The sequence below is a fragment of the Ranitomeya variabilis genome, chromosome 7, assembly GCF_051348905.1.
Source record: "Ranitomeya variabilis isolate aRanVar5 chromosome 7, aRanVar5.hap1, whole genome shotgun sequence".
Taxonomy (NCBI): Eukaryota; Metazoa; Chordata; class Amphibia; order Anura; family Dendrobatidae; genus Ranitomeya; species Ranitomeya variabilis.
The window spans coordinates 157854481-158142838 of record NC_135238.1 but is presented as its reverse complement, the minus strand read 5'-3'; positions in this window follow the sequence as shown (position 1 = coordinate 158142838).

Here is a 288358-nt window from a genome sequence, read left to right as displayed (position 1 = left end):
TAAACCACACTGTTACTACACATAATTTATTTGACTTATTGATTGGATTTAATGCCAGCAGTACAGATGAATCGTCAAAATCTCCAAACTAACTATTATTATTACGTTCGATTCTTCAACCATTAGGACTGCAGCAGCTGGGATTTTGGTTCATGCCTTTTCTGCGTTGTGTCTTACACAACAAAAATAGGTGAATGTATCAGCCTTTGTAATTAATTAATTTTATCCAGATAACACCCTATTGCACTTATCTTGTTCCCCCAGCCAATTTTCCAAATTTTCCAGCTCAGGCAGTGGTCTGAAGTGTCTCTCGGGGATAAGCAGCACAGTTGTCCGGCTCTTGAAACACAACAAGCACAGTCACTATTTTCAGTGCAGCAAACACATATATCAGTCAGCTGTTTCACTGCAGGAGTCTTAGGTCATTGCTGTGATCCACTTTTGAATCAGGCCCAGGAGGAATGGGCTTCAGCCTCTGTCATGTTCTGTAGATATATTGATATTTACTGTACCTTCATATATAATTAATTAATTCTAAATGTTGGTCTTTATTGGGATTCAAACTTATATACTCTAACATTGCAGACAGAAACTTTAATATTGAGCTACAGCCTGTATTGCTAAGTATAGGTGGATTTCCTCTGCCTAAATATCTAAATTGTATTCTTCTTTACATGCATATTGTACTGGTACATAGAGTTGCATTTCGATATTCAAGTTCATCTATATATACCTGTACATCTCTTTATACCTGTATATCTGGGCTAAAGTAAAGGTAAAATATTTTTTCCTTATAAAATTACTAACAAACAATTAAAACAATTGCCACATTTTTAATGCACTATTAAAAAAGCCACAAATCAGTAAATCACAGGGACTTATTTGGCATATCCCAATAATCACCAGAAAAAAAGGTAAGAGATTCTTACCTGCCCAGGCCTCCAAACAAATGGGTTGCAGCGTGCAGTGGACTCAATTAAAGATGGATGAAGCTTTCCATAGCGAAACGCGCGTCGGGTGTGGTGGGTCTCTGGCACTGGCACTTTCCTACTTATGTTTCTATATTACAGAGTGTAGTTTGACTACTTATACTATGGTAATGCACTTTATATTTATTATGTGATGCTCGATTGCTACTGCCTGCATTTTGAATTGATATACTATATATAAATTATTTATGATATGTATAATTGTGTGAAGAGGTAATTATTCAGTCCCGCTATGTATTTGATATAAATTATGCCATTTTGTAGCCATACCAGCCGGTCTTTTCCTGTACTTGATTCTTTTTTATTTGTCTGCGTTTTTATTATGCTGTCATATATCTGATAATAATAACATTTATATTATCTAAACCAGCGTTGTGGGCGTTAGTTTTGGTGAATATATGCAAGAAGATGAGTAAAGCAAGAATTATAACATTTTCTCCTCCAGGTTGAGGCTTCATTCAGATGACCATTGTCCATGTATGTGTTACATCCGTGTTTTTTCAGGAAAATAATACTAATAATATCAGCCAAAATAAATTAAAACATTAGATACAAAGCATAAATTATTGCGGATTTATCTGCAGCCTCATATTGGGATTGTCAGCAAGTTAGCGTCTGCATAGAGAATGGGCTTTACCATTTAGCAGCTAAGCATTTATGAATTCTAATATAAATGGCATATTTTAATGCAGTTGTGATCATTCTTCCATGTAAATGCTGTTCAAATAGTGCAATGCTTTGCCAGTGTTTTAATTGAAGTAATTAGGGACATTATAAATAATCGGAAAAAGCATTTTCACCCAAAAACTAAAAAGGACATTCATAAATATTTCCCTTTTCTTCAAACATTTAAAATTTCTACTTAAATCAATTGCTTTTTCATTTGAACTAGGTTCTCTAAATGTCAAATTTGCCTAGCAAAACGGGTAAGATGGGTAAGATATCAACTCATAAATAGGCTGCAGGACTGGGATAAGCGGAAAGTAAATCAAATACTTGTCTGGAACGGCGTTGAAGGTGTTACACAATTTGCCAATCAGAAACAAGAGAAGTCCAGCTCAACAAACTTGTGAACAAACTTCATTCTTTATTCACCAAAAGTGCTCAGCAGAGGGTAAAACAACATCTGTATAGACAGTTACATGATATGGGACATCGACGCGTTTCAGGTTACTACGCACTCTTAATCTTGATGTTTCAAAAAAATTATGCTCCGCCCATAGGTTAATTTTTTTATTAGCATACAATTTGGATGGTCCAAAATTCTGTACAGATTAATTTCTTAATATTTCTTCGTAACGGTTAGATCTTTGTTATCCTGAGATGACACTCTGAAGAGCAAGCATGCTTAGGCTCAATCCATACTACATCTGTGCGAACTGCTAAGCGCATATGCTCAGGAAGTATGTGCCAGACAGTGTGCACAGTCAGGATGGATGCCTAGATCTTTCTGCTACTATTCTCTGTGGATCTTGTGACCTGGTTCCAGATAAAGCAGCTATAATTAATATAATGCTGGGTATTTGCAGCTGTCACTAGGGGGCACTCTTTGTATATTGCTTTTTATACAGATGCTTTTATTAACTCACTGGGAGGAACTTACTAATGCAAGCCAATGAGAATAAAGATTATCTGCTGGGCTAAGGAACCAAAGATAAGGATTTAAGAATGTAAAAGAAATTCACTATAAATAGGAAGAATAGGTTGTATATAACATGTTAACTTTCTAACTAAATGAGTTATACATAGGAGCTCTGCTTCATTCTCATTGAATATAGTCCCTGATTTAAGCTACCTTATAGAGTTGAGCAAGGAGATTTGCAGGACCCTGATCCAGCGACTCTGTCAGTAGTCATTGGCCTCCAGTCCAAAGCCCTTTGAACCTCCTCCTGCCCGAGACTTCTTCTGAGTAGCAGGACCAACGCAGCATCATCATTACAGTGTAACATATACATAATGCTAGGCTGTGCCTACTAATCAAAAGAAGTGCAGGCATGTGGTATGTACAAACCATATTCCTGGTCAGACGCAGCCATTACACAGTACACATTAGGGACACATTTATAAGATTATCTCAGAACAAGACAATTTTTTTAACATATCCAATTGTGGAACTTATTTTTATTCCAATATCCATTAATTAAAATATATTTTGTGCAAAAGCCATTTAAGCCTGTGACCCAATTCAAGAAAAAGTAATGTTTAAAACTCTATTTATTGTACATACGGTAATTTGAGAATCAAATGATACGTAATGTTGGTGGCATGGTGGTATGGTGGGTGGCTTAGTGGCTAGCACTGTTACTTGGCAATGGGAACTTGGGCTCAAACCTCACCAATCGCATGTAGTTTGTATGTTTTCCCTATGTTCACGCCAAAGACATATTGATAGGGAATTTGGATTATGAAGCTAGATGGGGGTCTCACAATATAAATAAGCGATTCAAATACGTTTATCTCTGAGTTTCATGCTGATAGTACACAAGCTGTGAAAAGTACTAATAAACTTTCAAGTCACATTCATCTACTTACTTAGTGTCTTCAGCCAAGAATCACTTTCCTGTGGTCTAAACAGAATAACATATGTTGTGACTGTTTATTTCATGAAAAATGGCAGATTTCCCTTGAGCTTTTGACCTTTGGAAGTCATTACCTGCCATTTTCTTTTTGCAGGAATTGTTAAAGTCATCTTAAAACTCTTTGCTTAACAAGTCACCCTTTGTGACCTCTTCGGCTAGACCAGCTCCTGTTGCTGTAACCTTTGCCCTCCGCCACTTGTTAAACACAATGCTGCCAATGGCTGACTAAACCATACAAGTAGGTCAGTTACAGATCACAGTCACTACATGACTCCAATGACTTAACTAACTGGATGGCAAACGCAGTAACTGCTAAAAATAAAAGTGATAAGCTAGGAGTCACAGTATAGAAAGTCCATGCCATTAAACACTTCACCAGCCACTTCTGGGCCACATAAACAGAATTTAACAGAACTTACTAATATATGACGTCCTCGGAAAAGAAACAGCAGCAATTTATTTTGTTAAACTATTGAATGTAATTACCCTTTATTGTATGATCATCTACAATCTTAAGTGGCTAAGCCTACAGGAAGGAGCCACAAGTAAAACAGAATCTTTGATTACAAATCTTATGTGGCTGGAATGGAATCATTTTCATAGATCCCTTTATACTGATAGAGTTGCTGAATGTCGCTGTTGCTGAAAAACTGTCAGTTAGGGCCTTTTAAGCTTATCACTTTTGAATATTCACATGAAATTTGTGCCGAAGTGCTATGGTTTGCCATCTCTGTACAGACTGTAGTACTTTACATAATCATTTACATATTTTTTCAGAATAATTTCATTTTCCTTGATTGTTCTTTTTTTCTGTCTAAATTACTTTCCCAAATTAAATATACATTTCTTTTCATTGCTGTGTCTTGTAGGTTATGATTAAATATACATTGGGTGAGAGATAGTTATTTGCCCATATTAACTTATGTGCTCATGTTCATTTTTTTTTTTACTTTTCCATTCCCGTTTTAGTAGAGATGAAGAGAAAATTCACTTTTGATCACACGTTCACTTACACAAAGATATATTCCTAAATTAAAAGTTTTAATCCATTGCATTTCAAATTGTCAATATTAATGATAATTATTTTAACATTGTAAATGCAGTACATTACTTATGTTAAATGTTGGATTTTGGGTTGTTGGACCAACCAAGGGAAATTATTCTGAGAGCTCGCCCTTCAGCCATACAGAAGCAGGACATATTCATTAATTGAATAATAAAGGAAAAGTGCACAATGTGTCATTGCACCACATTCATCAGGAATACAAGGAATAAGCTCTCTGTGAAAATGTTAATGTCTACATTAACCCGAAGAAGAAATATTTGTATGTGTATGTATATCGTTAATTCAACTGTATAGAAACGTTACATTGTTTTTTACATTTGGGACCTATGGAGAAGAAATGCCACAGCATCCATGAAGACTTTTGCCACTGTCGGTCGTACCTGCACCTCAAAAATGTATAGATGTGACAATAGGTGCAAGTGTTTTGTGCACTTAACCAAATTTTATTACACAGTGGACATGTCAGTTTGCAAAAAGGCCTTTAATCCCTTAATGACCAGGCCTGAAAAAGCCTTTATGATCGTCAAGAAAAGCATACAGTTTAGATCACATGAAGTCATTATTGCCCTCTAATCCAGTCCTCTTTGGTCGGACCTCATCTGGAATACTGTGTCCAGTTTTGGGCACCTCATTTTAAAAAAGACATCAACAAACTGGAGCAAGTTCAGAGAAGAGCGACCAGAATGATGACCGGTCTGCAAACCATGTCCTATGAGGAACGTTTACAGGATTTGGGAATGTTTAGCTTGCAAAAAAGAAGACTGAGAGGAGGCTTAATAGATGTCTACAAATATCTCAAGGGCTGTCAAATTGTAGAAGGATCATCTTTATACTCATTTGCACAAGGGAAGACTAGAAGCAATGGGATGAAACTGAATGGGAGGAGACACAGATTAGATATTAGAAACAACTTTTTGACAGTTAGGGTGATCAATGAGTGGAACAGGCTGCCACGAGAGGTGGTGAGTTCTCCTTCAATGGAATTCTTCAAACAGAGGCTTGACAGACACCTGTCTGGGATGATTTAGTAAATCTTGCTTTGAGCAGGGGGTTGGACCAGATGACCCAGGAGGTCCCTTCCAACTCTAACATTCTATAATTCTATGATTGCATGATTCTATGATTTCTTTATTTATTTATTTGGTTTTTGCCTCTATGCTTTTAACCCCTTAGTGACAGAGCCAATTTGGTACTTAATGACCGAGCCAATTTTTACAATTCTGACCACTGTCAAATTAAGAGGTTATAACTCTGGAACGCTTTATCGGGTCCCGCTGATTCTGAGATTGTTTTTTCGTGACATATTGTACTTCAAGTTAGTGGTAACATTTCTTCGATATTACTTGCGATTATTTATGAAAAAAATTGAAATATGGCGAAAATTTTTAACATTTTGCAATTTTCAAACTTTGTACTTTTATGCCCTTAAATCAGAGAGATATGTCACGAAAAATAGTTTATAAATAACATTTCCCACATGTCTACTTTACATCAGCACAATTTTGGAAACAAAATTTTTTTTTGTTAGGGAGTTATAAGGGTTAAAAGTTGACCAGCAATTTCTCATTTTTACAACACCATGTTTTTTTTAGGGACCACATCACCTTTGAAGTCATTTTGAGGGGTCTATATGATAGAAAATAACCAAGTGTGACAACATTCTAAAAACTGCACCCCTCAAGCTGCTCAAAACCACATTCAAGAGGTTTATTAACCCTTTACGTGCTTCACAGGAACTGAAACAATGTGGAAAAAAAAATGAACATTTAACTTTTTTGGCAAACATTTTACTTCAGAACCATTTTTTTTAATTTTCACAAGTGTAAAAACAGAAATTTAACCACAAATTTTGTTGTGCAATTTCTCCTGAGTACGCCGATACCCCATATGTGGAGGTAAACCACTGTTTGGGCGCAACGCAGAGCTTGGAAGTGAAGGAGCACCGTTTGACTTTTTCAATGCAGAATTGGCTGGAATTGAGATTGGACGCCATGTCGCGTTTGGAGAGCCCCTGATGTGCCTAAACAGTGGAAACCCCCACACAAGTGACACTATTTTGGAAACTAGACCCCTTAAGGAACTTATCTAGATGTGTCATGAGCACTTTGAATCCCCCAGTGCTTCACAGAAGTTTATAACGTAGAGCCGTGAAAATAAAAAAATCGCATTTGTTTACACAAAAATGATATTTTCGCCCACAAATTCTTATTTTCACAAGGGTAACAGGAGAAATTAGACCACAAAAGTTGTGCAATTTCTCCTGAGTATGTCAATACCCCATATGTGGGAGTAAACCACTGTTTGGGCGCACCACAGAGCTTGGAAGTGAAGGAGCACCGTTTGACTTTTTCAATGCAGAATTGGCTGGAATTGAGATCGGACGCCATGTCACGTTTGGAGAGCCCCTGATGTGCCTAAACAGTGGTAACCCCCCACAAGTGACACCACTTTGGAAACTAGACCCCTTAAGGAACTTATCTAGATGTGTGGTGAGCACTTTAAACCCCCAGGTGCTTCACAAAAGTTTATTACGTAGAGCCGTGAAAATAAAAAAATCACATTTTTTCTACAAAAATGATCTTTTTGCCTCCAAATTTTTATTTCACCAAGGTTAACAGGAGAAAATGGACCCAAGAAATTGTTGTACAATTTGTCCTGAGTACGCCGACACCCCATATGTGGGGGTAAACCACTGTTTGGGTGCATGGCTGAGCTCGGAAGCAAAGGAGCGCCATTTGACTTTCCAATGCAAAATTGACTGGAATTGAGATCGGACGCCATGTCGCGTTTGGAGAGCCCCTGATGTGTCTAAACAGTAGAAACCCCCCACAAGTGACCCCATTTTGGAAACTAGACCCCCCATGGAACTTATCTAGATGTGTGGTGAGAACTTTGAATGCCCAAGTGCTTCACAGAAGTTTATAATGCAGAGTCATGAAAATAAAAAATATTTTTTTCCACAAAAAAGATTTTTTAGCCCCCAAGTTTTTATTTTCACAAGGGTAACAAGAGAAATTGGACCCCAAAAGTTGTTGTCCAATTTGTCCTGAGTATGCTGGTACCCCATATGTGGGGGTAAACCACTGTTTGGGTGCATGGCTGAGCTCGAAAGGGAAGGAGCGCCGTTTTGGAATGCAGACTTTGATAGAATTGTCTGCGGGCGTTATGTTGCGTTTGCAGACCCCTAATGTACCTAAACAGTAGAAACCCCCCACAAGTGACCCCATTTTGGAAAATAGACCGCCCAAGGAACTTATCTAGATATGTGGTGAGAACTTTGAATGCCCATGTGCTTCACAGAAGTTTATAATGCAGAGTAGTGAAAATAAAAAATATTTTTTTTACCCACAAAAAATATATTTTAGTCCCCGAATTTTTATTTTCACAAGGGTAACAAGAGAAATTGGACCCCAAACGTTGTTGTCCAATTTGTCCTGAGTATGCTGGTACCCCATATGTGGGGGTAAACCACTGTTTGGGTGCACGGCAGAGATCAGAAGGGAAGGAGGGCCATTTTGGAATCCAGGCTTTGATAGAATGGTCTGCGGGCGTTATGTAGCGTTTGCAGAGCCACTGATGTACCTAAACAGTAGAAACCCCCCACAAGTGACCTCATTTTGGAAACTAGAACCCCCAAGGAACTTATCTAGATATGTGGTAAGAACGTTGAATGCTCAAGTGCTTCACAGAAGTTTATAATGAAGAGTAGTGAAAATAGAAAATATTTTTTTTTCCACAAAAAAGATTTTTTTAGCCCCCAAGTTTTTATTTTCACAAGGGTAACAAGAGAAATTGGATGCCAATATTTGTTGCACAATTTGTCCTGAGTATGCTGGTACCCCATATGTGGGGGTAAACCACTGTTTGGGCACACAGCAGAGCTCGGAAGAGAAGGAGCACCATTTTGGAATGCAGACTTTGATAGAATTGTCTGTGGGTGTTATGTTGCGTTTGCAGAGCCCCTGATGTACCTAAACAGTAGAAACCCCCCACAAGTGACCAAATTTTGGAAACTAGACCCCCTAAGGAACTTATCTAGATATGTGGTAAGAACTTTGAATGCTCAAGTGCTTCACAGAAGTTTATAATGCAGAGTAGTGAAAATAAAAAATATTTTTTTTTTCCACAAAAAAGATTTTTAGCCCCCAAGTTTTTATTTTCACAAGGGTAACAGGAGAAATTGTTATACATAAACTAACAATCAACTAATACCTAAAAATACTTTATTGGAAACATCATTTAAAATGGTAAAAGACAAACCAACACAGACCTACACTTAATATAGAAAAATGGGCTTCTAGTTATCCCTATATTTCCCTGTTGCACCCTTCCTGGCAGCGGAGGTTGGCACCCTACCTTGTTCGCAAAATGGCGCCCCCACTCAACGTCGGCTGGTCCTGATAAACTCTACAGTGCCCTACTTGTCAGCAGGACAGATAGAAAAGGCCCGTTTCAACGCAACAAGTGCCGCTCGGAAATGAAAAGGGAGGTGATGACCAATAGGGATATATAACGGCCACAGCAAAATGAAGTAAGTTGACCTGTGCAACACTAGAATAGCCCTTATAGTAACTTGTGATAAATACCTACAGTTTAAATTCGGGAAAGGGGTATAAATAAATTGCTGTGGATAGTCTAATCTAGTTAGCCCTCACAGGCCCTAGAAATGCTGCCCCTGCCTGACTGCGGAGGTTGGCACCCCTAAATAAACACGCCAGTGGCGCCCCCGCTCTCGTCGGCTATACCTCCAAATCCCTACCTACTTACCCTACCTCGTCCACCTGTATAGGGTTGGGGGAGGGAGGGAGGGAGGGAAGAAAAAAGGACAGCAAAAAATATAACCAATGTGGGTAAGGGGAGTAATTAACTAAGTATGTAGTAGAGATTTATGGAATATGTGCTATTGAAATAGATATTGTGTACTTAGGGCATATTTGATGATGTTGAGTACCTCAGTTAGTAATATACAAAATAACACAAGTGCCTCCCTGCGCGCTGTTACCAGTCACTGAGATAGCAGGAGATACCACAAATACAGGTGGTTGTAAGCCTAGCAAGATAATGTTACATATGGCGATATGAAGAATATTGCACAAATGCCCATCAGCCAACTAATACTAGTCAATGGAATGATAATGCATACCACAGGTGCAACCTGTCAACATGATTTATAAATAGCAATTTCTTGCGTAGTTTTATTGCACAAATACCCTCTAGCGAATGCTTCCAGTATATATACTCGTTTTATTAAGGCTATGCGTTTTATCCTTTATAGCGGTAAATGCTATGAATGCAGATGGTTATCAGCCTAGCAGCATAGTATTGTATATTACGGCATAGAAGATATTACATAAATGCCCACCTGCAGGCTAATATCTGTCACTGTAATGATAATATATACCACAGATACAGCCTGTCCACATACTATATAATTAGCAGTCTTTGCACAGTATCATCACACATATGACCTTTAACGAGTACTTCCAATATACAAGCTCGTTTCTCCATAGGTTGGTTGTTATACCTTTTATCCTGAGATCTGTATCACACAATATAGGATGTTATAGAGATAGCAAAAGCCATCTCTTCATAACTCAGAATATATCTCCTATTGCACTTTACCCAACACGTGGTCAAACCCACAATTAGACCAAATTCCCTGTAGCTCAACACCATAAATAACAAGCAAAAATCACTTATCTAGTGTTAATAGTTTTCTTCTATGCCTCAACGCGTTTCCCTGCCATGATTTCAGTTCGTCAGGAGGCTGATGGTAAGACCGTTGCCTTTAGATTCTGCATACGGCCATCATAACATGCTGCCTGTAGGTGTGCAGTCCTTATTCAGAGCGAGGATTTTTAAAATAGCCGGAACTAACCTAGGACCCACCCCCTGCAGCGCAGAAGTGCTGCTAGAGGGAGTATCTCATAGAGAAATGTCCGGTCTATATGTCCTGAGGTTGCACCGCGCATGTCAGCCGGGTCCAAACACTAGAGATACCGTGACCTCATCAGTTCCCAGTGCTTGATGGTTAGGCGTCCTCCCTCATCAGCAAGTGCCTCCCCAGTGGTGAGAACTTTGAATGCCCATGTGCTTCACAGAAGTTTATAATGCAGAGTAGTGAAAATAAAAAATATCCGTTGTGTTTTGGCGGACCGTCGTCACAAAAAAAGTTCAATGTAACCTTTTTTGTGTACGTCGCGTCCGCCATTTCCGCGCATGCGTGGCCGTAACTCTGCCCCCTCCTCCCCAGGACATAGACTGGGCAGCAGATGCGTTGAAAAACTGTATCCGCTGCCCACGTTGTGCACAATTTTCACAACGTGCGTCGGTACGTCGGGCCGACGCATTGCGACCGCCCCGTACCGACGCAAGCGTGAAAGAAGCCTAAGGCTACTTTCACACTAGCGTCGTACTCGGCCCGTCGCAGTGTGTCGGGCCGACGTACTGACGCTAGCGTTGTAAGCGCCGCACAACGGGTGCAGCAGATGCTGTTTTTCAACGCATCCGCTGCCCCATTGTGAGGTGCGGGGAGGGCGTTCCGGCCACGCATGCGCGTTCGGAAATGGCGGACACGTCGCACAAAAAAAGTTACATGTAGCGTTTTTTGTGCCGACGGTCCGCCAAAGCATGACGCATCCGTCGCACGTCGGATGCGACGTGTGGCAATCCATCGCAATGTGTCGCTAATGCAAGTCAATGGAGAAAAACGCATCCTGCAAGCATTTTTGCAGGATGCGTTTTTTCTCCAAAACGGCGCATTGCGACGGAAGCCAAAAAACGCTAGTGTGAAAGTAGCCTAACTCTAGCCCTAACCCTAACCCTAAGCCTAGCCCTAACCCTAAATTTAGCCCCAACCATAACCCTAAATTTAGCCCTAACCCTAACCCTAACCCTAATTTTAGCCCCAACTCGTCTCTCCTGCTGGCCGGCAGATGGCAGCAGATGGCGGTATCACTGCGCATGCGCCCGCCATTTTCTTTCCCGAGGAAGAAGCCGGCCGGCAGGAGGAGACACAGGAGGACCCAGGGACACCGGTAAGTATGATACGGTCCCCGAATCCCCCTATTTCTCTGTCCTCTGATGTGCGATCACATCAGAGGACAGAGAATTACAGATCGCTTTTTTTTTTTTTGCGGTCGCCGGTAAACAGTTAATTACCGGCGATCGCAAAACAGGGGTCGGTAAAAACCGACCCCGATCATGTTCTTTGGGGTCTCGGCTACCCCCGGCAGCCGAGATCCCAAAGATCTTCCGGGGTCGGGCGGCGGGAGCACTGCACATGCGCCCGCCATTTTTTCCCCGGAAAAAGATATTTTTTCCCCGGAAAAAGATGGCGGCGCCCATCGGGAGCCACGAGGAGCACCGGGGGAGATAGGTGAGTATTGGGGGGCTATCGGGGGCCATCGGGGACCCTATTTCTCTGTCCTCCGATGTGCGATCACATCGGAGGACAGAGAAATTAAATGGCAAATCGCGTTTTTTTTTGTTGCGACTGCCGGTAAACGGTTAATTACCGGCGATCGCAACTCGGGGGTCGGTAAAAAAAACCCGAATCATGTTCTCTGGGGTCTCGGCTACCCTCGGCAACCGAGACCCCAGAGAAAATCCGACTCTGGGGGGCGCTATTCACTTTTTCCACAGCGCCGTTGGTGTGCGCTGTGGTTTAAGTACCCTTAGCGGCCGCCGTTAAAAGGCGTATCGGCGGTCGTTAAGGGGTTAACACTCGAATTCCCAGAGAGGGGTCATTTAATATTTCTACCTTTGGAACCCAGAGAGCTCAAAATTTCTGGGACTTCTAGTGTTAAGCCATATTTTTTATTTTATTCTTTCACTAATGTGTCTGTATAAGCCTTTGTTTTTTGCAGGATAGAGTGTATCATTTACAATATGTGTACCTCAAAACGATGCGTGAGATAGAGCTACCTTAGTGCGTTGGGGGACACTCGCTTGGCGCGGGATTAAAGCACACAGGAGTGGTTTTCTCACATAAAACGGTCTATTTGGTTTATTAACTCGGCATAAACCACATAACGTAAAGTTCTTTATATTACATCCACGAACATGTCATGACCACCAGTCTGTTCATGTAGCAGATAAACTTCTCTGGCGTATTATACAACTCCCCTTGTCTGGGGTTACCTTCCAGGAGCTCTGCTCCACAAGCTGACTCCTTGTCAGTCCTGGTTTCGTGAACACAGAAGCCATCCCAGGCTCTGCAGGTACATGGTCTCACCAGGTGCTTCTAGGAAGTCTCCACTCACAGGAGCTTCCAACACAGACCATCCAGGTCCACGGTCTCTCCACGTGCTCTTCAGGAAGTCTCCACTCACCAGAGTTCCAACACAGACCTGACCTCTTTCAGGACCTACAACACAGACCCTTCAGGTCCAAAACATGTAGCTGTAACCACCCCCATGGTGGGAGGTGTGTGTGGTTAGTCCGACCCGCCCAACTCTCAAACTAACCCTGCAAGCCTCTCTTTAAGTAAACAAACACAAATACTTGTGGGACTACAGGTCCCAGAGCAACAATACTACAGGCTTACAGCACAGACTCCCTCTGCGACACATACTGGCCATTTACAATTATGCCGGACATTGTTTCACTATGACCATTACAGATACGCCTCCATGCATATCCTGAGGAGCACATACAACGCCCCTTGGCTGTAACATGGGTCACTGCATCACAAATGCTAAAAAAAATAATGTTGAAATTTAAATTACTTCATTTGTGATTCAAATAGGGAAAGTATGATTTTCTTTGTTTTTTCACTGTTCAAATTTCATACCAAATAATTTGTCTTATGTTCAATCCCTTTGCATTTTGTTGTTTGATAGTATTAATTATTAATACTTTTATTTTGTATAGCATTTTTACTTTGCTGCATTTTTTTTTATATCGATGTTGCCAGACTCCAATTTTTTTTAATTTGGTGCCTGCTACTATTAAGACTCCTAAAGTGACAAGGTATTGTGCACTACATGTGTATCGTTATTGGAGAAGAAAATATCATTTTTGCTACTCCACAAACCCTATGTGGCCTGCACCATCCACATGTGTAAAGTATTTGTAAAAGAGTGGAGAAGCTGTCTACAACACCTTGAAGATCTCATGATTATGTAATGTATTCCCATGCTTTGCATTTTGTTTTATCTGATGTTAAGTCTGCAGCACTTAACCAGTGGACAGGGCTAACTATGTGTCCAGCCCATGATGGGAGGAGTGGGCAAAATCAACTAGGTTCCTGTTTGTCATGCAGTTAGGGGACAATTACAGAAAAGAGAAGGACTTTATGGTCCTAATGTTAGCAGACCTGCATATGAATGGGTATTATGTGTAAAGAAGTGAGACCATACTCGGATAGCATGTTCTGTAGTAAGCAAGGATTAAGTAGCAGAGGGATTCCTTATCTCAGGCAAGTGGGAGCCTACAGCAAATCATATCTACAGTGGGTATGGAAAGTATTCAGACTCCTTTAAATTTTTCAATCTTTGTTTCATTGCAGCCATTTAGTAAATTCAAAAAAGTTCATTTTTTTTCACATTAATGTACACTCTGAACCCCATCTTGACTAAAATAACAAAAATGTAGAAATTTTTGCAAATGTAATAAAAAAGAAAAACTGAAAAACTGGGCAAAACATACTGGTCACTACAATGGGAGTTTGCAATTTTCAATCAGCAACATCCAGTGCTGGTTGTTTCTGAAAAACGCCCATAGACTCAAAATCAGCACTACATCTGTGGATAAATTCCCAAAGGGTTATAATTTCCAAAATAGGGTCACTTGAGGGGAGATTCTGCAAGGTATTGTCACATTCAGTAGAAATTGTGGGACAAATTTTGGTGCAATTTTTGCCCATTTCCCAGTATAAAAATGTAAAATTTGGGGCTAACACACAATCTTGGTGGTAAAAATGTAAATTATTTTATCTTCACTGCTCAATGGTATAAAAGTCTGTGACATATCAGTGGTGTCAATATAATCACTGCAGCCCTAGATGAATTCATTGAGAGGTTTAGTTTGTAAAATGGGGTCACTTATGGGGGGTTCTGCTGTGTTGGAACCTCAGGGGTTCTGCTAATGTAACATGGCACCCTCAAACAAGTGCAGCAAAATCTGCACTGTAATATGGCATTTCTTCCCTTCTGAGCTTTGCACTGTGCCTCAAAAGTACTTTTTGATGACATATGGGCTACTCGTGAACTCAGGAGAAATTTTAAAACAAATTTTGGGGTCCATTTTCTCCTGTTACCCTCGCGAAAATACAAAATTTGGAGCTAAAAAAGATTTTTGCGGGAAAAATTAGATTTTTTTATTTTCAGGGCTTAACGTTATAAACTTCTGTGAAGCATCTGGGGGCTCAAGGTGTTCAATACACATCTAGATAAGTTCCCAAAGGGGTCTAGTTTCCAAAATGGTGTCACTTATGGGCGGTTTCCACTGTTTAGGCACATCAGGGACTCTCCACCCTGACATGTAATCCATTAATTATTCCAGTAAATTTTACATTCAAAAATGCAAATGGCGCTCTTTCCCTTCCAAGCCCTGCCATGCACTAAAACAGTTGTTTTCCTCCACATATTGGATATCAGCGCACTCAGGAGATATTGCATAACAAATTGTATGGATACATTTTTCCTTTTACCCTTGAAAAATTAAAAAAGAAATAGGTCTAAAGGAAAATATTTTTGAAATAAAAGTAAGTGTTAATTTTCCAATGAGTTTTTCTATGTTAGCTGTTTTTTTTTATATTAGTGGTAGGACTCACAAGTATGAGGACCCGTAACAAGGGATGCAAGCTTATTTATTTTGTCCAAAATATTAATCAATACCTCATTTAATGTATTTATCATATGCATTAATTTTTTGCACTTTTTATCATATCATTTTTTGCAGGATGTGGCCAAGCCTCTTTTTGCTGGCTTGGTCTATTGGGGTGTCTGTCCTTGTGTGTTGCATATTATAGTGCTGGACAGCCCTCCTGTTAATACAAGGGAGTCATTAATAGGCTGCAAACCAGACACTGTGCGTTACACTTACCTGTGTGACTGGTGTCCTATGCAAGCCATATCAATGTGCAATTTTTTCTGCTGGGCAGCCAACCCCTCCATGGTCTGGTATGTGTGGGGGTGGATGTTTTTATCAGTAGTTTGCACCTGTGCTGCCCCTTGCCTTTATCAGTGGAGGCCTGCTGCATCCTGCTAGATGTGCATTTGTCATCAGACAGGGTTTTGGGAAGGCTGTATCTTATGGTATGTGTTTTTTTGAGTTTTTTATGTTAGATAAATGTTTATTTTTTCCTTCCACATTCCAAATTTCCTGTGAAGCACCTGATGGGTTAATAAACTTCTTCAATATGGTTTTGAGTACCTTGAGGGGTGAAGTTTTTATAAAGGTGTCACATTTGGGTATTTTCTGTCATATAGGACCCTCAAAGTCACTTCAAATGTGAGGTGGTCTTCCATAGAACCAAAGCGAAAAGCGCGTCGTGGCAGAGGGATGCTCGGGGATTTCCACCCGCCGTCACTAGGTATGTAATGCCCTGTCATGCACTTGATTGTGTTCACAAGTTTTTAGGTGCCTTGCATTTTTGATCTATAGTGGCTATTTTCAGTATAGTTTATATTGGGACACTTTATGTACACTTTATATACATGCATATTTGGCAGTACTTTGTTTGAAGATAGATTATATTGTCCCATGACTACCATGTAATACTATTTTGCTGCTACTATTGGCGCTTTCCATATGATGTATTTTTTATTGCATATTGCAATCATCATTATCATCTGTGTAGCCTTGTGATAGAATTGGATTTCACTGTTTGGGGCTTTATTACATCAGTGGTTTTTTGTTGCAGGATACCCCAGGGCCGGGGCTGTAGTCTCTCTTTTTCTTTGATCTTGCACCTTTCTTGTAATTATATTTTTAACTGTCTGTATAATAAAGATATACTTTTATTCAGTGAGTACCAATTTTTGGGACCATTTTTCACATATTGGTTTATATTAGTGTGACATTTAGTTATTTGTGGTACATGAACTCTTATGAGATACGGGTTGAGTTAAGGTACCTTCACATGAAACGACTTTACAACGAGAACGACAACGATCTGATCGCTGCAGCGTGTCGCTGTTTACATCGCTGTAGAGATGTCAAACACAGCAGCTCCAGAACGACGCAGGAGCGATCCTGTGACGTAGCGGTGACGCACTTATCGTTCTCACAGGTCGTTAGCTCCATGTTTAACATTGCTGGCATCGTTGCTTTTGCTTTCAAACACGACGATACATGCCGATCTGACGACCAAATAAAGTTCTGAACTTTAATCAACGACCAGCGATATCACAGCAGGATCCAGATCGCTGCTGCGTGTCAAACACAACGATATCGCTATCCAGGACGCTGCAACGTCACGGATCGTTGTCGTTCTCGTTGTAAAGTTGTTTTGTGTGAAGGTACCTTTACTTGGGGTAAATTACTGTGATTTAATTGGAATATATTAACATGAGTAAACACTAATGATACCTTGTTTACAGGGTTGGACTGGAGCACCTTGGGCCCACCAGAGAAAATCATTCTTGAGGCCCATTATGTAGCTACATAGAAATAAATGCAGGACCACCAATTGTGCGGTAAAACACTCTAATATCAGGGTATAATACAAGGTAGTACACGTCTTAATTATGTAGCAGGGGTTGGGGTAGCACCATCATAGAATATAAAGTAGCCCCCTCATAGAATATAATGCAGCTCTCATATAGTATCATGCAGACCCATTATAGAATACAATGTAGCTCCTCATAGAATATAATGCAGCCACTCTATAGAATATAATGTAGCCCCCTCAGAGTATAATTCAATCCCCTCATAAGGTATAATGCAGCACCCCACAGAATATAATGTAGCCCCCTCAGAGTATTATTCAACCCACTCATAAGGTATAATGCAGTCTGTTATGGACTGGTAATTTAGGAGCGACATGCGACTAGCTCTGAGCAGGTGGTAACTATACAGACCGCAGTTCCTGATCTTAACACAACACTAGCAGTAGCCGTGGGATGTTCCTGTCACTCCCTGGACACCTCGTCACAGCCGGAGAACTAGATACCCCTAAAGGTAGAAATAGGAAAGCTATCTTGCCTCAGAGAAAATCCCCAAAGGATAGGACAGCCCCCCACAAATAATGACTGTGAGAGGAGAAGGAAATTACATACGTAGTATGAAACAAGATTTAGCAAAGGAGGCCACTTCTAGCTAGATAGATAGTACAGGAAAGAACACTGTGCGGTCAGTAATAAAAACTAGAAAAAGTCCACCGCAGAGATATGCAAAAATCTCCACACCTGACTAAAGGTGTGGAGGGCAAAATCTGCAGCCCAGAGCTTCCAGCTTAGCTGAATAGATCCATACTGATAAGCTGGACAAATGAGCAAAACATAGAATGTGCTGAACAATAAAGTCCACAACAAGTGGACTGCAAAAGGACAAGCAAGGACTTATCTTTGCTGAACTTGGTCAGAGTGTCAGGGAAATCCAAAAGAGCCGTGACTCCAAGCAGGAACAATTGACAACTGGCATTGATTGAGGGATAAGGCCAGACTAAAATAGCCGAGCCAGAAAGACGATCAGTGGAAGCAGCTGCTGATGCTAAATCCAAGAAGCAGCTATACCACTCAAAACCACAGGAGGGAGCCCAAGAGCAGAATTCACAAAAGTGCTATTTACAACAACCGGAGGGAGCCCAAGAGCAGAATTCACAACAGTACCCCCCCTTGAGGAGGGGTCACCGAACCCTCACCAGAGCCCCCAGGCCGATCAGGACGAGCCAAGTGAAAAGCACGAACCAAATCGGCGGCATGGACATCGGAGGCAACCACCCAAGAATTATCCTCCTGGCCATAACCCTTCCACTTGACAAGATACTGAAGCCTCCGCCTCGAAAAACGAGAATCCAAAATTTTTTCAACCACATATTCCAACTCCCCCTCAACCAACACCAGGGCAGGAGGATCAACAGAGGTAACCACGGGTACCACATATCTCCGCAACAAAGATCTATGGAAAACATTGTGGATGGCAAAAGAGGCTGGAAGGGCCAAACGAAAAGACACTGGATTGATAATCTCAGATAATCTCAGAAATCTTATAAGGACCAATAAACTGAGGCTTGAACTTAGGGGAAGAAACCTTCATAGGAACATGACGAGAAGATAACCAGACTAAATCCCCCACACGAAGCCGAGGACCAACACACCGACGGCGGTTAGCAAAACGCTGAGCCTTCTCCTGAGACAACGTCAAATTGTCTACCACATAAGTCCAAATCTGCTGTAACCTGTCCATCACGGAATCAACACCAGGACAATCAGAAAGCTCAACCTGCCCTGAAGAAAAACGAGGATGGAAACCAAAATTACAAAAAAAGGCAAAACCAAAGTAGCCGAACTGGCCCGATTATTAAGGGCAAACTCGGCCAACGGCAAGAAAGCCACCCAATCATCCTGATCAGCAGACACAAAGCATCTCAAATAGCTTTCCAAGGTTTGATTAGTTCGCTCAGTTTGGCCATTTGTCTGAGGATGGAACGCCGAAGAAAAAGACAAATTAATGCCCATCCTAGCACAAAAGGACCGCCAAAACCTGGAAACAAACTGGGAACCTCTGTCAGACACAATATTCTCCGGAATGCCATGCAAACGAACTACATGCTGAAAAAACAATGGAACCAAATCAGAGGAGGAAGGCAATTTAGGCAAAGGTACCAAATGGACCATTTTAGAGAACCGGTCACAAACCACCCAGATAACAGACATCCTCTGAGACACAGGAAGATCCGAAATAAAATCCATGGAAATATGCATCCAGGGCCTCTCAGGGACAGGCAAAGGCAAAAGCAACCCACTAGCGCGGGAACAGCAAGGCTTAGCCCGGGCACAGGTCCCACAGGACTGCACAAAAGAACGCACATCCCGCGACAAGGAAGGCCACCAAAAGGACCTAGCAACCAAATCTCTGGTACCAAAAATCCCAGGATGACCGGCCAACACCGAACAATGGACCTCAGAAATTACCTTACTTGTCCATCTATCAGGAACAAACAGCTTCCCCACAGGACAGCGGTCTGGTTTATCAGCCTGAAATTCCTGAAGCACCCGCCGTAAATCAGGGGAGATGGCAGAAAGAATCACCCCTTCCCTAAGAATGCCAACCGGCTCAAGAACTCCCGGAGAATCAGGCAAAAAACACCAAGAGAGGGCATCCGCCTTAACATTCTTAGATCCCGGAAGATATGAGACCACAAAATCGAAACGGGAGAAAAACAGGGACCATCGAGCCTGTCTAGGGTTCAGCCGCTTGGCCGACTCGAGGTAAATCAGATTCTTATGATCAGTCAAGACCATAACGCGGTGCTTGGCTCCCTCAAGCCAATGTTGCCACTCCTCAAATGCCCACTTCATAGCCAACAACTCCCGATTGCCGACATCATAATTGCGTTCCGCAGGCGAAAACTTTCTAGAAAAGAAGGCACATGGTTTCATCAAAGAATCATCAGAATTCCTCTGTGACAAAACGGCCCCTGCCCCAATCTCAGAAGCGTCAACCTCAACCTGAAAAGGAAGAGACACATAAGGCTGACGCAAAACAGGGGCAGAAGTAAATCGGCGCTTAAGCTCCTGAAAGGCCTCCACAGCCTCAGAGGACCAATTTGCCACATCAGCGCCTTTCTTCGTCAAATCAGTCAGGGGCTTAACCACACTAGAGAAGTTGGCAATGAAACGGCGATAAAAATTAGCAAAGCCCAAAAATTTCTGAAGACTCTTCACAGATGTGGGTTGAACCCAGTCATGAATGGCTTGGACCTTAACAGGATCCATTTCTATAGACGAAGGAGAAAAAATAAACCCCAAAAAAGAGACCTTCTGGACCCCAAATAGGCACTTAGACCCCTTCACAAATAGAGCATTATCACGAAGGATCTGGAATACCATCCTGACATGCTTCACGTGAGACTCCCAATCATTGGAAAAAATCAAAATATCATCCAAATACACAATCAATAATTTATCAAGATATTTGCGGAAAATATCATGCATGAAGGACTGAAATACAGAAGGAGCATTAGAAAGCCCGAAAGGCATCACCAGGTATTCAAAGTGGCCTTCGGGCATATTAAATGCAGTTTTCCATTTGTCACCCTGTTTAATACGAACAAGATTATATGCCCCTCGAAGGTCAATCTTGGTAAACCAACTAGCCCCCTTAATCCGAGCAAACAAATCAGAGAGCAAAGGTAAAGGGTATTGGAATTTGACCGTGATCTTATTAAGAAGGTGATAATCAATACAGGGTCTCAAGGAGCCATCCTTCTTGGCAACAAAAAAGAATCCCGCTCCCAATGGTGATGAAGATGGCCGAATATGGCCCTTCTCTAAAGACTCCTTAACATAGCTCCGCATAGCGGCATGCTCTGTCACAGACAGATTGAAGAGTCGGCCCTTAGGGAACTTACAGCCAGGAACCAAGTCGATAGCACAATCACAGTCCCTATGAGGAGGAAGGGAACTGGACTTGGGCTCATCGAATACATCCTGGAAATCTGACAAAAATTCAGGAACATCAGAAGAGGGGGAAGAGGAAATTGACATTAAAGGAACATCACTATGTACCCCTTGACAACCCCAACTAGTCACAGAAATCGATTTCCAATCCAACACTGGATTGTGTACTTGTAACCATGGAAAACCCAGTACAACAACATCATGTAAATTATGCAACACCAGAAAACGACAATCTTCCTGATGTGCTGGAGCCATGCACATAGTCAGCTGAGTCCAATACTGAGGTTTATTCTTGGCCATCGGTGTAGCATCAATACCCCTCAAAGGAATAGGGCTCTGCAAAGGCTGCAAAGAAAAACCACAGCGCCTGGCGAAGTCTAAGTCCATTAAGTTCAGGGCAGCGCCTGAATCCACAAATGCCATGACAGAGAAAGATGACAATGAGCAAATCAGGGTCACAGACAGGAGAAACTTAGGCTGTACAGTACTAATGGTAACAGATCTAGCGACCCTGTTAATACGCCTAGGGCAATCAGAAATAGTATGAGCAGAATCACCACAGTAAAAACACAGCCCATTCTGACGTCTGTATCCCCTCTGTTCTACTCTAGTCAGAATCCTATCACATTGCATAGGCTCAGGACTCTGTTCAGAGGACGCTGCCATATGGTTCACCACTTTGCGCTCGCGCAAGCGCCGATCAATCTGAATGGCTAGGGACATAGATTCGCTCAAACCAACAGGTGTGGGGAACCCCACCATAACATCTTTCAGGGCTTCTGAAAGACCCTTTCTGAAAATTGCTGCCAGAGCATCCTCATTCCATTTAGTGAGCGCAGATCATTTTCTAAATTTCTGGCAGTACAATTCTGCCGCTTCCTGACCCTGACACAGGGCCAACAAGGTTTTTTCCGCATGATCCACAGAGTTAGGTTCGTCATACAATAATCCGAGCGATTGAAAAAATGCATCTACATTAAGCAATGCCGGATCCCCTGACTCAAGGGAGAATGCCCAGTCCTGAGGGTCACCACGCAGCAGAGAAATAACTATTTTAACTTGCTGAGTGGGGTCACCAGAGGAACGGGGTTTCAGAGCAAAAAACAATTTGCAGTTATTTTTAAAGTTCAAAAACTTAGATCTATCCCCGTAAAACAAATCTGGAGTAGGAATTCTAGGCTCTAAGACTGGAGTCTGAACAACATAATCTTGGATACTCTGAACTCTTGCAGCAAGCTGATCCACACAAGAAAACAAACCCTGGACATCCATGTCCGCGCCCAAATCCACCCAGAGATTAAGAGGAAGGAAAAAGACAAAACAGACTAAAGAAAAAAAATGTCTCAGAACTCTTTTTCTTTTCCTTCTTTTGAGATGCATTCAACTCATTTTTGGCAAGTTGTACTGTTATGGACTGGTAATTTAGGAGCGACATGCGACTAGCTCTGAGCAGGTGGTAACTATACAGACCGCAGTTCCTGATCTTAACACAACACTAGCAGTAGCCGTAGGATGTTCCTGTCACTCCCTGGACACCTCGTCACAGCCGGAGAACTAACTACCCCTAAAGGTAGAAATAGGAAAGCTATCTTGCCTCAGAGAAAATCCCCAAAGGATAGGACAGCCCCCCACAAATAATGACTGTGAGAGGAGAAGGAAATGACATACATAGTATGAAACAAGATTTAGCAAAGGAGGCCACTTCTAGCTAGATAGATAGTACAGGAAAGAACACTGTGCGGTCAGTAATAAAAACGAGAAAAAGTCCACCGCAGAGATATGCAAAAATCTCCACACCTGACTAAAGGTGTGGAGGGCAAAATCTGCAGCCCAGAGTTTCCAGCTTAGCTGAATAGATCCATACTGATAAGCTGGACAAATGAGCAAAACATAGAATGTGCTGAACAATAAAGTCCACAACAAGTGGACTGCAAAAGGACAAGCAAGGACTTATCTTTGCTGAACTTGGTCAGAGTGTCAGGGAAATCCAAAAGAGCCGTGACTCCAAGCAGGAACAATTGACAACTGGCATTGATTGAGGGATAAGGCCAGACTAAAATAGCCGAGCCAGAAAGACGATCAGTGGAAGCAGCTGCTGATGCTAAATCCAAGAAGCAGCTATACCACTCAAAACCACAGGAGGGAGCCCAAGAGCAGAATTCACAAAAGTGCTATTTACAACCACCGGAGGGAGCCCAAGAGCGGAATTCACAACAGCAGTCTACCATAGAATATAATGTAGCCCACTCAGAGTATAATGTAGCCCACTCATAGGGTATAATGCAGCCCCTCATATAGTATAATGCAGCCCCCTCATAGGGTATAATGCAGCCCCCGCATGTAGTATAATGCAGCCCCCTCATCGCGTATAATGTAGTTCCCTCATAGGGTATAATGCAGCCTTCCCACAGAATATAATGCAGCCCCATTCATAGGGTAAAATGCAGCCCCCTTCTTAGGGTATAATGCAGCCCCTAATAGGGTATAATGCAGCCCCCTAATAGGTTATAATGAAGCCCCCCTTTTAAGGTATAATGCAGCTTGGTACAGAATACATTGCAGTCCCCCACAGAATATAATGTAGACCCTCATATAGTATAATGCAGCCCCACATGGAATATAATGTAGCCGCCACCCCATAAAATATAATCCAGCCCACAGTCCTACAGTCTTATGGCCACCAGGACTCACTCACTGATAGATACAGATATATATATATATATATATATATATATATATATATATATATATATATATATATATACACTGCTCAAAAAAATAAAGGGAACACTTAAACAACAGAATATAACTCCAAGTAAATCAAACTTCTATGAAATCAAACTGTCCACTTAGGAAGCAACACTGTTTGACAATCAATTTCACATGCTGTTGTGCAAATAGAATAGACAACAGATGGAAATTGTTGGCAATTATCAAGACACACTCAATAAAGGAGTGGTTCTGCAGGTGGGGACCACAGACCACATCTCAGGACCAATGCTTTCTGGCTGATGTTTTGGTCACTTTTGAATATTGGTTGTGCTTTCAACCTCGTGGTAGCATGAGACGGACTCAAGCCACACAAGTGGCTCAGGTAGTGCAGCTCATCCAGGATGCTACATCAATGCGAGCTGTGGCAAGAAGGTTTGTGTCTGTCAGTGTAGTGTCCAGAGGCAGGAGGCACTACCAGTAGACAGGTTAGTATACTATGAGATGTGGAGGGGGTCGTAGGAGGGCAACAACCCAGTAGCAGGACCGCTACCTCAGCCGTTGTGCAAGTCGAACAGGAGGAGCACTGCCAGAGTCCTGCAAAAGAACTCCAGCAGGCCACAAATGTGCATGTGTCTGCATAAACGGTTAGAAACCGACTCCATGAGGATGTCTGAGCTCCCGACGTCCACAGATGGGCGTTGTGCTCACAGCCCAACACCATGCAGGATGCTTGGCATTTGCCAGAGAACACCAGGATTGGCATATTCACCACTGGCACCCTGTGCTCTTCACAGATGAAAGCAGGTTCACAATGAGCACATGTGACAGACGTGACAGAGTCTGAAGATGTGGTGGAGAGCGATCTGCTGCCTGCAACATCCTTCAGCATGACCAGTTTGGCAGAGGGTCAGTAATGGTGCGGGGTGGCGTTTCTTTGGAAGGATGCACAGCCCTCCATGTGTTCACCAGAGGTAGCCTGACTACCATTAGGTACTGAGATGAGATCTTCAGATCCCTTGTGAGATCATATGCTGGTGCGGTTGGCCCTAGGTTCCTCCTCCTACTGCAGGACAATGCCAGACCTCATGTGGCTGGAGTGTTTCAGCAGTTCCTGCAAGATGAAGGCATTGAAGCTATGGACTGGCCCGCCCGTTCTCCAGGCCTGAATCCGATTGAACACATCTGAGACATTATGCCTCGCATCATCCACCAACGTCAGTTGCACCACAGACTGTCCAGGAGTTGGCGGATGCTTCAGTCCAGGTCAGGGACGAGATCCTTCAGGAGACCATCCACCGCCTCATCAGGAGCATGCCCGGGCATTGTATGGAGGCCATACACACACTACTGAGCATCATTTCCTTGTTTTGAGACGTTTCCACTGAAGTTGGATGAGCCTGTAATTTGATTTTCCACTTTGATTTTGAGTATTGTTCCAAACCAAGGCCTCCATTGGTTAATAAATTTGATTTCCATTGATGATTTTTATGTAATTTTGTTGTCAGCACATTCAACTTTGTACAGACAACAAAGTATTTAATGAGAACATTTAATTCATTCAGATCTAGGGTGTGTTATTTGAGTGTTCCCTTTATTGTTTTGAGAAGTGTCTGTATACAGTTAGTCCTCGGGTTACAACGGTCTCGAGTTACATCGTTTCGTGGTTACAACGCTTTATACAAAGCCTTGTTCCGACTTACACGGTTTGCGTCGTAAGTCGAACTACATGCAATAGAGTCCAGTACTGTACACTGTACCCGGTTACATGAGGAAAACGAGTCTCCTGCACGCCATAACACCCTAATTATGTAGGGTACTGTGTTAGGATAGGTGTTTGGATAGGCTAAGTGTTTGCAGTACTGTACTGTTATTATGGTACAGTACTGTATGAATGTATGGTCCGACTTACATCGAAATTCGGTTTACGACGCCGTGTAAGAACGGATCAACGACGTAAGTCGAGGACTACCCTATACATATACAGTATATATACTGTATATATAAAAATAACAAACAGTAGCTCCTTTTTAGTGTTGAGCATTCCGATACCGCAAGTATCGGGTATCGGCCGATATTTGCTGTATCAGAATTCCGATACCGAGATCCGATACTTTTGTGGTATCGGGTATCGGTATCGAAACAACATTAATGTAAAAATGTGTAAAAGAGAGAATTAAAATAAAAAATATTGCTATACTCACCTCTCCGACGCAGCCTGCACCTTACCGAGGGAAGCGGCAGCGTTCTTTGTTTAAAATTCGCGCTTTTCTTTCCTTACGTGAAGTCCCGGCTTTGTGATTGGTTGCGTCGCAGTCACATGGGCGACGCAACCAATCACAGCAAGCCGTGACGTAATTTCAGGTCCTTAAGGATTTTAAAATTACGTCCCGGCTTTGTGATTGGTTGCGTCGCAGTCACATGGGTGACGCAACCAATCACAAGCCGTGACGTCACGGGAGGCTGGACACGCGCGCATTTTAAAATGCGCGCTTGTCCAGCCTCCCGTGACGTCCCGGCTTGTGATTGGTTGCGTCGCGATCAACCAATCACAAGCCGGGAGGCTGGACACGCGCGCATTTTAAAATGCGCGCTTGTCCAGCCTCCCGTGACGTCCCGGCTTGTGATTGGTTGCGTCGCGATCAACCAATCACAAGCCGGGAGGCTGGACAAGCGCGCATTTTAAAATTTAAAAAGGGGGAATTACAGGACATTTTGGATAGGGCTTATGATCAGGGCCTTATAACAACAAATCTTAAAAATCACCTGATACCACTATATCCCAAAATGGCCTGCATATATTTTATCCCCAAAATCCATAAAAACGCAAACACTCCACCAGGGCGTCCCATCGTTTCCGGTAACGGCAGCCTGTCCAAAACCATCTGTAAATATCTAGACTTTTATCTCAAGCCTTTGGTTGTGGACCTTCCGTCATACGTTAAGGACACTGGAGATGTCCTCAGAAAAATTGAAGGTATTCCGTTAGATAATGACATGTGGTTGGTGACAATGGATGTGGAATCCTTATACACCTCCATCCAGGCTCGAGATGGAATCCAGGCCGCCAAAACTTTTCTTGAGATGTCAGAGCATCAGTCCGATTTTGTAGAGTTCCTTCTTATTCTACTCAGATTTGCCTTGGAGCATAACTTTTTTATATTCAAACAGAGCATCTACATACAACAGCAAGGGACCGCAATGGGGGCGGCCTTCGCATCTTCTTATGCGAACCTATTCATGGGAATGTGGGAGAGGGACATCTTTTTCTCCAAACCAGTGGCCCACATTGAGAGAGTCCTGTTCTGGGCCCGCTACATAGATGATATCCTCATGGTGTGGCAGGGCCCAGAGCAGGACCTTCTTGACTTTATTGGAATATTGAAAGATAATAGATACAACATCAAATTATCTCATGAATACAGTCAAACCTCTATTGATTTCCTCGATATTCAGATTACAGGTTCTCAGGGTGGCTTGTTGGAGACTAATGTATACCGCAAGGACACCGCAGTGAACTCATTCCTTCATGCCTCCTCCTCCCACCCGTAACCCCTCATTTCCAGCATACCTGTTGGGCAATTTCTTAGGGCTAAGCGAATATGCTCCAATGAAAAAACTTCATTGAACAAGCCAACATTCTATCCTCCAGATTCCAGGAAAGAGGATACTCAAAGAGGAGCATCAAAAAGGGCATAAAGAGAGCTGAAAAAGCCAATCAGTTGGAGCTGCTAAAACCCCGTACTAAGTCCACCTCTGACTCCCAGATACGATTTATTGCTACATATAGTAATAATTGGCACAATATGAAAAAGGCCTTGGAGAAGTACTGGCCACTATTAAAAATAGATTGCACCCTTTCCAAGCATTTACCTGATTATCCTTCTATCACCTATAAGAAATCTCCTAACCTTAAGGATCATTTGGTCCGGAGCTACTACTCCGGTCCCTCCCTGGAGAAAGCATTCTCCTCTAGAGGGCCTCAATGGGGCTTCTATCCATGCGGCGACTGCATCGCTTGACCCAACATGCTGTGTTCTACCACCTTTGATTCATGTGATGGAAAAACGACTTTTTCCATCACTCAACATATTACGTGCAATACCATTGGTGTGATTTATTACATCTTTTGCCCTTGTCCTAAAGTCTATGTAGGGCTCACCTCTAGACCTCTTAAAACCAGGATTAGGGAGCACTATCGCGATATCATGAATGCACGCGAAATAGATGATCCCGCACTCCTTAAATCAGTACCCAAACATTTTAAGCTTACTCATGATTTCAATGCCTCCTTCCTGAAAGCTATAGGCATAGACAAAATACATATAGACACAAGGGGAGGGAATTGGAGAAAATCACTTGCTCAATTAGAAGCCCGATGGATCTACAGGATAGGATCAGTTCAACCAGTTGGCCTAAAAGAAATCCTTAGCTTTGCTCCATTTCTCTAATTTGTAAATATACTTTTTAGCTGTTTTATAATGTTTTAACATATTTTGTCTTCTTTTTTATCAATAGATTATCATAATGATGTGCTTATGCATTTAAGCTGCATCTCTTTCCTTATCATCATTTACTGTGGACGTTTCTGGCATCTTCAGCATGGACCACCTCTGACAATCCGCTGTTTTCTCTCATGGGACTCCTGACTGATTTTGTTCTGTGCACATTGGGATTCAAGATTCACGCGCCTATGCTATTATTTATATATTTATATTTTTTATATACTTTTTATAATATTTTTCTCCCCTATGGAATTTCACATTTCACAGTGTAAAAATTCATTCCTTGAACATATCTTAATATTTGGATACTCCAATTTATTACCCTCACTCTTTTTACCCTTTATTGAAAAAGGTTTATATATATTTTATATTTATTATTCTCTTTCCATTTCTTAATTATTAATCTCCTTTTTGCATATTGGTGTTTGTATATACCCCACACTAATTTTCATATACATCCACAATCAGGTTCCCCTTGCATTGATTGTTTGTTCACCTTCCACAGCTCCCTCACATAACTTTCCCAGAGCACTGCTAGTTCTTTATTGATTTTACACCCAGCACTTACTCTCACTAGTCCCACTACACTTTCAGCGGTGTGCGCTCCGTCCGGGCTTCCTGCATTGATGTTTCCAGGGCGACGCGTCTACAATGGTCTGGCCCTGCCTTCCCGCTCTGACGCGTTGAGCAGGGAGGAGCTCCGGTACCACATGACGCCGAGGCCTGGTGATGTCGGCGGATCCTCCCGGCCGCAGCGTGGCTACACAGCTGCTGCCACTAATGTCCTAAACATGCATGATATAAAGCTCCCAGAACATGACACATACCCAATTACTCCTCGATAAAGCTGCACGCGAAACGTGCGTAGGGGAATCGGTCTGTGCCGGAAAGGTAATGTGCCATCGCCACTAGTGCTATATATCATTTGGGTTTTTCACAGCCATCATTGCTTGCATTATTAGCCTCAGTTTCTTTACCTAACCATGCTGCACTTGCATTTGGACACTTTACTATTATAGACGGCATAACACTTTTTTCTATACTTGTTTGTTATCCCTCACAAGCGCTATATCAACTATTCATTGGACTAAATTTTTATAGATTCTGATCCTTAGGTAACTTTGACCTTTTAAAGAGGTTTTTTTTACCCTTTTATGGATATAAGATTTTTTGATTGATATCCCATAAACCAATAATGCACATTTTTTTATCTTCTACATAACCATAACTATTTCCACACTGGCCAGACTGACTGTATTTTGCACATTGTGTCTTCACAGTTTTAACTTACATGGTTGTTGTTTGTAAAACTTACATTTTAAATTGATTATAATAAAATGTTGACATTTTTAAGGCGAAAGCTTTTTTTCTGTTTTCTGATGCATTTGTTCTTTGGAAGCTGCCTAGTCTAGGCATGTTACATTTTTGAGGGATGAATTACATTGAGTTACATTTGTTCTAAATGGTATAAAATACTGCCTCTTGTTCTATTAGATCAGATAAAGTGATTTTGCTCACAACATGTGTGCAGTTTCCTTTTTCTCCAAGCGCACTTGTCAATGAAGGGCGTAACCTCCTGATTTGGCCTCACTGGTGATCTGGCATATCTGACATTGGGTCAGAACACAAACAGCTACAACAATACTCACCTCTTTTCCTCATTCCCATTCTGATTCAGGCTCTGCTCCGGTATCAACAGCTGTACTGCCATCTGCCCTACGCACAGCAGGTACACAATGAAGTGATGCCATCACGCACTTGCTGTGTCAGAGGCAGAGGGGAATGATGGGAGGGGGAGTGCCACCTGATGCTCTCTCCTCCATTCTTGCTTCCAACTGAATTGACATCTACGATGTGTCAAAAGCACTTGGGCTAACACTGCCCACTATTAAAGTGAAATGAATATTCACTCCTCTCCGTGCCCATGGGAGCATGGGGAAGAGTGAATATTCATTTCTCTTTAGCAGCAAGGAAAGGCTTCTGCCTCCTGTCAACCACTGCTGCTCTGCTGGCACTGGGTTGGCCCCTCTATCTCACGGGCCCCATAGCAGCTGTGTGGTATGCTGCTATTAGTGACAAGCCACTGGCTGGGGGCCCCTGGAGCAGCGGGGGCCCTACGCAGATGCCGACCTTGTATACCAGCAGGTTGCAGTGCCTGGGCCCACTAGAGAATCCTCCGGTTGTCCAGTGGGCCAGTCCGACCCTGCTTGTTTAGATATCACTATAAGCTTGTCTGTCTCTTCCTTGCACTTACATTTACACTTTACCTTGATATGTGCCAGTACCTTGCTCAGAGCAGATTGATTATATGCTTTTATTTATATGAGAAATATACCTATTTTGTGGACCATTCTCTACTTGCTTGAGAAATTTCTTGAGGGTATGTGCACACGTAGGTCGGATGTCTGTTTTGTCTTGCTGACAACTATCTGGGTGTTCCTTTGCATATTGATTGCTTTCACCATGGTTGTCTGAAACCTTCAGTGAGACCAGCTGGTCATGCTGCAGTCTGCCTCCTCGGGATTCCTCTGGGATCATGATTATGTCTCATTTTGCCTGTTTCTGGTGAGTGCAACTACTATTGCGTGCAATTTAGAAACAGTTTTTACTACACTTATATCGTGTGCTGCGTTTGTTCCTCTTGTTTCTCCCTATCTCTTAGGGTCAGTTGGATTTAGACATTTATTACAGCATGTGACAGTATGTCGGACAGATGAGGGAAACGGTTGTTATTAATTTTTTTTGTTTTTTTACAGGAGACCAGGGCTTCATTGGAATGGGCGTAAGGTGAGTATAACTAAGGTGACTATTAAATAAAGTGAAAAGTGAAAAAAAGGTTTAAAAATATGACAAAAATAAACAAAAGTTCAAAGTAATTCCCTTTTGCCCCATTGAAAATAAAATAAAAATAAACATATTTAGTATTGCTGCATTAAGAAATGTCTGATCTATCAAATAACATAAATTAATCGGATTGGTAAACAGCATAACAAAAAAAAAAAGTGCCAGAATTAGAGGGGGGGGGGGAATTAGGGGGGGGGGGTTGCAGCTGCAACATTGCAATAAAATGCCATAAAAGGGGATCAAAACATCGCATCTACCCCAAAATAGTATCAATAAAACATGAGCCCAGGGTAAAATAAACCCTCACCCAGCCCCGAATCAAGAAAGATAAAAATGCTACAGGTCTCGGAAAGTGGCGACAAAAGAAAAACCTTTTATTCCTATACATCATTCTTCATGTTCCTGAATTTGATGCAGGCTCTGACATTGAGTCCACATGCACTGCTATGTGTAGCTCAGCCGAGCAGACAATCACAGCTTCAAGTCTCCTAAGGGGACTATTAAATAAAGTGAAAAGTGAAGAAAAAAACAAAAGTGCAAATTACCTCCCTTTTGCCCCATTGAAAATGAAATAAAAAATAGACATATTTAGTATCGCTGCATTCAGAAATGTCTGATCTATCAAAATATAAAATAAATTAATCAGGTTTTTAAACGGCTTAATGAAAAAAAATCAAAGCGCCAGAATAAAAAAAATTTTGGCCACGGCCACATTGCTATAAAATGCCATAAGAGGGGATCAAAACATTTTATCTACCCTAACATTGTATCAATGAAAACATCAGCTCAGGGAGCAAAAAATAAGCTCTTTCCCAGCCCCAGATCCCAAAAAATAAAAATGCTACAGATCTTGGAAAATGGCAACAAAATTAAAAACTTAAAAAATAAATTATTCATGTTTACTATCTGCGCACTCATACTGACCTGGTGAATCATATTGCTAACTTAGTTTTACCATATACTGATTATGGTAAATTAAAAATAATAAAAAAAAAAAACAATTGTAGAATTGGACTTTTTTTTGCAATTTCTCCTCAATTGGATTTTTTTTCTCATTTTCAAGTACATGATATGGTAAAATCAATGGTGTCATGCAAAAGTACAAATTGCCATGCAAAAAACAAGCCCCCATACAACCATATTGACAGAAAAATAAAAAAGTTATGTTTCTTGGAAGAATGGGATGAAAAAATGGAGATGGAAAATTTGGGGGATTTGATTTTCTGAATCCAGCAAAATAGCGACTAGCCAGCCTTAATTTTACTGGATTCTGAGGGCTGGAAGGAGTTACAAAAGAAAACTATTAGGCTATGTTCACATGTTGCATTTTTGCTGCATTTTTTAATGCAAATTGTAAGCTGTGTTTTACAGCATCAGCAAAAGCTATGAGAATTCAGAAATCTCATGCACACATATTGTTTTTTTTCCTGACTTATTTGGAAAACTGCTGCATGTCACTTCTTTTAGTGTTTTTGCAGCAATTTTACAGAGGTTTTTTCACCCATAGAAAGCAATCAGTAAGTGCAAAAATGCAGCAAAAAATAATTCATCATATGAAAAATAATTATGTGTATATGCGTATATGTGCTCCTAAAGATCAATTTCCATAGTGAAAAACCAATTCGGTATACTCCATATAGTTAATGAATTCATATGCAGAGACAAAGCCTGGTAAGTATTTAATTTTTCATTTATTATGCTTTTGCTTATATAGCGCCATCATATTCCGCAGCGCTTTACAGACATTATCATTGCTGTCCCTGATGGGGCTCACAATCTAAATTCCCTATCAGTATGTCTTTGGAGTGTGGGAGGAAACCAGAGAACCTGGGGGAAACCCACGCAAACACAGGAAAAACATACAAACTCCTTGCAGATGTTGTTCTTGGTAGGATTCAAACCCAGGACCCCAGCGCTACAAGGCTGCAGTGCTAACCACAGAGCCACTATGTTGCCCTTATATGCTATAAAAAAATAAGTTAACTGTTAAATTCCAACATGAGTAATAAGCTCATTCACCAAAGACACGATGCGTGTTTCAACAATGCTTTGTCCCTCGCCCCTTCTACGGACAAATCAAGACATCCGGTGGAAGTGAGAGCTGCTGCTCTCTCACTAACTCCTGATGCCAATTATGTCTGTAGAGAGGATTGGTGTAGGGATCATATGAGTCCCAGGATAGCCAGTGCAGACACCGCTGGAACGGCGTAGGAATGGCGTCAGCACCGAAGGTTATTTTTCTACTGGGGAGAAACGAAGAGATTCAAAAGGGGTTGTCCAAATAATGGACAACCCCTTTAAATTGACATTGATTCTTTTATTTTCCATTGATTGCCTAATGATAGCCTCCTCCATTTTTAAATAAATGTGTAATATAAACAAGCCTGTTTGAAACCTAAATTCTGTTCTAATAATTGAGCCCTAAACATTATGCCATTGCAACTCTATCCCATTCAAGTAAATGCAAAGGGATGGGACAACAGGCATAACAAATACAACCTGTGGATAAGAGTGGTGCTATTTTAGGGAAGAAAGATTTTTTTTTCCAATTCTAAAAAGTATGTGCATTTTACCAAAAACGCACTCTATTCTGTCTCAAAAAATCCAATTCTGTCTTTTTGAAAATGCTAAATAATGTGATACAATATAAATACTAGAAATAAACATCAGCCGTACAGTATCCACATACAAGCATGCATACAAATTAGCTTTAGCATAACCATTTTAAACTGTCTATCATAGTGCATCAGATATTATACTGGTCTCATAGGAACATTTTATTGCTTAGTATCTACAAAGGAGGCCATTTATACTGACATTAAGGGCACATTAACATCATTAAATGGGAGCCCACTTTATGTTAATGGCAAATGTCACATTGATCAGCAGCAATAAGGAGAGAATATAATCCAAACAGTGATATCTGGGGCCACATTATTTGCATTTATAAAGAGGAGAAAATAAAAGCCCAGGCTAAGAAGATTTGTGTACATACGTAAGGTTGATGCACCATCTGTTCCCACTACAAACTTTTCAGTCTCCTCTGCATTAAGATTTCATTTTATGATCTGTTTATTATTTTGAAATTGAAGCACAGGTCGTTAAGAAGAAAAATAATGAAATTTACAAGTGTTATTATAAATTGAAGTGACTGGGTAATGGTGGAATGAAGATGACTCGAAAAATATAACTGACAAGTTATTATCGTGCTATGTATATGAGGAACCACACTAAACTAATAAGGGAATGGTGGGGGTCGGTGTTGCGAATCTCAAAAGACTTTATGAATTGCTGCTTCAAAGTCAAAAGTCAAGAATTATATAACAAGTGACAATGTGCGACTGTGGAGAACAGCTCCAAGACAGATTTACAGTTAATGACGCTAAATTATTAATATGCCTGTATTTAAATTGAAGATGAATGAAATTGAGTCAGTGTGGATTCAATGTTACAATACGTGTAGAAACATGATTACTGTAGATAGAAAATGATTAGGTTCATTTTAGATATCGCTGCCACATGTAATCATTCGTATTTTATAAAAATATAAAATTCGAAATTTGGTTCAAAGAAGAAAAAAATGTTTGCCTCTCTTGGCTTATACTTATATTAGTCTATAAAACAGCAAGAAGCCAAACATTCCCTGTCTCTTTACAAAGCACAATAGCTAATGAGTTGCCCCACAATTAATCGTTGAGTTTTAAAGTTTGCACAAAACCTTGTGATATCTAAATCTGAAGAGGGTTGTCCACGACTTTAACATTGAAGGCCTATCCTTAGGATAGATCATCAATGTCTGATCAAGGAATAGTGGGCGAGGCCCGGTAATGCAAATCTACCCCCTATTGATTTGAATAGGGGGCGGATGTGTAGTACCTAGCCATGGCCAGATACAGTGAAAGGAGCTGTACTGATAGCCAACAACGACACCAGGATTAGCTTATTCTTGAGGGTGTCCGATGTCGCACCTGCACTAATCAGACATTGATGATGACCTATCCTAAAGATAAGCCATCAACGTTAAAGTTATGGACAACCTCTTGAATGATTTAAGAGTAGTCTCCTGTGACAAGTAATTTTTGCTATCCTAATAGGTACCATTTGTACTGGAAGAGGACAAGACATAACAACTTGAATGTGGGTTCCACTTTGATCCACCTCTAAAGTCCATATCTTTCATTACTTTATTGAGGATCACGCACAAACCCAGATAACTGTTATGTGAGTTTTTGCTACATAGTAAAGCAATAAAGAATGTACCTGGTGATGCCTGGAACTCTTTTTTCATATTAGTTATTTCTGAAAGATACTAGTTATGGTGCCTTCTGGTGTTCTTCTGACTCTCTATTTTAGTCCAAGTGTACTGAACCTATTGATAGGTTTATGTTACCATATCTGAGCATATCTTAAAGTTATGGCTGAGACCCTCATTGCAGCACTTGGTCACTTATGTTTATTGGTGGAGTAGTTCTCATAAAATCACTGTTCATTTCCTTTAGTGCTGAAGTCCTCTCAATGTAATGTACAAGTTGCAGAGTCCTCAATATCAATTGCCTGCAGGTTAACTCAGCTTTCCCTCTTATGATTGTCCACTTTCTCCACATAAATAAATTATCCATCAGAGATGGCTAACTGAATATATATAGACAAGAAGGATAAGGCAAATGGAAGCGAATATTACTTCTAGAGAGTATTACTTTAGGATCAACTGTACAAATAGGAATTGCAATATCGATATACATTATACAACAATATCAGGATGTGATTTTTGTGTTCTGTGGAAAGATTCACATCACATTGCATTCTTCATTAAGTATTCCATAGGGGGTTCTGTCTGAATAGCCAAAAATGGTTTTTAGCTGTGCCCCCTATGCATCTATTCACTTGCGTGAGGCAAACAGAGTCTAGAAGATGATTTTTTGGATTCTGTTTGACCTACTTTCCAGTGATGTTCGTCATTTTTGGCAGACACAATAACGTGGTAGACTAAGTTATGTATAAAAGGCATCATAGGAAAAGATTACTAAGTTTGCTTTTACCTCAAAATATGCCAGGGAAAGGGCATAGATACTGTTTTTTTTGAGCTGTTCAGATGGAATTCCCTGACAGAATGCATATCGCCATGTAAACCCTCCTTAACATTTTTAGCCTGTTGAGCTAGAATACTGCAATCAGAGTCTGGAATTAGGGTCCCTGTTACCATTTTAAGTTGCCCTAAGAATTGAGTCATCTTAAGTGGATGTGGATTATGAGAAATAATTAAAAGAACACTGGGAGACACCATAACTAGCATCATCTAGTATTTACTAGGTTTATAAAGTAATGTGACAGAGCACTAACTAGCTGTATATATGGACCTTCCTTCTTGAACAACTGACAACTATAGATAAGCAGATTTGCGAATCTTCCCAAAACTTTGATTCAGAGAGAATAAATGCGCTGCAAATTTAAATGCTGCACATTTACTAACTGTCCAGAAAATACATGTATAACACTCAGTAGTCTTTCCTTTTTTCTTTATCCCCTTAACAACCGCCAATATGTCTTTAAACGGCAGCAGTTAAGGGTGCTTATTCCTCTAAGGGTATAGCGCCCCCCCAGCATAGGAAAATCTTAATGGTCTCAGCTACTGGTGGTTGCTGAGGCCCTGTAGAACATGATCAGGGATGGTTTTTATGGTTCCCTGTCATGTGATCTCTGTTATACACAGAATAATGGCCATCACTAAAAAAATAAAGCTAGATTTAAAATGTATTTCTCTCTCCTCTGGTATGATCTAACATATTAGAGAAGATAGAAATGTATTCCCCCTAGCCCTCCTGATACCTCCACCATCCCTGGGCCCTCCTGCTCTGTCCCTTGGCCCTCCGCATCATCTTCCTGAAAATAAATGGGGGGCACATGGGCAGTACACCCTCCGAGATCTGCCTGCCGGTGCCCGGCAACAATAGGGAATTTTTCCTATTGATTACTTTTGATCACAGTGATAGACCCTATCACACTGATCAAAATAAAAAAATAGTAAATCAAACCCCCTTTGCCACCCCCTTAGTTAGATAAAAATTATAGTTAAAAAAATGTTTTTTTTTCCATTCTTTGCAGATAGGGTTGGGGTTAGGGTTGTGTTAGGGTTGGGGTTAGGTTATATTAGGGTTGGGGTTAGAGTTGTGTTAGGGCTGGAGTTAGAACTGTGTTTTTTCCAAAGTAAAAATAAATGATGACAATATGATGGCTAGTATTGAGCGTAAGCGCTCGCTACTTCACTGTGCCTCAGCTGCTCGAGTATGCACGGAGTATCACTTATCCTTGCATGTTTTTTTTATGTGTCTAAGGGCTCTTTTCCATTTGCGAGAAACACGTCCGTGTCTCGTATGTGAAAACCAAGCTCTGGCGCCGGCACTTTGGAGCGGAGCTTGCAGCTCCATGTGTTGCTATGCGGCCGCACGCTCCGCTCCAAAGTGCCGGCGCCAGAGCTTGGTTTTCACATGTGAGACACGGACGTGTTTCTCGCAAATGGAAAAGAACCCTAACAGCTGTGAAACATGCAGGGCAGGCACTCTAGCACCTGCGATATTTTGTGCATACTGGAGCATCTAATACAAACTGGAGTAGCGAGAACTTTAGCTCAACACTAATGATGACATATTCAATATGACACCCTAACGTTATCAAATTCTGTGTAGTACTTTTGGGTTAAAAATCTTCACTATACCCCTGGTTAAAATTCTTCAAGGGTGTGGTTTCCAAAATGGGGTCACTTATGTTTTTTTCACTATTTAGGCACATCAGGGGCTCTCCAAACCTGACATGGCATCAGCTCTCGATACCATCTAGTGACATCAAGCTATGTGACTTAAAGGAATGATAACCTGTAATAACTAGCAGCCCATTTAATAATACACTGCAATATCAGAATTTTTAGGCTAAGTAAATTAGGGTAAATGCCTGCCTTGCTGGTGTTTATATTTGTACACTGGTGCTGCAAACAAAAGAAGCCACAGTTTTTTCAAATGGGGAAGTACAAACAAAATTTACTCTTTGGGACTTTTCAATAGGTTTTTCTTTACAAAAAAAACCCCCAAATGATAGTGTCAAGGAGGGGACACTCAGAAGCCCACTGCTGCCATCAATTTGTCAAAGATCGCAGCCATGGGGGTCATATCTCAGATCCACCCACTGTTTTCTTTGGAGCGAATAGCTCTCTGCTGCCCATTATTGTCTTGGCAATTATGTGACTGAAGAACGATCAACAGGGGAGATTGCAGGCTGTTTCCACTAATAGGCCGATTATCAGGAATCTAAGGCCAGGGTCACACTTGAAAGTGCAATGCGAGAAACTCGCACAAGTCTCTCGCTTCAATACCCGGCACTGCCACCTGCACTCGGGAACTGAGCGTTCAGCTGCATAGAATTACATGGTCCCGAGTGCCGGCAGCAGTGCCAGGTATTGATACGAGAGACTAGTGCGAGTTTCTCGCATTGCTGCCTAACAGTGAGTGTATGGTATATACACTTCCGATTCCAAAGCAAGGAATATATGTACACTGAAGGAAATACTTTTTTGATCCCTTCCTGATTTTGTAAGTTTGCCCACTCACGAAGACATGAATAGTCAATAATTTTAAGGGTAGGTTATTTATAACATTGAGAGATAGAATATCAAAAATAAAATCCAGAAAATCACATTGTATAAATTATATAAATTTATTTGCATTTTGTAATGAGAAATAAGTATTTGATCCACTACCAACCATTAAGAGTTCTGGCTCCTACAGATCAGTTAGATGCTCCTAGTCAACTCGTTACCTACATTAAAGACCGCTGTCTAACATAGTCACCTTTATAAAAGATTCCTGTCCACAGACTCAATTAATCAGTTAATCAGTCAGACTCTAACCTCTACAACATGGGCAAGACTAAAGAGCTTTATAAGGATGTCAGGGACAAGATCAAAGACCTGCACAAAGCTGGAATGGGCTACAAAACCATAAGTAAGATGTTGGATGAGAAGGAGAAAACTGTTGAAGCAATAGTAAGAAAATGGAAGAAATGCAAAATGACTGTCAATTGACATAGATCTGGGGCACCATGCAAAATCTCACCTCGTGAGGTATCCCTGATCATGAAGAAGGTGAGAGATCAGCCTAAAACTACACATGGGGAACTTGTTAATGATCTCATAGCAGCAGGGACCATAGTCACTAAGAAAACCATTGGTAACACATTATGCTGTAAAGGTTTAAAATCCTGCAGTGCCCTCAAGGTCCCCCTGCTCAAGAAAGCACATGCGCTGGCCCGTCTGAAGTTTGCCAATGAACACCTGGATGATTCTGTGAGTGATTGGGAGAAGGTGCTGTGGTCAGATGAGGCAAAAATTGAGGTCTTTGCCATTTACTTAACTCGCTGTGTTTGGAGAAAGAGAAATGCTGCCTATGATCCAAAGAACACTGTCCCCACTGTCAAGCATGAAGGTGGAAACATTATGTTTTGGGGGTGTTTCTCTGCTAAGGTCACAGGACTACTTCACTGCATCAATGGGAGAATGGATGGAGCCATGTACCATAAAATCCAGAGTGACAACCTCCTTCCCTCCACCAGGACATTAAAAATGGGCCATGGCTGGGTCTTCCAGCACAACAATGACCCAAAACATACAGCCAACGCAACAAAGGAGTGGCTCAAAAAGAAGCACATTAAGGTCATGGAGTGGCCTAGCCAGTCTCCAGACCTTAATTCCATAGAAAACTTATGGAAGGAGTTGAAGCTCCGAGTAGCCAAGTGACAGCCTCAAAATCTTAATGATTCAGAGTTGATCTGCAAAGAGGAGTGGATCAAAATTCCTCCTGACATGTGCGCAAACTTCATCATCAACTACAAAAAACATCTGATTGCTGTGCTTGCCAACAAGGGTTTTGCCACCAAGTATTTAGTCTTGTTTGCTAAAGGGATCAAATACTTATTTCTCACTGCAAAATGCAAATAAATTTATATAAATAATGCAAAAGACTTACTATGCCGATAACAGAGATAGTTCAGTTTAGTGGATGGAAGCAATCCGATTGAAACGTCTGATTAACGGGATCAAGCCCAGACTGGCATGTATCTTCCTCAGCATTGAAAAGAGATCATAATTAGTCTTGAACTTTTATCAGTACCTGAGTTACACTCCCACTACCCCCCATGATGACCTCACATAGGCCGAGTTGTCGGATATCCTCAGCCATTTAGGATTTTATGAAGTTCCCAACTTACGTGATAACTTCATTCCTGATGATTGCAGAAGTTCGAGATCTCAGCCATATTTATAACTGGGTTTCACCATTATGTAGAGACCACATATGACATAGCTGTTGTCAGAGGTCTGCACACTACTGATTTGTGACTTATAGGCAGAGGTTACAATTATGAACTACAGATCTATATGGACTTCAATATTTCTAACATTCGGCATACATCTGCATCAGTGTATAACATTTTCCTCCCAGGAAACAGCAGTGTCCCAGTGGACAAAACCCCTTCCATTTTGCTATCTATATGTTAACACGAGTGCCTTTGTTCGAATTCTCTTTTCCTGTCTTAATTATTTGTCCAATATATAACACTTTGTCAACGCACAATAGTCATCCCCTTTTTTTCCTGCATATGCATTTTGTCCTAAAAGGGACTACCTGCATTTGAATTGGTTTTGGCTGGTTTACTTCACAATGACATGTAAATTCCTACTTCCTTATGTCCATTGTGCAGCCTATTCCAAAATGCTTAGACTGCCAGCTTTTGCTTCCTCACTGGAAATCTGTGTGAGAGGGAAGGAGGGAGAAAGCTGAAAACCCAGAGATTTTAACATTTTCTATGACTTCTCCTCCCTTTTTGAGGTAATGTTGGAGGCTGATTTACAAATCGCCCCACAAGCCTACCTGACAGCCCACCCTTCCTGGATTCCACAATACCCTGTTTCAGAGATTTGGAGATGGGCTTCTCCGCTGGGCTACTCAGTGCCACCAGACAGGTCTGAGATTCCTTACTAATGGTAGCCAGAAGTTACACTAAGGCCTCATCCCCACAATAACCTTCTGGGACCTTCTGGGTCATTTACTGGCCCTCTTATCCCACTGGATGATGTGGGTCCAGAAAGCAATGCGTTGCCTGTATTCTGGTCTCTCAGGCTGCGGGTGACAGTGCCTAGTTGGGCTGTCTCCCTGGGAAATAACAGCATTTTCCTATTGGGGTGACAGGCTGCGGACTCAATGCTCCCACCACCCTGACCGACTGTGAATTTCATGTTCCTGCCACTCTAACAGGTTGTAGGACACACCTGCCCAACACCCTGACCGACTGGGGATCCTGCTTTCCGATCACCCTGACTGGTTGTGGGACACCCCTTCCCACAACCCTGATGCACTCGGGGTACAATTTTACCACCCCTCTGACAGGCTATGGGATCCTCAATCCCATTGTCCTGATAGATGGTTGGACACTCCTGTCCCTCACCCTGATCGGTTGTTGGACATAATTTCCTACATCCCGGACAAGCTGGGGATAAGACCTAAGTGTCCCCCTTGTGAGCTGCAGGGGACCACCTAACTTAAGATGCCCATGCTTCTCCCCATCATTCCCTGTTACCTCAGGAGCTGTACTAGTCATAGGCAGCTACCACCAGCCATGTCTATGTTTATCATTACACTGGTCAGCTGTATGGGACTACCTGCTTTGTTATCCACGTGCCTATCCCCATTAACCTTAGCACTTATGCTGGCTCCTTCTAGGGGATCCTCAGCAACATCATGCCACAGATTGACATGGCTGAGTTCTCCTTTACCAGAGAACACATTTTCCTTATGCATAACATTCACATTTACAATATTAGCTTTTTCAATGCAAGGCATATCAGATATTGGAGGGTGATCAGGAAGGTATTGGGCAACTAACCCTCCCAGATCAGTTCCGAATGACACATTTGTGATGAGATTCTTGGACACCCCTACTTCCCTTATCCTCCTTCCTACACCCCAATCCAGGAAAACTCAGGACATTGTTAAGGGCGGCGAACACCCCCAAACCCAGTGACAGTCAGTGTCTTCCCAGGGATGAGTCCTTCATCTAGCACAAACTCAGAGTGGATGAGGGTACATTCTGCATTAGTGTCCTTAAAGCCAACAGCAACAGTTCAGAGTAATCAGTTGTAAATTCTCACAGGCCCTCTCAGCCGCCCCACCCACTAAAAGAATAGCTGCACTAGGTCCCTGGTCGTCAGGTGTGGGGTTCATCTTCTGCCTTCAGACAAGGCTGATGTGACCAGTTTGGTAGCAGGTATAACACCGCTGAAAGTCAGATGCAAGCCAGACGCTGGAAGCTGGGGAAGGACCCCCCGATGGCCGGCAGGCAGAGACACTGGGTTGGTTGTCAACTTACCTCCTTTGCAGCTGGTGACAGCTCACTTCTGCACCTCAGGTGTATGGCTGGCCTCATTGATTTGGGAAATCTGTGCTGCTTTAGCAGCCTAATTTGGCTCCTGGTGCAGCACAAACTGTTGCAACTCTAAAGATAAAATCTGAAGAAACTGATCCTTCACCATCAAGTTCTTCAGGTCCTCGATGGTAGTGACTGACAGTTTTTTAACCAACTGCTGAAAGTTGGTTCTGAGCCCAACTACCACATTGCTATAGCTGTCATGTGGTTCACCCTAGAAGGCCTGGAACTTTTGTGGTACACTTCTGGAGTCAGCTGGTACTCTTTAATTAGGGCCTGCTTAATGGCTTCATAGTCCTCGTGTGTGTCATGATCCTATGGTAGTTTTCGGACTGACGTGCCAAAGGTTAATTATTTGTGGCCTCATTCTCGTTCTGGGAGGGTTTTTTATTGCCGTGGTTTGCTTGAGTCCTTCTCAGTTATACTCCTGCCCTCGGCTGAGATAAGTTGACCCTGGTGTTTTGTGTGTTTGTGCCTTGTGCCTGCTCTTTGTTGCTGATCCGGTGTGTCCCCCACTTCGCTATTGCCTGTTGATTCTGTACTTCGTTGTTCGGTTCTATGGTTAATTGACTCTGGCTTGACACCTTACTATGTTTTTGTCTCACTCGTTTTGTCCTGCGCTGTCCTCCTGTTACTGACCTTGGCTTGTCTGACCCCACTCCCAGCGTTGATGGCTCTTATTTTCAGCCTTGTGCCCCTCAGTACACTCATGTGCTAGTTCTTGTCTTTAGGACTTTCCCACTCTGGTCATGTGACCTGCCAGGTCCTTGTCTGTGTCTCTTCACACCGCCTCTTCAGCCTGCTACTCTCTCCTTCCCTCCCCGTCCGGAGTGTGCGCACAGTAAGCACAGTCTTCTTTGATACAGTCCTCTCCCTCTCTAGTGTGTATGCACTGCACACACTGTCTGTTTCCTCACACCTCGTCTTGGTCTCGAGAGAGAGAAGCATATAACTCCAAAGCTTTTCCTTGGAGCCCTGTGGTTAAATTTCATGCCAACTGGCCTTCAGTCAGCTGGTGCTCCCTGCAGGCTTTTTCAAACCCCCTTCAGAAATATGTCCAAGTGCCTATCCTTATCCATTACAGGAAAATGCTCAGGACAGAGTTTAAAGCTGTTGGCTTTACTGGACTCACAGTTCTGTGGGGTTGATGTCTTCTTCTGGATTCAGGTTAATTCCATTTGGTACCGATGCCTGTCTTGTTGCTCCCGCTCAGCAGCCTCTTGGTCAGCTTGGGCCTTTCACTCGGCTCTCTCAAGATCTCTGTATTGATTAATCAGTTTCAGACGTCTCTTAACAATTGTCTGCATCAAGTTGCTCCAAGGCCATCTGCAGGTGGGGGTCCACACTACCTGGTTGGGGGTATGGTTGGAATTCACAAGTGGAACCTCTGCAGCAGCACCACCTGCACCTTTGCTGGCCTCCCTTTCATCCGTGCTTGTGTGACGGACCGGCTCTGCGTTACCTTTGAACAGTTCAGCAATCATTTGGTGCTTGGTTTTGCCCATAGGGTCAATCCATCTCATTGTACAGAGGGCAATAACAGTATCCTTGGTCTTCTGGTTACACCAGGGCTCTCCAAGCATAACTATCACTGCCAAACAAAAGATAAAACAGAAAAGCAAAAGAAGGGGAACAGAATTATTGCATTTTATATTTAATCCAAAATGGCAGGCAGTGTTTATAATAAAAATATACAAGAGATTTTACAAAGGGAACAATACAATATGACATGATATGATATATAATTACAGGAAATAAAAGGGATTAAAAAAAGATCTACTATGCCGATCACAGAGATAATTCAGCTTGGTGGATGGAAGCAATCTGTTTAAAATATCTGGTTAACGGAATCAATCCTATACTGGTGCACATCTTTCTCAGCATTGAACACAGATCATAATTTGTTTTGACCTTTTATCAGTACCTGAGTTACACCCACACACACCCCCATCAACACTTCCCGTGGGTCAGGTTGTGGGTAGTGTTGAGCATTCCGATACCGCAAGTATCGGGTATCGGCCGATACTTGCGGTATCGGAATTCCGATACCGGGATTCCGATACTTGCCGCGTATCGGATACCGGAATCAAAAGTTCCAAGATTCAAAATGCAGAAATTCAGCCAATGAGAATGATTCCAAGTGTGGGCACATCCTGTTTAGCATGGAGGGCATGAAACTACTGGCAAGGCTGTGATTGGCTGCTGAAATGATGTCATGATGCAGTTTAAAAGTCGCTGGCGCCATTTTGCGATCACTCTGCTGTGAATTCAGTTAGTGACAGGACGCTGTTTGCTGACTGAGGGACAGTTTAGAGATAGCGATTTGCTTCTTTGTGCTTTCCAAAGGCTAATTTAGCAACCGCTGTGTTCACCTACTATTCACCTTGCTTTTGCCTTGTAGCGCTGTTTTCACAGCGATCTGCAAGGTCTGTGTGTGTGTGTGTGTGAGTGCAGCCCACTCTCTAGTCTGAGTGCAGCCACATAGGCCATCCATAGCTGGTTGTATTCAGTTCAGGGAGGGTGGTTCATTGTCTCATACTGTTCTTTTTTTTTTTTTTTTTCAAGTAGTGTAGTCTGCTGCTAATTTATTCAAAAAAATCCTATTAGTGTCTTTCCACCCATCTCCAGCTAATTTGTGGAAAAACACTACATAGGATAACGTAGAGGAGGGTTTTTGGGCCTTGCAGCGCCGTTTACGGCTGTCTGCACGGTCTCCGTGTGACTGCAGCTCGCCCTGTAGTCTGTGAGCAGCCGTAGCCTGGTTGTCTCCAGCTCAGGGTTGTTCACTGCGTCATACCGCCAAATCAATTTTCATTTTGTTTTAAGTAGTGCAGGCTGCTGCACATTTTTTCAAAAAATTCCTATTAGTGTCTTTCCACCCGTCTCCAGCTAATTTGTGGAAAAACACTACATAGGATAACGTAGAGGAGGGTTTTTGGGCCTTGCAGCGCCGTTTACGGCTGTCTGCACGGTCTCCGTGTGACTGCAGCTCGCCCTGTAGTCTGTGAGCAGCCGTAGCCTGGTTGTCTCCAGCTCAGGGTTGTTCACTGCGTCATACCGCCAAATCAATTTTCATTTTGTTTTAAGTAGTGCAGGCTGCTGCACATTTTTTCAAAAAATTCCTATTAGTGTCTTTCCACCCGTCTCCAGCTAACTTGTGGAAAAACACTACATAGGATAACGTAGAGGAGGGTTTTTGGGCCTTGCAGCGCCGTTTACGTCTGTCTGCACGGTCTCCGTGTGACTGCAGCTCTATCCGTTGTCAGTTCAGCCCCCAAAAAATAAATAAATAATAAAGTTCACCAAACACACCAGTTACACCACTTTACATTTGTGTAGGCCACATTAGCTCATATTAAAGTCTAGTCCACACTTTAGAAAATTAGTGTTTCTTATACCTGTTAGGAGGAGTTGCTCAGGAATAAGCACACAAAGCCGTTAGTACTTTTCTGCTTATCTTTATCAGTCAACCAAGATGAAGAAGGCAGTGAGTAAGGCACGTGGGCGTGGGCGCGGAGCAGGGAGGGGACGTGGGGATTCTGTGCCTGCTGCGGGCACCGGTGACTCATCAGCACCCACATTCACCAGGCAACAGTCGTTCATGCGCAGCTTTGTGTCAGAGCGCTGTACACCGCTGCTGCGTGAAGAACAAATTGAAGCTGTTGTCGGATGGATGGCAGCTAATGCATCAACTTCAATTAGTGCCACATCCTCTCAGACACAGAGCACTGGAGAGCAGCCATCTGTCTCTTCACCACCTGCCAAATTGCCCAGGCAGACAGAGAGCCCAGGACAGGAGCCGTCTCTACTTCTGTTCTCTGAATCTCTTGGCTTGGAAACAGGGGGCCAGCCAAGCAGCATTGGAGAAATGGAAGAAGAGGCAGGGTGCAGTGATGCCCAACAGCTTTTTCTCTCTTCCTCTGAAGAGGCGGGTGGGCCAGTGGCTCCGGTCACCACATCGCAGGCCGCATCAGCTGATGATGACACTCAGGTGCCACTTACTGGTGCGTGCTCTGCTGCTGAGACTACCCAGGAGGAGCAGTTGGGGCAGAGGGTAGTGTAGATGATGAGGTCCTTGACCCATCTTGGCGTGAGGGACAGGAAGGTGGTGGGAGCAGCTCTGAGGAAGAGATTCCCCGTACGGCCCAAAGAGGGAGAGGGAGGGGGAAGACTGCGGATCCTGCAGCCTCCGCTTTGGCACCCGTTAGGAGCATGTCTCTTCCAAAAGCCAAAAAGGGCGCTCCCAAGACTTGCAGTGCCTGGTCCTTTTTTGACACAGTTGCAGATGACATTTGCTATGTCAGATGCAAGGTGTGTCATCAAAAAGTCAAAAGAGGGAAAAATGTCAGCAACCTCAATACCTCCAACATGTGGAAACATGTGCGCAACAGGCACCCGGCGGAGTTAGAAAAACACACTGAAGAGCTAGGCCAACCAACAGCGGCAGCTACCACCTCTTCAGCTCGTGTTGCCTCTTCCTCTAGCTCACACGCAGCTGGTTCGGCTTCCTCCCAGGATCGCCGTGGAAGAACCTCTGGCCCTGTTGTCCAGAGACCCGCTGTAATTCCACCCGCAGCACCACTTTCCCAGTCATCCACACACTCCCAGCCCACTCTACAGCCATCGGTAGTACAGGCATGGGAGAAAAGGCGGCCTTTCTCGTCAAACCACCCACGAGCACAGGCTCTGACTGCAGGCATTGCCAAACTTCTTTCACTGGAAATGCTGTCATTCAGGCTGGTGGAGACTGACAGCTTCCGTGACTTGATGTCATTGGCAGTCCCACAGTACAATGTGCCCAGCCGCTTTTACTTCAGCAGGCAAGCCGTCCCTGCCCTGCACAAGCATGTGGAGGGACACATAAAACACGCGCTACTGAACGCCGTCAGTAGCAAGGTCCACCTCACCACCGATGCGTGGACCAGTCAACATGGACAGGGGCGATACCTTTCCCTCACTGCCCATTGGGTTAATGTCGTTGAGCCGGGTACAGACCGTGCGAGTGGCGCAGGACGTGTCCTGCCCACTCCAAGGATTGCAGGAATCCATTCTGTACGCATTGACTCCTCCTCTTACACCAGTTCCTCAGAATCATCGCTGCAGGAGCCGTCACAGTCCACCTCCACATGGACCCGTGATGAACGTGTACCTGTTACGACCGACATGAGCACAGCCGTGGCCAAACGTCAACAGGCCGTGTTGAAATTAATTTTTTTGGGGAATCGTAGCCACACAGCGCAGGAGCTCTGGAATGCCATCAAGCAGGAGAGCGATGTGTGGTTTGTGCCAGCGAATCTCCAGCCAGGCATGGTAGTGTGTGATAATGGCCGAAATCTGGTGGCAGCTCTGGGCCTCGGCAACCTCACTCACATCCCATGTCTGGCACATGTGCTCAATTTGGTCGTGCAGAGCTTTTTGAGGGACTATCCGGATCTTGATGCACTGCTGCACAAGGTCCGCCTAGAGTGTGCTCACTTGCGGCGTTCCAGCACGGCAAAAGCGCGCATTGCGGCTCTGCAGCGCCGACACCGCCTGCCGGAACATCGCATCATATGTGACCTACCTACCAGGTGGAATTCCACGTTACATATGTTGGAGCGGTTGTGTGAGCAGCAGCAAGCTGTAATGGAGTACCAGCTGCTTCAGGCGCAAAGAAGTCGCAGTCAGCGCCGTACAGACTTCACAACCACAGAGTGGGCCACTATGAATGACGTCTGCCAGGTTTTGCGTCCCTTTGATTATTCCACGCGGATGGCGAGTGCAGATGATGCACTAGTCAGCATGACTGTCCCCCTTATCTGCCTGCTTGAAAAATCACTGCAAGCGCTAAGGGATGATGTTGTGGAAGAGGTGGAGGATGAGGATTCACCATTTCCATCATCTTCTGGACAGTCAGCGCCACGTGGTTCCTCACAAATGCGTAGGCAGGGGACAGTTTGTGAGGAGGATGAGGAGGAGTCAATGGAGGAGGAAGACATCCGTCCAGAGGAGGGAGTTACCGAATTGTCCAGTACTCAGTGTGTACAGCGAGGGTGGGGTGATGACGAGCGGGCAGAGACCACGCCTCCAGCAGGGGACAGCGTTTCTTGGGCAGTTGGCAGTCTGCAGCACATGGTGGATTACATGCTGCAGTGCCTGACAAACGACCGCCGCATCGCCCACATTCTCAACATGTCTGATTATTGGGTGTTCACCCTCCTCGATCCTCGCTACCGGGACAATGTAGAAAGCCTCATCACACCGTTGAACCGGGAGCGAAAAATGCGGGAGTACCAAGACACACTGGTCAATTCCATCATCTTCTCCATTCCAACTGAGAGAAGTGCTGCTAGTGCATTCCAAAGCAGCTCAGTGCGTCCAGGCAGTGGTGGAGGCTCTGCACAAAGAGGGAGCAGAAGCAGTGCCTCTGCCCAAGGCAAGACCAGTATGGCCCAACTGTGGCACAGTTTTCTGTGCCCCCCACAAAAGTCTACACCATCACAGACGGCTCCAGTCAGCAGGAGGCAACGGTTCCGTCAGATGGTGACAGACTACATGTCTTGCCCTCTTGCTGTACTCCCAGACGGCTCTTCCCCTTTCAAGTTTTGGGTCTCAAAGCTGGATACATGGCCAGAGCTAAGCCAGTATGCATTGGAGGTGCTGTCTTGCCCTGCGGCCAGTGTATTATCGGAACGTGTCTTTAGTGCTGCAGGTGGTGTACTAACTGACCGTCGCATGCGACTATCCTCCGATAACGTTGACCGGCTTATTTTCCTGAAAATGAACAAGGCCTGGATCTCGCAGGAATTTGCCACTCCTCCTCCTGATTAAATAATTAGGTCACTGTATACGTTATCCAGGTCTCCTGTTGTGTTCATCTTTCTACCACCTGAACTTAAATTCCTGGGCTCCAACACCGCCAGTTGAGGCTCAGAAGTGCCGTCTGCACAGTCAAAACATACGACGCAGTGTTATTGGGTTTCAGTAACGTCAGCTGATCCCCAGCTGTGTAGCCGGCAATGTGTCATGCGACCGCCACGCTGACACAACAACTGAAATGTAAGGGAATCTGTCCCCCCCCCCCCAAGGCGTTTGTTACTGAAAGAGCCACCTTGTGCAGCAGTAATGCTGCACAAGGAAAAGGTAGCTATTTTGGTTTAGCTCCTTGCACACGCAGAACTTAACACTTATAAAATGTGTCCACTGATACCGTAAAACCGTCCCGGAGGTGGGACTTTCCTTCGTAATATGACGCAGCACAGCCGTCATTCCTACCCCCCCGGCGCCGCGCCCCGGCTCCTCAGCGTTGTTTGATTCCGTCCCGGAGCCTGCGCTGTTATGTTATCCCGTGGCCAGGCACACTTAGCGCTGGCCGTCTTCTGGCATCATTTGGTGTCAGGATGGCTGCGCCTGTGCGGCCGCGCTGGCCGAGAGCCCGCCTCGCAGTGTCTTCTGATTTAATCCCACTGGGGGCCTGGGATCCATGGACATGCGCAGTGCATATCTGAACCTCCACCTCTCACTCATCTCCCTATGGCTTCTTCAGACTGTTCGGTGTCAGCTGGTCCCTAATAGCATGCCACGGCCGTGACACCGCACAGTCTTAAGAAGCCGTAGGGAGGGGAATGAGAGGCGAGGATATGCACTGCGCATGGCCATGGATCCCAGGCCCCCAGTGGGATAAAATCAGAAGACACTGCGAGGCGGGCTCTCCGGCAGCGCGGCCGCACAGGCGCAGCCAGCCTGACACCAAATGATGCCAGAAGACGGGCAGCGCTAAGTGTGCCTGGCCACGGGATAACATAACAGCGCAGGCTCCGGGACGGAATCAAACAACGCTGATGAGCCGGTGCGCGGCGCCGGGGGGGTAGGAATGACGGCTGTGCTGCGTCATATTACGAAGGAAAGTCCCACCTCCGGGACGGTTTCACGGTTTCAGGGGACACATTTTATAAGTGTTTAGTTCTGGGTTTGCAAGGAGCGTGATGAAAAGAGCCACCTTTTCCTTTTGCATCTTTTGTGCAGCACAAGCTGGCTCTTTCAGCTACAAACGCCTTAGGGGGGGGTTAAAGGTTCCCTTTCGACTTTCTCAGGCTTCGGCCTACATTGTGTTCCTCTGCTTTTCCACCTGTCCCTGGGCTCCAACACAGCTAGTTGCCGTCCAGAAGTGCTGTCCGCACAGTCCCAACAGTCGCTCCTCTGTTATTGGGGTTCAGTAACGTCAGCTGTTCCCCTGCTGTGTGTGTGGCAATCCCTCCTACCTCCTCCTCCTCCACCTGTCCCTGGGCTCCAACACCGCCAGTTGCCGTCCAGAAGTGCTGTACGCACAGTCAACAGTCCCTCCTCTGTTATTGGGGTTCAGTAACGTCAGCTGTTCCCCTGCTGTGTGTGTGGCAATCCCTCCTACCTCCTCCTCCTCCACCTGTCCCTGGGCTCCAACACCGCCAGTTGCCGTCCAGAAGTGCTGTACGCACAGTCAACAATCCCTCCTCTGTTATTGGGGTTCAGTAACGTCAGCTGTTCCCCTGCTGTGTGTGTGGCAATCCCTCCTACCTCCTCCTACCTCCTCCTCCTCCACCTGTCCCTGGGCTCCAACACCGCCAGTTGCCGTCCAGAAGTGCTGTACGCACAGTCAACAGTCCCTCCTCTGTTATTGGGGTTCAGTAACGTCAGCTGTTCCCCTGCTGTGTGTGTGGCAATCCCTCCTACCTCCTCCTCCTCCACCTGTCCTTGGGCTCCAACACCGCCAGTTGCCATCCAGAAGTGCTGTACGCACAGTCAACAGTCCCTCCTCTGTTATTGGGGTTCAGTAACGTCAACTATTCCCCTGCTGTGTGTGTGGCAATCCCTCCTACCTCCTCCTCCTCCACCTGTCCCTGGGCTCCAACACCGCCAGTTGCCGTCCAGAAGTGCTGTACGCACAGTCAACAGTCCCTCCTCTGTTATTGGGGTTCAGTAACGTCAGCTGTTCCCCTGCTGTGTGTGTGGCAATCCCTCCTACCTCCTCCTCCTCCACCTGTCCCTGGGCTCCAACACTGCCAGTTGCTGTCCAGAAGTGCTGTACGCACAGTCAACAGTCCCTCCTCTGTTATTGGGGTTCAGTAGCGTCAGCTGTTCCCCTGCTGTGTGTGTGGCAATCCCTCCTACCTCCTCCTACCTCCTCCTCCTCCACCTGTCCCTGGGCTCCAACACCACCAGTTGCCGTCCAGAAGTGCTGTACGCACAGTCAACAGTCCCTCCTCTGTTATTGGGGTTCAGTAACGTCAGCTGTTCCCCTGCTGTGTGTGTGGGAATCCCTCCTACCTCCTCCTCCTCCACCTGTCCCTGGGCTCCAACACCGCCAGTTGCCGTCCAGAAGTGCTGTACGCACAGTCAACAGTCCCTCCTCTGTTATTGGGGTTCAGTAACGTCAGCTGTTCCCCTGCTGTGTGTGTGGCAATCCCTCCTACCTCCTCCTCCTCCACCTGTCCCTGGGCTCCAACACCGCCAGTTGCCGTCCAGAAGTGCTGTACGCACAGTCAACAGTCCCTCCTCTGTTATTGGGGTTCAGTAACGTCAGCTGTTCCCCTGCTGTGTGTGTGGCAATCCCTCCTACCTCCTCCTACTCCACCTGTCCCTGGGCTCCAACACCGCCAGTTGCCGTCCAGAAGTGCTGTACGCACAGTCAACAGTCCCTCCTCTGTTATTGGGGTTCAGTAACGTCAGCTGTTCCCCTGCTGTGTGTGTGGCAATCCCTCCTACCTCCTCCTACCTCCTCCTCCTCCACCTGTCCCTGGGCTCCAACACCGCCAGTTGCCGTCCAGAAGTGCTGTACGCACAGTCAACAGTCCCTCCTCTGTTATTGGGGTTCAGTAACGTCAGCTGTTCCCCTGCTGTGTGTGTGGCAATCCCTCCTACCTCCTCCTCCTCCACCTGTCCCTGGGCTCCAACACCGCCAGTTGCCGTCCAGAAGTGCTGTACGCACAGTCAACAGTCCCTCCTCTGTTATTGGGGTTCAGTAACGTCAGCTGTTCCCCTGCTGTGTGTGTGGCAATCCCTCCTACCTCCTCCTCCTCCACCTGTCCCTGGGCTCCAACACCGCCAGTTGCCGTCCAGAAGTGCTGTACGCACAGTCAACAGTCCCTCCTCTGTTATTGGGGTTCAGTAACGTCAGCTGTTCCCCTGCTGTGTGTGTGGCAATCCCTCCTACCTCCTCCTACTCCACCTGTCCCTGGGCTCCAACACCGACAGTTGCCGTCCAGAAGTGCTGTACGCACAGTCAACAGTCCCTCCTCTGTTATTGGGGTTCAGTAACGTCAGCTGTTCCCCTGCTGTGTGTGTGGCAATCCCTCCTACCTACTCCTCCTCCACCTGTCCCTGGGCTCCAACACCGCCAGTTGCTGTCCAGAAGTGCTGTACGCACAGTCAACAGTCCCTCCTCTGTTATTGGGGTTCAGTAACGTCAGCTGTTCCCCTGCTGTGTGTGTGGCAATCCCTCCTACCTCCTCCTCCTCCACCTGTCCCTGGGCTCCAACACCGCCAGTTGCCGTCCAGAAGTGCTGTACGCACAGTCAACAGTCCCTCCTCTGTTATTGGGGTTCAGTAACGTCAGCTGTTCCCCTACTGTGTGTGTGGCAATCCCTCCTACCTCCTCCTCCTCCACCTGTCCCTGGGCTCCAACACCGCCAGTTGCCGTCCAGAAGTGCTGTACGCACAGTCAACAGTCCCTCCTATGTTATTGGGGTTCAGTAACGTCAGCTGTTCCCCTGCTGTGTGTGTGGCAATCCCTCCTACCTCCTCCTCCTCCACCTGTCCCTGGGCTCCAACACCGCCAGTTGCCATCCAGAAGTGCTGTACGCACAGTCAACAGTCCCTCCTCTGTTATTGGGGTTCAGTAACATCAGCTGTTCCCCTGCTGTGTGTGTGGCAATCCCTCCTACCTCCTCCTACTCCACCTGTCCCTGGGCTCCAACACCGCCAGTTGCCGTCCAGAAGTGCTGTACGCACAGTCAACAGTCCCTCCTCTGTTATTGGGGTTCAGTAACGTCAGCTGTTCCCCTGCTGTGTGTGTGGCAATCCCTCCTACCTCCTCCTCCTGCACCTGTCCCTGGGCTCCAACACCGCCAGTTGCCGTCCAGAAGTGCTGTACGCACAGTCAACAGTCCCTCCTCTGTTATTGGGGTTCAGTAACATCAGCTGTTCCCCTGCTGTGAGTGTGGCAATCCCTCCTACCTCCTCCTACTCCACCTGTCCCTGGGCTCCAACACCGCCAGTTGCCGTCCAGAAGTGCTGTACGCACAGTCAACAGTCCCTCCTCTGTTATTGGGGTTCAGTAACGTCAGCTGTTCCCCTGCTGTGTGTGTGGCAATCCCTCCTACCTCCTCCTTCTCCACCTGTCCCTGGGCTCCAACACCGCCAGTTGCCGTCCAGAAGTGCTGTACGCACAAAGCCAAACACCTCGCCAATGTGTTAGTGGGGTTCAGCACCGCCAGCTGTTCCCCTGCTGTGCAGCCGGCAACGTGTACTGCGACCGCCACGCAGGCACAACAAGTTAAATTTAAGGGAAGCTGTCCCCCCCCCCCAGGCGTTTGTTACTGAAGGAGCCACCTTGTGCAGCAGTAATGATGCAAAGGGAAAAAGTGCCTCTTTTCGTGGTGCTCCTTGCACATGCTGATCCTAACACTTATGAAAAGTGTCCCCTCCTACCGTGATACCGTCCGGTTGGTGGAACTTTCCTTTGTGATGTGACGCAGCACAGCCGTCATTCTTACCCCCTTGGCGCCATGCGCCGCCTCCTCAGCATTGTTTGAATCAGTCCCGGAGCCTGCGCTGTTAGGTTAGCCCTTGGCCATGCACACATTTTGCGCTGCCCGTCTTCTGACATCATTTGGTGTCAGGCTGGCTGCGCCTGTGCGGCCGTGCTGGCCGAGAGCCCGCCTCGTACTGTCTTCTGATTTAATCCCACTGGGGGCCTGAGATCCATGGACATGCGCAGTGCATATCTGAACCTCCACCTCTCACTCATCTCCCTACGGCTTATTCAAACTGTGCGGTGTCAGCTGGTCCCTAATAGCATGCCACGGCCGTGACACCGCACAGTCAGAAGAAGCCGTAGGGAGATGAGTGAGAGGTGGAGGTTCAGATATGCACTGCGCATGTCCATGGATCTCAGGCCCCCAGTGGGATTAAATCAGAAGACAGTACGAGGCGGGCTCTCGGCCAGCGCGGCCGCACAGGTGCAGCCAGCCTGACACCAAATGATGTCAGAAGACGGGCAGCGCAAAATGTGTGCATGGCCAAGGGCTAACCTAACAGCGCAGGCTCCGGGACTGATTCAAACAACGCTGAGGAGGCGGCGCACGGCGCCAAGGGGGTAAGAATGACGGCTGTGCTGCGTCACATCACAAAGGAAAGTTCCACCTACCGGACGGTATCACGGTAGGAGGGGACACTTTTTATAAGTGTTAGGTTCAGCATGTGCAAGGACCATAATTAAAAGAGCTAAGTTTACCTTTTCCAGCATTAGTGCTGTACACGATGGCTCTTTCAGCTACAAACGCCTGGGGGGGGTTAAAGTCTCCCTTTCAACTTGCTCCAGTGCAGGCTTCGGCCTACACTCTGCTCCCTCTCCTCCTCCTGCTGACCCTGGGCTCTAACACCGCCAGTTGGGGCCCAGATGTGCTAGCTGCACAGAGCCAAACACCAGCCAATGTGTCAGTGGGGTTCAGCACCGCCAGCTGTTCCCCTGCTGTGTAGCCGGCAACGTGTCCTGCAACAGCCACGCAGACACAAGAACTGAAATTGAAGGAAACCTGTCCCCCCTCCCCCAGGCGTTTTTACGTTTTACAGCCACCTTGTACGACAGTAATGCTGCATGTGTGCAAGGTGGCTCAGAAACTTAATCTCCTTGCCCATGTTGAAGTGAACACGTCTAAAAATGAGTCCTCTGCGACCATTAAAACGTCCCTCAGGGGTGATTTTCCTTTGTATTGACACGCAACAAGCTCCTTGGTAGCGCTGCCCGTCTTCTGATATCATTGTTTGGCTGCCTGCGCCTCTGCGGCCGCCTTGCCCCACACAACGCCCCTCGGTGTCTTATTTATTTGGACTGCGAGGGTGTGATTGATGGGCATGAACGGTGCATTTCTTCGCCTGTCCCTCATCTCCTTCCGCCTTCCTCAGACTGTGCGGCTTCATGGCCGCGGCATGCGATAAGGGATCAGCTGACGCTGCACAGTCTGAAGCGGGTGTAAGGACCCGAGTGTGAGAGGCGCACATATGTACTGTGCCAGGCCATGAATCCCAGCCCCGCAGTGTTTTAACTATGTCAAGACACTGCGGGGCTGGGATTCATGGGCATCGCGAACCGCACCGGCCGACATCAAATGATGTCAGAGGACGGGCAGCACTAACAGCGCAAGGCCAAGGGATAACACGACAGCGCAGACTCCTGTGCAACAAATAACGATGCTCAGGAGGCCGCGCAAAGCACCAAGGTGGCATTTTTGCCAGCTGTACTGCGTCTCTTTACGAAGGGAACTCACGCCTCAAAATCACTTTGACTGTGTAAGGGCCTAAATGTTATACGTGTTCCTTTCAGCGTGTGCAAGGAGCAAAATTAAAAGAGCAACCTTTGACTTGTGCAGCACTACTGCTGCATATGCTGTGGCTCTTCTACTTTGTAACCCCTGAGGGGGGGTTAAAGGTTACCTTTGAAATTGGTTCAAGTAGGCTTCGGCCTACACTCTGCTCCCCCTGCAGAGCCCGGGCTCCAACACCGCCAGTTGGGGCCCGGTACTGCTAGCTGCACAGAGCCAAACACCAGCCAATGTGTCAGTGGGGTTCAGCACCGCCAGCTGTTCCCCTGCTGTGCAGCCGGCAACGTGTCCTGCAACAGCCACGCAGGCACAACAGACCCAAAGCTGCCGCCAGTGCAGGCTTCGGCCTACACTCTGCTCCATCTCCTCCTCCTGCTGACCCCGGGCTCTAACACCGCCAGTTGTGGCCCGGTACTGCTAGCTGCACAGAGAAAAACACCAGCCAATGTGTCAGTGGGGTTCAGCACCGCCAGCTGTTCCCCTGCTGTGCAGCCGGCATCGTGTCCTGCAAAAGCCACGCAGACACAAGAACTGAAATTGAAGGGAACCTGTCCCCCCTCCCCCAGGCATTTGTACGTTTTTAAGGCCACCTTGTACAGCGATAATGCTGCATGTGTGCAAGGTGGCTCATAAACGTATTCTCCTCGCACATGTGGAACTGAAAACACGTCTGAAATGTGTCCTCTGTGTGACCATTTAACCGTCCCGGGGGTGTGACTTTCCTTTGTAATGACACGCTGCAACCCCCTTGGTAGCGCTGCCCGTCTTCTGGCATCATTGTTTGGCTGCCTGCGCCTCTGCGGCCGCCCTGACCCACACAACGCCCCTTGGTGTCTTATTTCTTGGGACTGCGAGGGTGTGATTGATGGGCATGAGCAGTGCATCAGTTCGCCTGTCCCTCATCTCCTTCCGCCTTCTTCAGACTGTGCGGCTTCATGGCCGTGGCATGCGATAAGGGATCAGCTGACGCCGCACAGTCTGCAGCGGGTGTAAGGACCCGAGTGCGAGAGGCGAACATATGTGCTGTGCCAGGCCATGAATCCCAGCCCCGCAGTGTTTTAACAATGTTAAGACACCACGGGGCTGGGATTCATGGTCATCGCGAACCGCAGCGGCCGACATTAAATGAGGTCAGAAGATGGGCAGCGCTAACAGCGCTAGGCCAGGGGATAACACGACAGCGCAGACTCCTGTACAGCAAATAACAACGCTCAGGAGGCTGCACCCAGCACCAAGGTGGGATTCTTGACATCTGTGCTGCGTCTCATTACAAAGGGAACTCGCGCCTCCAACACAGTTTGACTGTATAAAGGGCTAAATGTTATACGTGTTTCATTCAGCGTGTGCAAGGAGCAAAATTAAAAGAGCAACCTTTGACTTGTGCAGCACTACTGCTGCATAAGCTGTGGCTCTTCTACTTTGTAACCCCTGAGGGGGGGTTAAAGGTTACCTTTGAAATTGGTTCAAGTAGGCTTCGGCCTACACTCTGCTCCCCCTGCAGAGCCCGGGCTCCAACACTGCCAGTTGGGGCCCGGTACTGCTAGCTGCACAGAGCCAAACACCAGCCAATGTGTCAGTGGGGTTCAGCACCGCCAGCTGTTCCCCTGCTGTGCAGCCGGCAACGTGTCCTGCAACAGCCACGCAGGCACAACAGACCCAAAGCTGCCGCCAGTGCAGGCTTCGGCCTACACTCTGCTCCATCTCCTCCTCCTGCTGACCCCGGGCTCTAACACCGCCAGTTGGGGCCCGGTACTGCTAGCTGCACAGAGAAAAACACCAGCCAATGTGTCAGTGGGGTTCAGCACCGCCAGCTGTTCCCCTGCTGTGCAGCCGGCATCGTGTCCTGCAAAAGCCACGCAGACACAAGAACTGAAATTGAAGGGAACCTGTCCCCCCTCCCCCAGGCGTTTGTACGTTTTTAAGGCCACCTTGTACAGCGGTAATGCTGCATGTGTGCATGGTGGCTCATAAACGTATTCTCCTCGCACATGTGGAACTGAAAACACGTCTGAAATGTGTCCTCTGTGTGACCATTTAACCGTCCCGGGGGGGTGACTTTCCTTTGTAATGACACGCTGCAACCCCCTTGGTAGCGCTGCCCGTCTTCTGGCATCATTGTTTGGCTGCCTGCGCCTCTGCGGCCGCCCTGACCCACACAACGCCCCTCGGTGTCTTATTTCTTGGGACTGCGAGGGTGTGATTGATGGGCATGAGCAGTGCATCAGTTCGCCTGTCCCTCATCTCCTTCCGCCTTCTTCAGACTGTGCGGCTTCATGGCCGTGGCATGCGATAAGGGATCAGCTGACGCCGCACAGTCTGCAGCGGGTGTAAGGACCCGAGTGCGAGAGGCGAACATATGTGCTGCGCCAGGCCATGAATCCCAGCCCCGCAGTGTTTTAACAATGTTAAGACACCGCGGGGCTGGGATTCATGGTCATCGCGAACCGCAGCGGCCGACATTAAATGAGGTCAGAAGATGGGCAGCGCTAACAGCGCTAGGCCAGGGGATAACACGACAGCGCAGACTCCTGTACAGCAAATAACAACGCTCAGGAGGCTGCACCCAGCACCAAGGTGGGATTCTTGACATCTGTGCTGCGTCTCATTACAAAGGGAACTCGCGCCTCCAACACAGTTTGACTGTATAAAGGGCTAAATGTTATACGTGTTTCATTCAGCGTGTGCAAGGAGCAAAATTAAAAGAGCAACCTTTGACTTGTGCAGCACTACTGCTACATAAGCTGTGGCTCTTCTACTTTGTAACCCCTGAGGGGGGGTTAAAGGTTACCTTTGAAATTGGTTCAAGTAGGCTTCGGCCTACACTCTGCTCCCCCTGCAGAGCCCGGGCTCCAACACCGCCAGTTGGGGCCCGGTACTGCTAGCTGCACAGAGCCAAACACCAGCCAATGTGTCAGTGGGGTTCAGCACCGCCAGCTGTTCCCCTGCTGTGCAGCCGGCAACATGTCCTGCAACAGCCACGCAGGCACAACAGACCCAAATCTGCCGCCAGTGCAGGCTTCGGCCTACACTCTGCTCCATCTCCTCCTCCTGCTGACCCCGGGCTCTAACACCGCCAGTTGGGGCCCGGTACTGCTAGCTGCACAGAGAAAAACACCAGCCAATGTGTCAGTGGGGTTCAGCACCGCCAGCTGTTCCCCTGCTGTGCAGCCGGCATCGTGTCCTGCAAAAGCCACGCAGACACAAGAACTGAAATTGAAGGGAACCTGTCCCCCCTCCCCCAGGCGTTTGTACATTTTTAAGGCCACCTTGTACAGCGGTAATGCTGCATGTGTGCAAGGTGGCTCATAAACGTATTCTCCTCGCACATGTGGAACTGAAAACACGTCTCAAATGTGTCCTCTGTGTGACCATTTAACCGTCCCGAGGGTGTGAGTTTCCTTTGTAATGACACGCTGCAACCCCCTTGGTAGCGCTGCCTGTCTTCTGGCATCATTGTTTGGCTGCCTGCGCCTCTGCGGCCGCCCTGACCCACACAACGACCCTCGGTGTCTTATTTCTTGGGACTGCGAGGGTGTGATTGATGGGCATTAGCAGTGCATCAGTTCGCCTGTCCCTCATCTCCTTCCGCCTTCTTCAGACTGTGCGGCTTCATGGCCGTGGCATGCGATAAGGGATCAGCTGACGCCGCACAGTCTGCAGCGGGTGTAAGGACCCGAGTGCGAGAGGCGAACATATGTGCTGCGCCAGGCCATGAATCCCAGCCCCGCAGTGTTTTAACAATGTTAAGACACCGCGGGGCTGGGATTCATGGTCATCGCGAACCGCAGCGGCCGACATTAAATGAGGTCAGAAGATGGGCAGCGCTAACAGCGCTAGGCCAGGGGATAACATGACAGCGCAGACTCCTGTACAGCAAATAACAACGCTCAGGAGGCTGCACCCAGCACCAAGGTGGGATTCTTGACATCTGTGCTGCGTCTCATTACAAAGGGAACTCGCGCCTCCAACACAGTTTGACTGTATAAAGGGCTAAATGTTATACGTGTTTCATTCAGCGTGTGCAAGGAGCAAAATTAAAAGAGCAACCTTTGACTTGTGCAGCACTACTGCTGCATAAGCTGTGGCTCTTCTACTTTGTAACCCCTGAGGGGGGGTTAAAGGTTACCTTTGAAATTGGTTCAAGTAGGCTTCGGCCTACACTCTGCTCCCCCTGCAGAGCCCGTGCTCCAACACCGCCAGTTGGGGCCCGGTACTGCTAGCTGCACAGAGCCAAACACCAGCCAATGTGTCAGTGGGGTTCAGCACCGCCAGCTGTTCCCCTGCTGTGCAGCCGGCAACGTGTCCTGCAACAGCCACGCAGGCACAACAGACCCAAAGCTGCCGCCAGTGCAGGCTTTGGCCTACACTCTGCTCCATCTCCTCCTCCTGCTGACCCCGGGCTCTAACATCGCCAGTTGGGGCCCGGTACTGCTAGCTGCACAGAGAAAAACACCAGCCAATGTGTCAGTGGGGTTCAGCACCGCCAGCTGTTCCCCTGCTGTGCAGCCGGCATCGTGTCCTGCAAAAGCCACGCAGACACAAGAACTGAAATTGAAGGGAACCTGTCCCCCCTCCCCCAGGCGTTTGTACGTTTTTAAGGCCACCTTGTACAGCGGTAATGCTGCATGTGTGCAAGGTGGCTCATAAACGTATTCTCCTCGCACATGTGGAACTGAAAACACGTCTGAAATGTGTCCTCTGTGTGACCATTTAACCGTCCCGGGGGTGTGACTTTCCTTTGTAATGACACGCTGCAACCCCCTTGGTAGCGCTGCCCGTCTTCTGGCATCATTGTTTGGCTGCCTGCGCCTCTGCGGCCGCCCTGACCCACACAACGCCCCTTGGTGTCTTATTTCTTGGGACTGCGAGGGTGTGATTGATGGGCATGAGCAGTGCATCAGTTCGCCTGTCCCTCATCTCCTTCCGCCTTCTTCAGACTGTGCGGCTTCATGGCCGTGGCATGCGATAAGGGATCAGCTGACGCCGCACAGTCTGCAGCGGGTGTAAGGACCCGAGTGCGAGAGGCGAACATATGTGCTGCGCCAGGCCATGAATCCCAGCCCCGCAGTGTTTTAACAATGTTAAGACACCGCGGGGCTGGGATTCATGGTCATCGCGAACCGCAGCGGCCGACATTAAATGAGGTCAGAAGATGGGCAGCGCTAACAGCGCTAGGCCAGGGGATAACACGACAGCGCAGACTCCTGTACAGCAAATAACAACGCTCAGGAGGCTGCACCCAGCACCAAGGTGGGATTCTTGACATCTGTGCTGCGTCTCATTACAAAGGGAACTCGCGCCTCCAACACAGTTTGACTGTATAAAGGGCTAAATGTTATACGTGTTTCATTCAGCGTGTGCAAGGAGCAAAATTAAAAGAGCAACCTTTGACTTGTGCAGCACTACTGCTGCATAAGCTGTGGCTCTTCTACTTTGTAACCCCTGAGGGGGGGTTAAAGGTTACCTTTGAAATTGGTTCAAGTAGGCTTCGGCCTACACTCTGCTCCCCCTGCAGAGCCCGGGCTCCAACACCGCCAGTTGGGGCCCGGTACTGCTAGCTGCACAGAGCCAAACACCAGCCAATGTGTCAGTGGGGTTCAGCACCGCCAGCTGTTCCCCTGCTGTGCAGCCGGCAACGTGTCCTGCAACAGCCACGCAGGCACAACAGACCCAAAGCTGCCGCCAGTGCAGGCTTCGGCCTACACTCTGCTCCATCTCCTCCTCCTGCTGACCCCGGGCTCTAACACCGCCAGTTGGGGCCCGGTACTGCTAGCTGCACAGAGAAAAACACCAGCCAATGTGTCAGTGGGGTTCAGCACCGCCAGCTGTTCCCCTGCTGTGCAGCCGGCATCGTGTCCTGCAAAAGCCACGCAGACACTTGCTCTTGTACCTTCTGCTCCCCATCCTGGTTCCAGTACCGTCAGCTGGTTCCGGGCAGAGCCTTTGGCTTAGGTGCCTCCCTCTGGGTATCCGAGTTCCACCAACATCAGGTGGTCCTTGGTAGTGCTTTCAGGCACGGGTACCTCCTGCTTAGTAACCGGGTTCCAGTAACGTCAGCTGGTCTTCGGTAGTTCCATTGGCTCTTGGACCTTCGGCTACCCATCCGGGTTCCAGCACCGTCAGCTGGTTCTCGGCAGTGTCTTTTGCTCTTGTACCTTCTGCTCCCCATCCTGGTTCCAGTACCGTCAGCTGGTTCCGGGCAGAGCCTTTGGCTTAGGTGCCTCCCTCTGGGTATCCGAGTTCCACCAACGTCAGGTGGTCCTTGGTAGTGCTTTCAGGCACGGGTACCTCCTGCTTAGTAACCGGGTTCCAGTAACGTCAGCTGGTCCTCGGTAGTTCCATTGGCTCTTGGACCTTCGGGTAGCCATCCGAGTTCCAGTTCCATCAGCTGGTTCTCGGCATTTTCTCAGCCTTCTTGTACCTTCTGCTACATTTCCAAGTTCAAGAGACTAAACACGATGACCCGGAAGACCACCCCTAAGATGACGACGACACCAGAGACGACAACCACCGTGATGACGACGACCCTGGAGACGATGACCCCGAAGACCACCCCGATGACGACGACCCCGGAGACGACGACCCTGAAGACCACCCCGATGACGACGACCCCGGAGACGACGACCCTGGAGACGACGACGACCTGGAAGACCGAGAAGCAGAAGAACAAGAGGCTGCAGAACAAAGAGCAGAAGAACATTAAGCATAACACTAAATATCAGAGCAAAAAATATTATCTAAATTATAAGCAGAAGAAGACTAAGCAGTGTATGGGGGTGAGTCCGTTCCTCCTCGTGGTGCCCCTGGATAAAGCCTGATGCTGCAGGCCAAACTGAACGCGGACAAATGTAACTGTTTTGTGACAGGCAGAACGGAAGGTGTAATCTTCAAACTTTTATAGATAACAACTACGGGAATGCCTGTCACAAATAAGAATATGATGAAGAAGTAGAATATGATGAAGATAATAGTAAAATAAAAAGAATATGAACAATGTAAGAAAAAAAATAATAGGTAGAAGATGAAGAAGAAGATGAATAAGGTGAAGAAGTTGATGTCAAAGAAGCTGATGATGAGGATAATGAAGAAGAAAGTGTGGGAGAAGTAAAAAAGAAGGTGAAGGGCGTGGAAGTAGTGAAACATCAATATCTGACAAAATAAAAAAAAATTAACATAGTCAAAATCTTTCTACCGCCGAACGTCATAAAAAAAAAAAAAACTGCTATTCTATTACATTGGGCTAAACCTCTGTGCCTTTAATGTCTCCGCCACGTCCCCCAATACATCCTACATTATTCTTTGTTTTCCTTCATGTAGAATGAACCTACAAGTTTATAAAGGGTTTATTTTAATTCCGATATTTTCATCCCATTGACTTGCATTGGGATCGGGTATCGGTATCGGATTAGATCCGATATTTTGACGGTATCGGCCGATACTTTCCGATACCGATACTTTCCGATATCGGAAAGTATCGCTCAACACTAGTTGTGGGATGTCCTCAGCCCTTAAAGATTTTATTAAATTCCCAACTTATATGATAACTTGATCTTGATGATCGCAGAAGGTCAAGATTTTGACAGGATTTTCACCATTACCCAGAGACCACACATGACATGGATGTTATGAGTGGTCTGCCCACTATTGATTTATGTCTCATAGGCAGGGTTTACAGGTATGAAAAAACATACATCTTTTACCCTGATTTGCCCTGAAGCTGAAGATGTACTGTATGTCCCATCAACTATTGGATCTATACTGACTCCAATATTTCTAACGTTCTTTCAGAGACATACAGCTCTGGCAAAAATTAAGAGACCACTGCAAAATGTTCAGTGCTTGTCTGATTTTTCTCTTTATAGGTATATTTTTGAGTAAAATATAAATTGTTCTTTTATTCTATAAACTTCTGACAACATGTCTCTAAAGTTCCAAGCAATACATTTTGTATTTTTTTCTGATAGAAAAATGGTCAAAATTAAAAAAAAAAGCCCAGTACTTTCAGACCTCAAATAATGCAAAGAAAACAATTTCATAATCATTTAGAAACTACAATACTAATGTTTTAACTCAGGAAGAGTTCAGAAATCAGTATTTTGTGGAATATTCATGATTTTTAATCCCAGTTTTCATGCGTCTTGCCATGCTTTCCACCAGTTTTTCACACTGCTTCTGGCGCAAACATTTAAGTAGTTCTTTGATGGCTTGTGACTATCCATCATCCTCTTGATTACATTCCAGAGGTTATCAATGGGGTTCAGGTCTGGAGATTGGGCTGCCCATGACAGGGATTTGATGTGGTGGTCTCTTAATTTTTGACAGAGCTGTATGTCTGGGTCAATGTATAGCCTTTGCCTTGCAGAAAGCAGCAGTGTCACTGTGGGCAAAGCCCTTTCCATTTTGCTATCTATATGTAAACACAAGAACCTTTGTTCCAACTCTCTGAAAATGCCATTTCCTGTCTTAATTATTTGTCCAATCTATAAATCCTTGTAAATACACAATTGATAACCCCCTTTTCACTGCAGGGGCCTGTGAGAGAGGGAAGGAAGGAGGGGGTGAAAACTCAGAGATTTTAATATTTTCTATGACAGATAGCTTTTCACAAGCTGTCCAAAATGATCCCTTTATTTAGGGAGCAAAACAGGTGTACTTTTTTAAAGTGAGGAATTACTGGTTCCTCCGCCAGGCGTGAAAAAAGTATCACTTTTTTTTGGATGTGCAACATGTTTGTAATTGTCAAAATGAATAAATATTTGCAAAGGCTTTTTATCAAGGCATCCAAAAATTAACCCTTTTTTATGGAGCAAGATCAGGCTAGCTGTTTTCAAAGCGAAAAAGCAATGTCTTTTCAAAAAACCATAAAAATGTGCCTTATTTTGGGATCTGTTTGTAGCAGTTTAGTATAGCATTATAAAATACAGTGGGCAGCCAGGAGTTAAAGTATGTAATCCAATGAAGAAAAATAGTTTGCATAATGTGTATATGTGTATGTGTGTATAGTGTCATAATAATACTATAATAGCACCGATTTTATATATATATATATTTTATATATATATATTATTTTTATTGTTTTGTTAGAATTTTATAAATCTAACTTTGGCTTTGAACACTGCCTGAATCCTTCTGGGCATGCTTTCTATCAGATTCAAGCATGTCTCAACCAAAATCTGATCCCAGGTCTCTTCTACACATTTCTAAAGTTGGTGCGTACTTGTCGACTCTCTTGAATATATATACAGCTTTTTCTTCAACTCTACGCACAAGTTTTCTATTGACTGGGTTGAGGTCTGGAGGCTGTGGAGGCCAATCCAGCATCTATACTTTGTTATTGAACCATTTCTTTGCGAATCTCGACATATGCTTGGGGTCATTGTCCTGATTGAACCCTATGTTGTCCTTTTCTTACCCAGAGTACCTGAGTGTACAAAGTAACTTGCTTTGTAGGATACTCAGATACAGCTAGCTCAGCATTGAGACTACCATTGATCTTGGTCAAGTATCCAGTGCCTTTGGTTGTGAAACAACCCCATATAATCAGGCTTCTTCCGCTGAACTTGACAGTTCCTACAATTTCTCGATCTGTTAGCCCTTTTTCCCCTTGTTTTTTCCAGACTGATTTGCACAGATCAGAGCCTAGTCTTTTTATTTTTGTATCATCTCCCCAAATCACTCATTTCCAATCTTCTACTGTCCACTTTTTGTACTTTTTTGCAAATTCTAGCCAACTTTTCTTATGACAATAATTTAGTCAAGGCTTCTTCACCTTTATTCAGGCCAAGATTCCAGACCTGTGTAACATGCATCTCACGGTACTTGCAAGGATGTTTGTAATCTCACTATTACAAAGCTTACGAGCCACCTACACTGCTGTGTTTGTCGAGCTAGAAATTATAGACCTTGTTATCAGCTAACTTGCTTTCTCCTATAGTTTGAATGGATATCCAGCTCTTGGCTTTTGAATGGATGGACAGACTTCATATTGTATCCTTGCAAATATCTTGGCAATCACATGAAAAAGTTTGGCAATTTATTTTGCTGAGAGACCACTGTCAATGAGCTAGATGATGCTGTGAAGAATATGGGAGGATTTAAGTAATACTCATCAACTGTATCATATCATGCTACAGTCCTCCTTCAACATGTGTAGCTGTAACTGGACACCTGGATTAGCAAGTGGCTCAGCCTTCTCAGCTTAAAGAAGAAAGCTGGCAAGCCTCAAAAGGCTGTGAGTGACAGATCTCACACCGCGAGCCAGTTATGCTCAGGACAAGGGATTGCTTATAATATAGAGTCATGCTGAATGGAAGCTTCCAATGAAAGCTTCTGGAACAATGTAGAACCATAATTCTTAAGGAGAATATTGACTTATCGTACATCCTAGCCACACACTGGTTACATTTTCAAGATCTCTGGAACTGGCCAAACACCTTCCTTCCTCCAGAGGATCACTAATTAAGAAGTTATTATCCATCTTTGGTTTTGAAGTTTTAGTTGCTAGATACAAGGAGAGGGGTTTAGGTCCAGGGGGCAGAAGGGAGTAACCTCAAGGGGTCAAATGCTTGTGTAAAGCATAGTCTCCTGCTTTTTTTCTGGGGTTGTCATGGCGACATATTGTGTGAAGAGAAGTCATGGAAAAGAAGGGACTCCAGCCTCCCAGCTGGCATGCCCCTCCTCCACAAGCCAAGAATTTCATCTGACTGGTAACTGACTTATATACTGCATACTTTGTTCTACCACTATTGTAATTGCATATCTAACCATAGTATATGTATAACTATTGTGTATAATAATAATAATTTTATTTATTTAGTGCCAACATATTCTGCAGCGCTTTACAATTATAGAGGTGATTGGTACAGACAATAGACATTACAGCATAACAATAAACACAGATCAAAACAGATATCAGGAGGAATGAGGGCCCTGCTCGCAAGCTTACAAACTATGAGGAAAAAGGGGAGATACGAGAGGTGGATGGTAACAATTGCTTTCGTTGTTCGGCCCAGCCATACTGTAAGAATCGGGTGTTCATATAAAGCTACATGAACCAGTTAACAGCCTAAATATGTATCAGTACAGACACAGAGGGCTATTAAATGTGAAAAGTGTATGAGTACTTGATGCGAGGAACCTGATTATGGTTGAAGTTTTTGAATGGGCCACACAGGGATAGTTAGGTTAATGTGTTGAGTTGGTAGGCCAGTCTGAACAAAAGTGTTTTTAGGGCATGCTTAAAGCTGTTGGGATTGGGGATTAATGGTATTAACCTGGGAAATGCATTCCAAACAATTGGCGCAGCACATGAAAAGTCTTGGAGACGGGAGTGGGAGGTTCTGATTAATAAGGATGTTAACCTCAGGTCATTAGCAGAACGGAGGGCACAGGTAGGGTGGTAGACAGAGACCAGGGAGATGTAGGGTGGTGCTGAGCAATGGAGGGTTTTGTGGATGAGAGTAACAGTTTTGTACTGGATTCTGGAGTGGATGGGTAGCCAGTGTAATGACTGGCACAAGGTAGAGGCATCAGTATAACGATTAGTGAGGAATATGATCCTGGCTGCAGCATTCAGGACAGATTGGAGAGGGGAGAGTTTGGTAAGTGGAAGGCTGATTAGTAGAGAGTTACAATAGTCCAGGCGAGAATGAATAAGTGACACAGTAAGAGTTTTTGCAGAGTCAAAAGTAAGTAAAGGGCGAATTCTAGAAATGTTTTTGAACTGCAGATAAGAAGAGCGAGCCAGTGAGCGAATGTGGGGGGTGAATGAAAGCCCAGAATCAAGTATGACCCCAAGGCAGCGGGCATGTTGCTTGGGAGTAATGGTGGAACCACACACGGAGATGGCAATGTCAGGCAAAGGTAGGTTAGTAGAGGAAGGAAACACGAGGAGTTCAGTTTTTGACAGGTTCAGATAGAGGGAGGACATGATGTTGGAGACAGAAGTAAGACAATTACAGGTGTTTTCTAGAAAGGCAGGCGTGATATCAGGAGTAGAAGTGTATAATTGGGTGTCATTAGAATAGAGATGGTACTGGAAACAAAATCTACTGATTGTTTGACCAATAGGGGCAGTATACAAAGAGAAGAGGAGGGGGCCTAGGACTGATCCTTGAGGAACCCCAACAATAAGGGGAAGGTGAGAGGAGGAACTAGCAAAAGATACAGTGAAGGAGCGGTCACAGAGATAGGATAACTGAGAGAGAACAGTGTCCTTGAGGCCGATGGAGTGTAACATAGTGAGGAGGAGCTGATGGTCCACAGTGTCGAAAGCTGCAGAGAGATCCAAGAGAATTAGCATGGAGTAGTGACCAGTAGATTTAGCTGTTAGTAGATCATTAGAGACTTTAGTGAGGGCGGTTTCAGTAGAGTGTAAAGAGTGGAAACCAGATTGAAGAGGGTCGAGAAGAGAGTTATCCGAGAGATAGCGGATAAGACGTGAGTGGGCCAGGCGTTGGAGGAGTTTGGAGATAAAGAACAGATTAGAGACAGGTCTATAGTTAGCGGCACAGTTTTGGTCAAGGGGTGGTTTTTTAAGTAACGGATGTATGATGGCATGCTTAAATGAGGAGGCAAAGATACCGAAAGAGAGAGAAAGGTTGAATATTTTTGTTAGGCGAGAGGTGACAGCAGGGGAAAGGGACTGGAGGAGATGTGACGAAATGGGGTCACTGGTGCAAGTGGCTGGGCGAGAAGATGCAAGAAGCCTGATTACTTCTTCTTCTGTGACTGGTTCAAAATCAGAGAATGAGCTAGATGCAGAGGGGGAGGGAGGACAGTGCAAGGTCTGAGGGGATTGGGAGATAATTTCCTGTCGGATGTGGTCAAATTTTTCTTTGAAGTAATTGGCCAGATAGTCGGCGCGGAGATCCGTGGTTGGGGCCTGCACTCTTGGGTTGAGTAGGGAATGAAAAGTGTAAAAAGAGACGTTTAGGGTTGTTGGACAGTGAGGTGAAGAGGGTGTTGAAATAGGTTTGTTTGGAGAGGTGAAGAGCAGAGTTGTATGTTTTAAGAATGGACTTATAATGGATGAAATCTTGGGCAGATTACATTTTCTCCACAGAAGTTCGGCACACCTGGAGCACCACTGCAGGAAACGTGTTTGCAGAGTGTGCCACGGTTGTCGCTGTCTGTGCCGAGTTGTTCTATGTATAGGAGGTGCAATTTCATCCAGGGCAGTTTGCAGGGTTTCATTGTAATGCTTCAGTGCAGAATCAGGACATGATATGAAGGAGATAGGGGCTAATGAGTACTGCAAGTTCTTCATAAGTTTCTGGGTGTTAATGGCCTGTATATTTCTATAAGTGTGGAAAGTGGGGGTGACCTGAGTGGGATGGCAGTTCTTGATAGAGAATGAAAGAAGAGGGATGTTTGTGAAATCATCCACTGAGCAAAGCCGGGAGAAGAAAAAGTCGAGGGACTTTCTGTCTTCATGCATTGGATAGTTAGTATGCTGCGAGAGGCCAAAAGAGGAGGTTAAAGATAGAAGGTGAGAAGTGAATGGGGAGAGGGGAAAAGCAATGGGGATGTTGAAATCAACCATGATGAGGGTGGGGATATCACAGGAGAGAAAGTGTGGAAGCTAGGTGGCAAAGTGATCCAGGAACTGAAGAGAGGGGCCAGGAGGATGATACACCACCACAACTTGCATGGTGAAGGGGAGTCTGACAACATGGACCTCAAAAGAAGGGAAGACAAGTGAGGGTACTTGGGGGATAACTTGGAAGGTACATTTGGGTGAAAGGAGCAGACCAACACCTCTACCTGCTCTGGTGTCTGATCTTGGAGTATGAGAAAAGTGTAGTCCACCATATGAAAAAGCAGCAGCAGCGGTGGTGTCTGGCTGCTGGATCCAGGTTTCAGTAAGAGCCAGGAGGTTAAGAGAATTGGAAAGGAAGAAGTCATGAATGAAGGAGAGTTTATTACACACTGAGCGAGAATTCCAAAGGGCACAATTGAAAAAGGCAGAAGATATGCATGGGATATTAATAAGGTTAGAGGGGTTTCTGAGTGTAGCAGTTGGGAGGTTTGACTTGCTGTAACATGGGGGGCTGGGGTTGGGAGAGATGTCTCCTGCGACTAGGAGAAAGAGGATAGAAAGAGTAAGCAGATGGTTAAGTGATTTGTGAGAGCGTCTCTTGTGTTGGATGGCGGGACCAAATGGATCTGCACTGTTAAACAATGTGAACAAAGCATGAATGCTATACATAGGAGACGAAAGGACAGAGGGGCAGATATGAATAGAGTGTAAAGAGTAAATGTAAGGGCGGTGAATGTGAGTGAATGCAGCAGCCAGGATATAGATGAAACAAATGCATATAGTGAGCATTTGTTGTGTTCCAAAAGTACAGGGATTATATTTATTTAATTGTCTTACCTGTCTCCTTCCCTGTCTAACTGCCATGTTTTAACTGCCAATACTTTGAAGAAATGTACTTAGATGAAATGTGCACGAATAGAAGTGCATGAATACCCCCCTGCACGAATGCTTCCCCAGGCTATGTCTAAATTTAAAAGAGGCTAGCTCTTAGATCCCTTTTTTTTCGCTCCTTAGCAATCAAACTAACTTGAGACAGCAGGACACAAGAAATGTAGTGAACAGATAAACAAATATCCAAGCCTACATGGATCATAAACCACTTTTAGACAGTTATATGCCTCTCTGCATAAGGGATAAGCAGAAGAAAGTTCAATAGCTATATAGCAAAATATACAAAAACAAATGCTTGCTAAGATGGCTAACAAATCTAAATACATGCAGGATTCAATGTCGGAGGTAGAATGATATGATTACCATTCAGGTTGCTTGCTGACATAGAATGGAGTGAAAAAGACATGGAAGGTAGTTCAGTTCTGAGATAGAATGATATGATTACCTGTATGAAGAGAATAGAGATGCATGTTAGATTCATCCATATTTTAGCTGCCAATACTTTGAAGAAATGTACTTAGATGAAATGTGCACGAATAGAAGTGAATGAATGCCCCCCTGTGTATAGAGTGTTTTGTCTAGTGTGTTCTTAAGGCAATTAAATATATAATTTAACCTAGGGCTGCTCTTTTAGCTTGATCTGCGAATCCACACTGTCATGAATCCCAATGGCTAGGGATAGCACAGGACAAGCAAAGTACAAATATATTACGGACGAGCTCTAGGGTGATGGAACCTGGGCTGACCGCTGCCCTACGCCTGACAAACGCAACTAGAGATAGCCAGGGAGCGTGCCTACGTTGGTTCTAGACGCCACGCACCAGCCTAAGAGCTAACTAGCACTGCAGAGAAAATAAAGACCTCACTTGCCTCCAGCGGAATGAACCCCAAAAGATATAGTTGCCCCCCACATGTATTGACGGTGAAATGAGAGGAAGGCACACACATAGAGATGATATATATAGTTTTAGCAAATTGAGGCCCGCTGTAAACTAGAAAGCAGAACGATACAAAAGGGGACTGAGCGGTCAGCAAAAAACCCTAATCAAAAAAACCATCCTGAGATTACAAGAACCCATGTGCCAACTCATGGCACATGGGGAGAACCTCAGTCCACTAGAGCTACCAGCTAGCATAGAGACATAATAAGCAAGCTGGACAAAAAACCAAACAACTGAAAATCAGCACTTAGCTTATCCTGAAAGATCTGGGAGCAGGTAGGCAGGAACCAAACAGAGCACATCTGAATACATTGATAGCCGGCAAGGGAAATGACAGAAAGGCCAGGTAAAATAGGAAACACCCAGCCACTGATGGACAGGTGGAAACCAAAGGCCGCAACCCACCAAAGTCACCCAGTACCAGCAGTAACCACCAGAGGGAGCCCACAAACAGAACCCACAACACCCCACGTTCGTGTCCTTGGCTTAACTTTCCATGCTACCGGTGCTGGTTTCTGTCCTGATATAATCCCATTAATGAACTGGGCTTATATCTATTAAGGAACTGGTGGCAGTGATAAGGTGATGACCAAGTGCTGTTTCACAGGGTTGTGAGCAAGTGTGGTGCCACGTTAGCCACTGCATGGACCACATTTTCTCGCTCCCCATGCCTCCCTGAGCCCATATGGACAGGGGGTATCTGTGTAAAACTGTGCAAAGCTGACCTTACATGTCCAATGATGTAAGTGAGGAGAGCATACCATGTGAATCCTCGGACATAATAGTGAGGCCAAGCGGGGTGGCGAAGTGCGGGTTCTTCACATGTGATGGCAGTGGTGGCATTCTTCTTGATATCTCTGTTGCCATCCTTCACTGATGCTGTTTCTCTTTTCTTGGGAAATCTTCTTCATGGCTACTCCTCTAAACGAATCGGTGACCGTTTATTTGGGAATCAACCTAATAACACATTGAGCTATTAGGTAATGTGAGGTTGTATTTTGTTGTATACAAGAAGAAAAAGATTTTTCTACAACCAGGAGTAAAACAGTAACAATGCAGTGACATGACAAGAATCTTCATAACTATTCATAAGTGGAGATGAGCAAACCCAAACTTAAAAGTTCAGGGTGCATATCGGACAGTTAGTGTCCAGTGAACTCCGAACACAGACTTTTCCCTAAAGTCCATTGCAATGTTTGGAGTTCCAGGGGAAGTCCATTGCAGAGAGAGAAATATTATTTTTAGCTCAAAAGTTCGAGTCTCCATTATTTTCAATAGAGTTTGTATTCTGGTTCAAGTGCAGGTACAATTCTGGTGCTCAATCTTAACTTTGGAGTAAAATTTGGTTCTGGTACCAGAACCAGAACTTTCACAGGTCTGCTCATCCCTATTCATATGCTACATAGTTGCAAGTCAAATTTATGTGTCAAATTTCCAAAATAATTGTCTATAAAATTATGGCAGTCTAACGTGTGAAGTAATAGTGGATGGTGAGATATGAAGCCTGAAAGTCAAAAGTTTAAAACATTGTTACCCTTTTGCTCATTAGTGTATATGGAGAAAAACATAAAGTGCCTAGTGCAACTGGAGATAAAACATGATTGAAAATAAGGAACATGATCACAAGAACACATGTACCTAATTTTCAATCATGTTTTGCTCAAAAAAAAAAACTTTGGGGTGTGTGCTTGTCAAATTGGAATATTAAAACAGGTACACAAAAAGGAAAATATGTGTATAATCCTTTCAATTTTTTTTGTGTAAAATTAATTCCCTCCCGATACCCCCTAAAAATGTTTGTCCCAGAATGCTATATTGGTTGGTATGTACATGCATGTAATGGAACTTATGGCAAAGACAGCAGTATTTTTGTGGCTCGTAAACTTGTTAAATTGTTCTTCTAAACCAGTCACGCAAAAAAATAAGCCTTTCTTTTCTTTTATTTTACAGATAGTTTTTGTTTTAAATTTATCCCCACGTGATGTAACCAAAATTCCATAACCCTAAAAATCTAAGATGCTATTTAGGTAAACACACGGAAAGTTGCTGTGGCTGGTACGGTTATCATTAAACTACTAAAATAGTTGCAAGACCTTAACTTTTTTGCACTTTTCTAATTTTTTTTTTGATTATCCCTTTCTGGAAAAAAGGATAGGACAAGAAACGTTAGATGAGTTCACGTCTCAAAAGCAAGCACCTGCAACACATATTCAGGTGGCGTGGATAGTTTTGATATTGGACGGCTACAACAATAAAGTATGCAAAAAAAAATTACACTTTGCGAGGTAGTTGTGAATACAGTATATTTCTGTATTGTGAAGGTTTTTCTTTTGTCATGAAGAAAAAAAGTTAAACCGTCATGCTAGCAATCAAGGATGTACACTGTCTATTACATGTAAACCTTGGTTTCAGGCCTTTTCTTTACTAGCAAAATTATGATAGAGGGGTAAAAAAAATGCTGTTAATAAGGTGCTGTTACTGCAGTATATCACATATCAATCAGTTCACAGCCACACAAACCATGCAGGTTCAACGCCTTCCTATAGCCCTTGAATCTTTGGATTATTTTTCAGACTGAGACTGCCACTTCTAATGTCAATGTGCTTTAGCACTTGTTTTGTTAAGGATTTAAGGAATTGTGATGAATAAATACATGCTCACATGAAAATTGAGTAAACAAAACTGAATTTATTTAATAAAAGAATAAATAAATAAACAATCACTAAAAACAGTAAAATAACATTATTCATACATTACAATATTATGGTAAAGGTAAAATGGTGTTCCTTGGCTAGTCCTCATCTTTTATGCTGCCTGCCATAGATTCCCAATTAGCTGTGGTAGACCATGTGATTAGATAGCTGCAAAACATTATGGGGAAATCTGTGCTGCTGTTCCTGACGTCACAAGGCTGATCTCCCAGTTTTCAGTAGTGTGTTGAATGATGCCAGGTATTTTTTTTTTTTTTTGCAATCCTCGCAAAATGAATTGCAAAGTGTTCAAATTCCCAGAGATCTATGAACTTGAGGAAATGTTACTTAAAGTCGATCGTCAGTGAAAAGATTAAAAAAATTCACTCATCTTTACTAACAACATAAGTGCATAAGTGCCTCCACTTTTGGTCTGCCACTACAGATTTCTAATTTGAAGAACTAATAGTTTGATGTTGGAACCTTGTATTTCCTTAAAAAACAGTTGGAGAAAAACTTTTGTATACGTAAAGTACTGTGCAATAAGCAGTTATGCATAGATAGCCGCACTGTTACATGTCACCTATGTAAAAATAGAAATTATATATGACTAAAAGCATTGCCATTACAAAAGATCAAGGTACAGTACTTTTCAAGGTTCATATAAAAAGGATCAAATATAAAACAGCAAAAAACAAAGGTTAAGTAATTAATAAGTAAAAAAGATAATTATCTGGAAAATCTGCAGATCATTATAAAGCTGGATTGAACCCCTTTACCCCCAAGGGTGGTTTGCACGTTAATGACCAGGCCAATTTTTACAATTCTGACCACTGTCCCTTTATGAGGTTATAACTCTGGAACGCTTCAACGGATCCTGGTGATTCTGACAATATTTTCTCGTGACATATTGGACTTCATGATTGTAGTAAAATTTATTTGATATTACCTGCATTTATTTGTGAAAAAACGGAAATTTGGCGAAAATTTTGAAAATTTCGCAATTTTCCAAATTTGAATTTTTATGCAATTAAATTACAGAGATATGTCACACAAAATACTTAATAAGTAACATTTTCCTCATGTCTACTTTACATCAGCACAATTTTGGAACCAAAATTTTTTTTGTTAGGGAGTTATAAGGGTTAAAAGTTGACCAGCAATTTCTCATTTTTTTAGGGACCACATCTCATTTGAAGTCATTTTGAGGGGTCTATATGATAGAAAATAACCAAGTGTACACCATTCTAAAAACTGCACCCCTAAAGGTGCTGAAAACCACATTCAAGAAATGTATTAACCCTTCAGGTGTTTCACAGGAATTTTTGGAATGTTTAAATAAAAATGAACATTTAACTTTTTTTCACAAAAAATTTATTTCAGCTCCAATTTGTATTATTTTACCAAGGGTAACAGGAGAAAATGGACCCCTAGAGTTGTTGAAAAATTTGTCCTGAGTACGCCGATACCCCATATGTGGGGGTAAACCACTGTTTGGGCGCATGGCAGAGCTCGGAAGCGAAGGAGCGCCATTTGACTTTTCAATAAAAAATTGACAGGAATTGAGATGGCACGCCATGTTGCGTTTGGAGAACCACTGATGTGCCTAAACATTGAAACCCCCCACAAGTGACTGGAAAGTACACCCCCTAAGGAACTTATCTAGATGTGTGGTGAGCACTTTGACCCATTAAGTGATTCACAGAAGTTTATAATGCAGAGCCGTAAAAATAAAAAATCATAATTTTTCACAAAAATGATCTTTTTGCTCCCAATTTTTTATTTTCCCAAGGGTAAGAGAAGAAATTGGACCTTAAAAGTTGTTTTACAATTTGTCCTGAGTACGCTGATACCCTATTTGTGGGGGTAAACCACTGTTTGGGGGCATGGGAGAGCTCGGAAGGGAAGGAGCGCCATTTGACTTTTCAATGCAAAATTGTCAGGAATTGAGATTGGATGCCATGTTGCGTTTGGAGAGCCACTGATGTGCCTAAACATTGAAACCCCCCACAAGTGACAACATTTTGGAAAGTACACCCCCTAAGGAAATTATCTAGATGTGTGGTGGTGAGCACTTTGACCCAGTAAGTGATTCACAGAAGTTTATAATGCAGAGCTGTAAAAATAAAAAATCATATTTTTTCACAAAAATGATATTTTTGCCCCAAAATTTTTATTTTCCCAAGGGTAAGAGAAAAAATTGGACCCCAAAGGTTGTTGTACAATTTGTCCTGAGTACGGTGATACCCCATATGTGGGGGTAAACCACTGTTTGGGCACATGGGAGAGCTCGGAAGGGAAGGAGCGCCATTTGACTTTTCAATGCAAAATTGACAGGAATTGAGATGGGACGCTGTTATGGTTCTCAATGGCAAGAGAACATAGCTCAGCAAATATAAGTACAAGCTCTTGGAAGGATGGAAACTAAACTGACCATGAACTAAACCTGCCGCACAACTAACAGTAGCCGGGTAGCGTTGCCTACGTTTTTATCCCTAGACGCCCAGCGCCGGCCGGAGGACTAACTAATCCTGGCAGAGGAAAATATAGTCCTGGCTCACCTCTAGAGAAATTTCCCCGATAGGCAGACAGAGGCCCCCACATATATTGGCGGTGATTTTAGATGAAATGACAAACGTAGTATGAAAATAGGTTTAGCAAAATTGAGGTCCGCTTACTAGATAGCAGGAAGACAGAAAGGGCACTTTCATGGTCAGCTGAAAACCCTATCAAAATACCATCCTGAAATTGCTTTAAGACTCTAGTATTAACTCATAACATCAGAGTGGCAATTTCAGATCACAAGAGCTTTCCAGACACAGAAACGAAACTACAGCTGTGAACTGGAACAAAATGCAAAAACAAACGAGGACAAAAGTCCAACTTAGCTGGGAGTTGTCTAGCAGCAGGAACATGCACAGAAAGGCTTCTGATTACAATGTTGACCGGCATGGAAGTGACAGAGGAGCAAGGTTAAATAGCGACTCCCACATCCTGATGGAAACAGGTGAACAGAGGGGATGATGCACACCAGTTCAATTCCACCAGTGGCCACCGGGGGAGCCCAAAATCCAATTTCACAACAGTACCCCCCCCTCAAGGAGGGGGCACCGAACCCTCACCAGAACCACCAGGGCGATCAGGATGAGCCCTATGAAAGGCACGGACCAGATCGGAGGCATGAACATCAGAGGCAGTCACCCAAGAATTATCCTCCTGACCGTATCCCTTCCATTTGACCAGATACTGGAGTTTCCGTCTGGAAACACGGGAGTCCAAGATTTTTTCCACAACGTACTCCAACTCGCCCTCAACCAACACCGGAGCAGGAGGCTCAACGGAAGGCACAACCGGTACCTCATACCTGCGCAACAATGACCGATGAAAAACATTATGAATAGAAAAAGATGCAGGGAGGTCCAAACGGAAGGACACAGGGTTAAGAATCTCCAATATCTTGTACGGGCCGATGAACCGAGGCTTAAACTTAGGAGAAGAAACCCTCATAGGGACAAAACGAGAAGACAACCACACCAAGTCCCCAACACAAAGCCGAGGACCAACCCGACGCCGGCGGTTGGCAAAAAGCTGAGTCTTCTCCTGGGACAACTTCAAATTGTCCACTACCTGCCCCCAAATCTGATGCAACCTCTCCACCACAGCATCCACTCCAGGACAATCAGAAGATTCCACCTGACCAGAAGAAAATCGAGGATGAAACCCCGAATTACAGAAAAAAGGAGACACCAAGGTGGCAGAGCTGGCCCGATTATTGAGGGCAAACTCCGCTAAAGGCAAAAAAACAACCCAATCATCCTGATCTGCAGACACAAAACACCTCAAATATGTCTCCAAGGTCTGATTCATCCGCTCGGTCTGGCCATTTGTCTGAGGATGGAAAGCAGACGAGAAAGACAAATCTATGCCCATCCTAGCACAGAATGCTCGCCAAAATCTAGACACGAATTGGGTTCCTCTGTCAGAAACGATATTCTCCGGAATACCATGCAAACGGACCACATTTTGAAAAAACAGAGGAACCAACTCGGAAGAAGAAGGCAACTTAGGCAGGGGAACCAAATGGACCATCTTAGAGAAACGGTCACACACCACCCAGATGACAGACATCTTCTGAGAAACAGGAAGATCCGAAATAAAATCCATCGAGATGTGCATCCAGGGCCTCTTCGGGATAGGCAAGGGCAACAACAATCCACTAGCCCGAGAACAACAAGGCTTGGCCCGAGCACAAACGTCACAAGACTGCACAAAGCCTCGCACATCTCGAGACAGGGAAGGCCACCAGAAGGACCTTGCCACCAAATCCCTGGTACCAAAGATTCCAGGATGACCTGTCAACGCAGAAGAATGAACCTCAGAAATGACTTTACTGGTCCAATCATCAGGAACAAACAGTCTACCAGGTGGGCAACGATCAGGTCTATCCACCTGAAACTCCTGCAAGGCCCGCCGCAGGTCTGGAGAAACGGCAGAAAATATCACTCCATCCTTAAGGATACCTGTAGGTTCAGAGTTACCAGGGGAGTCAGGCTCAAAACTCCTAGAAAGGGCATCCGCCTTAACATTCTTAGAACCCGGCAGGTACTACACCACAAAATTAAACCGAGAGAAAAACAACGACCAGCGCGCCTGTCTAGGATTCAGGCGTCTGGCGGACTCAAGATAAATTAGATTTTTATGGTCAGTCAATACCACCACCTGATGTCTAGCCCCCTCAAGCCAATGACGCCACTCCTCAAAAGCCCACTTCATGGCCAAAAGCTCCCGATTCCCAACATCATAATTCCGCTCGGCGGGCGAAAATTTACGCGAGAAAAAGGCACAAGGTCTCATCACGGAACAATCGGAACTTCTCTGCGACAAAACTGCCCCAGCTCCGATTTCAGAAGCGTCGACCTCAACCTGAAAAGGAAGAGCAACATCAGGCTGACGCAACACAGGGGCGGAAGAAAAGCGGCGCTTAAGCTCCCGAAAGGCCTCCACAGCAGCAGGGGACCAATCAGCAACATCAGCACCCTTCTTAGTCAAATCAGTCAATGGTTTAACAACATCAGAAAAACCAGCAATAAATCGACGATAAAAGTTAGCAAAGCCCAAAAATTTCTGAAGACTCTTAAGAGAAGAGGGTTGCGTCCAATCACAAATAGCCTGAACCTTGACAGGATCCATCTCGATGGAAGAGGGGGAAAAAATATATCCCAAAAAGGAAATCTTTTGAACCCCAAAAACGCACTTAGAACCCTTCACACACAAGGAATTAGACCGCAAAACCTGAAAAACCCTCCTGACCTGCTGGACATGAGAGTCCCAGTCATCCGAAAAAATCAAAATATCATCCAGATACACAATCATAAATTTATCCAAATAATCACGGAAAATGTCATGCATAAAGGACTGAAAGACTGAAGGGGCATTTGAAAGACCAAAAGGCATCACCAAATACTCAAAGTGGCCCTCGGGCGTATTAAATGCGGTCTTCCACTCATCCCCCTGCTTAATTCGCACCAAATTATACGCCCCACGGAGATCTATCTTAGAGAACCACTTGGCCCCCTTTATGCGAGCAAACAAATCAGTCAGCAGTGGCAACGGATATTGATATTTAACCGTGATTTTATTCAAAAGCCGATAATCAATACACGGTCTCAAAGAGCCATCTTTCTTAGCCACAAAGAAAAAACCGGCTCCTAAGGGAGATGACGAAGGACGAATATGTCCCTTTTCCAAGGACTCCTTTATATATTCTCGCATAGCAGCATGTTCAGGCACAGACAGATTAAATAAACGACCCTTAGGGTATTTACTACCCGGAATCAAATCTATGGCACAATCGCACTCCCGGTGCGGAGGTAATGAACCAAGCTTAGGATCTTCAAAAACGTCACGATATTCAGTCAAGAATTCAGGAATCTCAGAGGGAATAGATGATGAAATGGAAACCACAGGTACGTCCCCATGCGTCCCCTTACATCCCCAGCTTAACACAGACATAGCTTTCCAGTCAAGGACTGGGTTATGAGATTGCAGCCATGGCAATCCAAGCACCAACACATCATGTAGGTTATACAGCACAAGAAAGCGAATAATCTCCTGATGATCCGGATTAATCCGCATAGTTACTTGTGTCCAGTATTGTGGTTTATTACTAGCCAATGGGGTGGAGTCAATCCCCTTCAGGGGTATAGGAGTTTCAAGAGGCTCCAAATCATACCCACAGCGTTTGGCAAAGGACCAATCCATAAGACTCAAAGCGGCGCCAGAGTCGACATAGGCATCCGCGGTAATAGATGATAAAGAACAAATCAGGGTCACAGATAGAATAAACTTAGACTGCAAAGTGCCAATTGAAACAGACTTATCAAGCTTCTTAGTACGCTTAGAGCATGCTGATATAACATGAGTTGAATCACCGCAATAGAAGCACAACCCATTTTTTCGTCTTAAATTCTGCCGTTCACTTCTGGACAGAATTCTATCACATTGCATATTCTCTGGCGTCTTCTCAGTAGACACCGCCAAATGGTGCACAGGTTTGCGCTCCCACAGACGCCTATCGATCTGGATAGCCATTGTCATGGACTCATTCAGACCCGCAGGCACAGGGAACCCCACCATAACATCCTTAATGGCATCAGAGAGACCCTCTCTGAAATTCGCCGCCAGGGCGCACTCATTCCACTGAGTAAGCACAGCCCATTTACGGAATTTCTGGCAGTATATTTCAGCTTCGTCTTGCCCCTGAGATAGGGACAACAAGGCCTTTTCCGCCTGAAGCTCTAACTGAGGTTCCTCATAAAGCAACCCCAAGGCCAGAAAAAACGCATCCACATTGAGCAACGCAGGATCCCCTGGAGCCAATGCAAAAGCCCAATCCTGAGGGTCGCCCCGGAGCAAGGAAATCACAATCCTGACCTGCTGAGCAGGATCTCCAGCAGAGCGAGATTTCAGGGACAAAAACAACTTGCAATTATTTTTGAAATTTTGAAAGCAAGATCTATTCCCCGAGAAAAATTCAGGCAAAGGAATTCTAGGTTCAGATATAGGAACATGAACAACAAAATCTTGTAAATTTTGAACTTTCGTGGTGAGATTATTCAAACCTGCAGCTAAACTCTGAATATCCATTTTAAACAGGTGAACACAGAGCCATTCCAGGATTAGAAGGAGAGAGAGAGAGAGAAAGGCTGCAATATAGGCAGACTTGCAAGAGATTCAATTACAAGCACACTCAGAACTGAAGGGAAGGGGAAAAAAAAAAAAAAATCTTCAGCAGACTTCTCTTTTCTCTCCTTTCTCTGTCAATTAATTTAACCCTTTTAGGCCGGTCAAACTGTTATGGTTCTCAATGGCAAGAGAACATAGCTCAGCAAATATAAGTACAAGCTCTTGGAAGGATGGAAACTAAACTGACCATGAACTAAACCTGCCGCACAACTAACAGTAGCCGGGTAGCGTTGCCTACGTTTTTATCCCTAGACGCCCAGCGCCGGCCGGAGGACTAACTAATCCTGGCAGAGGAAAATATAGTCCTGGCTCACCTCTAGAGAAATTTCCCCGATAGGCAGACAGAGGCCCCCACATATATTGGCGGTGATTTTAGATGAAATGACAAACGTAGTATGAAAATAGGTTTAGCAAAATTGAGGTCCGCTTACTAGATAGCAGGAAGACAGAAAGGGCACTTTCATGGTCAGCTGAAAACCCTATCAAAATACCATCCTGAAATTGCTTTAAGACTCTAGTATTAACTCATAACATCAGAGTGGCAATTTCAGATCACAAGAGCTTTCCAGACACAGAAACGAAACTACAGCTGTGAACTGGAACAAAATGCAAAAACAAACGAGGACAAAAGTCCAACTTAGCTGGGAGTTGTCTAGCAGCAGGAACATGCACAGAAAGGCTTCTGATTACAATGTTGACCGGCATGGAAGTGACAGAGGAGCAAGGTTAAATAGCGACTCCCACATTCTGATGGAAACAGGTGAACAGAGGGGATGATGCACACCAGTTCAATTCCACCAGTGGCCACCGGGGGAGCCCAAAATCCAATTTCACAACAGGACGCCATGTTGCGTTTGGAGAGCCCCTGATGTGCCTAAACATTGAAACCCCCCCCAAGTGACACCATTTTGGAAAGTAGACCCCCTAAGGAACTCATCTAGATGTGTTGTGAGAGCTTTGAACCCCCAAGTGTTTCACTACAGTTTATAACGCAGAGCCGTGAAAATAAAAATTATTTTTTTTTCCACAAAAATTATTTTTTAGTCTCCAGTTTTGTATTTTTCCAAGGGTAACAGGAGAAATTGGACCCCAAAAGTTGTTGTCCAATGTGTTAGGGCTAGCAGAATGCACCAAGTAAATATAGATGTTTATTATTACAGATGTGTTCGCAGCCCGGGGTCCACCGTGCAGGGGAACCTGCTGCTAGTAAATGGTGGCACTATTTGGCGGTATAGACTAGCTCTGTTACCTCACGGAGTAGCCAAGAAAGGAAAGCTCTGCGCCCTGTTAAACTTCACAGGAGCACAGGTTAACTGCCCATTAGAGAGCGGTCTGTGGTCATGCAAACATACAATCTCCTCACCGGAGGAGCCGGTATTCTAGGGGCTTATTTCAGCCGGGGCCCTAAATCCATGCACACAATCTCCTCGCCGGAGATGCCGGCATTCTAGGGGCTTATTTCAGCCGAGTCCCTGAACACACATAAATGACCACACTGGCGCATGCACATAACAGATTCAATACTAGCGCATGGCCGTGCGGTCATGAGAGCCTTAAATAGCTGCAGCAAGTACAGGACTTTCCTAGAAGGACCAATGAGAGGCTGCTACAGAGCCTGAGCACCTTCAGGACCTTCCTGGAGGACCAATGGATTTAGCTGCAGTATCTGAACATGTGACCCTCGATCTCCACTGAGAGATCTTACTCTGGGCATGCTCAGAATGAGAAATGCAGGACTTAGTCCCAGAAGCGTCTGCTCGCCGCTGCCCAGCACTGACTTCAATGGCAGAAGCTGGAAAAGCAGCAGTAACCCTTTGTACAGAGTCAGACTGAGCGAGATGCTGGGACTGACGTCTCCGCTGAGCAGGCTCCACTGCGGCAGGAGAAGAATGGGAGACCACAGCGGAGATGGCCCGAGATTCCCCCTGTGCATAGGCAGGAACTCGACCCCTAACACAATGTGTCCTGAGTATGCTGATATCCTATATGTTGGGGTAAACCCCTGTTTGGGCACACAGGAAAGCTCGGAAGGGAAGGAGCACTGTTTCACTTTTTCAACGCAGAATTGGAATTGAGATCGGACGCCATGTCTCGTTTGGAGAGCCTCTCATGTGCCTAAACAGTGGAATCCCCCCAATTATAACTGAAACCCTAATCTAAACACATCCCTAACCCTAATCCAACGGTAACCCTAACCACACCCCTAACCCTGACACACCCCTAACCCTAATCCCAACCCTATTCCCAACCATAAATGTAACCTAACCCTAACTTTAGCCCCAACCCTAACCCTAACTTTAGCCCCAACCCTAACTGTAGCCTTAACCCTAGCTCCAACCCTAACCCTAACCCTAACCCTAGCCCTAACCCTTGCCCTAACCCTAACCCTAGCCCTAACCCTAGCCCTAACCCTTGCCCTAACCCTAACCCTAGCCCTAACCCTAACCCTTGCCCTAACCCTAACCCTAGCCCTAACCCTAGCCCTAACCCTAACCCTAGCCCTAACCCTAGCCCTAACCCTAGCCCTAGCCCTAACCCTAGCCCTAACCCTAACCCTAGCCCTAACCCTAGCCCTAACCCTAGCCCTAGCCCTAACCCTAGCCCTAAACCTAACCCTAATGGAAAAATGGAAATAAATACATTTTTTTAATTTTTTAATTTTTCGCTAACTAAGGGGGTGATGAAGGGGGGGTTGATTTACTTTTATAGCGGTTTTTTTAGTGGATTTTTATGATTGGCAGCCGTCACACACTGAAAGACGCTTTTTATTGCAAACATTTTTTTTTTGCGAATTGAGATACTGATTTGGCTTTTATCCTAAGTCATATTGCACGACTCGTTAAAGGGTTGATTGTGACTTGTAGGATTGCTACTTCCAACAGGTGGCGCTATAGAGTTTAAGTCCTCTTTTTTGTCAGAAGAGGCAATTGGCATATTATATTTCCCAGAGGAGCATTGCACGGCGAATAAGCCTCCTTACCTTGACAAGCCAGAGATGGTATGTCACTCTCCATAAGGAGAAACGATACCTCTTACATAACATTACTGGTTACTCTGCATTTAATCGTCCTCGATGTGTTGAGATGAGGAAGTAAATTTGAGTGGAATTAAATTCTTCTGAAATTTTACAAAAATCCACATTCGTCAAATTGTAGATTTTTTTCTGTAATTCACTTTTGCGTGAATTCAGTAAAATGGTATAAAAGGCCATTAAAATTTTTTTTAAAATATCCTTACACTCACCTCTCTGGCTCCTCTGCATCACACATCCAGTCTCTCCAACATCCTCTGATTTCTTCCACCCATGTGGAAATCCCTGGACCTCTCATGCTGATCAAGGACTGATGAGGACATGAGGTCAGTAATGTCATGGCATGCACCATGGCTTTGTATGCATGTAACAAGGTGGTAAGGGGTGGCAATCCCACAGTCAGTGAGTACCCTGGCCCCTTGCACACAAATAGACAAGTGAGGTCCTAGTGCTGTGGTACGATCAATTACCTCCATCATACGTGTGCTCCAGCCCCGGGGGATGAGCTTGTGGGAAAACACCACAGTCCACAGTTCTGTTCCAATGGGAAAAGTTTACTATAACAATGCAATGCTTCCTCCCCTGTCCCTGCAACTTTGTGAGACAACATGATCTCCACAGTTCCCATCCAGGCCAGGAACCATGAAAGTCCTTCTGGGGTCGGTCCTCAGCACCAGGACCCGTCCACACTGCCCAACAGTCCGTGTTAGTTAGTGCCCCCCCCCGACTGGGGCACCCCCTGCTTCTGCAGTGAATAGCATCCTGCCTTGGGCAAGCCTGCCCAGGCTCTGCTCCAAAAACAGGAAATCCTTCTCCTGTAATCCTGGTGGAACAGCTCTCTTTTTAATTCCTTCTGTTCCTAAACTAACTTTATGCACATGTAGTCACATAACATTCACAGTACATTACACATTACACATAAAACATTATGAATTAAACATTACACATACAACTTGAGGGAACCATTGGGGTGCTGCATGGGCTCAGTGTGTAGGAGAGAGGAGGCAACTGAGGTTCCCTGCCACCTCCTTACGTGCACATGCACATAGTCCTCCTGGGCACCATGAAAGGCAAAAGTCCTGGCCCAGTATGAGAAGCCTATGGATTTCCACGCCAGCAGTAGTGATCTGAAAATGTGGCAAAGACCAGACATGTGATAGTGAGAAACCACAAACAAAAAGAGCACCACAATCCGACCATACAGTCCAATATAGTATAATTTTATTTCGGAGATGTATAACTACAGTAAAAAAAGTTAATAAAACAGGAAAATAAATACAGGTAGAAACTATAGACCACAATGCCAAGTTACTAATTATATAAAACAATGTACAAGAAAAACAATGACGCGTACCCAGGAGAAAAACAATATGAGCAAATGGCTGGGTAAAGCACAACAATGTATGAGAGAATAAGGATCTCTAGGGATCATATAAAAAGCTGATTGTGCTAATAAAAAATCCAGGTGAATTTCACAATTGTTACCCTGGTATAAAAACAATCATAAATGTGAGTGTGAATCATACAGAAAAATCAACCAAAACACACACATATGTGGAACAACCATCGTGCTAAAGTGAATAAATCCAACATTATGACAAATAAGTAAATAGTGAACCCTCAGGTAAATAATAATACCATGGGGTAAGTGTAGGAGTGAAAAAAAGGCAGGTAATCACAGTAAGATTGTAAAAAATAGTAACAGAAGTGAAAGATCACTCACAGTGAGACTGTAGATCCCTGGCTCCTGGATGGCGTCCTCCCCAATGCACGTTTCGGCTCTTTTTTGAAAAGTATGACTTACAGTTGTGTAAAAAAAATTGTTTCCCTCTTCCTGATTTCCTGATTTCCTATTCTTTCGCATGTATGTCCCACTTAAATGCTGCAGATCACCAACAATTTTAAATACTAGACAAAGATAACACAAGTAAACAAAAAATGCAGTTTTTAAATTAAGGTGTTTACTAGTAAGCTATAAAGCAATCCAAACCTACAGGATCCTGTGTGAAAAAGTGATTGCCCCCTTTCACCTTAAAACATAAATTAACTGTGGTTTATCACATCTTTGTGAAGCTAAGTTTAATTTCCCTAGCCACACTCAGGCCTGATTACTGTCACACCTGTTCTCAATCAAGAAATCACTTAAATAGGATCTGCCTGACAAAGTGAAGTAGACCAAAAGATCATCAAAAGCTAGACATCATGCTGCAATCCAAAGAAATTCTGGAACAAGTGAGAAACAAAGCAATTGAGATCTATCAGTCTGGAAAAGGCTGTAAAGCCATTTACAAAGCTGTGGGAAGCCAGCAAACCACCGTGATAGCCATTATCAAGAAATTGCAAAAACATGGAACAGTGTTGAATCTTCCCAGCAGTGGCCAGCTGACCAAAATTATCCCAAAAGCTCAGCAACGACTCATCCAATAGGTCACAAAAGATCTCTCAACAACATACAAAGAACTGCAGGCTCAACTTGCCTCAGTTAACGTCAGTGTTCACGACTCTACCAAAAGAAAGAAATTAAGCAAAAATGGCCTACATGGCAAAGTTCCAAGATGGAAAACACTGCTGAGCAATAAGAACATAAAGGCAGTTTTGCCAGAAAACAGCTTAAAGATCCCCAAAACTTTTGGGAGAATACTCTGTATACTGACAAGACAAACGTTGAACTTTTTGGAAGGTGTATGTCCCATTACATTTAGCGTAGAAGTAACACAGCATTTCAGAAAAGGAACATCAAAGCAGCAGCAAAATATGATGGTGATATTGTGATGCTCTGGGGCTGTTTTGCTGCTTCAGGAGCTTTAAGACTTGCTGTGATAAATGGAACCATTTTTTTGTCTACCAAAAAATCCTGAAGGAGAATGTCCAGCCATCTATTCTTGACCTAAAACTGAGAGCTTCTGCCTTTTTAAGGTCATGCCACAGCATCTCAATTTGATTAAGGTCAGGACTTTGATTAGGCCATTTCAAAGTCTTAATTTTTTTTTTAAGCCTTTCAGAGGTGGACTTGCTGGTGTGTTTTGGATCATAACCCAAGTGCGCATCAGCTTCAGGTCACAAACAGATGGCCATACCTTCTCCTTCAGGATATTTTGGTTGACAGAATTCATGGTTCCATTTACTACAGCAAGTCTTCCAGGTCCTAAGTAGCCAAACAGTCCAAGGCCATCACAATACCACATCATATTTACAGTTGGTATGATGTTGCTTTTCTGAAATGCTGTGTTACTTCTACACCAGATGCAAAGGGACATATGCATTCCAAAATTTTCAACTTTTGTCTCATCAGTCCACCTTCCGACGTGTTTCTTCTCTCACTTGAACACATCAGGGGATCCAGTAATCTGAAAAGGAGGTCCATACCTAGTCTGAAAAGGAGGTGAAGGTACAGACCTGCTTTTCAGACTACTAGATCCCCTGATGAGTTCCAGTGAGAGAAGAAACATGGCAGAAGGTGGTCTCTTGTCCTGTTAAGGTCCCCCACACTGACATTAAAAATGGATGCATAATGGAGCTATGAATCAGCTCTGCATCCTGATGGGCTTTGTAAATGGTTGATACCTTGCAATATGGACTAAGATTGAACCTTTGGTGAGAAAGTTCCATTATTTATGTATATGACTCAGTGAATACATGCATACAATATGAATATAGTACACTCACCTTTGGTTTCATAGTAGCTGCATATCATTAACTTATGATTTGTGATTCATTCTGACCCATCAGCATCCACTATAAAAGACCTCCTGCTGTATGCAATGGTTAAGGATATCACAGGAGCTTTATTTTAGTGGACCGATGGATGGTGAGGACCATATGAACTAAACAATTGTCTCCTTTATAGGGAAATTTTGGTTGTACATATTGTAGGGGAAAGTGGTCCGCCTGACCCAATAGTAGTTAGTGTAGCAGCTACCTTCTTTGGTGCATATCACTCACCTACTGTTTTGATACCTAATAATTTTCACACAGTCATAACTATTTTGGCCTCATATGGTCCTACAGGTAATATAAGGGGTTTGTCCATTACTCCTCTTATTGCTTCTTGGCTGTAGCGATAATACCAAGTAAGTAACTTAATTTTAACCATCTGGTTTGGTTTGGGGGTTTGTTATATGTTGTGTGTCTAGTTGCTTTTAGTTCTTTATTTGTATATTAAAAGTTATGTTTTAGTCCCAATATTGCTATACCTACACAAATAATTTATTTTTTAAGTGGGTGGAATCACTTTTTTCACTCATGGCTAGTGTTGAGCATTCCGATGCTGCAAGTATCGGGTATCGGCCGATACTTGCTGTATCGGAATTCCGATACCGGGATTCCGATACTCTTGTGGTATCGGGTATCGGAACAACATTAATGTTAAAATGTGTAAAAGAGAGAATTAAAATAAAAAATATCGCTATACTCACCTGTCCGACGCAGCCGGGACTTCAGCGCAGGAACCGGCAGCGTTGTTTGTTTAAAATTCCCGCTTTTACATGGTTACGCGAAGTCCCGGCTTGTGATTGGTCAGGGCGGCCATGTTGCCGGGCCGCGGACCAATCACAGCAAGCCGTGACGAAAATACGTCACGGCTTGCTGTGATTGGTCCGCGTCCCGGCAACATGGCCGCCATTAACCAATCACAAGCCGTGACGTCACGGGAGGCTGGAAACGCGCTCATTTTAAAAAGGGCGCGTGTCCAGCCTCCCGGCTTGTGATTGGTTGACCGCGGCGCAACCAATCACAAGCCGTGACGTCACGGGAGGCTGGACACGCGCCCATTTTAAAATGAGCGCGTCCAGCCTCCCGGCTTGTGATTGGTTGACCGCGGCGCAACCAATCACAAGCCGTGACGTCACGGGAGGCTGGACACGCGCCCATTTTAAAATGAGCGCGTGTCCAGCCTCCCGTGACGTCACGGCTTGTGATTGGTCAGGGCGGCCATATTGCCGGGACGCGGACCAATCACAGCAAGCCGTGACGTAATTTCGTCACGGCTTGCTGTGATTGGTCCGCGTCCCGGCAACATGGCCGACCTGACCAATCACAAGCCGGGAATTGACGTAACCAAGTAATAGCGCGATTTTTAAACAAACAACGCTGCCGGTTCCCTCGCTGAGGTCCCGGCTGCGTCGGACAGGTGAGTATAGCGATATTTTTTATTTTACTTCTTTCTTTTACACATTTATATGGTTCCCAGGGCCTGAAGGAGAGTTTCCTCTCCTTCAGACCCTGGGAACCATCAGGAATACCGTCCGATACTTGAGTCCCATTGACTTGCATTGGGATCGGGTATCGGTATCGGATTGGATTCCGATACTGTGACGGTATCGGCCGATACTTTCCGATACCGATACTTTCCGATATCGGAAAGTATCGCTCAACACTACTCATGGCCCTTTAGATTTGGATTTATTTTTACCTTATTAATAAAGACCTTCATTTAAAAACTGGATTTTGCATTTACTTGTGTTATCTTTGTCTAATATTTGGAAGGTGGAAAGGTGAACACTTCCATGGGGAAGTGTGGAGATGCTCGGTGACACTGGGGGTGCTGTCTGTCACAACCTCTCTTTGTGGAGAGGCAGGTGGCCCTGTTGTTTGTGAGCAAAAGGAAAAAGCTGAGACCACTAGCTAGGAGCCTCTTGCTGTGCCTTTGGAGCCTGCTTGCTACTTTTGCTGTGTTGATGAGGAAGCATGGCTACATCCTCTTCTTATGAACTGTGCACATCACTAGGATGGCCTCCGCTACATGTGGGGTCTAGTATGTCATCTTCTCCCTGCATCATCTTCCACCAAATCCCCAACCCTTCCTTCCTTTTCAGTCTGGGAAGGAAAGTCAGTCACTGAAGCCAGTCACTGAAGAAAGATGCTGCAGTTTGTAATAAAGTTTCATCATCATCTGACTTGTGCTGCAGTGCAGTAGCCTTCCCATGTACTCATACTCCAACAAGTGGTTGGACATCAGTGCACTCACACCCTTTCGCTTCTGGGGCAGGGCCAGATGGATGGGCCACAGAAACCCAATCAGCGGAATCATCAAAAAGGAGAAGAGACTGCTGCATGATTTGGGGCTCAGACGGCTTGGCTAATTTGCTAAGGGGTGACTTGGAAGCTATATGGCCATGGTCCTGAGGTGCCATTAGCTGATGACTGTGAAGAAACTAGATTATATCTTAATTACCCAGACGATTGTGCTTTGCAAACGAAGAAGAATTTACTTTTTATCTGTATGTTGGCTTTTGGAATTAAGTGTTGATTTCTGGTGGGCCAAGAAAACAAACATTTGTTTAGGTAAGCCTGTAATAGTGACTTGTAAGCTGATATTTCATGTAACACAGTGTGCACTTATCTTTGACTATTGATGTTTGCTGATATGCTAATTGTGCATTGTATTATGGAACCAGTTGTTGACTTGGAAAGCAGAGAGGAAAAGACTGCAAATAGATTGAATGGTAAAGTAATACTACTCAATCTCATCACCACTGTTTTTCCTTATCTTGATGCTGGACTGAAGGACACTTGGTAAATCTAAAAATAGATTACCGTATTTTTTGGACTATAAGACGCACTTTTTTCCCAAAAAATTGGGGAAAATGGGGGTGCGTCTTATAGTTGCAATATACTTGCAAAATACTGTGGCGCCAGTCCCGGTCCGATGCTGCAGGGTGATGCAGCCTCCCTTCCCAGGCTGGTACTGCGGTCATGCTCTGTGGTGAGGCGGTCGTGCTCTGTGGTGCGGCAGTGGCGCGAGGAGGCTCTGCCAGCATTTTCTGAAAGCCCAGAGGCCCCAGCAGATCCATTGCTGCGATACGGTGGCCTCTTTTAAAATGGCCGCTGGGGACGGTGCATGCTCAGATTGAGATCTCGTCACGAGATCTCATCATGAGATCTCGTTGCTGAAATCTCAATCTGAGCATGCGCCGCCCCCTGCGACCATTTTCCCGGAGGCCACCGCATTGCAGGAATGGGTCTGCGGGGGCCTTCGGGCTTTCACAAAATGCCTGCAGAGCCTTGCCGCAGCAAAGAGCATTGACGCAGCACAGAGCATTACCACCGCACAGAGCATCACAGCCGCACAGAGCATCAACACCACACGTATCGCAAAATGCCGGCGAAACCCGCCATACCACAGAGCACTACCACCACACCTGTCGCAAAATGCTGGCGGAGCCTCTCCACACCACCGCCATACCTGTTGCAAAATACCAGCGGAACCACTGGGAACCCCAGAGCACCACCGCCGCACCAGCCTGGGATGGGATTTACTGGAGGCCACCACATCAGCCTGGACCACCAAACAACCCCTGTGACCACTCTCCTCTGTGACCAATCCTCCACCCTTGCCAAACCCCCTGGCAATTGAATTCAGACTGTAAGACGGACCCCCATTTGACACATTTTTTTCCTATTTTCCTTCTGAAAATTTGGGGTGCGTCTTAAGGTCCGGTGCATCTTATAGTCAGAAAAATAAGGTACATTCCTTGGGTATAAAGAGACACAGAGACAGAAAGATTGTGGGAGAGTGACACAGCCACACATTCTGCAAAACACCCAATGGATGAGAGATAGGACTGCAGCCAATTCATCATGGCACCATCACGAGGGACACGGATCTATCATTCTATAGGAAACAACCTAGGGGTTTTCAGTTCCAGTTGGAAGGATACAATCTGCTCCATTGACCATCATTGAACCATGGATATGTTTGGATAAAGCCAGGTTTGGGACCCGCTGGTCGCCTGGTTCCATGGAGATGTTCAGATAAGCCAGGTGGTGACTCTCGTGTCAACTGGCTTTGGACCTTGCATGGACTCTATGGACTGTCATCCCCCTATGATTGATTAACTCCTCTCTGTGTGTGTATCTCAGGTGGAGTAGCGACCCTGGGAGCTCTGACGTAATGTCTGCCATTATCCCGGTGGGTCAGAGGAAGGGTGAGACTCTTGGGGAATTTTGCTGGGACTGTTCTATGTGTTATCTGCCTCTTTTGTGGTTCAATAAAGAATTGTCACATTGTTTTACCCTCACCCTGCATTGTTTGAGTAGTATTATGGCCACATTAATGGGAGAGCGTGCTTTAGGCGGGACGATTTCTGGTTCATGCGGTTCCGGCTATCAAACTGGGACGCCCGCCGACTTCCCGTTTCCCCACAATGACAATTATTTATTTCCCAGACTGCTCAAAAACACACATCCATCCTTAAAAATTAGTTCATTGGCCTAAAAATAGCAATGAGATGGCTGGTGCCAATTATTTTTTTCTCAGACTTCTAGAAAACAGATAGCGGTCTAGAAAAAATATGTATTTTTCCTACGAATGACAGCGAGACAGCTGATACCAATTTTTTATTTCTATGACTACTAGAAAACACAAAGCGGTCAAGAAAAATTAATTCTTTGGCCTACAAGTGGTAACGAGATGCCTGATTCCAATTTTTTATTTGCAACACTGCTAGAAAAAAACATAGTGGCTAAAGGAACAATACTACCACAGGCGGGGGGTTTCAGAGCACACGCAGTGCCTTAAAGGACCAGTACTGCCATGGGTGGGGGGGTAGATAATACACACCACAGCTTAAAGGTGAAGTACTCCAACAGGCAGGGGAATGAACATGAAATATATGTAGATAATAGAGGACTTAACACATATCCCATATAAATAGGTATATATTATATTCCCTGCAGGGCTGCCATTAGGAATTTCAGGGCTCCATACTGGCCAAATTTTAGGGCCCCCTTGAGACTTTGCCCAGGCTCCACCCCTGTTCTGATTCCATCTAAGATCTTCCTTCACCCCTCGAACTTTCCACAGTCCCATGGCCCATTCTTGGAAAAACTCCACTTCTGCACCACGCCTTTACCAATCACACAATAACAGTTCCCATGAAACATACTGTTAGGGTTGGCGGAACGCACCAAATATATTTATTAGGTGAGATAGGTGCGTTCGCAACCCGGGATCCTCCGTGCAGGAAAAAACCTGCTGCTAAGTAAGGCGGTGAAGTAAATTAGTATAAACGAACTCTGTTACTTCACAGAGCCCATAGTAAAGAGAACGCTGTGCCCTGTTTAGCTCACAGGGGACACAGCTACTGAAGTAGAGCCGACAGTAGTCATGCAGTCCAAACCAAACACGCAGCTCCTCTTCGGTGGAGCCAGAATTCTAATGGCTATTAGCCAGCCCTGAAATCACTCAAAGAAACTCCTCGCCGGAGGAGCCAGCATTCTAGGGGCTTATTTCAGCCGGGTTCCTGACTGCATGCACGACCACACTGGCGCTGAGCTCGTACACATTTGATACTAGCGCATGGCAGTGCGGTCATGAGAACCTTTTATAGCTGCAGCAACTTCAGGACCTTCCCAGAAGGACCAATGGAAGGCTGCCACAGAAATTGACCAGGTACAGAACCTTCCTGGAGGACCAATGGAAGTTGCTGCAGTACCTGAGCATGTGACCCTTGATCTCCACTGAGAGATCTTACCCTGGGCATGCTCAGTGTGTGCAAATCAGGACTTAGTCCCAGAAAAGCCTGCTCGCCGCAGACCAGTGCAGGGTACAATAGCAGAGCCTGGAGAGGCAGCAGTAACCCTTTGCACAGAATCAGATTCAGTGAGACGCTGGGACCGACATCTCCGCTGAGCAGGCTCCACTGCAGCCGATGCAGAATGGGAGACCGCAGCAGACATGGTTCGAGATTCCCCCTGTGCAGCGGCGGGAACTTGACTCCTAACACACAATAGCACATACATAGCCAACAGCTTTTGTTTTGACCAAAAGATTTTTTAAGCCTTCCACCACGATAAGGTAGACCCATTTGGCAGGGCCCTACTCTACTCTACTCTAACATATTAAACATTTCTTAAAATATCAAATATTCTTTTTTAGGTATATTTTTATTTATTTTTCTTTAAGGGAATATGTCACATACATTTTTGTTAAACTAACTGTTACCAGATTGTGATAATTGTTTCATAATTTGTACTTTAGGTGTGCAGATTATTGTATTTTGTTTTCTGGACTTTTATGGAAGCTGCTCTCTTGACTATTTGGAGATATGGACATTGGACATATGCATGTATATATATATCATAAAACATTATATGGGACTCTGCTTGGGAGAGTTTTCTATACATGTTTTCATGTTTAGTGAAATGCAGGAAGAGGGAAGAGGAGAGCTGTGACACTATCTAATGTGAATGGTGGATTATGTTGTCTCTCATTGTAATCTTCCTAGTTATGACAATTACATGACGGCTGAAAATGTATCTCTGCTGGACTTGTCACTCTATTAGAAAAGCAATTTCTGTTTATTTATTATTTTATTATATAAGGGGTGACACAAACTTTAAAGTAAATTCTTCCTAAACTTTAAACTGTGATTAACCCCTTAATGACCAGGGGTATTTCAGTTTTTGAATTTCCATTTTTTTGCTCCCCTTTCTCCCAGAGCAATAACTTTATTTTTCTATCATTTTGGCCATGTGAGAGTTTGTTTTCTGCGGGACAAATTGTACTTTTGAACAACACCATTGTTTTTAAAATATCATGTACTGAGAAACAAGAAAAAATGCCAAACTGCAGTGAAATTGCAAAAAAAGTGCAATTCCACAGTTGTTTGTTTTTTTGTTTTTGTTTTTGCCATGTTCACTAAATTTGTCAGCCATTATAATTCTCCAGGTCATTACAAGACACCAAACATGTCTAGGTTCTTTTTTTATTTAAGTGGTGAAAAAAAATCAAAAATTTGTTAATTAATTAAAAAAAAAAAGTACCATTTTACGAGACATGTAGCATCTCCATCTTACGTGATCTGGGGTTGGGTGGGGCTTATTTTTTGTGCACCGAGCAGATGTTTTTATTGATACCATTTTGGTGCAGATTCGACCTTTTGATCTCCCGTTATTGCAATTTATTGCAATGTAGTGGAGACCAAAAAAAGTTCCTTATTTTTCAGACTATACGACGCACTTTTTCCCAAAAAAGTTGGGAGGAAAATAGGGGGTGCATCTTATAGTGCGAATGCAGGTTTACGGCAGAGGTGTGGTGATGCTGGGGCGGTGCGGAGTGCACCTGACCAGGGTCCCTTCTTCAGGATACCAGAGGCAGAAATGTGGCAGTGCCGCGGCCCGATGTCCAGAGTGAGCAGAGTGCATCACCGGTTTCGCTACGGCCATCTTCCTGAAGCCGTGGGCCGCCGGAGGCTTCAGGAAAATAGCCACCTGAGGATGCGCGTCTGCAGATTGAAATCTCAGCGCCGAGATCTCAATCTGCACACGGGCAGCCTCCGGCAGCCATTTTCTTGAAGTCTCCGGCGACCCACAGCTTCAGGAAGATGGCCACAGGGAAACCGGTGATGCACTCGGCTCTACTCACCATTGACACCAGGCAATGGTGTTGCCAAATTTCTGCTGCCAGCATCCTGAAGAAGGGACCTTTGTCCATGATCCGCAGCATCGAACCCCGGGACTGCAGCATTGCCCCACTTCTGCCCCCGCCAGCATCCTGAGGATGGGACCCTGCTCCAGCTCTGCTTTACCGCCGACACTGGACCCGCAGCATTGCATCCAGGGACTGCAGCATTGCCCCACTTCTGCCGCCACTGGCGTCCTGAGGAAGAGACTCTGCCTTCTGTGACCCTGCTGTACCACTGCCGGCTCTTAGGTAAGATTAAATTCGAACAATAAGATGGACCCCCATCTTATAGAAATCTTTTTTCTGCTATTTTCCACCCCAAAATTTGGGGTGAGTCTTAGAGTTCAAAAAATACGGTAATTCTGGCATTTTGCATTTTTTTCTCTTTCTGCCGTTTAGCGATCGGGTTAATTCTTTATTTGTATTGATAGATCAGGCGATTCTGAATATGGCAATACCAAATATGTGTATATTTGATTTTTTATGGTTTTTACTAATTTAAAAAAACATTTTTTTTACTTTTTCCATGCTTCAATACTCTCCATGGGGGACTAGAACCTGCAACACTTTGATCGCGTCTGCTACATACAGGCAATGATCAGATCACCTGTGTTTTTCAGAAATGCTCACTTGCTATGAGCGCTGACCACAAGGTGGCGCTCATAGCAATCTGGCAAAGATAACTATAGAGGTCTGCTTCAGGGCTCTAGTTGTCATGCTGACCCATCGGTGACCTGTGATCATGTGACGGGGTCACCGATGGGCATGATTAGCAACGTGCTTCTGGTAGACACGAGTTAAATGCTGCTGTAAGAGATTGACAGCGGCATTTAACTGGTTAACAGCCACGAGTGGATCACGATTCCACCCACGGCTGTTGCAAGCACATGTCAGCTGTATAGATCAGCTATCAAGTACCCGGAAAGGTGCGGGCTCAGCTCTTGAGCTCGCACCAAACAGGGGGAGTCCGGCACTGGTTATTGTTGACAAATGTGCTTGAGATAGTAAGGTACTTACTTACTAATATGGACTTTATTGAATTTAGGCGCCAAATATGGATGGAAAATAGAAATATAAGCTATGTTGTATGCCTTTTAATCATCTCACAAACACATTGGCTAACAATAACCAGAGAGTGGTCAATGCCCAACACATAAGTACATTCCATAACACATTCCCACTAAACATTTTGCTAACTAAATCTATTTTTCATAAGAGTCGTTTAGTTACCATATTTTCTGGAATATAAGACCACTGGGCATATAAGATGACCTCCATATTTTCCAGTTAAAATATAAAATCGATGAGATGAGGGGGCACCTCATTGAGAAGGTGTAAGTGAAGCAAACTGCAGGCGTCTGGGCTGCCAGGGGTATGGAAAAAAGAAAGAGAGCAGCGCTGTGCCAGAAAACCTTGCATCCTATTATCTCCTCTGCCTCTCAGATCTCACTCCTGAGGACTGCAGTGAAGCGACGCAGGCACGCATGTGCGAGATCTGAAAGGCAGAGAGGAAAGTAATAGGATATAAGGGCGGGCCAGACTGGTGAAAGAGACGTGTTTTTCTGGCACAGCGCCGCTCTCTCTTTTTTTCCATACCCCGGGCATCCCGGATGCCTGCAGCTTGCTTCACTTACACCTTCCCGGTGAGGCGCCCCCTCACCTCATCATCAGGACTGCTCCCCCCAACCATATGCGGTGACCGCAGATTGCTCTGCTCCTGCCCTATAAGACGACACCCGGTGTATAAGACAACACCCGACTTTTGAGAAGATTTTCAGGGCTTAAAAAGTAGTCTTATATGCCAGAAAATACAGTAAATCCTTTGGTCAATTACCTCAAGAGCAAAATTGTAGCGCTAATAGCAAAAGAGAAAGCAAACAAAACAAACAATAAAATAGACAACACATAACTAATCAATACAATGAAAATAGGGTTAGCACCACCGCCGTCATCACTGTGTGGGTGGTGCTTGCACAGTGTGAGTCTGCGTCCTGTCCACAAGCGCAGATAAAGATTTCGGCTCAGTGAATCACTGCTGGTGATTTAGCATTTAATTGTGCAGTGTTATTATGCACCTAGTGTCCCCATACAGACCCTTTTGGTAATTTTTTTAAAACTTTGCACATTGTGCAAGGGTGAAACTTGTACTCCATATCTCTAGCATTGATAATAACTGCTAAATGTATTGTGAGATCACCATCACAGCCTTTTTCATCGTGTATGATACAGACCCTTGGGCTAATTTTTGGAAACCTTTGTACATTGTGCAATGGTCAAATTTCTACTCTCACTCTCAATATATTCTATTATTATATTTTTTTTCTATAGTATTGCCCTTCACACTGTCTCTTTAAGCATGTTTCTGGTGGCCTGATGTTGATTTTTGGGTCTGCACTTGGACATTTTGGAACATCAATGGATTAATATGCTCCACACACTTCTTCAGGTTTCAGCCTTACACAGAATAATAATATGAGTAATGAAATATGCTCTACACTCACTGGCCACTTTATTAGGTACACCTGTCCAACTTCTTGTTAACACTTAATTTCTAATCAGCCAATCACATGGCGGCAACTCAGTGCATTTAGGCATGTAGACATGGTCAAGACAATCTCCTGCAGTTCAAACCGAGCATCAGTATGGGGAAGAAAGGTGATTTGAGTGCCTTTGAACGTGGCATGGTTGTTGGTGCCAGAAGGGCTGGTCTGAGTATTTCAGAAACTGCTGATCTACTGGGATTTTCACGCACAACCATCTCTAGGGTTTACAGAGAATGGTCCGAAAAAGAAAAAAAATCCAGTGAGCGGCAGTTCTGTGGGCGGAAATGCCTTGTTGATGCCAGAGGTCAGAGGAGAATGGGCAGACTGGTTCGAGCTGATAGAAAGCCAACAGTGACTCAAATCGCCACCCGTTACAACCAAGGTAGGCCTAAGAGCATCTCTGAACGCACAGTGCGTCGAACTTTGAGGCAGATGGGCTACAGCAGCAGAAGACCACACCGGGTACCACTCCTTTCAGCTATGAACAGGAACCTGAGGCTACAATTTGTACAAGCTCATCGAAATTGGACAGTAGAAGATTGGAAAAACGTTGCTTGGTCTGATGAGTCTCGATTTCTGCTGCGACATTCAGATGGTAGGGTCAGAATTTGGCGTAAACAACATGAAAGCATGGATCCATCCTGCCTTGTATGGAGCATCTTTGGGATGTGCAGCCGACAAATCTGCGGCAACTGTGTGATGCCATCATGTCAATATGGACCAAAATCTCTGAGGAATGCTTCCAGCACCTTGTTGAATCTATGCCACGAAGAATTGAGGCAGTTCTGAAGGCAAAAGGGGGTCCAACCCGTTACTAGCATGGTGTACCTAATAAAGTGGCCGGTGAGTGTATATACAGTACAGAGCAATAGTTTGGGCACACCTTCTCATTTAAAGACTTCTCTGTATTTTCATGACTATGAAAATTGTAAATTCATACTGAAGGCATCAAAACTATGAATTAACACATGTGGAATTATATACTTAAGAAAAAAGTGTGAAACTGAAAATATGTCTTATATTCTAGGTTCTTCAAAGTAGCCACCTTTGCTTTGATGACTGCTTTCCACACTCTTAGCATTCTCTTGATGAGCTTCAAGAGATAGTCACCGGAAATGAATTTCACTTCACAGGTGTGCCCTGTCAGGTTTAGTAAGTGGGATTTCTTGCCTTATAAATGGGGTTGGGACCATCAGTTGTGTTGTGCAGAAGTCTGGTGGATACACAGCTGATAGTCCTACTGAATAGACTGTTAGAATTAGTATTATGGCAAGAAAAAAGCAGCTAAGTAAAGAAAAACAAGTGGCCATCATTACTTTAAGAAATGAAGGTCAGTCAGTCCGAAACATTGTGAAAACTTTGAAAGTGTCCCCAAGTGCAGTTGCAAAAACCATCAAGCGCTACAAAGAAACTGGCTCACATGAGGACCGCCCCAGGAAAGGAAGATCAAGAGTCACCTCTGCTTCTGAGGATAAGTTTATCTGAGTCACCAGCCTCAGAAATCGCAGGTTAACAGCAGCTCAGATTAGAGATCAGGTCAATGCTACACAGAGTTCTAGCAGCAGACACATCTCTACAACAACTGTTAAGAGGAGACTTTGTGCAGCAGGCCTTCATGGTAAAACAGCTGCTAGGAAACCACTGCTAAGGACAGGCAACAAGCAGAAGAGACTTGTTTGGGCTAAAGAACACAAGGAATTGACAGTAGACCAGTGGAAATCTGTGCTTGGGTCTGATGAGTCCAAATATGAGATCTTTGGTTCCAACCACCGTGTCTTTGTGCGATGCAGAAAAGGTGAACGGATGGACTCTACATGCCTGGTTCCCACCGTGAAGCATGGAGGAGGAGGTGTGATGGTGCTTTGCTGGTGACACTGTTGGGGATTAATCCAAAATTGAAGGCATACTGAACCAGCTTGGCTACCACAGCATCTTGCAGCGGCATGCTATTCCATCCGGTTTGCGTTTATTTGGACCATCATTTATTTTTTTAACAGGACAATGAACCCAAACACACCTCCAGGCTGTGTAAGGGCTATTTGACCAAGAAGGAGAGTGATGGGGTGCTACGCCAGATGACCTGGCCTCCACAGCCACCAGACCTGAACTCAATCCAGATGGTTTGGGGTGAGCTGGACCGCAGAGTGAAGGCAAAAGGGCCAACAAGTGCTAAGCATCTCTGGGAACTCCTTCAGGATTTGTGGAAGAACATTTCCAATGACTACCTCTTGAAGCTCATCAAGAGAATGCCAAAAGTGTGCAAAGCAGTCATCAAAGCAAAAGGTGTCTACTTTGAAGAACCTAGAATATAAGACATATTTTCAGTTGTTTCACACTTTTTTCTTAAGTATATAATTCCACATGTGTTAATTCATAGTTTTGATGACTTCAGTGTGAATTCACAATTTTCATAGTCATGAAAATACAGAAAAATCTTTAAATGAGAAGGTGTGTCCAAACTTTTGCTCTGTACTGTATATGCTGCTAGTTCAAAAATCTTACCCACACATGCCTTTAACCCCTTTCTGACATTGGACGTACTATCCCGTCGAGGTGGGCCCGTATGACCACCGACGGGATAGTACATCCAGCGCGATCGGCGGCATTCACTGTTATGGTTCTCAATGGCGAGAGAACATAGCCCAGCATATGTAAGAACTAGCTCTTGGAAGATGGAATCTAAACTGACCATGAACTAAACCTGCCGCACAATTAACAGTGGCCGGGTAGCGTGCCTACGTTTTATCCCTAGACGCCCAGCGCCAGCCGGAGGACTAACTAATCCTAGCAGAGGAAAATACAGTCCTGGCTCACCTCTAGAGAAATTTCCCCAAAAGGCAGACAGAGGCCCCCACATATATTGGCGGTGATTTTAGATGAAATGACAAACGTAGTATGAAAATAGGTTTAGCAAAATCGAGGTCCGCTTACTAGATAGCAGGAAGACAGAAAGGGCACTTTCATGGTCAGCTGAAAACCCTATCAAAACACCATCCAGAAATTACTTTAAGACTCTAGTATTAACTCATAACACCAGAGTGGCAATTTCAGATCACAAGAGCTTTCCAGACACAGTAACGAAACAGCAGCTGTGAACTGGAACAAAATGCAAAAACAAACAAGGACGAAAGTCCAACTTAGCTGGGAGTTGTCTAGTAGCAGGAACATGCAAAGAAAGGCTTCTGATTACATTGTTGACCGGCATGAAACTGACAGAGGAGCAAGGTTATATAGAGACTCCCACATCCTGATGGGAACAGGTGAACAGAGAGGATGATGCACACAAGTTCAATTCCACCAGTGGCCACCGGGGGAGCCCAGAATCCAATTTCACAACAATTCACGGGGGGAGCGCGGCCGATCGCGGCCAGGTGTCAGCTGATTATCACAGCTACCATCCGACACTATGTGCCAGGAGTGGTCACGGACCGCCCCCGGCACACTAACCCCCGGCACACCGCGATCAAACATGATCGCGGTGTGCCGGTGGTACAGGGAAGCATCGCGCAGGGAGGAGGCTCCCTGCGTGCTTCCCTGAGACCCCGGGAGCAACGCGATGTGATTGCATTGCTGCGAGGGTCTCTTACCTCCTCCTCGCTGCAGGTGCCTGGATCCAAGATGGCCGCGGCATCTGGGTCCTGCAGGGAGGGAGGTGGCTTACCGAGTGCCTGCTCAGTGCAGGCGCTGGTAAGCCAGGAGCGCTGTAAGTCAGATCGGTGATCTGACAGAGTGCTGTGCAAACTGTCAGATCACCGATCTGTGATGTCCCCCCCTGGGACAAAGTAAAAAAGTTTAAAAAAAAATTTCCACATAAGTAAAAAAAAATTAAAAAAAAAATTCCTAAATAAGGAAAAAAAAAAAAAAAAAAAAAAAAAAATATATATATATATATATATATATATATATATATATATATATATATATTATTCCCATAAACACATTTCTTTATCTAAAAAAAAAATAAAACAATAAAAATACACATATTTAGTATCGTCGCGTCCGTATCGACCCCACCTATAAAACTATATCACTAGTTAACCCCATCAGTGAACACCGTAAGAAAAAAGAAAAAACGAGGCAAAAAACAACGCTTTATTATCATACCGCCGAACAAAAAGTGGAATAACACGCGATCAAAAAGACGGATATAAATAACCATGGTACCGCTGAAAACTTCATCTTGTCCTGCAAAAAACGAGCCACCACACAGCATCATCAAAGAAAAAAGAAAAAAGTTGTAGTCCTCAGAATAAAGCGATGCCAAAATAATTATTTATTCTATAAAATAGTTTTGATCGTATAAAAGCGCCAAAACATAAAAAAATGATATAAATGAGGTATCACTGTAATTGTACTGACACGAAGAATAAAAAACTGCTTTATCAATTTTACCAAATGTGGAACGGTATAAACGCCTCCCCCAAAAGAAATTCATGAATAGCTGGTTTTTGGTCATTCTGCCTCACAAAAATCGGAATAAAAAGCGATCAAAAACTGTCACGTGTCCGAAAATGTTACCAATAAAAACGTCAACTCATCCCGCAAAAAACAAGACCTCACATGACTCTGTGGACCAAAATATGGAAAAATTATAGGTCTCAAAATGTGGAGACGCAAAAACTTTTTTGCTATAAAAAGCGTCTTTTAGTGTGTGAAGGCTGCCAATCATAAAAATCCGCTATAAAAAATGCTATGAAAGTAAATCAAACCCCCCTTCATCACCCCCTTGGTTAGGGAAAAATAATAAAATTAAAAAAATGTATTTATTTCCATTTTCCCATTAGAATTAGGGCTAGGGTTAGGGCTAGGGTTAGGGTTAGGGCTAGGGTTAGGGTTATGGCTAGGGTTAGGGCTAGGGTTAGGGCTAGGGTTAGGGCTAGGGTTAGGGTTAGGGCTAGGGTTAGGGTTGGGGCTAGGGTTGGAGCTAAAGTTAGGGTTAGGGTTGGGGCTAAAGTTAGGGTTTGGATTACATTTACGGTTGGGATAAGGGTTAGGATTAGAGTTAGGGGTGTGTCAGGGTTAGGGGTGTGGTTAGGGTTATCATTGGGATTAGGGTTAGGGGTGTGTTTGGATTAGGGTTTCAGTTAGAATTGGGGAGTTTCCACTGTTTAGGCACATCAGGGGCTCTCCAAACGCGACATGGCGTCCGATTTCAATTCCAGCCAATTCTGCATTGAAAAAGTAAAACAGTGCTCCTTCCCTTCCAAGCTATACCGTGCGCCCAAACAGGGGTTTACCCCAACATATGGGGCATCAGCGTACTCGGGACAAATTGGACAACAACTTTTGTGGTCCAAGTTCTCTTGTTACCCTTGGGAAAATATAAATTTGGGGGGCTAAAAATCATTTTTGTGGGAAAAAAAAGATTGTTTATTTTCACGGCTCTGCGTTGTAAACTGTAGTGAAACACCTGGGGGTTCAAAGTTCTCACAACACATCTAGATAAGTTCATTGGGAGGTCTAGTTTCCAATATGGGGTTACTTGTGGGTGGTTTCTACTGTTTGGGTACATCAGGGGCTCTGCAAATGCAACGTGATGCCTGCAAACCAATCCATTTAAGTCTGTATTCCAAATGGCACTCCTTCCCTCCCGTGCTCTGCCATGCGCCCAAACAGTGGTTCCCCCCCACATATGGGGTATCAGCGTACTCAGGACAAATTGGCCAACAACTTTTGGGGTCCAATTTATCCTGTTACCCTTGTGAAAATACAAAACTGGGGGCTAAAAAATCATTTTTGTGAAAAAAAAAAGAATTTTTATTTTCACGGCTCTGTGTTATAACCTGTAGTGAAACACTTGATGGATCAAAGCTCTCAAAACACATCTAGATAAGTTCCTTAGGGGGGTCTACTTTCCAAAATGGTGTCACTTGTGGGGGGTTTAATGTTTAGGCACATCAGGGGCTCTCCAAACGCGACATGGCGTCCCATCTTAATTCCAGTCAATTTTGCATTAAAAAGTCAAATGGCGCTCCTTCCCTTCCGAGCTCTGCCGTGCGCCCAAACAGTCGTTTACCCCCATATATGGGGTATCTGCGTACTCAGGAGAAATTGCACAACAACTTTTGTAGTCTAATTTCTTCTCTTACCCTTTTGAAAATAAAAAATTGGGGGTGAAAATATAATTTTTGTGAAAAAATATGATTTTTTATTTTTACGGCTCTGCATTATAAACTTCTGTGAAGCACTCGTTGGGTCAAAGTGCTCACCACACATCTAGATAAGTTCCTTAAGGGGTCTACTTTCCAAAATGGTGTCACTTGTGGGGGATTTCAATGTTTAGGCACATCAGGGGCTCTCCAAAAGCAACATGGCGTTCCATCTCAATTCCAGTCAATTTTGCATTGAAAAGTCAAATGGCGCTCCTTCCCTTCCGAGCTCTGCGGTGCGCCCAAACAGTGGTTTACCTCCACATATGGGGTATCGGCGTACTCAGGATAAATTGTAGAACAACTTTTGGGGTCCATTTTCTCCTGTTACCCTTGGTAAAATAAAACAAATTGGAGCTGAAATAAATTTTGTGTAAAAAAAATTTAAATGTTAATTTTTATTTAAACATTCCAAAAATTCCTGTGAAACACCTGAAGGATTAATAAATTTCTTGAATGTGGTTTTGAGCACCTTGAGGGGTGCAGTTTTTAGAATGGTGTCACACTTGGGTATTTTCTATCATATAGACCCCTCAAAATGACTTCAAATGAGATGTGGTTCCTAAAAAAAAATGGTGTTGTAAAAATGAGAAATTGCTGGTCAACTTTTAACCCTTATAACTCCCTAAAAAAAAAAAAAAAAATTTTGGTTCCTAAATTGTGCTGATGTAAAGTAGACTTGTGGGAAATGTTACCTATTAAGTATTTTGTGTGACATATCTCTGTGATTTAAGGGCATAAAAATTCAAAGTTGGAAAATTGCAAAATTTTCAAAATTTTTGCCAAATTTCCATTTTTTTCACAAATAAACGCAAGTTATATTGAAGAAATGTTACCACTATCATGAAGTACGATATGTCTCGAGAAAACAGTGTCAGAATCGCCAAGATCCGTAGAAGCGTTCCAGAGTTATAAACTCATAAAGGGACAGTGGTCAGAATTGTAAAAATTGGCCCGTCATTAACGTGCAAACCACCCTTGGGGGTAAAGGGGTTAAAAAAGGAAATTTGACATAATACCTCTGTTAGCATATGCCACGGGTCCCCAACTCCAGTCCTCAAGGCCCACCAACAGGTCATGTTTTCAGGATTTCCTTAGTCTTGCACAGGTGATAATTACATCACCTGTGCAATGCAAAGTAAATCCTGAAAACATGATCTGTTGGTGGGCCTTGAGGACTGGAGTTGGGGAACACTGGCATACGCCATACACTGCTCATATGCGCAGCACCCCAGTAGGTGGAATAAATGCCTGGATACTATACAGTTGTATGAAAAAGTTTGGGCACCCCTATTAATCTTAAGCTTAATGTTTTATAAAAATTGTTTTTTTTGCAACAGCTATTTCAGTTTCATATATCTAATAACTGTTGGACACAGTAATGTTTCTGCCTTGAAATGAGGTTTATTGTACTAACAGAAAATGTGCAATCTGCATTCAAACAAAATTTGACAGGTGCATAAGTATGGGCACCCTTATCATTTTCTTGTTTTAAATACTCCTACCTACTTTCTACTGACTTACTAAAGCACTTGTTTTTGGCTTCGTAACCTCATTGAGTGTTGAACTTCATAGCCAGGTGTATGCAATCATGAGAAAAGCTACTTAAAGTGGCCACTTGCAAGTTGTTCTCCTGTTTGAATCTCCTCTGAAGAGTGGCATCATGGGCTCCTCAAAACAACTGTCAAATGATCTGAAAACAAAGATTATTCAACATAGTTGTTCAGGGGAAGGATACAAAAAGCTGTCTCAGAGATTTAACCTGTCAATTTCCACTGTGAGGAACATAGTAAGGAAATGGAAGAACACAGGTACAGTTCTTGTTAAGGCCAGAAGTGGCAGGCCAAGAAAAACATCAGAAAGGCAGAGAAGAAGAATAATGAGATCAGTCAAGAACAATCCTCAGACCACCTCCAGAGAGCTGCAGCATCAACTTGCTGCAGATGGTGTCACTGTGCATCGGTCAACTATACAACGCACTTTGCACAAGGAGAAGCTGTATAGGAGAGTGATGCGAAAGAAGCCGTTTCTGCAAGCACGCCACAAACAGAGTCGGCTGAGGTATGCAAAAGCACATTTGGAGAAGCCAATTTCTTTTTGGAAGAAGATCCTGTGGACTGATGAAACCAAGATTGAGTTGTTTGGTCGTTATGCATGGCGGCAAAAAAACACAGCATTCCAAGAAAAACACTTGCTACCCACAGTAAAATTTGGTGGAGGTTCCATCATGCTTTGGGGCTGTGTGGCCAATGCCGGCACCGAGAATCTTGTTAAAGTTGAGGGACGCATGGATTCCTCTCAGTATCAGCAGATTCTTGACAATAATGTTCATGAATCAGTGACAAAGTTGAAGTTACGCAGGGGATGGATCTTTCAGCAAGACAATGATCCAAAACACAGCTCCAAATCTACTCAGGCATTCATGCAGAGGAACAATTACACTGTTCTGGAATGGCCATCCTAGTCCCCAGACCTGAATATCATTGAACATCTGTGGGATCATTGGAAGAGGGCTGTCTGTTGTGAATTCCGTTCTTGAACTCCCTCCTATGGTCATGAATGATACTTCGGCGATTTCTGTCCGTGGACTCCCTCTGGTGGCTGTGAGTGGAACTGCTGGTTCTGAGGTTTCTTCCTCAGCTGCCCTCGTTTGCGGCTAGGCTGGCTTCTCTATTTAATTCCACTCAGATCGTTACTCCATGCCAGCTGTCAATGTATCAGAACTGGTTCAGATCTCTCTCGGATCTTTCTGATGACCTGTCTACTCCAGCAGAAGCTAAGTCCCTGCTAGTTCATTTGTTGTTCATTGTGTACTGAATATATTTCTTAGTACTTGCTAAGTTCTTGTCCAGCTTGCTAATATGATATTGCCTTGCTAGCTGGAAGCTCTGGGTTGCAGAGTGGCACCTCCGCACCGTGAGTTGGTGCGGGGGTCTTTTTGCACACTCTGCGTGGCTTTTTGCAGTTTTTTGTGCTGACCGCATAGATCCCTTTCCTATCCTCAGTCTATCTAGTAAGTCTGGCCTCCTTTGCTGAAACCTGTTTCATCCCTGTGTTTGTGACTTTCCTCTTAACTCACAGTTAATATATGTGGGGGGCTGCCTTTACCTTTGGAGAATTTCTCTGAGGCAAGGTAAGGCTTATTTTCCTATCTTTAGGGGTAGTTAGCTCTTAGGCTGTGAAGAGGCGTCTAGGGAGAGTTAGGTACGCTCCACAGCTATTTCTAGTGTGTGTGTTATAGGATTAGGATTTGCGGTCAGCAGAGTTCCCACTTCCCAGAGCTTGTCCTGTCTTCTAGTTTAACCATCAGGTCATTCCAGGTGCACCTAACCACCAGGTCCATAACAGTACAGCTGGCCCACAAAGTGTTAATGCATCTCAATAGAGGGATAAGAGAAGTTCTGAGACCATTTTTTTTTTCTGCAGTGTGTTTTGTCTTTCTTTTCCCCTTAACCTCTGGGTGGTTCAGGACTCAGGTGTGGATATGGACATTCAAGGTCTGTCCTCTTGTGTTGATCACCTCACTGCGAGGGTACAAAGCATTCAAGATTATGTAGTTCAGAATCCTATGTTAGAGCCTAGAATTCCAATTCCTGATTTGTTTTTTGGAGATAGATCTAAATTTCTGAATTTCAAAAATAATTGTAAACTGTTTCTTGCTTTGAGACCCCGCTCCTCTGGTGACCCCATTCAGCAAGTAAAAATCATTATTTCTTTGTTACGTGGCGACCCACAAGACTGGGCATTCTCCCTTGCACCAGGAGATCCTGCATTGCTTAATGTAGATGCGTTTTTTCTGGCGCTTGGATTGCTTTATGACGAAACTAACTCTGTGGATCAGGCAGAGAAAATCTTGCTAGCTTTGTGTCAAGGTCAGGATGAAGCGGAGGTATATTGCCAGAAGTTTAGAAAGTGGTCTGTGCTTACTCAATGGAATGAGTGTGCCCTTGCAGCAATTTTCAGAAAAGGTATTTCTGAAGCCCTTAAGGATGTTATGGTGGGGTTTCCCACACCTGCTGGTCTGAATGAATCAATGTCCTTGGCCATTCAGATCGATCGGCGCTTGCGTGAACGCAAGGTTGTGCGCCATTTGGCGGTGTCCTCTGAGCAGAGGCCTGAGCCTATGCAATGTGATAGGACTTTGACCAGAGCTGAACGGCAAGAACACAGACATCAGAATGGGCTGTGTTTTTACTGTGGTGACCCCACTCATGCTATCTCTGATTGTCCTAAGCGCACTAAGCGGTTCGCTAGGTCCGTCACCATTGGTACTGTACAGCCTAAATTTCTTTTGTCCGTTACTCTGATTTGCTCTTTGTCGTCCTACTCTGTTATGGCATTTGTGGACTCAGGCACTGCCCTGAATTTGATGGACTTGGAGTTTGCCAGGTGCTGTGGTTTTTTCTTGGAGCCCTTGCAGTATCCTATTCCATTAAGGGGAATGGATGCTACGCCTTTGGCCAAGAATAAGCCTCAGTACTGGACTCAGTTGACCATGTGCATGGCTCCTGCACATCAGGAAGATGTTCGCTTTTTGGTGTTGCATAATTTGCATGATGTGGTCGTGTTGGGTTGGCCATGGCTACAGGTCCATAATCCAGTATTGGATTGGAAATCAATGTCTGTGTCCAGTTGGGGTTGTCAAGGGGTACATGGTGACGTTCCGTTGTTGTCAATTTCTCCTTCTACTCCTTCTGAAGTCCCTGAGTTTTTGTCGGATTACCGAGATGTATTCGATGAGCCCAAATCCAGTGCCCTACCTCCTCATAGGGACTGTGATTGTGCTATTAATTTGATTCCTGGTAGTAAATTTCCTAAGGGACGACTTTTCAATTTATCTGTGCCGGAACACGCTGCTATGCGGAGTTATATAAAGGAGTCCTTGGAGAAAGGGCATATTCGCCCGTCATCGTCACCGTTGGGAGCGGGGTTCTTTTTTGTGGCCAAGAAGGATGGTTCTCTGAGACCTTGTATAGATTACCGCCTTCTCAATAAAATCACGGTCAAATTTCAGTACCCTTTGCCTCTACTATCTGATTTGTTTGCTCGGATTAAGGGGGCTAGTTGGTTCACCAAGATAGATCTTCGAGGGGCGTATAATCTTGTGCGTATTAAACAGGGCGATGAATGGAAAACAGCATTTAATACGCCCGAGGGCCATTTTGAGTACCTGGTGATGCCATTCGGGCTTTCTAATGCTCCATCTGTGTTTCAGTCCTGTATGCATGACATCTTCCGAAAGTATTTGGATAGATTCATTATTGTATATTTGGATGATATTTTGGTCTTTTCAGATGATTGGGAGTCTCATGTGAAGCAGGTCAGAATGGTGTTCCAGGTTCTTCGTGCTAATTCTTTGTTTGTGAAGGGGTCTAAATGTCTCTTCGGAGTTCAGAAGGTTTCCTTTTTGGGTTTCATTTTTTCCCCTTCTACTATCAAGATGGATCCTGTTAAAGTTCAGGCCATTTATGATTGGACTCAGCCTACATCTGTGAAGAGCCTTCAGAAATTCTTGGGCTTTGCTAATTTTTACCGTCGCTTCATCGCTAATTTTTCTAGTGTTGTTAAACCGTTGACTGATTTGACCAAGAAAGGTGCTGATGTGGTGAATTGGTCCTCTGCGGCCGTTGAGGCTTTTCGGGAGTTGAAACGTCGTTTCTCTTCGGCCCCTGTGTTGTGTCAGCCAGATGTTTCGCTCCCTTTTCAGGTCGAGGTTGATGCTTCTGAGATTGGAGCAGGGGCTGTTTTGTCTCAAAGATCTTCTGATGGCTCTGTGATGAAGCCATGTGCTTTCTTTTCTAGAAAGTTTTCGCCTGCTGAGCGTAATTATGATGTTGGCAATCGGGAGTTGTTGGCTATGAAGTGGGCGTTCGAGGAGTGGCGACATTGGCTTGAGGGAGCCAAGCATCGCGTAGTGGTCTTAACGGATCACAAAAATTTGACTTATCTCGAGTCTGCTAAGTGGTTGAATCCTAGACAGGCTCGATGGTCGCTGTTTTTCTCCCGTTTCAATTTTGTGGCTTCATACCTTCCGGGTTCTAAGAATGTGAAGGCCGATGCCCTTTCAAGGAGTTTTGTGCCTGATTCCCCGGGCGTTCCTGAGCCGGCTGGTATTCTCAAAGAGGGGGTAATTCTGTCTGCCATCTCACCTGATTTGCGGCGGGCGCTGCAGGAGTTTCAGGCTGATAGACCTGACCGTTGTCCAGCAGAAAAACTGTTTGTCCCTGATAGATGGACTAGTAGAGTTATCTCTGAGGTTCATTGTTCGGTGTTGGCTGGTCATCCTGGGATTTTTGGTACCAGAGATTGGGTGGCTAGGTCCTTTTGGTGGCCTTCCTTGTCACGGGATGTGCGTTCTTTTGTGCAGTCTTGTGGGACTTGTTCTCGGGCCAAGCCCTGCTGTTCTCGTGCCAGTGGGTTACTTTTGCCCTTGCCAGTCCCGAAAAGGCCTTGGACGCATGTTTCCATGGATTTTATTTCAGATCTCCCTGTCTCTCAAAGGATGTCGGTCATCTGGGTGGTTTGTGATCGCTTCTCTAAGATGGTCCATTTGGTACCCTTGCCTAAAGTACCTTCCTCGTCTGATTTGGTTCCACTATTTTTCCAGCATGTGGTTCGTTTGCATGGCATTCCAGAGAACATCGTGTCGGACAGAGGTTCCCAGTTTGTTTCAAGGTTTTGGCGGTCCTTTTGTGCTAAGATGGGCATTGATTTGTCTTTCTCTTCGGCTTTCCATCCTCAGACAAATGGCAAAACCGAACGAACTAATCAGACTTTGGAGACCTATCTGAGATGCTTTGTTTCTGCTGATCAGGATGATTGGGTGACCTTCTTGCCTTTGGCTGAGTTCGCCCTTAATAATCGGGCCAGTTCAGCTACTTTGGTTTCGCCCTTTTTTTTGTAATTCTGGTTTTCATCCTCGTTTTTCTTCAGGGCAGGTTGAGCCTTCGGACTGTCCTGGTGTGGATTCTGTGGTGGACAGGTTGCAGCAAATTTGGACTCATGTAGTGGACAATTTGACATTGTCCCAGGAGAAAGCTCAACGTTTCGCCAACCGCCGTCGCTGTGTTGGTCCCCGACTTCGTGTTGGGGATTTGGTTTGGTTGTCGTCTCGTCATGTCCCTATGAAGGTTTCTTCTCCTAAGTTTAAGCCTCGTTTCATTGGTCCTTATAAGATTTCTGAAATTTTCAATCCTGTGTCGTTTCGTTTGGCCCTTCCAGCTTCTTTTGCCATCCATAATGTGTTCCATAGGTCGTTGTTGCGGAGATATGTGGCGCCTATGATTCCCTTCGTTGACCCTCCTGCTCCGGTGTTGGTCGAGGGGGAGTTGGAGTATGTGGTGGAGAAGATTTTAGATTCTCGTATTTCGAGACGGAAACTTCAGTACCTGGTCAAATGGAAGGGCTATGGTCAGGAGGATAATTCCTGGGTTTTTGCCTCCGATGTCCATGCTGCCGAGTTGGTTCGTGCCTTTCATTTGGCTCATCCTGATCGGCCTGGGGGCTCTGGTGAGGGTTCGGTGACCCCTCCTCAAGGGGGGGGTACTGTTGTGAATTCCGTTCTTGAACTCCCTCCTGTGGTCATGAATGATACTTCGGCGATTTCTGTCCGTGGACTCCCTCTGGTGGCTGTGAGTGGAACTGCTGGTTCTGAGGTTGCTTCCTCAGCTGCCCTCATTTGCGGCTAGGCTGGCTTCTCTATTTAACTCCACTCAGATTGTTACTCCATGCCAGCTGTCAATGTATCAGAACTGGTTCAGATCTCTCTCGGATCTTTCTGATGACCTGTCTACTCCAGCAGAAGCTAAGTCCCTGCTAGTTCATTTGTTGTTCATTGTGTACTGAATATATTTCTTAGTACTTGCTAAGTTCTTGTCCAGCTTGCTAATATGATATTGCCTTGCTAGCTGGAAGCTCTGGGTTGCAGAGTGGCACCTCCGCACCGTGAGTCGGTGCGGGGGTCTTTTTGCACACTCTGCGTGGCTTTTTGTAGTTTTTTGTGCTGACCGCATAGATCCCTTTCCTATCCTCAGTCTATCTAGTAAGTCTGGCCTCCTTTGCTGAAACCTGTTTCATCCCTGTGTTTGTGACTTTCCTCTTAACTCACAGTTAATATATGTGGGGGGCTGCCTTTACCTTTGGGGAATTTCTCTGAGGCAAGGTAAGGCTTATTTTCCTATCTTTAGGGGTAGTTAGCTCTTAGGCTGTGAAGAGGCGTCTAGGGAGAGTTAGGTACGCTCCACAGCTATTTCTAGTGTGTGTGTTATAGGATTAGGATTTGCGGTCAGCAGAGTTCCCACTTCCCAGAGCTTGTCCTGTCTTCTAGTTTAACCATCAGGTCATTCCAGGTGCACCTAACCACCAGGTCCATAACAGCTGTCCATGCTCGGCGACCATCAAACTTAACTGAACTGGAATTGTTTTGTGAAGAGGAATGGTCAAAAATACCTTCATCCAGGATCCAGGAACTCATTAAAAGCTACAGGAAGCGACTAGAGGCTGTTGTTTTTGCAAAAGGAGGATCTACTAAATATTAATGTCACTTTTCTGATGAGGTGCCCATTCCCTCTCAAGCTCCCCCTGGTGGAGGTTGCGCTATACTGCACAGCAGCAGCATGACAGCATACATAATCGTTAGCACTTTATATTGTCCAGTGCTGGACAAAGACTATTGCTGGCTTTTCCTGGCTCTTAAATGAGTTTTGTTTCTCTTTATTAAACTAATGCTTCCCTTACATTTTCAAAATTTGGGTCCTAAAAAAAAGGTGGTGGGGTATTGCCTAGTTTCTGTACATTTTAAACACGTCTAAGAGACTGGGTTAATACGCTCCACCGACCTATTCAGGACGCAGCCTTAAACATACCGGAACATGGTCATTGCCACTCTAAGTCCTTTACCTGAACTCTGTAGCACTGCCTGTCGCCAGAGTAATACACTCCACAGACCTCCTCACTCTCTGAGACATATCATGTAATTACTCCATTGTTGTTTAAAACCATGCAAAAGATACATTCTGCCTGGCTGGGTAGTTTCCAGAAGAACTGTGTAGGCTTGTGCAGATTGGTTAATAGCACTCCTGTCTCTTTCCCTTTAGGAGGCTGCTTCCAAATTAAATGAGGCTTCAACATATTCCTAACATGGGTTTCAGGCCTGACAGACTAACCACAATACAGGCCTTTGCTTGCATATACTGTATTCAGAATTCCATTCTAATGCTTTTGGTGTCTGGTAGAATCCAATTTACTGATATTGATCATACAGCTCCCCCAACTCCTGTATTATATTCACCTTACAGTGGCTTCACCTGCTATGACAGTGGCTCCATTGGGATCCGGTGGCTAAAATGAACTGTGGAGCTCAGAAAACAGGTTTCACGGCACCTGCTGGCCCTCTGAAAATGTGACATGGCGGGGGACGTAGGGGTGGTGGTGGGCGAAGCCCAAAATTCAAATGGTCATGTTTTAGCTGGCATTGTAAAGTGATGGGGATTATGTATTCCACTATCTAGCTAGCAATTTGGAATGAGGGAGGGACCTCCCAAATGTACGAGAGCGCTCACAAATGTTAAAGGAAAAAATAAAGCCAAAACGATCCATGTGAAAATATGCTAAAGGGGAGGTATAATTTATTTTTAATTTTTTTGCTTTATATACATGTTATATGAAGGAAAAAATGTTTATTAGCATTTTTCTCTTTAACCCCTTCCCGACATTTGACGTACTATCCCGTCGAGGCGGGGTGGGCCCGTATGACCGCCGACGGGATAGTACGTCATCACCGATCAGCGGCGCTCACGGGGGGAGCGCGGCCGATCGCGGCCGGGTGTCAGCTGCATATCGCAGCTGACATCCGGCACTATGTGCCAGGAGCGGTCACGGACCGCCCCCGGCACATTAACCCCCGGCACACCGCGATCAAACACGATCGCAGTGTACCGGCGGTATAGGGAAGCATCGCGCAGGGAGGGGGCTCCCTGCGGGCTTCCCTGAGACCCCCGGAGCAACGCGATGTGATCGCGTTGCTGCGAGGGTCTCCTACCTCCTTCCTGGCTGCAGGTCCCGGATCCAAGATGGCCGCGGCATCCGGGTCCTGCAGGGAAGGAGGTGGCTTACCGAGTGTCTGCTCAGTGCAGACACTTGGTAAGCCTGCAGCCCTGCACAGCAGATCGTCGATCTGGCAGAGTGCTGTGCACACTGCCAGATCAATGATCTGTGATGTCCCCCCCTGGGACAAAGTAAAAAAGTTAAAAAAAATTTTTTCCACATGTGTAAAAAAAAAAAAAAAAAAAATCCTAAATAAATAATAAAAAAAAATATATATATTATTCCCATAAATACATTTCTTTATCTAAATAAAAAAAACAAAACAATAAAAGTACACATATTTAGTATCGCCGCGTCCGTAACGACCCAACCTATAAAACTGCCCCACTAGTTAACCCCTTCAGTAAACACCGTAAGAAAAAAAAAAAAAAAACGAGGCAAAAAACAACGCTTTATTACCATACCGCCGAACAAAAAGTGGAATAACACGCGATCAAAAAGACTGATATAAATATCCATGGTACCGCTGAAAACGTCATCTTGTCCCGCAAAAAACAAGCCGCCATACAACATTATCAGCAAAAAAATAAAAAAGTTATAGTCCTGAGAATAAAGCGATACGAAAATAATTATTTTTTCTATATTTTAGTTTTTATCGTATAAAAGCGCCAAAACATAAAAAAATGATATAAATGAGATATCGCTGTAATCGTACTGACCCGAAGAATAAAACTGCTTTATCAATTTTACCAAACGCGGAACGGTATAAACGCCTCCCCCAAAAGAAATTCATGAATAGCTGGTTTTTGGTCATTCTGCCTCACAAAAATCGGAATAAAAAGCGATCAAAAACGGTCACGTGTCCGAAAATGTTACCAATAAAAACGTCAACTCGTCCCGCAAAAAACAAGACCTCACATGACTCTGTGGAGCAAAATGTGGAAAAATTATAGGTCTCAAAATGTGGAGACGCAAAAACTTTTTTGCTATAAAAAGCGTCGCTGGTTTCACACTTGCGTTTTTGTCTGCAGCGTTTTTTGCACAAAAAAACGCATGCGTTTTTTCCCTATATTTAACATTGAAAACGCATGCGGTTTTTTTGTACGCGTTTGGTCGCGTTTTCAAACGCATGCGTTTTTTTTCTGCATGCGTTCATTTTCAGAAATACAACCTGCAGTATTTTCTTGCGTTTTTAAGCACATGCGTTTGTTTGCGTTAAAAACGCATGCATTTAAACACACTGAAAAGCCACCCACCACCATCAAGGTGATAAAGGGATCCAAACCCTAACCCTAACTCTACCCCTAACCTCACCCCTAACCGTTTAATGAACATTTTCTGACAGTCATAGTGCCACGTATTTCAGTGCCACGTATTTCAGTGCCACGTATTTCAGTGCCACGTGTTTCAGTGCCACGTATTTCAGTGCCACGTATCACATATTTCAGTGCCACGTATCACGTATTTCAGTGCCACGTATCACGTATTTCAGTGCCACATATTTTAGTACCACGTATTTCAGTGCCACGTATTTCAGTGCCACGTATTTCAGTGCCACGTATTTCAGTGCCACGTATTTCAGTGCCACGTATTTCAGTGCCACGTATCACGTATTTCAGTGCCACGTATTTCAGTGCCACGTATTTCAGTGCCACGTATTTCAGTGCCACGTATTTCAGTGCCACGTATTTCAGTGCCACGTATTTCAGTGCCACGTATCACGTATTTCAGTGCCACGTGTTTCAGTGCCACGTATTTAAGTGCCACGTATCACGTATTTCAGTGCCACGTATTTCAGTGCCACGTATTTCAGTGCCACGTATCACGTATTTCAGTGCCACGTATTTCAGTGCCACGTATTTCAGTGCCACGTATTTCAGTGCCACGTATTTCAGTGCCACGTATTTCAGTGCCACGTATTTCAGTGCCACGTATTTCAGTGCCACGTATCACATATTTCAGTGCCACGTATTTCAGTGCCACGTATTTCAGTGCCACGTATTTCAGTGCCACGTATTTCAGTGCCACGTATTTCAGTGCCACGTATCACGTATTTCAGTGCCACGTGTTTCAGTGCCACGTATTTAAGTGCCACGTATCACGTATTTCAGTGCCACGTATTTCAGTGCCACGTATTTCAGTGCCACGTATTTCAGTGCCACGTATTTCAGTGCCACGTATTTCAGTCACGTTTAGGGTTAGGGTTAGGGGTAGGGTTAGGGTTAGGGTTAGGGCTAGGGTTGGAGGTAAAGTTAGGGTTGGGGCTAAAGTTAGGGTTGGGGCTAAAGTTAGGGTTAGGGTTTGGATTACATTTACGTTTGGATTAGGGTTGGGATTAGAATTATGGGTGTGTCAGGGCTAGGGGTGTGGTTAGGGTTACCGTTGGGATTAGGGTTAGGGGTGTGTTTGGGTTAGGGTTTCAGGTAGAATTGGGGAGTTTCCACTGTCCAGGCACATCAGGGGCTCTACAAGCGCGACATGGCGTCCAATCTCAATTCCAGCCAATTCTGCGTTGAAAAAGTAAAACAGTGCTCCTTCCCTTCCGAGCTCTCCCGTGAGCCCAAAAAGGGGTTTACCCCAACATATGTGTTATCAGCGTACTCGGGACAAATTGAACAACAACTTCTGGGGTCCAAGTTCTCTTGTTATCCTTAGGAAAATAAAAATTTGGGGGGCTAAAAATCATTTTTGTGGGAAAAAAAAGATGTTTTATTTTCACGGCTCTGCGTTATAAACTGTAGTGAAACACTTGGGGGTTCAAAGTTCTCACAACACATCTAGATAAGTTCCTTGGGAGGTCTAGTTTCCAATATGGGGTCACTTGTGGGGGGTTTGTACTGTTTGGGTACATCAGGGGCTCTGCAAATGCAACGTGACGCCTGCAGACCAATCCATTTAAGGCTGCATTCCAAATGGCGCTCCTTCCCTTCCGAGCTCTGTCATGCACCCAAACAGTGGTTCCCCCCCACATATGGGGTATCAGCGTACTCAGGACAAATTGGACAACAACTTTTGGGGTCTAATTTATCCTGTTACCCTTGTGAAAATACAAAACTGGGGGCTAAAAAATCATTTTTGTGAAAAAAAAAAAAGAATTTTTATTTTCACGGCTTTGCGCTATAAACTTTAGTGAAACACTTGGGGGTTCAAAGTTCTCAAAACACATCTAGATAAGTTCTTTGGGAGGTCTAGTTTCCAATATGGGGTCACTTGTGGGGGGTTTGTACTGTTTGGGTACATCAGGGGCTCTGCAAATGCAACGTGACGGCTGCTGACCAATCCATTTAAGTCTGCATTCCAAATGGCGCTCCTTCCCTTCCGAGCTCTGTCATGCGCCCAAACAGTGGTTCCCCCCCACATATGGGGTATCATCGTACTCAGGACAAATTGGAAAACAAATTTTGGGGTCCAATTTATTCTGTTACCCTTGTAAAAATACAAAGCTGGGTGCTAAAAAATCTTTTTTGAGAAAAAAAATAAAAATTATTTTCACGGCTCTGCGTTATAATCTGTAGTGAAACACTTGGGGGTTCAAAGCTCTCAAAACACATCTAGATAAGTTCCTTAGGGGGTCTACTTTCCAAAATGGTGTCACTTGTAGGGAGTTTCAATGTTTAGGCACATCAGGGGCTCTCCAAACGCAACATGGCGTCCCATCTCAATTCCAGTCAATTTTGCATTGAAAAGTCAAATGGCGCTCCTTCCCTTCCAAGCTCTGCCATGCGCCCAAACAATGGTTTACACCCACATATGGGGTATCAGCGTACTCAGGACAAATTGCACAACATTTTTTGGGGTCCAATTTCTTCTCTTACCCTTGGGAAAATAAAAAATTGGGGGCGAAAAGATCATTTTTGTGAAAAAATATGATTTTTTATTTTTACGGCTCTGCATTATAAACTTCTGTGAAGCACTTGGTGGGTCAAAGTGCTCACCACACATCAAGATAAGTTCCTTAGGGGGTCTACTTTCCAAAATGGTGTCACTTGTAGGGGGTTTCAGTGTTTAGGCACATCAGGGGCTCTCCAAATGCAACATGGCGTCCCATCTCAATTCCAGTCAATTTTGCATTGAAAAGTCAAATGGCGCTCCTTCCCTTCCAAGCTCTGCCATGCGCCCAAACAATGGTTTACACCCACATATGGGGTATCAGCGTACTCAGGACAAATTGCACAACATTTTTTGGGGTCCAATTTCTTCTCTTACCCTTGGGAAAATAAAAAATTGGGGGCAAAAAGATCATTTTTGTGAAAAAATATGATTTTTTATTTTTACGGCTCTGCATTATAAACTTCTGTGAAGCACTTGGTGGGTCAAAGTGCTCACCACACATCTAGATAAGTTCCTTAGGGGGTCTACTTTCCAAAATGGTGTCACTTGTAGGGAGTTTCAATGTTTAGGCACATCAGGGGCTCTCCAAACGCAACATGGCGTCCCATCTCAATTCCAGTCAATTTTGCATTGAAAAGTCAAATGGCGCTCCTTCCCTTCCAAGCTCTGCCATGCGCCCAAACAATGGTTTACACCCACATATGGGGTATCAGCGTACTCAGGACAAATTGCACAACATTTTTTGGGGTCCAATTTCTTCTCTTACCCTTGGGAAAATAAAAAATTGGGGGCAAAAAGATCATTTTTGTGAAAAAATATGATTTTTTATTTTTACGGCTCTGCATTATAAACTTCTGTGAAGCACTTGGTGGGTCAAAGTGCTCACCACACATCTAGATAAGTTCCTTAGGGGGTCTACTTTCCAAAATGGTGTCACTTGTAGGGAGTTTCAATGTTTAGGCACATCAGGGGCTCTCCAAACGCAACATGGCGTCCCATCTCAATTCCAGTCAATTTTGCATTGAAAAGTCAAATGGCGCTCCTTCCCTTCCAAGCTCTGCCATGCGCCCAAACAATGGTTTACACCCACATATGGGGTATCAGCGTACTCAGGACAAATTGCACAACATTTTTTGGGGTCCAATTTCTTCTCTTACCCTTGGGAAAATAAAAAATTGGGGGCGAAAAGATCATTTTTGTGAAAAAATATGATTTTTTATTTTTACGGCTCTGCATTATAAACTTCTGTGAAGCACTTGGTGGGTCAAAGTGCTCACCACACATCTAGATAAGTTCCTTAGGGGGTCTACTTTCCAAAATGGTGTCACTTGTAGGGAGTTTCAATGTTTAGGCACATCAGGGGCTCTCCAAACGCAACATGGCGTCCCATCTCAATTCCAGTCAATTTTGCATTGAAAAGTCAAATGGCGCTCCTTCCCTTCCAAGCTCTGCCATGCGCCCAAACAATGGTTTACACCCACATATGGGGTATCATCGTACTCAGGACAAATTGCACAACATTTTTTGGGGTCCAATTTCTTCTCTTACCCTTGGGAAAATAAAAAATTGGGGGCAAAAAGATCATTTTTGTGAAAAAATATGATTTTTTATTTTTACGGCTCTGCATTATAAACTTCTGTGAAGCACTTGGTGGGTCAAAGTGCTCACCACACATCAAGATAAGTTCCTTAGGGGGTCTACTTTCCAAAATGGTGTCACTTGTAGGGGGTTTCAGTGTTTAGGCACATCAGGGGCTCTCCAAACGCAACATGGCGTCCCATCTCAATTCCAGTCAATTTTGCATTGAAAAGTCAAATGGCGCTCCTTTCCTTCCGAGCTCTGCCATACGCCCAAACAGTGGTTTACCCTCACATATGGGGTATCAGCGTACTCAGGACAAATTGTACAACAACTTTGGGGGTCCATTTTCTCCTGTTACCCTTGGTAAAATAAAACAAATTGGAGCTGAAATAAATTGTGTGTGAAAAAAAGTTAAATGCTCATTTTTATTTAAACATTCAAAAAATTCCTGTGAAACACCTGAAGGGTTAATAAACTTCTTGAATGTGGTTTTGAGCACCTTGAGGGGTGCAGTTTTTAGAATGGTGTCACACTTGAGTATTTTCTATCATATAGACCCCTCAAAATGACTTCAAATGAGATGTGGTCCCTAAAAAAAAATGGTGTTGTAAAAATGAGAAATTGCTGGTCAACTTTTAACCCTTATAACTCCGTCACAAAAAAAAATTTTGGTTCCAAAATTGTACTGATGTAAAGTAGACATGTGGGAAATGTTACTTATTAAGTATTTTGCGTGACATATGTCTGTGATTTAAGGGCATAAAAATTCAAAGTTGGAAAATTGCGAAATTTTCAAAATTTTCGCCAAATATTCGTTTTTTTCACAAATAAATGCAAGTTATATCGAATAAATTTTACCACTAACATGAAGTACAATATGTCACGAGAAAACAATGTCAGAATCGCCAAGATCCGTCAAAGCGTTCCAGAGTTATAGCCTCATAAAGGGACAGTGGTCAGAATTGTAAAAATTGGCCCGGTCATTAACGTGCAAACCACCCTTGGGGGTGAAGGGGTTAAAAGAAAAGAAGGTCTTCTTATAAATCTGTTAAACCCGCTGCAATAGTCTGACAACATTATTCCCAGATGCCATATGTGAGTCAGAAAAGCATGCAGGCATCTTCTCCATGCAGTTCCCATTTCGTTTTAACTCTTTCCTATCCATTTCAGCTTTTTTCCCATGCCCCCAGACCTGTTTGTTGGGTCCAGAAGAAAAATATTCGGCTTTTCCATTGATTTGAATTGGATTTGTTATTCGGTACAAATACACGGGTATTAGAGATTATTTGTGCCGATTTTCCCGAATTCAAATATTTCACTATTCGCTCATCACTAATAATAATCTTTATTTATATAGTGCCAACATATTCTGCAGCGCTTTACAATTCAGAGGTTCATATAGAGCAGCCATAAGTAACAATGTTAAAGATAAAACAATAATTAAAGCGAAAATAATGACGCCCCTTCTTGTAAGAGCTTATAATCTACAATGAGGTGGTGGTGACACAAAGTACAGGTTGCTTATTTACAATGATGGTCCAGCCATTTTGTGGGAGTGGGGGATAGATAAAGGCTGCATGGAGTAGTCACCAGCCAATTTGTAGTGTTTTTGTGTACGGTGGAGTTTGATGGAGAATTATGTTCAGAGAAGTTGTGAATGCGCAATATATAAAAAGGACTTTAATTAGGGAACATGATAGGTCGCTCTAAACAGATGTGTTTGTAGGGAGCACCTAAAACTGTGTTTGTTGTGGTTAGGTAGTTAGTCCTAATTTCTTGGTGTAGAGCATTCCAAAGAATTGGTGCAACTCGGGAGTGGGAGGTACGGAGTAGTGCGGATATTAGTCGAAAGTCGCTTGCAGAGCGCAAAGAACGGGTAGGCTGATAAACAGAAATGAGGGAGATTAGGGAGGTGCCGCACTGTGGAGGACTTTGTGGGTGAGAACTAGCGATTTAAATTGGATCCTATAATGTATGGAAAGCCAGTGCAATGACTGGCACAGATTGGAAGCGTCCAAGTAACAATTGGCCAGATAGATGACCCTGGCTGCTGCATTAGGGATGGATTGAAGAGTAGAAAGTTGTGTGAGGGGCAGGCCAATTAATAGAGAATTACAGTAGTCAAGGTGGGTGTCACGGGTTTATCACGACAGAGATGAGCCAGAAGACCGCAGTGTCTGATTTCTCCTACTCCTGCACTGATTAGAAGCACTTCACCTTCATATTAAACAGTACAGGCTTCTTTTAGCAGTGTTGGGGTTAATATGCTCAATTGAGAGCTCTTGGAAGCTTTCCTGCATCAAGGCTCTCAGCTGTTCACTTTTGGCCACTCCCCTCTCCTATATAATCTGAGTCCTGGCAAGCACTCATGATTAGATGGCAGTTTGTGGTTGTTGTTTGACAAGGTGTTTGGAGGATTTATCTGAGACTGTTGCTGGTTTTGGGTGTGTGCTAATTCCTCTCTTTCTCCTACTTTGGTTTTACCCCATCCTCCACTCCCTGGTGTGCAGCAATGCTGGCAGCACTAATGCGCCATACGTGCACTCAACTTCTTTAGTCAACAATGGCGAATCCAGTTCTGAGTGGAACCTGTCTTGTTAAACCGCTGTATGGTCTTGGCCATCATGCTGCAGCTCAGTTTCATCATTTTGGCAATCTTCTTATAGCCTACGCCATCGTTATGTAGAGTAACAATTCTTTTCTTCAGATCTTCAGAGAGTTCTTTGCCATGAGAAGCCATGTTAACCGTCCAGTAAACAGTATCAGAGAGTGTGAAAACGATAACACCAAATTTAACAAACCTGCTACCCTTGAGAGCTTGTAACACTAATAATGATGGTCTGGTCACAGTGTGGTGGTATTTGTTCCTTGTATGTGGTATTATTTAGTCACTATGTGCTTGTAATATCAGGTCTAGTCATGGTGTGTATTTCTCCCTTGTATGTGGAATTATTTGGTGGCTATATGAAGGTAATATCTGGTCTAGTCATAATGTGGCCGTATTTCTTCCCTGTATGTGGTATTATTGGTCTTGTAATAGTGGTTTGTGTTGTGTATGGCGGTCAATTGTTCTCTCTGATATTAATTAGGAGAAGATTCTTTATTTCCATTAGTGGCAGAAACATTACTGTGTCCAACAGTTATTAGATATATGAAACTGAAATAGCTGTTGCAAAAAAAAACAATTTTTATAAAACATTAAGCTTAAGATTAATAGGGGTGCCCAAACTTTTTCATATAACTGTATATATATATATATATATATATATATATATATATATATATATATATATATTATAAACAGGGCTGGCATTAGGGGAAGGCAGACCAGGCACCTGCCTAGAGTCCCCGCTCCTCCAGGGGCCACCAGCCAGTGAGGTGCTGCTGATAGCAGCCACTATGGGACCCTTGAGTAAGAATGGCCTGGTGCTGTCCCCCCGCATTGTGCATTCAACTTATCGGCATCATCAGATGACACTCCCTCTCCCATCACTCTCCCTCTGCTTCTGACTAAGCAGCATGTGCCAGCAGTGGAGCTGATTACAGCGTGGGAACGAGAAGAAGAGGTAAGTATTGTGTGTATGCATTATAGTGTTTGTATGCATTATAGTGTGTGTGTGTCTGCATTATGCTGTGTGTGGGAGGCTGCACTATACTGTGTGTGGAGAGACTCTACTATACTGTGTGTGGAGAGGCTGTATTATACTGTGTGGGGGTTGCACTATACAATGTGCGCGGGCTACACTATACTGTGTGTTTGTGTGGGGGGCTGCAGTATACTGTATGTGGGGGGATGCATTATACTCTGAGGGAGCCACATTATACTGTGTGTGGGAGGCTGCATTACACTATGAGGGGGACACATTATACTGTGTGTGGGGGCTGCATTATACTGTGTGTGGGGTTTGCATTATACTCTGAGGGGGTCTGCATTATACTCTGAGAGGGGCTGCATTATACTCTGAGGGGGGTTGCATTATACTCTGAGGGGAGCTGCATTACACTCTATCAAGGACTACTGGGAGTGCATTATACTATATGTACAATATGGGACATGCATTATACTGTATTGAGGACTATCTGTACCCATCATTCTTCCTCAGCCAGAAGCCGGGAAACAAGCATCGAACAACTTCATTATTGTCAATCATGCTTGTTTAACAGCCTGAACTCAGCGCATGTGAATACAACAGAAATGTTTCTGTGTAATGATGCAATGTGTGAGCATTTAAACTTTTGTCCAGGGACCGACTTTGTCTAAAACCAGCCCTGATTATATTCCAAAGAAGTTCCATACTAAAGCATGAGAAGACATGGAATATATGAAATATGAATAGCAATACTGCGATGGTTAATAAAAAATTGAGATGCTTACTACATAATTTGGCCAATTCATGCATGCCCAGCAACCAATGACAAGGTTGTGTCAAGCTGCTGGGAAACATCGTGTCTAGTGTGAATACCTCTCTTAGGCCGAAGTCTGAATTCCTGGGTAAATTCCTGGGTAAATGTGGATACCTTTCTCTATAGCCTGTATTTATGGGTAGGTAGGATCCTGCTGTAATTAATACCACCACAAGTTGAAGGGTGGAGTGTTCAGTCAGAGAGCTAACATACAAATAACTCAGTGCTGGGACTAACCTCTCATGCCAATCAGCATTAGTGAAAACTAATGAGTCTCCTTATTCAATCCAAAGACCAAGATGAACATTTTTCCAATTCCTCGGTCCTTCAGGCTTGCTACCGTCTCCTTGAATGCCTGCCTAAATCTCTCAAAGTAATTCTCAACTAGTTGCTTAGCCTTTTGTTGAATATTTGTTGCCCTTACCCAACATTGGGGAGCAACAACCTGTCTAATTTTGCTTTGGAATTGGGTGACATATTCCAATGCTTTTTTAGGGGAATTTTCTTGCTCAGTTGGGTCATACAAGTGGCAGAATGAGTCTTGCGCAGATAGCAGTAGTATCAATCTGGTCAACTATTGTTTTAATTATCTATAACAAGTCTCTGCATGTGAGGTTGTAACTGACTAATGTTATACAGCTCATTTGTAGACCCATATGGATTACGCCTTGGTTTGGTGATCGATGGCAGAATTCCCTTCATTTTCCCAGGTGTCCACAGGATATGTCGTGTGCAGAGTACACACAGTGGCTTAAAGGCACAGTATTCTCAAAAGCGAGGTTGCAGAGTACACATAGCAGCTTAAAGGCACAGTTCTCTTATAGGTGAGCATGCAGAGTACACACAGTGGCTGGAAGTCACAGTACTCTCACAGGTGAGGTTGCAGAGAACATACAGTGGGTTAAACTCACAGTTCTCTTACAGGCGAGGTTGCAGAGCACACATAGCGGCTTTAAGGCACAGTACTCTCACAGGCGGGGTTTCAGAGTACACAAAGCAACTTAAAGGAACATTACTTCCACAGGAGGGGGGTGCAGAGTACAAACACTGGCTTAAATGACCAGTAATCCCAGTAAGATCCAGTAAGACATATCTCTTCGACAAGCCTACAACCTGCAGTAACTCTCATTCCACTAAACTGCTGCATAACTAGCTATACCGTCACCTACTGTATCCTCACCCATCCCTTGAAGATTGTGAGCTCTCGTGGGAAGGGTCCTCTCTCCTCCTGTACCAGTCGTGACTTCTATTGTTTAAGATTACTGTACTTTATTATGTATAGCCCTTTTCACATGTAAAGTGCCATGGAATAAATGTGAAAACATGTAAAAATCATACAATGTGATTTTCTGGATTTTTTTAAGGGTCTGCCTCTCACAGTTGAAGTGTACCTGCGACAAAAATTACAGACCTCTCCACTCTTTGTAGGTGGAAAAACTTGCAAAATTGGCAGTGTATCAAATTCTTATTTTCCCTACTTTACCTCGATTACAAGCAGGTACTAGTAGGTTTACAGGGCTCTAATCCAGCAGCTTCAGGCTATCAACTTTGGCTCTTAATCAGGGTCCTGCAAACCTTTTTGCTCAACTCTAGTGCTAATGTTATGCTCTGGTGGGTTACCATTCATCTGTTTAGTGATATATACTGTATTTGAAATATATTTTTTAATATACTCAGCTATTTGCCATTTTTTAACCCCTTCACGCTCCATGACCAATATTTCCATCACGGAATGGATGCTTATGTATGGAGCACCATGGTCTTACTACAAGCATTTACCATACATAAAATAGATGTACAGTATACTGTATTTCTGTAATATACTAACAAAGCACTAATAATAATGAACTTTTATATTGAGGCTCCTGTGTCAAATAGCTCAGCAGGGCAGATTCAGTTCCTGACATCATTGACAGTGTTGACTTTGATGGAGAAGTTGCAGCTTGATAGCCATTTCCGATATGGCTGATTCGCCTAAAGAGCTCTCCACTTTGGTTAGTATAGAAAGTTTCTGAGTTGAGATCTGCACCTCTATGAGTTCCGTATGGTTTACGGTCAGGGGCTATCTGTATGAACAGAACCACTTAAATATAGAAATGAGTAGTGTTGAGCGATACCGTCCGATACTTGAAAGTATCGGTATCGGAAAGTATCGGCCGATACCGGCAAAATATCGGATCCAATCCGATACCGATACCCGATACCAATACAAGTCAATGGGACTCAGGTATCGGACGGTATTCCTGATGGTTCCCAGGGTCTGAAGGAGAGGAAACTCTCCTTCAGGCCCTGGGAACCATATAAATGTGTAAAATAAAGAATTAAAATAAAAAATATCGCTATACTCACCTGTCCGACGCAGCCGGGACCTCGGCGATTGTAAGCGGCAGCGTTGTTTCTTTAAAATTCGCGCTTTTACTTGCTTACGTGAATTCCCGGCTTCTGATTGGTCAGGGCGGCCATGTTGCCGGGACTCGGACCAATCACAGCAAGCCGTGACGAAATTACGTCACGGCTTGCTGTGATTGGTCCGCGTCCCGGCAATATGGCGCCGTGACCAATCACAAGCCGTGACGTCACGGGAGGCTGGACACGCGCGCTTTTCAAAATAAGCGCGTGTCCAGCCTCCCGTGACGTCACGGCTTGTGATTGGTTAATGGCGGCCATGTTCCTGGGACGCGGACCAATCACAGCAAGCCGTGACGTAATTTCGTCACGGCTTGCTGTGATTGGTCCGCATCCCGGCAATATGGCGCCGTGACCAATCACAAGCCGTGACGTCACGGGAGGCTGGACACGCGCGCTTTTCAAAATAAGCGCGTGTCCAGCCTCCCGTGACGTCACGGCTTGTGATTGGTTAATGGCGGCCATGTTGCCGGGACGCGGACCAATCACAGCAAGCCGTGACGTAATTTCGTCATGGCTTGCTGTGATTGGTCCGAGTCCCGGCAACATGGCCGCCCTGACCAATCAGAAGCCGGGAATTCACGTAAGCAAGTAAAAGCGCGAATTTTAAAGAAACAACGCTGCCGCTTACAATCGCCGAGGTCCCGGCTGCGTCGGACAGGTGAGTATAGCGATTTTTTTTATTTTAATTCTTTCTTTTACACCTTTTTACATTAATGTTGTTTCGATACCGATATCCGATATTACAAAAATATCGGATCTCGGTATCGGAAATTCCGATACAGCAAGTATCGGCCGATACCCGATACTTGCAGCATCGGAATGCTCAACACTAGAAATGAGTGAATCTGTTGAAATTCAAATTCTCTAACAATAAATTCACAATTCACACAAATCTCACTGCTAGAAAGTTTGTAATTGCTCAGAAAATACAAGTGGAGAGATAGAGATTCTCGCTGACCTTAAGGGCTTACACTTTACAGGTGAGAGTGAGGTAGACGATACCGTTGACCATAAGAGCTTAGACTCTAAGACTCTAAAAGAGAAAGTGTGGGAAGTGGTACAGGGCAAGTTCTTTTTGTAAACCCCAAATCAAATCTCAGAATTGTCAAATTAATTTCTCCTTAAATATTTTTGATTAGTAAGTTTTTGGAAAGACAAAAAATATATATGTATTTTAAATATTTTGAATGAATGTTTTCATGACTGCTTGCTGTAAACACTATTGTGGCTTAATTTTATCTTAACTTTTTCCAATAATTTTAGACAGTAGTTGCAAATGCGTAGATATGCTCTTTAGTTAGATGGATATCAAGACTTTTATTATTTGAGAAAAAATACTTGCAACTATATTAAATTACTAACATTGACAATATTTATTTTTCAAATGATTTAAATGTTTTCATTCAGTTTACAATATATCAAGGTTCAGTCATTGACTCCATTACTAGTAGAAGGAAAATCTCAACATGCCAACTTTAAGCTGCCTAAGGGAAATATTTCTAAGCCTGAAAGGAATTTTGTGTCAGTGAATGCTTTCATTTCTATAGTGGGCAGATATTGTGATTAAGAGTGAATCACTCGACAGGGAGCATGCACCTGGCAAGTTAAAAGCATTAGGATGGACTTGTTGGAGGAAAGCAGCAGAATATGCAAGGTTACTCTAAAAGTGCCTGTAAACTTCAATGGCAGATACCAGATAGACCAATGATTAAAAAGGACTTAACCTTTTCTATATCTAGTCTGATGGACATAAAGTGCCTGCATTCTTCAAAACTGGCCCCCTACAGAATCACAAGGGTTAACTTCTTTCAAGATTACAGAATAGCTTAGTATCTAATGGATATTTCCTACTGTTTGTCAAACAAGAGGTTCATGGCTTAGTCAGGGACAAAGTTATTAAGGACATAAAAAGCCATCTGGATGATGCTAATAAACATAAAGTGTAACCTTCAGATCCATCGCTGAGATGACCAAAATGTGATAGGCCAGATGTTTTAAAATGCAATACAAAGCATTACTTTCAATGGCTATACAAATGTAATGCTATTGATCTAACTAATACCTGTACATTTATATTATTTCTGCTAGTATTCCAGTTTTCATCCATGTCATTGAATTGCTCATCTCCAAAGAATATCTGCTGGTTTTATTTTCCTCATTTCAACAATCACTTATTATTCAGATAGAAAGGAATATATTGAATGTGCTTTGTGTAGTGTATGGATAATTCTTTGTGGCCAGTAAACTCATGTTTTGGTTGATTCAGTGAAGCTCTGGTTCCGATATACAGCGCTGGCAAAAATTAAGAGACCACTGCAAAATGTTCAGTTAGTCTGATGCTTCTCTTTATAGGTATATTTTTGAGTAAAATGTAAATTGTTATTTTATTCTATAAATTTCTGACAACATGTCTCTGAATTTCCAAGCAATAAATTTTGTATTTTTTTTCTGAAAAGGAGAAATGGTCAAAATAAAAAAAACAGTGCCTCAAATAATGCAAAGAAAACAAGTTCATAATCATTTAGGAACAACAATACTAATGTTTTAACTCAGGAAGAGTTCAGAAATCAATATTTTGTGGAATAACCATGACTTTTAATCACAGCTTTCATGCGTCTTGGCATGCTTTCCACCAGTCTTTCACACTGCTTCTGGCACAAAAATGTAAGCAGTTCTTCTTTGTTTGATGGCTTGTGACTATCCATCACCCTCTTGATTACATTCCAGAGGTTTTCAATGGGGTTCAGGTCTGGAGATTGGCTGCCCATGACAGGGTTTTGATGTGGTGGTCTCTTAATTTTTGCCAGAGCTGTATGGTCATTATCATCACTGTCCCCATAGTGGGTCACAATCTAAATTCCCTATCAGTATGTCTTTGAAGTTTGGAAGGAAACCCATGCAAATACCAGAGGAACATACAAACGCCTTGCAGATATTGTCTGGACCCTAGTGCTGCAAAGCCGTCATGCAGTATAGGTACAAAATTAAGTAATGGGTCTTGTTCTTCTTTTTTTACATTAATCGCTCAATAGGCTTACACTATATAAATTCAATGGAGAGGCCATAGAAATGACATATTCCTAGTGGGAGTTGTCCTCCCTTTGATACAATTCTTTAGTCAATGGTTTCACAAAGGGACTTCAAATCACTGATCTTCTTGACCTCCATTAGGGTTTATCAGTAGGGATGAGTGGACTAGTGAAGGCAAGGGTTGTGGTACCTGCCCTGGACTTTAGTCCAAAGTTCAATTTGGGTACCAGAACTGTACCCAAACTTGAATTAGAACCCACACCATATTGATAACAATGAACACCTGAACTTTGGATCTGAAAAAAAAAAATGTCTCCCTGCAAGGGACTTCCCCCGAAACTTTGAACAATGCAACAGGATTTCAGGAGAAGTCCATGTTCAGTATTTAGCACCAGACACTAACTGCCTGGTATGAACCCCAAAGTTTTAAGTTTGGGATCGCTCATCTCTATTCATGAGTAGGGATGAGCGTGCCCATGGAAGTTCGGGTTCTAGTACTCCATCAGAACTTTATTTCAAAGTTCAGTTTGGGTACCAGAACTGTACCTGAACTTGAACCAGAACCATACCCCATTGGAAACAATGGGGACCCAAACTGTAGAGCTGGAAAAAAAATATCGCTCTCTCTCTCTGCAGCAGACTTCCCTCAAAACTCCAAACATTTGCAATGGACTCCCAGAAGTCCATGTTCGGCATTTAGCGCCGTGCTCTAACCGTCCAGTATAAACCCCGAACTTTAAAGTTCAGGTTCGCTCATCTCTATTCATCAATCATCTGTCATTAGGTTCTATTTACACTACTGATACACCCCCTCACCTTTTTAATACTGCTAACTTAACATAAGGAATACAACAGGTACTGTACTGCTTCTGCTTCATGGGCAGCTCAAAATACAAATGCAACCTGGTAGGGGGATAATCAGAACATACCTACTAAAAAGAATGAGTCATCAGAAAGTGGACTATTGTTTAAATCAGGTGTTAAATGTATTTAAAAAATGGACAATGCATTTTTAGGTTTATTATGAATCATTAGATAAAAAAGAAATGAGCAATTTTCACTGTCCATAATCACTAAAATTGGACTTAGCCTATGTTCAAATAAAGAATTTTTTGCAGCATAATTTCTACAGCAGTAAATCACTGTATATAAAATAAATTAGCTGAATTTTTTGCTTTGTTTTCAGGCTGATTACATGTTTGACTGTCTAAAGTACACTTTAATAAGTTTTATTCAACAAATATGCTACAAAACAAACGCTGCAAAAATTCAGCACAAATGTTGTGATGCCTTTTCTTGCAGCATTTGTGCACCTTCTCATTGCTTTCTGAGGGTGAAAATCTCACTGCAAAAACGATGAAAGAAAATGTTGCAGGTGTCAAATTCAGTCAGAAAAAAAAACTTCTGAAATCTCATCTTTTTCTGGTACTGAAACTCAAGTTTAGAGACAAGGACAAGGGGATTACAAAAGTGGCTCTGCTCAGTGATCCTCAATGGTCTACTGTTTCCAGTGTACAGCAAAGCAAGGAGACACACAGAAGAGACTTTTTTCTTTCTTGATACGCTGCAAACCTGTCATGCTAATTAAGCAGATAAATTATGCTAGTTTACAATGCTGCTCATCAGCCAGACAGTCAAGATACTTTTCAAGCAGCATTTCTTTAGGCTGCAATCTATGCTAATGTGTGCCAAGGACAGGTTGCAGCTTGAAATAAGTGACGATGGCCATCTTGGATTACTTTTTGGAGAATACTTTTAACTAAGCTGACTGATAAAGAGCAGCTCTGCAAAAATGAGGGAGCTAAAAAATCTTCAATGCTAAAAAATAATATGTTCATATGTTTTCAGTTAATGATGAACAGCAATTCAAGTAATTACTGTATTTTAACCCCTTACCTTCATCAGGCATACATTTACACCGATGTCGGTCTCCCTCCATTTGATGTGGGCTCCGACGGTGAGCCCACATATTTCTGGGGTCATGTCAGTTGTTTTGAATGGCTGACACGTGCCCGCAATAGCCGCGGGTAGAATTGCAATCCACACCTGGCTATCAACCAGTTAAATGCTGCTGTCAAACTCTGACAGCGGCATTTAAATCGTGCTTCCAGCCATCGGGCCAGAAATACGCACACCGGTGACCCCCCATCATGTGATCGCTGGTCAACGGTGTGTTGGCATGGCAACCTAAGGTCTCCTGGAGACCTCTATGGTCGACGCTCATAGCAAGTCAGTAAATTTGCTATATAGAGGCGATCTGATCATCGCCTCTATGTAGAAGAGCCAATCAGGCTATGGCAGCTTCTAGTTTCCTATGGAGACTTTTGAAGCATGCCAAAAGTTAAAAAAAAAATGTTTTTAAAACTATAAAAAATTAAAAAAATATAATGTATAGGATTACTCTCTAGTATATGCTCAAACATTGGAATCTATTAAAGGGAATCTGTCACCAGGTATTTTCCATCTAATCTGAGAGCAGTATGATGGCACAGGCCCTGATTTCAATGATGTGTCACTTTCTGTTCTGCTTACTTTAGTTTTGAAAAGAATAACAGGTTTATAAGCAGGAAAATATCATTAGAGGATTAGTAAATCTTCTGACACATAGTCCAACCACTCCTATGTAAGAAGAGAAACCAGGCTGGGGTGCCTTTCTTGTGCCTGGTCCGGAACTGTCGGGGCTGTCTCTTCTGCTGGAAAGTTTAGGGAACCGGATCGATCTTTGTATGGGCTGCCAGGGGGGGTGGTTAAGTGTTACCAGGGTGAGTACAGTTCGCGGTCACAGGTAGAGTTGGCGGGAAGGCAGAGTGCGCAGCTGAGGAGAGAAAGCGCTCCTGCTTCAGGAACCGTTACCAGCAGAGATGCGTGCCCGGCCATGAGAGAAACCTACCACAGGTTGGCTCCCAGACATCGTGGTGCCTATCGCTCGATAACAGTCAGTGCTGTGCAGGTGCCGTCTGTCAGAGACTGAGACATGGACCAGGTCCCACTTCTTGAATCCCCGATGCATATTCGTTGAGCTTCCCTTAATTTTGACAGGACTGTGACCTATACATTGCCGGCCACCGGAGTCTCTTTACTGAGGACTCGACGGGACATTTCAATGACTCAGCGTTGCCAGCCAGGAACATGTCATCGCTTTATTCAGCACCACACCGGATCTACGGCACACCGACGGCTGTTGGCGCCATTATCTACTCCGTAACCATTCCTGTCAGGAAGATGACTGCTGGATTAGTGACTTCATTGAGAACGACTTTCTTTGTTTTACCTGCATTGATTTTTCCCCAACCAAACCCCTGTATTCCTTATCCTGCCCGCATTTTACCTCATATTTTCCCTATTCCACCTGCATTTTACCTCGTGTTTTCCCTATCTCCCTGTGTGGAGTAAGTCCCTTGTTATATTAAAACCTGTTAACCCTTGATCTGCCTCCTGTCGGTCACTGCATCTGCCAGCCTGCTCACACTTACACCACTGATCAGCAACTTTCTACCTATGCACAGGTTACTCAGAAAGCTGTCAATCAGTGGTATGAATGGGTTACACAGGGCTCAATCTTCAGAGATCTAGTAGATCTGCAGCAGAAAGAACTGAATTTATCAAAGTTACAGAATGAGTCTCCATAGGCTTTCAATAATGGAATGGGGGAACGTCGAGGGAAGCGCTGGACTACGTTGGACCTGTGTAAGACCCTTATTTTGTAATACATTCATGAACGAGGGACAGTGTCTTGTTCTTGGGAGAGGTGTTCATATAAGAAGGAGTTTTGGAGGAGTTATCTGTGACTGTTGCTTGGTTTGTAAGTGTGGTAACTCCCTATCCTTCTCTATTTTGGTTTATTGGTGCATTCCTCTGTTATATGTGAGTGAATATTTTGTTTGCCTGGAGTTTTCTGTTAACTCTTGTTTGTGTTGCCTTGTTTGTCTGGTTGGTGTAATACGGTGCACAGTAGTGCCCCTCTTCCCTGGGTGAGGGAAGACAACAGATGGAGGGCTGACTCAGGAGATAAGGCAAGGGTGGAGGCCCGTCACCTTCATCTTCAGAAGTATCCCGGGGAATAGGGCGAGCTGTGGCAACCCCTAGTGTTAGGGACAGGGAAGGAGCCCCTGATCCCGCGTCACCCGACAGCTGTGTCGTGACAGTATTTTGTGTTTTTTTATATTAATAAGTTAGTAATTAGGGTGTCTGATAGACACCCCTGCATTACTAACCACAGCGCTTGATGCCAGCTGTGATTTTTACCTATCACAGCGGACATCAACCCCAAGCCTCATTACCTCGATTGCCAACACACTAAGACAATCGAGAAGATTGTAGGCAAAGCACCAGAATTGACTCATCTAATGTGATGCACCACTTTTGAGGCAGCTGAGGGCTGGTACTTTTAGGCTGGAAGGGTCCAATAACCATGGACCTTCCCAGCCTAATAATAACATCTCACAGCTGCCTGCTTTACCATTGCTGGTTATCAAAAATAGGGGGGACCCCACAATGTTTTTTTCATTTACTTATTTATCAGAATAAATAAGACTATAAAGCTGAACAATAAAATCCACATGAAGAGCACTAAAGGGTGCAAGTTTATAATATGTAGTAGACTTGTGAAATTATATATTTGCAGGCTATCTATTCTATTCTATTCTATTCTATTCTATTCTATAATATCTATCTATTATATATCTTGTATATGTCTAATATATTTACATCATCTGTGTAGCTATATTTTTATGTAATATTGCTTTATTATTTTTGCCAACTAGCTTTAAAGAGAGTCTGTCTGTCACCACATTTGACCTAACTAAGCTAATAATATAGGCCTACAGGTTATAGAATGTGGAAAAAAGTCCTACCTATATGCCTCATATCAGATGCCTTGTTGTTGATAAATCATCTTTTAGCACTTTAGGTAAATTACCTCTTCCAGTCTATGGGAAGAATGATGCCTGGAAGATAACTCTGCCTCCAGAGATTATTTTACATGAAGGGGAAATTACCAGTGTGAGACAAGTAACTAACACAGAACAGGAGAAATGAAATTTTTCTCCTAGCAAACACATTTTTTGCTTCTCTCTGAGCTCTGCTGTATTGCAACAATATTGCAACCCTGTATGCTTGTGAGCTGGAAGCAGAAGCTGAGAGGAACCTGCCAGTTATAATCACACACAGCTCTGCAGTGATGTCAGGAGAGCAGAGAATGGTCATTACACATCATATTGGTAACTCTTCTGGAGCAGTGGCATATCCAGGGGGGGCAGCCGGGGCATGTGCCAGGGAGCGGGGGTTGTCTAATTATACTCACCTACTCCTGGCGCTGTCCCTGCAAGTCCCTGGCTGCCCGGCGCCCCGGCTTCTTCCTGTACTGAACGGTCACATGGTACCGCTCATTACAGTAATGAATATGCGGCTCCACCTCCCATATGGGTGGAGCCGCATATTCATTACTGTAATGAGCGGTAACGGTGACCGCTCAGTACAGGAAGAAGCAGCAGCGCCGGGGAAGCAGGGACTGCACCGCGCCAGGAGTAGGTGAGTTAATGGGGTGGGGAGCGCAGCGTGATATTCACCTGCTCCTCGTTCCAGTCGCCGGTCCGTCTTCTGCAGTGACGCTGAGGTCAGAGGGCGTGATGATGTAGTTAGTGCACACCCTCTGCCCAAACGTCAGTGCACAGGAGGCGGAAGATGGAGCGGCGGCTGGAACAAAGTCAGGTGAATATTGAAAGTGCCGGGGGCCTGAGCGACGGAGAAGTGAGTATGTGATTTTTTTTTTTTTTCGCAGTAACAGCAAATGGGGCAAATATCTGTATGGGGCATCTTATGGGGCCATAACATTTGTGCAGAACTATATGGGGGCCATAACGTTTGTGCAGCACTATATGGGGGCCATAATGTTTGTGCAGCACTATATGGGGCCATAATGTTTGTGCAGCACTATATGGGGCCATAATGTTTGTGCAGCACTATATGGGGCCATAACATTTGTGCAGCACTATATGGGGGCCATAACATTTGTGCAGCACTATATGGGGGCCATAATGTTTGTGCAGCACTATATGAGGCCATAATGTTTGTGCAGCACTATATGGGGGCCATAATGTTTGTGCAGCACTATATGGGGGCCATAATGTTTGTGCAGCACTATATGGGGCCATAATGTTTGTGTAGCACTATATGGGGGCCATAATGTTTGTGCAGCACTATATGGGGCCATAACCTTTGTGCAGCACTATATGGGGCCATAATGTTTGTGCAGCACTATATGGGGGCCATAATGTTTGTGCAGCACTATATGGGGCCATAATGTTTGTGCAGCACTATATTTGGGCCATAATGTTTGTGCAGCATTATATGGGGGCCATAACCTTTGTGCAGCACTATAATGGGGCAAGTGTCTGTATGGAGTATCTATGGGGCCATAACATTTGTGCAGCACTATATGGGGCAAGTGTCTCTATAGAGCATCTTATGGGGCCATAACATTTGTGCAGCACTATATGGGGCAAATGTCTCTATGGAGCATCTTATGGGGCCATAATCAACATTTCTGCAGCACTATATTGGGCAAATGTGTCTATGGAGCATCTTATGGGGCCATTATTAACCTTTATGCTGGATTATATGGGGCTCCTGATTCAATATGGATATTCAAAAACACTTAACCTACTGATGTCTCAATTAATTTTACTTTTATTGGAATCTATTTTAACATTATGGAGATTCAGGAATGTACCTTGCCTTGGTCATACAGTTTCAATAGAGTTAAGGTTCAAATGGGGGAGGGTTTGGGGGTGGGGGGCGCCAAACTGATCCTTTGCCCCGGGTGCAAGAAAGGCTAGATACACCTCTGCTCTGGAGGCAGAGTTATCTTCCAGGCAGTGTACTCCCCAGAGCCAGGAAGAGGTCATTTATATAAAGTGATAAAATACAGACACACAGGTAGGTTTTTTCAGAATTCTATAACCTGTATGCCTATGTTAATAGTTTAGATAGGTTAAATGTGGTGATTTGGTGACAGATTCATTTTAAGTTTACATAGAGTAATATGGTATGTAAAAGATTATTTTAAAAATGCATTGCATACAAATTGCATACACTTGCCATATGGATGCTAGGCAAGAAAAAATCACACACTTGCATAGTATTCTCATAACAAAAGTTAAACCATACGGATTCCACTGGTCCAACTTTTCGGGATAAACATTGGATAGACTCTTAATACAAAAATGTGAGCGAACCAAAGGCAAGTTAAAGCTCCTGTTTCTTATCCTAAAGGGGCCTCCATCTTAAGCCCTGAAAAATGAGATTCAGGCAAGTCCAAAGTAGTAGATTACACTATTGTATTGAAAAAAATATAAAACAAAGTGAATAGCTCCGTTGGGGGCATATTTGATTCTCATTTTTTAGTGTTTCAGAGGAAAGATTCTGAGAGAATCAGAAACAAGAGCTCGGATGCAGTGGGAAACTGGCCTGAGTATGTTTTCACAACACTGTTATTTATGCAATATATTTTATTATCTCATATTTAAGCAGAAACATATACATGTGACAACACACTGCAGCATTGTAAAATCTCACTGGACTTTCTGCAACAGAGAAAACACTGTAATATTTTCTTCCAAAGTCTGAAAGCAATTTGTTTCCACTTGAATCTACAAGTTTAATGGCTGAGAAGTCTATAAAAGAGGATTATCTTTGAAATCAGCAGTAAAACTTAATTGCAGCTATTGGCAATTAGATTAATAATTTAAGAAATGAGAATTTTCCATGACTAAAAATAAAGCCATATAAATATAATTTTTAGTGTTTTTGCTCAGTTGTATTAACCCTTCCAATAAATCAAATGACAGCCATTAATATGGAATTTCTTTGTTTAATAACATATTTATAAGGAGATTCAGGATCATTAAATTCTGACCAAGCTATCAGATGCCATGTCATTTAAAGTAAAATACCTCAAAATATTAAATAATGCAAGTTAGATACCCAGGCTTGTTAGTCTGGCACATCTTTGTCTTAAGTAAATCTGATTAGACTCTATTTCATTGTCATATTTTATAACTACCCTTACCTTGAAACATGACACTTAAATCCTCCCTTGTAAACTATTTAGAAAGTCAACATTTGACCATAAAATTACTCAACTGTTGGGAAGAGAGATTCTGCAAAAATTTAAATCTGGCAGTTCTCTTGAATTTGACCACAAAAATCAAAGTTATTTAATGAGAATCAAATGTTCTTTGTAATGCTCTGGGATTTTTCCAGACCCTAAACCATAATGAACATAAGGTGAAACAAAAACCTCGGCACGCACCTGTCTTCATGCAACATTCCTCATTCAGTCCTCCACTTTTCCTCTTAGGCTCTTCAGTCTGCTATGACTGGGCCCTAACACTCACATGGGGATGGACAAAGCAGGGGAGATGTTAAACCTGCACACCACAGGTTATAGTACAGATTAGGCAAATCCCTAAACTGATTTTTCCCTGCCTGACCTATAGCATGCAAACATGAAATATGAAAATTGAATTGCATTACTGTTCTAGAAATATGAAAAATTGGGAATGCTTAGCACATAAATTGGCCAATTCATGTGTACCTGGCAGCCACGATAAGGCAATTCTCCTTGCCTTGACCTAATGCCAATCCTCTCTTAGACTGAAGTCTACATCTTTATGGGAACCTAATGTGAATCCTCTGTTAGACTGCTGTCTATATCTCTATGGAGGAGTAGGATCCTGCTGTAATTAAAAATGCCTGAGGCTAAGGGGCGGAGTGCTCAGTCAGAAGGCTGAAGGCCCCGTCTCACATAGCGAGATCGCTAGCGAGATCGCTGCTGAGTCACAAGTTTTGTGACACAACAGCGACCTCCATAGCGATCTCGCTATGTGTGACACGTACCAGCGATCAGGCCCCTGCTGTGAGATCGCTGGTCGTGTCGGAATGGCCTGGACCTTTTTTTGGTCGTTGAGGCCCCGCTGACATCGCTGAATCGGTGTGTGTGACACCGATCCAGCGATGTCTTCACTGGTAACCAGGGTAAACATCGGGTTACTAAGCGCAGGGCCGCGCTTAGTAACCCGATGTTTACCCTGGTTACCAGCGTAAATGTAAAAAAAAAAAAAAAACAGTACATACTCGCCTTCTGATGTCCGTCAGGTCCCTTGCCGTCTGCTTCCTGCTCTCACTGACTGCCGGCCGTACAGTGAGAAGTGAGAGCACAGCGGTGACGTCACCGCTGCGCTCTGCTCTCAGTGTACGGCTGCACTCAGTCAGAGCAGGAAGCAGACGGCAAGGGACCTGGACACCGAAAGGCGAGTATGTACTGTTTGTTTTTTTTGGTAACCAGGGTAAACATCGGGTTACTAAGCGCGGCCCTGCGCTTAGTAACCCGATGTTTACCCTGGTTACCCGGGTGCTGCAGGGGGACTTCGGCATCGTTGAAGACAGTTTCAACGATGCCGAAGTCGTTCCCCTGATCGTTGGTCGCTGGAGAGAGCTGTCTGTGTGACAGCTCCCCAGCGACCACACAGCGACTTACCAACGATCACGGCCAGGTCGTATCGCTGGTCGTGATCGTTGGTAAATCGCTTAGTGAGACGGGGCCTTAAAACATACAAATATCAAAAGACTGACCATCACATCCAAACATAAGTTAGGTCTGAACAGGTGCTTACTTAGAGTAGCCAACTCATATACAGTCAAACAAATAAAGCAGCACTCTGTAGCGCTATAGAATGCAAACATGAAATATGAAATTTGAATTGCATTACTCATTAACAGTCAAACTTAGCCTCAGGCATTTTTTTAATTGCAGCAGGATCCTACCCCTCCATAGAGATATAGACATCAGTCTAAGAGAGGATTCACATTAGGTTCCCAGAGAGATGTAGACTTAAGTCTAATAAATGGCTTCAACCCCACCACTAACCATGAGTGGAGAAAACGTTTTGGTGTTATCATTAATATTCTCGGAAAAAAGGCTGAGCAAGCAAAAATTCTGCAGCGGTATGTAAACTTTTGAGCACAACTGTTTATAAAGTGGATGGGAAACTGATGGGAATAGCAGCATTACATGTAAAATGCTTCATGTCATTCCTGGCCACTCTTCCTGTGCTCTCACAGTGTGTCCAATATATTTAAAGCCTCAATATAAGAAATAGATGTCAAAAGTCCAAACTCAGTACTAGAATCTAAGAGGCTGATAATATTAGAAGTCACAGATAAAGAGAGCACCAGTGATCAGGCAGTACATGCAGCTATAGCCATTGAAATAAGGGTCTTACCCATAGTCTCATGAGAAATTGAAAACAAGGTGCACCACTGTCAAATGAATATATTCGTAAGAATAGAGTGCTATACCTAGTCGGTACACAATTAATCATGAGAAAGGGTAGAAGGAAAGACAAGACTAGTAATGGTACGCACATCCATTAGTAAAAATAGAAACAACCTTTATTTAACCCTGGACAATCAATTTAAAAACATTTAAAATACAACACACAACCCAATAAACATCGCCCCCATATGCAAATGAGGACTATCTGGACCTTTTAGAATGTCCAAATGTGCACGTAAAGCCACAAATGTGGAAAACCAAACCCACAGCATATGCAATGTGCCCCACAACAATCATAAATAGTATATATCAGGACAATAAAAAAAACCATGAATAGGCTGAATAAAAGTATAACAATAGATCCAAAGTCCTTACTAATCTCTAAATCCTTCTCAGGAAAAAGAGGAGAACTCCCAGTATACACCTTGATACCTATGATAGGGTCTTGCAAAAGAAAGCATTATAGTAGCTTAAATAGCTATAGGTTGCAAAGCATAGTCACCAAATCCCAGCTAAGAAGAGGGAGCCATGGGTAGAACAGCATAAAGTAGTCCAAATAGAAAAGGGGGGGCAGTGAAGTAGGAACCCCATGCATATCGCTGCTCACAAGGCAGCGTCGTCAGGGGAAGTGAGTACAAGGGTAAATAAACCGGTTATATATACATATCAGAAACACATACCGGTGTGTAGACACAATCCAGATAGGTGGACGCAAGTATCGATCATGTGATGCTGATTAATGCATGGCAGCACAATCCCTGCAACAGGAAGTTACCGCCATTGCTATGGTTGCATATGCGCGTGAGTATCAACTATCTGATGCTGTTTAATGGCCGTGCCATCCCTGTAACCGGAAGTTGTCACCATTGCTATAGCAGCACCCGTGCGCATGTGCAATACAGCCACAAGAAGAACAAGACAGAGGCGCCTGCGCTGGCACCAGCTTAAAGCAGATGTAAGATCTGCCGATATGTGGTGGTTTGCACATGCGCGGCTATGGTGGCTATGGAAAGCACACATATAGAGATCAATTGTGCCATGTACATATTGCCTAAAATTTGAAAACCGCTTAGGACAAATGGAGGACAAATGTGCATGAAATGCATAGCACATCTAAACATCCATCTGAGTAATGAGCCTGTAAAATAGACAGATAAATAATAAAGACAAAAATATATAGACAAAAATATATATATACGGTCCAATTCAGAACCATAAAAGGTTGGTTGATGCGTAGAAATACTGATGCATATCCAAAGAAAAACAAAAATTTGGAAATATGAAAGATCATAATCCATACTATTAATGGGTGTAAATGCCAAGTATTGTACAGATCTGTAGTATAGGGGTATGAATAAACCCCCATGCTGAAGATATCCCAACACTGGACTATGTGTACAAAAAGGGGGGGTGGAGCTTTAACTGTATGTTATCTGCCACATAATGATTTTATATAGAGAAAGGCCCATTCAATCGGACATAGCTAGACGAACTTGGCAATCCACCAATGATGATATCTGGTATAGATGTCTTTTAATAAGCGCCATATATCCAAGGCAAAAGATGCATAAAGTCAAATACAGGATACTGGTGTCCCATTTCAATCAACAAGTCGGGTCCACATCTTGATATTGCTGGTTGCCATAAAAATGTATATGTATTTCACCCATCAGTTCTCTATCCATCCAATTCAAGTGGTCCATGCAAAAAGCCAGATCCCGTATCCTGCTGGAGCTTCCATTCCAATGGATAGATTAACCACCATATAAACCCACAAGGGCCACCTCCAAACTTCATAAACAACTGATGGGATGCAGCCAATTCATCCTATAACGAGGAAAAAAGAGAGAAATTATTCATCCCAAAAAAACGGTAAAAGGAGTTCCTCATTGAGTCCCATTGGTGCCACAGAATTTAATAGGTAGATCCACCGAGATTCTATTTGTAGCAATAATTTGTGCAGGCTACACCCTCTACCATTTGCAAAAACCTTTTGTAGCCCAATAATTTTAAGATTCCTAGGGGAACCCAGGAAGTGGGCAGCAATAGGCATAAGTGTCTTGCCTTTCACCTGATCAGTTACCGCCAAATGTATTGTGGATATATGTTTTTGAGCCCTCCGCCTAAGCTCTTGAGATGTTTGCTCCACATATACCTTATTACATGGGCATATGATTGCATAAATCACATCTCTGGATTTCTAATTAATATAGGCTTTATGCGGATGATTCTGAAGATTGATTGGGTTTAGGAACGCATCCCGTGTCGGAGACATAAAGGGGAAAACATTTCAATCCCCACAGGAGAAGGAGCCCTAAGAGTAATACCCCTATTAAGTCTAGTGGTAGGTCTAGAGAAGTGGCTACAGGTTAAGATATCCCACAGATTAGGAGCCCTTCTGCTGTAAGCAATGGCCTCGCTGTGGTAACTGCAACAGTCTGAGCATCAGTTCTCAGTATTGGCCAATGTTTAAACAGAATGGACCTTACCTGGTGCCGGCTATTGTTATGATCGGTGATAAACCTAATTTGGGAATCTTGATTACGTCTCTTTGATGATAAGAGTGATACTTGGTCTTGTTGTCTAGCTCATTGAAAGGCCGTAGATATCACCCGCTTTGGGTACCCTCTTTGTTGAAAGTGATTAGTCAGAAGGTGGGCCTGCATTGAAAAATCCTGATCACGAGTGTAGTTACGCCTGATACATAAGAATTGACATATAGTCTCCACACAGGTCTCCACACAGGGTCCAGCGCTGGCAGCCCCAATGCGCATTTTGCGTGGGCTTCCTTGGGGGGGACCGTCAAGACATGTAGAAGACAAACATTATTGTGAGATGGTGAATACACCTGCAGTGTTTTCCTGCGGCTTCAAGAGGTCTCTGTCGTCTCTTGTATAGACTCTATTGTAGGCTTCATGGTGCAGTGAGAGCTCTGATTGAATTGAAAGGGTGAGGACATGCATAAGTGAGATCCGTCACCATCCTTAGAGGTCGGTGCCCTTGGTGTCCCAGAAACTGTTGAAAGTCCCTGAGAATCGTGTAGCTGTTCCAGTGACGGTCAATCAATGCTTCGTGTGACAAGTCCATCTACACATGTTCAGCCTCTCCACTAATGGCTGAAGAGACAGTCAGCCAGCCTTCTTAGCAATCAGGTTATGGTCGGTAAACCTTGAGTTCCCCCTCACCACATTGATTATGGTGGGAGCATGCACGTGGACCTAGAGAGAGTTTGGCACCAAACGTAGATCGGCAGTGACATTGCTAGCAGAACTGTATGAACTAGAGCTAGTTGCTTACAGCATTAGAGAGACTTATACACATATACCCTTAATAAAACCCTCCCTTCAGAGAACCACCTTTGAGTGGGAGGAAAGGGTGTGTTAGAGAATTGTTAAGTTTGTGAACTGTTGTGCTGCACCACTGCTGGGTCAGCCCCTTGCATTCATCTAATTGCATTGTTGTCCATAGGTTAACTACACTGCTACCACATTAGGAAGAAGCATAGATCTGGCAAATTATAGTGTATTTGACAGAACAATCTGGGCCTATAGGTCGTGCAGCACAGGGGTCTTACTTGACTCTGACTCGGTGTGTTTGAAACTTTACTGCACTTATTCCCTCATGCTGTTAGAGGACCACAAGCTTCATTTTCAGTAAAGAATAGTTCCTTGACAAATCATCTATTCATGTTCTTTGTCCACAAACTATTGTATTTTGGGGAACCATCCCAGTACACAGTCTGCATTATACCTATGATAGCTTGTCTCTATCAATCAGAGTATCCTTTAGAGACTTAGGTTTCATGTAGACATCATTTTTTGGGATGTGAAAAAATAGTTTGATTTCCAACAGCATTTTGGATCAGATTTCATTAATGTTTTGTCACTTTTTAACATCACTGTAGAGAACAAACCAAACTGGAAATTCATGTCCCATGGTGTGAATGGAGCTAGAAAGAGGCATGTGCTAGCCATCAATACCACAGTGACAGAAATTTCTGCTCAAATCTGTCATATGTAAATATACCATATATACTGGAGCATAAGCTGAGATTTTCAGCCCATTTTTTTAGGCTGAACGTGCCCCTCTCGGCTTATACTCGAGTCATTGTCCCAGGGGGTCGGCGGGGGAGGGGGAGCAGCAGCTGTCACATACTCACCTGCTCCTGGCGTGGTCCCTGCATCTCCGATGGTCTCCAGGTGCTGGCAGCTCTTCCTGTGTTCAGCGGTCACGTGGTACCGCTCATTAAAGTAATGAATATGGACGAGACTCCACTCCCATAGGGGTGGAGCTGCATATTCAGTTACCACTGAGCACCGGAACAAGCTGCCTGCGCCGAGACCATCTGTCAGTGATAAGCAGGGACCGTGCTGGGAGCAGGTGAGTATAACGGGGAAGGGTGAGCATTGCGATATTCACCTGTCCCCGTTCCACCGCCGGGCACCGCTGCATCTTCCGCATCCTCTGGCTGTGACGTTCAGATCAGAAGGCGCAATGACGTGGTTAGTGTGTGCCCTCTGCCTGAACGTCACAGCCAGAGGACCCGGATGATGGAGCGACGAGAGGTGAGTATGCCATTGTTTTTTTTTTAATCGCAGCAACAGCTTATGGGGCATATTACTCTATGGAGCATCTTATGGGGCCATTATTAATCTTTGTGCAGCATTATATGGGGCATATTTTAATATGGAGCATCCTATGGGGCCCATCATGAACTGTATGGAGCATTATATGGGGCTCCTGATTCAATATGGATATTCAAAAACACATAACCTACTGATGTCTCAATTAATTTTACTTTTATTGGTATCTATTTTTACTTTTGACATTTACCGGTAGCTGCTGCATTTCCCATCCTAGGCTTATACTCGAGTCATTAAGTTTTCCCAGTTTTTTGTGGCAAAATTAGGGGTCTCAGCTTATATACGGGTCGGCTTATACTCGAGTATATACGGTACCCTAATATTACTACTAGCAATGTCCTGTATTAAAATCTATGCAATACATATACAAATCATTTTTATTAGCCTCTAACATTTGGGCAGAACTCTGTGTATATAAAAAAATGTACAATAAATTGGCACATTAACTTGCTTGGATATCACATATGGCTTTTTTGACATTTAATACATTCAGATCTTTCTTTGTTTTATTAAATAAAACTTTACAGCAGACACTTGTCTTGTAGTCATGCACGCATTTCTATTGACAGCTAATGATGTTTTCTCAGCCTGATTATTAAATTAGTATAACAAGTTTTTTTCTGATAAAACAATGGGTACTAAGTGTTTGATAAACCCTTTACCTCCTACATACAAGAAAAACATCACTTTCCCTTTTTTATTGGATCACACCTCTATTATGACTTTGTCTCCATCCAATTATTGAAACAAATAAATAAAGATTGTTATTTTCAAAAGCTTTTTATTACAGCTTTTCCACTTAATAGGGCCCAAGTCTCTGATTATACTATAACATAGCAGAGCACAATGCTGTGTAGACAATGCATATTGCAATGCCTCTAGCTGTCAATTAAACAAAGAATTCAAGTAGATACAGCTGCATACTTCCTACCCCCCTTGCGATCCCTTCTCCCTTTTTATTCTGATGTGGGATGCACTAAACCACTCAATTATGCGATAAACAATTCAGTCCGTCAACAACACGCTTTTGCACTTTTTGAAATGGTGTTTAGAGGTAGATAAATGAAAACAAGCATGGCAGCCTGCCACCGTGTATTCTGCTCCCTGGATCTTTGCAGGGCACTGAGCAAGAAGAGACTTAGCATAAGTGTTTCCTGGAGCCCAAGACATGTCATTTGTGAGCAGACAATAGCGGTTTGTTTTCTAGATAGCTGATGTCTAGTTTAATGCTAGTTGGCGTTTTCAAGCAGTAATGGGTTCACAAGCTGTTCTGAGCATTGCGTAAAGGATATTTTTTTGTCCGCCAGCCTTCTACTAAAATTCAGAAAATTTAAAGAGCCATGTAATAAAGGCACATTTGGATGAAAGATTGTTTCCAAAAAATAAGTGAACATGTAAAATTGTGCAGGACAATTCCTTGGTCAGCATTGATAATAGGCTCCCGAGTAACTGATACTAAGCTGAGCATGGTCTGTCTAATATACAGAATAGATTAAGATTTTAAAAACTGCATTTAGCTTCCTGCTGTGTTATCACCATCCTAAATTCAAATCTGCCAGATGGATTTATTCTATAATTTGTGTAGTTCATTTTAGCAGTGAACGGGTTAGTTTCTTTATCAGAAATCAACAGAGCTGTTAGTTTAATTTGATCTCTTGCTGTGTTAATTGGGCTGTTAAGCCTTCTTCTTACTATGGCCACAATATATAAGGTTCTGTAATTATATGAAGAAGAATGGGGAAAACATTTGATTAAACTAGTATATAGCTATATCTATTTATTTATATATTTAATTATCTCTAGTTGTCTATTCCTATATACAATATATAGCCACTGGCAGGCACAGACAGAAAAGAACTATGCAAAAACAATATATGAGAACTTTGCAGCCCAAGAGCTCCTAAAATTGCAAAATTGCACCTGATTTGGAGGTAGAAATGGGCCCCTTTACATTTTGGGCCCCTGTGCACAGGTTGCACCAATGAAATGTTCGCCCCTGAACACAACCAACATTAAAATTGTGACTCTAAAAATTACGGCAGCAACAGTGATGAATTTGCATGGGGTTGAATTGCCACAAAAAAAGGGACAACTGAATATATATTGGTGTTTCTTGGCCATACATATGGATAAATGACAAAGCAACAGAGGAAGATTAGTAAGAGTACAGAAAGCAGTAGATGATGATGATGATAGTAATGTTGATAACAACCAGGCGCTACTTGAGGATGTCATATGGCTACAAGAAAAGAGGATTTCAAGAAGGAGAAGGACAGCTCAAGCATTGCTCATGTTGCTAGCCAATTTGCTTTTACCATGTGAACAGGTGATACCATTTCATTAGTTGCTAGAGAGCCCTGGCTCCTATTTGATTTTTGTCAGGACTTCCAAGGGTTATTGTCTCCTTGCAGAACCTGCACACAGCAAAAGATTTGTTGTCTAGGTCAATAACAAGGAAAATAATTCATATTCCTGAAATGACGATGCATAGGATTTGCCACCACCTCTTCTACAAACAGCAGGATAGGCATTATGTACACCCAAGCTGACCATGTGGGATGTAGAACTGCTCCTAAAAGATCTTTTGACCGGATATAGCCTCCACTGTGTATCACTGAGGCAAACCTCCTCTTCATCTGATGACATCACTTTCTTGTGACCCCAATAAGGAACTCCTTGCCCCTTCCCCCCCATGCTATCACCTGATTTCCACCTCCAGATTGTCTCTGACTCGCAGTGTCATAACCATCTTCATTGCCATTTGAAGTGTCCCTAGCACCATGACTAACAGTACCACAACTACTACCACCACCACCTCCACAACCCCCATTTTATTCAAGTTCAAACTGTAACTATTCATCTCCTTCAGTACATCAACTGGGAGAGGTTGTGGTGAAATATCTTATTTAGCACCCAGAGTGCTGTGATCCAAGAGAACAGGTAAGAAAAAACAGATGTCACTGACAGAATTGAAACTGAATTGATCTGCAATCAAAAAGATTATTTCTTATGAAAAAGTGGGAGGAATGCGCAGATCACATTAGTGGTGTCATTAGTGGAGATCAGTGGCATAGCTACAGTATAGGGATTCAGTGATCACAGTTGCCGGGTCCATAAGGCAGAGAGGCTCACAGTTCCACTCTCCACGCTAATGATTACTATTCTGTAATAGCTGCATTGACAACTTGTTTAAGCCAAGCAATACTATGAGCAGGCCAAAGTGGAAGGTGAGTAGTGAAGAGGGGTAGGGATCAGAGTTGAAAATCTTATTACTTTCTTGGCCCTGTGGCCAACCTCCAGCCGCCACTGTCTTGCCTGTGTTGAGATAGGAGGAGACATAAAGTTAGAGGAAGATGAACTGCCTGCACCTCCTCCTCCCAAGCTTCTGTCTTCTGACAATTGGCCCAACATTAGTAAAGACAATTATTTAACTAATTTCATTTGATAATTCCTTATCCTTAGCATATTTAATAAAGCCTGACAAAGGTTTACACTATTACCAAATGTCCTAATACCAAAATAAATTCAACACTTTCAACATACCATGACAACAACAAATGACCTAGGTATGAGTGAACCATAGATAACAAGATGTGTTGCTAAGACCGTACATGCAATAAAAGAATACTTTTATTAAATTGTATATTAAAAATCAATTTCTATAAACATAAAGGTGCAGAAAATGATGAAGAAAGAGGGACAGGAATTTGTAAGATAATTTTAGCCATAAGGAAAATTATAAACAATAGTACGCAAATACATTTAGATAGGACAAAGTTATAATAATTCTAATAAATAGAATGATAAGAAATCTATGTATAAACAAATAATTCCTGATCAATAGTAACTATTGCATATAATGTTAAAAAGTATGTATCATGATAATTTTGTCCATTGTTTTCTTTTCAGTTATTACCACTAGGATTGACATAAAGTGCTTAATAAGTGCATCTAAAGTGAGTAAACTATGTTATTAACATGATGCACAGATAGTTAATTAAGGTGCTCAGTAAGGCTAAGTTCATACTTGTGTGTAGCTGCACACGTCGTCCCTTAAGCTCCGTCTATGCTCCGCCTACTTTTGCATGCGTCCTGCGTACCTATCTTTAATAGTGATGAGCGAGCACTAAACTGCTCAGGTGCTCGCTGTTCGGGTCGAGCAGATTGGAATACTCGGGTACTCGGCCAGAACAACGAGCCCAATGTAAGTCTATGGGAGACCCGAGTATTTTTACCGCGATCCCCCCCGGGGGTCCTTTTAAGGTCTAAAAACGTCTGAAAATGATAGAAACACTGCTCAAAAGAAACAAGGGACATCATGGGGATCACCCCAGGAAGCATTCCTGACTCCTAGTTCACAGCAGTAAGCATTTTTTTCCGAGATTCATGCCATTTTTCCCAGGGCAACAAAAAACACACTAAAACGAAACTAAAATGGATTTTGCTGGGAAATATGTCAAGGTACATCCTTTCAGGTTAATGACTTGCCTGTAAGGCCAAATATTTAACCCCAGACCGAAAATTTCCTCCACCACTTGGGCTTAGTTCAGACGCAGCGTTTTTGAACCGTTTTTCAACTTTAACATTGCTTTCAACCACTACAAATGCATTCACTGGGAAATGTCATTGTAACATTTAACAACCCTAGCTGGCCATGTGGTGTGTGACACATAAGCTGACCCATCTTGTTTCATTTATGAAGGAGGGACTCTTAAAGTCACAGAGCCTATTTTTACTGGTGCATCAGGCCGCATTAACCCCTTAGTGACGGAGCCAAATTTTTGAAATCTGACCAGTGTCACTTTATGTGGTAATAACTCTGCAATGCTTCAACAAATCCCAGTGATTTTAAGATTGTTTTTTCATTACACATTATACTTTATGATAATGGTAAATTTAGGTCAATATGTTTTGTGCTTATTTATAAAAAGTATCAAAAATTTTAGAAAAATTTTTAAAAATTTGCACTTTTCTACATTTGAATGATTATCTCTTTAATCCAGATGTTCATACCACAGCAAACCATTAATAAATAAGATTTCCCACATGTCGGCTTTATATCAGCACCATTTGTAAAATGTTATTTTATTTTGTTAGCATTTTATGAGGTTTAAAAATGTAGCATCAATTTTTCATATTTTCAAGGAAATTTACACAATTTCTTTTTTTAAGGACTTATCCATGTTTGAAGTGACTTTAGGGGTCCTATATATAGGAAAACCCCAAACGTGATACCATTATAAAAACCGTACCCCCTGACATATTGAAAACTGCAGTCAGTTAGTTTTTTAACCATTCAGGTGCATTACAGGAATTAATGCAAAGTGACATGACAGAAATGTAAATGTGTATTTTTACCACCTAAATATCTCTAACTTCTGAACAGATTACTACAGCTGTCAGACTCTAAGGCCGGAGACACACTGGTGCGAGAGACGGCCGAGTCTCGCTGGTTAAAAGCAAGCTGTGGCACCTGCATTCCGGAGCTGAGCGTGCAGCTCCATGTATTGCTATGGAGCCGCACGCTCCGCTCCAGAGTGCAGGTGCCACAGCTTGCTTTTAACCAGCGAGACTCGGCCGTATCTCGCACCAGTGTGTCTCCGGCCTAAGGCCACTATTTGGTCATGAATTGCCATGGCAAACATCAATACCACAAAATCATGATCTAAGGGCACCAATTGGGATAAAGAGGAAGCCCTCACACTCTTTTAACCATTTATAATGATGTAGTCACTATTGACAGCAGCATCTAAGGAGTTAAACAGATTTGGATGGTGCAAACACTGATCGTGGCTGATACAGCAAGTTGTCAGCTATAGTGGACAGCTGACAGCTGCTAGATTGTCACCCAGGTATGGGGATGCTATTTTCTTATATCTGAGGTCAGTAGAAAGACTATTGGCAGTCATTAAGGGGTTAATCTTCTTAAAGAGCCATTCTTAAACAGTGGGTCTCCTAAGCTGTTGTAGCCTACGCTGTGAGTGGATGGGCTGCCAAGAATTATGACGCACCACAATACCACTTTCATAAGATGTCCAGGGGGACTCCTGAAAAAGTGTTGCATTGAATTCAAGGCCTGCCCTGCTACCAATTCATATGCACCCCAATAAGTCTTTGAACCCACATACTGGATGGGCCCATGCAAATCCACCTCATAATATGCATTTTGTACTCCGTACTCCTTTGTTTTACACATTGGAAGCAAGGCCAGCCCTACTGCATAGTCAGTCATATGCACCCCATTAGGCTTTGGAACCCACATACTGGATGGGCCCTTGAAAATCCACTTCACAATATGCATTTTGTACTCCCGTACTCCTTTGTTTTACACATTGGCAGCAAGGCCAGCCCTACTGCATAGTCAGTCATATGCACCCCATTAGGCCTTGGAACCCACATACTGGATGGGCCCAGAAAAATCCACTTCACAATATTCATTTTGTACTCTGTACTCCTTTGTTTTACACATTGGCAGCAAGGCCAGCCCTGCTGCATAGTCAGTCATATGCACCCCATTACACCTTGGAACCGACATACTGGATAGGCCCATGAAAATCCACTTCACAATATGCATTTTGTACTCCGTACTCCTTTGTTTTACACATTGGCAGGAAGGCGAGCCCTGCTGCATAGTCATTCATATGCACCCCATTACGCCTTGTAACCCACATACTGGATGGGCCCATGAAAATCCACTTCACAATATTAATTTTGTACTCCCATACTGCTTTGTTTTACACATTGGCAGCAAGGTCATCCCTGCTGCATAGTTATATGCACCCCATTACGCCTTGGAACCCACATACTGGATGGGCCCTTGAAAATCCACTCGTGTTTTTTAATGGTATGATGGTTTCCTCTTTGTAAAATTATTTACAGGAGAATTTGGCAATTTTATTTGCCATGTTTTTAACACTAAGGTTCAGATACGGCTTTAAATAAGGCTAATACTTGCAATACAACCCAATTTTATTTCAAACTACAAAATTCAAGGAATAGTGTGATTGAATAGTGTGAGTGCATACACTTTTGTATATGTTAACATACAAAGGTTTACATATAAGGATTAAATACATATAGTGATTACGCATATATGAAGATTAACTACATACAGTATATTTACATCATCCGTCTGGAATATCAGAGAAGCAAGACCAAGACAGAGAACCCCTGTGAGATTACCTACACTGCATGGGCATCCCCATTTATGCAGGTATCAGCACATTGTACATGTACAGGTACCCCAGTTTTGGCTTCTGTCTTAGTCATGTTTCTCTGGTCTTATATAGTGATTTACACTATGTAGTAACTCTAGTCTCACCCAGACCTTCAAGTGGCCAGCTTTCAAGGTTGTATGAAACTGAGATATCATGGAGTCATCAGAAGAGGGGCCATAAACCCAGGGAAAAAAAGCCACAAGGATTTAGATCAAACCACCACAGGCAGAGTTTCAGTAAACCTTAATGTTTTACAATGACAATCAGCAAACATGTAGAGGCTTAGAACTGTTTGTGAAGTGAATAAACAAACATTTCTCAAGATTGTGTCACTATGAGCATTGTCTGTCAAATCTGTAAATGTTTTACAAGAAATGCAGCTATGTGATTGTCTGAATGCATTTGGTATACAGTATTTTAATCTGGATTCCAAATCGCCATTTGTATATTTGCCATGTGTACATTTTAGGCAGCCAAAGTTATCGCTCTCAAGGAGAGAAACATATAGTTGACAAAGAAATCTTTGTAATGAACTACTGAGCCAAACTATCAGCATTGCTTTATCAAATTTATATGAAGTGTATTGTGTCCAATGTGAGCAACCAGGCAACACAAAAAGGAGCTTTTCAAGTGAGCTCTTTAAGGTACACAAATGTTATGAAGTGTTTGCCAACAAGGATGTGGTTTTACCAATGGGGGGTACCTTTTTTAAAAACATACTATTGCCATCGCAACCCCCCTTGCTCAAAATTCTGTGGCCTATAAAAGTACAGAACACGTTCACCCAGGTCATGTCATCAGAGAAAAGGAAGAGACATTGCAGGACACAGAGTTAAGAAGTAGGCCCAATGTAGGGGTGTGGGTCTCTGAGAATAATGGAGGGCATGAGCTGACAAACAATTCCCCAATGTGGGGTCCTTTTTTAAATAAATAAAATAGTGCCATCACAGCCCCCTTGCCCAAAATTTACTGTGCAGAGCACGTTCACCCTGGTGATTGAATGTCAGTTAAAGGACACATTGCTGGAGACAGAGTTAAGAACTAGGCCCAATGAAATGTCATGTCCAATTCCCCAATTTGGGGTCCTTTCTTTATTAAATAAAATAGTACCATCACAGCCCCCTTGCCCAAAATGCACCGTACAGAGCTTGTTCACCCTGGTGATCTAGTGGCAGGTAAAGGACATATTGCAGGAGACAGAGTTAAGAAGTAGGCCCAATGTAATGTCATGCCCAATTCCCCAATGTGGGTTCTTTTTTTTTACTAAATAAAATAGTGCCATCACAGCCCCTTCCCCAAAATGCAGCGGCCTATAACAGTAAAAAGCACATTCACCCTGGTCATCTAATGATTCTGGATGATGAGGATGAGGATAAGGAGGAGGATAACAACAAACAGACCAAATCTGGAAGCGTATACCCATGTGTGGTTGTGAAGAGGTGCATGAGAATACACCTCCCCAAAAGAGAGAATGTATTTGAGGTTATGTTTCGCTGTTTTAACTTGGTGGTTTACAGAAGTCTTTCCCAATCCAGCCCTTGTTCATTTTTATAAGAGACAGCCTGTCAGCATTTTCAGTTGACTGGTGGATGCGCTTATCTGTTATAATTCCAACAGCGGCACTAAAACCAGCTCTGACAGAACACTAGCAGCAGGGCAGGCCAGGACCTCCAAGGCATAGAGAGTCAGTTCATGCCACGTGTCCAGCTTAGATACCCAATAATTAAAAGGCACAGAGGAATCACAGAGGACGTTTGTACGATCTGCAAGGACTCCCTCACTATCTTCCCAGGCATTGCACTTCTTATGACAGCACCCCTTGCCTCTGTGCCGTGACGATGGGAGGGTCTGAGAAAACTGTCCCAGAACTTTGCCATTGTTCCCTTGCCTGAGTTGGATTGTACTTCTGTCCCTCTTGCTTGGACTCTATGGTTGTACAACAAACTCTGATGTCTGCTGCCAGCATTCTCACATAGGAATTTTCTAAGTAATTCCGCTACAAAGGCCTTCTGGTACTGCAACATTTTAGTACACCTCTGCTTCTGGTAGAAGAGATTGAAAGTTCTTCTTGTAGTATGTGTGCAACATAAAGTCAGCCAGACTGCTAACAGGCAAGACTTCCGTGTCCTCACCAACAGAACGACTGACCATGCTGTCCTCCTCCTCCTCATCCTCCTCCTCCCTATCCTCAGGCCATCCACGCTGAACAGACGGTATGACAGCTGTGTTTGTAGTACCTTCTATAGCGCATGAAAGTAGCTCCTGTTCTTCCTCCTCCTCCTCCTCATTGACTACCAATCCACGTTGAGAAGACATGAGGCTGGGCTGAGTGTAATCCCCCTGTATGGTTCCTTGCTCCATGTACTCATGCTCTGCCTGCAATGCATCCTCTTTAATTGTGAGCAGAGAGGTTTTTACAATGCTGAGAAGCAGGATGGTGATTCTAATTATGGCGTCATCGCCGCTAACCATCTTGGTGCAGTCCTCAAAGTTTTGAAGGTATATATGTCGGACATCCATGTCCACTCCTGAGGTCTTATGTGTGGAGTCTGAACTGAATACCGATGGCCTTGTTGATGTTGGTAGTCAACAACTGCCCTCTTCTGCTCACAAATCCTTTCCAACATATGCAGCGTAGAGTTCCAGCACGTGGGGACATCACACACAACCGGTGAGCTGGAAGCTGCAAACGCTGCTGAAGCACGGCAAGGGCGGCTGAAGCTGTAGCTGACTTTCTAAAATGGTCATACAGACAGCGTACTTTCACTAGCAGATCCGGCAGCTCCAAGTAGCGTTTCAGAAAACGTTGAACCACGAGGTTAAGCACATGGGCCAAGCAAGGTACATATGTGAGCTCACCTTGCCTCAGAGCCGCCACCAGGTTATGGCCATTGTCTCACATGACCATGCCTGGCTGTAGGTTCAGCGGTGTCATCCAAACATCTGACTGCTCTTTCAGCGCTGTCCACAACTCTTCTGCATTGTGCGGTTTGTCACCTATGCAGATTAGCTTCAGCACAGCCTGTTGCCGCTGGGCTGAAGCAGTGCTGCAGTGCTTCCAGCTTCTGACTGATGTGTTGATTTCAGAGATGGAGGATGAAGAGAATGAGGAGGAGGAGGTGAAGAAGCTGTAGACTGTGGGGGCAACCCTGATTGACGTAGGGCCAGCAATCCTCGGCGTGGGGAGGATGTGTTCCATCCCAAGGTCTGACTGGGTCCCGGATTCCACTATTTTAACCCAGTGTGCCATCAGTGAGATGTACCGTCCCTGCCCACAAGCACTTGTCCACGTGTCCATGGTTAGGTGGACTTTCCCTGTAACAGCATTGCTGAGGGCGCAGGTAATATTGTGGGACACATGCTGGTGTAATGCCGGTACGGCACACTGGGAGGAATAGTGGCAACTGCGGACTGAGTACCTTGGGATGGCCGCCGCCATCAGGTTGCGGAAAGCTTCTGTCTCGACGAGCCTAAAAGGCAACATTTCGAGTGCAAGCTGAAGAGAAATTTTAGAATTTAGGACTGTGGCCTGTGGGGCGTTGACTGGGTATTTCCGCTTGCGTTCGAAAGCCTGAGGTATAGACAACTGAAGGCTGTGCTGGGACAAGGACGTGGACGGGCTTGATGATGGTGCTGCTTGACTGTGGGCAACAACAGGTGCAGGGCTAGAGGCATCTTCACATGCACAGTGTACTGGAGATTGGCCTCTATGCAAAACAGAGGAAGAAGCAGTGGTGTGACCTGCAGACAGTGGTCCTGGAGCCTGGGGTTCGGCCCACAAAGTCGGGTGCTTTGCTGCCATGTGCCTGATCATGCTGGTGGTCGTCAGGCTGGTGTTTTGCTAGCCCTGCTGATGCGAGCATGGCAGGTGCTGCAAATGGCCTGTTTGGGGTTATCGTGAACAGAGTCAGAATAGGCGCCTTCACAGGAGCGCCAAGCTGGTGATGGGAGTTTTTTAGTGCAGATAGCACGCTGCAGCTCCGGCCGGATGCCTCAGAAGAGGATAAGACTGGATGAAGTAAAAATGGACCGGTTATATGGAGCACAAGCAACACAGTTCAGCTGGTATTAAAAAGTCTTCATTTAATATTTCCACAACGCGCTTCAACGGAATAGTTCCGTCTTCTTCAGGTGGCAGTTATACATAGAGTAGGACAGGGGAGGTATATAAAGGAAGAACAGCAAATGAAAATTAAGAAGCAATTTCTAAGAACACCCACATAATTAAAAATGGAAATTATAGCTGCACTATCATAAAAAAAAATAATAAAAAAAACAACACACACATACTTGTACATGGCTGCACTAGAATAAATAAAGATAAAACCAACCTAAAAACAATTTAAACAATTAAAACAATGCACACAAAAAAATGTATGTACTCAAACAATTATAACAACGTGCATATACGTACACATATTATGTGACTTTCTCAATTGTGAGGTTTAACCAATCAGGGACCAGCATGCCGACTTTGAAAATGCAAAAACTCTCCCTTCTTATTAAATTATTGTATCGATCAAGCAAATCCTCTGGAATCTGGTCAATTACAATAAGTTTTAATGAATTCAAATTCTTTTGGTGCACTAGAGAAAAGTGTTTGGAAAGACTATGTAACATGAACCCATTCCGGATATTATGGCAGTGCTTATTGAGCCTAGCATGCATCGTCTGTATCATCCGACCGATGTATTGCAAACCACAACCACACTCAATTAAATAAATAACGTAACAAGACTGGCAATTTACAGAGCAGTTAATTTTAAAGCTGGTTCCTGTGGTACGGGATTTAAATTCACTCACCCCATTCAATATAGAGACACAGCATAAGCACTTAGAGGTCCAATAACAACCCAGATTGGGATTTATCCTGGTTGTAGGGGGAAGTGAGGACTTGAGAGTTGTGTTGCTAGGGGCAACAAGATTTCTAAGAGTTTGATTTTTCTGAAAAACCGTTCTGGGTTGTGCAGGTATGTGTGTAGATAGTATGGGGTCCCCTTTCAGGATAAACCAGTATTTTTTAACAAGATTACGTATGGTGACATGGGATTGGTTAAAAGTAGTGATAAGACTCCAAATCACTAAATCTGAAGATCTACTTGGCCTGTTCTCCCTAGATTTTATTTTATCAATGCATTTCCTTTGTGTGAATGCTCTAGCCCTGGTGAAGGCATCACCAACTAACTTCTTAGGGTAGCCTTTACTACTGAAACGATCTTTTAGAATCTCGGCCTCCTTAAAGAAATTGGTGTCCTCCGTACAGTTCTTTCTGATCCTCCAAAATTGCCCGTAAGGGATGTTTGAGATCCACTTAGGGAGATGGCCACTGGTGAAGCTGAGGTAGCTATTTACATCCACCTTTTTGAAGTGGGTGGAGGTTGAAAACCGACCAAATGGATCGACGTGCACCATTAAATCCAAAAACTGGATAATTGTATTGGATATATTAACTGTGAATTTGAGTCCCCAGGAATTAAAATTAAGGGATTGAGCAAAATCAAGTCCTTCCCATTCAGACCCAGTCCAGATGATGAAAAGGTCGTCAATGATGCGACGGTACATAGCAATTTTACCTAACGCCAGTGGGGACTGCGCGATGAAGAAAGACTCGAATGCCCCCATAAACAAAAGAGCATAACTGGGGGCAAATCTCATCCCCATCGCGCAGCACCTCACCTGGCGGTAAAAAGCCCTTTCAAAAGAAAATACATTATTCTCAGAAGCAAACATTATGGCTTTTTTCAAAAACTCCATTTGTAAGGGAGGTAGTTGCTCATCAGCTGCAAAGAATTGATACACCGCCCCGAGACCACGATTATGGGGAATATTTGAGTAGATGGCCTGAACGCCTATGGTTATCAGGAAGCAATTCACTGTGTTGGGTAATGCTAAGAGATGATCAATCAAATGGGAGGAGTCCTTAATGTAAGAATCCAATTTTATAACGTATTCTTGTAAAAACAAATCAACATAGTGAGATAGATTGCTAGTGATGGAGCCAATGCCCGAAATGATAGGGCAGCCTTGGGGGGTTAACAGGGTCTTTATGTATTTTGGGTATTTTGGTATTTAAGTAAGGTCTTTATGGGGTTATCGGCAGAGTCTTTAAAACATAACCAGACTCGGGAAGATCTAACAGTTGGAATGGCAACTTCCCTCATGTTGGTGTTACGGGGAACGGATCCACGCCTTCTGTCTGTGGCCACCACACTGCTTCTTCCTGCCTATTGGGGTGATATGCCTCCTTCCCCATGTGTGCTGCATAGTTATGCATGTCCTCCTGCCAGGTTGGGTCAGTCACATAGTCATCCACCACCTCGTCTTCAACATCCGCACCCTGCTCCTCCTCCATACTTTTTGGCAATTGTGTCTCATCATCGTCCACCTCTTCTGGCACTTCCCACCATCGCCTTCATGTGACCGGGGCTGGTCAAAGCTTTGAGCATCTCTACATGCAATCTCAGCTGTCACCACTTCAAGTTGACCGTCCGAGAGTCCAGAATCTTGAAATGGAATACTGAACAGCTCTTCAGAGTGTCCAAGTGTGGGATCAGTTGTTTTAGGGCACTTGGCATGGTGGGAGGAAAGAGAATCAGCATGAGGAATATCTTGGCCACACTTACGGCTACTCAGACTTGACCGTGTGGAAGACATGGTGGTGGTGATGGTGGTGGCTAAGTGACTGGAAGCATTATCCACTATTCAACCAACAACTGTTTCACGCTGCTCTGGCTTCAATAGTGGTGTGCTGCGGTCCCTTAGAGACTGGGACAGGAAGGTCGAGCGATAAGATGTGGGTCTTTGCTGTGGCCTACTTTCACCTTGGCCACGGCCTCATCCTCTGCATGCACCATCAGCATCACATCCACTTCCCCGTCCCTTGCCTCTTGCCTTGCCCATTTTAAATGTACTACTGCACTATTTCAGAAGCTCAACACAAATGTATTTATTAGGAGCGAAATAATATCTGATCAGTATGCCTGCAAATCTATGATTTTTCAAACACAAACACCAGGCAGGCCTCAGCCTGACATAACAGACTGTATTCTATTTTTGGGGGCTTTTTCGTGAATTTAATTTATGCAAAATAGTGCTATATATAAGTAGAGTAACAGACAGAAAAAACAGTGCCAAACGGCCTACAATGCCCAAACTTGGAGCATGCAGATATATGAGGCCTGTCACGGAAATATCACACTGCCAAATATGTGATCCGGTTTTTTTTAAAATGCAAAATAATGCTGTATATAATTAGCGTAACAGACAGGAAAAAGTGGGAAACCGGCCTACAATGCCCAAACTTGGAGCACGCAGATATATGAGGCCTGTCACGGATATATCACACTGCCAAATATGTGGCCTGTATTTTCTGAATGCAAAATAGTGCTGTATATAAGTAAAGTAACAGACAGCAAAAAAAGTGGTAAACCGGCCTACAATGCCCAAACTTTGAGCAAGCAGATATATGAGGCCTGTCACGGAAATACCATAGTGCTAAATATGTGGCCTGTATTTTTTAAAATGCAAAATAGTGCTGTATATAATTAGAGTAACAGACAGCAAAAACAGTGGCACAACGGTCTAAAATGCCCAAACTTGGAGCACGCTGTCAGGACTCTGACCATTTTTTACCTTTTGTGCATTACTGCCCTTTTCCAACATGGCGTCTTTGGTCTCATGTGCACTTGTCTTCCTGCTATAAAACTCCACCCCAGCCTTCAGTCTGCGCTAGATTATTCTGCTTTGCATCCAGCTCCTGATTACTCCCTGGCCTTGCACCTGCACCTGCTCCTGTGAACCTGTGTTGGAGATCCTGCCACTCTGCTCTGAGTTCCTGCTGCATACACCAGTGTTCAGTAATCCTCCTTCATCTGCTGCTCGTGTTACTTCCATCTGCATTTGCTGGACATGTAAGCTGTTTCTGCTCTGCAAAACCTGAGACTATTAACGAGGCCTCCCGGGTTGAGCTAAGAAATGATTTGAACTGCCTAATAGCATATCTATCTGTGTCTGTACTAGGTCAAGGATCTATTCATGTCAAGTTTCCTCAAGAATAACCTGGTTCATAGACTTTCTGTTTGTTTGCATCTACCTCTGAAGTTTCCTATTGACTGCTAAGCTGCGTTTATTATTTGCACCAAGTATTGTGGACTTGAGTTTCTCTCTGCACCTGCTTGAATCACCGTGTGATAATATAAACTTTACCACTTATAAAACTGTGTCCTGTTGTCTTGTTCCACGCAAAGAGTCTCCTGAATTATCCCCTATAATTATTACAGGATAATCTAGCCATAAAAAAAAGGAGACTGCTGGAAAAATGACTGCAGACAGCAGATTAGAGCAGGTGTTTTCCATAATTAGATCACTGCAGAAAGATGTGGAATGTCTGCAAAAGAAGTTTGGAAGCTTTGAACACAATCAACAAGTGTTTGGACAAACTTTGCAGGACTTAAGCAATCACATGGCAGCCCAGGAAAACAAACTTGCTGGCATAGAGTCCCAGTATGGATGGGCTTTTCAGGACATAAGCACGCAAATAGCTGCACAAGTGACTTTACCCTCTGGGCAACCGCCACCAGCTAGCCCACCTAAGTTGCCCCCATTCAGATTTAATGGTGACCGCGACAAATTTTGTAGCTTTGTGAATCAATGTATACTATATTTTGATGTGCATGCTGACCGGTTTCCTACTGATAGATCCAAAGTATTGTGTGTAATAATGCTACTGACCTCACAAGCGCTCGCCTGGGCGAATCCGATGATTGAGTCTCGTGACCCACGGTTAAATGACTTGGATGATTTCTTGGCCGCTATGGCATTAATGTTTGATGACCCTAATCGCCGTGCAACTGCTGAATCTGCTTTGTTGTCTTTACGCCAGGCTAAACGTTCTGTTATTGAGTATGCCACTGAATTCAGGAGATTGGCGGTAGATACCAATTGGGACAGTTATGCACAATTGCCTATTTTTAAAAGGGGTCTGTCTAGTATTATAAAAGATGAACTAGCTCACTCAGAGTCACCACAAGAACTAGAGACATTTATACAACATTGTGTGCGCATAGACATTCGCCTTACTGAGCGTAGGCAGGAGAAATTGGCTGCATATAACCGTATTTCTAACTTTTCCCTTCCTTCCAAAGAGCCTGCAGGTAAAACATCTCGGGAAGTGGAGGAGGTGCCCATGCAAATTGATTCCGTTCAGAGACGCAAGATCAATGAGCGCTGGGAGCATCGCCTTCGTGAAAGTCTATGTTTCTACTGCGGCCAGTCTGACCACTTCTTGAAATTGTCCTAAGTGTCCTAGATGGCCTAACAAGGTGCTAGCAGCAATAAGGGAGTATGACAACTGTGATGATGAATCTGACATCTCTGAATGTAGCCTGCCTTTAAACGCAGTATTCCATTCACTTTCTCTGACTTCACTCCTCAAGGAGCTGAAGGAAAAGAACTCTCACAGTTCTCTCACTATTAAGATCCTGTGTTCAGGAAAGTGGATTTCCAGTTCAGCTGTGATTGACTCTGGTGCAGGTGGCAATTTCATGGATATCGCATTTGCCAAAGAACATGGTATTAAAATTCAGCAAAGAGCCTCTCCAATTACCATGGAAACAGTGGATGGGTCACCTTTAATCTCTGGGCCTGTGGATCAGGAGACCGTACCCCTTGAAATTTTGTTGGAGCCTAATCATCAGGAGCAAATTTCTTTCTTGCTAATTTCTTCTCCTCATTTTCCTGTGATTTTAGGCATTCCTTGGTTGCGTTCTCAGAACCCAATTATCAACTGGGAGACAAAGGAGATTATCTTTCCAACAAGGAGCAACTCAGCGTTAACAGAAGCTGTCCCTGAGTCCACGGCTACGGAACCACATGTACAGGTATCTTCTTTACCTCCAGCATATAAAGAGTTCTCTGACCTCTTTGACAAGAAGAATGCAGATCAACTTCCTCCACACAGGCATTATGACTGTTCCATTGAGTTGCTTCCTGGGGCAGATATTCCTTTTGGTCACGTATACCCTTTGGCGGCACCTGAGCTTCAAGCCTTAAAGGAGTATATTGATGAAAATCTGGCCAAAGGCTTCATACATCCTTCTTCCTCACCAGCAGGGGCACCCATTTTTTTTGTAAAGAAGAAGGATGGGACCCTGAGACCGTGTGTTGACTATCGGGAACTCAATAAGGTAACCGTACGAAACTGTTACCCTTTGCCTCCGATTCCCGAATTACTGGAAAGAGTCCGCCATGCTAAGGTGTTCTCTAAGCTGGATCTTTGTGGGGCTTATAATTTGGTGCATATTCGTCCAGGGGATGAGTGGAAGACAGCATTCAGATGCCGGTATGGACACTTTGAATCTCTTGTGATGCCCTTTGGGCTTTGTAACGCCCCTGCAGCATTTCAACACCTTGTTAATGACATCTTCAGAGATTTGTTGGACCAGTTTGTGGTGATCTATTTGGAAGACATACTAATCTTTTCTGACTCTCTACAGGAACATGAAGAACATGTCAAAACTGTTTTAAGACGTCTGAAAGAGAACCAACTGTATATCAAGCCGGAGAAATGCGAGTTCCATCGTTCTGAGATACAGTTCTTTGGTTATATCAGCTCTCCCCAGGGGCTGAACATGGAATCTGGTAAGATTCAGGCTATCCTTGACTGGCCTTTACCCAAGAACGTTAAGGAGGTCCAACGTTTTATTGGTTTTGCAAATTTCTACAGACGCTTCATTCAAAATTTTTCTGATATTGTCCGTCCCATTACTTCCTTGACAAAGAGGAAAAGCCCTTTAAGTGGTCATCACAGGCTCAAGAAGCTTTTGATCGGCTGAAGATCTGTTTCACATCAGCACCGCTGTTGATACACCCAGATCCAACACATCCTTTCATTGTGGAGGTGGACGCTTCTGATAATGCTTTGGGGGCTATTCTCTCCCAAAGAATTGGAGAGTAGGGTCTGCTACATCCTTGTGCTTTCTTTTCCCATAGACTAACCTCAGCAGAGAAGAATTACGATGTGGGAGACAAGGAATTGCTGGCTATTATTGTGGCTTTCAAAGAATGGAGGCATCATCTGCAAGGAGCTGCACAACAGATCATAGTGCTAACTGACCATCGCAATCTAGAGTTCCTTAGATCCGCTAGATGTCTTTCTCCTCGTCAGGCTCATTGGAACTTATTCTTAAATCAATTTAACTTTGTTATCTCGTACCGTCCAGGTTCTCATAATGAGAAGGCTGATGCTTTATCCCGAATCCATGCTGCAGATTCTGTACCTGGAGCCCAGTCCAAGACCATTCTATCTGATGCCAATTTCATCGGAGTTATCCACGATCAGGACTTGTGGAAGAAGTGCAGGGAGGCCTATGAAGGTGATGTATTTCTGGCCAACCCAACTGTGGGTATTAATATTGTCTTTAAGGGTGGCATGTGGTTCAGAGATCGACGTATCTATGTCCTGGAGGTCGTCCATCTGCAGATCCTCAAGTTGGTACATGACTCCAAGTTGGCTGGTCACAGGGGGGTACAGAAGACACAAGACTTCCTGAGCCGATTCTTCTGGTGGCCAACTTGCCTGAAGGATACCAAGGACTATGTTCTCTCTTGCAAGGTATGTGCCCATTACAAGACTCCTCATGTGGCACCTACGGGTCTTCTACAACCATTACCTGTTCCATCCCGCCCTTGGGGGTCTATATCAATGGACTTTATTGTGGAGCTGCCTACATCTGGGGGCATGAATATAATCATGGTGGTAGTTGATCGCCTGACTAAAGTTGCTCATTTTGTTCCGTGCACCGGCCTCCCCTCTGCTAAAGATACAGTGAACTTGGTTATACAGAATGTCTTTCGGTTGCATGGGGTGCCGGATGAGATCATCTCTGACCGTGGAGTACAGTTCACTTCAAGATTCTGGAAGGGGTTTTGATCTGCACTCAATATTAATGTCTGTCTCTCTTCCGCTTACCATCCCCAGACAAATGGTCAGACTGAGCGTACCAACCAGACGCTGGAACAATATCTAAGATGCTATGTCAGCCATCTCCAGGATGATTGGTTGGAGTTGTTGCCGTTAGCCGAATTTTCATATAATAATTCTCAGAGCGCCTCCACTAAATTTACACCTTTCTTTGCCAATCTGGGTTATCATCCATGTATTTTACCTAGGTCTCCAATTAATTCTCCGGTTCCAGCAGTGGACGAAAGGTTGACTGCGATGAGACAAAATCTGGAGGTTCTGAAGGAATCCCTGACCACGGCTCAAGAACGTTATAAGAGATCGGCTGATAGATTCCGTAACCCTGCACCCATGTTCAAGGTAGGAGATTCCGTGTGGTTAGCAACTTAGAATCTGAAGTTGAATGTTCCTTCACAAAAACTTGGACAGAAATTCATTGGCCCTTTCAAGATCAACGGTAATGTGAGCTCTGTGGCCTGCCGGCTGAAGCTACCTAGGACGATGAAGGTACACCCAGTTTTTCATGTATCTTTACTAAAGCCTGTATCTCCTAATACCTTCCAGGGACGTGTTGTGCCACCTCCGCAGCCTGTGGTGATTGATGGGCAAGAACAATTCGTGGTGGAGGAAATTATTGATTCCAGGATTCGCAGGAATCGGCTCTAATATCTGATAAGATGGCAGGGATATCTCCCTGAGGAAGACTCTTGGGAACCTGTGGAAAACATCAATACCCAACAGAAGATTTCTCGTTTTCATCAGAGATTCCCTGAGAAACCAGGTCCAGGATCGTCCTGAGGCCGCTTCTAAGGAGGGAGTAATGTCAGGACTCTGAACATTTTTTACCTTTTGTGCATTGCTACCCTTTTCCAACATGGCGTCTTTGGTCTCATGTGCACTTGTCTTCCTGCAATAAAACTCCACCTCAGCCTTCAGTCTGTGCTAGATTATTCTGCTTTGCATCCAGCTCCTGATTACTCCCTGGCCTTGCACCTGCACCTGCTCCTGTGAACCTGTGTTGGAGATCCTGCCACTCTGCTCTGAGTTCCTGCTGCATACACCAGTGTTCAGTAATCCTCCTTCATCTGCTGCTCGTGTTACTTCCATCTGCATTTGCTGGACATGTAAGCTGTTTCTGCTCTGCAAAACCTGAGACTATTAACCAGGCCTCCCTGGTTGAGCTAAGATATGATTTGAACTGCCTAATAGCATATCTATCTGTGTCTGGACTAAGTCAAGGATCTATTCGTATCAAGTTTCCTCAAGAATAACCGTGCTTCATAGACTTTCTGTTTGTTTGCATCTACCTCTGAAGTTTCCTATTGACTGCTAAGCTGCGTTTATTATTTGCACCAAGTATGGGGACTTGAGTTTCTCTTTGCACTCTTATCACCGTGTGATAATATAAACTTTACCACTTATAAAACTGTGTCCTGTTGTCTTGTTCCACGCAAAGAGTCTCCTGAATTATCCCCTATAATTATTACACACGCAGGTATATGAGGCCTTTTTTGGTGAATTAAAAACACAAAAAAAAAAACAGTGGCACAAGGCTAGCAGACACAACTATGCTACGTATGCCTGGCAAACTATGATTTTTAAACAGGCCTCAGTCTGACAGAACACACTGTATATTTTTTTTGGGGGGTGAATTTTTGGGGAAAAAAAATGCAACTAGGTATATAGTAAAGAAGCTGCAGCAGCAGACAGTTATGGAGCTTTGGGAGGGATGCAGTGGTAGCAATGTACACACATACAGTGCCTGCAGGCCTTGCACTGAGGTGGACATGCTGTGCCCTGCCTACCTAGCGCTGAAATATCGAGACCCACAAATTAGCCCTAAAAAGGACTGTTGCTTTCTCAGGAGTTGTGGATTTAACAGTTGCAGACCTACACTAACTATAAAAAACACAATTCTGACCCTATCTCGGCAGCAGCTCTCCCTACTCTCGCTGAATCAGGAGCTAAATGTAGCAAGCAGGGTGGCGCCAGGTCTTTTATACTCAGGATGATGCTGTGCGGCCAAGCAAATCACTGCATGACCACAACAAAGATCGCTGCTGCGTTTCATGGCTGGCAGACAATCCCTGCAGCGTGATTTGGTCTCTAAAGTCCACCAAAAATGCTGGGTGGAGACACCAGTTACCGCCGAATAATCCCGGAAATGCTTGGTGCTCGGCAAGTACACCGAGGACACTGATACTCGGGCGAGTAATGAGTAGTCGCGAGCACGTTCGCTCATCACTTATTAATAATTGAATCCAGAATTATTTTCAATGCCTTTCTTGAGTTTTATTTACCACAGAAATATAACAGAAAGCACCTAATACTCTATGGATGACTAACTGAATCCATAAATATTTTTCAACGCTTTTTTGGAGTGTTATATACCACTGAAATGTAACAGAAAGAATGTAGAACTCTATGGATTACTAATTGAATCCAGAATTATTTTTCAATGTCTTTTTTGAGTTTTATTTACCACAGAAATGTAACAGAAAGCACCTAATACTCCATGGATGACTAACTGAATCAATCAATATTTTTCAACCCTTTTTTTGAGTGTTATATACCACTGAAATGTAACAAAAAGCATATAGAACTCTATAGATTATTTACTAATTGAATCCAGAATTATTTTTCAATGCCTTTTTTGTGTTTTATTTACCACAGAAATGTAACAGAAAGCACCTAATACTCTTTGGATGACTAACTGAATCTATAAATATTTTTCAATGCTTTTTTGGAGTCTTATATACAACTGAAATATAACAGCAAGCATGTAGAACTCTATGGATTACTAATTGTATCCAGAATTATTTTTCAACACCTTTTTTTTTCATTTTATTTACCACAGAAATGTAACAGAAAGCACCTAATACTAAATTACTAAATGAATACAGAAATCCTTTTTTTGGAGTGTTACACACTACTGAAATGTAACAGAAAACATCCAATACTCTATGGGTGAGAAATTGAATCTAGAAAAAATTTTCAAGGCTTTTTTTGAGAATTATATACCACCGAAATGTATTTCAAAGCACGTAATACTGTATGGATGCGTAATTGAATCAAGTAAACATTTTCTACATTTTTTTAGTATTATATATCACAGAAATGTACCACTGTTAAGCTCATGCCCTGGCTGGGAGGCGTGAGCGAGGGGATTGTGGCCCCACTGTGCTACATACCAGACTACCCTGCAAGGGGTGTGACTAAGCAGCTACCTTGGTGTTCACTGGATTCTCTGATGGTGAGGTCAGGCTTGTGCGGCAGGTAGCTGCCAGGTAACACTCCAGGGAGGTGTCTGGCTATGGCAGCTGATCCCACTGAGGGACAAAATACAAGTGACAGGAGCGAGCAAGTTTGGATAGGCACGATTGGTACTCAGGCAGGCACGTCTAGCACTCTGGCAGGCTGGCGGGCATGGCTGGCACACTTGTCAGGCACTCTTGGCAGACAGGCGGGCATGGCTGGCACTCTAGGCAGGCAGGTGGGCATGGCTAGCGGGACTGGAACTGGTTCGGGTAGGACAGGAACAGAGGCAGGTACGAGTAGGGAACTTGCTGCTTATTTTGCCATTGTCCTCTTAACTGCAGTATACCATCTCTGTACGGTGGACCACGGGTGGCAAACGCACTTTATTATCATATCTTATTTAGTGCTGTCCGCCGACCCTAACAGTATCTTAGTACCGGGGTCTGGCTAAATGGCGGCTGAACAGCAACTAAGGCAGTATATCCAGTGGCTTCAGGGCAGGTTGTCTGCTCTGGAGCATTCAACTTCACCTGTGGATGTTGCCGCAGTAGCAGCCCATGCAGCCTCTGAAGCTGCATCTCGAGTGTTCATTGCAACCTCTGTTCCGTCCCTCTCTCGTCTCTCTCATCTCCCTCTGCCCGATAAGTTCTCAGGTGACAGTAAGACCTGTGGGGGATTCTTGAACCAGTGTTCTATACATTTGGAGCTACTGGTGTCTCGTTTCCCATCTGAGTGGGCCAAGGTGAGATTTGTGAAAACCCTGTTGTCGGACAGAGCATTAGAGTGGGCAACGGCACTGTGGGAGCGCAATGATCTGGGGGTTCAGAGTGTCTCATCCTTCCTGAGCCCTCTGAAGCAGGTCTTTTTGGGGCCTCGCATCACTCATGATACCGTGCTCCAATTGTTGGCTCTAACCCAGGGCTCAGCCATGGTCAGCCAGTACGCCATCCATTTCCGGACTCTTGCCCCTGAGTTAGAGTGGCCAGATAGAGTTCTTAGCCCTGTTTTCTGGAAGGGATTGGCTGACCATGTGAAGGATGCTCTAGCCTTTAGGGAGATTCCTGCCACACTGGAGGTGTTAATTTCTGTCTCCCCATGCATCGGCCTTTGTCATACAGAGCAAGGGTTGGAGCCAACCCAGTATCGGCAGAGGTTTCGGCGGGTGCCAAACTTTGCCAAGCCTCTAGAATCTCCGGTCTGGGTTTTGGAGTCGCAGGATGCCATGGACGTTTCTCGTGAGGCTTCTAAGTCTCGTCCCGCTCTAGCATCTCCAACCTGCTATGCTTGTCGGCAACTTGGTCATTTTGCCAACAAATGTCCTCAGCAGCAGGGAAACAACCACATTTAGTAGCTATAGGAGGAGGCTCACTAGACACGGTAAGTTTTTCCTCCCAAATTACTTTCAAAGTGACACTGTCCTATGGCTCAATATCTCTATCATCTCAGGCTCGCGTGGATTAAGGGGCAGAGGGTAATTTTATGTCCTCATCCTTCGCCCTCTGACACGCAATACCTTTGGTCATGCCCTCCAAACCAGTTACTGTCAGAGTGGTGGTAGCTCTCTCTCTCAAAATGTCTCCCAACCATCAGGAGTTAATTCTGTTTCTTGTCATCCATGAGGGTATCGATAAGGTCTTGCTGGGTATGCCCTGGTTGTGCCACCATTCACCTCATATTAATTGGGCAAAGGGAGAATACTGGGTTGGAGTAAGGCATGTCAGGGACAGTGTCTTAGGTCTCAGGTTCAGGTTGGCTCCTCTGAGCTTCCCGAAAATCTAGCTGCGCTCCCCAGGCAATATTGGCAGTTTGTGGATGCCTTTTTAAAAAAAGCCGCTGTGACTCTTCCTCCCCATCATCCCTATGATTGCCCTATTGATCTGATTCCTGGGTCCACGCCACCTCGGGGACGTGTGTACCCTCTGTCGCTACCCGAGATGGAGGCAATTTCTGATTATATAAGGGAAAATCTGTCCAGAGGCTTTACTAGAAAGTCTGTGTCTCCTGCGAGAGCTGGATTTTTCTTTACTCAGAAGAAAAATGGGGAACTCCGGCCATGTATAGACTACAGGGATCTGAGTGCTACCACCATCAAGAATAAGTACCCTTTACCTCTCACCTCGGAGCTCTTTGACAGGTTGCAGGGCGCTAGGGTATTTACTAAATTAGATTTGCACTTGAGCATATAACTTGATACGGATACGTAAGGGAGATAAATGGAAGGCCGCGTTTAACACATGGGATGGGCACTATGAATACCCAGTGATGCCCTTCAGTCTGTGCAACACCCCAGCTGTGTTTCAAGACTTTGTCAATTACATTTTCTGGGAGTTGTTGTCCACCTCTGTGGTTGTCTATCTGGATGACATTCTTATCTTCTCCCCAGTTATTGAGACCAAACGGAGGGATTTCTGCATATGCCAAGCTAGAGATTTGTGTGTCTGAGTAGGAGTCCTTATGTTTCCTAGGCTATGACTAGATTGCTCTTCAGTCAGTTTACTTATATTTACTATGTACTATTTTTTCTGACTTGAACGCCCCGCCCTTCACCATGCTGTGATTTTAATTACTTCCAAACACAGTTGGTTTTGACCTTCCTATAAATCAGGCTTTACCATGTTATTAGCCATAGGTAAGTGTTCACACTAGGCAGTCAGGTCAGGTACACATCCGATTTGAGATTACCTTGACATTTGGTGGATGGGCTCACATTTTTTGGCCAAATCTTGTGCTAAGCATCTCATGTGTTTTTTCATAGATTTCACAAGCCATTAAGCTATTCACATTTCATGTATCCCACATTTCCTTGCTTTAGTACAGCTGAGTGCAGCCATTGATCTATTTTCTAGGCTATATGATCTCGGCCAAGGGTTTGGCTATGGATCCTGCCAAACTAGAGTCCGTGATGCACTGGCAGGAGCCACATTCCCTTAAAGCGATGCAGCGCATTATGGGATTCATTAACTATTACCACCAGCTCATCACACAATTCTCTACCTTAGTAGCTCCTCTGGTAGCCCTCACCAAAAAAGGGGCTAATCCCAAGTTGTGGTCGAAGGAGGTCTCCAAGGCTTTTCCTTCTCTAAAATCCCATTTTGCCAGGGCTCCCATGTTACATCGCCCAGATGTAGATAAGTCCTTCATTTTGGAAGTCAATGCCTCTTCCTTAGGTGCTGGAGCAGTCCTATATCAGAAGGACGCTCAGGGTCAGAAACATCCATGTTTCCTCTATTCTAAGACCTTCACACCGGCAGAGAGGAATTATTCCATCGGGACAGGGAGTTACTGGCCATGAAGTTAGCCTTCTCTGAGTGAAGACACCTTCTAAAAGGGGCTCGATACCCTTTCCAAGTGTTCACCGACCACAAAAGTCTGCTGTATATGCAGACAGCTCAGTGGTTGAATTCTCAACAGGCCAGATGGTCCTTGTTCTTCTCCCAATTTAATTTCACCCTCCATTTTCTCTCTCGGGAGAAGAATTTACGTACAGATGCTCTTTCCCATTTCGCTGTCTCATCTGAGGAGGGTGACGAGCCTCGGCTTATTGTTCCGTCAGAGAGTCTGCGTACAGTAGGCTCCAAATTGGCCTGTGAGCAAGGTCCTGTTTGATTGACAAAATCTATAAAAGAATCTTTTGCGCGTCTGTCAGTGCACTAAGATCATTTATGTTCTGTGTGTGTGAGGAATCTAACGGTACTGTGGATTCGGTTGTATGTGCTCAGGGCAGGCTTAATGCCTTTAGAATTCCGGCTTCTCCAGAGAGGATATTGGTGTGTGAATTCAAGAGCTTGCGTTAGGCCTTTAGAATTCTGGCTTCTCTGGAGAGGAGTTCTATGTGTGCTTGGAGTCCATTTCCGGTTCCCCTGCCCCAGTTGGGCTTGCATACACCTTTGAAGCTAACAGGGTTCATGTATAGCACCATTATCACTCTGCAGCTGTGTGCCTATAAATATAGCTCTGCAGCAGAGTTTCTTTCCCGTCTCTGTGTGCGATCGGCACAGCCACGTGCTTCTCTGCCGAGTGACATTTAACTCAGTGCAAGTCAGTTACACTTGCCATTGTCCTCTTAGCTGCAGTATGCCATCTCTGCACAGTAGACCCCAGGTGGTGAATGCACTTTATTATCATATCTTATTTGGTGCGTTGCGCCGACCCTAACAGAATGTAATACTGTATGGATGAGTAATTGAATCCCCAAAAAATGTTCAACTCTTTTTTGGAGTGTTATATACCACAATAATGTACCACAGAGCATGTACTCTTTATTTGAGCAATTGAATCCAGGAAAATGTTTTCACGCTTTTCTGGAGATTTATATACCACAGAAATGTACCACAAAGCATGTAATAATATATGAGTAAGTAATTGAATTCAGAAAAAAAAATAATGCTTTTATTGAGTGTTACATACCACCAAAATGTACCTCAAATAACACAATACTCCTTGGATGAGTAATTTAATGTAGAAAAAAGTTTTTAACACTGTTTTGTGAGTGTTATATACCACAGAAAAGAACCACAAAGCACATAATACTGTATGAATGAGTAATTGAATCCAGAAAAAAAATTAATGCTTTTTTAGAGTTTTATATACCAATAAAATGTTCCACAGAGCACATAATACTGAATGGATGAGTAATTGAATCCAGATAACTTTTTCAATGATTTTTTGAAGTGTTACATACCACCAAAATGCACTACAGAACACGTAATACTTTATGAGTGAGCAATTGAATCCAGAAACACTTTTCAATTCTTTTTTTGAATGTTATATACCACCAACTTGTACCACAATGCACATAATCCTGTATGGATGAGTAATTGAATGCAGAAAAATGTTTCAATGCTTTTTTGGAGTGTTATGTATCACTGAAATGTACCACAAAGCACGTACAAAGCAATACTTTATTGATTACAATATAGCAAATTTTTCACCCAGCCTAAAAAAATGTGGTCAAGTGCAGCCAGCGTCGGACTGGAGCACCTTGGGCCCACCAGAGAAAATAATTCTTGGGGCCCACTATGTAGCTACATAGAAATAAATACAGGACCACCAATTGTGTGGTAAAACACGCTATTATCAGGGTATAATATAAGTTAATACACGTCTTAATTATGTAGCAGGAGTTGGGGCAGGCCCCCTTATAAAACATAAAGTAGCCCCCTCATAGAATATAATGTAGCCCCCCATAGAATATAATGCAGCCCTTATATAATATAATGAAGCCCCCCACAGAATATAATGTAGCCCCCTCAAAGTATAAAGCAACCCCCTCATAAGGTACAATGCAGCCCCCTCATATAGTATAACGTAGCCCCCACTCACAGAATATAATGTAGCCCCCGCAGAATATAATGCTGACCCCCTCACAGGGTATAATACAGCCCCCTCATAGCATACAATGCAGCCCCCCTCATAGGGTACAATGCAGCCCACCTCATTAGGTACAATGCAGCCCCCCTCATAGGGTACAATGCAGCCCCCCTATACTGTACAATGCAGCCAGCCTCGTAGGGTACAATGCAGCCCCCCTCATAGGGTACAATGCAGCCTGCCTCAAAGGGTACAATGCAGCCCCCCTCATAGGGTACAATGCACAACCCTTCATAGGGTACAATGCACCCCCCTCATAGGGTATAATGCAACTAGAACTCATTGCTCGGGTTTTCCGAGCACGCTCGGGTGGTCTCTGAGTATTTGTGACTGCTCTGAGATTTCGTTTTTGGTGACGCAGCTGCATGATTTACAGCTGCTAGCCAGCCTGAGTACATGTGGGGGTTGCCTGGTTGCTAGGGAATCCCCACATGTATTCAGCCTGTCTAGCAGCCATAAATCATGCAGCTGCGTCATCAAAAACTAAATCTCCGAGCACTCACAAATACTCAGAGACCAACCGAGCATGATTGGGAGCAACGAGTATACACACTCATCACTAATATACTGTATGTATATATATATATATATAAACACAATACTTTCCTCTCGCTCTAGTTGCCACGCTGATTCGGGCTCTTCTCCGGTGTCAAGAGCTGCACTGCCGTCTGCCTTGCACACAGCGGGTACGCTATGAAGTGACATCACGCACTTGCTGTGCCAGCATCAGAGGGGAATAATGGGAGAGGGAGCATCATCTGACACTCTCTCCTCCTTTATTGCTTTCAACTGTATTAGCATCTATGATGCCGATACAGTTGAATGCGGCACTCACTGGGGGGCGGCGCTGGTACTGGGCATCCCTGACTTACTGCTCCATAGTGGCCGCGTTGGCTGCGGGAGTGGGGGCCCTGGTCTGCAGACCCTGATAGCTAGCAGTGTTAGCTGGCTGCTGATAACAATGCCTGTTATTATAGTGAAATTAATATTAACCCCTCTCCACACCCATGGGGGCGTGGGGAATATTCATTTCTTTTTAGCAGCGGGGCTGCAACAGCTGGCTTCTGCCTCCTGTCACCCGCTGCTGCACCACTGGCACCGGGGACCCCCATAGCAGCTGCGTGGTGTGCTGCTATTAGCGACACGCCACTGGCTGGGGACCCAAGGTAGCTGCTGTCCCTGTATGCCAGCAAGTGTCAGTGCCAGGTGTCAGTCGCACGGTGCAGAGATGAGTTCACCGCAGTAAAATTCTCCCGGTGAAATTCTCCCGGTGAACTTGCCTCTTCACCTTGCGACTTTCTCACGGTGCTAGCGGAGATCTCACCAAGGTCACCGCAGTTCATCCCAGCTGGGAACCGAGCCTCAGTGACGTCACCGCTAGTCACTGAGGCTGCGCTCACAGCAGCTCATTCACCAGTGTTTTTCAGCGTGGACGGTTGCATCTGGGCACCGTCCAGGTTCAAAACTAATTATTCCCCAGACATGGATTACGGCGTGGGACACAACAACAGAGAGGTGAGGGATATAGTTGTTTTATTACTTTTGGTTTATTACAGGAGTAAGAGAGCTTTGGTGGAATTAGGCGAGGTTGTAAGTATGGTTTAATTGAGATAATTAAAGGAATCTGTGTCATTCTTTCAATTAAAGGACTTTATTCTTGCTGCCTGTGTTTTCTTACAATGTGACTATGGGGTTAGTAATGGGGGTGTCTTATTGATGCCTCTCCATTACTAACCTCGGGGCTTGATGTCACTGGACAATACAAAGGTGACATCATCCCCACAAATATGAACCCCACTTGCCACTGTTACAGGGCAAGTGGGAAGAGCCGGGCCAAGCACAAGAATTGGCAAATCTAATAGATACGCCTTTTCTGGACATCTGCAGGCTTCTATTTTTAGGCTAGGGGGCCATATGCATGGCCCCATACCAGCCTGAGAATACCAGCCCCCAGCTGGTTGCCAAAAATGGTGGGACCCCACACCATTTTTTTTTTCAATTATTTATTTAAATAATTCAAAAATACGGCTTGGGGACCCCTCTATTCTTGGTAACTAGCCTTGATGAAGCTGACAGCTGAGGGTTGCAGCCCCCAGCTGTGAGTTTTGCCTGGCTGGTATCAAAAATAGGGGGGAACTTACGCAGGTTTTTTTTTTAATTATTTATTTACAGCACAGGAGCGGCAGATGAATACTCCCATCATCCACTCCTGCTCTCACTGTTATTAGCGGAAGCAGGCGTCAGATGATAGGAGCAGTAGTCCCATCAGCTGACACCAGTGACCGGAGGTAAACTTTATACCTCCAATCACAGCTGAGCGCTCCCGCTGTTTTTTGGCAGCATGGGAACCGCGGCTCTCTGACTGGCGGGGAGGATTTCACTGCAGATCAGAAGCAGTGTTTTCCATGCTGTCATGCATATGACAGCGTGTTAAACCCTGTATTGTCTGGCCCCCCATTCAAGTGAATGGGGTTCAGGTCCACTCTGCTGAATGACAGGCTGCATGGACGCACCATGCAGCCTGCCGTCTAGAGGTAGCAGAGCAGAGTGTGAGGTCACATCCAGCTCTCCTTGACTTTTCTGCAGCAAATACGCTGCAAGAAAATTCATTTGCAGCATTTTTTCACCATCGATTCAAGTCAATGGGTGAAAAACGCTGAAAAAAAGTGACATGCTCTATGCAAAAAAAACTATGCAAAGCACAAAATCCTGATGACAAACTAAAACCAATGTGTGTGCATGAGATTTGTGAAATCTCATAGGCTTTGCTGGTACTGAAAAAATCAGCTGAAAATTAGCATTAAAAAAACACAGCAAAAAAATGCATCAAAAATGCCCAGTGTGAACCTACCCTAGTAGTCTTTTTTACCTATTGAAAGCAATATGTAGTGCAAACAAAAACGCTGCAAAAATGCAGTAAAAACGCAATGTGTGAACTTAGCCTTACGGTGTTTACTGATCGAGTTAACAGTTTTTAGTTGACAGAGCTGACTTTTTAAATTTTTTAAACATCTTTATTTTCAATGGCATACAAGGGGGATGATTTGAACTTTAAGGTAGTTTTAAAAACTTTTTTTTACTTTTCACTGTTAGTTATTGCCCTTAGGGGACTTAAAGATGCGATTGTCTGATCGCCCGTGCTATATACAGTGATGCCAAAGCATCGCTGTATATTGCAGAAATCACAGTCTCCTGTGGGGTTTCACAGGTTCTCCATGAGAGGCACAGGGGTCATCAGCTGAATCCTTGCTGTCATGGCAACCTATCGACAACCCGTGATCACATAACGGCCCGGGTGCTCTGATGGGCAAAAGAGTGATGCGCAAGCATGTCAGTGCCGCATGTTAAATGCCGCTGTCAGACAGTGGCATTTAACATGTGCCATACATGTAAGGCGGATGTTGTGAAGGCATCAAATACCTCAGGGCCCCCTTCCCCACTGTGTCACCTAACTATCTGAGGGCCCCCTTCCCCACTGTGTCACCTAATTATCTGAGGGCCCTCTTCCACACTAAGTCACCTAATTTCCCGAGGGCCCCGTTCCCCACTGTGTCAGCTAATTTCTTGAGGGCCCCCTTCTGCACTGTGTCACCTAATTCCTGAGGGCCCCCTTCTGCACTGTGTCACCTAATTTACTGAGGGCCCCCTTCCCCACTGTGTCAACTAATTTCCCGAGGGCCCCGTTCCCCACTGTGTCAGCTAATTTCCTGAGGGCCCCCTTCTGCACTGTGTCACCTAATTAACTGAGGGCCCCCTTCCCCACTGTGTCAACTAATTTTCTGAGGGCCCCATTCCCCACTGTCAGCTAATTTCCTGAGGGCCCCATTCCCCACTGTCAGCTAATTTCCTGAGGGCCCCCTTTTCCAGAGGTGAAACGGTGGGAGAGGGGGCCCACAGTAAATTAAAAGTGAAACAGTGGGGTCCACAGGAAATTAGGTGACACAGTGGTGGAGGGGGCCCTCAGCAAATTAGAAATTTTCCATGGGGGATCCCCACCTTGTGTCACCTCTAGATTGCATGGGAGCCCCATCCCCCTAACTGCCTGAGTGGCTGGAGGACTATGCTGCAGGCTGCCTGCAGGCATCATATAGTTTACTTACAATCACACTGCTGCACTCATCAGAAGTATCCCTCAGCTCCTCTATGATGTTGCTGTGTGGCTTAGGCAGGACAGTCAACCAATCGCAGCACAGCTCATTGCCTAAGCTGTGCTGTGAGGTCACACAAACAAAACTAATGCTGATTGGCTGCATGTCAGCCAATCAGCATTAGACCACCTCGGTCCACAGAAGAAGAGCTGGAGACACAGGCAAGAAACAGATCAGATGCCTGCGGATCAGCTGTTGCGTGAGTCAGTGCGTGTGTGTCAGCTGTGCCTCTGACTGTGCTGGCTGAAGTCAGGACGGCACTCTGCACACGCACACACGCTGCGCACCACTGTTTGCACATCTTCAATAGAAGCCGGCAGTGGTAGCAGGTGATGTGAAAGCTGCAGCGCAGCTGCATTTCACATCATTTGTACAGCCTGCTGCCTACTTGCCAGCACCGGCTATAGAATAAAGTGTGCAGGGTAGTGCAGGCACGAATGACGGAGGCAGGAGCTGGGGTTGGGGGCGGGGCCCACCGGAGGATTCTCCGGTGTCCCGGTGCCCCAGTCCGACCCTGAGTGCAGCAGACATATACACTGCTAAGAAAAATAAAGGGAAAACTAAAATCTCACATCCTAGATATCACTGAATGAAATATTCCAGTTGTAAATCTTTATTCATTACATAGTGAAATGTGTTGAGAACAATAAAACCTAAAAATTATGAACGTAAATCACAACTAATATCTCATGGAGGTCTGGAGTTGGAATGATGCTCAAAATCAAAGTGAAACCACAAACAAATTGGTGCAAAGAAGTCCAGAAAAGGATAACAAAATCTTTATTAAATATAAATACTGTACAACAAAACAAGGAATACAAAAGTAATAGTGGGTTAAAACTGCAAACATAATGCATGGTACGCATGAAGACAGGACACGCACCCCACATCAGCAGCCAGGCAAAGCATACTGGGGATATAGAATAATATTAATCACTGCGCACTCCGTAGACATAATCCCCAATAGTAGCAAATCTAGAACCAGAGCCCGCAATAATAGGTAACCTAGTAATACACATCTCCAAAGTTTACCCAGGATAAATACCTTGCCAGATGACGATGCGGGGAGAGCGCCCGCTCCAGACCCACCCCGACGCGCGTTTCGGAGATGTCCTTCCTCAGGGGACGTGTCATGGCAGCACCGCAGATGGATTTTTATAGTAGCCAGAAGCACAAATTGGCCAATGCGCAAGTATCCCAGCTAACCAGGGCGTTCAGACCGGCACCGGAAAGCACGGGCCCATGCGATCCGGCGCCAGGCTGCGACCCGGAAGTAAGGGGTACAACAATAGTTAGTGCGCATGACCGGAAATGAATTTGCGGCCATATTGGAAAAGGGAAGCCACAGCCTGTAAGCATATCTAACGCAGGACCGGAAACTCAATTACGGCCATATTTAAGAAGGGAAGGTTACATGAACATGGGACTCAGACACCGGGTAAGTATTGTGCCCTTTACACACCCATAAATAGGCGGAAACTCCCCAATATAGCACCAATGATTGAAATCAGTAAAGAAAAGTGGCAAAAACAATATATATATATATTAAAGGTATACCCCACTATGTATATCGGTATAGTGCACCAATGCTGACAAAACTATAATAATAAATGGCAATCACGATAATGTCAAAAGTAAATAACGATCTTAGCTAAATAAATAGCGATGTGCGCACCACAACATTACATGCCGATGGAAGGTATCAATATAAATATGTATATTATACAATAAAAGTGGCAATGCACATATCACAATATTCTACGCAAATAGCAAAAGGAAAAAAAAACATATATGATAATGACATTATGTGGAGAATGGTATTACATAAAAATAATAAATGCATTGAACATACAAACATACTAGTAAGTATGTGGGGTATGGGAAGGGACAGCCTAAAATTATCCAGTTGTAAATACCAATCAATCTAATGAACCAACAGTTGTATATATGTACATAGAGCATGACAGCAAATAATTCAGCACCGGATTCAAAACAGTTTATGAAGGCCGTGAAGAGGATCTGTCCCGCGTTGTTCACACACCACGGCAAAGCTGGTATAAGCTGCGGATGGATGACATGACCAGTGGCGTAATAATGCTATATAAAAATAAAAAACATAATAAGTACAAAATAAAATAAAAAAATGAAAACGAAACCATGCAACAGCTCGCAGGTATGGCCAACCCAATAGAACAGCCGATTCATAGGAAAGGAGCGAATGAAAGACATTCATTTAGGCCATGCGGATGAACAGTATTCAACTGCCAAATCCATCTGGCCTGGCTGACTAAGACGTTTGGACAGATTCCCACCACGTATATTAATTTTAACACAATCTATGCCACGTACTCGTAGAAGAGCACTGTCGCAATTGTGAAATAACTTAAAGTGGCGAGGAATTGTTTTCAGGGTGGCCGGTTCCGCGTGAGTGGCTGCTGCCTCAATGCCCAAGACGTGTTCCCTGATGCGGACTTTAAATTGTCTTGAAGTAAGTCCAATATATACAAGACCGCAAGGACACGTGGCATAATATACCATGTATCTTGTTGTACACGTAATATATTGGTTAATTTTATAAGTATTAGTCCCATCAGAGTTGGTAAACGTATCAATGCGGTCCACGTTAGGGCAGACGACGCAGCCACCACACGGAACACAGCCAACCCTCCTTGGGAATCTGTCCAAAAATGTTGTTTTCTGATAATTGTCATAATGGCTGGAGACCAGAAAATCGCCCAAATTTTCCCCCCGTTTATACGCAATAGACGGTCTGTCAGGCGAGGGTAGCATCCACTTTAAGTATAGGCCAAGCATTTAGAATAGCGGAATGAATCCTATCGGACTGAGAGTTAAAGGTAGTGACCAATCGTGTCACTTGCTCAGAGGATTGACGACATGAATGGTTATACAGAAGATCATGTCTGGAGGAGTATTTAGCCCTATGATATGCCTTCTTAAGCATACGTCGACTGTAACCCCTAGAAAGAAAACATTGTTTAAGTTCCTCCGCCATATGTTCAAAATCAGCCTCCGGAGAACAAACTCTACGGATGCGGAGAAACTGACCAATGGGGACCGACTTGATCATATGCCTAGGGTGGCCAGATGTGGCATGAAGAAGGGTATTTGTGGCAGTTTCTTTTCTAAAGACATCTGTCTGTAACATGCCAAGGGAATCCCTTCTTATGGTTACATCTAAAAAGTCAAGTGCCACTTCACTTGAACAAAACGTCAAGTGAATATTGCGGTCGTTGTTATTTAACACATCAATGAACTGCGCAAGGTCGAACGGAGTGCCCTGCCAGACAAAGAAGATATCGTCAATATAGTGTGCCCATAACAGGACATGCTCAATTGACCCCAATTTGTCGGACAGGAAGAGGTCCCTCTCCCACAGCCCCAGAAAGAGACCGGCATAGGACGGCACAAAGGCCCCCTTATCGGCAGGCTTCAAAATAATATCGGGCAGATCCTGAAGATACTTCAACCTGCTCCTCTCATTTCTAGAAAGATTGTCCTTGATTGTAAATTTAGGAATTTTATATAACTCTGCCACAACCACCTGGACAAACAATTGAATATTTGCGCAAGCTGATAATGGGGGGAATTTCTTGGACCGTGGGCGAATGGATGGAGGGACCTTACCTCCTTCTCCCACGTGCTCAATGGCTAATTCCTCAAGAATTCTTAGGGCCTCTTGTTCCTCCTCTGTTGGAAAAAGGGAATTTAGGGAATTTAGTGCATTGTTATGAAAGTATATCTTAAAGAGCAACGACCGCGCAAAAATATGTAAGTCTTTAATAGTTGAAAATAGATCAAAACTGGACGTAGGTACATATGAAAGGCCCCTCCCCAACAGACTCAAATCTGCTTCTGAAAGCGTGAGATCACTTAAGTTAATCACCTTATTGTCCCTGTACATTTTCAATGGAGCTGCATTCCGTTTATAGGGATGAAAGGAGTGATCACGAAGTCTTGCATCAGATCCAATGGTGGACACCGAGGCACCCGAGATGTCAGAGTGCCCACTCAAGGAGGACACTGAAGTATTCGATGCACTCTTACGTAGAGGCCTACTGTCGGTTTTTCTCCACAAATAGACTTTTTTTGACTGATAGTCTTTTTAATCCCTGTTGAACTTCAACATTTGGGAATCTTGGATCTTCTTAATCAGCAAATCAATAGATTTATCCAATTCGGCCTCAAATTTCAGTACCGTCTCAGATGGGCAACCAGCCCGTATTTCTGTTTGTAAGGTATCAATCAGTATATCCAATTCATTAATTTTAGTTGTGTTTAACTCAATCAACAACTGCATCAATACATCTGAGCATTTATTACAGGAATCCTCCCACTTATCAATAAAATAGAATCCTCCGCAGGATAGGAAGGAATCACTCTAACTCTAGTCCTCTAGGGATCATTCCACTTGATTTATATCTTTCAAGGAATAAACGATTCCACCACAGATGTGATCTCTTAAAAATGAGATCATTGATAGAACGGAATTTATCCTCCCAAGTTCTATCAGCCGGCTGTTGGGTAGCCACCCCACTACTACCAAAAACCTTGTCCACCTCGCTGAGCCATGTCTTGTCTCTGGCTCTAAAGTCCATCTTGTTGACCAAATAACCTGTGCATAACACAGAAGAGATAACGTAAAGGTAAGGAAAACACAACAGGCAAAACCATGTAAATCCTCTATATTTCAAAATCAAAGTGGAATATGAAGTTACAGGCTGATCCAACTTCAGTGGAAATGCCTCAAGACAAGAAAATGATGCCAGTAGTGTGTGTGTGTGTGGCCCCCACATGCCTGGGCATGCTTCTGATGAGGCGGCAGATGGTTTCCTGAGGGATCCCCTCCCAGACCTGGACTAAAGCATCCGCCAACTCCTGGACAGTCTGTGGTGCAACGTGACATTGGTGGATGGTGCGAGACATGATGTCCCAGATGTGTTCAATCGGATTAAGATCTGGGAAATGGGCAGGCCAGTCCATAGCTTCAATGCCTTCATCTTGCAGGAACAGCTGACACATTTCAGCCACATGAGGTCTGGCATTGTCCTGCATTAGGAGGAACTCAGAGCCAACCGCACCAGCATATGGTCTCACAAGGAGTCTGAGGACCTCATCTCGGTACCTAATGGCCGTCAGGCTACCTCTGGCGAGCACATGGAGGGCTGTGCGGCCCTCCAAAGAAATGCCACCCCACACCATTACTGACCAACTGCCAAACCAATCATGCTGAAGGATGTTGCAGGCAGCAGATCGCTCTCCACGGCGTCTCCAGACTCTGTCATGTCGTGTACTCAGACCTTCTTTATGGAGTCGGTTTCTAACAGTTTGTGCAGACATGCACATTGATGACCTGCTGGAGGTCATTTTGCAGGGCTCTGGCAGAGCATCTCCTGTTCGTCCTTGCTCAAAGGCTGAGGTAGTGGTCCTGCTGGTGGGTTGCTGCCCTCCTATGGCCTTCTCCACATTTCCTTTTGTACTGGCTTGTCTCCTGGTAGCACCTCCAGCCTCTGGACCCTATGCTGACAGACACAGCAAACCTTCTTGCTCAGCTCGCATTGATTTGCCATCCTAGATGAGCTGCACTACCTGAGCTACTTGTGTGGGTTGTAGAGTCGGTCTCATGCTGCCACGAATGTGAAAGCACAACCAACATTCAACAGTGACCAAAACATCAGCCAGAAAGCATCGGTACTGAGATGTGGTCTGTGGTCCCCTCCTGCAGAACCACTCCTTTATTGAGTGTGTCTTGATAATTGCCAATAATTTCCATCTGTTGTCTATTCCATTTGCACATGCCTGTAGAGTAGCTGCGGAGACACCATCACGTGTTTCTCAACGCAAGCAGTGAATAGCCAGGCCTTTCCCCGGGAAGGAACAACCACGGGAAGGGCAGCATCCAATAAAGGAAAGCATCCAATAAAGGAAAACCACCTATGCCAAGCATGGTATCCATCCACAGACAGCTGTTTCGGGGTTTTTGCCCCTCATCAGTGTGGAGTAGGAAACTGGCTATTAGGAGCAGTGCCTGGTAAAACACCAAAACATCAGCCAGAAAGCATCGGTACTGAGATGTGGTCTGTGGTCCCCTCCTGCAGAACCACCCCTTTATTGAGTGTGTCTTGATAATTGCCAATAAATTCCATCTGTTGTCTATTCCATTTGCACAACAGCATGTGAAATTGATTGTCAAACAGTGTTGCTTCCTAAGTGGACAGTTTGATTTACTTGGAGTTATATTCTGTTGTTTAAGTGTTCCCTTTATTTTTTTGAGCAGTGTGTGAGGGGTCGAGTTCCCTCCTCTGCACAGGGGGAATCTCGATCCATCTCCGCTGCGGTCTCCCATTCTTCTCCTGCCGCAGTGGAGCCTGCTCAGTGGAAACATCGGTCCCAGCATCTCGCTCAGTCTGACTCTGTGCTAAGAGTTACTGCTGCCTTTCCTGCTTCTGCCATTGAAGTCGGTGCTGGGCAGCGGCGAGCAGACGCTTCTGGGTCTAAGTCCTGCTTTGCTCGTTCTGAGCATGCCCAGAGTAAGATATCTCAGTGGAGATCGAGGGTCACATGATCTGATACTGCAGCTAAGGTCATTGGCTCCTTCAGGAAGGTCCTGTAGGTGCTCACGCTCTGGTGTAGCTTCTCTTTGGTCCTTCTAGGAAGGTCCTGTACGTGCTGCAGCTATATAAGGTTCGCATGACCGCACGGCCATGTGCTAGTATTGTTCTTTGTTAAGTGCTTTGCGCCAGTGTGGTCACAAGAGTATGTGTTCAGGGACCCGGCTGAAATAAGCCCCTAGAATGCTGGCACCTCCGGCGAGGAGTTTGTGTTTGAATGTGTTCAGGGACCCACCTGAAATAAGCCCCTAGAATGCTGGCAACTCCGGCGAGGAGTTTTGTGTGCTTGCGTGACCACTGACTGCTCTCTGTGTGGGCAGTTAGCCTGTGCCTCTGTGAAGCCTAACAGGGCACAGTGCTTTTCTTTCACGACTACTCGGTGAAGTAACTGAGTTAGTCCATACCGCCATATCGTGCCGCCGTTGCTAGCAGCAGGTACTCCTGCACGGTGGACTCCGGGCTGCGAACGCACCAGTATCTATAAAAACATCTCTATTTATTCGGTGCGTTCCGCTAGCCGTAACACAGTGTATTTAGCAATGGATGACAAAGCCCTAATCCCTGTCTAGAGACTGTATTTTTCCACTCTCCCTGCTCCTGCAACTGACCCTCCCTAGGCTATATCTGATACAAACAGGAAAGAACAGATTTAGCCCTTACAAGAGCTGTTAGTATGATGGTTCAAAATCAGCACCGGTATCAATGCTAAAGGACTTTAATTTTTTCAGTTGTGCACACACAGCCCTATGGATTAACCTTTTAACCTTCTCAGATAAGACACTATTTGCACTCTTTCCTTCAACAGTTTTCATTGCAAGCAATTCTCGCATTCCTATTGGCTGTGTAGCAGGCACCAAACATGCGGGATGGGAATTAGAGATTCAAATTCAAGCATTGGCTAATGCTCGCTGAGTACCGAGCACATTCAAGCACCCAAATCCTCGCATAATATCTGAGTATCACCGAGCACTTTCGCTCATTGCTAATAGAAATCTAAACTATTCCTATGGGTATAGTGGCAGCTTATATAGTTGTGGTCATTTTTTATATTTCCTGTCATTTTTATAACCAGGGGAACAGTAGACTATTTTATACTGTAAATGTAGAATTTTTATTAATGAGTAGTGTTGAGCATTCCGATACCGCAAGTATCGGGTATCGGCCGATACTTGCGGGTATCGGAATTCCGATACCGAGATCCGATACTTTTGTGATATCGGGAATCGGTATCGGGATTAATATCAATGTGTAAAATAAAGAATTAAAATAAAAAATATTGCTATACTCACCTCTCCGACGCAGCCTGGACCTTACCGAGGGAACCGGGAGCCTTCTTTGCTTAAAATGCGCGCGTTTACTGCCTTCCGTGACGTCACGGCTTCTGATTGGTCGCGTGCTGCCCATGTGACGGCGACGCGACCAATCACAACAAGCCGTGACGTAATTTCAGGTCCTGAATGCCTAATTCTAGGCATTCAGGATTTGAAAATTACGTCACGGCTTGTGATTGGTCGCGTGCCGCCCATGTGACCGCGTCGCGACCAATCACAAGCCGTGACATAATTTTCAAATCCTGAATGCCTAGAATTAGGCATTCAGGATCTGAAATTACGTCACGGCTTGTTGTGATTGGTCGCGTCGCCGTCACATGGGCGGCACGCGACCAATCACAAGCCGTGACGTAATTTTCAAATCCTGAATGCCTAGAATTAGGCATTCAGGACCTGAAATTACGTCACGGCTTGTTGTGATTGGTCGCGTCGCCATCACATGGGCGGCACGCGACCAATCAGAAGCCGTGACGTCACGGAAGGCAGTAAACGCGCGCATTTTAAGCAAAGAAGGCTCCCGGTTCCCTCGGTAAGATCCAGGCTGCGTCGGAGAGGTGAGTATAGCAATATTTTTTATTTTAATTCTTTATTTTACACAGTAATATGGATCCCAGGGCCTGAAGGAGAGTTTCCTCTCCTTCAGACCCTGGGAACCATAAGGGATACCGTCCGATACTTGAGTCCCATTGACTTGTATTGGTATCGGGTATCGGTATCGGATTAGATCTGATACTTTGCCGGTATCGGCCGATACTTTCCGATACCGATACTTTCAAGTATCGGACGGTATCGCTCAACACTATTAATGAGGGTAATTCTAAAATTCTAAACGCATCAAGCTGCTGAGTTTGGAATATGATTTTATTTGCTAGTTCACTCACATGGCAAATGTAAGTCAAAATATAGTTTAAAAATATTACCCCATTTTAATTAGGTAAATTATTACCCTGTTAAAATGCTTCCATTATTATAAGATGCCACCACAACAACAAGTCAGCAGATTTATTACATTAGAAAATAATCACCTAGAAATGTTGACCTCCCAAATAAGATGGCTTTATAGAATATGATGTCCAAGTGGTGTGGTTTCTCCTTGTGGAGCGTGCCAAAATTGCATAATGAGACTTAAAGATCATACTCGAGTATAAGCCGACCCGAGTATAAGCCGACCCCCCTAATTTTGCAACAAAAAACTGGGAAAACTTATTGACTCGAGTATAAGCCTAGGGTGGAAAATGCAGCAGCTACTGGTAAATGTAAAAAAAAGAATAGATACCAATAAAGGTAAAATTAATTGAGACATTAGTAGGTTAAGTGTTTTTGAATATCCATATTGAATCAGGAGCCCCATATAATGCTCCATGCAGTTCATTATGGCCCCATAGATGCCCCATATAATACTCCATGCAGTTCTTTATGGCCCCATAGATGCTCCATATAATGCTCTATGCAGTTATGGCCCCATAGATGCCCCATATAATGCTCCATGCAGTTATGGCCCCATAGATGCCCCATATAATGCTCCATGCAGTTATGGCCCCATAGATGCCCCATATAATGCTCCATGCAGTTATGGCCCCATAGATTCCCCATATAATGCTCCATGCAATTATGGCCCCATAAATGTCCCATATAATGCTCCATGCAGTTATGGCCCCACAGATGCTCCATATAATGTTCCATGCAGTTATGGTCCCATAGATGCCCCATATAATGCTCCATGCAGTTATGGCCCCATAGATACCCCATATAATGCTCCATGCAGTTATGGCCCCATATAATGCCCCATATAATGCTCCATGCAGTTATGGCCCCATAGATGTCCAATATAATGCTCCATGCAGTTATGGCCCCATAGATGCTCCATATAATGCTCCATGCAGTTATGGCCTCATAGATGCCCCATATAATGTTCCATGCAGTTATGGCCCCATAGATGCTCCATATAATGCTCCATGCAGTTATGGCCCCATAGATACTCCATATAATGCTCCATGCAGTTATGGCCCCATAGATGCTCCATATAATGCTCCATGCAGTTATGGCCCCATAGATGCTCCATATAATGCTCCATGCAGTTATGGCCCCATAGATGCTCCATATAATGCTCCATGCAGTTATGGCCCCATAGATGCCCCATATAATGCTCCATGCAGTTATGGCCCCACATAATGCCCCATATAATGCTCCATGCAGTTATGGCCCCATAGATGTCCCATATAATGCTCCATGCAGTTATGGCCCCATAGATGCCCAGTATAATGCTCCATGCAGTTATGGCCCCATAGATGCTCCATATAATGCTCCATGCAGTTTTTTATGGCCCCATAGACGCTCCATACAGCATTGTGCCACATGTAATGCTGCTGCTGCAATTAAAAAAAATGACATACTCACCGCTCGTCGCTGCTCCTCAGCGTCCTGTCTCTCCACACTGACTGTTCAGGCAGAGGTCGGCGCGCACACTAATACGTCATCGTGCCCTCTGACCTGCACAGTCACTGCAAGAGGATGAGAAGATGGAGCGGCGCCCGGCGGATGTAAAGAGGACAGGTGAATATGAAATACTCAACTGCTCCCGCTCCTGACGCTGTCCCTGCCTGTCCCATGGTACCGCAGCTTCTTCCTGTAATGTGCGATCACCGGTACCGCTCATTACAGTAATGAATATGCAGCTCCACCCCTATGGGAGTGGAGTCCATATTCATTACTTTAATAAGTGGCACCACGTGACCGCTGAATAAAGGAAGAGCTGCAGCGCGGGAGACCATGGGATAGGCTGGGACAGTGTTAGGAGCACCAGGAGCAGGTGAGTATGCTACAGTCCTCTCTCCCCCTCACCCGCCGACCCCGCTGCCGACCATGACTCGAGTATAAGCCGGCCGAGAGGGGCACTTTCAGGGCTGAAATTCTCGGCTTATACTCGAGTATATACAGTATATATATATATATATATATATATATATATATAGCGAAGAGTAAAGGGGTAACAATGCTTCTGAACACTGAAAATTTGACTATTAATTATTTAGCATATGATTAGTTATGCAGATTCTTGTCACGTCACTGCATTGTTACTGTTTGGCTCCTGGTGGTGGAAAAATATTTTTCTTCTTGAATACTTCAAAATACAACCTGTTCACTCATTCCCTAATAGCTCAGTGTGTTATTAGGTTGATTCACAAGCGATAGGTCATTGGTTTCAATCAAGGATCAGCCATGAAGATGATTTCCCAAGAAAAGAGAAACAGTACCATCCAGCTCATTGATAGCGATCTCTTGGCCAAGAAAATTGTCTAACTGCATCATCTGAGTGCCATGACAGTAGGAAGAATACGAAATTATGGCAGTCTGAAGTACAAAGCAGAAGTGGATAATAAGATATGGAGCCTGAAAGTCAAAAGTTCAAAACATTGATACTCTTTTGCTCTTCATTGTATATACTGTATGTAAACACTATATATTAGTGAAAATAAGTATTTGATACACTGACAGTTTTTAAAGTTATCCCACTTATAAACAATGGAGAGATCTGTAATTTTTATCGCAGGTACACTTCAACTGTGAGAGACAGAATCTTGAAAACAATGACAATGATTTTTACATAATTAGTTTGCATTTCATTGCATGAAATAAGTATGTGATACAATAGAAAATCAGAACTTAATATTTGGTACAGAAACCTTTTTTTGCACTTACAGAGGTCAGACGTTTCCTGTAGTTCTTGACCAAGTTTGCACACACTGCAGTAGAGATTTTGAACCCACTCCTCCATACAGATCTTCTCCATATCTTTCAGGTTTCGGGGCTGTCACTGGGAAACATTGAGTTTCAGCTTCCTCCAAAGATTTTCTATGGGGTTCAGGTCTGGAGACTGGCTAGGCCACTCCAGGACCTTGAAATGCTTTTTTTTAAGTTGCAACTCCTTAGTTGCCCTGACTGTGTGTTTCAGGTCATTGTCTGCTGGAAGACTCAGCCATGACTCATCTTCAATGCTCTTATCCCACGATACATGGCCCCATCCATCATCCATTCAATACGGTGCAGTCGTCCTGTCCCCTTTGGGGGCATAATGTGTGGCTAACGGTAATTTTTGAGTACTTTGTCTCAGCTCTCTTCAGGTCATTGGTCAGGTCCTCCAGCGTAGTTCTGAACTGATCCTAAGTTACCTTTCCCAGAATTATCTTTACCTCACGAGGCGAGATCTTGCATGGAGCCCCAAACTGAGGAAGATTAACAATCATCTTGTTTTTCTTCCATTTTCTAATACTTGTGCCCACAGTTGTTGCCTTCTCACCAAGCTGCTTGCATATTGTCCTGTAGCCCATCCCAGCCTTGTGCAGGTTTGCAATTTTGTCCCTGTTTTCCTTGGAATTTCAAAATTATACTTTGTAAGATGGTCAATGAAGGATAATTCTGAAATGCATGTTGCGTGTGCACCACATTCGTTCCTCTGGACCACTAAGGTATGATTCAACTATATTTCTTTACATCCGTCTGCTTTGTCTGCCCTCTATTGATGCTGCCCTTTATTTATTTATGCTATTTATCCTAAGTCATATTGCAAAACTCATTGAAGGGTTGATTGTGACTTGTAGGATCGCTACTTCCAACAGGTGGTGCTCTATAGAGTTCAAGTCCTCTTTCTCTCTAAAGAGGCAATTTGCATACTCTATTTTTGCAGCATTTATACTACTCATCATTGCATTAGCCTGTAGTTTATGTATTTTTAATAGGGTGAGGTGATTGACTACACCTTTACCACATTTGGCTTTCTTCCTTACACATCTTTACATTACCCTGCTGCACTATGATGCCGTGCTCGGGAAATCTCGAGTACCAAGTATATTCGCTCATCACTAATTAAAATGCAATATCGGGCAATCAAAAGATCGTATCTACATCAAAATGGTATCATGAAAAACGTCAGCTCAGCACCCAAAAAATAAGCCCTCACCCAGCCCCAGATCACAAAAAATGGAGATGCTGTGGGTTTCAGAAAATGACGCCATTTTTTATTTACTGATTTTTTTAAACAAATTTTTGGATTTTTTTTTTTCACCATTTAAATAAAAAACAACCTATACATGCTTGATATCTATGAACTCGCAATGACCTGGAGAATCATAGTGGCAGGTAAAAAAATACACCAATCAGTTGTGGAATTGCTCTTTTTTTTGCAATTTTACCACAATTGGAATTTTTTTCCCGTTTTAGAATTCACGATATGGTAAAACCGATGGTGTCATTCAAAAGTACAACTCATCCCACAAAAAACAAGCCCTCACATGGCCATATTAGCGGAAAAATAAAAAAAGTTATGGCTCTGGGAAGATGGGAAGCGAAAAACAGAAAAGCAAAATGAAAAAGGGCTTCGGCGTGAAGGGGTTAGGCTGGGTTCACAATGCGTTAGTGTGACCCGTTTAACGGAATACGTTACACCGCGGCATAATGCGGTGTAACGTAGTCCGTTAACGCGCCATAGAATGCAATGGCAGATGCATCGCTAGCGCACGCCCACAATGGGCGTGCGCTAGCGATGTGCCGTCATTGAGTGACGGACCCTGAGACGCGGGCTGCAGCGTTTCTGGGTCCATCACTGCTAGCGCAGATAGAGCTAGCAGAGCTCTATCTGCGCTAGCGGGATGCAAACGCCGGCACTTGCGCTAGCAGCAGCCCGTTAGCGTATGTGCTCAACGGGCTGCTGCTAACGCAGTGTGAACTTAGCCTTAATATACTTTAGGCTGATACATCATTTATTGATGCACACTGTAAAAGGGCTGGGGCTTCCTTATGTTAAATTCAGAAGGATAGCTAAAGATTCCTTACCCGAGCTCAACTTCAAGTTGTATGAAACTGCACTATGCCACTAAGAGCACTCTGTGTGGCCCAACTTTGCCTACATGTCTGTGATCTCAAATTGAGGGGTCCTCTATGTATGTCACGGGGAAAATTGTAAATCTGGTAAAATGGATGGCATACTTCTTTGTTCTTTACTTCCTTGAGAGATAAATATATAGGATATGGCACATTTGAACTAATACTTATCACTATAGATACAGAAATGAATTGGGAATAGCATAATAAATCATTTAGGATATAAAGACCATATGGCCCATACTTGCTGCAATAAATTGTTAAATGTCATATGCAATTATTCATAGCATGTCAAACTTGCTCCAGAATTACCTGAAATTGACAAATGCAAGTAATGAGAAACAAAAACATAGAAAATGTATAGGGTAAATAATGAATATTAAGAAGACAACAGATGTCCAGAAAAGTGCATATTCAATATCAAAGTAGACTTTAGAGAGCAGTAAAAACAAAAACACACATAACACATAAAAAATGTTTATTTGTAATAATATATGCAAAGTGCATTGAATGGCCTATAAGTCTCCTTACTCTGTCATGTCAGGCATGTAACTCTCCATAAGGAGGTTAGACTATATTTGTAATAATTTAACTCACAGTTTTAACATGATAAAATTATCCCTATATTTTGTCCAAATCTAAACTTCCTTTGTCTTTACCTTTGTTTCTATTCAATATCCCAGTTAGGCCTCATATTTCCCACTTGGAGCTTTTCAAACAAGATGGCCCACAAAAAAGATACATTGTATATCTGAATAGTGCAAAATGCCTTAAAGGGGCTGTCCGGCCTAGAATGAAAAGTCTCCAGTTAGAGGAGGCTGGATTTTTCTAAAGCTGGGAAAATTTACATCACCTGGCCGTTCCTAACGATGATAATGAAGTCATAACCCTAACATGCTATCTAAGTCTGAAACCTTGGTCAAAGTTATCTGAGCACACAAATCTCGAAGGGTCAAAACTTTTGCAATGGCCCATTTTCCTTTTTGTAATTTTTTAAATGTAAAGGATGACAATATACAGCTATGGCAAAAATTAAGAGACCACCGCAAAATGTTCAGTTTGTCTGATTTTTCTCTTTATAGGTATATTTTGGAGTAATATGTAAATTGTTCTTTTATTCTATAAACTTCTGACAACATGTGTTAGGGCTAGCGGAACGCACCAAATTATAAGAGAGGTGGTATAAGGTGTGTTCACAGCCCAGGGACAACCGTGCAGAGATGGAACCTGCTGCTGAGTAATGACGGACTATATGGCGGTACAATGTGGATTCACACACGGGTTAGCTTCACCCGGTATGAAGGAAGTGAACCCTGTTGCGTCACAGGGCCACGGTACTGCACCAAGAGCGCAAGCAAGGAGTTTCAGGACTCTATCCCAAGACACAGGATTAGAGAACGTTCAGACCACTTGCGCCCGACACCGCAACTGGGGTGTCAGAGTAACTGAAAATCTAATTTACATGCGCAAGAGTGCGTGCTGTGCCACTTTGGCGGACGCCACTAACCACCCAGACTTGGGATAGGAAAGCGCTCTAATAGCGCACGGCGCCGCACTGGCGGTCACAGCAATTGACGCTGTATTGTGTGCTTAGTACTGATCGCTCTGTCGGGCGCTAGATAGCAAACATCCACCTTACACGAGCAGTCATACACAAGGGAGGGGATGATTAATGAGCGACTTTCACACATCAACACACACACGATTTCAAGTATACACTAGCGCATGGCCGTTCGGTCATGCAAACCTTTTATAGCTGCAGCAAGTACAGGACCTTCCCAGAAGGACCAATAGGAGGCTGCCACAGAAGTTGAGCACCTTCAGGACCTTCCTAGAGGACCAATGGGATTTTCTGCAGTATCTAAGCATGTGACCCTTGATCTCCAACGAGAGATCTTACCCTGGGCATGCTCAATATGTGAAAAGCAGGACTTAGTCCCAGAAAGACCTGCTTGCTGCTGAACATTGCTGGCTACAAGGACAGAGCCTGGAAAGGCAGTAGAAACCAGTCGTCCAGTATCAGCCTGAGCTAGACGCTGGGACAGACGTCTCCTCTGAGCAGACTCCACTGCGGCTGGAGAAGAATAGGAGACCGTAGCGGAGACGATTCGAGATTCCCCATGTGCAGAGGCGGGAATCAACACGTAACAACATGTCTCCGAATTTCCAAGTAATACATTTTGTATTTTTTTTTCTGACAAAAAAAAATGGTCAAAATTAAAAAAAAACATGATTTCTAATCACAGCTTTCATGAGTCTTGGCATGCTTTCCACCAATCTTTCACACTGCTTCTGGCACAATAATTTAAGCAGTTCTTTGTTTGATGGCTTGTGACTATCCATCACCCTCTTGATTACATTCCAGAGGTTTCCATTGGGGTTCAGGTCTGGAGATTGGGCTGCCATGACAGTGCAATGATGTGGTGATCTCTTTATTTTTGCCAGATCTATAGATAGATAGATAGATAGATAGATAGATAGATAGATAGATAGATAGATAGATAGATAGATAGATAGATGTGCACTGCTCAAAAAAACTAAGGGAACACTTAAACAACAGAATATATCTCCAAGTAAATCAAACTTCTATGAAATCAAACTGTCCACTTAGGAAGCAACACTGCTTGACAATCAATTTCACATGCTGTTGTGCAAGTGGAATAGACAACAGATGGAAATTATTGGCAATTATCAAGACACACTCAATAAAGGAGTGGTTCTGCAGGTGGGGACCACAGACCACATCTCAGTACCAATGCTTTCTGGCTGATGTTTTGGTCACTTTTGAATGTTGTTTGTGCTTTCACACTCGTGGTAGCATGAGACGGACTCTTCAACCCACAAAAGTGGCTCAGATAGTGCAGCTCATCCAGGATGACACATCAATGCGAGCTGTGGCAAGAAAGTTTGCTGTGTCTATCAGCGTAGTGTCCAGAGGCTGGAGGCGCTACCAGGAGACAGGCCAGTACACCAGGAGATGTGGAGGGGGGCTGTAGGAGGGCAACAACCCAGCAGCAGGACTGCTACCTCAGCCTTTGAGCAAGGAGGAACAGGAGGAGCACTGCCAGAGCCCTGCAAAATGACCTCCAGGAGGCCACAAATGTGCATGTGTCTGCAAAAATGGTTAGAAACCAACTCCATGAGGATGGTCTGAGTACCCAACGTCCACAGATGGGAGTTGTGCTCACAGCCCAACACCATGCAGGATGCTTGGCATTTTCCAAAGAACACCAGGATTGGCAAATTTGCCACTGGCGCCCTGTTCTCTTCACAGATGAAAGCAGGTTCACACTGAGCACATGTGACAGACGTGCCAGAGTCTGGAGACGCCGTGGAAAGCGATCTGCTTCCTGCAACATCCTTCAGCATGACCGGTTTGGAAGTGGGTCAGTAATGGTATGGGGTGGCATTTCTTTGGAGGGCCACACAGCCCTCCATGTGCTCACCAGAGGTAGCCCGCCTGCCATTAGGTACCAAGATGAGATCCTCAGACCCCTTGTGAGACCATATGCTAGTGCAGTTGGCCCTGGGTTCTTCTTAATGCAGGACAATGCCAGACCTCTAGTGGTTGGAGTGTTTAAGCAGTTCCTGCAAGATGAAGGCATTGAAGCTATGGACTGGCCTGGCCGTTTTCCAGACCTGAATCCGATTGAACACATCTGGGACATGATGTCTCGCACCATCCACCAACAGACTGTCATGTTGCACCACAGACTGTCCAGGAGTTGGCGGATGTTTTAGTCCAGGGAGGAGATCCCTCAAGAGACCATCTGCCTCCTCATCAGGAACATGCCAAGGCATTGTAGGGAGGTCATACAGGCATGTGGAGGGCACACACACTACTGAGCATCATTTCCTTGTCTTGAGGCATTTCCACTGAAGATGGTTCAGCTGGTAACTTCATTTTCCACTTTGATTTTGAGCATCATTCCAACTCCAGACCTCCAAGGGATATTAGTTGTGATTTACATTGATCATTTTTAGGTTTTATTGTTCTCAACACATTCCACTATGTAATGAATAAAGATTTACAACTGGAATATTTCATTCACTGATATCTAGGATGTGGGATTTTAGTGTTCCCTTTATTTTTTTGAGCAGTGTATATCTTTTTATATATGTAGATGGATAGATAGATAGATAGATAGATAGATAGATAGATAGATAGATAGATAGATAGATAGATAGATAGATAGATAGATTTCACTAAAATGCAAAGGAAATGTGTCATCTTTAACTTTAGGCCTTTTAGAGATCACTTCATCTCCAACTTGCTTTACTGTTCAGAATAACAGTAATTTTTGCCAGGGGTGCATAAACTTTTACATGCCACTGTATCAAGTGCTAAATAACAGGTGTGGTCCATGGAAGTTGTTATAGCTACGACTTCATTAGCTATAATACAGTGCTACTGTGTCAGGTTTTTACTCTATTGTAGAAAACCAGCCCCAAACTCGCATTATTATTGTTTCATTCTCCAAACCTTTGGCAAACAAACTGACTTCTTTTACAGCCAAATCTTTCACATTTTAACTCATCAGTCCAGAGCCCCTGCTGCCATTTTATGTATCCCAGTTTCTAAGTTTTCATGTATAGTTCAGTTACTTGACCTTGTTTCCATGCCAAAAGAAAAGTTTTGGGCCGCTATTCTTCTATGAAGACCGCTTTTGTTCAGACTTCTCTAAACAGTAGGTAGGTGTATCTGAGTCCCGCTGGTTACTGCCAGTTCTGAGGTGATGGGACTGCTGGACGTCTTCGGATTTTGAAGGGAAAGTAAGCATGATGTGTTTCTGTTATCAGCTGCACTAAGTTTTCTTGGCCAACCTCTGAGTCTATGGTCCTCAATGTTGCCCATTTCTTTGTGCTTTTAAAGGGGTCATCCTGCCCAAATTAACTGCAGACTGCAAACTGTGTACTGCAAGGATTCACCAGTTTCTCAGCTGGGACTGCGTAGGGTATTTATGAGTTATGCATACTTCCAGTCAAAGCCCATCCAGTGGGACCGGCCTCGCTCCATACAATTGTATGGAGCGAGAGTATCAGTCTCCCTCTCGCCTGCTCTCTTTCTCTCTCTTTCCTCCCTGACTCCTGAACTGTAAAGATAACTTCCATGAAAAGTCCATGTTCAGAGCAACGGACACTAAGTGTCTGGTATGAACCCCGAACTTTGCACTTCAGGTTCACTCATCTCTACACATGATGTGTCAGAAATAATCATTGCCAACAGCAGTCACGTGATATATTACTGGCATCGGAGCCATAATGTCAGCAATACAGTACATGATTGGCTGCAGTGGTCACATGCCACCTGCATATGAACAAATATTGGGAGCACTGCTCAAGAGTCAGCTCTGAACCAACAGGTGTAAAGAACAGATGAATAATGTTTCATTTTTGAACTTATAACATAGGCAGAAGTTTAAAAAAATGTAAAAGTAAAAACCCCAAACAGCAAAATAAATAAATCAGTAGTATAAACAGTAACAACTATTATAATATACTGTAAGTATTTAAATACTACTACTACTAATAATAATAATAGTAATACTAATTATAATAATATAAAAGAAGAAACTACAATAATATATTATATAAATATAATATAATAATTTATAAAGCAGAGTCTAAGTGAATAAAGTGGACGGGCACAACAGATGATATCACTATGTCTGCCTGTCCATCCTGTTATGGAGCATGCTCATATAGGAGTATTTCTTTTTTAACACCACAGGTTGAAAAAACACATTATGGGGGTTATACAAGCATTTTTACTTCTAAAAGGAAATGGAAGAAAATTCTGAAAAAAAATAACTTTAAAAGGTTAGCAATCCTTACAGTTCTTAAAATGCATGGAGTAACATGATTTCACTTTCAATTCACTGCCCAGCTGTCTTTGTCCATTTATTGTCCCATTTTTCTTTGCTTTTATGTGGGAATCTTATTTAAATACGAGTCGGTCTTCTGCATGTCTACTACTCACACTACCGAGTTAATAAACAATTAGAAAAAAATGTCATATTCATTAAAGGAATGAAAATTCAGGGAAGCATCAGGTCTTGCACAATTAGAGCTTGGTTGGTTTGGATGGCACCAGCCAGATGGCAGAGGCACAACGCCTCAGGGCAGTAGATGCATCAAAACACTGGTGTGCAGAACAATAGTCATCTCTAAATTCATATCTGAATGACTGTTGGCGGAATTAACTGTGTAATGTCTCTGGGCATTGTCAGAAACTATCTTCTCTGCAGTTCTGTGATACATTAATGTCACAAGGATGTATACAAAGCATCTCAACACTTTGAAGGTTAGTTTTGTAAATATTTGTGCTAATTTCAGGATACCAATTACAGGAGACTTTAAACCATATTTTTATTAAATCAATATGTATGCAGAAGAGATGATTGTGTTGTGGCTTAACTGGAGTTTGAACACACATGTTGAAAGAAGAAAAGACATCAGAAATGGAAATCGTTATGGGAGTTAAAAAGGTACTGGAAAAATTAGGACATAGCAAGGAGATAAAGTGAGTGATATTAAGAGTGAGTACAATGTTGCCAACCGGACAAAATGTATTATAGAAAAATGTGAAAGTTTGAAAGATAAAAATTATATTTATATCTATAAATATTAAGGAGTATAATAATACTGCAGTATAAAATACATTACATTATTAGCATTTACTTTGAAATGTAAGACGAGCACACTCACTCGCTAAGTTCCTTTTAGCTTCAAAACAAATCTCAGACTTATCTATTTTTTATGTATAAAAATCTGTTGCACAACGTTTCTGATGTATCCCTTGAAGCTTCTGGGCCCCATTCCGGAGTAACAGGGCTCCCACTATTTAACCCCCCTGTTCTGCTGGCACACCTGCCCCCCCTGTGCTGCTGGCACACTGCCCCTCCTGTGCTGCTGGCACACTTCCCTCCCTGTGGTGCTGGAACACTGCCCCCCTGTGCTGCTGGCACAATTCCCCCCATCTCATCCTGGATATGGCCCCCCATCACTATAAGCCCTCCTGCTGGCATGCACATGGCCCCATTTCTCTATGTATGCCCCCCTGCTGGCACACACATGGCCCCCCAGTCACTACATGCCCACCTGCAGGCATGCACATGATAAAATAACAAACACTTAACTCACCTTCTGATGATGGCTCCGTGCTCCCAGCTCCTTGGTTGCGCTTCCTGTTTCCCAGGCATCAGATCATGTGACCTTGGCACACTGTGCTGTACTGATCACATGACCGAATGTCGGCACAGACACAGGAAATGCCACGGGGGAGCTGGGAGCACGGAGCCATCAGCAGAAGGTGAGTTAAGTGTTTGTAATTTTATCATGTGCGTGCCTGCAGGGGGGCATGTAGTAACTGGGGGGGCCATGTGTGTGCCAGTAGGGTGCATATAGAGAGAGGGGGGCCACGAGTGCCAGCAGGGGGGCATATAGAGTGACCGGAGGGGCATATTCATGATGGGGGGAGTGCAGGCACATGCAATATGCACTGCTCCCCTGTCAAGCAACTCGGCGCCGCTTCAGCACCGAGGTGATGGACAGCGGGTGCAGTAAATATTACATGAGGCTAATGAGCGGGAGGACAGGACCTCCTGCTGTCTCTGCAGCCTGCAACCAGCCCACTCTAGCCTCCTGACACCACTCCAGAGCTGCCCCCCCTCCTTTACAGCACCGCACAGCACACAGATTCGGATTATAAGATGCACCCCCCACTTTCCCCCAAAATTTGGGAGAATAAAAGTGCGTCTTATATCTGAAAAATACCCTAATAGTAAAGTGTTGCAGAATATAGTGGCACTATATAAATATAATAATTATTATTATTGCAATCACAATCCAGAATTGACTGTCATGCAATACCAGCAGCTTGTAGTTATAGAATTTGAGCACTTTCCAAAAACAATATGTGGCCATAGGACTAGGGTCCAGGGAATATTTTGTCTCCACTCATAGTTCTCACTTTTGTATTCCTGTGCTTGTTTTAAAAAAATACATTAAAAAATCATGTTTAAATTGAGCATAAAGCTTAATAATGCACAAGGCATTATTATGACTGCACAACATCTGTCATAATACAGCACTATTAGACATACAGTATAGGAAGCCCTACTGTACCTCTCTATTCTTCTGATTTCATACTGACATTTTATTTGGTGAATTCCTAGTGATTTTTTTGGTGAATACCTCAAAGAAATCCTGTTTGTGTCATTGTGGAACTAAATGCAAAGAAGAAAAAACTGTGTAATATAATATCAGGTAGAGGACCATATGACAACACAAAAAGTGTCATAGTTTGAAGCTGTATCCTGCGGTAGAGGGTACCACAGTAAGAAAGACAGTGAACAGCTTCAATGAAAATGATAGGTTTTTTTTTTAATCTTTTTATCGTGCTTTTGTGTGTGATTTGTGTTTGGCACAGAAGCCTAAACCATGGCAAGGGTGATGAAGAGCACAGGAGAAGCAGACACGTGACCAGGAGTCATGAAGTTACATCAGGACCAGTGAAAGTGCATTGTTGCTCATTAGATCGCAGAAACTGAGCATTGGGTGCAGCACCCCAAGTTAGTGGATTAGTATAAAAAGTCATCAGAGCCTTGGGACCATGGTTTTTTTTTTTGCCTATTCCTTTTAAAGTCTCGCCTGAATTGTTAAATAGATTATCCACCATAAGAAAAACATGGCTGCATTTTTAGAAAAAGAAAATCACACTTTACTACAGGTGGCTGCATGTGGCATTGCAGAGCCAGTCACATTCATATTAATAGTGCTTAGATGCAATACCAGACACAACTTATGGACAGGGATGGCATAGTTATAGAGATCCACTATACCTTGTGCCACTGCCACATAAACATATTCAACTGTTTTCTAGCAATGACAGGGACATAACGATTACAGTCATAGAGGGTGTGACCATGCCAGTGTGAGAGGGGGGCCCAGCATCGCCAGAAGCAATTTCACTTGGATGTACGTCCTCCGACTCACATTCAGCAGAAATGTATTGTGGTGCAGAGACCTGCTGGCTCCCTGAACTCCCATAGACGCTGCCAGCTGATCAGAGGCCAGCTGCAGACGTTGGCTTGCCTGAAACTGGTGGTGCATGGCAATGATGTCATATACTGCCCAAATCTGAGACAGGACGCTGTCCTTGCATGAAGCGCCTGCGCATGTGAGCTTTGGTCTCAGTCCCGATCTGTAGCCTAGAGCTATTGCCGGAAAATTATATAGAATGCAATTGCGCTATTAGATGAATCGGATTGATCATCAGATTAGCGCTCTGCTGTTTACCGGCGTCTCCCGGGTAACCGATTGAAGCGGCGGTCACATGAGATCGTTGGTGGGTGGCGTTGATGCGCGTCACGTTTGGGCGTGGCTCCATCCCGATCATGTGATGGGGCGCGGCTATGACGTGGGGCGCTGACGTTTACACACCACGATCGTATGTGGATCTGCGGCTCAGCGGTGGTGCCGGTAATGAGACGACTGGTGATGATGTAAGAGCACTATCGATAGGTTATTATACCAGATTGGCTATTAAGGAGGCTTGACATTGTATGAGGGTGATGGATAGGCTATTTGCTTGCTTTGGCGCTGTAAGTCTTGATTGGCCTTAACCACACAGGAAGTTCACAGTGAAGTTTAATTCATTGGCAGTCGATCACCATGGAAACGAAGATACATCAAGCGAGCATATGAGCTAAGGAAGAAAAACATTGCATTATTTTATACTTTTATATTGATTAATGTATTGGTTTATGTGATGCTGGTTTACTTATAGGAAATTTATGTATATGCACGTGTCTGATGTTTGTTTATATTTTTAAATATGTATATGGTATTTTACTGTGAGCTGGAACTTGGTAGTGATTGGCTCCCTACGTGGTGTCCACACTGTTTAAGACAGCCTGAGACACCATTTTGTATGCTTGAAAAAGACCGATTTACGGTCGAAACGTTGCTGCTATATCATGGCTGAAATAAAGATTTGCTCTATTGTATTATAACACCCGGCTGGAGCGCTGTTCTTCTGACTTTGAGTATACGTACTACCCAGGAGGGTTCCCTGGATTTGGAACGAGCGACCTAAGAAGTGAGTGCTGTCAGCCACCTTTATACTGTGTATAGTGATGATCAACTTGTGTCAATCTGGTGACTAGAAACATTTTAGACAGCATCAACCACAGCTTCCCATACACTGTTCAGAGAGGTGATTGTTTTCCTTCACCATAAATCTCCCTTTTCAGATGTGCCCACAAGTTCTCAATAGGGTTTAGGTCAGGTGAGGAAGGGGCCATGTCAATTATTCTTTTATGTTTAAGGTCTTTGCTGACAGCCAATCATTGAAGACTTTGATGCATGGGATGGTTTTGGAAAGATGCAGAAATCTTCCCGTACCACAGCCATGGGCCCATCCATCTGGTTTGTCAAGAGTCACTCTCATCTAATCAGTCTATAAAACCTTTGAAAAATGTGCCTTCATATATTTCTTTGCGTTTTCATGTTTCATTCCAATCATTTTTATTGAATTTTTAAGATTAAATATGGGAATGGAAAGGAGGGGGAGAGGGAAAGTAAGGAAAAAGGTAAGGGGAAGTCTTTACTAAATGGGTGGGCGGGAGGAAAGAAGAGAAAGTGGTGGGGTAGAATTAAGGGAGAACTCAATTTATATGGTTGAGATGATATTTAAATATTTAAATATAACCACATAACAAAATCAACAATAACATACATAAACAAGTAAAAACAGTCAATAAAATCCATACCGTAAGAAGAGTACAAGGAAATAAGAATGTATCAAAGCATACTTAGAGGTTTCCATAAACTTTAAGGAAAAGCTGAAAACCATCATTCACATTTTTTTTGTATATTTCTTATAAAGATTATTAATGATAGCGTGTCTAACTTCAAGTGATTTATGAAGTGAAATTTTTTCAAGAGTGTCAGAAAATTTGGGTGGAGTCATTTTTTTCCCGATTGAGATTTTACTACAAGGAAGATATGAATTAAAACATATCTGAAAGAAGGATCTATATTTTCCATATCAATTGAAAGGAGAGACATCTGGGTAGTGAGTAATAATTCTCTATTAAGCAAATTATTATTTAAAGAAAATACTTGATTCCATAAATTCTTAATTTTTGGCAGCTCCAAAAAATTTGGAGGTTACCAGGGAGAGAGTAATCTGGGCTAATATGGGCTAACCTAGTGGGAGTATAATACCACCTAACAAATGTTTTATAAAAAGATTCTTACAGGTGCATAGATATATTGGAGGCATATAGAGAATTTCATGGGCCTCACTTACATGGTGGAACTACTATGTATTCTGCTCTTTGGATATTGTTTCAATATTTGGCGAATGTATCTGCTGTCTTTAGGTTGGACTTTAGAGGATGTTATTCTGTCAATCCTACATTTGAGTCTATTATGCTTTAAACGTTGTGCCATGAATCTTGTCGGTTTGTTGAGTGAAAAGTAGAAATTAAATTTTGATGTTGTGATGTAGAAATTGCATGATGAGAATAGTTCATTTTTAAGCTCTTGTCTTAATTTCAGAATATCACTGTGAATGGATGGGGAAGGTAAACAAAGACTCTATTTGGTCTCTTCTTTAGATTTAATTTGGGATTTTTAGCATCTTTAATTCTTTCTCTACTTTTTTTTTCTTATGTCTAGATGAAATTTGCATCAAATTTCCTCTTAAGACTGCCTTATGTGCATTCCAGACTGAAAAGGGATTTATTTTTTCAGAAGAATTTTTGAATAATTATTTTTTTATGCAGTTTCAACTTTGAACTTAGGATTTTGTAGAAGTATAAAATTATGTATTTCCACAGTAAGTTGTTCTGCAAAAGGGGGACCTAGTGTTATTTGCCCTAAAACTAGAGAATGGTCCAAAATAGACCTGGGAAGTTTTGACACTTCTTTAAATTTAGATAAAGTAAAAACATCAGTAACGATTAAGTCTATGTGGGAAGCAGACTTATGAACATCTGAATAATGTGTGAATTCCTTTTATGTAGTGTTAATCCAACTAAATACATCAAATAATTTGTTTAAAAAAAAAACAATTGTTGAGTTGAAGATAAATGCTGAGTAGCAGATGTTGGATCCATATGGCCATTGGGCACCATATTAAAGTCGCCGAGAAAAATTATCTCACCCTTTCTTATAGCTTGAATTTTTTTCATTACTTTATGTAGGAATTGGAGATGTCTTTTGTTAGGGTCGTATACATTGATAATGGTACATAACTGATTATTGAGGAAACAAACAAACTAAAATGTGATATCTTCCCTGGGAGATGCAATATTTTTCAACCAATTTAAGAGGGATAGCGTTTTTGATGATAGTGGCAACCCCTGCCTTTTTTTAATCATAAGGGACTAAAAAAAAGGGTAGTATTATGATAGAATTTAGGGTGTTTGTCTTTAGTGAATTTAGTCTCCTGCAGGCAATTTAAGTCTGCATGACATTTTTTTTATCTCTCTCGAAATGATGAATCTCTTCCTTGGGTTATTCAAACCTCTGACATTATAAGATACAATCTTATTACTCATAGTATGTAGCAATAATGCACGGATTATAATAAAAACTGTTAAGAATTATACACTTACAATATTAAAAAGATTTAAACAAACAACAAAAAAATAATAGCCAAAAAACCCAAAACACTGTAGTATCTGATCAGTGATACCTACAAACAGAAGTAATCCTGGAGGAATCAAGCTTTCCGGTGGGTTCTCTCCTTTTTTGGGGAAAAATGTTCATGAAAGAGGTCCATGAGAAACATCCTGAGGAGTTCAATAAGATGAGATCATATATTCCAAGTTTCATAAGTAATATAATATAAAAAGAGTCATATTAAATATTCAAAACAAACACTAAACCTAAAAAAATACAGAATGCTAAAAAGAGTCTATATAGCTTAGGAAAAAGATGGAACCAAGGACTACTGCAAAAGCTCGTCTTTAATGTAGCCCACAAAAAGAGAGCATCATCAAAAGATGATCAGGTAACATATCTTAATAATATCCATTATACTTTACACATTAAAGTGAAACAAAGAATCAGGAGAGTGCAAATCTCAATCAACACTTCACTTTAGCGACTGGATCTTGTTGTAAAGAAGAGATGAAATTTATCCCTTCTGCTGGTGTAAAAATTGATGTAGGTTTTCCCTTGTAATTTATCAAACTGGGTAAGATTATTGACTCGAGTATGAGCCGGGTATGCATTGTCCCCCTCATCCCTGTCCTGCTATGTGTGGCTCCCCCTTCCTGTCCTGGTATGTGGCGGTTCCCCCGTCCTGTCCTGCTATGCATGGCTCTCCCTGTCCTGTCCTGGCATGTGTGGCTCCCCCTGTCCTGTCCTAGTATGTGTGGCTCCCCCTGTCCTGTCCTGGTATGTGGCTCCCCTCGTCCTGTCCTGGTACATAGCTCCCCCTGTCCTGTCCTGGTATGTGTAGCTCCCCCTGTCCTGTCCTGGTATGTGTGGCTCCCCCTGTTGTATGCATGGCTACCCTGGTCCCGTATTGCTCAGCTCCCCCATTCCCGCATTGCTCAGCTCCCCCGGTCCCACATTGCTCAGCTACCCCGTTCTCGCATTGCTCAGTTCCCCCGGTCCCACATTGCTCAGCTCCCTTTGTCTCGCATTGCTCAGCTCCCCTGGTCCCACATTGCTCAGCTCCCCTGATCCTGCATTGCTCAGCTCCCCCCGGTCCCGCATTGCTTTGTGAAGGGTTAAACTAAGAAAAATTAAAGCAGGTTTCATTTTGTGCTTTTCCACTCCATCTTGCTGTTTTAAGATAAATTTTGTTACTAGGTAAAGTTCACAGCTGTTATGAGACCTTGATTGTTTCAACCTGGACAGGACATGAGACTGAGGGTATATTGTTCTACGAGACTTTGATGTACAGACTGTTCCTGCATTCTTATAGGTTAAGAACTGTGAGCGTGTTCTTATGCTGATTGGTTGAAGTATAATTTCTATCATTATGAAAAGTGATACACAATAAATGGGGGCCAGAGATCTGCTTGATCCCCCCAAGCAGAGACACACATCTCCGTCTGATCATTTTCAGTTGCCAGCAACGCCCTGTTAATTAATTTGAAAATCACTGTGTCAACCGTGAAGGGTCACTTCAGATCCTCCCTCAACAGCTCAGCTCCCTCGGTCTGCTTAGCTCAGCTTCCTCATCCCCCATGGCTCGGCTCCCCCTTCCCCTGGTTGTATGCATGGCTCACATTGCCCCCCTCCTTGTCATACTCACCCTCCTCATGCCTGCATCTCGGTCCCTGCATCTCTGTTGTCTGGCGCCGGCGGCTCTCCTCTCCTCTGCTCAGCGGTTACATGATACCGCTTATTAAGGTAATGGGAGTGGAGATGCATCCATATTCATTACCTTAATCAGCAGTACCACGTGACCGCTCTGCACAGGAGAGGAGAGCTGCCAGCGCCATGACAATGGAGATGCAGAGACAGAGGGTGAGTATGATGTCCGCTCCCCCTCCCCCGACAACGCTCTGGACAATTGACTCGTGTATAAGCCGAGGGGGCATTTTCAGCACAAAAAATTGTGCTAAAAATCTTGGCTCATACACGAGTTTATACCGTAACTGGAAATCCCCATCTATATGAGATTTCCATATTCCTCAGAGTAATAGTAACTTCTTTAAATGATCTTTGTGTGTCAATGGTGTCTTTGGATAGGCTTGCAAACATTTTGATTTGGCTGCATGGATCCGGAAAATACTTTTCCTCTTTAATGTAGTTTTGAAGTTTTTCTTTAGTACTGTAAAAGTGAATATGCAGAATAGTATCCCTTGGGATTTCCGGTGGGATGGATGGGATAGGCGATGGATCCTATTGATGGTCAAATCCATTTTAGATGCTTACAAAATGATTTAACATACTCAGATAGGCTATTTTGAGTGACATTCTTGGGAATCCCTTTAAGTTTTATATTGTTTCTACGATTTCAGTCTTCCAGATCGTATAATTTAGATCTCAGTTTAGGAATTTCATGATGTATATATTGATTTTCTATTGTCAATGTTTCAGTCCTCTTCTCAACTGAGACAATTCTTTTTTTGTTGTCTTTAAATTTCCGGGTAAATAAATTAATGCTCAATTGTAGCAGTTTTGCCTCAAAACCGAGTTCCATATTATTGTTTAGGGCTTTGTTAAAAAAAAAATATATATATAGGTGAAACATGCCTTGCACAACCTCAAAAAATATTTAATTTAAGCTTGTACAAATTATTTCAAGAGAAGGAATCACTTCTTCAAAAAGGCCTAAAGTTTGCTCCAACAGCAGCACTGAACAATCTTAACTTATATATTGGGCTAAAAAAATACCTTTGTGACTTAGCACTGAAGAAATACTTCATGAAACAAACTTCTAAATTAGATTTAATTCTCGAACTGTCAAAATTTTTCACACAACACTCACCAATAAATCCAAATTCAAATAATGAATACTGAAATGCCCTCACCACATTTGATAGCATGATTACAATGGAAGTTAGAAAAATCAAAAATGCAAATCCTAAATATCATACATACAACTTGGCCTTTAAAGAACAGCAAACTGTTACTTAAGTACAACATAGTAATGAGATTATTATCTGTCCAGCAGACAAAGGGGGTGAAATTGTGATAATGGATGTAAGCATGAATCTCTTCTTCTAGGAGACAGTAGAATCTACAAACAACTCAAAAGGGAGTCAACAACACCATTTCTGAATGATTTAACCCAACTAGTCAAAAAATGAGTCCCTTTTTATACTAAATAAAACCCCTAGCATCCCATTTCTCGACAACATACCTAAGATGCATAAAGATATGAATCATCCACCAGGCCGACCCATTATTTCAGGCATTAATTGCCTAACTGCTAATCTATTTAAGTATGTGGACCAACACTTACAAGAAAGTGTACCAAAGCAACCAGCGCATTTCAAAGACACACACCATATATATTTTCGTAATTAGAAAAGATAGCATGTCAACCATACTATATTCTAGGCACGCTTGACATAACATCTCTATTATAGAGCATGAGAAAAGCTGCCAGGCAGTGAAGTTTTTCCTACAAGGATATGGTAAGTATGCCAATACACAGATTCAGTATATTCTAGAGAGCATCAAGTTTATTATTACCCATAATTATTTCGTATATCATAAAAAATTCTACCTTCAAACATGGGGCATGGCTATGGGGACCAAATTAACTCTGAGCTGGGCTAATTTATAAGTAGGAAAATAGGTAAATTATATAAGGACTATAACAATATTCATAAAGAAAGTAGTATATGACCAGGTTGAGAATATATCTAAGTAATTTCCAGTGTTCTCCCTATATTAGAGTATTAGAAACAAAATAGGACAGTGGAATACTTCTAAATATACCAAGAAACACCAAGAAATTGGAGTAACCATAAACCAGCAAAAAATGGAAGATAAAAGAATAATATTTATTGAAAACACATTAAAAACAAATTACACTGCTCAAAAAAAATAAAGGGAACACTAAAATACCACATCCTAGATATCTCTGAATTAAATATTCCAGTTGCAAATTTTTACTCATTGCATAGTGGAATGTGTTAATAACAATAAAACATAACAATTATCAATGTAAATCAAAATGAATATCCCATGGAGGTCTGGATTTGGAATGATACTCAAAATCAAAGTGGAAAATCAAATTACAGGCTGATCCAACTTCAGTGGAAATGCCTCATGACAAGGAAAATATGCTCAGTATTGTGTGTGGCCTCCACGTGACTGTATGACCTCCCTACTGTACAAGGCTTGGGCATGCTCCTGATGAGGTGGCGGATGGTCTCCTGAGGGATCTCCTCCCAGACCTGGACTAAAACATCCCCAAACTCCTGGACAGTCTGTGGTGCAACGTGACGCTGGTGAATGGAGCGGGACATGATGTCCCAGATGTGCTCAATCGGATTCAGGTCTGGGGAACGGGTGGGCCAGTCCATAGCTTCAATGCCTTCATCTTGCAGGAACTGCTGACACACTCCAGCCACATGAGGTCTGGCATTGTCCTGCATTAGGAGGAACCAAGGGCCAACACCAGCATATGGTCTCACAAGAGGTCTGAGGATCTCATCTTGGTACCTAATGGTAGTCAGGCTACCTCTGGCGAGCACATGGAGGGCTGTGCGGCCCTCCAAAGAAATGCCACCCCACACCATTACTGACCCACTGCCAAACCGGTCATGCTGAAGGATGTTGCAGGCAGCAGATCGCTCTCCACAGCATCTCCAGACTCTGTCATGTCTGTCACATGTGCTCAGTGTGAATCTGCTTTCATCTGTGAAGAGCACAGAGCACAAGTGGCGAATTTGCCAATCCTGGTGTTCTGTGGCAAATGCCAAGCATCCTGTACGGTGCTGGGCTGTGAGCACAACCCCCATCTTTGGATGTGCTATCCTGGATGAGCTGCACTACCTGAGCCACTTGTGTCGGTTGTAGAGCCCGTCTCATACTACTACGAGTGTGAAAGCACAACCAACATTCAAAAGTGACCAAAACATCAGCCAGAAAGCATTGGTACTGAGATGTGGCCTGTGGCCCCCACCTGCAGAACAACTCCTTTATTGAGGGTGATAATTGCCAATAATTGCCATCTGTTGTCTATTCCATTTGCACAACAGCATGTGAAATTGATTGCCAAGCAGTGTTGCTTCCCAAGTGGACAGTTTGATTTCACAGAAGTTTGACTTACTTAGAGTTATGTTATACTCTGTTGTTTAAGTGTTCCCTTTATTTTTTTGAGCAGTGTGTGTATATATATATGTATATATATATACAGTACAGTATATATACTGTGTATATATATATATATAATTGCCTTGTAATATTTTCCTGTTCTGTCCAGATGTCACCGTATCCCAGAATTCCAAGCGGAGGAAGTTCACCGGACACCATATTGGGACACCCAAGTGATGGGTGTCTCAATATGGAAACTGCTGCTGGTGCCAACCTAATGCTTGGTACCACCAGCGGACCACCGTCGCACCACACACACACACACTTTATATGCCGTACACACCACACACACACATACTCTCTCACACACATTCACACTCACACACTCACTCTCACACTCACATTTACACTCACATCCACACTAAAAACTCACACTAAGGCCGGGGTCACACATGCGTGTTTTACGTACGTAAGAGCGCAGAAACTACGTACGTAAAACTCGCATTACATACGGCACAATGCTTCTCAATGGGTCTAGTCCTATCAGGCGTATATTACGGATCCGTAATTTACGGAGTTGTACGGGCGCAGAAAATCGCAGCATGCTGCGTTTGTCAGCGTATCGCGCAAAAAATACGCCAATGCAAGTCTATGGGAGAGCGTATAATACGGAATGCTTACGGACCATGCGTGTGCCTTGCGCGAAATACGGGTTTACTGGCAGATGTCCTGAAACGTGCAAAGGCCTCAATCAGGCAGGTGAGACATGCTAATTAGCTGAAAAAGCCAGACAGTGAACCCGGAAGTCTGCTGCACGCCTCCACGGAGTGATATTCAGCATGGCAAACATTGTCAACGCGGACATGCTCATAATTTTGGTCCAAGAGAGGCCTGTCCTCTGGGACCAAAGAGACCTTAATTATGCCAACAGGGCACAAAAAGAGGCAGCATGGAGGAGCGTGTGTGTGGCCCTCTTCCCACATTATGACCAGCAGCCACGTCAGGCACAGCGACAGATAAGTAAGTACACCCATGTTTTAAATGTAATGTTCTTGTGAATTATCAGGCCCTTACTACTTTGAATTTCTCTTCCTGAATTTATTAAATAGTCATGAAGGAACTAGAAAGCCCACCAGTAGATACATGGTGTTGTACAAGAGAAACGGATTTCATTAATGTTTAGAATAGGTGTCCCTTTTACTTACTAACAGTGTTTCCCATTATTTGTCCTTTCTGTGATAGAGGTTAGTGGACTCTGTCCTTGTGGCTTTGCTTGCTAATTGTGTTTTTTTGGTATATTTAAGATTAAATCTTCTCCCAAAAGGCATATTTGGATGCTACACTTAAATCTCTGTAGTCAGTTCCACCTTTTGTGAGCTCACTGATTAATGGCCTAAAGAATGTGTGTATTTTTTGTTGTTTCAGTGGGTGATGTTACAACAAGGTGGCGGAGTATCCGCGACCAGTACAGGAGGGAGAGGCAGCAGCGGGAGAGAAGTGGAGCCGGGGCACCTCCAAAAAAAAAGAAGTACATATATTTTGACCGGCTCAACTTTCTGAATCCCAGCATGGACCTCAGGCCGTAAGTACCAAGCTCAATATTTTTGTTTTTTGGTTTGGGTATTATTTGTGTACCTAAAACATTTTTTCGTTTTCAGAACTCAGTCTAACCTCACTGACAGGGAGACAGGGTCTGACTCAGAACTTGTCATTGACCCAGTTGGGGAAGTTGAAGAGGTGGCTGGTCCATCTGCTGCTCCCCCTGGCTCCATCCCTCCTGGATCCTCATCTGGTCAGGCAGATCCATCTGCCTCCGTCCCACACCCTGAGGACCCACATTTTGCCTCTTATGCAGCAGCCTCATCAGCAGCACCACCACCTAGCCAGGATGACCCTGGAAATAGCAGCAGCCCAACTGTTGCCCTGGCTCCATCCCCACAGGCTGCAGGCCGACCACAGCGTGCACGCCGCAGAAGAGAATTGATCCAAAGGCGCCAAAACGTTGATGCTGGGGTCCTGAACTACTTGCCACGTGTTCGAGACGATGATGGGGAGGAGGGATTTACCAGGAGCATGGCCCATTACTTAAGGTCCCTAGAGCGTGAGGTAAGGCTTCGTGTGAGAGGGTGTTTTCAGATCCTTGTTGACGCATGCACCCCCCCAAATAACCCATACAATCTCATGCATATGATTGAACAGTGGCAGATGTCACCTGAAAATGTTCTGCGGCCTCAGAGATTACAAGGCCTGGCAGCTCAACAAGGATCTGAAGCACCCCCTCCACGACAGCCAACACCTCAGCCCCAACCCCCATCAAACACACAATGGCCACCTCAGCAACATATGGCGGGATATCTTCAACCATCCCAATATGGCCACTTGTCCACACCCAGTGCTGGAGGCTGGTCCCAACCTGGGTATGGACAATATGGTCATTTTGGGTTGGGTTATGATTCCCGGCAATATGGTTATCACCAGCAGGGGTATCTCCCAAATCCTCGCCCCACTCTTCCAAGTCCCCAGCATCATAGCTTGGCAAATGTCCCTCAGGCCACTACAACATCTGCACAGGGTGCTGGACAATTGGCCCTACAAATGCCACCTGATGCAGACAATGAGCAAGCTACTTCTCCTGCCCCAACCTACCAGGACTTGTAATTTTTTGTTTTGTTTTGTTTTTATGTTTCTTTCAACTTTTTTTTTTTTTTTTTATATGATTTGTATACAATATTTAGGCTTCTATTGTCACTACAGAGCATGTTTTCTTGTTGTTGTTGGCGCAATTTTGGGCTAAAATGAAAAATAGAAGTATAATACAAGGCCAAAAAAAGGTTCTGAAAAAAACATAACCTAGACAGTAAAAAAAGTTATTCAGTAAAACGTTTTATTATTACCAATCACCGTCTGTATGCGCTGGATTCATTCTTCAATCACACACACATGATATGCTGATAACCATATATGAAATAAGAAAATACAACACACACAGTTGTAAACTTGATTAACACATACTTTATAGAGCTAATTGATTACACATGCAAAAAGGCATAGTCTTGCCAGGGAACAGCACCTTGAGGAGTCATAAAATAATTTGTAAAGATATCACGAACTCTCAGTCCAGAAAGGGGACGACGCGGAGGAGGGACATATGGGGTAGGCCTAGGAACATTGTTCATGAGGTTATCTTCCAAATTTGGAGAGGAACAATCATGCATTCTTGTGAAATTATGTAGAATGACACAGGCTTTGATCACCTCATTGATTGTAGCCTCACTCAGCTGGATGGCAGACTGAAGAACACGCCATTTGGCCACAAGAATCCCAAAGGCGCACTCAACCAGTCTCCGTGCCCTGGCAAGTCTCAAATTAAACACCCTCCGCCGGTGGTCAAGGTTGCGCCTGGGGTAAGGCCTCATGACATGCCTCGACAGTTGGAAGGCCTCATCTCCTACCAAAACAAAAGGCACTGCTTCCGCATTGGAGCCTGGGAGTTGTTGTGGTGGTGGGAGGTTCAACTGGTTGTCACGTAGCCGCTGACCCATTATGGACGAATTGAAGACCCTAGAGTCTCCAGTTTGCCCATAGGCCCCAATGTCTACAATTACAAACCTGTAGTTACTGTCAGCAACTGCTAACAGAACTACAGAGAAAAACTGCTTGTAATTGTAGAATTGGGAACCAGAGTTCGGCGGCTTACGCACCCTGATATGTTTCCCATCCACAGCTCCAATGCAATTAGGGAAGTCACAATTATTTCTGAAACCTGTGGCGATTTTAATCCAATCGTCCTCTTTTGGCTCCGGCAACACAGCTTCATGTAGTTTCTGCCAGATTTGGGAACAGGTTGTCCTAACAATGCCTGAAATGGTCGACCGCACTCACACACACTCACACTCACTCTCACACTCTCTTTTCTTCTCCTGTTCTGTCCTGATGTCACCGTATCCCAGAATTCCAAGTGGAGGAAGTTCACCGACCGCCATATTTGGACACCCAAGCGATGGGTGTCTCAATATGGAAACTTCTGCTGGTACCAACCTATTGCGCGGTACCTCCAGCGGAACACTGTCGCTCCACACACACACATTCTATACACCATACATGCCACACACACCCACACACACTCTCACACACTCACTCACACACTCACATTCACACACACTCACACTCACACACTCACATTTACACTCACATTCACACTCACACACTCACACACTCACACATTCACATACTCACTCTCACACTCACATTCACATTCACACACTCACACTCACACACTCACACACACACACTCACACACTCACACACTCATACACTCACACTCATACACTCATGCAGCCTCTTGCACGGTACGACTAGCAGAACACTGCTGTGAACACGCCAACACAGGGATCAGCTGAATGATTCACTGACTGCCGCCATCTTTGTACAGAAGGAGGGCATGCGCAGTTTTAATGTAACCGCCACTGTCTGCACAAAGATGGCGGCAGTCTGATTTACTGCGCCTGCACGAATTACATGTAGATGCAGTAAATCATTCGGCTGATTCCGGCAGTAGATGTGCAACGTGTCTACAGGCAGAAGAAGCCGGTCACATTAAAGGGGTTTTCCCATGAACAAAAGTTCATTTTAAAAATTGACTGTGTCTGACCGTGTACCACATCTCCTGGGCAGGGGAGGAAGCAAAAGATAATACTGACAGTACAGCAGGTGATCACAGTGGATTCATTTTGTGAGGTAAAATATTTCACTGACTGTTTTTAAAAAACATTTTACCTCACAAATGTATCCTCTGGGATCTCCTGTTGTAATGTCACTATTGTCTTTTGCTTCCTCCCCTGCCCAGGAGCTGTGGAATGTTCTGTACATTGTCAGACACAGGGGTGAGTGTGTGTGACCGTGTACGGAGCATACCACATCTCCTGGGCAGGGGAGGAAGCAAAGGACAATACTGACATTACAGCAGGGGATCACAGTGGATTCATTTTGTGAGGTAAAATATTTCACTGACTGTTTTTAAAAAATATTTTACCTCACAAAATGTATCCTCTGCGATCTCCTGCTGTAATGTCAATATTGTCTTTTGCTTCCTCCACTGCCCAGGAGCTGTGGTATGTTCAGTACACGGTCAGACACAGACAATTTTTAAAATGAACTTTTGTTTGTGGGAAAACCCCTTTAAAAAGCAAATATCAACACCAACATGGCTCCTCCTAAAAAGTATGCTAATGACAATAAAAGGAAAGCAGCAAAGGCACAACGCCGAAGACAACAAAGAGCAAATGAGACTCTTGAAGAGCAACAGCATTCCTGGGACAAAAGCATATTTTTTTTGACAAAAGGCACACATGGTACGATATATTTCATACCCCTGGAGCAGTAAGGGTCTAGCGTATAGCGGCTGTGCGATTGCAATTTATCTTTATACTGTGGAATGCATATAAGCAATGGCGTCAAGCACATGAGTCCCCTGATGCAAAAGTCATTAGATTATCACAGGATGCCATTAGGCAACAACAGCAACGCATGCCTGCCCCCATCGTGACATTACCGCCCTCCTGAAGCGATAGAATCTGGCCTCCATCTAGTATATATATATGTTTGGCTTTTACATATATCCCTAATTCAATTTATATATCTTAGTTTTTATATGCATTAAAAGATTCTGTAAAATGTTCAGTGACAAGGCATGCCGTGATCTAATAGCTGTTACAATCTTTTTCTGGAGAGAGGGTGGAGCTACAGACTATTAAATACTCCCCTCTGGCACCTGCATACATTGGCTGACGAAGAGGAACTGAGTTTCCCTGGTTTATTGGTCTCCATGGGACTCTGTATCTTGTGACATCACATGCCTCTCCTGCCTCGCCAGTCACCATCTACATGGTATCAAGGGACGCTACCAGATAGAATGCTCCTGGCTCTATACAGCATTCATCACCTGCTTGCCACCTTATGCCAAGCATCGTCATTTCACAGCAGACAGCAAACAATGGATTTCAGTGGAATAAGTGCTTCATTTATATACCAACTTTCCTATGCCTTTATAGCTCACACATCTCCAAAACATCAGCGATCCACCTCCATGCTTTACAGTAGGAATGGTGTTCCTTTAATCCTAGGCCTTGTTGACCTCTCTCCAAATGTAGCGTTTATGATTGTGGCCAAAAAGTTAAATTTTGGTCTCCTCACTCCAAATTATCTTGTTCTAGAAATTTTGAGGCTTGTCTCTGTGCTGTTTTGCCATTGTAGGCGAGATACTTTGTAGAATTTGCGCAATAATGGCTTTCTTCTGGCGACCCATTTTTCTTCAAGTGCCTCCTTTTTATACATCTTAAAACAGCCAAACCGCTAGTTTTCAGAGCATTCTGTACTTCAGCTGATGTTATTTGTGGGTTTTTCTTTGCATGCCGAACAATTTTCCTGGCAGTTGTGGACAATATTTTTGTTGGTCTACCTGATCGCGGTATTGTTTTTGCAGTGCCCCTGATTTTCCATTAGTTAGTCACAATTTGATCGCTGCTAATTGGCATTATCAATTCCTTGAATATCTTTTTGTATCCCTTTCCGGTTTAAACAATTGAACTACCTTTTTTCGTAGATCTGTTGACAATTCTTTTGCTTTCCCCATGACTCACAATCCATAAACGTCAGTGGCTGGATGAAAGATGCAAGAGTCTGTCTGGATCCCAGAAACTCACTCAGCTTTTATGCACACACACTGATTACAAACAAAAAGGTCACAGGTGAGGATGTTACCTTTAGTAACCATTCAAACCCATTTGTGTCAACTTCTGTGCATGTTATCAGGCCAAAATCACCAGGGTATGTGAACTTTTGATCATGGTCATTTGGATGCTTTGGGTTGTCATTATGATATTTAAAAAGAGAAAACACAGTAGTTTGACAATAAATGGTTTCACACAACCACTAACCTTGAGTGGAGAAAAAGTTTTGGTGTTATCATTCATATTCTCTGAAAAAAGGTCAAGAAAGCAAAACTTCTGCCGAGGTATGTAAAATTTTCAGCACAAATGTACCTTGTTTCCTTGTGATATTTAAATATATTTACCGTATATACTCGAGTATAAGCTGACCCGAGTATAAGCTGACCCCCCTAATTTTGCAACAATAAACTGGGAAAACTTATTGACTAGAGTATAAGCCTAGGGTGGAAAATGCAGCAGCTACCGGTAAATGTCAAAAATAAAAATAGATACCAATAAAAGTAAAATTAATTGAGACATCAGTAGGTTAAGTGTTTTTGAATATCCATATTGAATCAGGAGCCCCATATAATGCTCCATACAGTTCATTATGGCCCTATAAGATGCTCTATACAAAATAGGCCCCATATAATGCTCCATACAGTTCAATATGGCCCCATAAGATGCTCCATACACAAATATGCCCCATATAATGCTCCATGCAGTTCTTTATGGCCCCATAGATGCCCCTGTAACGACCATTATGCCGGTCGCTGCTCGAGAACAGAATACGGCGCTGCTATGAATGACTCAGGGCTAGTGTTGAGCGATACCGTCCGATACTTGAAAGTATCGGTATCGGAAAGTATCGGCCGATACCGGCAAAGTATCGGATCTAATCCGATACCGATACCCGATACCAATACAAGTCAATGGGACTCAAGTATCGGACGGTATTCCTGATGGTTCCCAGGGTCTGAAGGAGAGGAAACTCTCCTTCAGGCCCTGGGATCCATATTAATGTGTAAAATAAAGAATTAAAATAAAAAATATTGCTATACTCACCTCAAAGACGCAGCCTGGACCTCACCGAGGGAACCGGCAGCGTTGTTTGCTTAAAATGCGCGCGTTTCCTGCCTCCCGCGACGTCACGGCTTCTGATTGGTCGCGTGCCGCCCATGTGGCCGCGACGCGACCAATCACAGCAAGCCGTGACGTAATTTTGAGGTCCTGGAAGCCTAATTCTAGGCATTCAGGATTTTAAAATTACGTTCCGGCTTGTGATTGGTCGCGTCGCGGTCACATGGGCGACGCGACCAATCACAAGCCGTGACGTCACGGGAGGCAGGACACGCGCGCATTTTAAAATTACGTCACGGCTTGTGATTGGTTGCGTGCCGCCCATGTGGCCGCGACGCGACCAATCACAGCAAGCCGTGACGTAATTTCAGGTCCTGAATGCAGAAATAGGCGTGCATTTTAAGCAAACAACGCTGCCAGTTCCCTCGGTGAGGTCCAGGCTGCGTCGGAGAGGTGAGTACACATTAATGTTGTATTTTACACATTAATGTTGTTTCGATACCGATACCCGATACCACAAAAGTATCGGATCTCGGTATCGGAATTCCGATACCCGCAAGTATCGGCCGATACCCGATACTTGCGGTATCGGAATGCTCAACACTACTCAGGGCACAATATATTAAACCAACTTTTCTTTATAACTTATGCAAAAAATGACAGAATTTCTCTCCCAACACAATATGGGCCACAACAGCCACAACTCACAGAATACAAGTTATACAGCCTGAGAGACCCCAAGTGCCAGCTTCACAGACAGGAATCAGACTACCCCACAACTATACCACTCCCTCCCTTAACTGTAACGGGCCTACACGGGGTTATACTGTGCCTGTGACACGTGGTCCTCTCAGGAATACAATCTTACACCCGCCTCCCGCCTAATTTACAATAAATCACGGGTACCCGTTTTTTCCCAACATATACAGTGGGGCAAAAAAGTATTTAGTCAGTCAGCAATAGTGCAAGTTCTACCACTTAACAAGATGAGAGGCGTCTGTAATTTACATCATAGGTAGACCTCAACTATGGGAGACAAACTGAGACAAAAAAATCCAGAAAATCACATTGTCTGTTTTTTTAACATTTTATTTGCATATTATGGTGGAAAATAAGTATTTGGTCAGAAACAAACAATCAAGATTTCTGGCTCTCACAGACCTGTAACTTCTTCTTTAAGAGTCTCCTCTTTCCTCCACTCATTACCTGTAGTAATGGCACCTGTTTAAACTTGTTATCAGTATAAAAAGACACCTGTGCACACCCTCAAACAGTCTGACTCCAAACTCCACTATGGTGAAGACCAAAGAGCTGTCAAAGGACACCAGAAACAAAATTGTAGCCCTGCACCAGGCTGGGAAGACTGAATCTGCAATAGCCAACCAGCTTGGAGTGAAGAAATCAACAGTGGGAGCAATAATTAGAAAATGGAAGACATTCAAGACCACTGATAATCTCCCTCGATCTGGGGATCCACGCAAAATCCCACCGTGGGGTCAGAATGATCACAAGAATGGTGAGCAAAAATCCCAGAACCACGCGGGGGGACCTAGTGAATGAACTGCAGAGAGCTGGGACCAATGTAACAAGGCCTACCATAAGTAACACACTACGCCACCATGGACTCAGATCCTGCAGTGCCAGACGTGTCCCACTGCTTAAGCCAGTACATGTCCGGGCCCGTCTGAAGTTTGCTAGAGAGCATTTGGATGATCCAGAGGAGTTTTGGGAGAATGTCCTATGGTCTGATGAAACCAAACTGGAACTGTTTGGTAGAAACACAACTTGTCGTTTTTGGAGGAAAAAGAATACTGAGTTGCATCCATCAAACACCATACCTACTGTAAAGCATGGTGGTGGAAACATCATGCTTTGGGGCTGTTTCTCTGCAAAGGGGCCGGGACGACTGATCCGGGTACATGAAAGAATGAATGGGGCCATGTATCGTGAGATTTTGAGTGCAAACCTCCTTCCATCAGCAAGGGCATTGAAGATAAAACATGGCTGGGTCTTTCAACATGACAATGATCCAAAGCACACCGCCAGGGCAACGAAGGAGTGGCTTCGTAAGAAGCATTTCAAGGTCCTGGAGTGGCCTAGCCAGTCTCCAGATCTCAACCCTATAGAAAACCTTTGGAGGGAGTTGAAAGTCCGTGTTGCCAAGCGAAAAGCCAAAAACATCACTGCTCTAGAGGAGATCTGCATGGAGGAATGGGCCAACATACCAACAACAGTGTGTGGCAACCTTGTGAAGACTTACAGAAAACGTTTGACCTCTGTCATTGCCATCAAAGGATATATTACAAAGTATTGAGATGAAATTTTGTTTCTGACCAAATACTTATTTTCCACCATAATATGCAAATAAAATGTTAAAAAAACAGACAATGTGATTTTCTGGATTTTTTTGTCTCAGTTTGTCTCCCATAGTTGAGGTCTACCTATGATGTAAATTACAGACGCCTCTCATCTTTTTAAGTGGTGGAACTTGCACTATTGCTGACTGACTAAATACTTTTTTGCCCCACTGTATATATATATGTATCTCACAGTATATACTCAGTGTATACGCAGTGCACTGTCTTATTGTTGAGTGCTCAGAGTGTACTCTTTCACAATATATGCTTCAACAGTAAATAACTGAATTTGTTATACAGATGTCCAGCAGCGGATTAAATAGATATTTGAGCCACCAAATCTTCTGATGCAGATCCAGATAAAGTTCACACATAATTCCAGGAATATCCCACAGCCAGAATCGTGAAGCGCAGGAATCCACACAGTGTCTATTAGTTGTCAGGCAATTCTTAATACAAGAGTGTCCTTTAACCCCTTCATGACCCAGCCTATTTTGGCCTTAATGACCTTGCCGTTTTTTGCAATTCTGACCAGTGTCCCTTTATGAGGTAATAACTCAGGAACGCTTCAACGGATCCTAGCGATTCTGAGACTGTTTTTTCGTGACATATTGGGCTTCATGTTAGTGGTAAATTTAGGTCGATAATTTCTGAGTTTATTTGTGAAAAAAGCGGAAATTTGGTGAAAATTTTGAAAATTTCGCAATTTTCACATTTTGAATTTTTATTCTGTTAAACCAGAGAGTTATGTGACACAAAATAGTTAATAAATAACGTTTCCCACATGTCTACTTTACATCAGCACAATTTTGGAAACAATTTTTTTTTTTGCTAGGAAGTTATAAGGGTTAAAATTTGACCAGTGATTTCTCATTTTTACAACAAAATTTACAAAACCATTTTTTTTAGGGACCACCTCACATTTGAAGTCATTTTGAGGGTTCTATATGGCTGAAAATACCCAAAAGTGACACCATTCTAAAAACTGCACCCCTCAAGGTGCTCAAAACCACATTCAAGAAGTTTATTAACCCTTCAGGTGTTTCACAGCAGCAGAAGCAACATGGAAGTAAAAAATGAACATTTAACTTTTTAGTCACAAAAATGATCTTTTAGCAACAATTTTTTTATTTTCCCAAGGGTAACAGGAGAAACTGGACCACCGACGTTGTTGTCCAATTTGTCCTGAGTACGCTGATACCTCAAATGTGGGGGTAAACCACTGTTTGGGCGCACGGCAGGGCTCGGAAGGGAAGGAGCGCCATTTGACTTTTTGAATGAAAAATTGGCTCCAATCTTTAGCGGACACCATGTCGCGTTTGGAGAGCCCCCGTGTGCCTAAACATTCGAGCTCCCTCACAAGTGACCCCATTTTGGAAACTAGACCCCCCAAGGAACTTATCTAGAAGCATAGTGAGCACTTTAAACCCCCAGGTGCTTCACAAATTGATCTGTAAAAATGAAAAAGTACTTTTTTTTCACAAAAAAATTATTTTAGCCTCAATTTTTTCATTTTCACATGGGCAACAGGATAAAATGGATCCTAAATTTTGTTGGGCAATTTCTCCTGAGTACACCAATACATCACATGTGGGGGTAAACCACTGTTTGGGCACATGGTAAGGCACGGAAGGGAAGGAGCGCCATTTGATTTTTTGAATGAAAAATTATCTCCATCGTTAGCGGACGCCATGTCGCGTTTGGAAAGCCCCTGTGTGCCTAAACATTGGAGCTCCTCCACAACTGACCCCATTTTGGAAACTAGACCCCCCAAGGAACTCATCTAGAGGCATAGTGAGCACTTTAAACCCCCAGGTGCTTCACAAATTGATCCGCAAAAATGAAAAAGTACTTTTTTTCACACAAAATTTCTTTTAGCCTCAATTCTTTCATTTTCACATGGGCAACAGGATAAAATGGATCCTAAAATTTGTTGGGCAATTTCTCTTGAGTATGCCGATACCTCATATGTGGGGGTAAACCACTGTTTGGGTGCACGGCAAGGCTCGGAAAGGGAGGCGTGCCATTTGACTTTTTGAATGGAAAATTAGCTCCAATCGTTAGCGGACACCATGTCGCGTTTGGAGAGCCCTTGTGTGCCTAAACATTGGAGCTCCCTACAAATGACCCCATTTTGGAAACTAGACCCCCCAAGGAACTTATCTAGATGCATAGTGAGCACTTATAACCCCCAGGTGCTTCAAAGAAGTTTATAACGCAGAGCTGTGAAAATAAAAAAATAATTTTTCTTTCCTCAAAAATGATTTTTAGCCCAGAATTTTTTATTTTCCCAAGGATGATAGGAGAAATTGGACCCCAAATTTTGTTGTCCAGTTTGTCCTGAGTACGATGATACCCCATATGTGGGGGTAAACCACTGTTTGGGCGCACGGCAGGGCTCGGAAGGGAAGGCACGCCATTTGGCTTTTTGAATGGAAAATTAGCTCCAATCATTAGCGGACACCATGTCGCGTTTGGAGAGCCCTTGTGTGCCTAAACATTGGAGCTCCCGCACAAGTGACCTCATTTTGGAAACTAGACCTCCCAAGGAACTAATCTAGATGTGTGGTGAGCACTTTGAACCCCCAAGTGCTTCACAGAAGTTTATAACGCAGAGCCATGAAAATAAAAAATAATTTTTCTTTTCTCAAAAATGATTTTTTAGCCCACAATTTTTAATTTTCCCAAGGGTAACAGGAGAAATTGGACCCCAAAAGTTATTGTCCAGTTTCTCCTGAGTACGCTGATACCCCATATGTGGGGGTAAACCACTGTTTTGGCACACGTCGGGGTTCGGAAGGGAAGTAGTGACGTTTTGAAATGCAGACTTTGATGGAATGCTCTGCGGGCGTCAGGTTGCGTTTGCAGAGCCCCTGATGTGCCTAAACAGTAGGAACTCCCCACAAGTGACTCCATTTTGGAAACTAGACCCCAAAGGGAACTTATCTAGACATGTAGTGAGCACTTTGAACCCCCAAGTGCTTCACAGAAGTTTATAACGCAGAGCCGTGAAAATAAAAAATGTGTTTCCTTTCCTCAAAAATATTTTTTTAGCCCAGAATTTTTTATTTTTGCAAGAGTAACAGGAGAAATTGGACCCCTAAAGTTGTTTTCCAGTTTCTCCTGAGTACGCTGATACCCCATATGTGGGGGTAAACCACTGTTTTGGCACACATCGGGGTTCGGAAGGGAAGTAGTGACGTTTTGAAATGCAGACTTTGATGGAATGGTCTGCAGGCGTCAGGTTGCGTTTGCAGAGCCCCTGATGTGCCTAAACAGTAGGAACTCCCCACAAGTGACTCCATTTTGGAAACTAGACCCCCAAGGGAACTTATCTAGACATGTAGTGAGCACTTTGAACCCCCAAGTGCTTCACAGAAGTTTATAACGCAGAGCCGTGAAAATAATAAATGTGTTTCCTTTCCTCAAAAATATTTTTTTAGCCCAGAATTTTTTATTTTTGCAAGAGTAACAGGAGAAATTGGACCCCAAAAGTTGTTGTCCAGTTTCTCCTGAGTACGCTAATACCCCATATGTGGGGGTAAACCACTGTTTGGGCACATGCCGGGGCTCGGAAGGGAAGTAGTGACATTTTGGAATGCAGACTTTGATGGAATGGTCTGCTGGCATCATGTTACGTTTGCAGAGCCCCTGATATGCCTAAACAGTAGAAACCCCCCACAAGTGACCTCATTTTGGAAACTAGACCCCCTAAGGAACTTATCTAGATGTGTGGTGAGCACGTTCAACCCCCAAGTGCTTCACAGAAGTTTACAACGCAGAGCCGTGAAAATAAAAAATCATTTTTCTTTCCTCAAAAAAGATGTTTTAGCAAGCAATTTTTTATTTTCACAAGGGTAACAGGAGAATTTGGACCCCAATATTTGTTGCCCAGTTTGTTGTGAGTACGCTGATACCCCATATGTGGGGGTAAACCACTGTTTGGGCACACGTCAGGGCTCGGAAGGGAAGTAGTGACATTTGAAATGCAGACTTTGATGGAATGGTCTGCGGGCGTCACATTGCATTTGCAGAGCCCCTGATGTGCCTAAACAGTAGAAACACCCCACAAGTGACCCCATTTTGGAAACTAGACGCCCCAAGGAACTTATCTAGATGTGTGGTGAGCACTTTCAACCCCCAAGTGCTTCACAGAAGTTTATAACGCAGAGCCGTGAAAATAAAAAATAATTGTTCTTTCCTCAAAAATTATGTTTTAGCAAGTAATTTTTTATTTTTGCAAGGGTAACAGGAGAAATTGGACCCCAACAGTTGTTGCCCAGTTTGTCCTGAGTACGCTGGTACCCCAAATGTGGGGGTAAACCACTGTTTGGGCGCACGTCGGGGCTTGGAAGGGCGGGAGCACCATTTGACTTTTTGAACGCAAGATTGGCTGGAATCAATGGTGGCGCCATGTTGCGTTTGGAGACCCCTGATGTGCCTAAACAGTGGAAACCCCTCAATTCTAACTTCAACCTAACCACAACTGTAACCCCAACACACCCCTAACGCTATCCGTAACCCTAACCACAAGCCTAATCTTAACCCTATTTCAAACCCTAGCCCTAATTCCAACCCTAACTCTAATTCCAACCCTAATCCTAAGGCTATGTGCCCACGTTGCGGATTCGTGTGAGATTTTTCCGCACGATTTTTGAAAAATCTGCAGGTAAAAGGCACTGCGTTTTACCTGCGGATTTACAGCAGATTTCCAGTGTTTTTTTGTGCGGATTTCACCTGCGGATTCCTTTTGAGGAACAGGTGTAAAACGCTGCGGAATCCGCACAAAGATTTGACATGCTGCGGAAAATACAACGCAGCGTTTCTGCACGGAATTTTCCGCACCATGGGCACAGCGGATTTGGTTTTCCATAGGTGTACATGGTACTGTAAACCTGATGGAAAACTGCTTCGAATTCGTAGCGGCCAATCCGCTGCGGATCCGCGGCCAATCCGCTGCGGATCCGCGACCGATCCGCTGCGGATCCGCGGCCGATCCGCTGCGGATCCGCTGCCGATCCGCGGCCGATCCGCTGCGGATCCGCGGCCGATCCGCTGCGGATCCGCTGCCGATCCGCTGCCGATCCGCGGACGATCCGCTGCGGATCCGCTGCCGATCCGCTGCGGATCCGCGGCCGATCCGCTGCAGATCCGCTGCGGATCCGCAGCCAAATCCGCACTGTGTGCACATGCCATAACCCTACCCCTAACCCTACCCGTAACCCTAACCCTACCCCTAACCCTAACCCTACCCCTAGTTCTAACCCTAGTTCTAACCCTAACCCTAGTGGAAAAAGAAAAAAAAATATTTTCTTTATTTTATTATTGTCCCTACCTATGGGGGTGATAAAGGGGGGGGGGTTATTTATTATGTTTTTATTTTGATCGCTGCGATAGAACCTACCACAGCGATCAAAATGTACTTGTAATGAATCTGCCGGCTGGCAGATTCGCCGGGCGCACTGCGGATGCGCCCGCCATTTTCCAAGATGGCGGCGCCCATGGAGAAGACGGCCGGACACCGGGAGGGACATCGAAGCTAGGTAAGTATGGGGGGGTGGGATCGGAACACGGGGGGGATCGGAGGACCGAGGGAGCGGACAAGAGGACCGGGGGAGCGGACAGGAGGGAGGAGGGGAGCGGACAGGAGATCGGGGCAGAAAGGACGACTGGGGGGGCAATCGGTGGGGTGGGGGGGGGCAGATCGGGGTCTCCAGCCATGGCAGATGCTATTGCAGCATCGGCCATGGCTGGATTGTAATATTTCACCATTTTCGTAGGTGAAATATTACAAATCGCTCTGATTGGCTGTTTCACTTTCAACAGCCAATCAGAGCGATCGTAGCCACGGGGGGGTGAAGCCACCCCCCCAGGCTGAAGTACCACTCCCCCTGTCTCTGCAGATCGGGTGAAAATGGAGTTAACCCTTTCACCCGATCTGCAGGGATGCGATCTTTCCATGACGCCACATAGGCGTCATGGGTCGGATTGGCACGGGTTTTCATGACGCCTACGTGGCGTCAAAGGTCGGGAAGGGGTTAACAGGCTGTGATTCCTATCTAGCTATCCCTAGCTAACTACACAGTCGGTGACCGGTCACACTTCTCTGTTTACTCACAAGAATAGCTTTCTTGAAATCACACAGTCCCAAAGAGGAATGCCTCAAGATCTGTATTCCCCACTCTCCATCACCGCGCTGCTTCTTCTCAAAACGCCCAGAAACTCTCTCTCTGAGGTAACTGTCCTGTTTCCAGAATCTTCTTGTCTTTTACTCATGGTTGACCTCTGGTGGCTGAACAAAATTACTGCAACAACATTGTAATTATCCTGTCTATTACTCAAGGGTGACCTCTAGTGGCTGAACACAGTTACTGTATCAACACTGTTTATGATTTAAAAAAAACCATCACCATTTTACACTCCACCCCACTTTCAATTTGGCGTCCCGACAAATGGTTTCTCACAACTCACACGCAACACATACTCATCAGGATTATATCGTATTGGAGGAATTCCGGCTGTGCTCCTCTCTGACCTCCGTAAGCCAGTACCTGTCGGGTTCAACGAAACATTTGTCGTATCTGGTGGAACAGTAACATCAGTGGGCATATCTGGAGTTTGCACTGTCGGACTCTGCATTTCTGAGAGGTCGCCATCACAGTCATCCCAACAGTAACACTCAACATTGCTCGGTTGCACCATCGTTGGATCGGATGACTCAGGGGAACAGACAGGTGCATCGGATATACACCGCTTTAACCAATTCCGATGCATCGTGCGACGAGGTCCGATACACCCCTCAGGGACCACAGTGTACACACTTCCTCCTGGGAACACCCTTTCCACTACTGTGTAAGGCGTATCCTCCCACCTGTCACTCAACTTCCCTTCTGGACGTGTAACCCGCAATAGCACCTTGTCACCCACCTGGAACTCATCCCTGTGCACTGGTTTTCGATCTCGGTGTGGATGATCTCGTACACGTTCTTTCACTATCTGATGGATCTCTCGCAGTTTTCTTCGGTGGTCCTGGACCCACTCACTGGCTGTACGATACTGCGGCTCATCCGGTACTGTCAGACTCAGCTCTCCGATTTCTCGTCCTGGCCGGCCAAACATCATCGCATAAGGCGTGAACCCTGTAGTGTTATGGACTCTGTTATTATAAACCCACATAAGTTCAGGGAGAAACTCAGGCCATCGCCCCTTTTGCCTTTGTTCCAGCGTTCTCAGCATTTGGAGCAGCGTTCGGTTGAATCGCTCACAAGCTCCATTTCCCTGCGGGTGATAGGGCGTTGTCCGTGATTGCTGAATCCCATAGACCTGCAGCAACTCAGTCATGAGCTGACCCTGAAAACAGGTACCTTGGTCTGAATGCACTCTTTGGGGGCAGCTATACACCAGAATGAAATGTTTACAGATCGCCTCTGCTGCGGACTTAGCAGTTTGATCTTTAGTGGGAATGGCCACAGCAAATTTTGTGAAATGATCGGTCATGACCAGGCATGAGTGATGACCGCTGCTGGAGTACCCAATGGACAGATAATCCAGTGGGGCAGACATCACGATTGTCTGAACTGGAGCTCTCTGTTCTGGAGACTTATTCAATTCACAGGGTCGGCACTTAGCACACACCTCTCTCACGACTTCTTCCAAGCCAGGTGTGTACACAAATCGATGCAACCATCTATACGTCTTTTCAGGTCCAAAATGTGCACCCTGCGTATGAGCCTCTCGGGCAATGTCTGGAGCCATTGAGGCTGGGATCACCACCTGCCAACGGTACCCCAGCTCTGCCGCTATGTAGATCCAGCGATACAGTACCCCTTCCGTTATGGCCAATCGATCCCACTGCCGTAGCAGTTTCTGCCCCTCTGCACCCAGCCGAGCTCTCACCCTTCTGTCGGACCAGGACTTTTGACTCAGCCACTTCTTTACTCGTGACAGCTCAGAGTCTGCATCCTGTAAATCGGCCCACTCCTGACGAGTCTTTCTCAGCAAAGTGGCGACCTGTGTCTCCACCCCACTTAACCGTGCCACATCCACAAACACAGGTAATCGTCTCAGGTCAGGAATCTCGGTATCCTCAAGGTCTTCATCCACAACATGCCGGGGAGTACCACAAGTCACTCGTGACAGTGCATATGCATTGGAGTTCTCTTTACCAGAACGGAACCGAATCCGGTAGTTAAACTTGGACATCCGTGCTACCCACCTCTGCTCTAGGGCTCCCAGCCTGGCATTCTCTAGGTGTGCCAGCGGGTTATTGTCAGTCATCACAAAAATCTCAGAGCCAGCAAGGTACTCTGCAAATTTCTCAGTCATAGCCCACACCAAGGCCAACATCTCCAACTTAAATGAGCTATAATTATCTGGGTTTTGCTCGGTGTCTCGTAGAGACCGACTGGCATATGCAATAACCCGTTCACGCACTTCCTGCTCTTGGGCTAACACAGCTCCCAGGCCATGGAGGCTCCCGTCAGTGTACAGAATGACAGGTCGGTCAAAACGTGCATATGCCAACAAAGGTGCCTGCACAAGGACATCCCGGATCTGATCGAATGCCTGTTGTTGTCGATCTGTCCATTGGATGGGTTGGTTCTTGGGCCCTCGCGCCGTCCTTCTCAACAGCTCATTCAGTGGCTCAGCCACTTTAGCAAAGTCTTTTACAAATCGGCGATAGTATCCGGCTAGACCGAGAAATGCCTGTACTTCTCTCCGGGTCTTGGGTCTGGGCCACCCTTGAATGGCCTCAATTTTACTCGGTGCCGGTTGCACACCCTCAGCCGACACTACATGCCCCAGGTACTCAATCTGCGTCCGGAACAGTTGACATTTTTTTGGCTTGATCTTAAGTCCATTGTCTCTCAGTCGGTGCAACACTTGCCGCAGCTTTTTCAGGTGATCATCGAATGAATTTCCGAATACGATTACATCATCCAGATAGATCAACACAGATTCGAAATTGTAGTCACCCAAGCAATACTCCATCAATCGCTGAAATGTTCCTGGGGCATTACCCAGTCCAAAGGGCATCCGATTAAACTCAAACAGACCCATCGGCAAGATGAATGCTGTCTTCTGCCGATCTCAAGCCGCCACGGGCACCTGCCAGTAGCCACTGGCTAAATCAAGCGTAGAGAAATACTTTGCCTTCCCTAGTGCGGACAAGGATTCCTCGATTCTTGGTAATGGATAAGAATCACGTACAGTATGTGCATTCAGCTTGCGGTAATCAACACAAAACCGTATGGACCCATCCTTCTTCCGTACCAACACGACTGGTGCGGCCCAAGGACTCTGACTCTGGCGGATCACCCCATTGCTATCATCCGCTTAACCTCTTGATAGAGGTTCGGCGGGATCTGACGATATCTCTCTCGAATCGGAGGGGTATCTCCTGTGGGTATTTCGTGTTCCACTGCCTTTGTGCAACCAAAGTCTTCATCATCCCTGGAGAAAGCAGCCTGATATTCTCACAGTGTATCCTCCAGCCTGCGCGCCTGCTCAAATGTTAACTGGGACTCATCCACCCCCATAATCTCCATGATCTTCCTGCCATTCCACGCAGGTGTGGGGGACTCTTCGGTTGTCGTCTGCATTGACAGGGTCCAGGCAGTCCTGCGGTCTGCTCTTAGTGTAAACTGACTTTTGGGAATGACTCTCTCGCCGCACACATATACATCAGCCAGCTTGGTGCCTGCCGCCAGAGTCATCTCATGATCTTGCAGATTCAAGCACCTTATTGGTACGCTTCCATATAGTACAACGGCCACTGTTCGGGCTACCATTAGACTATCCGTGTTTTCTGACTGACTGGTCGGTTCCAGAATCACCTCCACACCATTCAGTTTTCTGTGTGTCCCTACCGGCATCAATACAAGCTTCTCTTGACCCGGACCGATCACAACAGCAGACCCGCGTGGGACATACACCGCTCCCACTGCTCTTCCTTCTGCCGAACTCTTCTGAATGCCGCATGAACGGACCACCTGTTGTAGGACTCTCTGAGTGACTTTGTGGGGCGTCACCCGCTTCCAATAACGCGGACCATCACGTTCAAACAGAAGGGAATCCAGCTCTCTCAGGATGTTCATTCCCAGAACCACCGGAAGGTTTGGTCTCGCCTGCGTCGTCACGAGCACCACTCCCTTGGTCCCCAACTCCTGACCACACAGCTGTACCTTCATCCACGCAATGCCCGCCACTGGAATTTCCTCATTATTGGCAGCCTTCAGTTTTAATAAATGTCCTGACTCCGGTTTGACAGTCCCTTCGAAGTGCGCCTTAAAAAACTTAATTGGCATCGTAGTCACCTCCGACCCGGTATCCACCAGACATGCCACCTTCTTGCCTGCAAACTGCACCTCCAAAGTGGGACTGTCCTCAATCAGATCCTCAGAACAGACATTGGGCACTGATTTTCGTTCCTGCCCCGCCGTATGCCCAACTACAGCGAGGGCCTCTCTTTTACTGATGATGAAGCTTCATCTGCCAGCTTCCTCTGGCAGTCTCGCTGCAAATGACCAAATTCCCTGCATCGCCAGCATTGCACCGGTCTTCTTGCCCAACCTCTGGATGGCCAGGGTCTTATAGCTGTCGACATTTCCCTTGAGGTATAGGGTAACCGCCCATGCAATGGAATAGAGGGGTTAGGCGGTGCCAGGTACATCGGAGGTGTTTCCCGAACCTGCATCTGCTGCATCTGCTCTGCCAGGCTTTCCACGGTTTTCTGTAAAGCTGCCAGCTGTGTCTGGATGGGATCTGGCCCCGGCCCTCGTGTATCAGCCACTTGCAGGTTACTCCTCTGCAGAACGGGCTTCATTTCTAAGGTCCGTGCTACTGCTTCTTCCTGAATTTCAGCGTATGTAATACCAGGAATACTTCGAGCTTTCAGTAACAATTCACTCCTTAGTGTCTCACTTTGGATCCCCTCAATGAACTGATCCCGAAGAATGCTGTCAATCTCGGCCTCAGTACCCACAGTCACAGTTGACTTCCTTTTAACCTCCTTATGCAGCTCCTCCAATGCTATAGCATACTGGATCAGACTTTCTCCGTCTCTCTGGGTCCGAGCGAAAAACTGTACTCGCAGTTGCCCTGCCGCTGCCACGTGATCAAATGCATTTTTCAATATCCGAATGATGTCATCAACTGTTCTTCGCTTATCCTCGTATTTCAACAAGACAACTTTGCGGGCATCCCCCTCCAAAGCATTCAGCGCGACTTCTGGCTGCAGTCGGGGGCTAACACCGAGCAAGGCAATGGCATTCTTTAACCTGCCTTCCCAATCACTGAGCAGCAGATTGTATCCATCAAACATGGCCAGATTATTAAGCAGCGCTCCCGTGGCAGAGCAACCCACTAATCGATCTCTACCAGAAACAATGGGGGAAGGGGGGTGAATAACTACAGCAGGAGCGACAGCGCCTTCTGTTCCATCAGTAACATCCATAGCGAGCACCGTATCCTGCCGACTACGCCAAAATGTAATGACCGTTATGCCGGTCGATGCTCGAGAACAGAATACGGCGCTGCTATGAATGACTCAGGGCACAATATATTAAACCAACTTTTCTTTATAACTTATGCAAAAAATGACAGAATTTCTCTCCCAACACAATATGGGCCACAACAGCCACAGCTCACAGAATACAAGTTATACAGCCTGAGAGACCCCAAGTGCCAGCTTCACAGACAGGAATCAGACTACCCCACAACTATACCACTCCCTCCCTTAACTGTAACGGGCCTACACGGGGTTATACTGTGCCTGTGACACGTGGTCCTCTCAGGAATACAATCTTACACCCGCCTCCCGCCTAATTTACAATAAATCACGGGTACCCGGTTTTTCCCAACATATATATATATATATATATATATATATATATATATATATATATATATATATATATCTCACATTATATACGCAGTGCACTGTCTTATTGGTGAGTGCTCAGAGTCTACTCTTTCACAATATATGCTTCAACAGTAAATAACTGAATTTGTTATACAGATGTCCAGCAGCGGATTAAATAGATATTTGAGCCACCAAATCTTCTGATGCAGATCCAGATAAAGTTCACAAATAATTCCAGGAATATCCCACAGCCAGAATCGTGAAGCGCAGGAATCCACACAGTGTCTATTAGTTGTCAGGCAATTCTTAATACAAGAGTGTCCTTAAACAGGCTGTGATTCCTATCTAGCTATCCCTAGCTAACTACACAGTCGGTGACCGGTCACACTTCTCTGTTTACTCACAAGAATAGCTTTCTTGAAATCACACAGTCCCAAAGAGGAATGCCTCAAGATCTGGATTCCCCACTCTCCATCACCGCGCTGCTTCTTCTCAAAACGCCCAGAAACTCTCTCTGAGGTAACTGTCCTGTTTCCAGAATCTTCTTGTCTTTTACTCATGGTTGACCTCTGGTGGCTGAACAAAATTACTGCAACAACATTGTAATTATCCTGTCTATTACTCAAGGGTGACGTCTGGTGACTGAAGACAGTTACTGTATCAACACTGTTTATGATTTTTAAAAAACCATCACCATTTTACACCCCATATAATGATCCATGCAGTTCTTTATGGCCCCATAAATGCCCCATATAATGCTCCATACAGTTCTTTACGGCCCCATAGATGCCCCGTATAATGCTCCATGCAGTTATGTCCCCATAGATGCTCCATATAATGCTCTATGCAGTTCATTATGGCCCCATAGATGCCCCATGTAATGCTCCATGCAGTTCTTTATGGCCCCATAGATGCCCCATATAATGCCCCATATAATGCTCCATGCAGTTATGGCCCCATAGATGCCCCATATAATGCTTCATGCAGTTATGGCCCCATAGATGCCCCATAGATGCCCCATATAATTCTCCATGCAGTTATGGCCCCATAGATGCCCCATATAATGCTCCATGCAGTTATGGCCCCATAGATGCCCCATGCAATGCTCCTTGCAGTTCTTTATGGTCCCATAGACGTTCCATATAGCATTGTGCCACATGTAGTGCTGCTGCTGCACTAAAAAAATGACATACTCACCTCTCGTCACTGCCCGCTGCTCCTCAGCATCCCGTCTCTCCGCACTGACTGTTCAGGCAGAGGGCGGTGTGCACACTAATATGTCATCGCGCCCTCTGATCTGAACGGTCAGTGCTGAGGACGCGGAAGACGGGGCGGCGGTGGAAAGCGGAAAGGTGAATATGACATACTCGCCTGCTCCCGGCACTCCTGGCGCGGTCCCTGCATGTCCCACATCTCCGGGAGCCAGCAGCTTCATCCTGTAGTGAGCGGTCACGTGGCACCGCTCATTACACTAATGAATATGCGGCTCCACCCCTATGGGTGTGGAGTCAATATTCATAACTTTGATGAGCGGTACCAGTGACCGCTGAACAGGAGAAGAAGCTGCCGTGCCTGAAGACCGTGGGATATGCGGGGACTGCACTAGGAGCACCGGGAGCAGGTGAGTATTTGACAGGCGTCGCTCCCCCTTACCCGCTGACCCCCCCCCGCCTTCCATGACTCGAGTATAACCCGAGAGGGGCACTTTCAGCCCATTTTTTTGGGCTGAAAATCTCAGTTTATACTCGAGTATATACAGTACATTAATTCCTATTCCTACATGTTTTAACCTTTCTTCATTTAGGACTATGCAGTTTGGTACATCTGGTGTGTGACAGGTTCAGCTGTTTATGCTATATATAATATATATATATACATTTTTAACCCCTTAGGATAATTCAGTAGCATGACAGTGCTTGCTTTTTTTTGTTCAGAAGAAAAGTTGTTTATGCTCATTAGGCTGAAAAGACTACAAAGCCATATTTAAAGGAATTGGACAGCACCAATCCACAGACAGACCAATTGTATACCAATGGAGAAAATCCATGACCATTAACCCCTTTCTGACATCTGACGTACTATCTCGTCGAGGTGGGGTGGGCCCGTATGACCACCGACGGGATAGTACGTCATACGCGATCGGCCGCGCTCACGGGGGGAGCGCGGCCGATCGTGGCCGGGTGTCAGCTGCATATCGCAGCTGACATCCGGCACTATGTGCCAGGAGCGGTCACGGACTGCCTCTGGCACATTAACCCCCAGCACACCGCGATCAAACATGATCGCGGTGTACCGGCGGTATAGGGAAGCATCGCGCAGGGAGGCGGCTCCCTGCGGGCTTCCCTGAGACCCCCGCAGCAACGCGATGTGATTGCATTGCTCCGAGGGTCTCCTACCTCCCTCCTCACCGCAGGTCCCGGATCCAAGATGGCCGCAGCATCCGGGTCCTGCAGGGAGGGAGGTGGCTTACCGAGTGCCTGCTCAGAGCAGGCGCTTGGTAAGCCTGCAGCCCTGCACAGCAGATCGCAGATCTGACAGAGTGCCGTGCACACTGTCAGATCAACGATCTGTGATGTCCCCCCCGGGACAAAGTAAAAATGTAAAAAAATAATTTTTCCACATGTGTAAAAAAATAAATAAAAAATAAATTCCTAAATAAAGAAAAAAAATATATATTATTCCCATAAATACATTTCTTTATCTAAATTTAAAAAAAAAAACAATAAAAGTACACATATTTAGTATCGCCGCGTCCGTAACGACCCAACCTATAAAACTATATCACTAGTTAACCCCTTCAGTAAACACCGTGAGAAAAAAAAAAAAAAACGAGGCAAAAAACGACGCTTTATTACCATACCGCCGAACAAAAAGTGGAATAACACGCGATCAAAAAGACAGATATAAATAACCATGGTACCGCTGAAAACGTCATCTTGTCCCGCAAAAATTGAGCCACCATACAGCATCATCAGCAAAAAAATAAAAAAGTTATAGTCCTGAGAATAAAGCGATACCAAAATAATTATTTTTTCTATAAAATAGCTTTTATCGTATAAAAGTGCCAAAACATTAAAAAATGATATAAATGAGATATCGCTGTAATCGTACTGACCCGACTAATAAAACTGCTTTATCAATTTTACCAAACGCGGAACGGTATAAACGCCTCCCCCAAAAGAAATTCATGAATAGCTGGTTTTTGGTCATTCTGCCTCACAAAAATTGGAATAAAAAGTGATCAAAAAATGTCATGTGCCCGAAAATGTTACCAATAAAAACGTCAACTCGTCCCGCAAAAATCAAGATCTCACATGACTCTGTGGACTCAAATATGGAAAAATTATAGCTCTCAAAATGTGGTAACGCAAAAAATATTTTTTGCAATAAAAAGCGTATTTCAGTGTGTGATGGCTGCCAATCATAAAAATCCGCTAAATAACCCGCTATAAAAGTAAATCAAACCCCCCTTCATCACCCCCTTAGTTAGGGAAAAATAAAAAAATAAAAAAAATGTATTTATTTCCATTTTCCCATTAGGGTTAGGGTTAGGGTTAGGGCTAGGGTTAGGGCTAGGGTTAGGGCTAGGGTTAGGGCTAGGGTTATTGCTAGGGTTATTGCTAGGGTTAGGGTTAGGGCAAGGGTTAGGGCTAGGGTTAGGGCTAGGGCTAGGGTTAGGGCTAGGGTTAGGGTTATTGCTAGGGTTAGGGCTAGGGTTAGGGCTAGGGTTGGGGCTAGGGTTAAGGCTACAGTTAGGGTTGGGGCTAAAGTTAGGGTTAGGGTTTGGATTACATTTACGGTTGGGAATAGGGTTGGGATTAGGGTTAGGGGTGTGTCAGGGTTAGGGGTGTGGTTAGGGTTACCGTTGGGATTAGGGTAAGGGGTGTGTTTGGATTAGGGTTTCAGTTATAATTGGGGGGTTTCCACTGTTTAGGCACATCAGGGGCTCTCCAAACAGGACATGGCATCCGATCTCAATTCCAGACAATTCTGCGTTGAAAAAGTAAAACAGTGCTCCTTCCCTTCAGAGCTCTCCCGTGTACCCAAGCAGGGGTTTACCCCAACATATGGGGTATCAGCGTACTCAGGACAAATTGGACAACATCTTTTGGGGTCCAATTTCTCCTGTTACCCTTGGGAAAATACAAAACTGGGGGCTAAAAAATAAGTTTTGTGGGAAAAAAAGGATTTTTTATTTTCATGGCTCTGCGTTGTAAACTGTAGTGAAACACTTGGGGGTTCAAAGTTTTCACAACACATCTAGATAAGTTCCTTGGGGGGTCTAATTTCCAATATGGGGTCACTTGTGGGGGGTTTCTACTGTTTAGGTACATCAGGGGCTCTGCAAATGCAACGTGACGCCTGCAGACCAATCCATCTAAGTCTGCATTCCAAACGGCGCTCCTTCCCTTCCGAGCTCTGCCATGCGCCCAAACAGTGGTTTACCCCCACATATTGGGTATCAGCGTACACAGGACAAATTGGACAACAACTTTTGGGGTCCAATTTATCCTGTTACCCTTGTGAAAATACAAAACGGGGGGCTAAAAAATCATTTTTGTGAAAAAAAAAATAATTTTTATTTTCACGGCTCTGCGTTATAAACTGTAGTAAAACACTTGGGGGTTCAAAGTTCTCACAACACATCTAGATAAGTTCCTTGGGAGGTCTAGTTTCCAATTTGGGGTCACTTGTGGGGGTTTCAACTGTTTGGGTACATCAGGGGCTCTGCAAATGCAACGTGACGCCTGCAGACCAATCCATTTAAGTCTGCATTCCAAACGGCGCTCCTTCCCTTCCGAGCTCTGCCATGCACCCAAACAGTGGTTTACTCCCACATATGGGGTATCAGCGTACACAGGACAAATTGGACAACAACTTTTGGGGTCCAATTTATCCTGTTACACTTGTGAAAATACAAAACTGGGGGCTAAAAAATCATTTTTGTGAAAAAAAAAATAATTTTTATTTTCACGGCTCTGCGTTATAAACTGTAGTGAAACACTTGGGGGTTCCAAGTTCTCACAACACATCTAGATAAGTTCCTTGGGAGGTCTAGTTTCCAATTTGGGGTCACTTGTGGGGGGTTTCTACTGTTTGGGTACATCAAGGGTTCTGCAAATGCAACATGACGCCTGCAGACCAATCCATTTAAGTCTGCATTCCAAATGGCGCTCCTTCCCTTCCGAGCTCTGCCATGCGCCCAAACAGTGGTTCCCCCCCACATATGGGGTATCAGCGTACTCAGGACAAATTGGACAACAACTTTTGGGGTCCAATTTATTATGTTGCCCTTGTAAAAATACAAAGCTGGGGGCTAAAAAATCATCTCTGTGAAAAAAAAGAGGAATTTTTATTTTCACGGCTCTGCGTTATAAACTGTAGTGAAACACTTGGGGGTTCAAAGTTCTCACAACACATCTAGATAAGTTCCTTAGGGGGTCTACTTTCCAAAATGGTGTCACTTGTGGGGGGTTTTAATGTTTAGGCACATCAGGGGCTCTCCAAACGCAACATGGCGTCCCATCTTAATTCCAGTCAATTTTGCATTGAAATGTCAAATGGCGCTCCTTCCATTCCGAGCTCTGCCCTGCGCCCAAACAATGGTTTACACCCACATATGGGGTATCGTCGTACTCAGGACAAATTGAACAACAACTTTTGTGGTCTAATTTCTTCTCTTACCCTTGGGAAAATAAAAAAATGGGGGCGAAAAGATCATTTTTGTGAAAAAATATGATTTTTTATTTTTACGGCTCTGCATTATAAACTTCTATGAAGCACTTGTTGGGTCAAAGTGCTCACCACACATCTAGATAAGTTCCTTAGGGGGTCTACTTTCCAAAATGGTGTCACTTGTGGGGGGTTTCAATGTTTAGGCACATCAGGGGCTCTCCAAACGCAACATGGCGTCCCATCTCAATTCCAGTCAATTTTGCATTGAAAAGTCAAATGGCGCTCCTTTCCTTCTGAGCTCTGCCATGCGCCCAAACAGTGGTTTACCCCCACATATGGGGTATCAGCGTACTCAGGACAAATTGTACAACAACTTTTGGGGTCCATTTTCTCCTGTTACCCTTGGTAAAATAAAACAAATTGGAGCTGAAATAAATTTTGTGTGAAAAAAAGTTAAATGTTCATTTTTATTTAAACATTCCAAAAATTCCTGTGAAACACCTGAAGGGTTAATAAATTTCTTGAATGTGGTTTTGAGCACCTTGAGGGGTGCAGTTTTTAGAATGGTGTCACATTTGGGTATTTTCTGTCATATAGACCCCTCAAAATGACTTCAAACGAGATGTGGTCCCTAAAAAAAAATGGTGTTGTAAAAATGAGAAATTTATGGTCATTTTTTAACCCTTATAACTCCCTAACAAAAAAAAATTTGGTTCCAAAAGTGTGCTAATGTAAAGTAGACATGTGGGAAATGTTACTTATTAAGTATTTTGCGTGACATATGTCTGTGATTTAAGGGCATAAAAATTCAAAGTTGGAAAATTGCAAAATTTTCAAAATTTTTGCCAAAAATCCATTTTTTTCACAAATAAAATCAAGTTATATCGAATAAATTTTACCACTATCATGAAGTACAATATGTCACGAGAAAACAATGTCAGAATCGCCAAGATCCGTTGAAACGTTCCAGAGTTATAACCTTATAAAAGGACAGTGGTCTGAATTGTAAAAATTGGCCTGGTCATTAACGTGCAAACCACCCTTGGGGGTGAAGGGGTTAAAGCCACTGAATAAGTAGTCAACCAACAAAGATAACTCCAATAGTTTGTAAAGTCACAAGAGAACCCAAGGTAACCTCTAAGCAACTAAAGGCCTCTTTAACATTACCTATTGTTAATATTCATGAGTGCATTAAAGGATTATTAGGAGAAAGACTCTTCTCTTGAAAAAGAGCATTGCAAATCATCTGTAGTTGGCTAACGATTACCTAAGCAAGCCAGACTGGTGTATGTTTTGTGAACAGTTGACAACAAAATAGAGTGTTTTTGTTTAAATGAGAAGCTTTATGTTTGGAGAAAGAAAACACTCAATAAAAGAATAAAAACCTAACATCATCTGTGAAACAGAATAGCAATATTACCATGGTTGTGGCCTGTTTTGCTGCATCAGGGCCAGGATGGCTTGCCATCATTGATGGAACAATAAATTCTTAATAGAACCACCACATTTTAAAGGAAAATGTCAGGACATGAATTTCAAGGGAACTACGGCAAGACAACAACATTAAGCATGTGAGTTTTTCTACAAAAGAATGTTTAAAGAAGAATAAAGATAATGTTTTGGAAATAACAATTGAAAGTCCTGACCTTAATCCTTTAGCAATTTTATGGAAGAACCTGAAGTGAGCAGTTCATGGGAGAAAACACCAATATGACAGAGTTGAAGCTGTTCTGTATGGAGGAATGGGCTAAAATTCCTCCAGCTGATGTACGGAATTAATCAATAACACAAGTCTGCAAGGGAAAAATTGTTTGAACAGTAAGAGGTGATTTTTATATATTTATCACTGAACTCAGTCAAAATATAGAACAAATGCTATCATGTACAGTTTTTTAACAAACACTGACTCCATAGGATTTTTCTTGCACCATACTTTCACCACTATGCATGACCTTTGGTGGATGATTTTGGTGTCCTTAAATTGGCTATAAATTATTGGACGCTGTGCTGAGATTCACTGCTGTGGGCAGAGAAGATTTTCTTAATCCAGCTTCCAAAGAGTGTGGTGGTGTCCATAGCATCCAATCATAGAATATCTTTTATTTAACCTCAGCAGTATAATAAAATTAAGCTGTGCTGCGATTGGTTGTTATGGGCAGTAAAGACAGGTGTTTTTTTTAGTCACAGTACAAAACAGTGTGGTGGTGTCTATAGCAACCATTCAGAACACAGGTTTACTTCAGCAGTTTAATAGAAAACTGCACTGTGATTAGTTGCTATGGGGAGCAAAGGCAGATTTTCTTTTAGACAGAATTCATAAGAGTGTGCGGGTGTGCTTACGACAATTCCTTTAAGTATTTAATGGTTGTGTTGGATTAAGTTTCTGTTTTTAACCCCTTAATGACCCAGCCTATTTTGGCCTTAATGACCTTGCCGTTTTTTGAAATTCTGACCAGTGTCCCTTTATGAGGTAATAACTCAGGAACGCTTCAACGGATCCTAGCGATTCTGAGATTATTTTTTCGTGACATATTGGGCTTCATGATAGTGGTAAATTTAGGTCGATAATTTCTGAGTTTATTTGTGAAAAAAATGGAAATTTGGCGAAAATTTTGAAAATTTCGCAATTTTCACATTTTTAATTTTTATTCTGTTAAACCAGAGAGGTATGTGACACAAAACAGTTAATAAATAACATTTCTCACATTTCTACTTTACATCAGCACAATTTTGGAAACAAATTTTTTTTTTGCTAGGAAGTTATAAGGGTTAAAATTTGACCAGTGATTTCTCATTTTTACAACAAAATTTACAAAACCATTTTTTTTAGGGACCACCTCACATTTGAAGTCAGTTTGAGGGTTCTATATGGCTGAAAATACCCCAAAGTGACACCATTCTAAAAACTGCACCCCTCAAGGTGCTCAAAACCACATTCAAGAAGTTTATTAACCCTTCAGGTGTTTCACAGCAGCAGAAGCAACATGGAAGGAAAAAATGAACATTTAACTTTTTAGTCACAAAAATGATATTTTAGCAACAATTTTTTTATTTTCCCAAGGGTAAAAGGAAAAACTGAACCACGAACGATGTTGTCCAATTTGTCCTGAGTACGCTGATACCTCATATGTGGGGGTAAACCACTGTTTGGGCATACGGCAGGGCTTGGAAGGAAAGGAGCGCCATTTGACTTTTTGAATGAAAAATTGGCTCCAATCTTTAGCGGACACCATGTCGCGTTTGGAGAGCCCCCGTGTGCCTAAACATTGGAGCTCCCCCACAAGTGACCCCATTTTGGAAACTAGACCCCCCAAGGAACTTATCTAGAAGCATAGTGAGCACTTTAAACCCCCAGGTGCTTCACAAATTGATCCGTAAAAATGAAACAGTACTTTTTTTTCACAAAAAAATTATTTTAGCCTCAATTTTTTCATTTTCACATGGGCAACAGGATAAAATGGATCCTAAAATTTGTTGGACAATTTCTCCTGAGTACACTGATACCTCACATGTGGGGGTAAACCACTGTTTGGGCACATGGTAAGGCTCGGAAGGGAAGGAGCGCCATTTGACTTTTTGAATGAAAAATGATCTCCATCGCTAGCAGAGACCATGTCACGTTTGGAGAGCCCCCGTGTGCCTAAACATTGGAGCGCTCCCACAAGTGACCCCATTTTGGAAAGTAGACCCCCCCAAGGAACTTATCTAGAAGCATAGTGAGCACTTTAAACTCTCAGGTGCTTCACAAATTGATCCGTAAAAATGAAAAAGTACTTTTTTTTCACACAAAATTTCTTTTAGCCTCAATTTTTTCATTTTCACATGGGCAACAGGATAAAATGGATCCTAAAATTTGTTGGGCAATTTCTGCTGAGTATGTTGATACCTCATATGTGGGGGTAAACCACTGTTTGGGTGCACGGCAAGGCTCGGAAGGGGAGGCGTGCCATTTGACTTTTTGAATGGAAAATTAGCTCCAATCGTTAGCGAACACCATGTCGCGTTTGGAGAGCCCCTGTGTGCCTAAACATTGGAGCTCCCCTACACGTGACCCCATTTTGGAAACTAGACCCCCCAAGGAACTTATCTAGATGCATAGTGAGCACTTATAACCCCCAGATGCTTCACAGAAGTTTATAACGCAGAGCCGTGAAAATAAAAAATAATTTTTCTTTCCTCAAAAATGATTTTTAGCCCAGGATTTTTTAATTTTCCAAGGGTAATAGGAGAAATTGGACCCCAAATGTTGTTGTCCAGTTTGTTCTGAGTACGATGATACCCCATATGTGGGGGTAAACCACTGTTTGGGCACACGGCAGGGCTCGGAAGGGAAGGCACGCCATTTGGCTTTTTGAATGGAAAATTAGCTCCAATCATTAGCGGACACCATGTCACGTTTGGAGAGCCCCTGTGTGCCTCAACATTGGAGCTCCCTAACAAGTGACCCCATTTTGGAAACTAGACCTCCCAAGGAACTAATCTAGATGTGTGGTGAGCACTTTGAACCCCCAAGTGCTTCGCAGAAGTTTATAACGCAGAGCCGTGAAAATAATAAATGTGTTTCCTTTCCTCAAAAATATTTTTTTAGCCCAGAATTTTTTATTTTTGCAAGGGTAACAGGAGAAATTGGACCCCAAAAGTTGTTGTCCAGTTTCTCCTGAGTACGCTGATACCCCATATGTGGGGGTAAACCACTGTTTTGGCACACGTCGGGGTTCGGAAGGGAAGTAGTGACGTTTTGGAATGCAGACTTTGATGGAATGGTCTGCTGGCGTCACGTTGCATTTGCAGAGCCCCTGATGTGCCTAAACAGTAGAAACACCCCACAAGTGACCCCATTTTGGAAACTAGACCCCCCAAGGAACTTATCTAGATGTGTGATGAGCACATTCAACCCCCAAGTGCTTCACAGAAGTTTACAACGCAGAGCCGTGAAAATAAAAAATCATTTTTCTTTCCTCAAAAAAGATGTTTTAGCAAGCAATTTTTTATTTTCACAAGGGTAACAGGAGAAATTGGGCCCCAATGTTTGTTGCCCAGTTTGTTGTGAGTACAGTGATACCCCATATGTGGGGGTAAACCACTGTTTGGGCGCACGTCAGGGCTCGGAAGGGAAGTAGTGACATTTGAAATGCAGACTTTGATGGAATGGTCTGCGGGCGTCACGTTGCATTTGCAGAGCCCCTGATGTGCCTAAACAGTAGAAACACCCCACAAGTGACCCCATTTTGGAAACTAGACCCCCCACGGAACTTATCTAGATGTGTGATGAGCACATTCAACCCCCAAGTGCTTCACAGAAGTTTACAACGCAGAGCCGTGAAAATAAAAAATCATTTTTCTTTCCTCAAAAAAGATGTTTTAGCAAGCAATTTTTTATTTTCACAAGGGTAACAGGAGAAATTGGGCCCCAATGTTTGTTGCCCAGTTTGTTGTGAGTACAGTGATACCCCATATGTGGGGGTAAACCACTGTTTGGGCGCACGTCAGGGCTCGGAAGGGAAGTAGTGACATTTGAAATGCAGACTTTGATGGAATGGTCTGCGGGCGTCACGTTGCATTTGCAGAGCCCCTGATGTGCCTAAACAGTAGAAACACCCCACAAGTGACCCCATTTTGGAAACTAGACCCCCCAAGGAACTTATCTAGATGTGTGATGAGCACATTCAACCCCCAAGTGCTTCACAGAAGTTTACAACGCAGAGCCGTGAAAATAAAAAATCATTTTTCTTTCCTCAAAAAAGATGTTTTAGCAAGCAATTTTTTATTTTCACAAGGGTAACAGGAGAAATTGGGCCCCAATGTTTGTTGCCCAGTTTGTTGTGAGTACAGTGATACCCCATATGTGGGGGTAAACCACTGTTTGGGCGCACGTCAGGGCTCGGAAGGGAAGTAGTGACATTTGAAATGCAGACTTTGATGGAATGGTCTGCGGGCGTCACGTTGCATTTGCAGAGCCCCTGATGTGCCTAAACAGTAGAAACACCCCACAAGTGACCCCATTTTGGAAACTAGACCCCCCAAGGAACTTATCTAGATGTGTGATGAGCACATTCAACCCCCAAGTGCTTCACAGAAGTTTACAACGCAGAGCCGTGAAAATAAAAAATCATTTTTCTTTCCTCAAAAAAGATGTTTTAGCAAGCAATTTTTTATTTTCACAAGGGTAACAGGAGAAATTGGGCCCCAATGTTTGTTGCCCAGTTTGTTGTGAGTACAGTGATACCCCATATGTGGGGGTAAACCACTGTTTGGGCGCACGTCAGGGCTCGGAAGGGAAGTAGTGACATTTGAAATGCAGACTTTGATGGAATGGTCTGCGGGCGTCACGTTGCATTTGCAGAGCCCCTGATGTGCCTAAACAGTAGAAACACCCCACAAGTGACCCCATTTTGGAAACTAGACCCCCCAAGGAACTTATCTAGATGTGTGATGAGCACATTCAACCCCCAAGTGCTTCACAGAAGTTTACAACGCAGAGCCGTGAAAATAAAAAATCATTTTTCTTTCCTCAAAAAAGATGTTTTAGCAAGCAATTTTTTATTTTCACAAGGGTAACAGGAGAAATTGGGCCCCAATGTTTGTTGCCCAGTTTGTCCTGAGTACAGTGATACCCCATATGTGGGGGTAAACCACTGTTTGGGCGCACGTCAGGGCTCGGAAGGGAAGTAGTGACATTTGAAATGCAGACTTTGATGGAATGGTCTGCGGGCGTCACGTTGCATTTGCAGAGCCCCTGATGTGCCTAAACAGTAGAAACACCCCACAAGTGACCCCATTTTGGAAACTAGACCCCCCAAGGAACTTATCTAGATGTGTGATGAGCACATTCAACCCCCAAGTGCTTCACAGAAGTTTACAACGCAGAGCCGTGAAAATAAAAAATCATTTTTCTTTCCTCAAAAAAGATGTTTTAGCAAGCAATTTTTTATTTTCACAAGGGTAACAGGAGAAATTGGGCCCCAATGTTTGTTGCCCAGTTTGTTGTGAGTACAGTGATACCCCATATGTGGGGGTAAACCACTGTTTGGGCGCACGTCAGGGCTCGGAAGGGAAGTAGTGACATTTGAAATGCAGACTTTGATGGAATGGTCTGCGGGCGTCACGTTGCATTTGCAGAGCCCCTGATGTGCCTAAACAGTAGAAACACCCCACAAGTGACCCCATTTTGGAAACTAGACCCCCCAAGGAACTTATCTAGATGTGTGATGAGCACATTCAACCCCCAAGTGCTTCACAGAAGTTTACAACGCAGAGCCGTGAAAATAAAAAATCATTTTTCTTTCCTCAAAAAAGATGTTTTAGCAAGCAATTTTTTATTTTCACAAGGGTAACAGGAGAAATTGGGCCCCAATGTTTGTTGCCCAGTTTGTTGTGAGTACAGTGATACCCCATATGTGGGGGTAAACCACTGTTTGGGCGCACGTCAGGGCTCGGAAGGGAAGTAGTGACATTTGAAATGCAGACTTTGATGGAATGGTCTGCGGGCGTCACGTTGCATTTGCAGAGCCCCTGATGTGCCTAAACAGTAGAAACACCCCACAAGTGACCCCATTTTGGAAACTAGACCCCCCAAGGAACTTATCTAGATGTGTGATGAGCACATTCAACCCCCAAGTGCTTCACAGAAGTTTACAACGCAGAGCCGTGAAAATAAAAAATCATTTTTCTTTCCTCAAAAAAGATGTTTTAGCAAGCAATTTTTTATTTTCACAAGGGTAACAGGAGAAATTGGGCCCCAATGTTTGTTGCCCAGTTTGTTGTGAGTACAGTGATACCCCATATGTGGGGGTAAACCACTGTTTGGGCGCACGTCAGGGCTCGGAAGGGAAGTAGTGACATTTGAAATGCAGACTTTGATGGAATGGTCTGCGGGCGTCACGTTGCATTTGCAGAGCCCCTGATGTGCCTAAACAGTAGAAACACCCCACAAGTGACCCCATTTTGGAAACTAGACCCCCCAAGGAACTTATCTAGATGTGTGATGAGCACGTTCAACCCCCAAGTGCTTCACAGAAGTTTACAACGCAGAGCCGTGAAAATAAAAAATCATTCTTCTTTCCTCAAAAATTATGTCTTAGCAAGTAATTTTTTATTTTTGCAAGGGTAATAGGAGAAATTGGACCCCAACAGTTGTTGCCCAGTTTGTCCTGAGTACGCTGGTACCCCAAATGTGGGGGTAAACCACTGTTTGGGCACACGTCGGGGCTTGGAAGGGAGGGAGCACCATTTGACTTTTTGAATGCAAGATTGGCTGGAATCAATGGTGGCGCCATGTTGCGTTTGGAGACCCCTGATGTGCCTAAACAGTGGAAACCCCTCATTTCTAACTTCAACACTAACCCCAACACACCCCTAACCCTAATCCCAACTGTAGCCATAACCCTAATCCCAACCCTAACCCCAACACACCCCTAACCACAACCCTAACCCCAACACACCCGTAACCCTAATTCCAACCCTAGCCCTAATTCCAACCCTAACCCTAAGGGTATGTGCCCACGTAGCGGATTCGTGTGAGATTTTTCCGCACGACTTTTGAAAAATCTGCAAGTAAAAGGCACTGCGTTTTACCTGCGGATTTACAGCAGATTTCCAGTGTTTTTTTGTGCGGATTTCACCTGCGGATTCCTATTGAGGAACAGGTGTAAAACGCTGCGGAATCCGCACAAAGAATTGACATGCTGTGGAAAATACAACGCAGCATTTCTGCACGGAATTTTCCGCATTATGGGCACAGCGGATTTGGTTTTCCATAGGTGTACACGGTACTGTAAACCTGATGGAAAACTGCTACGAATTCGCAGCGGCCAATCCGCTGCGGAGCAGCGGCCAATCCGCTGCGGATCCGCGGCCAATCCGCTGCGGATCCGCGGCCGATCCGCTGCGGATCCGCGGCCGATCCGCTGCGGATCCGCGGCCGATCCGCTGCGGATCCGCTGCCAAATCCGCACATGCCATAACCCTAACCCTACCCGTAACCCTAACCCTAGTTCTAACCCTAACCCTAGTGGAAAAAAAAATAAATATATTTTCTTTATTTTATTATTGTCCCTATCTATGGGGGTGATAAAGGGGGGGGTTTATTTATTATTTTTTTTATTTTGATCGCTGTGGTAGAACCTACCACAGCGATCAAAATGTACCTGTAAGGAATCTGCCGGCCGGCGGGCGTACTGAGCATGCGCCCGCCATTTTCCAAGATGGCGGCGCCCAGCGAGGAGACGGCCGGACACCGGGAGGATCGGTAAGTATGAAGGGGTGGTGGGGGGGTGGATCTGAGCACAGGGGGGGTGATCGGAGGACGGGGGGAGCGGACAGCAGGACGGGGGAGCGGGCAGGAGCACGGGGCAGCAGAGCACAGGACGGAGGGGACCGGACCACGCACCGGAGCACTGGGGGGGCGATCGGTGGGGTGGGGGGTGGTCACTTCAGGTTTTCCAGCCATGGCCGATGATATTGCAGCATCGGCCATGGCTGGATTGTAATATTTCACCAGTTTTTTAGGTGAAATATTACAAATCGCTCTGATTGGCAGTTTCACTTTCAACAGCCAATCAGAGCGATCGTAGCCACGGGGGGGTGAAGCCACCCCCCCTGGGCTGAAGCACCACTCCCCCTGTCTCTGCAGATCGGGTAAAATGGGAGTTAACCCCTTCACCCGATCTGCAGGGACGCGATCCCTCCATGACGCATACGCTGCGTCATAGGTCGGGAAGGCACAGACTTTCATGACGCAGCGTATGCGTCAAAGGTCGGGAAGGGGTTAACAACGTGATCAAAATGGCTACAACGGGGTGTCGTAATTCACACAACTTTTGTAGTGAAGAAACAACAAAGGAACATTACAGACTCTTCCTCAGAAAAAGTGCTTTATGCATACTTTTGTGTAAAACTAGGTGATCAGGACAAGTTGTGGGCTCCACATGTAGTGTGTTCTGTTTGTATAGAAAAACTACTTACTACAGAGGTCTAAAGTGAAGAAAGAGAGCTTTCATTTTGGTGTGCCTAGCGGGATCCATGAAATCTTAGTGATGACTGCTACTTTTGTATGTGCAACGTGGAGGTATTCAACCTTATAAATAGGAAGGAAATTATATACCCAGACCTCCCATCAATGATTCACCCTGTGCCTCACAGTCCATGAATACCCATCCCTTCACCTCCAGAGAAGCTTGAAGATTCAGAATACGAAGAGTAGGTCTCTGACTAAGATTTTTACACTAGTCCCAATGAGCTACAGTTTTTTTCAGCTCGAATTAAATGATTTAGTCAGAGACATGACACCTCTTAACCATTCTGCTGAAGTTTTAGGCTCTAGACTAAATTTTGCATTCAAAAAGTCAAATAGCGCTCCTTCCCTTCCAAGCCCTGCTGTGCACCCAAACAGCATTTTTCCTCCACATGTTGGGTATCAGTATACTCAGGAGAAATTGCACAACAAATTTTATAATGCAATTTCTCCTGTTACCCTTATCAAATTGCAAAATTTGAGGCTAAAAATCATTTTTGTGGGAAAAATGTGATTTTTATATTTTCACGACTCAACATTATAAACTTCTGTGAAGCACTTAGATAAGAGGGGTTTGGTTTCCAAAATTGTGTCACTTGTTGGAGTTTCCACTGTTTAGGCACATCAGGGTCTCTCCAAACACAACATTGCATCTGCTAATCAATCAAGCAAATTTTGCATTAAAAAAGTAAAATGGTGCTCCTTCCTTTCCGACCCCTGCCAAACTGGTTTTCCCCCGCATATGTGGTATTGGTGTGCTCAGGAGAATCTGCACAACAATTTATATGGTCCATTTTCTCCTGTTACCCTTGTAACAATAAAAAAATTGGGTCTAAAGGAAAATTTTTGTAAAAAAAAAATTTTTTCACAAATAAACGTAAGTTATATCAAAGAAATTTTACCACTATCATGAAGTACACTATGTCATGAAAAAAATAACCTCAGAATCAGTGGGATTTATTAAAGAGTTCCAGAGTTATTACCTCATAATGTGACAGTGGTCAGAATTTAAAAAATTGGCATGGTCAGGAAGGTGAAAACAGGCTTCGATGTGAAGGGGTTAATTATCTCACCCCTGATGTGATGCCTGTAACTACTTCTCTTTGGTGTGGCTAAGATGTTAGGTGATATGGATGATATTGCTACTCGGAACTGCTTTTTCAGATTTGCATAGTTCTGAAACACAAGCAACTCTTTGCGATGAAAAGTTTTGTAAAGAACTTGCAGCAGTAAGTTGTACTGAATACAGATGCACATTTCATTACAGGTCTCCTCACAGTGTTAAATCCATCACTGCTCATATTACATTTAAAGATGTTAACCAGGAGTAGACTTGTAGTATATGTCACATTGAAGGAACCAGGATTGCTATGTATCCATAACATAGGAGACACCGAGACTGCGGTATACATCACACAGGAGACATCAAATCTGCTGTATATACATCACAGGAAACATGGTGCTGTGGTATATACATCACAGGAGACATTGGGCTGCGGCATAGACATCACAAAAGATGTGGGGCTGAGGCATAGACATCACAGGAGACAGTGGGCAGAGGGCAGAGGCATAGATATCATAGGAGAGAGTGATCTGGGGCATATGCTTAACAGGACACAGAGGGGTGTGGCATATACATGATGAGAGACATTGGGCTGTGGTATGCACATAACAGGAAACATAAAGCTGCAGTATAAACATCACAGGAGACATGGGTTTGTGGTATAGACATTACAGGAGACATGGGGTTGTGGCATATACATCACAGGAGACACATTGGGGCTGTGGCATATACATTACTAGAGAGACATTGGATCGCGGCATAGACATCACTGGAGACGCTCAGTCTTTGTTGTCGACAATACAGGGGATGCTGCCACTTCTGTCATCTACTGTGGGACGTAAGTGCATCTAATTCTGCTCTCAAAGAATATCCAGACACTCACACTGACCAGCATCGGGGCTTTCAATGCCTGCACTAAAGCATTCAGCAGTGGACTCTGCGTGTGCGTGCTTGCAGATTGAAAAGAAATTGAATGCCCAGCAGCCGTCAAAACGCAAGCAGCCAGCCCGAGCACAGTGGTCCCTGAGAATCTGACTGGGAGCTGAAGAGAAAGCCATTGATGGCTGTAAATGGCCCACGGGACTAAGGTTTTCCACACCTGCTCTAGTGTATTGCAGTGATGTTCCTGGGCTGATGGAGAAATTTAACATTGAGTACAATGTGAGCGAGTGGAGACTCTTTATTGATTCGTCCCAAAGAGAGTCTGAAAGCGGTGCTACTGTACAATGGCAGTATGCCTGTAAAGCATTCTGTGCACTTGAAAGAAGGCTATGAGAATTTAGACTTTATTCTCAAGAAACTGCACTACCAGGATCAAGAATGGTGAATATGTGGCAATTTGAAAGTTCTCTCTTTGCTCCTTGGGCAGCAAGGAGGATACACTATGTACCCATGCTTTTTGTGTGAATGGGAAAGCCGTGATGGGACATATCACTGGAGCCAAAAAAGTTGGCAACCAGAAAATCTTTGCAACATGGACTCAACATAGTTGCGGAACGTTTAGTTGATCCCATGAAAGTTCTACTGCCACGAATCAACATTAACCTTAGACCAATGAAGCAGTTTGTGAAAGTTCTACCAATAAAAGGAGAGACTTTTAAGCACCTGTGTACCAAGTTTCAGGAACTGTCCTAAACAAAACTGTACGAAAGCATTTTTATGGGTCTGGATATTTGGAAACTCATGAAAGACAATGTGTTCGAAACAAAAATGAAAGCTGTTGAGAAAGGGGCTTGGAAGTAATTTAACTTTTTAACGAACGCTGATATGCATTAAAATGGTATCTGCTAATTGGGCCCATGCTGAATGTGAGACTTCAGAGGCAGATAAGGCTTGGTATCTATCCCGTTCAGTGTGAGAATCACGATGCCTAACATTGCCCCCCCCCCCCCGCTAGCACCACCCTGGTCGATCTTCCCATGCTCGAAAGCCGCAATAAGCTGGGGGGCACTAATGTGCTCTATAGGCTCCTAGGTTCTATCCCATGACCCTTCCAGTCCACCCAAAAAAAATGTTTTGCTGTGCACCACCTTGGACCCAACAATGGCATTGACCTCAAAATCATCCGAGGACGTATCTGAGCTCCCAGCAGGAGTCCTAGAAGACCGGGTCATATATAACGGTTTTAACAGAGACACATCGAAGGTGTCAGTGATGTTCAAATGTGGTGGAAGACTGAGGCGATAGACTACAGGATTCACCTGTTCAAGGACATTGAAAGGACCTCGATAGTGGGGAGCAAATTTAGTGGACTCTACATGCTACCTGATGTTATGAGCAGATAAGCACATCAAATCAACAGGGCAAAGACTGGAGCGGGACAACAACGTATGTCAGCAGAGGCCCTCATTCTCTCCTTAGAGGCTTGAATTGCACCCTGCGTGCGATCCCAGATATCACGAGCCTCCACTGCCCAATCCACCACCCTAGAGTCGGAAGACGAGATGGGCGTGGGCACGGGAACATGCGGGTCCTGCCTATAATTAAGAATAAATAAACGGAGTCTGCCCCATGGAATCAGAAATGGCATTATTTAAGGCAAACTCCGCCCAAGGCAGCAGGGAAAACCAATTGTTATGCCTGGTGGACACAAAATGCCGGAGATACGTGACCAGCATCTGATTGGTCCTCTCCACCAGTCCATTTGTCTCCGGATGGTACACAGAGGGCAAGTTAAGCTCAATACTAAGTAGATTACAGGGCTCCCTCCAAAATCAAGATGTGAACTGGGGACCTCGGTCAATAACAATCTTGTCAGGCATCTGTCACGGGGAGACTAGGTGGGCAAGAGCTAATAACCCGGGCCCCTGCAATTTCCCTAAGACTAGGGAAATCCTGACTGACCCTCTACCTAGAGTTTACACTGATGGTGTGCATGTCTAGGCCTCGACCCTCGCCCTGTCTCCTGTTTCAACCCTAGGCTGAAACCACCGCCTACCACCCAGTGAAAAGATCATACACCAATACCCACAGTTAGAACAGACAAGGATAACGGAAAATATACACCACGCCGCAGTCACTCAGGAATACACTATAAATGCGCAGGGCAAAATAAATACAAATATAGGAAGGAGTAAATAAGACAAAGGGAAATACACCTCCAGCAACGATACTCCAACTACTAGCTCACCACTCCAGACCGAGATAACAACGCACAAGACAGAAGCTATAATCGGCGACGCCCAATTTCCAGGAGAACTATTTAAAGGCAATGGGCATGGCCCAGCTTCCAATCCGAGCATCAGGTAAATTAACCCCGGACCAGCTAGATAAAATCTAGCCGACGCCAATGAGCACATAGAGGTCAAAAGCGGAATTACCGCTGTCTGTCGAACGACCTGGTCTGAACAGCATCCGACATGACAGTACCCCGCCTTCTACGAGGGACCCCAGGCCCTCACGGCTTATAGGACCCGGCTTGTCTGGATGGCGATGGTGAAAAAACCTGACCAGCCGATCCGCATGAATGTCCGAGGCTGGTACCCAGGACCTCTCCTCAGGCCCATAACCATGCCAGTGTACCAAGTACTGTAAAGTGCGGCGCACTACACGAGAGTCAACCACCTTGGAGACTTCAAATTCCAAATTACCATCCACCAAGACTGGAGGTGGCATAGGCGCCGCGTCCACAGAACCCACCACCTTCTTTAAAAGAGACCTGCGGAACACGTTGTGTATCTTATACAATGTAGGAAGCTCCAATCGGTACGCTACTGGGTAAATGACAGCGGTGACCCTAAATGGACCAATAAACCGTGGACCCAATTTAAGGGATGGTATTTTGAGTCTTATGTTTTTAGTGGATAACCACACCCAGTCATCCACACTCAGGTCCGGACCTGGCATACGCCTACTGTCAGCCACACGTTTGTACCTAGCACCCACACTCGACAGGCGCTGTTTAACTCTCCTCCAGACTGACGACAATTGTGCTCTTAACTGGTCCTCCTCCGGAACGCCGGAAGAGCCCCTCTGACTCAAAGTACAAAATTGAGGATGTAGCCCGTAAACACAAAAAAACAGAGACTCCCCAGATGACTCCTGGCGGTGATTATTGATGGCAAACTCAGCCAAAGGAAGGACCGTAGACCACTCCTCCTGGTTATCAGAGACAAAGCAGCGTAAGTACTGTTCCAAATTTTGGTTCATACGCTCAGTCTGACCATTTGACTGAGGATGAAACGCCGAAGAATGAGACAACTTGATCCCCAGCCGTGAGCAAAATGCTTTCCAAAATGTTGCCACAAACTGAGTACTCCTATCAGACACGATGTCAGACGGAACCCCATGAAGTCTGACCACCTCCTGCACAAATACCTGAGCCAGAGTCTTAGCGTTAGGCAACGAAGGCAAAGACACAAAGTGCGACATTTTTGAAAAGCGATCAACAATCACCAAGATGACTGTGTTCCCAGCTGAGGAGGGCAAATCAGTGATGAAATCCATGGAGATTTCCATCCATGGCTTACTAGGTACCTCAAGAGGAAGTAGTGTGCCAACAGGACGGGAGCGGGGCGTCTTAGCCCTAGCGCACGTGGTACAAGCTGACACGTATGAGACCACGTCCTGTCGGATCTTGGGCCACCAAAACCGACGTGCCACCAACTCCAAGGGACCTCTAACCCCTGGGTGGCCAGCCAGGACAGCATCATGATGTTCCGCCAAAACCTTTAAGTGGAGATGAAGCGGTACAAAAGATTTGTTGATGGGAAGCTCAGATGGTACCTCCTCCTGAGCCTCGGCAATCTCAGCCTCAAACTCGGTAGTGAGAGCCGAAACCACAACACCCTTTTGGAGGATGGGTACTGGATCCTCCTGAGGTTCTCCCTCCGGAAAACACCTGGACAGAGCATCCACCTTAGTGTTTTTAGACCCCGGTCTGTAAGTGACAACAAAATTGAACCGCGTGAAAAACAATGCCCTGCGAGCCTGCTTGGGGGACAGATGCTTGGCTGACTCCAAATACAGCAGATTCTTATGATCGGTAATAACAGTAACCTGATGTACCGACCCCTCCAAGAAGTGTCGCCATTCCTCAAAGGCCAACTTGATTGCCAACAACTCCCTGTTGCCGATATCATAGTTAAGTTCGGCGGACGACAGTTTCTTGGAGAAATAGGCGCATGGACGCAAATCACTCAAAGATGAGCCTTGTGATAGTACCGCCCCCACACCAACCTCAGACGCATCGACTTCCACAACAAAAGGTTTTGATACGTCTGGCTGCATAAGAATGGGGGCTGAAACAAAACTGTTCTTAAGAAATTCAAATGCGCGCACAGCAGCCTCAGGCCAAACGGAGAAATTGGTACCCTTTTTAGTCATGTCAGTTAGCGGTTTAGCAATGATTAGTGTTGAGCATTCCGATACCGCAAGTATCGGGTATCGGCCGATATTTGCTGTATCGGAATTCCGATACCGAGATCCGATACTTTTGTGGTATCGGGAATCGGAATCGGAAGTTCCCAGTGTATGGTTCCCAGGGTCTGAAGGAGAGGAAACTCTCCTTCAGGCCCTGGGATCCATATCCATGTAAAAAATAAAGAATTAAAATAAAAAATAGGGATATACTCACCCTCAGACGCGCCCTGGTAGTAACCGGCAGCCTTCTTTGCTTAAAATGAGCGCGTTCAGCACCTTCCATGACGTCACGGCTTCTGATTGGTCGCGTGCCGCTCATGTGTCCGCCACGCGACCAATCACAAGCCGCGACGTCATCCCTCAGGTCCTAAATTCCCTTCTAGGAATTTAGGACCTGAGGGATGACGTCACGGCTTCTGTTTGGTCGCGTGGCGGTCACATGAGCGGCACGCGACCAATCAGAAGCCGTGACGTCATGGAAGGTACTGAACGCGCTCATTTTAAGCAAAGAAGGCTGCCGGTTCACAGCGGTAAGGTCCAGGCTGCGTCGGAGAGGTGAGTATATCAATATTTTTTATTTTATTTCTTTATTTTACACATTAATATGGATCCCAGGGCCTGAAGGAGAGTTTCCTCTCCTTCAGACCCTGGGAACCGTCAGGATACCTTCCGATACTTGGTGTCCCATTGACTTGTATTGGTATCGGGTATCGGCATCGGCGAAATCCGATACTTTTCGGGTATCGGCCGATACTATCCGATACCGATACTTTCAAGTATCGGACGGTATCGCTCAACACTAGCAATGATGGAAAAATCCTTGATAAATTTCCTATAGTAGTTAGAAAACCCAAGGAACCGCTGAAGTGCTTTCAGGTTATCAGGCCGTTCCCAATGCAGCACCGCTTGCACCTTAGCGGCGTCCATATTAAAACCAGAAGCAGACACAATATAACCCAAGAAAGGCAACTCTTGAACAGAAAATACACATTTATCAAGTTTAGCATACAGCTTATTCTCTCTGAGAAGCTGTAACACCTGCCTGACATGATCTAAATGAGTATCACGGTCGCAAGAATATATAAGAATGTCATCTAGGTACACGATAACGAATTTCCCCAAAACATGCTAAAACACATCATTAATGAAATGTTGGAACACTGCAGGTGCGTTAGTCAACCCAAATGGCATCACCAAATTTTCAAAATGACCCTCAGGGGTATTAAAAGCCTTCTTCCACTCATCACCTTGACGGACTCTTATGAGGTTGTACGCCCCCCTGAGGTCAAGCTTGGTAAACCACTTAGCACCTGCCACCTGGTTGAACAAATCTGGTATTAGTGGCATAGAGTATGGATCACGAACCGTAATCTGGTTCAATTCCCTGAAATCCAAACATGGGCGTAATCTGCCATCTTTCTTCTTCACGAAGAAGAACCCTGCTGCCACTTGCGAGGATGAAGGCCTGATGTGCCCTTTGCTCAAACTTTCAGCAATGTAATCCTTTAATGCTTGTCTCTCCGGACCGGAGATGTTAAACATCCTTGCTTTAGGCAATTTGGCCCCTGGTTTAAATCTGATAGTACAGTCATAGGGGCGATGTGGCGGCAACTCTGAACAACCCTTCTCAGAGAACACATCCACAAAATCCAGAAGTGACTCCGGAACGCTTGAAGTCACAGCAGACACACATGTGGCCAGGCAATTATCCTGGCAGAATTCGCTCCACTGAATTATGTCCTGAGTTTTCCAGTCAATTACCGGGTTGTGCATAGACAACCATAGAAAACCCAAAACCACCTGAGCAGGAAGATTCCTGAGCACCTTACATGTAACCTGCTCGGAATGTAGAAGCCCAATGTGGAGTTTCACCTCAGCCACAAATTCAGTAATCTCCCCCTGTGAGAGAGGAGCAGCATTGATGGTGACCACGCGGATAGGATGAGGCAGTTTTTCAATCCTAAAACCTGCTGTGCGCGCAAACTCCTCATCAATGAGATTTGTGGCTGAACCACTATCCACAAACACAGTAATTGGCAGCTCACTGCCAGTGATTATAACCTTAGCAGGGACCATGCATTGAGAAACCACCATGGAGGATATACATAAGCTCAGATTGGTCTCCTCCACACCCTCTGAGCTTAGAAGTTTTCCGCCGTTGCGTTTTTCTTAGACAGTAGAGGACAGATGTTAATAAAATGACCAGTCTTACCGCAGTAAAAACAGGCTCCCTGCTTCCTGAGCTCAGGGGCTCGACGCTTCACATGTGACACCCCTGCGATTTGCATAGGCTCCGTGGGCTCACCTGCAGCAACCACACGTGAACCTAAACCCTCTCCCATAGGCGGTGTCTCATGCTCCCCCTGATGCAAACGGCGATCAATGCGAACAACCAGACTCATAGCGGAATCTAGAGAAGTAGGAGTCTCGTACATCAGAAGGGCTTTTTAAACCCTTCCAGAAACCCCATGAATAAGTTGACTCCGCAGCGCTGGATCATTCCACTGTGTATCGATTGCCCAGCAATGAAATTCAGAACAGTAATCCTCTGCTACTCGCTCCCCCTGGCGAATAGTGCGTATCTTAAATTCTGCTAGAGCCATTCTGTCTGACTCATCGTAAATATTTCCAAGAAAGGAAAAAAACTCTCCACAGAGTCAAATGCAGCAGAATCAGATGGCAAAGAAAACGCCCATGCTTGGAGATCCCCGCTTAACAATGACAACACCAGGCCCACACGCTGAGCCTCATTACCTGAGGAGATCGGGCGCATATGGAAATATAGTTTGCAAGCTTCATGAAAAGAAACAAATTTACTGCGTTCCCCAGCAAATTTTTCAGGCAAAGGAAACTTAGGCTCAGCAACTCTACCTGTCGCTCCAGCTTGCACATTAGATACTGCTAGTCCCTGTTGCTGCACTGCCCCCCTCAACTCAGTGACCTGTAGGGACAGCGCCTCCAACTGGCGGGTTATGGAAGTCATGGGATCCATGACAAAACAAAAAAAGGAAACCCCCTTTTTTTTTTGTTTTTTTTGTTTAAAAGGCTGATTATAATGTCACGGGAAGACTAGGTGGGCAAGAGCTAATAACCCGGGCCCCTGCAATTTCCCTCAGACTAGGGAAATCCTGACTGACCCTCTACCTAGAGTTTACACTGATGGTGTGCATGTCTAGGCCTCGGCCCTCGCCCTGTCTCCTGTTTCAATCCTAGGCTGAAACCACCGCCCACCACCCAGTGAAAAGATCATACACCAATATCCACAGTTAGAACAGAAAAGGATAACGGAAAATATACACCACGCCGCAGTCACTCAGGAATACACTATAAATGCGCAGGGCAAAATAAATACAAATATAGGAAGGAGTAAATAAGACAAAGGGAAATACACCTCCAGCAACGATACTCCAACTACTAGCTCACCACTCCAGACCGAGATAACAACGCACAAGACAGAAGCTATAATCGGCGACGCCCAATGTTCAGGAGAACTATTTAAAGGCAATGGGCATGGCCCAGCTTCCAATCCGAGCATCAGGTAAATTAACCCCGGACCAGCTAGATAAAATCTAGCCAACGCCAATGAGCACATAGAGGTCAAAAGCGGAATTACCGCTGTCTGTCGAACGACCTGGTCTGAACAGCGTCTGACATGACAGCATCCCATGCAGGTGGAAAATGTGTTTTATAAACAATGCTGCAACACTTGTGCAGAAGGTAGGCACGGAATGAGGACCAAATGCACCATTTTAGAAAAATGATCGGAGATGACCCAGAAGACTGTATTATTACAGGACTTCGGCATGTTCACAATGAAATCCATCCTGAACATCTCTCAAAGCCTGTCCACTACTGGCAAAGGATAAAGCAAGCCCGCGGGCCTCTGCCTGGATGACAGATTCCTGGCACAAGAGACACAGGCTAGCACATAATCCCTTACATCCCACACCATCCGAGGCCATCAATACGACCTGGTCAGTGGCTCAGTAGTCCTTTTGGTGCTGAAATGATCACCCAATTTGGACATGTGTGCCCACGAGATAACCTCCGGCTGCAGATTAGGGGAAACATAAGACTTGCCAGAGGATACCTGCTCTAACGACACCAGTGCCACTGTCCGAAGACTGTCCAACGGGACAATGAGACATAGCTTGTCCCCATCCTTGGACGAGACTACCAAACGGAATAGAGCATCAGCACATAAGTTCCTCTCCCCGCACAGAAAGTGGATGGAGATATTAAAATGGGAGAAGAACAAGGACCATCTGGCCTGGTGAGAGTTCAGCCGTTGAGCCACCTGCAGAAAAAGAAGGTTTTTATGGTCCGTGAAAACCTTGAAGGGATGCCGAGCTCACTCAAGGAGTTATCTCCACTCCGAGAAGGCCAACTTCATGGCCAGTAACTCCATGTCCCCAATAGAATAATTCCTCTCTGCTGATGAGAAGGTCTTAGAAAAAAAGAATCAAAGATGTCTCTGACCATGAGCATCCTTCTGGTACAGTACTGCTCCACCACCAACGGAAGAGGCATCCACTTCTAAGATGAAGGGCTTATCCACATCAGGCCGATGTAGCATAGGCTCCCTAGCAAAGTGAGATTTCAGGGAGGTAAAGGACTTATAGACTTCCTCGGACCACTGCTTAGGATTAGCTCCCTTCTTGGTGAGGGCTACCAATGGAGCTGCTAGGGTAGAGAAGTGGGGAATGAACTGGCGGTAAAAGTTGATTAACCCCATAAAGCGCTGCACCACTTTCAAGTAATGCGGTTCCAACTGTTGTGAATTCTGCTTTTGGGTTCCCTCCGATGGTAGTAGGTGGTAATGCAGTTGTCCCTGGGTTGCAGTCCTGGTCAGGTGTGTCTGCTGATTGCAGTTCTGACTGGGGTATTTAGGTGTACAGGATTCATTAGTCCTTGCCAGTTGTCAATTGTTGTTGGGAGGTGTTGGACCTCTGCTTGGTTCCTCCTGCCTTTCTGCCAAATCAGCAAAGATAAGTGTCTGTTTTTTTTTCTGTGGCACACATGCGGTGTGCTTCATAACTCAGTGCTATTCTTTTGTGTTTTCTTGTCCAGCTTAGATTGTGTCAGTATTTTCTCAGTCTTGTTGGATTCTCTGGGGTTGCAGATATTCATTCCACGTCTTTAGTTAGATTGTGGAATTTTTTGTATTATCTGCGGTGGATATTTTTGGAAGGGTTTTATTACTGACCGCCTAGTATTCTGTCCTATCCTTTCCTATTTAGCTAGAGTGGCCTCTTTTGCTAAATCCTTTTTTCTACCTGCGTGTGTCTTTTCTTCTCCTACTCACAGTCATTATTCGTGGGGGGCTGCCTATCCTTTGGGGTTCTGCTCTGAGGCAAGGTAGTATTCCTATTTCCATCTATAGGGGTATTTAGTCCTCCGGCTGTCTCGAGGTGTCTAGGGTTTGTTAGGCACACCCCACGGCTACTTCTAGTTGCGGTGTTAGTTCAGGATTTGCGGTCAGTACAGGTTCCACCGACTCCAGAGAAAGTTTCATGCGGCTCCAAGGTCACCGGATCATAACATCCAACCAGTTCATCAATGACTCCAATTTGGCAGGGTTCATTGCCAAACCCTTAACTGAAATGACATACCCTAGAAAAGGTAGAGACTCCTGCTCAAACCCGCATTTCTCCAATTTGGCAAAAAGGGAATTGGCGCGAAAGAGTTCAAAGACTCTACAGACATCTCTTTGGTGAGTGTCAAGATCTGGAGAGTAGATAAGTATGTCATCCAGATATACCACTACAGACATGGATAACAAATCTCAAAAGATGTCATTGATGAAGTCCTGTAAGACAGCGGAAGCATTACAGAGACCAAACGGCATTACTAAGTACTCATAATGACCATCCTGAGCATTGAATGCAGTCTTCCATTCGTCCCCCTCTCGTATACGTATTAAATTATAATCCCCATGCAGATCCAACTTAGTAAATATCCTAGCACCCCACAGCCTATTGAAGAGCTCAGAGATGAGTGGCAAAGGGTATTTGTTTTTGATGGTGATGTCATTCAAACCCCTATAATCAATGCAAGGACGAAGTTCCCCACTCTTCTTCTGGACAAAGAAGAATCCAGCCCCAGTAGGAGACACTGACTTCCTAAAAAAACCCTCTCGCCAGATTCTCCTTGATGTACTCCAATATAGCCTCAGTCTCTGGGAAAAACAAAGGATAGACACGCCCACAAGGAGTCTCTGCCTTGGGGATGAGGCCTATAGGGCAATCATAAGGGCAATGGGGAGGAAGAGTCTCCGAGGTCTTCTTAGGACTCTTTCACACTTCTGTTTTTTGCCATATGTCGCAGTCCATCCTTTTGGCAAAAAAACAAATCCTGCAAATGTGCCTGCAGGATGCGATTTTTTGCCATTCACTTTTATTGTCGACGGATTGCGACGAATGGGCACACGTCGCATCCATCGTGCAACGGATGCGTCATGATTTTGCGTTCAATGTAACGTTTTTTGTCCGTCAAAACCGCCATTTCCGACCACGCATGTGTGGCCAGAACTCCACCCCCTCCTCCCCGACACTCACAATGGGCAGTGGATGCGTCTGAAAACTGCATCTGCTGCCCATCTTGTGCACAATTGGGCCGACGATTTGCAACGGTCCTGTACCGACGGAAATGTGAAAGAGGCCTTAGAGAACACGTCCGCATATTGCCAGTAGTGCTTAGGAAGAGGAGTTAGATCTGAAGTGACTTCAGACAACCCAACCAGAACTTGGGCCCTAAGACTCTGCCTCCCACATGACCTACTCCATCCCAGTATGCTCCCAGTAGCCCAATCTATGTGAGGTGAATGGCGGCGCAACCAAGATATGCCTAACAGTACCTCATCAATACCCTCGGGGATGAACAACAAGGAAATGATCTCCTGATGTTCTGGAGAGTCTATTAGTATAAGAGGAATGGTTGATGAGTGATCTGGGTAGATAGAGTGGACCCATTAACCACCCAGATGGTGATTGGCTTTAGGAGCATCACTAGGGGTATTGCATGCTGTCGGGCAAAGGTGTAAGACAGAAAATTGTCCTCAGGCCCAGAATCCATGAAAGCATCAGTGATGTGAGTGGTTGACCTATATGAAAGAGTCACCTTAAAGGTTAATTTGGAGCACACATCTGCCATGTCTCGTGAGCCTCCTCCGATAGTCACTAGATGCGGTCACCTCCCTGCCACCTGGGGACAATTGTTAGCATAATGACCTGCCTGCCTACAGACAAAGCAGGTCAGGCATGGACATATGGAATGGAACCTAGGTCCTGCTCGAGCTACCTACATGGCCTTCACTGGCTCAGTAGTCTGAGCTGGAGACTCCAAAGAATTGGTAAAACTTGGGGGCAACCGAATCCTTTGTCTACACTGGGCTCGCTCCAACCTTCATTCAACATGCCAAAGATTGATGCGAGCGGACACCGATATTAAGTCCTCCAGTGTAGTGGGAATCTCCCTAGTTGCCAGAGCATCCTTTACATGGTCAGAAAGGTCCCTCCAAAAAACAGGAATCAGAACCTGCACTGACCACTCCAACTCAGAAGCTAAAGTCCAGAATCGGATAGCAAACTGGCTGGCCATGGAACAATCATGGGTTAACGCCAAGAGTTGGAGTGCGGCATCGTGGGTAACCTGAGGTCCTAGAAACACCTGCTTCAGAGCGCCCAGGAGGCGAGTGGTGCTCCTGACCACCTGGTCCTTACGCTTCCATAGCGGCGCAACCCACTCCAACGCTCTGTCCGTCAACAGGGACATCACAAATCCCACCATGGCCCGTTCAGATGAGAAACGTGAGGCCAGTAGCTCCTGCTGAACCGAACACTGGTTCACGAATCTCCTGCAAGCCTTACTGTCCCCTGAGAACTTATCGGGAATTGTAGGAAATATGGACAAGAGTCACAGTAGAAACCCTAGTAGCAGCTTCACTGGCTGCCTGTGCTGCTACTGCAGGTAGATCCATAGCTGAAGTCACCTGCTCAAGCATGCACAACATGCCCTCTAGCTGCTGGATATTCCCCCAAAGCTGCAGCTTGTCCGCCAATACTAGCCAGACCCTGGTGCTAGTATACTGTTAGGGTTGGCGGATTGAGCTAAATAAATAATAAAGTGCAATCGCTACCCAGGGTCCACCGTGCACAGATGGAAAACTGCTGCTAGCGAATAATAGCATAGTAACATAGTTTTAAGGTTGAAGGAAGACTTTAAGTCCATCTAGTTCAACCCATATCCTAACCTAACATGCCCTAACATGTTGATCCAGAGGAAGGCAAAAAACAACCCATGTGTCAGGACTAGTGTTGAGCGATACCTTCCGATACTTGAAAGTATCGGTATCGGATAGTATTGGCCAATACCCGAAAAATATCGGATATCGCCGATACCGATACCCGATACCAATACAAGTCAATGGGACTCAAGTATCGGAAGGTATCCTGGATGGATCCCAGGGTCTGAAGGAGAGGAAACTCTCCTTCAGGCCCTGGGATCCATATTAATGTAAAAAATAAAGAATTAAAATAATAAATATGGATATACTCACCCGTCCGGCGGCCCCTGGACCTTACCGCTGTTAACCGGCAGCCTCCGTTCCTAAGAATGAGCGCGTGAAGGGCCTGCGATGACGTCGCGGCTTGTGATTGGTCGCGGGAGCGGTCACGTGACCGCTCACCGACCAATCACAAGCCGCGACGTCAGCCGCGACATCATCGCAGGTCCTAAACTCCTCATTCTCTGCACCCACTCTAGTTCAGATATGTCTGTCTTATACACCGGAGACCAGAACTGTACACAGTATTCTAAGTGTGGTCGCACAAGTGACTTGTATAAGATAAAATGATGTTCTCCTCAAGAGTATCGATGACTCTTTTAATGCATCCCATTATTTTATTTGCCTTTGCAGCAGCTGCCTGACATTGGCCACTAAATGTGAGTTTGTCATCCACCCATACCCCCAGGTCTTTTTCAGTGACAGTTTTGCCCAGTGTTCTCATTTTATGTATCAACCTTTTGTGTGGTACCGTATCAAAAGCTTTTGAGCAGTCCATATACACCACGTCCACTGCGTTCCATTGGTCCAGTCCAGAACTTACCTCTTCATAGAAGTTTATCAGATTAGTCTGACAGGAACGGTCCCTCGTAAACCCATGTTGATATTGGGTCATGAGGTTATTCCTCTTCAGATACTCCAGCATAGAATCTCTTAGAATACCCTTCAGATTCAGTTTTTGTCCCCTTTTTTAATATTGGCACCACATTTGCTATACGCCAGTCCTGTGGTACAGACCCTGTTATTATGGAGTCTTTAAAGATTAAAAATAATGGTCTATCAATCACTGTACTTAAAGGGACTCTGTCACCTGAATTTGGAGGGAACAATTTTCAGCCATAGGGGCGGGGTTTTCGGGTGTTTGATTCACCCTTTCCTTACCCGCTGGCTGCATGCTGGCTGCAATATTGAATTGAAGTTCATTCTCTGTCCTCCGTAGTACCTGCCTGCACAAGGCTATCTTGCCTTACCCAGGCGTGTACTATGGAGGACAGAGAATGAACTTCAATCCAATATTGCAGCCAGCATGCAGCCAGCGGGTAAGGAAAGGGTGAATCAAACACCCAAAAACCCCGCCCCTATGGCTGAAAATTGTTCCCTCCAAATTCAGGTGACAGAGTCCCTTTAATTCCTGTAGTACTCGGGGATGTATCCCATCCGGGCCCGGGGATTTGTCAACTTTAGTGATTTTTAGATGCCGCCGTACTTCCTGCTGGGTTAAGCAGATGACATTTAATGGGGATTTTTTGTTATCACTGATCATGTTGTCCATCATGGGATTTTCTTGTGGAAATACTGCTGAAAAAAGTCATTTAGCATATTGGCTTTTTCCTCACCCTCATCTACCATTTCACCCAGACTATTTTTTAGTTTCTTACTATTTACTGTATGTAATTAAAGAATATTTTGGGATTATGATGGAATACCCGGCGAGTGATTACCCATACACACTGGGTTTAACACCACTCAGTGTAAACAGCACGTAAACTGAACTTGCACACAGAAACTAAACAGATGCTCTGCAACTGAGCTGTGTCACTCGCACATAGAAATGAAACAGATGCTCTACAACTGAGCTGTGTTACTCACACACAGAAACAAAGGAGATGCTCTGCAACTGAGTTGTGTCACTCGCACACAGGAACGGAACAGATGCTCTGAGCTTCATACCCTGACTAGGGTTGTGCTTGCTCTGGAACTCTACTGTGTTAACTGCACACATGTAGGAACCAGATGCTAAGCCAATGGCTAAGTTCCCCCACTGACGCTAGCTGCCTGCCTACATATACAGTTCCAAGCTAGACAGACACACCTCAATTGCAGACAGAGTGGTAAAAACTCCACTTGCATTGCCATACATAAAATGATACTAGCGTGCCCGTGTGCGCCGCTGGGGGCTTTTTATACATAAGACTCTGCCCCAAACACTTATGCCCAGTCAGGGAGACATCGCACGTGGCCAATCCGGAGGTGCCACTTCACCAGAACTAGAGATGTCTGACCACCAATATCAAGACGCCACATCACGGACATGCTCAATAGGGTGATTTCTGGACTTAGACTCCAGAGCGTCCGGTCGCCGCTGCCTATCGCTAGTTATCTTAGAGTTGGCTGGAGAGCCTGCAGAAAACAAATGAATAGTACGAGCCTGAGCAAAATGCTGGGACCGATGTCTATGCTCAGCAGCACCCGCAGCGGCTGAAGCTGAATGGGAGACCACAGAGGCTGCTAAGGCTAGTTTCACACTAGCGTTAACTGCAATACGTCGCAAATGCGTCGTTTTGCCGAAAATACGCATCCAGCAAAAGTTCTTGCTGGATACGTTTTTTCGTCATAGACTAACATTAGCGACGCATTGCCAAACGTCGCGTCCGTTTTGCGACGCTTGGGCGTGTGGTAGCGGACCGTCGGGAGAAAAAAACGTTTTTTGCTCCCGACGGTCCACTTTTTCCGACCGCGCATGCGCGGCCGGAACTCCGCCCCCACCTCCCCGCACTTCCCCGCACCTCACAATGGGGCAGCGGATGCGTGGGAAAAATGCATCCGCTGCCCCCGTTGTGCGGCGGAGACCACCCTAGCGTCGGGAACGTCGGCCCGACGCACAGCGACGGGTTGTTCCCGACGCTAGTGTGAAACTAGCCTAAGGCTTGGTATCTATCCTGTGCAGCGGGAGAATTCTGATGCCTAACAGGTGTCTAACAGCTTGGGGTGGGGGTGTGGACTCAAGCAGGTCTCTTGAGCACCCGTGATACTCAGTGCATACCCGAACATCAAATGCAAACCCAAGTAGCAAGCACTCGCACATTCAATATGACAACGCAATGTTATCAGCTTCTGTATAGTACCTTTGGGTTCAAAATCCTCACTATACCCCTGAAAAATATCCTTGAGTGGTGTAGTTTCCAAAGCGGGAGTCACTTGTGGAGGGTTTCCACTGTTTAGGCACATCAGGGGCTCTTAAAACAAAACGTCCTTGTGGAGAGTGACATACCAGCTCTGGCTTGTCAAGGTAAGGAGGCTTATTTGCTGTGCAATGCTCCTCTGGGAAAGTTAATATGCAACTTGAGATACTGATTTGGCTTTAAGGCCATGTGCACACGTTCAGTATTTTTTGCGTTTTTTCGCTATAAAAACGTGATAAAAACGTGAAAAAAACGCTAACATATGCCTCCCATTATTTTCAGTATATTCTGCATTTTTTGTGCAAATGTAGCCTTTTTTTCCGCGAAAAAAATCGCATCGCGGAAAAAAAAGCAACATGTTCATTAAAATGCGGAATTGCGGGGATTCCGCACACCTAGGAGTGCATTGATCTGCTTACTTCCCGCACGGGGCTGTGCACACCATGCGGGAAGTAAGCAGATTATGTGCGGTTGGTACCCAGGGTGGAGGAGAGGAGACTCTCCTCCACGGACTGGGCACCATATAATTGGTAAAAAAAAAAGAATTAAAATAAAAAATAGTCATATGCTCACCTTCGATGGCCCCGGAGTCTTCCCGCCTCTCCGCTGCATGCTGCCGCTTCGGTTTCTATAGCTGGTGTGCGGTGAAGGACCTGTGATGACGTCGCGGTCTTGTGATTGGTCGAGACCGGTCATGTGACCGCTCACGTGACCGCGACGTCATGGAAGGTCCTGAACCACACCGGCATCTATAGGAACGGACGCCTGCAGGTGAGTATAAACATTTTTTTTATTTTTTTTATTATTTTTAAACATTCTATCTTTTACTATAGATGCTGCATAGGCTGCATCTATAGTAAAAAGATGGTCACACTTGTCAAACGCTATGTTTGACAAGTGTGACCAACCTGTCAGTCAGTTTTCCAAGCGATGCTACAGATCGCTTGGAAAACTTTAGCATTCTGCAAGCTAATTACGCTTGCAGAATGCTAAAAAAACGCGGAAAAAACGGAAAAAAAACGCAAAAAAAAAGCGGATTTCTTGCAGAAAATTTCCGGTTTTCTTCAGGAAATTTCTGCAAGAAATCCGGACGTGTGCACATACCCTTATCCTAAGTCATATTGCAAGACTCATTAAAGGGTTGATTGTGACTTGTAGGATTGCTACTTCCAACAGGTGGAGCTATAAAGTTCAAGCCCTCTTTTTCTCTGAAGAGGCAATTTGCATGAGCATACAAATGCATTTGCATAATTTCGCATTACATGTTAAGAAAAACTACCAACTTGAAATAATTCACATGACATTTCTGATTATCATAAAAATTGCAACATTGTTAGATTTTCCGAGATCACAATTTCACAGGCACATTACACATGTAAAATTCCAGAAGTATACATAAGCCCATTGCCCAGCAACTAATCAGCTAATATGGTCACATTTGAATTCCTGTTTATTAAAGAAACAGCAAACGTCATCATATCTGGGGTTCAGGTTTATTTAGAATAGTTAATACATAATCACAAATATTACATGTGAAGTGTTTACAATAAGTGCTCATTCACACGTCCGATTTTTCAATGGACAAGAAAAACGGACTGATTATTCTAACCAGACTTTGATCAGAATTTATTAAAAAAAAATCTCCACCTTCTCAATTTTGACTTTTCGGGAAAATCGGACCACACTCGGATGTCATTTGTATGCGGTCTGAATTATTAATTGACCCATTCACTTGCATTGGCAATTTTGATCTGACTCTTGGATTAAAATCGTACTTGTCTCTGCAATTTTCACACATCCATGTGAGTGTCCATTATAAACAAGGATAAACTCGTGCATGAAAATCAGACAGGTGAATGAGCCATAAGAAAGGCGCTTTTTATTTGATTGTGTCTTGTGCTTCTTTGAATATACTGTCTTTGAAGATATAGGGACAGTCTTTCAAGACGGAATTTGCAGATCCCTGTCTGGAATGATATTTATTTAGTCTTGAGAAGTTCTAAGATAGGACATTATTAATTTCTATTATTAATCTGCTGCTATTCTAGTTAGATATCAGTACAGTGCATGTAATACAGAGCCTTATCTGTGTATATAGTGTTACTCTTCTTTCCTAAGTAGGCCTTCAGCTCTAACTTATACAGCAACGCTGACAATAGAGCTTCGGAAAGGAACCATCAGCCTATTCTGAATCCTTTAGCAACCAGGGCAAAAAAATAAAAAAACACCAAAAATTAAAAATATTTTAGTTAAAATAAATATTGTAATAATTGTAACGCACATTAGATTCCATTGGCAATGAACTTGGTTTTGTTATTTTTTCTTTTTTGTATATTTCTTACTCTTCCTTTACTTTTTCCGATTCCTGTGAACTATAATAATACCAATTCCTGTTTTACAATCTAAACCATCTATTTTCTTTTTTAATATTTAAAAATGATACCTAGAAAACCACTTTATGCTATAAATGTACGAATAAGGGAAGCTTATTTTAAACCGTAACCAAATTCAGCTCCCTCTCGCCCATTAATTACATATTCTGAAAAGGATTCCATTCTAATTTTATTCCTGACTACTGTGTGTAATAATGCTTTGTAGACCAAGAACCCGGAATAATCTTACAGGCTACACATTGTTTTTCTTTCAAACTCTTTGAAAAAATAGTTCAGTTTTCAGCCTTTGTTTAAAACAACATTGCAGTACATCAAATTAATCATCTCCATTTCTGGATGTCTTGTTCTGCTATGGAGATTATTTAAACTCTTTGTCAGAACAAATCCGACTGTTTGATACTTAAACTGTCAACAAAGTAAAAGCTCATTTAGTTTTTAAATAATTAGCTATAAATGAATAAGAGGCAAAAAAAATCCAACACTATGTACACAATTATTAGCCAATTTGAATTTTTGACCATTAATTTTATAATTTTATTATTGAACAACTACAGTGATGTTGATTTAAAAGCTCAATAAACCTGAATATTTAAAAAAGTAAAAGTGAGGTTTTGTCTTTCTTGGAGAATATTTATGTGTGCAGAATTATTGAGCAACTATTATTGTGCAGTATAATTATGCAACTAAATGAAACATGTACATTTTCCCAACTCAATTGTTTATTTTCATCTGTAAATGTGAAAATAATAACCAAACTAAAACTAAAAATGTCCAAGAACACAATTGTGACATTTGAAAAAAATATCAGTGACCAATATAGCCCCTCCCCCTTCTTTTTATTAACAGTCATAAGCCTTCCATCCATGGAGTCTGCCAGTTTCTTAATCTGGTGATGATCAACTTTTTGGGTAACAAAAACCACAGCCTCCCAGACACTGTTCAGAAAGGTGTACTGTTTTCCTTTACTGTAAATCTCCCATTTAAGAAGGGCCTACACGTTTTTAATAGGAGCTGAAGTGGATGCCTGTGCCCGTTACTAATCCAGTCAAGGGCTCATCCATCTGGTCCATCAAGAATCACGCACATCTCATCAGTCAATAAAGATTTTGAAAAATCTGTCGTCATGTATTTCTTGCAATGCGCAGGCGCTGGGCCTCTCTGACCTTTCCCGGCGTCTGTGCATTGCAGTACTTTGTTCTTCCCTCAACATGGAAGATAAGTACATCTATGCAGGAGCGCGATGCCGAGCAGACTATGTGGATGATGCAGGGACACGTCATCCACATGAAGCAAGTAAGAGGATGGCATCAAAAGAAGATGGGAGGCACCGGACCAAGAAGAGAGACACCCCTTGGACCAGACCGCCCTCCAGGTGAGTATAATAAAAGATATTTTTCTTCTCTTACAGGTCGGGTTGGGGGCAGATATACAGAATTATAGAATGCTGTATATCGGCCCTGAAAGGCGGTGGACGTAACTCATATTGGCCAATCCTGGTGACAGGTTCCATTTAAAAGTCGTTAGGCCTAATACTGGGGTTCAGTGAGGAGGCCCTATTTGCTAATCAAAATAGTTTGGGATAAAACTGTGGTGCAGTGAGGAATCAGGGGGCCCCATTTCTTCTTAAAAATTGTTAGGCCTAATAAAAGGCTTCAGCCAGGAGGCCCTATTTCCTAATCCAAATTGTTTTGGATAAAACTGTGTTGCAGTGAGGAATCAAGAGGCCCCATTTCCTCTTAAAAATTGTTAGGCCTAATATAGGGGTTCAGCCAGGAGGCTCTATTTGCTATTCCAAATTGTTTGCGAAAGAACTGTGTTGCAGTGAGGAATAAAGAGGCCCTATTTCCTTTTAAAAATTGTTAGGTATAATATAGGTGTTTGGCCTAATGAAGGTGTTCAGCCATGAGGCCGTATTTGCTAATCCAAATCATTTGGGATAAAACTATGTTGCAATGAGGAATCAAGAGGCCCCATTTCCTCTTAAAAATTGTTAGGCCTAATATAGAGTTTCAGCCAGGAGGCCCTCTTTGCTAATCAAAATAGTTTGGGATAAAATTGTGTTGCAGTGAGGAATCAGGAGACCTCATTTCCTCTTAAAAATCGTTAGGTCTAATATAGGTGTTCAGCCAGGAGGCCTTATTTGCTAATCCAAATCATTTGGGATAAAACTGCGTTGCAGTAAGGAATCAGGAGGCCCCATTTGCTCCTCAAAATCGATACTTATAAGAATGTTGTTCAGACACACTATCTAAGAAAATAGTGATTGTTCATTTAGTGACAGGTGACTAACAGGTGTGGGGCTATGGTTTTGAAACAGAATGTTAAAAGAGGGTAAGGTACATACAACAAGAGTGGTAAAAATCGAGGTCATGGTGGAAGAGGGAATAGGCTTAGTGTTCGACGTGTATGTGAGTTAGGTATTAATCTTAATGAAAGCTCAACTGAACAAACACCATCTCGTCCTTTCCAAAGACCACTGACAACATCTATTACTTGATGGGCTACTACACTCCCTTTCATTGGCAGTTGCACAGTGGTACGTCTTGTAGATGAGGCTGAGAAAGAGCATGTGCTCCATTAGATGGCACGCGCTGCATCAAGTGGCCTCTCCTCTTCTTCCTCCACCTTAACACACACAGTACAATCCTCAGAGGTGGAACCTCAATTACCCTTGCTTCACAAATTTTCAAATGCCCAACTGACTGTGGGGAGCCACAGATGGAACATTCTTGCACATTCTTGCATAGCTGTTCATACATTCAATAATTTGACAACTACATGCATGAACTGGCATATGCATGTCTGGGAATGTCACTGCACTAAAATGAGGACTAGCAGGAATTGCCAACCACTGGCCGTCTCGCCAACCACATCTTCTGTTTTTTCCTCCGCTGTCACCGTGCCAAGTGTTCTCACACAGGTCTCCAGACACAAAAACTCCACTTGTCTACCCCTTACATTCGGGGTGCGTGAGAGCCCGTCAGCAGTTACGGAAGTAGACATGCCTGCTGTTTTTGGGCCACCTACCACAACAAATCTTTCTCAATCCACCATATCATGGGTGCCTGCACCTCCATCACAGTCCAGCAGTTTGTCATGTTTACCATACTCCACACTCAATCAGCACAGAAGCCAGCCCGCAGTTCCGTAGTTGTGATCATGTAAAAGAATGTTTCCTCCTACAGATGCCAAAGCTAAGAGGTTGAACTCTACCATCTCCAATCTGTTGGCCACAGAAATGGTGCCTTTCTGCCTGGTGGATACAGATGGCTTCCAAAAGTTGATGGCCGTCGCAGTCCCCTAGCTCCATTTGCCCAGTCGTCATTACTTCTCTAAGAAAGCTATCCCTGCACTACACGAGCATATTGCAGACATTACCCGTTCCCTGAAAAAATCTATGTCTGCCAGGGTGCATTTCACCACTAATCCCTGGACAAGCAAATATGGGCAGGGGCATTATATCTCACTGACTGGGCACTGGGTTACTTTGGTGGCAGGCAGTCAAGGGGCTGCTCTACAAGTCTTGGAATCCCCAAGAATTACAGGACAAACCTATGTATCTGTGCTGGGAGAGAACACATGTGGCACAGCTGCAATATTCCGGGATTTCAACACAGTGCCGACTCAAAAAGGGCACCGGTGCCACATCACATGAAGAAAATAGTAAATGTCCAAATTTATTAGGGTTCACATACAAACAGAGGCAGAAGAGCTTCTGGTGGAGACACTCTGGATGAAAGCCGTTTCACACTGGTATGCGCTTCTAGTGGTATCTCCACCAGAAGCTCTCCTGCCTCTGTTTGTTTGTGAACCCTAATAAAGGACATTTGATGGGACGGTGAGTGCCAATCCTTTCTTCACTTAGTGGATTTAAACCTATGCATCTAACAATTCCTCCAGTGCTCCTGGCTCCTCCACCTCCTGTAGGGCTTCAAGCTGCACCCTCAACCTCTCCCTTAATAAGACACGCGTTTCAACAGTGCAGATAGAATCCCCCCACATCCGTACTTCGCAGCCAGGGCTCACGACAATCAGGCAGTGTTAAAATTAATATGCCTGGATATCGCAGTCATACAGCTCAAGAGTTAGAGAAAGGGCTGTCTCCAGTGAACCTGGAGCCAGGGAAAGACATGTGCGATAATGGTGCAAACCTGGTGGCATCTCTACGTCGTGGCAACCTCACACAATTTGGTGGTAAAGCAATTTCTTTACCACTATGGATAGGCTGCTGCAGAGAGCACAGTTTCTGTGTGCTCAATTCCGACGACTGCACCCCACAGGTCATCGACTTGCATCGCTACAGAGGTCTCTCGGTCTACTGGTTAACAGTTTGATTTGAGATGTTCCTCCATGGTGGAATTCCACTCTTCACATGGTGCAGCGAGTGTGGAAGCAGCGATGAGCCCTGGTGCAGTAAGTCATTTTGCATAGCCTGGGCCAACACAGTACGGACGTGGTGCAAATCACGTTTGCGGAGTGAGCACAGATGAAGCACCTCTGCACCCTTCTGCAAAGTTTCAAAATGGCTACTAAGATGGCTAGCGCTGATGATGCCATCATTAACATCACTATTCCGGTCACCTACATGCTTGAGCACACTTTAAATAGTCTGCATGAGTAGGTGGTGGCCTCAGAGGAAGAGTTGGAAGTGGAGGAGGATGCAGAAGGGATAACAATATCTCTAAGTTTCGGACTGTGGTTGCACAGGTGGGTGCCATGGAAGGATCATTTACAGTGATCAAGGGGGACTAATAGTACCAGACAAACTATCATTGAAGGTGCAGGAGCCGAGGAACAAATTGAAGAGGAACAGGTGATGGACGTGCAACAGTCAGGAGATGAAGAGGACAATGATACCCTCTCTGTTGTCCGTGGTTGGCAGGAGGGGATGGAGGAGGAAACCTTCAGTGTTACCCCTCCAGCAAGTTTGGTTTCCGTCTGGTAGGTTGCCTGTAGTGGAAGGTCTGTCAGAGGCCTATTATACTGTTTCTACTCTTTGGAAATTGATACTACTTTAGTGGTGTGTGACAATATTTTTTTGAAATTTGGAGAATTCAAGTTGGGTCTCCATCTGGTTCGCTGCCTGTAATGGAAGGTGTGCCAGAGGCTTATTATACTGTTTCTACTTTGTGGAAATTGATGCCACTTTAGTGGTGTGTGACAATAATTTCTTGAAATGTGGAGAATCCAAGTTGGGTCTCCTTCATGTGTGTTGCTTGTAGCAGTAGGACTCTCAGACAGGCAGAGATGCACTTACTTTCAATCAGCTACCTGTGTACTATCATTACTTTTGCACTCTACGAAAATTATGTATGTGCCACCTGAGTGTAGCTGGGGAAAAAAATGTAACTGTTGCATGAGGTACTAGGGCTCCCAGCCAAGAAGGCTTACGTTGCTCCCTTAACCACCAAATCTTAATTGAAACTTCAATTCAAAGCTATAAATGCTGACCTATACCCTGATATCTCATGAATTATGAAATGCTCTACTGTGGGTCAAGTGTTCAGTCAACTACCTGTATTAATTTCCTTACATTTTTCTACCATTAGTACTCTATGAAACTGATGTTTGTGTCACCTGAGAGTGGCTGGGAAAAAAATTGAGCTCTTGCATGTGGTTTCAGGGATCCCAGCAAAGAAGGCTACCTTTGCTCCCTTAACCACCAGGTCTTAATTGAAACTTCAATTCAAAGCTCTAAATGCTGGGCCAGACTCTGATACCTCATGCATGACCCATGGCTGACTGCTGCTGTGCATCAGTGAATTTCTACTGTGGGTAAATTAATGCCACTTTTCTTGCTGTCTGGCCCACATTTTATATGTTTTGGAAGATTTTTGTCACCCCTTAAGTTGTTGTGTACATGTTTGGCTTTGCGTCCCATTGAATTTAAAGGGGTTTGGGTGCATTCGTTGAACTGGTTGACAACCATGTTCGGCGACCATCGGGACATTCGGCGAACCAAACTGAACCAAACCAAACCTTGGAAGGTTCGCTCATCTCTACTAGAGATGTCACTTGTAAGTCACTGTATGACCTGTAAATGCATACTATGCACTATATACTATATAAAGAGCAACTGGGTATAATATCACTGGTGATCACTTTATTACCTGTACACTGACATTATATACAGAGCTCCGGTGTATAATGTCACCAGTAATCACTGTAGTACCTGTACACTGACACTATATACAGAGCTTCTGTGTATTATGTCACTGATGATTAGAGATGGGCAAACCCGAACAGTAAAGTTCGGCATCTGCACCAAACACCTACTGTTCGGGCACGGACACCGAACACGGACTTCACCAGGAAGTCCATGTTATTGTTTGGGTTCGGCCCCCTGAACATCAGGTGTTTATCACACTGTCAAATGCATAACAGTGTGGCAAACACTGCTTCTAATCGGCGGTAAAATCATTACTGCCAGTCAGACAGCTGCGGTTGTCAAATAAAAGAATGAGCCCGCAACTGTGAGCGAAGGTAAAAAGGTTTACCTCCAGTCACTGACATTGGGCTAATGAGACTACTGTTCCCATCAGCCTACACCTGCTGCCGCTAATAACAGCAAGAGCAGGTGGCTGATGGGAGTATTCATCTGCTTATGCCTGCATTCTAAATAAATATTTAAAAAAACAACATGGGTTCTGCTATATTTTTGATAACCAGACAGGCAAAACTGACAGCCCTCAGCTGTCAGAGTTAGCAAGGTTAGTTATCAAGAATTTCAATAAATAATTAAAAAAACAATGTGGGGTCCGCATCATTTTTGACAACCAGTCTTGCTAAAGCAGACAGATGGGGGCTGGCATTCTCAGGCTGGTAAGGGGCCAGCGATTTCAGGCACTCTTCTTCAGTAGTGCCACCATTTACCAGTGTTTGTTCAATAAAGGTGTTCTATTTTCATCAACCTATGCCCCAAATTTTCTTTTGACCATATGTTTGGTATTTTCCTTTTGGTTTTGAGGTATGTGTGAAGCACTTCCAGAGTGGAATAGCAATTTCATAGGTTCATTTTTAATGCATTTTGTTCTCGCACCTAGCTGTTTTTCAAAAACAAACTGCATAGCACAATCAGTATGACAGGGAAAGATGTTTTAAATATTGAGGAAAAAGCAACAAAACTTAAAGGAAACCTGTCAGCAGGATTGTGCACAGAAACCTGCAGACAGTGTCAGGTCTGCGCCGTTACACTGATTAAAATGATAAATTTGGTTGATTAAACCCATCTTGTGGTTGTTGTGTAATCTTTATTTTCAGTTTTGAGTTAATGATATGACCGTGCCCCGGGGCAGGCCTGTGGGGGGGCTTCATGTAGTGCTCTGATTGTGTAATAATTATAGGGGATAACTCAGGAGACTCTTTGGATGGAACAACACAACTACAGGACAAAGTTTTATAAGTGGTAAAGTCTATATTATCACACGGTGATTCAAACAGGTGTAGAGAGAAACTCAAGTCCACAACACTTGGTGTAAATATTAAACGCAGCTTAAACAGTCTATAGGGAACTTCAGAGGAAAATGCAATCACGCAGAAAGTCTATGAAGCACAGTTATTCTTGAGGATACTTGACACGAATAAGTCCTTGTTTTAGTCCAAACATAGATAGATATGCTTATAAGGCAGTTCAAGCAATGTCTTATCTCAACCAGGAAGGCCTGGGTGATAATCTCAGGTTTAAGCAGAGCAGCAACAGCTTACATGTCCAGCAAATGCAGATGGGAGTAAACACGAGCAGCAGATGAAGGAGGATTACTGGAAACTGGTGTATGCAGCAGGAACTCAGAGCAGAGTAGCAGGATAACCACACAGGTTCACAGGAGCAGGTATATAGCCAGGGAGTCAACAGAGTCAGGAGCTGGATGCAAGGCAGAATACTGTAGCACAGACTGAAGGCTGGGGTGGAGTTTTATAGCAGGAAGACAGTGCACATGAGACCAAAGACGCCATCTTGGAAAAGGGCAGTAATGCACAAAAGGTAATAAAAATGTTCAGAGTCCTGACAGATTGGCTATTCATAATGCAGACTGCTGACAGGTCACTGATGCCTCAGTGACCTGCCCCCTAGTTTACATAATCAATACATGTACAGTACAGACCAAAACTTTGGACACATCTCATTTAAAGATTTTTCTGTATTTTCATGACAATGAAAATTGTACATTCACACTGAAGGCATCAAAACTATGAATTAACACATGTGGAATCATATACTTAACAAAAAAGTGTGAAACAACTGAAATTATGTCTTATATTCTAGGTTCTTCAAAGTAGCCACCTTTTGCTTTGATGACTGCTTTGCACACTCTTGGCATTCTCTTGATGAGCTTCAAGAGGTAGTCACCGGGAATGGTTTCACTTCACAGGTGTGCCCTGTCAGGTTTAATAAGTGGGATTTCTTGTCTTATAAATGGTGTTGGGACCATCAGTTGTGTTGTGCAGAAGTCTGGTGGATATACAGCTGATAGTCCTACTGAATAGACTGTTAGAATTTGTATTATGACAAGAAAAAAGCAGCTAAGTAAAGAAAAACGATGTTAGGGTTGGTGGAACGCACCGTGCAGGAAAGAACCTGCTGCTAAGTAAGGCAGTGAAGTATATTGGTATAAACAAACTCTGTTACTTCAGAGTCCATTAGCAAAGAGAACGCTGTGCCATGTTTAGCTCACAGGGGAACACAGCTACTTAGTAGAACCAACAGTGGTCATGCAGTCAAATGCAAACACGCAGCTCCTCTCCGGTGGAGCCAGAATTCTAATGGCTATTAGCCAGCCCTGAATCCACACACATGAAACTCCTCGCCGGAGGTGCCAGCATTCCAGGGGCTTATTTCAGCCAGGTCCCTGAATCCACACACATGAAACTCCTCGCTGGAGGTGCCAGCATTCTAGGGGCTTATTTCAGCCGGGTCCCTGACTGCACACACATGACCACACTGGCACTGAGCACATACATAATTTACACTAGCGCATGGCCGTGCGGACCTGCGAACGTTTTATAGTTGCAGCTCTACAGGACCTTCCTGGAGGACCAATGGGAGCTGCCACAGGGCCTGAGCATGTGACCCTCAACCTCCAATGAGAGGTCCTCCCGTGGGCATGCTCAGTGTGTGCAAAGCAGGACTTAGTCCCAGAAAAGCCTGCTTGCTGCAGACCAGTAAAGGGTACAATAGCAGGGCCTGAAAAGGCAGCAGTAACCCTTTGCACAATAGCAGACTGAGTGAGATGCTGGGACGTTTCCGCTGAGCAGGCTCCACTGCGGCTGATGCAGAATGGGAGACCGCAGCAGACATGGTTCGAGATTCCCCCTGTGCAGCGACGGGAACTCGAATCCTAACAAACGAGTGGCCATTATTACTTTAAGAAATGAAGGTCAATCAGTCTGAAAAATTGGGCAAACTTTGAAAGTGTCCCCAAGTGCAGTGGCAAAAACCATCAAGTGCTACAAAGAAACTGGCTCACATGAGGACCGCCCCAGGAAAGGAAGACCAAGAGTCACCTCTGCTTCTGAGGATAAGTTTATCCAAGTCACCAGCCTCAGAAATCGCAGGTTAACAGCAGCTCAGATTAGAGACCAGGTCAATGCCACACAGAGTTCTAGCAGCAGACACATCTCTACAACAACTGTTAAGAGGAGACTTTGTGCAGCAGGCCTTCATGGTAAAATAGCTGCTAGGAAACCACTGCTAAGGACAGGCAACAAGCAGAAGAGACTTGTTTGGGCTAAAGAACACAAGGAATGGACATTAGACCAGTGGAAATCTGTGCTTTGGTCTGATGAGTCCAAATTTGAGATCTTTGTTTCCAACCACCGCATCTTTGTGAGACGCAGAAAAGATGAACGGATGGACTCTACATGCCGGGTTCCCACCGTGAAGTATGGGGGAGGAGGTGTTATGGTGTGGGGGTGCTTTGCTGGTGACAGTGTTGGGTATTTATTCAAAATTGAAGGCATACTGAACCAGCATGGCTACCACAGCATCTTGCAGCGGCATGCTATTCCATCCGGTTTGCATTTAGTTGGACCATCATTTATTTTTCAACAGGACAATGACCCCAAACACACCTCCAGGCTGTGTAAGGGCTATTTGACCAAGGAGGAGAGTGATGGGGTGCTATGCCAGATGACCTCGCCTCCACAGTCACCAGACCTGAACCCAATCGAGATGGTTTGGGGTGAGCTGGACCACAGAGTGAAGGCAAAAGAGCAACAAGTGCTAAGCATCTCTGGGAACTCCTTCAAGATTGTTGGAAGACCATTCCCGGTGACTACCTCTTGAAGCTCATCAAGAGAATGCCAAGAGTGTGCAAAACAGTCATCAAAGCAAAAGGTGGCTCCTTTGAAGAATCTAGAATGTAAGACATAATTTCAGTTGTTTGACACTTTTTTGTTAAGTATATAATTCCACATGTGTTAATTCATAGTTTTGATGCCTTTAGTGTGAACGTACAATTTTCATAGTCATGAAAATACAGAAAAATCTTTAAATGAGAAGGTGTGTCCAAACTTTTGGTCTGTACTGTACATACTGAAAAAAAAACACTTCTGCAGGCAGGAGCCAGGTGTGGCACCTGCACTGCAGCATAACCACATGTTTACTGTGTTGTTAATAAATGTACTTCAAGTTATCCTGATAGTTTAAAAAAAAAAAAATCCATTTGAAAATGGCACCTGCCATGCCTGCGCAGTAGCAGCTATTGGTATATATAGGGGTGATCCGATAGCTGCTATTGCGTAGGCACCAGCAGCGCAATCTTGCTAGAGAAGAAAAATATGTCCTCCTCCAAGATGACGGCGCATTAGCAGCTATCGTTGGACCCCAATTTCAAAGCTTCGGCCACTATACTGTAATGTCTCTTATTAGCTGATGTGGTCTACTTTATTCTTTCACATTCTCTCTAGCTTCAGACAAGCCAAGCTTTAACTTATTGACAGATTTATCGGTCTCTATAGTATTATATCTTGGAGGCTGAAAAAGAAACAAAACGTTAGCTGGCAGATAATAGTTGACTAGCTGGGTAGAAACCAGAGAGGGCAGATAAAAGACAAAATCAGGAGTCATAGATGTAGTCTGGAGACAACCAAGGTTAAAACCAGGAGGAAGTAATTACAGGCAGAATCTTCTAGAAAATTAAGGGTTAAGTTAGTCCAGGGTCAGATACATGTATCAAACAAGACAGGTCAGAAAACTGGAAAAAGCTGGAGACAATGACCAGGGTCAGTACAAAAAACTGGCAACTCGCAGTAGTATGCCGGGAGTTTATATAGGATGTAGTATTAGCCCATTGGCCACAACAGGGAACTAATTACACCAGCTAAGCAGCTGGACAGCACAAACCCAACAGGTCCAGTCACATCAGTATCTCTGGCTGACCAAGAGTTATGCACCATGAGGTTTCCTCCACCATTAGTACTGCCCTCAGAATAATTACAATAGCGCCTGGTGACAGAAGCAGAGTCTGCTGGTGCAGCTTTGGGTAGTTATGTGACATATGGTCTGAGTCATTCTGTAGGCCCTCATACTTATAAGATTGTTTAAGGAGTTTGCAATTTTTCTAAAGTATACAGTATGACAGAGTTGAAAATTAGGTACAGGAAGTCTGCTCTGGCCAAAGAGGTTATTTTTTTCAAAGAGTTCCTTGAGAGGTTTACACCATATTATGGTAAATATTATGTTTTTCATCTTTATGGTCTGTGACCATTGACCATCTTTTTACTATGGACGTCTGAAAAGTTCCTCATTCTTCATTACATCCCTTTATGTCATGTGTAATAAAATAGCTGATATTTTCGATTGGTGCATTGGTTGCTTTAATGTCTCTGCCTTGTGGTGGAGAATTTGCTATACAGATGAAGTTAAGGAACTAATTGCTTAAGATATATTGGATGCACAATGAGGTCATCACTAGTTTTCAAATGAGTCCAGGAAATCCAGCCATATTATGAATGTATGATGTTGTTGAAGAATAGCGCCAGACTGAAAGAAATTAGGTTCCCCTGCCAAATGAGCAGTAATAGTTTACAGAAAAAAATCCATTGTCCTCTGTTGAATTCTCTTTATGGTACAATGTTGGCATATATTGTAATTACAAAGAAAATATGCCTAATTGACACGACACTATGTCTATGCAACAGTTACATGACATGAGCATGTTCTATTACTGTAGACATAGTTGAGTTGCACATTTTCTTATTTATTACTCTGACAATATAATTGTGTCATGCCTAATATACTTTTATAATTCTCTGTGCTAGATTTCCATGTAATATTTAAATGTTAATATCAATTATTTTAGTATTGTTATATGTTTCTTTAACCCATTCACTCCCAGACCATTTTCCGTTTTTTTTTTTCGTTTTTGCATTTTGCTCCCCTTCTTCCCAGAGCCATGTTTTTTTTTATTTTTCCGTCAATATGGCCATGTGAAGGCTTTTTTTTTTGCCGGACGAGTTGCACTTTTGAACGACACCATTGATTTTATCATATAATGTACTGGAAAATAGGAATAAAATTCCAAGGGTGGTGAAATTGGCAAAAAAGTGAAATTTCACAATGTTTTATTTTTACCATGTTCCCTAAATGCTAAAACTGACCAGCCATTATGATTTTCCAAGTCATTATAAAGTTTGCAGACACCAAACATGTATAGGTTCATTTTTATTTGTGGTGAAAAAAAATCCAAAGTTTGTACAATGAAAAATAAAATGGCACTGTTTTCCGAGACCTTTAGCATCTCTTTTATTCTGGATCTAGGGCTGGACAAGGGCTTATTTTTTGCAGGCCAAGATGATGTTTCTATCAATATGCCTAATTTGGACGTGTCCATGTGTCTGTGTGCAATGAGTCATCCACAGCTGAACAGTAACTTAGGTATCCATAGCACACTACCACTAGAAGCTAACTGCTTGAGTGTAACCATGGATACCTAAGGAGAAGAGCTCTCCCTGTGGCGAGTTAAGGCATAAGCCTTTTTTGCAACACTCAGGCAACACTGGCAACAGTGTGAGGCAACATTGCAAATATGGATCAAACTGAGCGCGCTGCTGCACGTAGAGAAGTGAATCACATACAAATGCGTAACCTGCATCTTAATGAAACAGAAGACGAACAAAATTGTCGAAGAACTGCTGATGCAGCCCGACAGAGGGTGGACAGAGCAAGAGAAACAAATGAAGTAACTGAATTATGTAGAGCATCTAATGCTGCACAACAACGAGCAACACGCAATGCACAAAGTGATACACAAAAAAAGAGAACAAGACAGAATACGTGTCCAAAATGCAAGAACCACTCGACGACGGCAAGTTACATTTGCCATAGAGGACTTCTCAATCAAATTGATGAGACACGTATTGAAGAGCACTATGCTGGCGAATTACATTTCGATGTCAGTTCTGCCAATCTAAAAATTTCAAACATAAAATAGTGCAGGACAAAACATTCCCTTCCTGCTGCAAGAGGGCACATCCAATCACGTCCCATTCGTATGGATGATCAATTAGTCAAGTTGATGAAAGGAGAGCAGCAGCACTCCAATAACTTTATGGCTATTATAAGGCAATACAATAGCTCAGTTGCTTTGGCATCAATGAGAGCACAAGTAGCGCCACCTCCTGGGCATGGCCCATACTGTTTTCGAATTCATGGACAAATTTTCCACAGAACTGCCCCATTGCATCCCGCTGTGGGTAGTACTCCTAAGTTTGCCCAGATTTATATCTTGGACAGTGAAGAAGCATTAAGTACAAGAAGTCAAGCAAATAAAAAGTGCCTCCCAGCACTGCTATCATCTCTTGGAGAGAAAATGACAGTAATTAACCCACTCACAAGAGCCTTCACAATGATGAGGGAATTTGAAATAGAGGAAGAGAGGATTGCTGAACTAGAAAATCGCGATCCACTCGAAATAACAATGTCAATTATAAATGACTGCAATGATGACTATTTTGAATGGGGCGCAAGGGGGGTGATTTAAACTTCTATATTTTTTTATTTTTTTTTCATATTTTTTAAAACTTTTTTTTAACTTTTGCCATGCTTCAATAGCCTCCATGGGAGGCTAGAAGCTGGCACAACTGGATTGACTCTGCTACATAGGAGCTGCCCCTATGCAGCTGAATTACAGACTTGCTATGAGCGCTGACCACAGGGTGGCGCTCACTGCAAGCCGCATCAACAACCATAGAGGTCTCAAGGAGTCCTCAGGTTGTCATGCCGACGCATCGCTGACCCCCGTTCACATGCGTGCATTTCCGGCCAGATGGCCGGAAGCAGTAGTTAAATGCCAATGTCAGCGTTTGACAGCGGCATTTAACTAGTACTATTTATCCGCTATTACGCGCACATGTCAGCTGTACAAAACAGCTGACATGTTGCGACTTTGATATGGGCTCAGCGCCGGAGCCCACATCAAAGGGGGAACACGACATGCGCTGTACTAGTACGGTGCATGTTGTGAAGGGGTTAAATGCCGCTGTCAGAGATTGACAGCGGAATTTAATATGTTAACAGCTGCGGGTGGATCAAGATTCCACATGACAGTTGATCAAATCAACTGTCATGTGCTGGCATGTGCTGGAAAAGATGCAGGTTTAGTGCCGGAGCCCACATCAAAGGGTTAGACACAACATATGACATATATGTACGTCATATGTCATGAAGTGGTTAAAACTAGGTGTTTGGTGTGTTTTTGTCAATGTGTACATATAAGTTAAAAATATCAGTTACTTCATTTCATAATGCAATTTGCAAGCAAGGGGTTGTCATGTTATCCCATAAGCAAAGTACATTTTAATCAATAGATCTTGCACTAAAAATAATTTCCACAACTGGATGTGCTAAATAAAAAATATTTGTCCTGTCTGCATACTCTATTTTTTCTCCTCTCCTGCCCTGGGGCATGTTCCTGCACTGTCAGACACAGCCATAACACAGTACACAGCAGGAGCACATTTATAAGATTATCTCAGCACAGAAACATTTCTTTTTAACACATCCAACTGAGGAACTTATTTTTATTTCATGATTTATTGAAATGTACCTTGTTCATGAGAAAACCGTTTGAATAGATCTGTGACTATATAATGATCTTTTGAAAGTTTAACTAACTAATGTTAAAATAAGCATTTTATGAGTCTATTGTTGGATTATACAACTATTATGACATTGGTATTATAAGTAAATACACCAGCCTCACCAGATCTAAGATACTTACTTAATAATGTATACAGTTTGGATTCATAAACCAGGCCATTACAAATCCACTTTGTATCTATGAATGGCAACTCTTGAATTTTAGATGCAATGTGAGTGTTTTGGTAGTTCCTGGCAGACAATGATGCAGACCTTGAATACTGGCCATCCATTTTCTACACAGACTGACTTTGTTCATATGGTCCGGAGCAGCAGTAATAGTCAAACAGGTAAAGTAAAGAAAATATTGTAAATTATGGTACCAACATTTAAGAAAACCTTGAATCTATGTTCCCACAATGAGGTTTTGGTGAGTTTTTGATGCTACAGAATTTCTGCACCATTTCTGAACCTATTATTTAAATTCGATTACATGTAGTTTTTTATTGAGTTTTTGTGTGTGTTTTTCTAACATGAGCTTTTATCACGTTTCTAATGCTGCGATTTTTGTCTCTTGTTTGTGTGTTATGCTTTACATAAAGCTGCTTTGTTTTTGATACTTCCTGGTATTTGGCTTTGACCAAACCTTAGGGATCTACTTAGGTGCAGATTATGGGTTTTTTTGCTTCGGAAATACACTGAAAAACCATGTGCATTTTTTACCTGTGGATGTTCCGCATCTAATGCAAGTTTATGGGGAAAAGCCACCCAGAAAACTCAGCGTACTGCAAAGAGAAATTGACATTTTGTGGATTTGAAACAAACACTGCAGGTCAGTTTACGCTGTGCATGGCGGGCACAAAATTTCTATAAATCCATCCACTTGGCTGGAACTGTAAGACACTGCATGTTTGCTGAAGCAAAAGTACACAGAGTCAAAAACGCACCAAACGTTCATCATGGGAACATGGCCTTTAGGTAAGGAAACAGTTAGTGTTCATTAGAATCATAGAATGTTAGAGTTGGAAGGGACCTCCGCAGTCATCGTGTCCAACCTCCTGCTCAATGCAGTATTCACTAAACCATCTCAGACGGATGTCTGTCCAACCTCTAGACATGATAGGTCGTTGAGAAGAATTTATGTAGGAGGCTAGAAATGAACAATTACTGGACAGCAGTGTCAAAGTTTTTTGTGTTCCTATTATTATAGCTTTTATAATCACTGATTATTGTCCAATTGGTGGTCATCCTACACACTAGAAGTTCTAAAGAAACACTTGACAATGTCTTTTTTATACTGTTGGGGTGCCAAAGTATTATAGTCATAGAAGATCTTATACAGGTCCACAATAAATGAAGAATAAAAGGGGCTTAAGTAGTTGAAGCAGGTACTTGATTGGTTTGGATATGACTTACTGGAACTTCAGTCCTGAATATTACTATAACATTTTCATATGGCAGTAGAAACTTGTCTCTAGTAGCTTCAGTGAGTAAATCAATATAATGCCAAATAAGAGATGCTTTTTTGTTGATATGTTTATTAAATAATTTCAGAAAGAATTATGCAGTTCGAAATCTTGCAGGCATGTTGATATAACTCTCTTTGTATCTCTAGAAGATTGCATTACTATCACATTTTAAGTCATAAAAAGTCTCACCTGACAAATTGAATGGTTCAGAAGTGATATTAAGGATTTTCCAGTCCTCAGTGTATATTTGTGTGACCAAAAATCAGTCAGCCTTGTGATATTTTAAAAGAATGCAGCAGAAGAATGGTTAATCACATCTCGCCCACTATTTCTCTCCACAGCAGTCTGATGGGGATGAAGGATGCACATCTGTACATCTATGCATCATTAGCTTCTTATCAAATTTTAAGCCTCACTTGATGCTTGTCTCCCTACAGGGAGAGCGGAAGACATGGAGAAATTCATCAGAGGATACAAGACAGCATGTGTATGTCTCAACAAAAGTGGCACACATCTCAGCTGAATGATTCTCACACACGGGTGAAGGTTCAGAGATGTTGATGGATGAAAGTCTGCACAAAAAACAGAAAGATTGACTTAATATCTAAAAATAGAGCTGATATCAAATATTGAGATTTTTTTCAGGTGCGGATTCCAAGAGTTACAATCCCTACACAAGTATCATAATCCAGTGCAATTTGTCCATAAAAATCAATAGCACATCTAGCATTTTATTGAATTCAAGGGTAAACTACAACAGAGATAATATACCAAAATTAGAGCTATAATATGTCAAAAATAATTTATAGAATTTAGATGATTAATTCTGCACTTCTCTTATACATGGTAGACTTACATACAAGCTGTTCAGCCTTCTCTTAATTCTGTTCATCCTCCATCTTGAGTCACGGATTTCACTTTGTATTTTACTTCTTTAGGCTTTGCTATTAATCCCATAATGGATCAGTATAGCATTGCATGGGCCACTGGAGCCAGTACCATCCATGCAAGCCATAGTGATAATGTAAATATCCTTCTCTCTATAGTCTTTTAAATATGCTAAGAGATTTAGAACTATACATTCAGGGTGGCTGAACTGGTATCTACTTCACGAGGCTTCAAGAGGCTCCTCAGCCTCAAATCTGTCCTAATAAAACATAAAACAAGTTGGCCATTCTCCTTCTTCCACCTGCTCTCCCTTTCTCTGCTTCTCCTCACTGCTGGCAACATATCTCCCAACCCTTGACCCCCACAGCTCATACCTCCCATTACTACCCCCTCCTACCGCTCCCTATCTAATATGAACTACCGCAATCTTTCCAACATAAAACCTGTGCCCCTGATGCCCACCCCCCTGCTCCCTCTCTCTGGAGCACTCTGGAATGCCCGCTCAATCTGCAATAAACTATGTGATTCATGACCTTTCTCTCTCTCACAAGCTTGCCATCCTCGGCCTCACAGAAACATGGCTAACACCCTCTGACACCGCCTTCCCTGCTGCGCTGTGTTACGAATGCCTCCACTTCACCCACACTCCTTGCCCTGGCAACAGACATGGTGGAGGAGTGGGTCTTCCCCTTTCTTCAAACTGCACCTTTAACCCAATCCCACCTCTACCCTCCCTTATCCTCCCCTCTTTTGAAGTCCACTCTCTCCACATCTACTCTCCCTCCAACCTCCAAGTGGCCATCATATACCGACCTCCGGGCCCGGCCATTGCCTTCATTGACCAATTCTCCACTCGACCTCTTCACTTTCTCTCTATTGACATTTCCACCATCATCATGGGTGACTTCAACATCCCCTTCAGTCAACAGCCTCCAAACTTTTGTCCCTTACTTCATATTTTGGATTTACTCAGTGGTCCTCCGTAGCCACCCACACAGATGGACATACACTAGACATGGTCTTCACCTGTCTCTCTAACTTCACCACCTCCCCTCTCCCTCTGTCCGACCACCATCTGCTCACTTTCTCATCCCTGTCCTCCTCACTGGTCACCCATGTCCAGCAACATGCACACCCCCGCAGAAACCTTGCACACCTAGTCACCCACACACTCTCTGACTCTATCCTACCACTGGCATCCATATCCTCACTCCATGACACAGACAGTGCCACTGCTTTCTACAATGCCACTCTCGCATCAGCTATTGACATGGTTGCCCCTCTCGTTCATGGCAGAGTGCGACGTATCAATGGACAACCCTGGAACAATAACACCACTAAAAAGCTCCTGCAAGTGTCCAGGGTTGCAGAGCGGCATTGGAAGAAAACACATTCGCAAGACGACTTCACTGCATTCAAACAGGCAACACGCACTTTTAAATCTGCTCTCACCTCTGCTAAACAGGCCTACTTCAGAACCCTCGTATTTTCCCTATCCTACAACCCCAAACAGTTATTCAAAACCTTTACCTCCCTCCTCTGCCCCCCACTGCCCCTCCTACCTCCCTCATCTCTGCTGAGGACTATGCCACACACTTTAAAAATGAGATCGACCAAACAAGGCAAGTCTTCATTGTTAAACCACCACAACCCCTTTGTATACCAGACCAATGCCCAAACCCCATAACCTCCCTATCCAACATCACTGAAGGGGGGCTTAATTGTCTCCTCTCCAAATCACACCTCACCACCTGTGCACTCGACCCCATCCCATCTCACCTCCTCCCCAACCTCACCACCACACTTATCCCATCCCTAACCCACCTCTTCAACCTATTACTAACTTCTGACACCTTCCCTTCTGCTTTCAAGCATGCCACAATCACACCTATCCTTAAAAAGCCAACCCTCAATCCAATAGCTATGTCCAGCTATCGCCCAATATCGCTGCTCCCATTCGCTTCCAAACTCCTGAAGCAGCACGTCCACGATGAACTTCCCTCCCACCTCTCATCTATGCTCTTTGACAATCTACAACCTGGTTTCTGCCCCCATCACTCAACTGAGACAGCCCTGACCATAATCACTAATGACCTACTTACAGCCAAAGCTAACAGAGACAATATTTTGTACTTCTCCTTCTAGACCTGTCCTCTGATTTCAACACAGTTGACCACTGCCTCCTACTACAGATCCTCTCCTCCTTTGGCATCAAAGACCTTGCCCTATCCTGGATCTCCTCATACCTTTCCAACCGCACATTCAGTGTCTCTCATTCCCACACTACCACCTCATCCCACCCTCTCTCTCTTGGAGTCCCCCAAGGCACTGTTCTAGGACCCCTACTCTTCTCAATCTATACACTTGGCCTGGGACAACTCATAAAATCTCATGGATTCCAGTACCACCTTTATGCTGATGATGCTCAGATCTACCTTTCTGCCCCAGGCGTCACCTCCCTGCTGTCCAGAATCCTGGAGTGTCTGTCAGCCATATCCTCCTTCTTCTCCTCTCGCTTCCTCAAACTCAATGTGGACAAATCCGAACTCATCATCTTTCCTCCATCTCATAGACCTTCCTTACCTGACCTATCTATCGCAATTAACGACATCATGCTTTCCTCTGCATCGGTAGTCCGCTGCCTCTGAGTAACCCTTGACTCTGCCCTGTGTTGTGAATTTGGATTCTGGGCTCCCCCGGTGGCTACTGGTGGAATTGAACTGGTGTCTTCATCTTCTCTGTTCACCTGTTCCCATCAAGATGTGGGAGTCGCTATATAACCTTGCTGCTCTGTTAGTTGCTTGCCGGTCAACAATGTTATCAGAAGCCTCTCTGTGCTTGTTCCTGCTCCTAGACAACTACTAGATAAGTTGGACTCTTGTCCATGTTTGTTTTTGCATTTTTGTTCCAGTTCACAGCTGTAGTTTCGTTACTGTGTCTGGAAAGCTCTTGTGAACAGGAATTGCCACTCTGGTGTTATGAGTTAATGCCAGAGTTTTAAAGTAATTTCTGGATGGTGTTTTGATAGGGTTTTCAGCTGACCATGAAAGTGTCCTTTCTGTCTTCTGCTATGTAGTAAGTGGACCTCAAATTTGCTAAACCTATTTTCATACTACGTTTGTTGTTTCATCTTAACTCACCGCCAATACATGTGGGGGGCCTCTGTCTCCTTTCGGGGTATTTCTCTAGAGGTGAGCTAGGACTAATATTTTCCTCTGCTAGCTTTATTTAGTCCTCCGGCTGGTGCTGGGCATCTAGAATCAACGTAGGCATGCTACCCGGCCACTGCTAGTTGTGCATTAGGTTTAGTTCATGGTCAGCTCAGTTCCCATCTTCCAAGAGCTAGTTCCTATATATGCTGATGCTATGTTCTCTTGCCATTGAGATCATGACAGTTTGACCGGCCCACTAAAGGGTTAAAATCCTTGGCTGAGAAAGGAGAGAAATAAGTAGTCTGCTGAAATTTTTTTTTTTTTTTCTCTCCTTCTAATCTTTGAATGGCTCTGTGTCCACCTGTTTGTAATGGATCTTCAGAGTGTAACTGCAGGTTTGAATAATCTCGCCACGAAGGTACAAAATTTGCAAGATTTTGTTTGTCATGCACCTGTATCTGAGCCGAGAATTCCTTGGCCGGAATTTTTCTCGGGGAATAGATCCGGGTTTCAGAATTTTCGAAATAATTGCAAATTATTTTTGTCCCTGAAATCTCGCTCTGCCGGAGACCCTGCACAGCAGGTCAGGATTGTGATTTCCTTGCTCCGGGGCGACCCTCAAGACTGGGCTTTTTCACTGACACCAGGGGATCCTGCGTTGCTCAATGTGGATGCGTTTTTTCTGGCCTTGGGGTTGCTTTATGACGAACCTCATTTGGAGCTTCAGGCAGAAAAAACTTTGATGTCCCTATCTCAGGGGCAAGATGAAGCGGAAATTTACTGCCAAAGATTCCGTAAATGGTCTGTGCTTACTCAGTGGAATGAGTGCGCCCTGGCGGCGACTTTCAGAGAGGGTCTCTCTGATGCCATTAAGGATGTTATGGTGGGGTTCCCTGTGCCTGCGGGTCTGAATGAGTCCATGACAATGGCTATTCAGATCGATAGGCGTTTGCGGGAGCGCAAACCAGTGCACCATCTGGCGGTGTCCACTGAGAAGTCGCCAGAGAGTATGCAGTGTGATAGAATTCTGTCCCGAAGCGAGCGGCAGAATTTTAGACGGAAAAATGGGTTGTGTTTCTATTGTGGTGATTCTACTCATGTTATATCAGCATGCTCTAAGCGCACTAAAAAGCTTGGTAAATCTGTTTCCATTTGCACCTTACCGTCTAAGTTTATTCTATCTGTGACCCTGATTTGCTCTTTGTCATCTATTACCACGGACGCCTATGTCGACTCTGGCGCCGCTTTGAGTCTTCTGGAT